Source organism: Rhodamnia argentea, chromosome 8 (genome assembly GCF_020921035.1).
Source record: "Rhodamnia argentea isolate NSW1041297 chromosome 8, ASM2092103v1, whole genome shotgun sequence".
NCBI lineage: Eukaryota > Viridiplantae > Streptophyta > Magnoliopsida > Myrtales > Myrtaceae > Rhodamnia > Rhodamnia argentea.
This window is the reverse complement of record NC_063157.1, coordinates 22,082,767-22,338,147: the sequence shown is the minus strand read 5'-3', so window position 1 is coordinate 22,338,147 and position 255,381 is coordinate 22,082,767. Positions and strand designations below refer to the sequence as shown.

The 255,381-nt window shown below is 40.7% G+C and overlaps 23 protein-coding genes, 1 long non-coding RNA gene, 1 other non-coding gene and 4 pseudogenes across 39 annotated transcripts; 16 read left to right on the top strand and 13 right to left on the bottom strand.

Moving 5' to 3' along the window:
• Nucleotides 1–3,084: 3,084 nt before the first annotated feature.
• On the top strand, nucleotides 3,085–7,405 carry LOC115755734 (L-aminoadipate-semialdehyde dehydrogenase-phosphopantetheinyl transferase-like). 2 transcript variants are annotated; one of them, XM_030695249.2, is made up of 5 exons: nucleotides 3,085–3,269; nucleotides 3,404–3,536; nucleotides 4,708–4,952; nucleotides 6,484–6,655; nucleotides 7,180–7,405. In XM_030695249.2, the coding sequence occupies exons 1-5, from the start codon at nucleotides 3,154–3,156 to the stop codon at nucleotides 7,354–7,356; spliced, it is 843 nt and encodes a 280-aa protein (XP_030551109.1). In that variant the 5' UTR covers nucleotides 3,085–3,153; the 3' UTR covers nucleotides 7,357–7,405. The 2 variants fall into 2 exon arrangements, with proteins under 2 accessions (XP_030551109.1, XP_048139966.1); XM_048284009.1 differs by having other exon boundaries at nucleotides 6,484–6,795.
• A 173-nt stretch (nucleotides 7,406–7,578) lies between these two features.
• LOC115755733 lies at nucleotides 7,579–10,371 on the bottom strand. Its single transcript, XM_030695247.2, has 3 exons — nucleotides 9,957–10,371; nucleotides 9,320–9,694; nucleotides 7,579–8,443 (listed from the first exon to the last, which is right to left on the bottom strand). Exons 1-3 carry the CDS (start codon nucleotides 10,266–10,268, stop codon nucleotides 7,817–7,819), a joined length of 1,314 nt encoding a protein of 437 aa, XP_030551107.2. The 5' UTR covers nucleotides 10,269–10,371; the 3' UTR covers nucleotides 7,579–7,816.
• Nucleotides 10,372–19,846: 9,475 nt separating this feature from the next.
• Nucleotides 19,847–23,408, bottom strand: LOC115755737. The gene is made up of 2 exons (XM_030695252.2): nucleotides 22,614–23,408; nucleotides 19,847–20,338 (listed from the first exon to the last, which is right to left on the bottom strand). Exons 1-2 carry the CDS (start codon nucleotides 22,979–22,981, stop codon nucleotides 20,095–20,097), a joined length of 612 nt encoding a protein of 203 aa, XP_030551112.1. The 5' UTR covers nucleotides 22,982–23,408; the 3' UTR covers nucleotides 19,847–20,094.
• A 15,573-nt stretch (nucleotides 23,409–38,981) lies between these two features.
• On the bottom strand, nucleotides 38,982–51,691 carry LOC115755740 (annotated as a pseudogene).
• Nucleotides 51,692–59,723: 8,032 nt separating this feature from the next.
• LOC115755717 lies at nucleotides 59,724–66,256 on the bottom strand (annotated as a pseudogene).
• Nucleotides 66,257–68,859: 2,603 nt separating this feature from the next.
• LOC115755739 (transcription factor MYB1-like) lies at nucleotides 68,860–72,188 on the bottom strand. 2 transcript variants are annotated; one of them, XM_048284599.1, is made up of 3 exons: nucleotides 71,954–72,188; nucleotides 71,738–71,923; nucleotides 68,860–70,023 (listed from the first exon to the last, which is right to left on the bottom strand). In XM_048284599.1, the coding sequence occupies exons 1-3, from the start codon at nucleotides 72,099–72,101 to the stop codon at nucleotides 69,173–69,175; spliced, it is 1,185 nt and encodes a 394-aa protein (XP_048140556.1). In that variant the 5' UTR covers nucleotides 72,102–72,188; the 3' UTR covers nucleotides 68,860–69,172. The 2 variants fall into 2 exon arrangements, with proteins under 2 accessions (XP_048140556.1, XP_030551114.1); XM_030695254.2 differs by having other exon boundaries at nucleotides 71,738–72,188.
• Nucleotides 72,189–121,781: 49,593 nt separating this feature from the next.
• On the top strand, nucleotides 121,782–124,019 carry LOC125316393. 2 transcript variants are annotated; one of them, XR_007199621.1, is made up of 2 exons: nucleotides 121,782–122,229; nucleotides 122,819–124,019. It is a non-coding gene; the product is annotated as an uncharacterized LOC125316393 (long non-coding RNA). The 2 variants fall into 2 exon arrangements; XR_007199622.1 differs by having other exon boundaries at nucleotides 121,782–122,240.
• Nucleotides 124,020–126,527: 2,508 nt separating this feature from the next.
• On the bottom strand, nucleotides 126,528–129,566 carry LOC115748197 (protein FRIABLE 1-like). The gene is made up of 7 exons (XM_030684647.2): nucleotides 129,417–129,566; nucleotides 128,561–128,707; nucleotides 128,373–128,461; nucleotides 128,108–128,240; nucleotides 127,782–128,011; nucleotides 127,191–127,667; nucleotides 126,528–126,889 (listed from the first exon to the last, which is right to left on the bottom strand). Exons 1-7 carry the CDS (start codon nucleotides 129,564–129,566, stop codon nucleotides 126,640–126,642), a joined length of 1,476 nt encoding a protein of 491 aa, XP_030540507.1. The 3' UTR covers nucleotides 126,528–126,639.
• An 11,042-nt stretch (nucleotides 129,567–140,608) lies between these two features.
• On the top strand, nucleotides 140,609–142,642 carry LOC115748137 (60S ribosomal protein L35a-1). Its single transcript, XM_030684563.2, has 5 exons — nucleotides 140,609–140,724; nucleotides 140,814–140,849; nucleotides 141,467–141,695; nucleotides 141,780–141,822; nucleotides 142,543–142,642. The coding sequence occupies exons 1-4, from the start codon at nucleotides 140,693–140,695 to the stop codon at nucleotides 141,819–141,821; spliced, it is 339 nt and encodes a 112-aa protein (XP_030540423.1). The 5' UTR covers nucleotides 140,609–140,692; the 3' UTR covers nucleotide 141,822; nucleotides 142,543–142,642.
• Nucleotides 142,643–143,428: 786 nt separating this feature from the next.
• LOC115748138 (proliferating cell nuclear antigen-like) lies at nucleotides 143,429–146,233 on the bottom strand. Its single transcript, XM_030684564.2, has 4 exons — nucleotides 145,762–146,233; nucleotides 145,177–145,329; nucleotides 144,551–144,648; nucleotides 143,429–144,335 (listed from the first exon to the last, which is right to left on the bottom strand). The coding sequence occupies exons 1-4, from the start codon at nucleotides 146,078–146,080 to the stop codon at nucleotides 143,808–143,810; spliced, it is 1,098 nt and encodes a 365-aa protein (XP_030540424.2). The 5' UTR covers nucleotides 146,081–146,233; the 3' UTR covers nucleotides 143,429–143,807.
• Nucleotides 146,234–146,337: 104 nt separating this feature from the next.
• On the top strand, nucleotides 146,338–150,660 carry LOC115748134 (uncharacterized protein At2g39910). 6 transcript variants are annotated; one of them, XM_030684558.2, is made up of 10 exons: nucleotides 146,338–146,521; nucleotides 146,619–147,156; nucleotides 147,259–147,345; nucleotides 147,564–147,754; nucleotides 148,187–148,382; nucleotides 149,068–149,132; nucleotides 149,654–149,755; nucleotides 149,840–150,015; nucleotides 150,126–150,195; nucleotides 150,319–150,660. In XM_030684558.2, the coding sequence occupies exons 1-8, from the start codon at nucleotides 146,409–146,411 to the stop codon at nucleotides 149,973–149,975; spliced, it is 1,428 nt and encodes a 475-aa protein (XP_030540418.1). In that variant the 5' UTR covers nucleotides 146,338–146,408; the 3' UTR covers nucleotides 149,976–150,015; nucleotides 150,126–150,195; nucleotides 150,319–150,660. The 6 variants fall into 6 exon arrangements, with proteins under 6 accessions (XP_030540418.1, XP_030540419.1, XP_030540420.1 ...); XM_030684559.2 differs by having other exon boundaries at nucleotides 150,311–150,660; XM_030684560.2 differs by having other exon boundaries at nucleotides 149,840–150,017; nucleotides 150,123–150,195.
• Nucleotides 150,661–153,259: 2,599 nt separating this feature from the next.
• LOC115748136 (glucan endo-1,3-beta-glucosidase 2) lies at nucleotides 153,260–154,807 on the top strand. Its single transcript, XM_030684561.2, has 2 exons — nucleotides 153,260–154,520; nucleotides 154,558–154,807. The coding sequence occupies exon 1, from the start codon at nucleotides 153,291–153,293 to the stop codon at nucleotides 154,470–154,472; it is 1,182 nt and encodes a 393-aa protein (XP_030540421.1). The 5' UTR covers nucleotides 153,260–153,290; the 3' UTR covers nucleotides 154,473–154,520; nucleotides 154,558–154,807.
• An 885-nt stretch (nucleotides 154,808–155,692) lies between these two features.
• Nucleotides 155,693–158,051, top strand: LOC115748217 (sedoheptulose-1,7-bisphosphatase, chloroplastic). Its single transcript, XM_030684673.2, has 8 exons — nucleotides 155,693–155,894; nucleotides 156,029–156,154; nucleotides 156,259–156,444; nucleotides 156,696–156,777; nucleotides 156,862–157,083; nucleotides 157,179–157,279; nucleotides 157,434–157,505; nucleotides 157,613–158,051. The coding sequence occupies exons 1-8, from the start codon at nucleotides 155,790–155,792 to the stop codon at nucleotides 157,892–157,894; spliced, it is 1,176 nt and encodes a 391-aa protein (XP_030540533.1). The 5' UTR covers nucleotides 155,693–155,789; the 3' UTR covers nucleotides 157,895–158,051.
• Nucleotides 158,052–158,345: 294 nt separating this feature from the next.
• Nucleotides 158,346–158,418, bottom strand: TRNAR-CCU. Its single transcript has one exon. It is a non-coding gene; the product is annotated as a tRNA-Arg (tRNA).
• Nucleotides 158,419–159,829: 1,411 nt separating this feature from the next.
• Nucleotides 159,830–161,150, top strand: LOC115748195 (extensin-like). The gene has a single exon (XM_030684644.2). It carries the CDS (start codon nucleotides 159,951–159,953, stop codon nucleotides 160,950–160,952), a length of 1,002 nt encoding a protein of 333 aa, XP_030540504.1. The 5' UTR covers nucleotides 159,830–159,950; the 3' UTR covers nucleotides 160,953–161,150.
• Nucleotides 161,151–171,908: 10,758 nt separating this feature from the next.
• On the top strand, nucleotides 171,909–173,869 carry LOC115748088 (uncharacterized acetyltransferase At3g50280). Its single transcript, XM_030684489.2, has one exon. It carries the CDS (start codon nucleotides 172,027–172,029, stop codon nucleotides 173,524–173,526), a length of 1,500 nt encoding a protein of 499 aa, XP_030540349.1. The 5' UTR covers nucleotides 171,909–172,026; the 3' UTR covers nucleotides 173,527–173,869.
• Nucleotides 173,870–176,608: 2,739 nt separating this feature from the next.
• On the bottom strand, nucleotides 176,609–181,936 carry LOC115748191 (26S proteasome non-ATPase regulatory subunit 7 homolog A-like). The gene is made up of 10 exons (XM_030684641.2): nucleotides 181,581–181,936; nucleotides 180,406–180,498; nucleotides 180,238–180,319; nucleotides 179,883–179,979; nucleotides 178,887–178,962; nucleotides 178,716–178,774; nucleotides 178,482–178,604; nucleotides 177,699–177,756; nucleotides 177,527–177,612; nucleotides 176,609–177,067 (listed from the first exon to the last, which is right to left on the bottom strand). The coding sequence occupies exons 1-10, from the start codon at nucleotides 181,765–181,767 to the stop codon at nucleotides 176,996–176,998; spliced, it is 933 nt and encodes a 310-aa protein (XP_030540501.1). The 5' UTR covers nucleotides 181,768–181,936; the 3' UTR covers nucleotides 176,609–176,995.
• A 1,339-nt stretch (nucleotides 181,937–183,275) lies between these two features.
• On the bottom strand, nucleotides 183,276–186,634 carry LOC115748201 (eukaryotic translation initiation factor 3 subunit F). The gene is made up of 6 exons (XM_030684650.2): nucleotides 186,304–186,634; nucleotides 185,477–185,556; nucleotides 184,658–184,887; nucleotides 184,201–184,322; nucleotides 184,002–184,115; nucleotides 183,276–183,675 (listed from the first exon to the last, which is right to left on the bottom strand). The coding sequence occupies exons 1-6, from the start codon at nucleotides 186,523–186,525 to the stop codon at nucleotides 183,562–183,564; spliced, it is 882 nt and encodes a 293-aa protein (XP_030540510.1). The 5' UTR covers nucleotides 186,526–186,634; the 3' UTR covers nucleotides 183,276–183,561.
• A 644-nt stretch (nucleotides 186,635–187,278) lies between these two features.
• LOC115748124 (7-methylxanthine methyltransferase 1-like) lies at nucleotides 187,279–189,252 on the top strand. The gene is made up of 4 exons (XM_030684535.2): nucleotides 187,279–187,492; nucleotides 187,753–188,145; nucleotides 188,427–188,696; nucleotides 188,879–189,252. The coding sequence occupies exons 1-4, from the start codon at nucleotides 187,418–187,420 to the stop codon at nucleotides 189,224–189,226; spliced, it is 1,086 nt and encodes a 361-aa protein (XP_030540395.1). The 5' UTR covers nucleotides 187,279–187,417; the 3' UTR covers nucleotides 189,227–189,252.
• A 2,337-nt stretch (nucleotides 189,253–191,589) lies between these two features.
• On the top strand, nucleotides 191,590–196,743 carry LOC125316150 (annotated as a pseudogene).
• A 1,246-nt stretch (nucleotides 196,744–197,989) lies between these two features.
• Nucleotides 197,990–200,497, top strand: LOC115748125 (7-methylxanthine methyltransferase 1-like). Of its 2 annotated transcripts, none has more exons than XM_030684539.2 (4): nucleotides 197,990–198,151; nucleotides 198,418–198,804; nucleotides 199,689–199,958; nucleotides 200,140–200,497. In XM_030684539.2, exons 1-4 carry the CDS (start codon nucleotides 198,077–198,079, stop codon nucleotides 200,485–200,487), a joined length of 1,080 nt encoding a protein of 359 aa, XP_030540399.1. In that variant the 5' UTR covers nucleotides 197,990–198,076; the 3' UTR covers nucleotides 200,488–200,497. The 2 variants fall into 2 exon arrangements, with proteins under 2 accessions (XP_030540399.1, XP_030540397.1); XM_030684537.2 differs by having other exon boundaries at nucleotides 198,412–198,804.
• A 6,873-nt stretch (nucleotides 200,498–207,370) lies between these two features.
• On the top strand, nucleotides 207,371–209,816 carry LOC125316226 (annotated as a pseudogene).
• A 1,005-nt stretch (nucleotides 209,817–210,821) lies between these two features.
• Nucleotides 210,822–212,555, bottom strand: LOC115748126 (probable aquaporin PIP-type 7a). Its single transcript, XM_030684540.2, has 4 exons — nucleotides 212,049–212,555; nucleotides 211,607–211,905; nucleotides 211,355–211,495; nucleotides 210,822–211,255 (listed from the first exon to the last, which is right to left on the bottom strand). The coding sequence occupies exons 1-4, from the start codon at nucleotides 212,380–212,382 to the stop codon at nucleotides 211,163–211,165; spliced, it is 867 nt and encodes a 288-aa protein (XP_030540400.1). The 5' UTR covers nucleotides 212,383–212,555; the 3' UTR covers nucleotides 210,822–211,162.
• A 5,246-nt stretch (nucleotides 212,556–217,801) lies between these two features.
• Nucleotides 217,802–218,702, top strand: LOC125316317. The gene is made up of 2 exons (XM_048284336.1): nucleotides 217,802–217,841; nucleotides 218,266–218,702. Exons 1-2 carry the CDS (start codon nucleotides 217,802–217,804, stop codon nucleotides 218,700–218,702), a joined length of 477 nt encoding a protein of 158 aa, XP_048140293.1.
• Nucleotides 218,703–219,302: 600 nt separating this feature from the next.
• On the bottom strand, nucleotides 219,303–220,982 carry LOC115748194 (nematode resistance protein-like HSPRO1). The gene has a single exon (XM_030684643.2). It carries the CDS (start codon nucleotides 220,928–220,930, stop codon nucleotides 219,503–219,505), a length of 1,428 nt encoding a protein of 475 aa, XP_030540503.1. The 5' UTR covers nucleotides 220,931–220,982; the 3' UTR covers nucleotides 219,303–219,502.
• A 10,567-nt stretch (nucleotides 220,983–231,549) lies between these two features.
• LOC115748204 (probable zinc metalloprotease EGY2, chloroplastic) lies at nucleotides 231,550–236,714 on the top strand. 4 transcript variants are annotated; one of them, XM_030684653.2, is made up of 12 exons: nucleotides 231,550–231,717; nucleotides 231,803–231,887; nucleotides 232,531–232,668; nucleotides 232,916–232,966; nucleotides 233,108–233,218; nucleotides 233,495–233,569; nucleotides 233,658–233,763; nucleotides 233,901–233,994; nucleotides 234,198–234,351; nucleotides 235,398–235,605; nucleotides 235,856–236,016; nucleotides 236,257–236,714. In XM_030684653.2, exons 1-12 carry the CDS (start codon nucleotides 231,566–231,568, stop codon nucleotides 236,503–236,505), a joined length of 1,584 nt encoding a protein of 527 aa, XP_030540513.1. In that variant the 5' UTR covers nucleotides 231,550–231,565; the 3' UTR covers nucleotides 236,506–236,714. The 4 variants fall into 4 exon arrangements, with proteins under 4 accessions (XP_030540513.1, XP_048140382.1, XP_048140383.1 ...); XM_048284425.1 differs by having other exon boundaries at nucleotides 233,465–233,569; XM_048284426.1 differs by having other exon boundaries at nucleotides 232,913–232,966.
• Nucleotides 236,715–239,682: 2,968 nt separating this feature from the next.
• Nucleotides 239,683–243,024, top strand: LOC115748203 (clathrin light chain 2). Its single transcript, XM_030684652.2, has 3 exons — nucleotides 239,683–240,069; nucleotides 241,173–241,326; nucleotides 242,456–243,024. The coding sequence occupies exons 1-3, from the start codon at nucleotides 239,780–239,782 to the stop codon at nucleotides 242,816–242,818; spliced, it is 807 nt and encodes a 268-aa protein (XP_030540512.1). The 5' UTR covers nucleotides 239,683–239,779; the 3' UTR covers nucleotides 242,819–243,024.
• Nucleotides 243,025–243,798: 774 nt separating this feature from the next.
• Nucleotides 243,799–248,082, top strand: LOC115748140 (arginyl-tRNA--protein transferase 2). Of its 2 annotated transcripts, XM_048283925.1 has the most exons (7): nucleotides 243,800–244,174; nucleotides 244,450–244,488; nucleotides 244,917–245,067; nucleotides 245,578–246,732; nucleotides 246,938–247,148; nucleotides 247,226–247,253; nucleotides 247,679–248,082. In XM_048283925.1, the coding sequence occupies exons 1-7, from the start codon at nucleotides 244,012–244,014 to the stop codon at nucleotides 247,702–247,704; spliced, it is 1,773 nt and encodes a 590-aa protein (XP_048139882.1). In that variant the 5' UTR covers nucleotides 243,800–244,011; the 3' UTR covers nucleotides 247,705–248,082. The 2 variants fall into 2 exon arrangements, with proteins under 2 accessions (XP_030540427.1, XP_048139882.1); XM_030684567.2 differs by having other exon boundaries at nucleotides 243,799–244,174; nucleotides 246,938–247,253.
• A 2,865-nt stretch (nucleotides 248,083–250,947) lies between these two features.
• LOC115748179 (protein yippee-like) lies at nucleotides 250,948–253,695 on the bottom strand. 2 transcript variants are annotated; one of them, XM_030684628.2, is made up of 6 exons: nucleotides 253,522–253,695; nucleotides 253,317–253,476; nucleotides 252,122–252,165; nucleotides 251,475–251,583; nucleotides 251,334–251,389; nucleotides 250,948–251,229 (listed from the first exon to the last, which is right to left on the bottom strand). In XM_030684628.2, exons 2-6 carry the CDS (start codon nucleotides 253,410–253,412, stop codon nucleotides 251,142–251,144), a joined length of 393 nt encoding a protein of 130 aa, XP_030540488.1. In that variant the 5' UTR covers nucleotides 253,413–253,476; nucleotides 253,522–253,695; the 3' UTR covers nucleotides 250,948–251,141. The 2 variants fall into 2 exon arrangements, with proteins under 2 accessions (XP_030540488.1, XP_030540487.1); XM_030684627.2 differs by having other exon boundaries at nucleotides 253,317–253,694.
• Between the last annotated feature and the right edge of the window lie 1,686 nt (nucleotides 253,696–255,381).

The window sequence follows — 255,381 nt, the reverse complement described above, 5'->3', positions numbered from 1 at the left end:
CATCGGAATCATAAATAATAAGGAAAAACTAATCTCTCATTAACAATAACGAAATAACAAAAAAATTACCCAAAACGCTAAATTATACCCACCGTGACAATAATATACCAAAAAAAAAAAAAAACCGTGCCGTCAAAAACTCCGAACTTGTAACTGTGTGACAAATGTATCCTCTGTAACTAAACTTTGCCAACTATAACACCAATTTTCCAAGATTTTTTCTATGGGTATTGTACTTGGGTGACAAATATATCCTCTGTTACTACCACAAAATCCTAGATTTTTCCCAAGGCAATACTAATGCCCCAAACTTTTTTATTTTATTTTACGTATTAGCCATATCTCAAACTTGTAGCAGGGACCAAAAAAATTTCAATCGGAGTTCTTTCCAAGATGGCTGTAAAAATCCAATATGGCGGCTTGCATGGACCAAACATGGATACGGTCCGGCAAATGATTGAGGGTTTATCACACTAGTACAAGTTTAAGGGTTTTCGATGACACAAAAATTTTTTTTTTTTTGAGTCATTGATGCCTCACTAGTAGATCGGTCAAACAAACGTGTAGGGTAAAAAATAGTTTCATCCAATTTGACCCTATATTGATCAATTTATATGCAACACAAATTTAGGGACTTATAGTCGGATGGGCTTATGTTCTACTTTTTATTAATTTTTTTTCCTTAAATTGTTGTTTTTGAAAAACGAGCGACTCTGTAGATCGGCTCACCAAGTCAGTGATGGAGCTGGGGTGCTCGAGTTGGGTCATGGGCCGAGGCTTCATGTTGCTCACGAGCAACGTGAAAAACGTGGGTGAGTACCGTACTAACAGACCAGAACACTTGCATGCACGAGTTCGAGGGTCAGGTTACGGATGCCGGACGAGGCATGTGAGCCTCACGACGAGGCGAAAGGTGGTGGATCTTGCCCAGGTGATGAGAAATGCACTCTTCCTCAATATAAAAAAGTAGGATACGTAAAAAGACCTAATGAATTACAAACAAATTAAACATGAAAACAATTAGCGCAAAAAGAAATTACTGAAGAATTCGAAAACTCGGCTTGGTCCGAAAACCTCCCGAAATCCCTTAGCCGGGGATGGTATCAAACCGCTTTTGGGCTTGACGGACCGCTAAGGGCCCGCATGGTAACCATTCTCATTCTCTGATTCTCATTTTGATCCGGAAAAACCGATTCCGGTTCAAATGAATTTTTTGATTCTCATTCTGAATGAGTTTTAGAAAATCAGAACGTGTTTGATAACTGTACAAAATTTATGTTTCAAAAAAATGATTCTTTCCCTATTTTTTCATTTAAGTCAAATAACTATGCGGTTAATTTATAAAATTTCATCCTAAATTAAAGACTAATTTTCAATGCACACTCAAATAATTTAAAATACATTATTTTTTTAGCATGTCATGAATGAAATACAAATTTTAATACACAATGTTTAAAGTTCTTTAAATGTTGCATTTTCTAAATACATAGAAACATCTTGTGACGCACGGCTACCAGTATGCATGTTGGATGCCCTCATCTTCTGCAATATTCTTTGTATGAGAGTGAAATCTATGAAATCTATGAAATTTAGGCCCAACTTTATGGAAATAAGGTCAAACTAGCATAATCTAAGCTTTTTCTATTTTTTAGGATTTTCTAAATTTTGTGTTATTTTTTTTAAAAAATTATTTGTTATTTATATTTATATTTATATTTATACTTTATTTTTATTAGGTAGAGGGGAAAAAATGACGAGAAAATTACAAGGAAAAAGTGAGAGATGCAAAACTTCATTCTGTTTGCTATTTTCAAAAGTCATTTTTTTTTTCCGTAAGCAACTTTTTTTTGTTTTTGGATTTTACTCTAAAATTGATTCTGATTCTCCAAAAATGATTACGGGAATAGAATCAGAATTATTTACGTTACCAAACAGCATTCTCATTTTTTACTGTGCAGGGATGAGAATCAGAGAATGAGAATGATTACCATGCAGGCCCTAAATGAACGATTTCGACCCGCATCATAGTGACCAAAAGCAAACATGTTTGGTCGGAAAAAAGATAAAAAAAAAAAAACAAACAAACATTGTCAAGTCATATAATCTAGACTCTTGGCAGAAAATGAAATAACAAACTCACTCGGTTTACGAGTTGTTGTTTCAAAATTATGCCTTCCTTTTGGCATTAAAACCAAAAAAGATGGCAACGTAGAAGTTCGAAAGGACACCCGTCGGCTTGTTCGACATTGGCTGGTGGTTGATATGGTTTGGGCGAATGGTTCTAATAAACCGAGGCCATGTCGAGTATTCACTAAAACTTTAGAGGTAGTTAGGCATTTATATTTTGGACCCATTTGAATGTGTTTTTTTTTAAACTTTAGACAATGTATAGATGACCTGGCCTACTAGGTGCATTTGTTAGGGGGGACAAGCTTCGTGAAAAATGAAAGGAATACGGTTTATTTTCCTTTCTTTGATGATATGTGACCAAAATCATTTTATGAAATTCGGATCTCATTTGAAGAATAATTTTAATCTTATAATTTTATCTGAGGCAAAAAAAAAAAAAATTACTTTTTTAAACAAATTTTTATATTACATTATTTTTTTGTATCATATTATTTTTTATTTTTGTCTTTTTCTTCTTCCTCGGCGATGATCGGCAATCGGCAACACAAGATCGAGCTCGCTATGTGATCGGCGACGTCAAGCGTGCTAGGATCCAGCAAGGCCCAACCTCGTGTGGCCGGTTGCTGAGGCTTGGCAACTGGTGAATGAAGAAGAAAAAGAACAAAATTCAAAAAATAAAAATAAATAAGTTATAAATAAAATATAAAAAAAAAAATTGATGCGCAACTCAAGAGAGTGTTTTCACCTATTTAGATTTAGGGATTCACTTTTCTAATTTTATGCTTGATTTTTTCGTTGATCAGAAATATTTTTCATTGATTAAGTTATTCTCAACGAATCAAATATGTGAAAGTCCGAAAAATCAATTCTCAGAAAATACTTTCAATGGGATACCAGTAAAGAGTCGAGCTTCAAGTTAAGAATCAAATGTAGTAATACAGGAGTTAGTTAACGGACCCAAAAAACTGCCGTAGAAATCAATGGAATGACAACAGACGAGTATACAGAAAGTGAAGGACATCAATGGAGGAGGGAGTTCGCAGATGGTTGGTGAACATATCGAAGTGGTGCCCATCGCCCCAAGACTTCTCGTCGGCCCTCTCTCTCTTCCCTCCTTCTCAACGCTCCTCGATTCTCAGGTTCTTTCTCCCTCCCTCCTGTTGCTATTCTACATTTTTGGTTGCCGTGATGAATTGGGTCCGAAAGGAGAGAGATGCAGAATCAAAAGACAACATCAAAATGGCGTTTTGATCTTTTTTCTTTATGTGGGTAGATTCATTAAAAGTGAGGATAGGAAGAGGGCATTGGTCAGTCGGTTGCTTCAATATGCTCTGTTGCATCAAGTGCTCGGAATCCCATACGAGCAAATTAGCATCAAACGCACCTTGGAAGGCAAACCATATCTGGTACGATTGCAATTGTTCCTGACTGTACTTCAATTTTCCTTCCTTTGGTATTTTTGTGTGGTTTTGATCTCGTGTTTCCGTAATTTCGGTCATTCGGTTTATGTGTGAGCAAACTTATTTGGGAGGGTGATTTCCACGCAAAACCGACTTTTGTTGAAGGCTGAGGACTTGCTTTATTTTGTCAAATGTCATAAGCGCGGCAAGCTTGTACAATGTTGTCGACAAGTTACACGAAAGAAAACACATACCGGCGTCTAGTGAAATTGTCCCTCAATCGCTATCCTGGAAATAGTTTCTGACAAAGAGAAAAAATTAATTGTGAGTTTCTCTCATGTCTCTCTATGTTGAATCTTGAGTATTGAATTAGTTTAAGTGGTAATGGTTAAGACCTATGAGTTTTTTAAGATCAAAAGGAGAAGATACAGAAAAATTTTGGTTGATATGCTACTTCAACAGGTGAGGATTGAGGATGACTTTTCTTTCTGGGCTTGGTAACAGTCTATGCTTTTCAACCTTTCATATTTATCCATTAGTTGCTTCTGAAAACATGGTCAAATGGAGAGTTTTCCTTTAAAAAATGGATGAAGGGGATATCATTGGATGGTTGGAGTTATATTCTTTCGTTTGGCATAAACTTCAACTATTTGAGATGTGCATTGCATGCTTGTGCAGTTGCATCGCAATTGTTCTACTCTCATCCAGATTATTTGTTTACCTTATGGGATAGATTAACGTGAGTTGACTAGCACACAAGATGTTTCTGATTGGGTGCTTCTAACAACTTAGAGCAAAGGTTGATTAGAGAAACTTGACTATTGCTAAGCAAGTGATGGACATGGATTTTTCCTCCTTTTCATAAGTTAGCAATGTGAGAGTTACATATGTGGAAAACGGAAATGGATTTGGAATCGTTGATGCCTTATTATGTTGAAATTTGTTGTAATGCAGTCATGAGTGTGCTGACAGCCAATGATTATTTGGGAGATGCATTTATCTAGGTAAATGTATTGTGGGTAATCGATTTTCTCTTGTCATGAGCTCCCTTTTGGTTTGATGATTTCTATAACTGCCTATCCTGTGTGAAGTGTTATGGTTTTCCAGTGATCTTTTCAGTTTCCTTCCAAAGTGTTAACATGCGCTGCTGTTTCCTTTTTGCCCTTTTCTTCTCAAGGAATGTGATAAAGACGTCCCGGAGTTTCCCAATTTCAATTTTAATGTCTCCCATCATGGTGATTATGTGGCAATAGCATCAGAACCACTATGCCTTGTGGGGTTGGATATGGTTTCTTGCACTATTCCATGGAAAGAAACAGTTACTGAATTCATTCAAAACTTCTCATCATATTTTTCGAGATTGGAGTGGGATTTTATAATAGGTGCAGGCAATGAAGAACAAATGTTGGTTGAATTTTACAGGTAGTGTTTTCCTCTACCTATAATAATCAGGATAACTCATTCAATCGTCCTCTTTGTCTGTGGTTCAGCGGTGTATACTCGTAGCTTCTTCAAATTTATCGCTTAAAATTGGGCCTTGTGCTGTTCTTGTGCCTCTATTAGACAATTCAGACAATATGAAGTGGGATTTACATGGATAATGGTCTGTGCAACTTCTTATTGGAAAATAAGAACATTAAAACACTACATCTCTCTACGGCCTTGCCTTTGGACCTAGTTCCCCCCTTAGTGAAATTATGTAGTGTTGATCGTATCTCAGAATAATGTCCTTATAGATGCAGTTGATAGCACGCGCATAGGACATAATGTGACGACTAGTTTTTTGATAGGGAGATTGAATAGTTTGTGCCCTATCAGAGATCCAGGATTTGCTGCTAATATGTTTACAGCGAGTAGGAAATGTCAACTGGTTGTCTGATTATTATCAGTTTGCGTGCAAATTTGGCGTGGAACAACTGATTGAAAAGTGAGTAGCCATTTGCTCTGCTCTTCCTTTAACGTCAAATTATGGACCATGAAGGTTGCTATCTGTTCTCGTAGCCAATACCAGGTTAGCTTTGTATGGACAAATAATCCAGTTATTTTTTCATAGTAACACTTCAAGGAGGATTAGCTGTAAATGGATTGTGTGCGGTGACAATGGAGATTGGAAGAATTTGTAGGACACCCTTTCTTCTGCTCTTGGCTTCTTTAATTTCTGCGTCTGTTGCTGTGCGTGTATCCTTCACATACTCTATTCCATAGCACTGCTTGCAGTGGTTTTTGTCATGGTCTAGGGAACCCTTATGTCTCCCTATGTAGTTAAGGCCTATCAAGTTGGCCCATCACCCTTAGAAGAAACCTTTTCCTTTCATCGTTGAGTTAGTGAAGCTTTGGGATTGCATAATCAGAATTTTTCTTTTAGGTTCATGTTTTTCGTAAGTGTCAGATCAGACTATTTATATGACCTCAGTATTTGGGCTTCAATTTTTTGAAGTTGTCAGCCTTTGTTATGATTGATAAATTGCATGACGGCACAAGTACTTTTTTTCTTAAGACTGAAGTTATTGCTGAACATTGCGAAACTCATTTATCTGTTGGCCCTTCATGCTCCGGGCGGTTCACCGAAGAAAGCTTGAAACATGTGAACCTATAAGATATGTGCAGTTCAAACCCCTACTCAGAAAGAGGGGGATGCGTGGAATGGAACGGGGAGCCTCTCACTCCCATAACACGAGAAGTTGGGTGGGAGTTTAGCTATTAGAGAACTTTTGTGTTCATTGCTACCAACTTAAGTCAACCTATATGGATAACAAACTTCAAGAAGGAATTTGTCAGATATGACTCGAGGAAAGACCCAGGAGACAGAACTAATCAAATATATACGGTGACCTCTAGGCTAGTAGCAGTTTCCCCGTGGATTGAGTGATTTTCATGTGCATTGCATTTGGCATAGCATCAGGATTTTTGAACAGCTTCCTTACCGCTAATATTCGGCTCGTGACTTCTACAGATATTGGTGCTTGAAGGAAGCATATGTCAAAGCCATTGGCAGTGGATTGGCATCTGGCTTGGATAGAGTCGAGTTTCACCACACTGGTTGGACCAACATAAATGTCAAAATTGATGGAACCTTTTCGCCGCTCTGGAAGTTTTGGCTCCTTGATTTGGGAGAAAAGCATTATGTAAGTCTTCTCTCTCTCTCTCTCTCTCTCTCTCTCACAAACACAAAATTTTCTGCGGTTAGCTTATTTTTGATTCAGTCCTACAGTTTGATAGGAACTAAGAATATTACCTCTGCATGTTCCAACATCCAAGATTTACTGTAAGCCTTCTGAGTTGTGAGTGTTGTCTTGAAATATCGAATATGACATTACTTCTTGCTGTGTAGATTAATAGAAAGTTGTCTCAATGCTCTTTAAGCCCTGCTTTATGACATTTGAATTACTCTTATCCCTGTGTGCTACTTCTGCTGAATGTTCTGGTTAGAATTTTGCGGACCCCTCTTGTATTTTAGTGAATTCCAATAAAAACCCCTTTTACTTCAAATGTGGTTCTCTAGCCACATAGCATTTTTTAAAAGGTCATATTAATCAACTTTCATTGTAGCAAGAGAGGGTCAATCAGATTTCCCGTAGATTTTTGGTAAAGTACGAGCTCGTACTTTGTGGCTCGTCACTGAGAAAAATTCCATCTTCTGCCATTGCAGATATCCATTGCGAGGGGTCACCCGAGATCGGCAACCGAAAGCTACAAGAACACAATGAAAAGAGTGGAATTTTCCAAGGACGAATATTTTGCTGGTTTGCATCTTCCAGATGTTAGTTTCGTCTTGCAAACAGCGGAACAGCTCATCTCGATTCTACAGGATGCCAAGAGAGCCTGAATCACGAAAGGGGAGCGCAATGCAGCGTTAAGCCGGAGACAGCGGAAACCAAAATAGCAGGGCAGCAAACCATTTCAGGACTCTTCTTTGCATCTGTAATGCACGTAAATTGCTACTGTGTTGAGGTTGAAATTCACAAGTTCAAGTTCAAGCAATAGTGTCAAGGAAAAGGCCCGATCATCTATATATTGTCAACACCATAACAAGGAATCTCTTCTACGTACAAAGGTTTATCTGAGCCAACATTTTATAGGACGCAAGTGTCGGAAAGTATCTATAGCTAGAGTGAATTTTAAGAAACAAACGAAATGGGATAAAAATCGTGGCATACTACACCATTTCATCACTTTTAACTCGGGAATTTGTGGATCTATATAACTCGGCTCTGCGCGCAAGCTGACGCGCGGCAATCTGTCAGTATATTTACAAAAAGATGTCGGAGGATCGAATGAGGTTCAGTCTACGGCTCTTCATCTCTTTCTGGATCGCACGAGTCGTCGATGTCGACGTCCAAAGCAACGACTTTCGAAGCGCTCATCTTCGTGGAGCTCGACCGAACGCTGAATGGGACTCGCGCATGGCTCGGCACAACCCCGCATGTGTCCTCCTCCTTCTTCAGATCAGCCGGTGGCAAGAAACAGTCCATCGACAACCCCTTGATGTTGAAGTCCACCTCCTCGATGGCCCAAACCTCTTCCATCCGCGTCCTGGAATGGCTCTCTGAGTTCTCACCGAACCTAAACAAGGACACCGACGTCCTACCGGAGTGAGCGATGTTTATACCATCGATGGTCCGGTAGTCCTGGATCAGGGACTCCATGGTCGTCTCCCAGTAGATGCTCTCGGAGCTCAACGACTTGATTCTTAGGAGGTGAGTGTCTTCCAATTGGACCAAGAGGCCGGTCCTCTGGCTGAAGTAGCCCCACAGCGTGTGCCGGATTATCTCGACATTGCTGCTGCTTCTGGCCCGTAGCGTGGAAGGCTCAGCTTCGAGCTTGAGGACGAAGCAGTCTTCATCGTTGATCGCCTTTTCGCCGATGCAGACCGAGTTGGAGAACAAGTCCGACGTGGACCTCGGATCGAGACCCTGCTCATGATTTAAGTGTCCTCTGAGTAAACTTGTTCAAATTCAATGTAGTTTTACTAGGAAGACGTTAGCAAAACGCGCTTGTTAGGTAGGGAATTGGGTCCAACATTGGGCTCAATTGGACCCACTTTAGGATTTCAAACGTGTAATTTTCAAAGCCCGGTAAGAACCCAAGAAGGTGGTGGTTGCTCGGAAATTTCCCACTTCGTGGCTTTCACGCTAGACTTACTAGAAGACTTGACCCCTAGATCCTTGACTTCTTAATTTCGCCCTTAAGTTATTGTCCAAAAAAATAAATAAAAAATTCGCCCTGGAATTATGATAATTTCTTTCTACTCTTTCCTTTTTCATGAGATATTTGTGCGATTATTTCATTGGTACCTTGAACAACATTGACTTTTATTTTGGATAGAAAGAATCAAAGTCAAAAGAAAGATAAGGTTTGATCCATCCCGTACGAGTTCAACATGAAAGCACCTTAGGAAACTAAATCTGTGCAAATATCTTAATCGATCCAAAAGTATTATTTGAATCATGGATCAGATTTTCGAATTGATTTGCCCCCATCACTTTAACTTTTTTAGCTAAATCTTAAAGATATCATCGTCCTATCTTTAGACGTGTCCAATTCAACCGCAAGAAATTATATACTTTTTTTAAATATATTTGACGCGAAATAAAGCCGACCAAAGGGGGGAAAAACATTATATTATCGCTTATAACCAGTAATTGGATCTCCCAAAGCGGATTTGATTTCTTTTTCAATGCATTAGAGTAACATTAGTTAATTTCATTTTCTTTTAAAGTGCCATGTGAAAAGTCGTTTAGGGGGAAAAAAAGAAAAAGTAACGGAAATTGAGGAGCAGGTGGTGATACCTGCAAGAACCGGCGGAGAGGCCGGGGCGGCCCGCGGGAGGCGTGGGAGTGGTGCCACGGCGTCTGCCGCCACGCCACCTTGCCGTCGCTGCCGGCGCTGATCTTGCAGCCGGGGACCACCAGCTCGAGGCACCACAGCTCAGGCCTCTTCTGCCACAGCACGAACCCGCCCACCTCCCCGACCCCGTGCCTCATGCTCTTCACGGTCGCCGCTGCCGCCGCCGCCTTCGCCTTGCCCTCTTCGCCGGAGCACATCTCCGACGCGGCCATCCTCACTTTCCCCATGGCGTACATGCTCTCCACCGCGCTCAGCGCCTGCTCGCCTCCCGACGCCGCCACGTACTGTTGCATTATGTACTTGGCCATCGATGCTTCCTGATTAATTTGGACATGGAGAAACTTGGGAGTTAAAAACATATTGCTCGCCTGGTATAACAATGAACCACACTAACGTTGGTTTTATAAAATCATATAAAATTTCTCGTCGAGTTTCCGTTCTTCTATTGTAAATTAAGGTTTCGAAAAGCCTTTTATCTCAAAAATCGACACATTCCTTTTCTTCGCTTGAACACTGACACGAAGTGCTAAGCCTCTGAATAAAAACTCGATCTTTAATGGGGAAATTGGTTCCACTCACGATGGGGTGATTTTTCATGCTCGCGGCGATGTGGGTGTTGTGGAGGTGGCGGTGACTTATGGGGAGAGGGACCAGCGGAGCTCCGACGACGCCGAGGAGGAGCTGGAGCTCGGCGCTCCGCCCTCCGCCGAGGAGGACGGTCACCGCCGGGGAGGACTTCTCGTGGCTCGACGGTCGCATCCAGGACTTCATGTGCGCCCACGACCTGTTCGAGGATTTGCTCGCGGGAGCGAACATCTCCTCCGGGATGGGGACCTCAAGCACGGTCTCGAGCTTGTCTTCCCCATCGTAGTTCGGACACAGCTTCCTCATCAACGCAGTCAAGCTGAGAGAGAGAGAGAGAGAGAGAGAGAGAGAGAGAGATTGGCTTCGTAGGTAGTGAGAGGAATTGCCGAGTGAAAGAAGAGAAAAAGTTTTGGGGGTTAGAGGGAGAAGATGGTGAGGCGGAGAGAGAGAGAGAGGGAGGGAGAGGGACCTGCACCAACCGACCATGGCCCTCTCCGAACGTGCTGAGCTTTCGTTTATGTCGTGTTGGCGACGCAACTCACTTCTCTCTCTCTCCCTCTCTCTCTCATTAATTAATTAATTAATTAACGAATGGATTATTGAATGATATATTATCTTAATTAAATTCAAAATTCAGATAAATCCTGCGAAACTGAAACTCTTCAAAGATTTAGTTCCGGTCATGTCCTTGGTCGGTTCACGATTAGTCATCAAGTTCTATCAATCTATCTATCCTGCTTGTTTCAAAGTTCTTTCGATCCTCTCTGGCTTTGGTTCCATTGAGTAATTCGTGAGGCATGAAATCTTGCATTCGATCTTGTGTAGATGGGAATTTACGAAAGAAAATCGATCGCGAGTCCATGCGCGTGCATACCAATCAATTGATTCCTAATGTTAGATTAGACTAAATGGGAAGGTGTCCTTCCTTAGTTTGAAGTCAACAATTTATCCCTCAATTTCTAAAATCGAAATTACTTATTTTCGTTTTGGTGGGTAAGTCAAGTAAGGGTAATTCACATTGATGGGGATTCTAAAGTGGCGATGGTAGAAAACTCCAAAATTCGGATTGAACAAAGACCTTCTAGATGAGAGAGGTTTGAGGCTTGAGAGATGTCTAGTCTATAAACGTGCAAAGGGAACTCCCAAAGAGTCTTAAGTCAAAAAGGGTTGGAAATAGTTAGCATTTTCACACTCTAATTAGCTTTTTCGCCGTATCGTTTTAAGTAAGATGACTAATGCGGTAAACATTTATATAAAGCCAAACATAAGTTTTAATAAACACAGAGATCTAGCAAATTTTTTTTTATTGAAGATGCCTTTCTAAGTTTAGAAACGGCCTAACTCCCTGAAAAATCCCAAAGAATAAATGCATTTTCTTTTTTTGGTTGAAAAGAATAAATGCGTTAAAAGTCTTAAAACTTGCAAAAGATGCAATCAAATCCTAAAACTTGTTATAAATGTGCAACCAATGGAAAGAGTTGATTTTGCCAATTTGACAAATTCTAATACTTGAATTCACCTATTGAAAGTTTTAATACTTGAGTGCACTTTTGTGACAATTTTTAAGATTTAATTGTATTTTTTGAAATTTTTAGGATTTTCAATGCCCTTATCCAAAATCCCAACTTTAGATTTAGTCTCAAATCTATCCCGAACTTTTTTTTTGTCTCGAGAAAAAGTGTCAAACTTTAGGTCTAGTTCCAAATCTACTCGAACTTAAATTTTAAACTTTAGGTCCAATTCCAAATCTGCCACAATAATTTTTGTATCAGAAAAAACCCCAAACTTTAGACCCAGTCCTAAATATACCTCACACATTTTTTTTGTCTAATAAAAAAATCATCAATTTTTACTCTAATATCAATTTTGTACCCAGTAGTTATCCCTCCAAAAATCGCAGTTGTTTCTTCCAAATTTCATATTATGTAATGGTTTCATTTTGGAAAATTTCCACAATTTTTATTGGTATTTATTATCCAAGTAGAAATTCCACGCCGATCCATACTTATTGCCTCATTACTCTGATTATGTTAATTTTTTATTGGCTTAAAAATGTCACGTCAAGTTGGGACTAGGCCAATGGTTAGGTTTGATAATAGATTGAAAGTTTGTTATTTTTTTAGACAAAATAAAAATCGAGGCAGATTTGTGATTGGACCTAAAGTTAAGGATTTTTTCTAAGACAAAAAAAAAAGTTTTGGGCACATTTTGGGACTGGACCTAAAGTTAGGGGTTTTTCACGAGACAAAAAAAAAGTTTGGGGTAGATTTGAAACTTGACTTAAAGTTGGATGTTTTTTCTAAGACAAAAAAAAAAATTCATGGTAGATTTTGGACTGGACCTAGAGTCAAGGGTTTTTTAGGGAATTAGGTGGTTTAAAAACAATTATTTTTTGTGTGTGTGTGATTCTCTCGTGCTAAATGTTACTTCTATTTACTTTTGTGTTTTTTTATTGTTTATTTAGGCCAACAGTCTTTTATTGTGTGTTCAATAAACGGCAGGTATCTTATGTTTCGATGAATACTTGTGCGGTGGAGGACATGCTCAAGCTTACTTCAACAGATGTGTCTTAAGCACAAAAATATGAAATTTCGGAGAATTACATCTTCGTCTGCAGGTGATCTTTTTGGACACCATATTGCCTAATTCGCGAATCCAATCGCATTTTTTTAGCGAAGATATGTTCCTCAAAACGGAGGGTCATGACGGTGCGAAATGTTATTTTTTTTTTCAATAGTAATTATCTATGTGAAATGCGTAATCGATTCATTAAGATCGAATATTTTTTTTCACGAGATGTACTTAATTAATATGTTAAAGCTCTCATCAACACAGCTCTAATTGGAAAATAAATAAATAAATAGAAGATGATAATTCAACAACTCTAGTCGCAACCTTCAATCTCAAATGAGCATAATCTCATAGGAAAAAGTCAGGGCGTCATGTCGGGTCTTAAATAGTCAAATCCAAAGCAACTCGCATGACCCATTTTTGGCTCATTTGTATGCGGTACAAATTTAGCGATCCATTCCCGATTCATATATAGGCAACAAAAGGGTCGTTTTTTTCCTTTTCCTTTTAAGGGAAAAGATTAGCATTTTGCCTGTGTGAGGTTAGAGGAGAAGCAAACCAAGCGGCCAATTTAGGATGGTGACTTGAAACGCTTATCTTAGGCTCAACCACCCTTATTGATTTTGGTCGAAAGTGTTTAATCGTTCCCATTATTACACTAGAATTTATTTCTTACAACAAATCGACTTTTCCTATAATCAGGAGAGCGCATTAAACACAATTAAATTCATAATTAACCAAAAGTCTCCCGCTCCCGTTCTAGAGAGTGTGTCAATGTGGACTTTAACCTTAATTGGCCGTGGTGGACTCACTAGGCATTACGTAATTGAAGGGGTTTTTTGTCTCCGTTGTTTAGTTGGATCTTGCACACGACTACGCGCCTACAAAGTTTGATTTTCTTTACCTATTTGGCAAACATAACATTAGATGCTTGCTTCTTCGTTGACTTAATGCTTGGGACATTTAGGGTTCATATACGGAAGGATGGGATCATATTTACCTGTCGCCGCTAGTTTCCTTGAAACTATCGAAATTAGGGCCAATTAAGAGGTTCATTATCATTACCCGCGTCTTGCATCTTCTCCGATACCCTCTCACCTTCGTATGAAGCAACAACAGCCTCTTGATGTTGATAATTCCGAAGAAACTAACGGCGATTTATGAACGCAGGGCAGATTCGGGAATAGAATCACAATTGGTGATTTTCTGCTAGATAAAAAAAAAAAAAAAGTTCTCTAGCAGAATTGAGATTGAACTTAAAATTGATGATTTTTTTTTTCTTTTAGAGAATTAGGCATAAATATAAATCGCTCAAAACTTGAAAAAAGAGCATATATTGCTTTCGTTCCAATGAACAAATGCATAGAAATGCTCTATTTACCTCCTTGAAAATGTTGAAAATCACCCATAGAAAATGGACAATTTTTTTTTTTAAAATTTCTAATTCCAAACATAAAGTAATGATTAAAGATTAGAGAGTCCAGTTCATAATTCATATTGGATATTGAATGAATGCTAGGAAGCACAAAGTCTGGGGTGGGAGACGGTGGTGCTGGGGGGAATGTCCCACTGATTGTTGGTGCATGTTACCTTGGACAGTTGCATATCTTTATCCAAACCCCACCAAAATTACTTTGTCAAAAAATTTTAAAAAAAAAAACTTTGAACAAAATACAAAATAACAACTAGAAACAAACAATTAAATAAAGGGTGGCGCTATTTCCACTCCCACTATAGCTATGACGCTCGTTTTTGCTAGTTAACTTACTAAAATAACCTTCTCTTTTTTCAATTAAATGTTTCTTTTTGTATCGAGTTAATTTGCAAATCTACCTTTATTTTTAGTCGATCTTGATAAAAATGAAAAAGTAAAATTAATCACAAAATGGAAAAGATTAATTTGTTAAAAGCATAATAAAATGTTGAAAATATTTGTAAACACATAAAGGAAAAATGTGAAATTTCGTGCTGTTCAACTCTTGAAATATTAAAAAAAAAAAAACTCTTGATATAAAGAAAGGAATTAATATCGATTATAAATTTAATCTCACAGCAAGTGGATCAACTTACGCGAGTTTGAAAGTGCAGAATGTGTAAACAAATTTTCAACCCCATCTTGCAATTTATATTAAAATGTGAAAAGAGATAAAAAAAAAAAAAGCGCAAATAGGAGATTTGTAACTTTAGAAACCTACAAGTCTATTTGAAAATTATATACAAGGTCAAAATTTGCTTGATAATTATATTGGATTTTAAATTTCAACTTTATAATAAAATTTTCCTCAAACTATTTCATAAAAAATATACAGTAAATTGTGTGTTCATAAGCCGTTAAAATTAGAAATTTCTAAATTTTTTTATAAATTTTCTAATTAAAAGCATGAGATCATAAATTAAGAATAGTGAACTTCTATAGGAAAAGTGATAACATGATGCATTATAGAATGATATTTTATTAGGTGTAATTTGACACTTATATTGTGAATTTGATATTTAAAAGGAAAAATAGAAACAAAAGCAGTTATGTTGGTTAGTTTGATAAAAAAATGAAACAATAACTTAAAGAGGGAGAATGGTATTTCGGTCTATTAATTAAAAAGAGGAGTGCATTAGTCAAAATGAAAGTGGAAATAGCGCCGCCCTTAAATAAAATATCAGTTGCCTTTTTGCCCTTTTTCCATAATAACCAATTCGATGACAGATCAAAATGTCAACGACGCCATCCACAGCCGTCGCCGGAGCATGCGACCGGCCCCCCGATGATTGCCAGCGAGGGTCCAGCGGTTGTGCCTCATTTGTTGGCTGATCAACAAATTAATTGTTAGTTTGACATTTACCGAAAAAAGAAAGAAAAGAAAAATAGAATAATTTTTTTGCTAAAGTTTTCAAAGGAGCTTGATTAAAGTGCAGAATGAGGACAAAGGAGAGCTTCAGTGATTGATGTCGCCAATCATGCCATGCACGTCGGGAGTTATTCAATTCCTGCCCCCTTTTTTTTTCCTTTGGGGTTAGCTTTAGTTTACACGTTTTATCTGTTATATTTTTCAATATCATTCAACTTTTATGGCAAGCATAAACACTTCTACTCTGGTATTTATTAGTATAGTCATCAATAATAAAGCCCACCAACTTCAGATTTCTCTAAAAGTTTAATCTTGTGCTAACAAAGCCTTCAATTTTGCGACCCATATGCACAGAGCAAGGTTAAGGTGTATCTATTGGCGTGCTTCGTCACCGATCGGGAAAACGACCCAAGAATCCAATTTACATGCAGGGTACATCTTTGCATAGGTTTCGTCGTCCTTTCTTATATTATCATAATGTAATTTCCCACTGTAATTGCAACGAATTAAACTAATCTATTCCTACGTGTCAAGCACATACGTGCATCAGTCGCGTCTGATCGGATGGAATTATATAGAAGTTGAAGATGAATGTTCTCCTAGCAAGTTGGGAACATTAGGAAAAAGAAGAAGAGAAGAAACGAGAAAAATGTTTGTTCTAAGTCATGATCTTCAAAGGAACAAGTACATGATACCTACACAACTCAACCCAATCACATACCACTTGATGTGAAACAATTACCCAAAAACAAATTATGATAACACTCAAATGTTCTCCGGCTAGAAGTTTTGGATTGGACATTCGTTCTGATTTTTGGCTGATTAGGGTATGAGACCATTCCATACTTCGATTTGATAGAAAGATTAAACAAAACTTATCAAGGTAAACCCTTCATTTATGTGAAGGAGCTGATGTCAAATGCCCTTGATTTTCGTTCAATCAACAGATTACTTCGATGGATGTTGTTGCTGACCATTCGAAGCAACACTTGTAGACGCGCGAGATTGAGTAAGGTTATATCCATTCACCATTAATTAGTACAATCTTCAAACGGCACTTGAGTCTTAAGATAAATCTGTTTTGTAGAACATAAGGCTGATCAACTTGGAAGGGTGGTTGACTTGGGGTCGTGGAAAAGCAACAATAGGGGAAATTTGTACAAGAATTCATAAATATTATTGTGCGGCGACCAATTTAGTCATAAAATTTTTAATTTTTCAATTTAGTCCTAAACAGTTTAACAATTTCCCAATGTAGTCATTTCGATCCATTTTGATTGGAAATTGCTCATGTGAGTATCCTACGTGGCACAAATGATGGCAATTGAAGGCCGAGGCCCTAGACTAGTAGAGGGAAATATAAAAAAAATAAAAAAGAGGAAAAAAAGAAAATTTTAATAAAATTGCAAAAATAATCAACGTCAACGCCGATCGTGCCACGTACGACTGCCGACGACCACGTCACATACTTCCCATCAAAATTAGCTGCAATGACTACATTAGTAATTCGTTAAAAGGTTTATGAATAAATCAGTCAAATTGAAAAGTTTAGAACTGAATTGGCCAAAACGACTATATTTGTAAATCGTTAAAATGTTAATGACTAAATTGGCCAAATTAAAAGGTCAATTAGGTTTAAGACTTTTTGAACAATTAGCCCCAACAATGGAGGGACATAACATGAATAGAGAAATTACCAAAAAATCTTAAAGCAATTGTACTTGTGTCAATTTAATCTTAAACCTTTGAATTATACTAATTTAGCCATAAACCCTTTCATGTTTATCAATATAGTTCATCTTGCCAATTTGGCCAAAAATTGCTGACGTGGATAACTCTCGACCGTCCTACATGAACAAAATTTATTAATTATATTGATTGTTTTATGTTATTAAATTTCTATATTTATTTTTTAATTTTTTTTTCTTTTTCTTTCTTCCTTCGTTTGTCGTTAGGCCTTAGCGATGGCCGGGGACAGGCCACATACTATAATTGGTGAGGGTCGCTCCCGCCGGCTGCAAGCGAAGTCATTCTCATCAGGATCTAGCAAGAGAAGACCTTGTCGGCTTCAAACGAGGCTTGCCAAAGCCCGTTGAGGATCGACTTCGCCATCTTTGGGCAAGGCTCAACCTCGTTGGGTCTTGCGAGGGCGAGCCTCGCTCGAGGCCGGCCCTTGTCGGTAGTTGCCTTTGGTTGGTTGCCGGCCATCGTCTAGGCCCAATGATCAGCAAAGAAAGAAGGAAAGAAAGAAAGAAAGAATAAATGAATAATGAAATCACCAAAATTTTCAAAAGAAATATTATAAATTTAATAAATTTTGTCCACATCGGTGCTTGTTGTGTCACGTAGGCAGCCCAACATTCATGTTAGTGATTTTTAGCTAAAATTGGCCCAATGAACAACACTTCCAAAACGCGAAAAAATTTAAAATTCAATTGACAAATCGAAAAATTTAAGACTAAATTAACACAAATATAAAAAAATATAAAAAATTTGTTGGTAATTTTCCCCGTCGTGAATTCCCAACTTAAATTCAATGTCCAATTCCATGTCCTTGAGTTGCAGTTGCAGAGAGATACCTGTGACATGTATCTAAAGGTACTTACAATTGCAGAACTAGACCAAAGTTATAGTATTATTAATAAAATCAATTTTATTTTTTGGCCAAATAAGAAAAATAGGAACTATACTTTAAGTCTTTGTCTGAGTTTTTTTTCCCCCGCCCAAGAAATTAAATGGGAAAATAGCTTGGAAATTGGCTTTTATTACATATCTAAACATTTTTCACGGGCATGGTTCGAAATTTAACTCGTAGGATTTAAAACCGTTAAATGCATTCTTGAAAAATTAAAAATAAGAATAAAACCAAGATCTTCGAATTTCCCATTTAAATTGCGCTTTACATCTCCTAATTCTAAAACCTGTCTTTTGTATCGCCTATATTTAAACCTAACATTTTGAACAGACATAGAAGAAGAACACATACATTTTGCATCATCGAGGAACTAAATGATACAGATATGATAGTGCAAAAGACAAAAAAAAAAAAAAAAGGTTTAGTAATCGATATATGTAACATTTCAAATGTATAATAATTTAGTCCGAATTTCCCATAATGTTGCACTTAGCATTATTTAGCGTATTAATGGCCACTAATTTAAAAAAATTATTTCCTTCTCACCAAATAAATGAAAAAAGAAATTGATATTTCTACTTCATCTGAATAGTTCAGACAAGAACACGTGGATAGGCATATATGGAAAAAAAAAGGTTAATTTAATGAACCAATCATTCGTTCATCCCGAATAAATGTTATCACATAAAGTAAATTATCGGATGCCATGTGACGTGACATGGTTTATATGCCCCACGAGCTTATGCACGTACGTGCATCCCCGAAAGATATTAATAAAGCGAGTATTGCCAAAACAACAGCTTTTTCTTGTGACGGAGTGATGTCAATGGTGCGGCACGAACCCCGGAAACCCACGATTTACCGGCACGTTTAGAAAGTTACTCGTGAAAAAGCAAAACCGACCCGACAAATCTCGAAAAAGTTACCGTCAGCCTGTGTTTATAACATCTCGAGGATTTGCAGGACGTTCGACCAAGCGTTCTCCGAGGGAAGAAAGAAAAGACTCAATCACGTACCGCTAATACAGTTGCAGAGCATCAAGGCTCGATGCTTTGACATAACTCAGGCCACACCACAGGAATGCCAGGATGACAAGCAGGCCTTGATGTAGCAAATGCATTCACAATAACAGGAGATAACAGAAGGAACAACATGGTCCCAACTCTAGGACGGTTGGCGGGACTGCAATCAAATGTACTCTCGAGCAGCAGCGGCCCGAATGCACAATGAGATATCATGGCGTCTTTTCTGTGGAACTTATAGAATGACTCGGGATGGTATTGCCACCGGCGCTGTGATGAGGAAGAGAATTCGATCGAACAGAATCCGAATGCTACTTAAAAAAGCGGTGACAAATAAGCAAACATCGTTGACCGAAGGAAGAAAGATGTTTTAACAATGTATGGATGGACCTGCTCTTGCATTCATTTACAAGTACCCATCAAATATTAACTCCAAACATCTAGGGATTCTACCACGACAGTAACTGTCCTCATGTAGGATACGGAGCAGAAGACCAACATCATTCTGAATCAGGGCCACCTATGGCACTTGCTGCAGTCTCAATTCACTGAATCTATAGCTCAAGGGCCTTGCTCTCAAGCAATAAGCATGGGAAACAATAGACTGAATCTTCGAAATTGTCAATCAGACACAGACAAGAGGGAGAGAAAATTCTCTCTTCAGGCCACACACCTTTCCATTTCATTTTAAGTAATGATGATATACTATTTTTCTTTTTTTGTCATGGAGTTACTAGATGAGCAGAGTTTCTGCGAGCGGAGAGAGAGCACAAAAACCAGAGAAACATCAAGATATATGACGGCCGTGACTCCCACAAAACTTCAAAAACTATACCACGTTTCATTCACATAAATCAAAGCATCAATAATCAGAACTTGCTTTAAATGGCAGTCGGTTGAACATGATACATAAGTGCGTACATATATTATCACGGCAACCGAAGATATCACTAGCTCGCTCCAGATGTAGTACATACTAAGAGTGTAACTGAATGAATGCTGCCAGAGGTGGAGTGCGTACCTTCTTCGCCGTCACACCAGAATCGTGTCATATTCCCCAATTAGGAGGGTATGTTGAAGTGGAATAGCCAAGAGATAACAAAAGCAAAAACCATACAAGCAAGGAGAAAGTTCAGAAAGCGGTGGCCCTGCCAGAAGTTCCTTGTCTCTGTTGGTTGCACGGGCAGTGGAGCAGTCACTGCCGTGGTGGTGGCAGCGTCACTTGCCTCGTTCCACTGCTCCATCAACTCAGCCTCATTAGCGCCAGTCACATTCCGTGCAGTCGATCCACAGATCTCACAAACTCTGAGATTTGAACAGTTATCAGTCAAACCAGGAGAAAAATAGCTGGAATAATTCTGAAGGAACTATAACAACCAGTTCTTATAGCACAATAACGGCATTGATGCAAAAGAGTGAGAAAGCTGAGACTCAAAGTAGTGATGTAGGGACTCAAGGGATTCTTCCAGTAGGAGCAATGCCCTTCTCTAGATGATGAATGTTGTACTTGAATGCCGGTCAAAGACCTTTTTCTCAACCTACAACAGTTTGCAGAGCCCACCTTGCTATAAATTGTTTAGATGGGAATGTTAATGTTGGACTAGTTTAGTATATCCCTTCCTCGTTAACTCACCGGCAAAATACCTATCGAAAAGGTATTTTAGACAAACCTGCCACCTTCGTGGGAATATATGAACATGTGGCTGGCCATATATCTTGAGGTTGGAGTGAAGAACCTGCTTTACTTGAGTCAACAGTCACACACGTCAAGTGGAGAGCTTTGCACTTTTAGTGCCAGATGATTGATAAAATTTTTGCTCTTATAGTTCTCCAATTTCAGCATAGCAAACAAAATGATGCAGATGCATTTGTTGATGCCTAGACTTTCTCCTAGCTAGGTCTTTGATATTTTTTTTCTCGGGCAGAAACGTCCATTGAACAGAACTTTTCCGTCATAAAGCACATTCTTTGTTCTTTGGTTTTACCAGGGAAAAGGTTAAAGTGTGACTCCCGACCCCTTCAATTATCTTCTTCCACACACATCAATCTTCCAAGAAAAGTCCAAGAATAGCAATTGTTGTGAGTTCTGACTAAAGAAGACTGCAAAAACAAAAGTTTTGAGATTCAGCATTCATGTGAATTAATTCTCTTAAAAGAGTTCCTCAAGTCACAAGATGTAACCCTCTGGTTAAAAACGAGAAATAATTAGAGTTATTTGCAACTTGAAATTGGATGACACAACAAAAAGTTTTGGGAGAAATTGAAAGACTTTTCAGCTAGACAGCTATCATTCTAGCTTAATGATGATATGTTGTTGACAGTAAGTCAGCATAGATAAATGTATAATAGCTAGTGTAGGTACAGATATTACTGCATTAGTTCAATAAACTGAGTTTGATAGAGTTAACGAGTGAGAACTCAACATGCCTGAGTTGATTGAAACAAACTAAACGTAGAACTAAGCTCTACATTGGATCTCACTAAAACGAGGTCTTATAAAAGTCTGGTTCAAAGAGGAAGAGAAAGAAGTTGGCCTCTATAGTGGTAACGGAATGAAATACATTAGTGCAGGCATCATTAATTCAAACAATTGAGCCCAGGTTCTCCCATCGATACCTACCTGCAATAGCCTCGACTTTTGTAGAACAGGTCTGAGTCAAATAGCAATGAAAATGACAAAAACTTAATTGTTAATATCTGACTGAGCACGACCCAAGGTCTGAGACCCAGTTCCTTCTAAGTCAATTCGATAATAATTTGCATATGGTCACAAGATATACACTTCCGGCGCTTCCAGTTCCAACTTACTTGAGACTTGAGAACAAAGACTTGCTCTTTAGTATAGACTCTTTTGAATCAGTTATCCTACCTTGGAAGGTTCCTTTAGATCTTATTTATGCAGAGTTTCAACACCACATCACTGTTTTTATCTGAACTTAGGTGGTGATCTAGGTGAAACCATGCCCTAAGGGAAGAATAATGTTTCTCTTCCACCATTCAAGGATTATAAGATGATCCTCCACTGTAATTTGCCAGGGAACTGCCATAAGATCTTGGGAGCCGTTCGAAGTTACATCAGTTAACAAGGACGTATTAACGAAAAAAACTTCATAAGAAGCTTGAAAACTGCACCAAATGCAGTAATTAAGAAATCCATCAAATTGGGGTGGGCCAGGTGGCAAAGCAAAGAACATACTCTTATATGACCTTGTAAGTCGCAGAGAATGCTCAAAACATGCTTTCATTTTGTCCTAACATTAGGTCGGTCAGTCGCCAGCGTGATACCAAGAATTACCGGGCTTTTGCAGTGACCGGAAGCCCAAATATATGATGTCGTATACCATAATAACCAGAAAGAGAACCTCCTTTATAACACAGAAATCCATTATCCAGAATCAAAAAATGGCATAAATCTTTTCCTGTATTACCAGCAACCAACACATGACTCAGACTCAACCACATTGAAGATTCTAGGACAGGCCTAATGAATCATAATTCAGAAATAAAAGGTTTCCAATTTAAGAACATAAACAGGTGAAACTACCCGAAAAAAGAGGGAAAAAATCAACTAAGCACTTACTTGTTGCCCTTTATCTGGAACCAAGCCTCAGCACAGAGTATATGAGCAGCAGCCAAGTCATCCTTGCAAGAACAGCCCAACTCAATGGCCACCCCAGATTCTTGATTTGCTGCATCCAAGCTCAGATGGCAAATCCTGCAATCTCTCTCCACGTTTGCCAAATCCGCCTTGATCTCAGGAGCCCCCCCACCTTCAAGATCCACCCCTGCAGAGCACTCCGACGCAGAGGACGACCTGCCTTTCTCAGATGCAACGCCGACACCTTCAATCTCAGAGCCAGACTCATTGGAGCAGCAAGCTCTCTGCTCCTCATCTGGAATGCGAAACTTTCGGACTTCAACAACATGGCATTTCGGCAAATTTGACATTGTCAAGGGCCAGATAGAGATTCTTCATGTATATAGGTAGGCGAGGCAGAGATCATCAATGACAACGCACGCAGGTCGAAGAGGAAGAAGAAGAACAAAAAAATCTGTCCTTTTCAAGATTTGAGCAACTGGGTTCTGTAGCTGAGTAGCTGGTAGGTGAAGCCCCCCCTCTCTCTACATGGGGAAGAGAGAGCAAGACGAGGACTGATTATGACGGGAAACAATACAGCAACCAAAGGAAGACAAAGCATCCAAAAAAAGGATAAGTTTCAGTTTTAATGCACACTTTTTCTCTCTCTCCCTCTTCAGATTTTTACTGCGAGAGGGGAAACATGGCGGAGCTCAATCGTTTCGAGGAGGAGGAGGAGAAAGAAACAGTATAAAGCAGGTGAAGATTTGATTGAGATGACCTCGAAAGAACTGTCCTTTTGGCTGAATTCTGCTAGAATAAATTCAGTCCAAAGCAGATTTTTGTCTGTCCCCTTCACCGCTTTAAGGTTTGGTATCACAGTACTTTGTCGAATCACTGATTCGACACTAGGAGGGTCTTTGCTTTTCTTTTTCTTCCCACTTTTTTTTCCATTTTTTCTTATAGAACCGGCTCAAGATTTCAACTCAAATTCAAGATCAAGTCTTGAAGACGAGAGTTTGCCTTGCCTTTAGGAAAAGGCAAAGTATTATTGCACATACTGTACACACCCGGCAGCATCACCTTATCATAACCATTGCGAATGATCTGTCCTTTAAATGATTTTTTTTTTTTTTTTGGTACAAAGCTAAACAAGAGAGAGGAATTGATCTGTGTCTATGAGAATTTAATTTGGCTTTGGACTTTTACCTTTTACCTTTTCCTTTTTTTTTTATTTGTAAAGATAAAGAAGTGATATTATTTACACATCATGTTTGACATATACTAAAATAAATAAATTAATTAATTACATAACAGTCTTCCAATAATTATAAGATTAACGTCTATTTTGAGCTGTAAAAATATATAATAATTAATTAAAATTACTGTATACCCTGTCAAGAATTTGTGATCCATAATTCGCTCTTATTCTCAAGAAATAAATATCAGCATTAAATGTCAACTTAATTTTCTCATAGATTTTCTAATCAAGATTTTATGTTTATTTTGTTGGGAAATTTAGGTATGGCTATTTAAGAGAACTCCATCCCAACACAAGAGGCCTGCTAGGGAACACAATAAAGCTGGCCGACAGAGCAGCACCAACTTATGATGTTGTTCTGCAAAAGCTACAAAAGAGGATTGAGGATCAACAGATTAGATGATCGAGCTCTATTAAACTTTATTAAATAAACAGCTCATTTTCGTTTGTCCTCTTCACTGCAAGGTTTGGTAAGACAGTCTTTTTGTTGCATCACTGGCTCCACAAGCTTAGGGGTCTTAAAAAGTAGAATCTGTCATCGAGTTTTGACTGGTGTGGAAATTACAGGAAGGGTGATTTTTGGGTTCTTGAAACATGACCATTTCAATCCAATTCAAAGCTGAGTTTTGGCTTGCCTTTAGGAAAAATCAATGATATATTAAACAGTATCCGGCAGCTTTAGCATCGACTTATCAGATTGTCCATGATGTTTTTCTTTAAAGATATATGTTGTATGAAGAGATATCCAATATATTAAGACTGATTTATGAAATTAATCTAGAAAATTATTGAGTAGGTTAGTTTGTTTACAAAACTGATGTGACAAATGACATGATTGATATAATTAGATGTTGGAAAAATAATGTCAATGATATAATCAGCGGACTTGATTTTCTTTTGCAATTTCTCTTTGTGTCCCAAAGTAAAATCACACAAGAACTAAATCAATGAATAGTAAAGGAAGAGTGTTACCGAAGAAGCAAAAGAATAGTGTCAGGCTTGTTGAAACTTTCGGTGAAGGGGAACAGCTACAGGAAGCATAATGCTTGTGTGATGCTGCAAAAGCAACGAATAGAGGATGAAGGATCAATAAATTTGATGGGTATGTGCAGTAGAAGTCTTAAAATTAGTCATAAAAGTTCAATTGAGTTTTAAAACTTGCAAAAAGTATAATGAAGTTCTAAAAATTATCAAATTAGTACAATCAAGTCCTTTCGTTAACTCTATCTAATTTAGCGTGGCTTTTTATAATATTTCCTCTCTCCTACATGTACATGGGAATGATGTGACTAAAATAGGAAACATAAGACTCGTTTTGGTCCAAATTTCTTTTGTTATACAAATTTTATTTAAATTTTAAAAAAATAGGCTAAATCTTAAAAAAAAATGCGCGAGTTGGAATCCAGGGCTGTTGCCCTCCCCCATTGCCGGGAAAGGTTGGCGAAGGTGGGAGAATGATCGGCGGAGGTTGCTAGGCCTCGATGAGGGGCCAACGACCCTCGTTGATTGCAAGCAAGGGTCGCCGACCTCGCCCAATTATGGCTGAGGGCCACCATTGGTAGCCAACAACCGTTAATGGCTCCCCTCGCCCAATTCTAAGCGAGGGCCAACGATCTTGGCCCAATTTAGGAGAGGGTCATGACCCTTGCCAACCATCACCCCCACCATCGCCAACCATTCTTAGTGATTGTGGGGCGGCTGAAACGACGAACTTGCAACCTGGTTTCCAACTTCTCTTTTTAAAAAAAAAAAAAATCTTATTTTTTGGTTTAAATGATATTTCATTTAAATTAAATAAAATTTGTACAAAAATTTGATTTGGACCAAAACGACGTCGTTTTGGATATGTCATTGTCATGTAGGAAAGAGAAAATATTAAAAAAAATCACATCAGTATTTTTCGTTGGCCAAGTTGGATAGAGTTAATAGAAAGACTTGATTGCATCAAATTTGATAAGTTTTAGGATTTGATTGCACTTTTTACAAGTTTTATGACTTCCAGTTCACATATGCCAAATTTGCTCAGCGACTCTATTAACTTTGGAATATGGTTCTCCACAAAACTATAAAGATCCAGTTTTACGTGAGTTATCATGATGACTAAAGCTTAAAAGGTATCCTTTTAAGACATCTAGGATTGCTCTAAATGAAACATAAAGAACAGTGTGATGCCGCAGAACGTCGACATGCGTCTTTTCCGGTTATTACTCACTAACCATTATGAGCATGTAGAAGCACATTAAAGCATTCACAAAATTCCATACAGTACGATCACATGAGAATAAAATACATATGCATCTTCTTTATCTTAACATCAATATAACAAGGGATAATACCACAAAAAATCACAAATCGATACACTTATGACAGATTCATCACAAATTAATTTTTTACTATTGAAAATCCTAAATTGGTACACGTGAAAATTTTTATCCCAAACTAATTTTTTTACCATTAAAAACTCCAAACTAGTACACTTGTGACGAATTTACCCTTAGTTCATTTCTGTTAAATTAGGTTGATACCACGAAAAACTCCAAAATGGTACATCCGTAACAATTAGAGGGGGCCATTTGGGCCCGTGGGCTCGGAACCGGCCCGTTGACCGGCCCGGAACCGGCGGTTCCGGGCCGGTTCGGAACCGTCCACAAAAAAAAAAAAAAAAAAAGTGGGCCCGGGGCGAGAGAGCCGTTGGGCTTAGAGGGGGCCATTTGGGCCTGTGGGCCCGGAAACGGTCCGTTGACCGGGCCCACTGTTCCGGAAACGTGGGAACCGGCCCGGAACCGGCCACAAAAAAAAAAAGTGGGCCCGGGGCAGAGAGCCGTTGGGCTCTCGCCCTCGGGCCCCCCCCCCCCCTCTTCTCCTTTGGGCCATTGCCAACGTGCAACGGCTCTTTGGCCGTTGGTTTAGATAAAAAAAAAAAATTAAAAATGATTCTTGCCTATAAAAACATATGCTTCCCCTTTCATTTTTGTCACAAATTCTCCGAACAATCTCTCGAATTCTCTCTGAAATCCTCTCAAATCGCTCAAATTCTCCCAATTCTCTCAATCCCGATTCAATTCTCTCAATCGGATTTCCGATCAATTCTCTCAAAAATGGCAAGTGGAAGCAGAAATGCTGACAAGGGCAAGATGGCTATGGGAGATTTCGAGTATCCCATTCCCGAATATAATCCTCGTGAGTATGCAAGTTGGGAAGACGACGACGATAATATCAACTATGTTCCGATTCCGAACGTCGAGCACATCCCAACACAAGAAAGTCTTCATCCTCCCACCGGTGTCGAAAAAACGTCAACGGCAAAAGAGCCGAAACGGAAGGGCTGAGATAATACATCGGACTTGTGGCTACACTTCGACAAAGTACGTGATGAAGTCGAAGGTAAATATAATGTAAAATGTAAATATTGTTCGCAAACATATAAATTCACGAAAGGAGACGGCTACGGAACATTCCGTCGGCATTTGACGAAAAAACATCCAACGCAAGCGGGGATCGACAATACGCAACAACAAATTTCCGGGTACGCCACTTCTAATCCTCATCCTTTATTTCGTTTCATTGAAGCACTTTATAAACAAACATTAGGTGAATATGTTACCCTTGATCATGCTCCGTTTAATACTGGTGAAAATTTTAATATGAAATATTTGATAAATACTGCGTTGGTTCCGCAAGCGCCAACTATTCCAAAAAATACTCTTAAATGCGAAGTTTTTCATCTTTATAAAAAAGGAAAAAAAATCTTTAGCAAAATTTTTTGCGAAATTCAATGGACGTGTGCATATAGGTAGCGATATTTGGAGTGATCCTTGGCAAATTCATTCTTATATGGGTGTCACGTGTCATTGGATAGATGACAATTGGATGTTTAAAAAAAAACTTATTGCATTCCGAGTCTTTGATAAAAGCCATTCGGCTCATAATATTTATAGAATAATTAGGCAAGTTTTAGAAGAATATAATTTAATAAATAAAGTATTTTCAATTGGTTTTGATAATGCCGCCGCAAATACCGCTTCTATTCCCGAATTAGAAAATATTTGCAAACCCACTTTTAGCGGATAATTTTTTCACATTAGATGTGCTTGTCATGTTTTAAATTTATGTGTACAAAATGGTTTACGAACTCTTGACACTTCTCTCGCCCCAATAAAAAGTGCAATTAAATTTTTATGGAGTCGTCCCCAATGTATGAAATCATGGGCAAAATTTTGTAAACAAAATGGGAGAAGGGCAAGAAGATTTCCAAAAGATATTCCGACTCGTTGGAATTCTACGTACGAGTTGTTTCGGCAAACTTTTGAATATAAAGATTTATTATGTATGTTTATTTCACAAAATATTCCCGAAATTACTTTACTTCCTCAACATTGGGACGTTTGCAAGAAAATTTTAGATATTTTGAAAATTTTTAATGATGCTACTAAGACTTTATCTGGTATTTATTATCCTACAACGCATTTATTTTTAATAGAGTGTGTTAATATTAGTAATGTTTTTAGTGAATATGAAAATGATACCGAATTAGGTCGAACTATTTTAGTAATGCGAGAAAAATGGTTGCATTATTATTTGCAAATTCCTCTTGTCTATTTAGTTGGTATTGTTTTTGATCCACGTATTAAATTAGACGGTTTACAAGATTATTTGAATGTGTATTATCATGATTGTTTACATTTGGATGATTCAATAGATATTTCAAATATATTAGGACATGTTAACGAATCTATAGTAGCATTATATGGAGAATTTTGTAGTATATATGGTTTAAGTGATTCCGGATCTTTACAATCTACTGCCTCACGTAGCGAAGGTGGTAGTTCACTTAGTAGAAGGTATAATATGCTTAAGAGTAGGCAAAAAAAACAAAAAGGGGCAACATGTAGTATTTCTGAATTAGAAAAATATTTAACCACTCAATTTGAGTTTCGTGATGCAGAACATAGTACAGATTTCGAAATCCCGAAGTGGTGGAAGAGTCACCAAATCGAGTATCCAGTTCTCGCCCTCATCGCTCGTCAAATATTAGCAACCCATTCTTCAACGGTTGCAGTTGAACAACCATTTAGTTCCGGAGGATTAATTTTGGACTCTCGCCGTTCAAGATTAAGCCCGAACTCTGTGGAAGCTCAAGCTTGTGTCGGCGATTGGACGAGGGCGAAATATCGACACCAAGAGTTAGATCGTGAACACGAATTTTTTAGCGATGATGTTGGAGATACCACCGCCACGGGTACCACAACGGGTAGCGACGATTGACGATGAGGTAAGTTGGGGTTCTCAAAGGTAAAAGAACTACATGAGCTTTGATTCTTCTATCCCCAAGAAGATATGTAGGCGCTTAATGATAATTCATTAAGTTCAAGCCCATTCCTTCTTTTTTTTTTTTCCCATATTTTATTACAATGTACAATTTAATTGTATTTTATAATTTATAATTTATTATATTTATTATATTATTTATTATTTTAAAAATTATTATTAAAAAGGAATCGGAATGAACCGGCGGTTCCGAAGCGGAACCGGAACCGGCTCGGAACCGCCATTATACACGGCCGGTTCCTGAACCGGAACCGGCGGTTCCACCGAACCGGCCGTGACTAGTAACAATGCATGAATAGAAAATTTTTTGAACTTGAAGATATGAAGGGGATGGATTACACCCTCAAGAGGAAGGGAAATGTATTTAATATCTTGTCTTCCACATTTAGTTTACATTGAAGAGTAGTTTGAAATCACATTTGTTAGCTTAAAATAAAAATAATAATGTCAATTAACTAGAGTTAATAGTAGATATAAAGTTACTAGGGTTAAAAATAACATGTCATGCATGAGGGTTTAAGAGGTAGGTTCAATGGATGCAATTAAGGGCATTTGCACAATAATAAGGTGAGGATTAAAATATTTGTCCAAGCTGAGATGTGACAAATGACATGATTTAGGGCGAAGAGATTGAGATATTATTAAATTTTGGACATATATTTTACATTGCGGTAAATAATCAAAGAAATCAGTATTTGTGTGAAACACCGATAAATCAGAATATTATTTTGAAACCACTAAAGTTATTAACAAAAAGCATAAATCAATAGGAACACCTTAACTCAATAAAAGTTTAATGTTTGAAAGTTATTCGATACATATTGTGGAGCGTATCTGTCCCATTTGCCAAAATTACTAAACTAATTTTATTTTCTTAATAACTCTCACTAACGAAACATCTTAAATATTATCAATTACGAAGAAAATTTTAGATGCCTAAATAGATTGCCAGAAAATAGAACTCAAAATCTTGATTTGAATTCCCCTAATCATTCTTCCTTCTTTTGTTATTTGGATTTCCTTTGCATTTCCAAGTTTCCATATTCATTTCATGAATCTTATAGACTTATATTGTAACGACCCGAGTTCCCCCAATATGGTTAAAGAGCACAATTGAGCTATTTTGGCGACAATTGGGAAGCAATTTTACCTTTGAGACTTTAAATAAATGACGCGGAAAGTCATTATCGGAAAAATTGGGGTTGGTTGTGTTAGGGGTGATCGGTTCCCGATCCGGTCCAGTTCCCCTCAAGAACCGAGAACCGGACCGGTGGTTCCGGTTCTCAATTTTCCGGAACCGGGAACCGGACCATCGGTCCGAACCGGTTCCCGGGCGATTCCATTGGATTGAACACATGCAAAAAAAAAAAATTGTACCATTCCCGGACGATCCCAATCTAGAAAATATAGAGACTAAACATTAAAAAATTTCAAGTTCATTTCCTAAAACGGGTCTTTCAAGGCAAAGTTGAGAACTCTTTGCAAGATTGTTTCCAAAATACATATGGGATTCAAGCAAAAACGATCTCCCTTTAGGTCAAAAATGGCTCGAGAACCGAACGAGGCAAGATCGAAATGAGGATTTTGTTTGGGGACTAAAAAGGCAAGATCGAGAAAACTCCATGCGCATGGAGTTTTCTTGATCAAAATAAAAAAAAAATTCGATCGGTCCGATCCGGGCGGTCTGGTCCCCGCGGACCCTAGAACCGGGAACCGGACCGCTCCCTCTAGAACCGGGAACCGGACCACCGGTCCTGGTCCGGTCCGGGCGGTCCCGGTTCGGGCGGTCCGATTTGCTCACCCCTAGGTTGTGTGCAGTTTCGGTCCCAATAGAGCTCAATATGCGAAAATTTGAGAAATTGGTGGAAATTGACACTTGGTGGCTGAATTACATGCGGAACCTTGCATGAAGGACACTTGGCAAGCATGAAGGACACTTGGCAAGCATGTAAGAGACCACCCACCTACTATTTAAGCCCTAAATTCTCTATCCTCTATGATTTTTGGAAGAAACCCACAATCTCTCTCTCCCTCTTCCTCTCCCTCTCTCGATTTCCCCACGGCACCGTGCCTCACCACTGACGCGACGCCACTGTCACTCTCACTCTCACTCTCACTCTCACTCTCACTCACCCTCTTGACGGCCGATTCTCTCTCAGTCTCTCGTGCTCTCGTTCGTGCGCAAGGAGGCGAGGACGAGCACAGCCTCATGGTGGTTTTGAGTGTGAAATCGAGGCGAGTAAATCCTTAACTCGCAGACTCTAAATTGTTCAATGTAGCTTGCATGTTACCTTGTCTTAGCTTATTTGGCACTTTTGAACAATGGATTAGTGCAAGTAATGGCTGGATTGCTGAGATCGGATCGAGAAAAGTGGTGGCCGAGCGAGACAAGATGCGGCCAGGTTTGTGGAGTGCTAAATGGTTTTGTTTGGGGTATTATGAGTACAAGTGACATACTTGATGGTCGAATAGGCAAAATTAATGGGCGAATCATCGTATTGTACGTGAGCTTGACTTGGCCGAGAGAGGTGAGAGGCGGTTCTGGCGAGATTCGGTGGTGCCAGCACTGGAGAGCGGCGGAGGAGTGGGAATATGTGGTGGTGTTGCCCACATAACTGAAGGGAGAAATGGAGGCGGCCAAACTTTGGAGCTGCGCAGCTGCAGAATGAGGGAGAGGGCATCGTGCGAGCTCCAAGTATCACTGGGCTTAAGAGTTAAGATTAGGGCCCAGTTAGAACAATTTGAAATGCCTACTTATTTATTCATCATTCTCTCTATTTGTTTTTCGTACAAAAAACAAAATCTCCCTATTTGTTTTTCGTCCCCAATTTCCAAGTTATTTAACGGTCGGATCAGCTCGGGTCGGCCCCTTAGATTCACATCCAGTATCCACCATCGCTAATGGTGCCCAAAAAACGAAACTAAATGCACTAATTATAGTAAAAGGCATAAACATCTTTTTAGAGAACCGTCCACTTACAAAAATCATCCCAAACCACTCCGCACTTCAAGATCGAGATCGAGATAGAGAGAGAGAGGTGTATACAACGGCACACATTCTACAATGGAGCGTTATGTTTGTACGTAAGACTAGAGAGCCTCCACAACTTCACATACTCTTTTTTTTTTTCTTGGGTTCAGTTTTTGGGGTTGCCATTCTAAACTTCACATATACCATGAGGAATCAACCCTCGGATTTGTTGTAATCGCATGCAGTTTGATGATAGAGTATGATCCAAAAGCAAAAAAAAAAAACTATTGCCATCCACAAATGTGCTAAGCATCCCAAAATGAAAGGAGTGCTTTAAGTGATGAATTTTGTAATGGGTTACTGCTGTTCATCACTTCACAAAGCTTGGGTACGTTTGGTAGTTAAAGATAAAATTCAGGATAGGGTTATACTAAAATTTGGTGCTTACTCAAGACATGATAAGATTTCTTATAACAATAATATAAAAGATATTCTTCTCGGATAACAAACTTCATAAATTAATAAAATTTAAAATAAATAATATTTGAATAATTTAAAATATCGAAAAGATAAAAAAGATTTTATGTTTATTTATTCCTTTTGCATTCATATATTTGAATTTCTTTCTATCTTATAATATGATTTTAATATATGAAAATACAATTCACTATTCATATTTATTAGGTATTTTATTATTTCTCTAATATTAGTATTATTCAATAAATTTTGATTAGGATATGATTGAAGGGGAAAAAAGAAATAAAAAAGAGAGGATAAAATTATAAAAAAAAATGCAAATAAAAATGAAGAAGGCAAGAGTGTCGTGAAAGATTCTTACCATCTCCGTTTGTGCAATTTCTAGGTTCATTTACGCTAAATGCCATTTATAACAAACAATGGACATGATATGATACGAAAATATCTGACTTGATTATTGTGATTCACCAAAAAGTGGATAGGATATAGTAAAATCCATGGATTGCATATCCTATCATATCCTATCCAATCCTATCCGATAGAAATCCGGAAGACCAAACGTGACCTTATTCACCCCTATCATAGGGCACGGGATTGTGAGATGTTATGGAAATTGATTTTTGTTGACTAATTCTCAAAAAGAGGGAGATACATTGGCCTGTATGTTTATTGATGTGGAAACAATAAGAAACTCAAACCAATTGCCACGACATTCCAGAAAAATCGAAAGTTGAGGGATTACTTAGTTCGAAAACTTAGCTCGAGCTCTCCCAAGCCCTACATATTGCTACTTAGGTTTAATTAACATGCAAAGTTTGATTCATTTAGGAGTCGCCACTCATCTATTTTTCATAGGTCAATTAGACACCTAATAAAGCATGGGAGCTTACTTTACTTCTACGGACTAGGGATTAAATATGAGTGGGACTTGATTACCTGATTATTCTAAAGTCATTTCGGTGTCTTTCCTCTTTTATTTTGGAAAATAGTTATGCAGATAGCTTGGATTGGTTTTAACCTATAATACTAACATGCAAAGAGTAATCATAAGGGTGCGCAATCAATGAAATTAACACCCAATAAACCAAACAATAAATTACAAGAAAAGGAAAACAATGCACCAAAAGCAATTATTTTTTAGGTTTTCGCTTTATTAATGAAATAACTATGCTACATGCAATGCATGTGGTTTAATATAAATTTCTAATTATGACCTAATTCTAAGAACATGCGAAAATAAAACTACCCTAACGTGGTGTGCTAATTATAACTGAATAAACCTAGCATGCAATCCAAATGACATGGCATTGATGACATAACCTAATCTATATGACATGCGCATGATATTTTTGTACTTTTTTGGGTCAAAATTCGTAATTAAAAATTACTAAAAATGAACAGTAAGATATTATCTAACTTAAACTAGGAAATGAGATAAGTTAAGTCCTAATTTAAGTTGAAAAGTTTCCCTTCATCTTCTAGGTTCTATCTAAACATGTGACCTATCCAAAACAATCATAACTTATCAAGGGAAATCATATCCTATAGATATTATCTAAATTTGAAAATATTATCAATAACATGCAACGTTATGTAAATTATCCTAATCTATTAAGGAAAGTTATATCTAGATTATATCCTAACATGCAATCTAATTGAAATACGCAATGCTACCTAGAATAACCTATTCTATCTATATGCAATATTTTGGTATTTTCGGATAAGGAAAGCAAATAAACATTCAAACCGTCCAACCAAAAGATATCTTTCATATCAATTCAAATAAGGAAAGAATATCCACATCAACTTGAACTTGTCGCAAATAAAATCGATAGATAGAATTAAAATTATATGAGGTTACGGATTAGGAAAGTCATTCGGTCCCAATGTCATTTTAGATTCAGTTTTATAAACCAGCTCAATACAGACAGGAAGACAACGATGTAGATTTTCCATAGCTTGTATGCATGCCTTTGCTTTCGATTACCAATTCACAGCGAGAACTTGAATGCTCTCCAATAAAGCTGGCACAGCTTAAAAAATATCCATTCAAATTTACAAAAAAGTACAGCAGCTTCCTTGCATCCCCAAAAGCTAATTAACAGGAAGTTTAGACAAGCTTGGCAGCTTCGTGTGAACAAGGAAACATATGACTGGCGATATATATTCAGGTTGGAATGAAGAAACTCGTTGACTTGACTCCACTGGTACACAAAGTCAAAGTGGAGAGCACCAGAGAACACTGTATTTGACAAAATTTCCCTACTTCAGCATGGCAAACGAAAATGAATGCAGATGCATTTGTTGATGCCTAGACTTTCTACTGATCTTGCTGGGTCTTTGATACTGTATTTCTTGGGCAGAACCAATGAAGAGAACTTTTCCTTAACCAAGCATTATTCTTTGTGCTTTGTTTCTAGCAGGGAGAAATTAAAGAGCTACTCTTAGTCTCGACCCCCCTTTGGTTATCTTCTCCCACACATATCAGACAAACAATAGTCAACATGTGAGAACTCAACATGCTTGAGTTTGTCAGAACACACAAAAATGGAAATAAGCTCTAAAATGAGGAATCATGCAGGCTTTATACAGTTTTTCCCTTCCAGGCTTTCTTCAGTGGCCCTTCTCCAAGCTCTAACTGCATATGGATCGACACTAGTTTGTTGTCAATCTCGAAACAAGACATGGAAAGAGAAAAATGAACTTGGTCGATACACCACAGCATCGACGTCCATGGGCCTCCCCAAAGGTGGTAATGGGAAATTTCTGCAGAGTTTAGCAAAACGTTAAGATTAGACCTTGCAAAACCAGTCTAATCTTGACTTGGGGAGAGTAGGGGATGGGAGGAGAAAATGGAAATACTTAGAGACAATTTAGGCAGGAAGAAGGTTTATATACTATGGTCATTGCGATATAAACCGCGCTAGAGGCACGGGCGTGGAAGTGCTGAAACTATCGGTGCTTTTAGCATTGATAAATCAGCTTGGCCATGGTATTTTCTCCTTCGTGCGTAAAGCCTCTTTCTGACGAGGAGGATGATTGCAAGGTAGAAGCTCGCTATGGATTCGAGTGATTAGTTAAATAGAGGAGGGTATGCTTAAATAGAGGGGGGATGATGGGGACGCTTAAATAGAGGAGGTTATGCTTGTTTGGGTCTCTTTCTCAATGGGTCCATAGGAGCAATTGGCACTAGGGTTAGGATAATCTATAGAAATTAAATTTGAATTGTGGCTCAACATGTAATATGATCTCCGAATTTTAAATTTGTTCAATAAAGATCCTAAATATTAGCCCAATATATAATATAGTCTCCGAACTGTAAATTTGTTTAATGAGGACCCTGAATTTTTCCCAATGCAAAGTAGTCCCTGCTCGACCAATGCAGCCTTCGAACTTTTAATTTGTTCAATCTAATCCTTGAGCTTTTGGTACATGTTCGGTTTCATCCATAGATCGTATGAAAATATTCAATGCTGTCTTTGAACTTAAATTAATGAAATAATAGATTAAATTAAACGTGTATTAAAAATTTAATAATCACATTGAACAAATTAAAAGTATATGGACAACATTGTATATTAGGCTAAAGATCAGAAATCACATTGAACTAATTTAAAATATAAGAATCACATTGCTCGTTAACTCAAAATTTAGGGACTATTTGACGGTAGTTGCACCCCATTCAACAGGAGCCAACCATACTCTCACTGATTGCTTGCTGTGCTTCTTATCACGTTTCACTTGAATAACTTTTATTACTTCTTACCAACCACATTTGGCCTATCCGCATTTTTACTACGAATCAGAACTCTGATGATATTTAATAGACCTATGTGCCGCTAGCTATTTGGTGATAAATATTTTTTTTTGCCCTTTTGTATTCATGCACGGTAAATAATAAGCAACGCCAGGCATGAGTTAGTCCAACTGAGTTAGTCCAAGTGCATGGGACGATTTTGTTCCCATTAATGCTTCTGGTTCGGGTTCGGGGTCACGATGGCCCAACACGATCACCATTGTTGATTCTCTGAATCTCCCTCTCGTCTAGTCTCTCTCGTCCATCTGCAGTTTACTGTCTAAGATCAGAGAAGAGAGAATAGTTGCAGGCTTTTGTTTTGGCGTGTGAGGGTAGAACAAAGATCTTCACCAAGGTTGGACCAACTCGGAGATGATTTTTCAACTTTGACAGATCTGACAAAGTCGTTTGTCGCTATTAGGCGGCTCGAAAGGGACTAACTCGTGAGTTGTGCTTAAAGACCAAAGGGAACGATGATGAACGAACGCCATCTTCGTTTTCTGGTGACGACTTAGGATAAAGATGTTCTTCTCCTTGACGTCTTAGATGAACTTTAGCCCAGTGTGGGTGCTTTAGCCACGAGAGTTCGCATTGAGTTTGAGCTGATGATGACGCTGATCAAATGGTACCTGCTTTCCTCGCGATTAGTCTCCCATTCTCTGCCTTTGTTGGCATCTTGGAAACAGAGGGTAAACGTCGAATTCAAACGATGAGTTCATCACGGCTGTTCTTGGCCGCCGGCTGCCATGGCCGAGGCCGAGGGAGTCGTGCCGGACATTTTCGTGATTAGTCATTGTCGAGAGAGACCACGGTCAATCTCCCAAATATCTTTCATGACAATCTAGGGACAATTCTTATTGAGGGTATTACATTACTTAGGGTGCGCATGAAATCACTTCTGTCCAAGAAATCAACTTCTGATTAGAAATTGATTTCTCTGCTTCTCCCCAAAAATAAAAGTTGATTTTTCTACTTTTGCTCCAGATTGACTTCTGATTAGAAAAATTCGTTTGGTAACAGTTGAAAATTTTTATTTTTGAAACATTATTAACAAAATTTTCGGCAGCGATGGTCGGCGGCGGCGGTGGTCGGTGGCCGTCGGGGGCGGCGGTGGTCGACGGCGAAGGTGGTCGACGACCGCGGCAATGGTCGCCGATTGGCGGCGGTGGTGGTCGGTGGCCGGCGGGGGCAGCGGTCGGGCGGTGGTGGGCGGCTGGCGGTAGTGGTTGCGATGGCAGTGGAGGTCGCGGCGTTCGGGAGAGAAGTTGAAGAACACCAACATCCTTCTCTATCCCGTGTTCTCTATTGAAGAAACGAACATCATTTTTCTTGTGATAACAATAAAAGAACGTAATGACGTCATCACATTCTAAAAGAAGGCCATGGGCTGGGGCTGGATTAGCCCATCTTGGGCGCCCCACGACCCATCCATAAAACCCAACATTAGGCCATGGGCTTAGGCTGGGTTAGCCCATTTTGGGCGGTCCATGACCCATCCATAAAACTCAACATCTCCCACTTGCCTATGATGAGCTAAATATAACTCTCTCTTCTCTACAAGGTTCATAGTACATCTCGAAGTGTGATGTATTCGTTTATGATAGTGATTCAAGTTTGATCTTGGGCATGTTTTATGCGTAATCCGCTGCGTTGTAATGGGAATGTGTTCCCTTCATTGGTATCAGAGCAACAATCTTGTTTCCCGATCATATTTTGCATTTGTAATCGATTTGAGTGCGAAAGAACGGTATTTCGTCGATATTGTTCATTGGTCATCGACATTGTTTTGCCAAATAAAAGTTTTTGAACACATAGTCGGAACTGTATTGTTGAGACGAGAATTTTGAGTGATTGATCATCGCGGGGGGACACAAGATCTGGTATCACGCGGCGCACGCGCCACAACAGGAGCGGGCCAATCGACACTACAACGAAACGTCGTCTTTACCGCATATTCCCTCAATGCATATTGATTTTGTACATACCATTAGATTTGTCTTGTTGATACGAGAATTTTGATAGGTCAAACATCGCCGGACGACACCGGATGAGGCTGCACGTGCCAACACGAGTCGGAGGGGGCATCTACCACGTGCAATGCGCGTGCACAGACGTCAAAATCTATCGAGGCAGTTATTAGTTCTTCAACATGATGTTATCGTGATTTCCAAGGATGTCAGTTGTTCTTCGGTCATTTTTTCTACACGGAATGAAACAAGAGAAAACCGTCGACGTACTTTTACTTCCTCTTTTCCCGAATGAGAAATCTAAGATGAGTTATCTCTCAAAGGCCGCAGCATGAACATCTAATATGTGGAAAGCGAGTATGTCCGTTGCGTGACATACTTCTTCGATCAGTGATTCAAGTTTGATACTTGGCACATTATTTTTACAATTCATATGTATAGATTAGGGTATAGTTCACACGTTGGATTTGGAATCATAATTTATATTTAGGAATTGAAAATTACATTCCACAAACCGTTAAACGGGACGTCTTTGCATCCACCCACGATTCTTCACCCCAAAATCAAACAGTTGGGAAAAATTAGTGGAGTCAAATAGAGGTTCTCGTCATGTATAAAGCTGACAAACGAGAGAATCCAAGACCAGTGTCCACTTACATGAAAGAATAGGAGGAGCTGTGCGGCACTGGGCGTAAGGCATTTCCATTTCGGACATCTGATTGTAGTAAGATTTCAACAAACTCAAGACTCATGAGCTATGCGGGACAGCACCTGGTGTGTAGGGCAACTAAGGATGCATAGTGACCGTCCTTGATGTTGATTAACGTCTCGTGCTTTCCTTTCTCGATGACGACTCCATCTTTGATTACTGCGATCATGCCCGCGTTCTTGATCGTGGACAACCTATGAGCCACCGCGAGGGTAGTTCGGCTCACCATGGCACGGTTTAACGCGTCTTGAACCACCTTCTCGGATTCTGCATCCAGCGCGCTCGTAGCCTCGTCGAGCAGAAAAATCTTGGGACTTCTGACTAAAGCGCGAGCAATAGCCACTCGTTGCTTCTGACCGCCCGATAACTGGACCCCTCTTTCACCAACCACAGTAGCATATCCCTGAACATCGAATTCGTAAAGACAGATAAGATGTAGCCCATTTGAAAGCCGATGTAAGTCAAGTACTCGGAACAAGCAACGACCGTCAAACCTGGTGCAGTCCACTGATGAAATTGTGGGCGTTTGCTAATTCTGCTGCGGCGAGTATTTCTTGCTCTGTCGCATCTCCATCCTTCCCATAGGCTATGTTGGCACGAATCGTCTCATTGAATAAAACCGGTTCTTGGCTGACCAGACCCATTTGCTGCCTCAGCCACTTGAGTTGCAGCTGTCGGATATCCACTCCGTTGAGTGTAATGTGACCGGAATTGGGATCATAAAAGCGTTGCAGCAGGGCTATCACTGTCGATTTTCCGCTCCCGCTTTCTCCAACCAAAGCAACAGTCTGAGAGGAAGAATCGTTAATCGTCAAACTTTTGTTTCTCATGTTCAAGTGATCGAAAACACTAGTGCTGTACTCGTAATTCAGTGCTCAGTTGTGGAAGTCATATTCAAAGTCAGGCATCAGATGAGGTCCGAAGTTTTACCTTTCCAGAGTGAATGGTCAGGCTGAGATTGCGGAATATTTGAATGTCTGGCCTAGAGGGATATATGAAGCTGACATGGCAAAGCTCGATCTCTCCCTTCACATTGTCTAGTTTTGTCCCCGACTCATCACTTGGGTCTATCTTGGATTTGCGGTCAAGTATCGCGAAAATGGAAGCACCGGCCCCTATGGCTTTGGTGGAATCGGAAGTGAAGGAACTTGATCGTGAAATTGCATTAGCTGCCATGGTCAGAGCATAGAAAACCTGCCAAGAAAATGTCTCCGATCCGTTACCAAAAACTAGTTCCAACAGCAATCATCCAGCCAAATAAGGAAAAGGCAATCATAGTTCTGAGAAATTCCTGAGGAAACACTATGTAGCATTCAAAGAAAATCAGTCATACCCTGAAGACATCTGAAAACGTTGTTTTGCCGTCCTGAACGAGTCGAGCTCCTGCATAGAAACTTGTCGCATACACACAGAACAGCAGGAGGATGGACACACCGAACCCAATTCGGTTAATCAGTCCTTGTCGAATCCCCATCCTCAAGGGGCCTTCACATTTCTTCTTGTAAAGCTGCATCATCTTCTCTTCAGCACAGAAAGAAGCAACGGTCCTTATACTTCCAACCGCATCAATAGCTACTTGGCTTGCTTCCTCGTACATCATCTGCAAACACATAGGGATTAATACGGTCACGGATAATCGAGATAATTTGCAAGATAACAGAAACCATGGCGGAAGCTTTTAATGCCATTTGAAGATTACAAGGAATTTGAATCAGAGATTTCGACGATGGCCTTCCTGTTTTCAATTCTTTGAACTTAGGACTCAAAATTATGAATTTGGAATCTACAAAGACCCCTCAAGCTATCCTGTTTAGTGAGCAGTAAAAGAAAAGAACGCTGTAATAATGCTTACCTTTGCATCTGCACTGAATCCTCTCGTGAACTTCACATGTACATATCCATCGAGACCAACTAGAGGGATTAATATGAGGATGATCAGTGCAAGTTGCCAGCTTGCAGCAAAAGCAATGACCAAACCAGCAACTGCCGACGCAGTGTTGTGAACAATCTGGGCTAACGCATCTCCAACTAGGGCTCGCACTAATGCCTCATCTGCTGAGAGCCTTGCCCCAATGACACCGCTTGAGCGATCAGGTTCATCAAACCAGCCAACCTCCATGTGGACCAACTTTTCGAAACACATTAGTCTGATTCTCTTGATTAACTTACAACCAGCTACGGAGAATAAGTATGTCGAAGCCGAATATGCCACGAATGCTGCAATGCCAAGGACCAGAAACATAAGCGCCCAAAACTTGGAATGCTTTCTGAGTTCATGCGGTGGTTCATAGAATGTCTTGATAACACTGGATATAAGTACGCCAAAAATTGGAAATATCACGCCATTAGAAGCTGCAGCGACAGTTCCAAATAGCAAGACAGGAACTTCTGGTTTGTTGAGACGAGCAAGCCTACGTAGTGAGACCTTCCGCACTTTTTCTTTGCTCCCAGGAGGAGCAGGGAATTTTGGTCCAGCCACGGTACCAAAGGAGACTGAGAGCGAGTGGCTGCTGCTATGTCCTGTAGATGATCCCCGGCTAATGGATCGTTCGTACAACATCCTTTGACTGGACTCTGTTATATTCAGTGATCTCCGACCTGTTTTGGGCATCTGGCACTTGTTCAGATTCTCTGTTCACTTCCTGCAAGCGTATTAGCCGAGAATATGCACCATCTGGATCTTTGAGCAGTTCTGCGTGTGAACCTGGACAGTTTAAGAGAGGCGTCAATCGTCACGATATACTTGTACATGCTAGGAATAATAGTTGCTTTGCTCAATTCACAGTTCCATTCTTTACTTCAAGTTAGATCGCGACCTACCTTGCTCCACGATTTTTCCACGATGAATAACAGCGATTGTATCCGCATTCCTAACAGTGCTCAAAAGGTGCGCAACAATAACAGTTGTTCGATTGCCCATAATCCTGTCCAGGGCCTCTTGGACTATCCTCTCGGATTCCACGTCGAGGGCACTTGTGGCTTCATCCAGGAGCAAAATACGAGGATCTTTAAGAATCGCTCTCGCTATGGCTACTCTTTGCTTCTGCCCACCAGACAACTGAGTCCCATGTTCCCCAATCATAGTGCCCAAGCCCTAAACGTCAAAGGTCCAAAAATCATGTATTAAGATTGAGACGGCAAGAAAAGACAATTACATGTCTGGCCAGAGAAAAGAAAAAAGCTGATTCATTGATCTTGGAGTAGCACAATCTTTATACCTGTGGCAACTTGTCTATGAACTTGGCAGCATTTGCAAGTCCTGCAGCAGCTTTGATCTCTTCAAGCGTGGCACCTTCCTTTCCATATGCAATATTGTCCTTGATGCTGCACGTGAATAACACCGGCTCCTGGCTGACAAGCCCCATTTTGCTCCTGATCCATTTAAGCTGAAACTCTTTAAGGTTGATCCCATCAAGAAGTACTTGACCGGCTTGTGGATCTTAGAACCTCTCTATCAGGCTGATCACTGTGGACTTCCCGCTTCCGCTTTGTCCCACCAAAGCGGCAGTTGTACCGCTCGCGATGCTGAGAGAGAACCCATTGAATATCTGTTCATTAGGCCTGGCTGGGTAACTGAAATGAACATCCCTCAACTCTATATCTCCGCGAATGTCGTCTAGTTTCTTCCCCTTGGTATCAAAAGAATCGATCTCCGGCTTCCTGTGGATGATCTTGAACATCTTATATGCAGCAGCTTGACCATCAGCAAATGCACTCATGCATGGAGAAGCCAGCCCAAGAGACCTGCGCAACATCCGAACCATGCACCAAAAAATGAGGGGAAAAAGAAAGAAAATCCATGATTATGGTTTCTACACTTTTCTAGGGTTCAATAAGGAATTGAACCAAGAGAACTGAGACCAAAAAAAAAAAAGACAGATGGAGTGCAACTCACAGAGAACCATTCAAGACTGCCATGATCACATTAATCACTGCGCCCCCCCAGTATATCCCTTGTCTAATATCAACTTTGCGCCGTACCATATTGCCAAAGCATAACCACCGAAGATGATAAGAAAGATTTTTCCAAGACCTAATCCCCCTGCCCGACCTTCATGGACACTTGGTCTGTATGCATCCATGAGGAATTTGCTGTAATTTGCAATTGCTCGCTTCTCTCCGGTAAACGATTCAACCTGCACTAAACAGTGATAATGATCGGATTCTACAGTAAACGATTAGAGTTATGAACTGACTATGAATGTTAGAGAACAAGACATCAACACATCTGTTCTGTTCTTGGACTCTGTCTATTTAGTTGGCACACATGCACAATTGTGTGTGTAGTCAGCTACGTCAATGCTACATACCGTTCTGATTGAGCCAATTGTCTGTTCAACAACATTATCTGCCTTTGCATACGCACTTTGCCCGCGAGATGCCTGCTCTGAAATGATGAGAGACCTAGCTCCACCCGCAAGCACTAGCAGAGGAAATATGATTAGCAGGACCAGGGTCAATAGCCACCCGTTGATAAATGCTATCACAAAGCCCCCGATAAATGACGACACGAGCTGTATGAACTTCCCCACCTGCACTAACCTAGCAATCTGTAAACATCGAGGATGGAAAAGTACATACTAAGTACACCACATAAAATTCTTTACACAATTGTTATGCCGGTACGAGGAAAGTAAGATCTTTTCACCCATGGCATTCTGGATGAGGATTGTGTCGCCGGACATTCTGCCGACGATCTCTCCGGTGTTAGTCTCTGTGTCAAAGAAGGCGACATTTTGTCTCAACATAGTTTGCAAATACAGGCCTCTTATTCTCGCAGCCTGTCGTTCGCCAGTGACCATCCAGCAAGACACCACTGACCAAATGAAAGGAAGAATGAAGATTGAAAATTCTCATCTCCTAAGATAAAGAGTTTGACATCGAACTAAAAGAAAGTCCAGACTCAAGATGCACTCACGAAGAAAGGCCGCAGCTCCACACCCGAGCGCCAGGTAGACAAACTTCAGAGCTATCTGAAGGAATCACAAACAATCTAATCATTTAATTCGCAATCTCAACACAAGTACTCCAAAAGAAATTTCCTTTTTGAGAAAAGAATTTCCCTGTAACGATCCACAGAGTCCGTATTTGCAAAGCTTTTACCTTGGACACAAGATCTACAACATCACTGTCAGCATGGTTTCTTGCCGAATGTATTGATCGTCTCTCCCACTAATTGGGCCATAAGGGGCAGCGAAAGGCCATTCCCGACTGCGCCTATTGATCCAACCACCATCAATAGTATATCAGTAGAATCTACAAATGAGAACAGCTTGTGGAATGGAACCTTGTTCACTCTCTCATCTCCCTTGCTCTTGATGGAGTCCCACTCAGTCTCATTCACGGCGGGGCTCACTGCCGCCGCCACCTCGAGACTCCTTGATGCGGCAGCTTCAATGGTTCCGGAATCTTCGGTTGCTCCATTTTTAATGGCCATGCTACCGTACCTGGGACACGGATCTCTTATGTAACTTGTTTATTCTCTATATAAACAAACAGAATTATCTGGGGATCAGCGAACATCCAGAATCAGCAATTTATATTTCAATCCAAAGGAGTCCCATTATTGGGCAAAGCTGGGAAAGACATAGCTGAAGGACGGCCAAGCACAGATTGATCCATTAAAAAGAAACTGTACTGCAGTCAATTTTCTCAAACCTACAAGCAACTAAAGACAAAACTACTCTTAACAATCATCCGATAAAGATACCACGGCCATCTTCTCGTGGGATTTGAATGAAATAAGCTATTAAGCAATCAAGATACGAGACATTCTTTCAAACCATAGAAGTCGAAGTCACAGACATCAAAGATCAAAGACCGCTGATCGAGGGGACTGTACTTCAAAAATCAACTAGAACAATGACTTGCGTAAATTTAAAGAATGGACACACAAGAAACTGAAGGGCGCACAAGAAGCCTCACAAAGCAGAATCTGTCAAAAAACCCATAGGAGAAATCAGCCAATGGACCAGTATTTCTAAAATACCTTTCAAGGCAAATTTTCGCATTTAGCATAAGAAATGTCTCTTTCCTCGGAGAAGTCAATGAAACAATTCGGCAGCTTCGGGGGTCCTAAGTCGGAGAGAGAATGTGTTCAGGGCAAAGAGGACACGGAGAGCCAAGAGTGACGTCGTCGTGATTGCGTCACTTCCGGCTGTCTCGATCGTATCCCGACTTTCCACCACTATCTACTTGAGCTGCTTTTTCCTTCCTCCATTTTCTCCTCCTCCTCCTTATTTTTTTTTTCATGTGCACTAAACTTTTTAAAATTTATCACAAAAGTCTAATTGAGCCCTAAAATATTCAAAAAATACAATCAAATCGTTAACTTATTAAATTGATATAATCAAGTTTTTTCACTACCACCATCAAATTTTAAGACTTGATTGCACTTTTTGAAAGTTTTAAAAAATAATTACAGTTTCATGACAAGTTTTAGGACTTCTAGTACACATATCCATTTTATTAATGTTTGTTTCTCTCATGTGGAACATACTTAAATTGACTTGTTCTTTATACTTTTTCTTATTTGTTGACACTTAAATTTTGATTTTTCTTTGTGAGTCAATTCTGCATAAAAATTAGAGCTACTTTTAATTCTAAACAAAAATAATTAAATCAAAATTTTCATATTTATTCATACATTGCATTAACTTTGAGAGATGGCTTCTTTCATCCGAAGCTTTTTCCGCACCGGTGCAACTCCTCCGTAGCCATTGTTGTTCCTTTGAACGTCCGACAAGAGCCTCAAGGGCGGAAGAGATGGGCAATTTTCACGATGGGAGGTTGATCGCCGAGGCCGTGTCCGAGAGTCAATCGGTGGAAGCAGCACTTTGAGGAAATCGACGGGCAAGAGCGTCTGCTTTCGATACTGAAGTCACAATTAAGTGATGCTGTGCTCAAAGAGGATTATGAAGAAGCTGAGAGGCTTAAGGAGGTAATTGCAGCAGCGTCCACTTGTTACACTGTAGGTAGAGCAATGTCTTAACTGAAAAGTGCCATAAATGAGGAACGTTATCATGATGCAGCTTTTATGCGAGATAATGTTGGTGCTGGATTGGTGGGAAGGTGGGCTGGAACATCAAAAGAAACACATGGGAAAGACACCGACTCTTTTCTTAATCCCAATCAAAGAGTATTTGTGGCGACTTTGTACTACGGTTCTTCCGCTTTGATCTTCCCTTGTTTGTGCATTTAAACGGCAAAAAAACGCATGAATCGAACTTTGGCTGGGATCTTGACGGCCCCACCTTCGGCGACCGTCGACGGACATTGATTGGTAGCTTAAGGCATTCAGGTAAGTCCTTTGAACCATCTATGTACTCACTGTGATTAGAAAGTGCAAAACGAGCGGTTGAAAGCTAAGGAAAAATTGCTTGGCGGAATCTGGAAAACTGCATGTTGAATGGACCTGTTTGGCCTCGTTTAGGGTAGTTCCTACTGTTGGATCGGGCTGATTTTCGGATATGTCATAGCTTATTTCGAGAGGATCCGTAGGTACCAAGATCAACCCGGTCAGAGTTGATTTCGCCGTCCATTGGCGTCAGAAATGGAATCCCGAGGATCGACCCAATCGAAGTTGATCTTGTCCCTCATTGACATCGGAAATGGAGTTCCGATGAGACGCCGATGAAGATCGCCGGCGCCGATCATCTTCCCCAGTGATGCGTTGACCGGTCAACCCACATTGACCAGATCAACGTCAACGTGGTGCTCACATGTCGGCCACGTGGCGGCCACACGTCGGCAAGGGCTGTTTTTTTTTTTTTTTTTATAACCGAGGTGTCCGCATGGCCGGCGAGCTATGGCTCAAACCAGCGGTGGAGCACGACTATTCCTCGGAGGGGCTAACGCAGCATCCCATCGCCACGACCCCCCACTTAAATTACCGACGCCTACGAGTTTCGAACCCGGGACCTTTCGTGAAAGGAACCGAGCTCAAACCATCGCGGCCACCGATGGGTGGGTTCAAGAAGGGCTGTTTTAAACCTTTCTTTAAAAAAAAAAGAAGGAAAAATTGCAAAAAATTCCTGAGAATTATAGAAATTCTCAAAAATTGAGGAATGACCACAATCAACTGATTAATACTATTTTTTGAGATTTCTTTTCTCGATTTTTCAAAATGACATTTTTACCATTTAGGGGTAATTTGTCTTCAAAAATTTCCTAGATTTGCAAAAATGCCAGAATTAGAGTTTGGGTCGGCTTAGGTGATCAATCTTTCTGTTTGGGTTTTCGAGTCTCGTCTTTTCCTGAAATGACGATTTTACCCCTCAAAGTGTAAATCGACCCCAAAAAATTTCAAAAATATACAAAAAAAATACCAAAAATATGATTCACCTTGCATAGCATATACTTTAGTTTGCATTATCATATTTTCCATGTTGTATTGTTTAAAATATTTCTTCCGAAAATAAAAAAATCGTTGTTATGTCATTTTTGTCACATCATCATGATTTGTTGAATTTGCCTTCCTTGTGGATAACATTGCTTTAAATTTTATCCTGGATTGGTTGCATTATCATTGATTATCCGATAATATATCTATGGTGTGGTATAATTTTTCTTACAAGACCCACAATCGGCGGGTTTTACCGCCCGTGGTGTTTAAAGGCAATGTTCTTTTACTTTCCGTAATTTGTTTTCTATTCATACCCTAGAATCGGGAAGGTCGAGTCTGCTGTTGGTGGTTTGTAAATCTATTTTCTCTTCATATCCCGAAATTAGGAAGATCGAGTCTCGCGCTGATGGTTTGTAAATTTACTTTCTACAATCTACTTTCTGCTCATACCCTAGAATCGGGAAGGCCGAGTCTCCTGCTGGTGGTTTGTAAATTTACTTTCAGCAATCTATTTTCTGTTCATACCTCAAAATCAGGAAATCCAAGCTTGCCGATGGTGGTTTGTACATTTACTTTCAACAATTTATTTTCTGTTCATACCCCAGGATCGGAAGATCGAGCTTCCTACTGGTGGTTTGTATGAATTCTGCATATGAATATATGTGGTATAAATTTCAAAAATAAAAAAGGGAAAAGTTCGTGAAAAACTTTCTAGAAAATTTCAGAAATTCTCAAAAATTGAGAAATGGCCACGATCAACCGGCAAATCCTATTTTTTGAGATTTCTCCTTCCAATATTCCTAAAATGACCATTATACCCTTTAGGGGTAAATCATTCCAATTTTTTTTTTAGATTTGAGAAAATGCCAAAATTAGGGTTTGGATTAGGTTAGGTGACTAATCCTTCTGTTTGGGTTTTCAAGTCTCGTTTTTCCTAAAATGATGATTTTACCCCTCAAAGGGTAAATCTCCTTTGATATTTCAATAAGTAGTGAAAATTGCTCAGAATTAGGGTTTGGATTAGGTGGGTTGCCAATTTTTCTGTCTAAGACTTTCACGTCTCATTCCCTTTAAGAAAATGACGATTTTACCTCTTAAGGGTAAATTGTCCTAAAAAAATGCTAGAAAATTCTAAAAAATGTTGGAAATTAGGAAATGGGTCGGTTCGACCGGCCAATCCTATTTTCGACGATTTTCACTTCGGATCTTGTCTGAAATGATAATTTTGCCCTTTTGGCCAATTGTCCTCAAATTTTCTCAAAATTACGATTTTACCCTTTATGGGCAAATCATGTCCAAAGCACTCATGTTTACCCTTTGAACCGTGATTGGATGTCCTCTAAGCCAATAGGGTTCTACTAGCAATGCCATACTGATTTGATACGATTTATCCGCATGATCTAATTCGTTGATTTGAGGACTTTCTTTATTGATTGTGTTTATTAGGGTAGTTATTCCCATCCGCATGAACTCCTAGATTTAGGATTCGTACCCCATTCATCCGCATGAAATTTTGAGGTTAGAAAATTCAATTAACTTAGGTACCGAAAGGGCGTCAACACCGATAGTTGGGATAACTAAATCCCCGATCCCATTTCTCCGATTCTCGCGGAATCGAATAGAAGCTTTCAACTACTTTATAGGGTTTTCTAATCATACCCTCCAAGAAATAATTGGTGGCGACTCCTTGGCATACACACATAGCACATGCCATTAGACCGTACTGAAGGTCGACCATGTTGTTGTCCGTTACGGTTTGGGTAATAGGCCTAAGGAGGGGCCTGCGTTCGAAGGTCCACATGCAACTAGGCTGGATCGAAATGATGACCTATTAACCCTTGAGAGCGTTTCAAGAGGGTCGCGACATTATTTAGTTGTATTCGACCATTTTTTCAAATTTTAAACTTCTGTAATTTCATCACATTTAAATATCGATATCGACAAGTAAATTCACATTTTCTTAAAAATGTATTCGACCATTTTCAAGTGACCAAGTGATATAAACGGAATAATAGCAGTCCATTAAATTTTAAGCCTTCCAATGCAATCCTGAGTTTCGGAAATCTTTGCTTTTGTGGAGATAGTAGCTGGAACATGCTCAAATTATCCTTCTTCTTTTTCTTTTTGTTTTATTTTGTAGCATTTATCTGGGGAAGCTAGCACTAGGAAGATAACAAAGCGATTCGGTTGACACAAATGCATTGGTAACAATGGATTTCACTTACCTAATAAATGGTAATTACTTGAAAATCATATTTTTTTTTATAGTAGTCCGGTGTAATTTTTATACTTTATCATAAAAAGTTGATAAATTACACGGATTAAAAGTTGGGACTTCCCAAACCAGGCAGTTCTGCTCTCGGTTTTGTAACTGGAATGGATAGTCACGAGGTCGGATCTAAATTCTAGGGCAAGAACCGATCTCTTCTAATCCTGACCAAATTTAGTATACCTCTTTTGCCCGAAGTGGATTGGAATTTATATATTCCTCCAGTCAAAAATGACATCTCATTCGTGCTCTGCGTGGTCTTGCAATTTGAATACGATGTGTGTATATTCAGACTATAACCAACAAAGTGAAATAAATTGTTTAGAAGATTCTTGAGATTCCTTAGCACCAATGCAGTACCAAATTTACAAAGAAAAGAAAACGCTCCCAAATTAGCAAATAATTTTTTAAGATGCCCGCCTTCTTCTCAATCCTTTGGAAAATATCCCGAACTTTGTGCTGCATTAAACACTCAAACTCGAATTTGGGGTGGAGAAACGACGTGTGAGGACTTTTCTTTACTGGTATTGCTCGGATTCTGCACATGCGGGTTCAAGTGCTAATGCATATATGGATTTCAATTTCGACAAAAGTACTCATTTCGTGCCGTGCAAAATCCGAGCAATACCTGTGAGGGGTTTTTTATGAGACAAAAAAATTTATAGTAGAATTGGGACTAGACTTAAAGTTGAGAAATTTTTATGGGACAAAAAAAAATTTAGGATAGAATTGACACTGCACCTATCTAACAAACTCTCAAAGTTAGGAGCAGAAAAAAATACCATACATGATATACAAAGGTGGGAATCAGAAAAGAAAATTTTCTTTTTATCATTTCCAACAAAGTTGACAATCGACATGTATAAAAAAATTTTATGACATTTCATTTCTTGTGGCATATGTCTACTGTTTTTCATTCATGAGACGTAACAAGGCATAAAACCCTAAAAAAAAATTCGACTTTAGCTTTTGTGTCAATTTTTTTTTATCGCACAAAAAACCTCCCAACTGTAGGTGTAGTCACAATTCTACCATAAACTTTTTTTATCTCATAAAAAATCTTCACCGGTACGGCCCGGATTTTGCACGACATGAAATGAGTATCTTTATCGAAATTGATATCCATACATGCGTCAGCGCTTGAACCCTCATGTGCAAAATCCAAGCAATACCGGCGAAGAAAAGCCTTCACACGTCTATTCTCCTCCCGAAATTCGAGTTGATGTGGTACTAATATGCTGGTATTAGTCTCTTCGTTAAAGAAGGTGACATCTTGTCTCAACATAGTTTGCAAATACAAGGCTCTTATTCTCGCAGCCTGTCGCTCGCCAGTGACCATCCAGCAAGACAAAGGAAGAATGAAGATTGAAAATTCTCATTTCCTAAGATAAAGAGTTTGACATCGAACTAAAAGAAAGTCCAGACTCAAAGATGCACTCACGAAGAAAGGCTGCAGCTCCACACCCGAGCGCCAGGTAGACAAACTTCAGAGCTATCTGAAGGTATCACAAACAATCTAATCATTTAATTCACAATCTCAACACAAGTACTCCAAAAGAAATTTCCTTTTTGAGAAAAGAATTTCTCTGTAACGATCCACAAAGTCCGTATTTGCAAAGCTTTTACCTTGGACACAAGATCTACAACATCACTGTCAGCATGGTTCTTGCCGAATGTATTGATCGTCTCTCCCATTAATTGGGCCATAAGGGGCAGCGAAAGGCCATTCCCGACTGCGCCTATCGACCCAACAACCATCAATAGTATATCAGTAGAATCTACAAATGAGAACAGCTTGTGGAATGGAACCTTGTTCACTCTCTCATCTCCCTTGCTCTTGATGGAGTCCCGCTCAGTCTCATTCACGGCGGGGCTCAGCGCCACCGCCACCTCGAGACTCCTTGATGCGGCGGCTTCAATGGTTCCGGAATCTTCGGTTGCTCCATTTTTAATGGTCATGCTACCGTACCTGGGACACAGATCTCTTATGTAACTTGTTTATTCTCTACGTAAACAAACAGAATTGTCTTGGGGAGCGCATCAGCGAACATCCAGAATCAGCAATTTATATTTCAACCCAAAGGAGTCCCATTATTGGACAAAACTGGGAAAGGCCAAGCACAGATTGATCCATTAAAAAGAAACTGTACTGCAGTCAATTTCCTCAAACCTACAAGCAAGTAAAGACAAAACTACTCTGAACAATCATCCGAGAAATATACCACGAGCATCTTCTCGTGGGATTTGAATGAAATAAGCTATTAAGCAATCAAGATACGAGACATTCTGTCAAACCATAGAAGTCGAAGTCACAGACATCGACGATCAAAGACCGCTCATCGAGGGGACTGTACTTCAAAAATCAACAAGAATAATGACTTGTGTAAATTTAAAGATTGGACACACAGGAAACTGAAGGGTGCACAAGAAGCCTCACAAAGCAGAATCTGTCAAAAAACCCATAGGAGAAATCAGCCAATGGACCAGTATTTCTAAAATACCTTTCAAAGAAAAGTTAACATGAAGAATTCATCAGATTTCTGCCCAAAAAAAAAAAACAATGGAAAAAAAGACAAGACTATCAAAAAAGGGAGGAGAGACAAGAAGAGTGAAAGGAAGGAGAGTGGGAAAGAAGAAAACTCCGACAAGAGATTAGCAGAGAAGAGGAAATGAGAGGAAAGACTTCTTTCATTTTTGTGGCAAACAGACGACCCAAATCGACCTTTTATAGAACTTATTCTCCCTCTCCCTCTCCATATGGCGTGATGTCTGAAACGACTGCACGTTTTGATAGGCCCCACCTCATTCAATCCCTCCTCAAACCGAACCCAATCAACAATTTCGCCTTTCGACCGAAAAAAAAGAGAGTATAATTCCCTCTGTGCCCCCGCTCATTTCCACCCTTTTTATTTTATTTTATTTTTTTACAATTATTCCTCCATCATTGACGATTTTTCTCAATCTCTCTTCCCTATTTTGTCGGGAGCAACCTTAGTCCGGCCAAAAAAGAGAGAGAGAGGCAAACATACGTATCTTGAACCGCGTCCATATAGATTGACCCGATCACAATAGTGTATTGCCAAAAGTTCATGAGTTGAAATTACATATGAGCGGTTTTCAGTCCGATCCGATTCCCCTCAAGAATCGAGAACCAAATCGGTGGTGCCGGTTCCCAATTTTCGAAATACATAATCGAACCGCCGATCCGGTTAGATTCTCGGGCGGTCCAATGAAGTCAAACAAATATTATCAATGCTATTATTTTTCAAAGAAATGACTCTGAAACAGTAGATTCTTTTTTAAAAAAAATACCGTGAGATGATAGAATTTTCGAACACAATCTAGTAACACGTAGCATTCGACATTGCTGGGCGGAGTCGTGGCAACATAAGCTACAAAATAAACATGTGGTCCAAACCTCAACAATATGAGACCTCGTAAATGCAAAAATAAATAAATTAAAATCGATCGGTCATGTTCGGTCCTGTACCTCTACAATCGGGAATTGAATCGTCGCCCTTTGGAACCGAGAATTGGACCACCGGTCCAATCCGATTTGGGCATTTCCTAATCCGATCGGTCCGACTTGCTCATCCCTTATTGAAATCGTTTCATATGATCTTACGTCAAGGGTGATAAGGGGGGGATGAGCTCGAGAACATCGGTAAAAAGGTCAAAGTCGCCATGCCAAAGGGACATTCTCGACAGAAGTACTTGATGTAGGATGATAATGCTCTTATAGATCTTATATGATTAATTTTCAGATGTAATAGTAGAATTTTGCATTTTTCGAAGATGTAATGTTATTAAATTAGCCTGTGTATTTATTTCCTTAAGAGTCCTTCGTCGCTCTAATGACTCAAAATAATATTTTGGGGTCCATTTGTTTTGCAATAAATAAATAACTTCTGTATATTTTTTAGAATATAATCACTCATATCATTTGAAATAATTAATAAATGTAAAATACTTCCATTATCGACAACAATTTATGTCTAAATACTAACGCGGAAGATGAGAATATTTTTTGTTAATTTATTTTTTCAAGCGATAGAAGAGATTATTTTGTGAAAAATAATTTTTAATCATTCATTGTAAATAAAAACAAATACACCCTTAACGTTGCTACCTTGTGTCATACCTGAATGTCAATGCTATTGATTTTTTAAGATTCTTCGGGTTTTTACCATTTTACTTCCCCTTTTTCAAATTTCTCCTTTTTGTATTTTACTTTTTTTTATGTTCGGAAAATATTTACATGTTTTCTTCGTTTCTTTCACAAAGCTTTGCTTGCTCCACAAGCCGTGCTCTTGGAAAAAAAAAAATTTACCTTTCGTTTTTCTACTCTTGGAATTAATATATTTCGATTTGTCTAATCAAGTGTTCCAATTTTCAAATATTTTTTAATCAGATTCTTCTGGCATCAAATCCGGCCAAATCCAACTATAATTACCGTTATGTTAAGAATGATGCCGAAGTATTATGTGGATTAAATTTAGTCGACATGGATCCTACATGGGTGCAATCCTCGAAATATTATGAGCAATTGTGAGCAATGCTGAGATGCTGATAAGATTTTGCCCATGTGGACGTTTATGTCAGAAAAATTTTGCTAACGTTACTAGCCAGATACCACATTTAACAAGTGCCTCGAGAGCATTTGATAATAAAATCAATATTATTAATCCCATAAGTCAAAAAAATACAATATGGAATTAAAATTGATGGGATACAGCTGCGTTATAATTATTTCCACTCGTGAATTTATTTATTTTTTGGTCGAAACTCGAGAATGTTTGAATTCGCTCACATGGTGAATGATGCAACGGGCACCGACAAAAATTCATCTTGAAGCAACATATATCGATCCTTAACACTCCAATTCGCCTGCAAACTAACTGAAAGTCCTTGAACAATACACACTAAATTGTATTTCGACAATAATAAATGAAGTTTGTCTAAAATTTTGTTTCGATTGAAATTAAGGTATGGATGAAGGGGGTATGCATCATCATTATCGAGTATATGAAGCTTTAAATAGCTGTTTATAGAACAAGAACTAATTTTACATGCTTAAAAAAAAAGTTATAATTTTAAGAAATGGAATATGTTAAACATGTAAAACAGTTAATAACTAATTTTACAGATTGTCCTAGTATGTTCCTCAGGGAGTCGATGCTCAAGAAAGGGACGGTGACGCCAATGCCGGACGCTAGGGAAAAGAGGCCCAAAAGAATTTTTTTTTTTTGCCCCGTACGTTCTCGTCCAATTTGCCGTTTTCAACCCCGACGGCGTGGCCATCTGTCACCTTGACACGTCGGCATGGATAGCCACCCACGGGGCATTCCTGGCCCTAGGTTGCGGCCGGGCCTAATCAAGGTATGCCACTGGATCTTCGAGAACGACATGACTTGGATGATCGCCGATTGAAGATTTGGAATTGTTGGCCGGTGTTGTGGTATTTTGGATGCGATTATAAATGAAAAGAGACACTAGCTGTTGGAACGACCCCATCTTTAGAGAGACTTAAAAAAGTTCAAAATCTTCTCACTCATGTCATTTGAGCCCCCGGTGATTTAAAATCACGTCCAAACACCACATCGCCCGCCAATATTCCAAATCTTCAACCGGGTATCTTCTAAGTCAAGTTGTTCTTGGAGATCCAGTGGCAGACCTCGATTCGGCCAGGCCGTGACCTAGGGCCAGGAACGCCTTGTGGGTGGCTGTCCATGCCAACGGGACGAGGCGACAGATGGCCACGCCATAGTTGATCTTCACCTTGGTGTTGGGATTGAACAAATCCACCTCGTAGACTCGGACGTTGGGGACGACATGGATTTGGTCATCCTCCCGCCGTTGATCCCCTTAACTATCCCGACCATGACGTCGTGCCTCGACCCGGCCGTGTTCTCCATGGACCGACCTTGGATATAGTTTATGCAGAATAACTAACGGATAATATTTGGAGAACAACAAAAAGATCAAGATCCCTCAAAATTAGGTTGCCTCTATTACGTCTAATCGGATGGATTTATGCTGGGAATTATTAGAATCGTAAGGAACGATTTTTTTTTTTAAAAAAGTTGTTTTCGTAGAAGGTCATTAAGGTAATTTTCGCTACCAAGTACCCCTATTCTCTGATCCCCACTCCGAGTTTTCTCCTCTCTGTCTTTGTTTCACCGTCCATGGGCAGACTGAAAGTGGCAACTTCTGTGTTGTTGTTCATCGAGTTTTGTCCTTGAAATTCCATGCAATACCCTTTGCATATATCCTGAATCACTTAATTCTTCCATATATACCATGGCGCCCCATGGCCAAGTCCATCTCCATCTCCATCAACAATTCTACACCATGACGATTCTAGCCTTCCTCCCCCTCCTGTTGCTTCAAACCATGGTCCGTAGTACCTAAACACCTACACTCCTCCTCCCACCACCCCTGAAAACCGAGACCTTGAGTCCTCCCCTTGCCTTCGTGTATGGCAAACAAGTTGACCGTGAAATTTATGAAACAGATGGACCCGCTTGCCTACGTTTACGGCAAACCAGTCGACCGCATAGTTTATGAAACAGGTGGATCCGCTGCATACTTGAACGAAGATGTATCCTCTGCCTGTGTCTACGGCAAACCAGTAGACCGCAAAGTTCACGAAACAGATGGATCTGCTGCCTACGTGAACGAAGATGTATCCTCTGCCTAAGTCTACGGTAAACCAGTCGACCACAAAGTTCATGAAACAGATGGACCCGCTGCCTACGTGGACGAAGATGTATCCTCCGCCTACGTGCACGGCAAACCAGTCGACCCCAAAGTTTATGAAACAGATGGACCCGCTGCCCACGTGAACGAAGATGGATCCTCTGCCTATGTGTACGATGGACCCGCCGCCTTCGTGCACGGCAAACCAGTCAACCAGGGGATGGGGGAAACCCATGGATAGGGCACCCTGAAGACGAAGGCGTTGAACCCTCCTCCCAGGCTCCCACCACCGCGAAGACGAAGACCTTGCGATGTTGTGCTATGTCCGTGCGATGTTATGCTATGTCCTTGTGATGTTATGTTATGATGTTATGCTTTGACCATTGCAACGAGAGGAACGCTGAATTTTGAAACTATAATAATTGCCCTCCACCGTAAAGAAGCTTTGTTACATGCCTAATTTGAAGAGGTGATGTGTTCCTGATGTCTGAGCAGGAACTAGTCGAATGAATACAAAAAAAAAAAAAAAATCCCGACCGGGAGGAGGACTCGCACGTGCAAGCAACAACGAAACGATTTTCTCCGAGCATTAATTGTTTGTGCTATTTACTTAATCCATTGACTTGGTCAGAGGTTATTGAACCGTTTGATTGATTGCATGGCAACGATGTATATCCACAGTGAACAAACCTTCTTCGGATGGTACACATATTCTGTAAAGTTAGTGACATGATTTCATTCATGCGTGCAAGTGTGAGTGCAGATGCAATGGCCTTAATTCAGATCATATTTAAAAACAAATAAATTATTTCTTGTCAACACAACTTAAATGCGAAAATTTTACATATAATGTGAGTGACAGAACCTCGGATGCAACATCCAAATGAAAAATAGAATTCGACATTGGAAATTACTCACTTTTCACGTGTTTTGCGTTGAAAGTTCCAAGTGTTGACGAAGAAGCATTGGATTGTACAGTTGAAAATAACTTACTTTAACCGAAAAGATAAGCACACCTGTACTTGGTTGCAACCCACCTTTACATCTATTTCCCTTTCTCTACAATTTTAATGCATACGACATTGGTGAAGGCAAGAACATGGACTATGCGGATGACTAACTGCCAAGTGATGCAATACCGTCAGTAAGAGTTGTTCCTAGATTGTCATAAATGTTATTTCTCTGAATTTTTCAACGGTGCTGATCTAATCAAGTTGATCATAATCCTCTTCAAATTTGTTTTCTTGCTCTTCTTTCGGTTGAAGAAATGGCAACGGTGCAACCGGCGGGAGGGGAGTCGTCATTAATAGGTGAGGTCTTAGTGTGAAGTCAGATGAATCTCCCTATCTCCATCTATCCTCTCTCTCGTTTCGGACATCAACTGCGATCTCTCTTGGCGATGACTAATCATGAAAATGTTGCGCCCTTGGCCATGGCAGCCGGCAGCCAAGAACAGTGGCAATGAACTCATCATTCAAATAGAGCATTTATCGTGTATTTCCAAGATGCCAACAAAGGTAGAGAACGGGAGACCAATTGCGAGGAAAGGAGGAACCTTTCAACCAGCATCAGCAGCTCAGCTCAATGTGAACTCAAATGGCTAAAGCATCCACACTTGGCTAAGTAGTAAGTACATGTCGAATGCAGATTTGTCAAAGTTAAATCACCTTCGAGTTGGTCTAACCTGGTTTACGATCTGTACACGAATCTACGCACGGGCAATTTTGAAGAGTATCAAAGGTGAGACATATTTGTTGTTTGGCTTTAAAATGTTGATATTAAGGGCACATTCGTGGTGTGCTTATTATGATTGGACTTGGCCTGAGATTCTAGGGAGGAGGCATCTCTCTACAATTACTTTGATCTTTCATGAATCGATCTCAATTCCTTGTTTGCTTACTATGAAGCCTTTACAGCGCATGAACAAAATACGAGACTAGACTATACTAGGCTGCATTGAATTGGCCCATCTCTCCAACTTGTCACGAAAAATCTCTTAAAAATCAAAAGAAAAAAAGTGGGAAAAAGTCATGAGCAGTTTCATTTATCACCTAATAGTAATAGCTAGCGGCACATGAATCTCATAAATATTATTCCATTTGCAATTTGTAGTGAATACGGAGATGGGCCAAATATGGTTGGCAACAAGTGATAAAAAGTATTCAAGTGGAACGTGAAAAGAAGCACAGCAGTTGGTGAGAGTGTGGTTGGCTCCTATTCATTATTTAAAGTGGTGCGACCTCCCTAATATACAATTTGATCTCTATACTTTAATTTCATTTAATATGGGTCTTTAGACATTTAATACACGTTTAATTTAATCCCAAAAATGTGAATCATTATCCAAGGTTAGACCATGAATTTAGGTTTTTTCAAAAAGAGGGAAGTCTTTTTGTTTTTTTTTTTTTTGGTCAAAAGGAGCCATTCATGTGTTAGAATAATTAATAGGCACGTAGAAGGCTTTCGATTCTAGCAAATCCCAAATAACTGTAAAAAATCAAAACTTAAAAGCTCAAGTTTGAAAACGACTTTCGGTTTGAATTTTTTAAATTCAAAACCAAGATGAACCGAATTTTGTTTGATAGGAAGTTTGGAGCGAGGATGAGAGAATACTGGTGTTAAAGAAAAAAAATTTTGCATGAGATTTTTATTTTTAAAATTCAAAATTGTATATGAACTATTTGACGAAAGCTTAACATAGGGTTGATTTTTTTGGATTCTTGAGACACGACAGATTCAAGAAATCTTCTCTTTTTTTTTTTTCCTTCTGTTCAATGCAAAACCAGTGTCAAGATTTGAACTCAACTTCAAGTCTTCAAGATGAGTTTGCCATGCCTTAAGGAAAAAAAGAAAAAGGCAAACAACTATTGAAACATAGCGGGTCGGATCAGCTTATCATCACGATTGCGAATGATCTTTCCTCTAAATTAATTTCCCTTAATCCTCATCTAAAGAAGAGAGAGGAAGGAGGATTATGTGCCCATGGAAATCTAATTCAGCCTTTGATTTTTACATATAACCTGTACCTTTTCTAATTGCAATGTCAAAGAGTGATTATTTACCCGAGGCATTTGGAAGACATTAAACACTATAAACACTAGAGTTCCATGTCAACGATAATTTTCTTGTCAAAGTGTGATTAATAACTGTACAGCATCATTGGCAAGGTTGTAACGAAGTAAAGATTCCATTTTTATTTACTTTTTCAGGTAGGAGTGAAATACATTGCATGGTTCTAACTGCATTGCGGTTTCCAAACGACATGCTAAATCACCATACCGTCTAGTTTAGATCATCGGGGGTAGGCGTAAGTCCCCCCACGGGTAATGGGAACTGGAATCGGGTGCAAATCTTGCGACCCAGGCTTCTTTGGGGGAATATACACATCCGAATTGGGAAATGCAGGCTCCTTTGCGATTGTGGTGTGCAAATCTTGCAACCCAGGCTTCTTTGGGGGAATATACACATCTGAATTGGGAAATGCAGGCTCCTCTGCGATTATGGTGTGCAAATCTTGCAACCCAGGCTTCTTTGGGGGAATATACACATCTGGATTGGGAAATGCAGGCTCCTCTCTGATTGTAGTACCGGGAACTGGAATCGGGGTCGCAGGCTCCTCTCCGACTATAGTATCGGGAACTGGAATCGGGTCCGTAGGCTCCTCTCCGACCGTGGTATCGGGAACCGAAATCGGGATCAAGTCGGGAGGCTTCATGTTAACAAATTCGGGTGGACCAAAACGGCGAGGAGGCGTCGGGGGAGGAGGGAAAGGACTGCTTTCTTCATGCATGATGGGAAGGAAAAGAAAAGAAAAGAAAAAACAAAAGAGATCAGTCAGCAATGTTAGAGACAAACAATCAAAATGAATCAAGAAGAGAGTAGATACCTATGCCGCCGATGGAGCACAAAGCACTACACATTACGAGAATGATCGCAAAGCTCGCCATGGATTATGCACACTAGAGATTCGGGATGGGAGAGCCGTGGAAGATTAAGCTCCGCTTAAATAGAGCAAGATTCATGGTTGGTTCTAGTACGAGGTTCTCTTCAGCTCGCAACTAGAGTAGAGAGTGCTTCACTAATCTTGGTCGAGGAATCGCGCATTTACGTTTCTTGTCTATTCAGAATCAGAAATGATCGACGACTAAGGCAATATTCTCTTCGCTTCGCAGCTCGCCTAACTCCATATAAAGGATTGGCTTTTTATTGTTTTTTGTCTTCTTCCTTTAGCTGACTGATGAAGACGGTCAACTAGAAACCAACCCCCCAAAAAACATGCAGATATTTACGACAAATGCCTGAGGGTCTTCGCTCGTGGAAAGCCGCAGCTTCAGGGGCATTTTTGGAATTTCACTTTCGTTCTCGACTCAATTGACGCCGACCACCTTCCGTAATTTTTCTCATATGAGATTCCCGCGAACACATGGTTGTCTCTCAATGATATTACATGCTTGCCATCCCTGACCCTCAGCATGCAACTAACTCCAATTCACGCATGTTCAATTATACTGGTAAATGGTAAATTGGCGAACAAAATATGTAAAAGTTAAAAGAAGAAAGTGAAATCTATAAAAGTTTTTCCTTTCAAATTATACTGGTAAATTTCGACCGAAAAAAAATATTATACTGGTAAATGGAAACTCTTGTAGTAATTTCCACTTCCTGCTTATGTCGGAATAATCATAAAAACTAAACAACAAAGAATATTGGCGTAGAAAGTATGTAGAAGTTAAGAAGAAAGTGGAATCTAGAAAAGTTCTTTCGTTTTGGTAAAAGAAATCCAGAAAAGTTGAGCGAAAGCTTAAAATGGTCTATCTTGTGAGAGGCCACTCTTCATCTCTCCCTTTAAAAAAGTATAACTTCGAAAGAGGATTTTATAGATTTATCATACAATGTAACGTGATACCGAGAGAGAATAAAGAGAGCAACGCAATATTTAAACGGAGAAGTTGATGGAGTATGCAATGGTGCTACCTCTACTTAAAAGTTTGGACAGGCGTTGATCTTTAAAAAGATATGAACGTCATTTTTTATGCCCTTTCACAGCTTGTCATCCACAGACCGTCATCAACCCAATACATTCGACAACTCCTTGTTAGTACCATATTGATAATAATTTGAGCACTCCAATATTCTCTCTCCCCGGAATCACATGGTCAATTCGGACACAAAACCCCGGATGCCTTGGCTAGTATGTTGTGGTGCACATCGATTTTCCAACAAAAGGTTGCTAACCGAGTTCGTGGTTTCATCTACAGCTTCGACATATCCGATACATGAAAATTTAAAATCTAACGGATAAATTCTATTTTTTTTTTCTGAAAAAAGCGAAGGTAAGATTTAATCTAGAAGTCAACTGAAAATGAAATTTGAACCTCGACAATTTGAGCAGTATATCTAAGCCTTCTGAAATATATTTAGTTGCTTATTTAAAAAAAGGGGGAAAAAAAAAAAATCCTTTCTTGATGTTTTTTAAAAGAAACTGTTAAGCAGGGACAGGAAAGTCATTTTGCAATACACCGACTCGCGAGAAGTGGCAGAACGGAAAATGTGAAACCCACTCCCATTTTGGCAGTTAGTTTTGGCAGGTACCCTCTCACACTTCAAAGGGAAAAATTCTGAATAAGGATTTGAAGTGTTCTAATTTTTTCAAATAAGGGTTCGAAATAGATTTTGTTTCAAATAAGACAGGAAGTGCTATCTTAATTTTAAAGAAGGGCTTGGACCAAGGGTATTTTCATCATTTATTTTTTTATTTTATTTACGTTTTTTATTTTTATTTTTTTTCCTTTGGTTTTGGCATTATGGCATTAACATTTCCAAGGTATCCGAAGTTCTACATCTTTATGTAAGAAATCGATTGTGACTTTTTTCAGAAAAGTATCAAAAAAGTTATAAACCTATTGCATTTGTGTCAATTCAAAGCGCCAATTCAGTCTAAACTTTTTACATTTGCGCCAATTAAGTTCATCGGACCAATTTTGACCGAAAATTGCTAACGTGGACGTCTGTTGTCCTACATGGCATGTCCGGGGTTGACATAGACAATTTTTTAATATCTCTTTAATATTTTAAATAATTTCTATGATTTCTTCTTCTGTTTTTTCTTTTTACACTTATTTTTTTGGGGCATGGCAGGGGTTGCTAGCTAACCCCAGGTGAGGGTGAGGGCATCGTCGGCCTCTCCCATCCCCCGCGAGGGCCGCGATGCCCTCGCCCGGCCAGAATCTAGGGGAGGGTTCGCCATCCACAACGAGGTTCGCCGACCCTTGCTTGGGTCGGCAAGGGTCGATCGGCAAGGCTTGTTTGCCCCCAATAAAGAAAAATGTAACAGAAGAAAAAAGGAAAATATTTTAAAAAATATTCACGTTAGTACCGGTCGTGCCACGTAAGACAACCTGCATTTACGTCAATAATTTTTGGTTAAAATTGAGAGAATGGACTGAATTGGCATAAACACATAAGGTTTAGAATTGAATTGACGCCAATAAAAACTTTCGGACGAAATTGGCACAAATACGATAGATTTAGAATTTTTTTTAACACTTTCACCGACTTTTTCCCTACAAAAGAGATTTGACTGGATTTACATATTAAACAACATTTGCCCTAACTCTTAATTCAAGCGAATTGTCTTCGTGGACAGGAAATGATTGAACTTCGGACCCAATTTGAGATTTAATATATCAAACATTGTCGGTTATAAAAATGGAAAAAATAGACGAAGGAAGGGGAGTAGCAAAAAATTTGAAGCCGGCTACAAAAGTCCTTTTCCATTAAATATTCGAGCCTAGGCGCGCCCAAGTGGGCCTACGTCGAAGGACTCGAGCTCATAAAGAAAGAAAATTACTTGTCACGCCTGCGCAATTTGGGTTTTCAGCCTTCTCGGCTCAGGCAAGCCTGATTTGACCTAATAAGCTGATGAAATAGCTTATAAATTTGGTGTTCTTTCAAGAGGGTCTCATAATTTGTGCCATTGTCGTTCTACAGTGTCATGTCGAAGCAAAGGTATTTGAACGGATATGACTAACTTGAATAACAAGACGCATCTGTCTCAACACGAATAAAACACGCCCGATAAAGTAGATAACGTGACACGAATTCATCAACACTATTATCGAATCTGTCATTGGATTCTATGTCGACGTATGTTAACCTATTTACTAATATAAGTTCACTAGTATACACAATAAACATGCAAAAAGCGTTTACACGTGATAAGTTACAATAACACAACCAACGCATTTCCCAACATTATCACATTAGTCTAAAGTCTTTATTCTCTACACCATTTGCATTGATCAATGTAACGACATTCCCATGTGATATATATCAATTATTTTCCAAAAGCACGAAGATCAGCATAATATCTGGCAATCCATTTTTTTTTTTTTTTATAATCTCAACCTCAGTTTTTTGCTGCTTGACCAACTAGATAAGATCTTTTTCTGTAGCTGGAGGTAAGTCCAAACAATGAGAACTTCCTCGTAAAAAATTGCTTTTACAGCGTTATTTTCAGCAATCCAATCACTTTCTATAAAATCGAAAATAGAAAGATCAGCCATTCCATTTGACTTTGGTTCGACACGAATCGAGTCGACACATACCTTTAGCTGTGGAGACCGCGTCAATAGAATCTGAAATACTCTTCAAAACCCTACAGTTGATGATATATAAAAATCACTTTGAAATCTTATTCATTTCAGCGATGTTTTCATAGAAATCTATAGGTTTTGATGCTTCACGTACCCGCCATTGCTAAAAGGATCTTGAAGCCCATTGGAGAAAATAATGTTGCCAGTGAACCAGTGCAAAGCAAGTTTTATGTCCTGCAATTTCCCATAGTCAATAGGAAAATGAAAGATTGTCCTATGTAGTTTGGTGTGTGTGCGCGTGTATATATACATATTTAAAGAGTATTATGTGTGTTTGTGTGTGTGAGAGAGATTTTATTTCTATGTCCGTGCTTGACCACTGTAATAAGTAGCAGCCCCGTGTAATCGAGGTGCGACGCCGAACTTTCTCTTCCGGACATATTCTAACTCATTTAGGCTGGAGGGAGCTAGTTGAAACATGGTATTGTTGGTGACACTCCAAGGAGCCACCGTCTCGCTACATGCCTGCGAACCCAAACAACCTCCATTTTCTTAGGACAATACAACATTCAAGTCAGTTTCACCTTATAGTAGTAAACTACAATTCGTTCATGATATCTGACTTTAGTGTGTAACTGCCAATACCAACCCAATTCAGTTTGAGATGGACGTGAAGGTGTATTGACGTAGCATGTCGAATTTCCGTAGAAAGGGACGAGGCCTGCTAAAATCTTTGTGAGAATGTCATTTCTTGGAGAAGCTCCATCAATGGCATTGCACATCACTTCCACTGGACGTGTGAATGGATCGTTGTTCATAGCAACCACTGCGTAGGTCCCTTTCAAGAATTGCTTGAGCTGTGAAGAACTTTCCAAGGGTCTAACAAAAAGATATATGTAATCAGATGGATATTCGTCTATAAAGCATATCCTTTAATACAATATGATCCATGATCCCAATTCCATCATCCACGCACCTGCAAATTTTGAAAGTTTTGCTCAATTTCGCGAGACCATGATGCTCAGATGCAACTCTATCGATTTCCTCCCAGGATCTTCTTATGGTTTGGTGGCAAGAAAAACTAGTTTCCTGAAAAATTACCCAAACAATTATTCAAGTGATCGATTTCAATACAAGGAAATGCATGCTTAAGGAAGAAGGTATAAATCGAGAAAATTAAGATCACCAAAATATCTTTTGCAACTACTGAGAAGTATATATCCTGAGGCGCGATATCTTGATAGTCGAAAATTGGAGCGGATGATGCCAAAGCCCCGAGCGCCACATGAGGATACTTCAATCGGAACAATGAAGCTAGTTCTGAAAATAAAATATATGAAGATTGAAAGACAAACTTATGATTGATATGTAGAATATATGTTGTTGATCTTTTCCTCGTGAACCTGATGGTAGGAACTTTCTTCAATGCCATTCAGGGCAAGCTATCGAACTTTATATGGGAAAAGCTCTATCCACGATGTGTTCAAGAACATTGACCTTCGGCAGATTATGTGTGTTTATTACATCCTACTACAATCAATGGGAATCGTACATTAGAACAATTCTCTCCAACGTAAGGAGTGGCCTAGTTTCTTTAATTTCGATTTAAAGCAGAAGTCATGTTGCTGATATCTGAAAATTTATTCACTTACTTCCCCCTTATGATCCTCCAACGACAATTATCGGAGAATATTTGGCAGTCAATTTCTGTTTCAGGTATAAAAGGAGTTCCACCGAATCAGCAAGAGCTTGCGCCGAGCTGAAATATCCACGAATGTTAGTGTCACTTAGAGCTTTGTCGAGTGTCAATCCGTACGGGATTGGATTTCCGTAAAACCGATGCTGCAAGAAAATCAACTTTATACTCGTAAATTGCGTGAATACGTACATATGCATGCCAAACATAAGAGAAAAATAAGGTATAACCAGGCAAATTATATAGGGCGTTTTATTACCTCTACATAGACCAAAGCGCTTTAAACTGGGCCGCGTTATCCGTCATGAACCCGATATTATCCATGATGAGGTCGAAGGGTTCTTCTCCACCGAGATAAACGAAGGTTCGGGCACTTGCATTTGTGCCACCCTAGTATTTGGAATCGATCACATATCTTTGTCCGAAAGCATTGTAACTTTCCGGCCTGTAATTAAAATGATCGAGGGTTTGGTTGTAAAAGAAAGTCCGGAAGTTCTTCAACGAGACGGAAGCTCGAACTGCTGATGTAGGATTTTGAAATTATGTTCAGCCGAATACGCTCCGCTTCGGAATGTAGTAACCATCTGAGTTCTTCCCGGTAGCAACACAAGCTGTGATGAAAAAGCTTCAGAATGATCTAAAGGCTATAAAGTGATGAAGACATGTTAGGGTGTGTGGTTATCGCTTAGGCTAAAGCATGTATGCCAAGAGGAGGATCCTTGGAGATGTTTTCTTGGCTTCAACCAGGTCACATTTATATGGAGTAACCCACGATCCCAATTGGTATTACTATGTTCTATGCCAAATTACATTAAAACTGTTGAATTATTTCTCGGGCTTGAGCCTGTGTGCAAGACCTGATTCGATTGGAGGATGTAGATCTGTTTGTCAAACCAAGGATGTTGGAAAAGAAAAGGAATCTCAATGGATCATTACGTTATTTGGATTAAAATTTACTTTCTTGGAGGCCACACACTAATTCACGTAACGATTTCTTTCCTGTTGAAGAAAACTGTCCTAAGGTTGCCGCACCAAAGAAACAACTTACTTTCTTTATCTTTGTTCTTATCTATTATTGAAATGGCCTTCTTGAATCAATTGATTATCCATATCTTTGTAGTAGCAATTCAACATATCATTGTTTCGAAGCGAGAAGATTGGCATATATTCGGCTATCCTCACTTCGGGGTTTCGCTGCATGACCAACCAGTCTGGACCGGCTTGTGTCTTTGGTTATAGATCCAAGCAATGGGAACTTGCGAACATATAATTAGTGGTGAGAACATACTTTGAGTTTGAGCCCGTGAAGGAAACCGATTCAAGTAAAAAATTGAAATCTAAATAGGGCTTGTGGTTTGACAACCAAACAAGCAAGAAAATTACAAAATACTTTCTACTTTGGATTTAGATTCCTAATTTGAGTAGGTTTCCTTCTCTTGATTCCATTTGAGCGATTCACAGGTACGCGGGATAAGTCGCAAGCAACAAATAAAGTGTCCTGGTTATGTGCCTTTCTTTGTATAGACAGCCGCTATACCGTCTAAATCGTTCTTTAGGACCTTAAGATTAAAAAAGAGATCAAATTGTTAAGCGTGATTAAGTAACGTAAAATTTACTCTTCGGATGGATGTACGGTGATGAGCATTCAATTTCTTATACTCACTGCTACTGTAAGGATCTCGATGCCCATTTGAGAAAATAATATTGCTACCAAAGCTCCGATAATTAGCTCTATATCCTTCAACCAAAAAAGCAAAAAAAAAAAAAAAAGAGGTAGAGGTAGAGGACGGCGATGGTAAAGCTTACTTTCAATTTTATGCAAAAATGTCGACACCTAAATTTTGACGATGCATTTACATTGCATTTGGCCATTTTAAAACGTATCCGCATTGAATAAATTTCATTGGCTCGATGGTGGATTGCATGACATCTAAGTTGGAAAAGCAAAAGCACCCAAAGCAATGGCAAGATTATGGGACGAATCAAAACGGAAAATATAATTCTTGGCAATAAAAAAGGCGGTGATTGGGGCAATCGGGAATTAACGAGAAAAATCTGGCCGTAATTGAGGATAAAATTAAAGGCGTGATTATTTCTACTAATTTCTGAAAGTTGATAGATTCGTGGCCAAAGAATGGAAAAGTTGGTCAAATTCGGATAAACCGTGAATGGAGTGGCGGATAAGGTTTAATGAGTGGGCTGTCATCAAGAACACTGGACCGGACCAACCGATCTAGTTCGGTTCCCAAGCAGTCCAATTGAACCGATAAAGACAATTAGTACTCTTTGCCAAAAATGAAGTTTAGGCATGTGGCGAGTAATTTGCTTAGAGCATTCTATTTGAGAGGGTATTTCTTTTGCGAAAACCAGGGCAAAACCAAATCATGCTTGCCTTCATGTATATGGAGTAGGGAGAACAAGAGGTAACCTTCCTTCTTTTCGTCACAAGGTGAAGCATTCGATGCCATATTCCTTACACCACTTCCTTTTCTTTGATAAATATAAAGTTGGAGATGAAAAACATGGGACGGGCATTGTTCGAGCTAAGTAGCATTTTTCCGATATACACCTGAAAGTTTGCTCCATATCCTACTGAACTAAGATCGACTGGACAAAGTCCTCGATTCTGTTTCTGATTGTCCGGCATGGCTAGAACTGGTGTTTCGGCTTGTAAGTCTTTATGAATTCAAGGGAAGAGGTTATATCAGCAAAACCTAAGCAAGGTGTCTGACTAATACATAAGAGTATCATTTGCCGTGGCCAAAGACACATCTCCCGGTGACCAACCATAAAAACTGTCAGTACCAGTTCTTATCTATCAGTAATTTTCCTCCCAAGACTATCCATGACTCCAATAGAATGATCAAGACTCTCCAATAATCAGTAATGGCACTCATATCAGCAGATGACCAATTACAGCGACCAATCAGCAGAAGGCAAAACATGCCCGAGGTGACTGCAAATTTAGCCGCATATCATAGATTATACTTGAATCCCCCAGAACAATTAGAAAAACTTTCACTCGTATTGAATGAGCTCGGCATAGGAAAATTAGATAAAAGGAGACTCTAGGGCATCCAATGATGGTGCAAAAGGCAACATCAATGAACAAAAAGCACAAAAACCATATTATCGACTAAAGATAACTGTATGTCATTCCTTCGATGTAGTTTACCCAATTCATGTACATCCTCTGAAGTAAAGCATATATATTTCCATGTTTATAACTGATGAAAATCCATTCTCGATAATCTATTGACAAAACAAGATTCCCGAATTTCATGCATCAAGCCTCAGGTAGGCAAATATGGAGCTCATCCTTTTGAAAATCTCATCTTCCTCCCATATCGAACTACCAAAAAGTAAACGAAGACTAAATGTCAGCTTAAACTATTAACCTTGGACGGCACAGCAAAAGACTGGCCTGCATCTGGTTAAGCAATGTCTCTCTCATGCCAACTTGTCCTTTCCCTCCTCGAAGCGCGTATGCTCAGTCTTTTTATTCGGCACAAATAAACCCAAGTATGAGGAACCAGTGTCTCCTTGACATTTTCGCCGGAATTCACCTGTCTCCGGTATTTGAGAGCCACTGTTGACGAGGCCAGTCTTAATCCAGGCGGTATTGTTCAAGTCTAGGGCCACAGACATCAGGTCTAGGGTTGAATAGGAGGGAGGTTCCTCATAGTCGACAAAGTCGGGCCCTAACAACGAACTTTCAGAATGCAACCCAGTAGGAGAAGCACAGCAACCATAGCCACAATGTGGAGGAATCTTGAGATCCTCATGAGCGTCATCAAGAAAATTGTGGGCCACAAGCTCTGTTTTAAAGGCCAACATCGACGGTCCCTGAGCATGCATATCCTTTGAAAATCCTGAGCCAGTTGAGGAGTTTCTTTCTGGTTTGTAAATCCTAAATGCGCTAACCCGTGGCTGGGGCCGAGAAACTGTGTTGTGTGTTGTTTCAGCAACAGAAAGACCATCCCTTCTTTGTGCTTCGGTTTCATTCTGTTTCAGTCCATTCTCGATGGCAATCTCTCTTCCATCTTGGGGCCTGTTTGATTGACTATCCTCTGCAGACATGGTCTCTTCAGAAGATGCATTTGTTTCTACAGGCCAGCTATCTTCCATCATATCTGTAGGTCTGGTTTGGGACCTCCCAAGCCCTATGCCCTTGCGCCTTAATGTAGAATTCCAATGATTCTTGATTGCATTATCTGTTCTACCAGGCAGGAGTTTCGCTATAGCCGCCCATTTGTTTCCATGCAAAGCATGAGCTTTAATTATGATCAGGTCCTCCTCATCTGCAGGAAGAGTAAACAACCATCTTTCAAATTGTCAATAAAACGTAACAAGGCAAGACAAATCTAACTTGGACTTTCAATAAAGACGTCAATCATCCCATAGGTTCGGCTCAGCAGCAGCTTCAACAATATTTTCGATGTTCTGAGTAGTGAGAGGCATAGAAACAAGCCCCTTGTTTCAAAACTACAGAAAACTGACTTCTCATTGAAGCAACTTTGAGAAAGAAAGAAAGTTGCCCAATGAATTATGCCACCAGCAGCTTCAGCAAATTTTTCAACACTCTAGATAGCAGTAACAAGACTCCAGTTCTGCAATTACTGAATCTTGACTTAGCCCTCAAGCCTTAAAACAATTTAGCATTGCAAAAACAAGTTACATTAGCACCAGGCAAAAGCTACAAATGTCAAGCAGTTACCCCAATGCAGATCAGATCTCACCCTTCTTGGTGCATTTGATATCAAAATAGTGACTTGAGGTCATAAAAGCTAATTTCCACTTGGCAATAGAAAAATTAAATCCAAGTGAAGCAAGTATAAAGATGACACGAGGTGTATGTGTGATAGTACTAAAAAAGATGTGAAGCAGTGAGAGGCAAAAAGCAATTAAATCAAATTCCAGAAACAGATAAGAGATTCAAGCTCAAAAAGATAGATGGAGTTAAACTTAGATAGCAACGGGCAAGCTCCAAAACAAACAAATAAAATAGCTCAGTATATGACCGTATTCAAGACTTCCGAGTCATCATAAAAATACAGAATAGCGAAACTAAGTTGCACAGGACAAGTTCAGGATAACATGATCTTTCTGCACCACTCTCTCTGGAGTAGATTAGGTCCTGTGGACATTTATCTCAACACTCTTGCGTTTTAAAGCTGCAGTGGAGTCTTCTAAACATATATTCCCAATCGAATTAAAAATAAAAGGAATCAGCATATTGCAACTAGACTCATATAAAATAATGGAATCATTTTACTCCTTTTGAACTGCTCTATGGAGAAGATGATGCTCTACAGATTACAGAACTCATGGTAATTCATATCAGCTGCCGGCCTTTTTGGGAGCGAAAAACCAAGTAATAGCAATTAATTGCCTAACTCAACAAAAGCCATTGTAGCTTATACTCCTACAAGAATTATCAAAGTTTCCTCACATGCTTTGCACATTATACAGGATGCACAGATATGCACGAGCATGTGTGCTAGAATATGGCCTATGGCAGTGACTGTAAAAGCATTCGCTTTCATTATCGTGCAAAGTTCAGTGCTACCTCTGTCAACTCTACGATCACAGTACACATTCATTCATTTTCTTAGAGCACCACAGAAAAGATTGAGGTTCCCTAAGATAGTACATGATAATCCTTGGCATGAATATGACAAATGGCAATGACCTGTATAATTGCATGAATTTCTTACTCGTGCAAGATATTGGATGCCACCTTAGATTACACCACACTCTCACGAATCGATTACCTAAGTTCCAAGACTCATTTCAAAGCAACCGGCAGCGGCATTTCTCAGAGAACTCCAATCCAGCTAACAAGTCCCACCCGCACGGGCAATATGCATCAATGCTCAGTCAACACCAATCCAAACAATTCAACAGTTCCATCTCTTCGAATCGCGGACATCGACCGCACGTTAATACCGACATAGCAGATGAAAACCTCGCCGTTCACCACTGAATACCAGTTAAAAAAAAAAAGGTCATTACCATTGAATGGCTTGCGCTTGACGCTAGGATCGAGCTGATTACACCATCGGAGCCGGCACGACTTGCCAGAGCGTCCAGGAATGCCACGCGCGATCAAGCTCCAATTCCTCGCCCCGAACTTAGCCACGAGTCCAGTCAGCACTGCGTCCTCCTCCGGCGACCAGGGCCCCCTCACTCTGCTACCGCCTCCGCCATCGGCGATTCCAGACTCGCCGCCGCCGCCGCCGCCGCAGTCGGCGACCGGCATTTCTTCTTCTTCTGCTGCGAGTTGCCGAGCCTCCTCCTTCAATTTGACGTCCGTGCCCGTTGCGGTCGCGCGGTCCTCTTCGTCGATGCTCGATTTGGTACCACCGACCGGCTTCATCGCCGCTTGGTCCGCTCCGGGGAGCGAGAACTTCAGCTTTTTCTTCTAATTTTTTTCCTTTTGCGCTTCAAAATTGATGTTTTGAAAAGTCGCTTCGGTGCCTTTCTTTTAAGCGAGAGAGAGTGTACCTGCCAAAACTAACTGCGGAAACGGGAGTGGGGTCACGTTTTCCATTCTGCCACTCCTCGTGAGTCGGTTTATGGTAAAATGACTCTTGTGTCCCTTCTTAACAATTTCTTAGTGTAAAAAAAAAAAGATCATTTTTTTTGTTCATAAATCAGTTATTCTATTTTTCCGTTTTTCATATAAGCCACTAAATATTTTCTAACCCTGCTCAAAATGTCGAGGCTCAAATTTCAGTTGACTTCCAGATGAAATCTTGCCTTCGCCTTTTTCAAAGAAAAGAAAGCTTATCCAGCTAGATTTTGATCCTTTGTGCCTATGCATGAGATAATAGATATGCCGACGCTAGAGATGAAATCACGAACTCGATTTGCAATTTTTTGTTTTTTTTTTTAAATCTATTTTCATCCTTTTATATTTTATTTTATAAACCACACTGTGTGTCTTAAGTGTCGTGTGATTTTGTTGAAAAATCAATTTGGACAAACAACACACTGGTCAAGTTGTTCGTATTTTGTCCGAATTGACCCTCTGATGCTTAAGTTAGCATTATACAAGCTTGACATCGACGAGGATGGTGAATAATCAGATAGAGAATACTCGAGCGCTCAAATTATTATCTATATAGCACTCTTGAGTCTTGAGGGGGTGTGAGATTTTAGCGAATAGGTGACCGTCTGTAAATAACAAGTTGTGAAAGGGTATGGAAAATGGTGTCCCTATCGTTATAGAGATCAATGCATGTCTACCATTTTAAGGAGTAAATTACCGAAAAAGTCCCCAATCTATTGTAATTGTACTAATTCGGTCATGAACTTTTTTTGGCCAATTCGGTCCTAAATCTTTTGCAATTGTGCCAATTCAATCCATTCGCTGAATTTTGGCCGATCTGTGCTAACCTAGATGCTGGCCGGCGAGCAACCTAATATTTTAATATTTATTTATTTATTTATTTATTATCTTTTTCTTTCTACGTTTTCTTCATCCAAGAACTTCCTCACGTCGATCGCTATTGGCGACCGATTAGAGGCAACGCCGGCAGGCAAGGCTTCGCTTCGTTGTGGCCGCGTATGGCCGAGCATGCCAACCGAGATCCGGCGAGGTCAAATGAGCCTCACCTATCGGCGTCACCTCTAGTCGGTCGCCGGTGGCGACTAGCGTGAGGAAGGAGCTAAGAAGAAGAAAAAAAAAAGATAAAATTCGTCGGAAGGACTGAATTGCCATAATTGTAAAAGTTTTAGGACTGAATCGACAAAAAAAAAAAGAAGTTTAAGATTGAATTGACATAATTACAATAAATTTATGACTTTTTTTTTATATGATTCTCTCCCATTTTAAATAGCTATAGAACCTTTGTATGTTCCAATGAATTAATATTAAAGAGGAGTCTTGTCAGAATCACCCTCTTTTTTTTCGGTCGAACAAGATCACCCTGTTGAGTAGCTAGGTTTAACTGTCATTTCAAGTGCTCCAGAATCTTCCGTCGGTGTTGCGTATTCTCCTCGATGCTGTAATTACGCCTGTTATTCACAAGTACCTTCACTAGTTCTCCCACGTTGTCTGTCTAGTTAGGCGTACGTGCTAGGCCGAGAGTAAAGAGGATTTTTCGTAATTCTCCCCCGTTGTAAGTGCTCTTCTCCTTCATCGTTTGAGTACTTTCTTTAATGATTAGCCGGACATCAGCAGGTAATTATTACCAGAATTTTCATTTACCAGTACAATTAAAAACATGCGCGTGTTGGAGTACTATGCTCAGGGATGGCAAGAATGTAATATCGTTGAGCATGATGGGCATTTTGCGTGGCTAGTAGTGCCATTTCATGGAATTCTCCCAACGAGCGAAATTAGGATAGCCGGTCAGCGTCCAATTGAATGTCGAGAGACTCGAGAATGGCAGGCAAATGTGGGTAGGACATTCCAAAAATGCCCCTGGAGTTGTGGCTTTCCACAGGTAAAGACCACAGGCATTCGTCGTAAATATCTGCATGTTCTTGGGGGGTTTCTAATTGACGGATGAAGACCATGAAAAACTGCCGCGGCGTTTGAAGTTCAAGCGGTAACGGATCAATGATATACAATTACGTATCTGCCCTTGATCTCAATGTGAGCCTTACACGGGCCCAACAGGCCTCTTTCGCATTTATGGGGCCCAATCTCGGGCTTCTTGTACGGTGGAATGATCATCTTGGTCGCTTGCCCAAAAGAGCCCATCATCTAAACGGGGCCGTCGAAAATTCACACAAATTAATCGGGAAAAGTGCATTGAAAATCTTAAAACTTATCATGAAAGTGCATCCAAGTTTTAAAAATTTCCAAAAGTGCAATCGAGTCCTAAAACTTATCATATTAGTTCAATCAAGTCCTTTTACTGATTGCATTTTTTGAAAATTTTAGGACTCGATTGCACTTTCGTAGCTATTTATATGACTTCATTGCATTTTTTGAAACTTGTAGGACTCAAATGCACTTTCACGATAAATTTTAGGACTTAATTGAACTTTTTGAAAGTTAAGACTTATTTGCACTTACATGACAAGTTTTAGGACTTGTAGTGCACTTATCCCCACGCTAGTCCCTTGCCTTGCTTTTACATAAAGAACTAATGACAACTAAAAAGAGAAAACTAGAGAGAGAGAGAGAGAGAGAGAGAGAGAGAGAGAGAGAGCTCTCCGGTGAAAATGCAACGAGGAAAGCAATCAAATCCAAAGATCTGATTTGAATTTTTGATAAATCTTGAAATAACAAAATGCATTCGATTTTTTTGCTTTATTAGAAGAATAGATAGGTAGGGGAAGCATAGTGTTTTAAATCAGGGGGACGTCATCAAGTCGGTTCAAGACACTATGCGAAACACAAAGCTTCAATCATTCACCTCGGATGCGGAATGCTACTATACGACCCTACCCGACGACAGCTATTCAAATATAACGTGGAGTCTACCTTCTTTATCGTCATCTCCTAAGTTGATAAAATATTTTTCTTCATTTCATTCCAAGAGTACCCTCTAATTTTACATCACGAAATTCGGACGAACCAGTTTAAGGGTTTCACTCGAGTCCAAATCAACCCCCCCCACCCACAAAAAGAAAAAGAAAAGGAGAGTTATCCTAATATTAGTCTCGAATTATACGGTCAACGTACCACAATCCGAATGTATGAATAATTCTTCAATCCACGGCCCATTGACCCGACTTAGTCTTTATGTGGAAAACTAGATTGGGTGTGCTATATTCTAGAGGCGTCAAACGGGTAGGATGGGTCGAACATGGTCCGATCCATATAACCCGTTTTGATCTATTTTCATATGGTACAAATATAATGACCTATACCCGACTCAATCCATACACGACCCTATTCATATTAAAAGGAAAAACTTTTGTAGATTCCACTTTCTTCTTAACTTTTACATATTTTCTACGTCAATTTTGCTTTATTGTTTAAGTAATTGATCAGATATAAGCAAAAACTGGAAATTATAACAAGAGTTCCTATTTACCAGTATAATTGAACATGCGTGGATTGGAGTTAGTTGCATGCTAAGGGTCAGGGATGGCAAGCATGTAATATCGTTGAGAAACAACCATGTGCTTGCGGGAATCTCCCACGAGCAAAATTACGGAAGCTGGTCGGCGTCAATTGAGTCGAGAACGAAAGTGAAATACCAAAAATGCCCCTGAAGCTGCGGCTTTCCACGAGCGAAGACCCTCAGGCATTTGTCGTAAATATCTGCATGTTTTTTGGGGGTTTGGTTTCTAATTGACCGTGAGAGGGTAAAAGTCTTCACCAGTCAGCTAAAGGAAGAAGACAAAAAACAATAAAAAGCCAATCCTTTATATGGAGTTAGGCGAGCTGCGAAGCGAAGAGAATATTGCCTTAGTCGTCGATCATTTCTGATTCTGAATAGACAAGAAACGTAAATGCGCGATTCCTCGACCAAGATTAGTGAAGCACTCTCTACTCTAGTTGCGAGCTGAAGAGAACCTCGTACTAGAACCAACCACGAATCTTGCTCTATTTAAGCGGAGCTTAATCTTCCACGGCTCTCCCATCCCGAATCTCTAGCGTGCATAATCCATGGCGAGCTTTGCGATCATTCTCGTAATGTGTAGTGCTTTGTGCTCCATCGGCGGCATAGGTATCTACTCTCTTCTTGATTCATTTTGATTGTTTGTCTCTAACATTGCTGATTGATCTATTTTGTTTTTTGTTTTCCTTTTCTTTTCCTTCCCATCACGCATGAAGAAAGCAGTCCTTTCCCTCCTCCCCCGACGCCTCCTCGCCGTTATGGTCCACCCGAATTTGTTAACATGAAGCCTAGGTTGCGCGATTGGGAGCCCGCTACCCCACCTAAGAGGCCTGGATTAGGTATTGCAGAGGAGCCTATGGATCCCGACTGGAATCGAGAGCCTATGGATCCCGACCGGAACCCGATTCCAGTTCTCGATTCAAATCTCAATACCGCCGAGGAGCCGATTCCAGTTCCCGGTACCGGCGAGGGGCCTCCCGGCACGAACCCGATTCCAGTTCTTGATACCACGGTCGGAGAGGAGCCTACGGAACCGATTCCGGTTCCTGATACCATAGTCGGAGAGGAGCCTACAACCCCGATTCCAGTTCCCGATACCATAGTCGGAGAGGAGCCTACGACCCCGATTCCGGGTCCCGGTACAACAGTCGGAGAGGAGCCCGCACTTCCCAATTCAGATGTGTATACTCCCCCAAAGAAGCCTGGGTTGCAAGATTTGCACGTGTTTCCAGTTCCCATTACCGGTGGGGGACCCTCTGCCTATCCTTGATGATCTAAACTAGACGGTATGGTGATTTAGCATGTCGTTTGGAAACTGCATTGCAGTTAGAACCATGCAATGTATTTCACTCCTACCCGAAGAAGTAAATAAAAATGGAATCTTTACTTCGTTACAGCCTTGCCAATGATGCTGTACGGTTATTAATCACACTTTGACAAGAAAATTATCGTTGACATTGAACTCTAGTGTTTATAATATTTAATGTCTTCCAAATGCCTCGGGTAAATAATCACTCTTTGACATTGCAATTAGAAAAGGTACAGGTTATATGTAAAAATCAAAGGCTGAATTAGATTTCCATGGACACATAATCCTCCTTCCTCTCTCTTCTTTAGAAGAGGATTAAGGGAAATTAATTTAAAGGAAAGATCATTCGCAATCGTGATGATAAGCTGATCCGACCCGCTATGTTTCAATAATTGTTTGCCTTTTTTTTCCCCCTAAAGGCAAGGCAAACCATCTTGAAGACTTGAAGTTGAGTTCAAATCTCGACACTGGTTTTGCATTGAACAAAAAAAAAAAAACAGAGAGAGAGAAGATTTCTTGAATCTGTCGTGTCTCGAGAACAAAAGACGCAGAGAAATTTTTCTCTCTTTGAAACCGGAACTCTCTCGTCCTTATCGCTCCAAGCTTCCTATCAAACAAAATTCAGTTCTATCTCGATTCCGAATTTAAAAAATTCAAACCAAATATTGTGTTCAGACTTCCCTCTCTTCGAAAAACCTTAAATTCATGGTCAAATCTTGAAGAATGATCCACATTTTAGGGACTAAATTGAACATGTATTAAATATCCAGGGACCCACATTAAATGAAATTAAAGTTTAGAGATCACATTGTGTATTAAGTCAAAATTAGGGGAGATTGCACCACTTTTTTTTTGGTCGGAGAGGTTGCACCACTTTAAATAATGAATCGGAGCCAACCACACTTTCACCAACTGTTGTGCTTCTTGTCATGTTCCACTTGAATAGTTTTTATTGCTTGTTACCGACCACATTTGGCCCGTCACCGTATTCACTACAAATCGCAAATGGAATAATATTTATGCGATCCATGTGCCGCTAGCTATTACTATTAGGCGACAAATGAAACCACTCATGACTTTTTCCCACTTTTTTTCTTTTGATTTTTAAGGGATTTTTCGTGACAAGTTAGAGAGATGGGCCAATTCAATGCAGCCTAGTCTAGTCTAGTCTAGTCTAGTCTCATATTTTATTCATGCGCCGCAAATAATGAGCACACTACGAATGTGGCCTTACTATCAACATTTTGAAGCCAAACTACAAATATGTCTCACCTTTGATACTCTTCAAAATTGCCCGTGGGGATTAATGTACAAATCGTTAACCAGGTTGGACCAACTTGGAGATGATTTAACTTTGACAAATCTGCATTCGACGTGTACTTACTACTTAGCCAAGCGTGGGTGCTTTAGCCATGAGAGCTCACATTAAGCTGCGCTGCTGATGCTGGTTGATAGGTTCCTCCTTTCCTCGCAATTAGTCTCTCGTTCTCTGCCTTTGTTGGCATCTTGGAGATACAGGATGAATGCTCAATTTAAATGATGAGTTCATTGCCACCGTTCTTGGCTGCCGGTTGCCTTGGCTGAGGGCGCGACATTTTCGTGATTAGTCATTGCCGACAGAGACCACGGTTGATGTCCGAAACGAGTGAGAGGATAGACGGAGTGGGGGAGATTTATTTGACCCCACACTAAAACCTCGCCTCTCGCCGGTGGCGCCGTTGCCATTACTTCAGCCGAAAAAAAAAAAAAAAAAAAGAGGATTATGATCGACTTGATTAGATCAGCACCATTATGACAATCTAGGAACAACCCTTACTGAGTGTATTGCATCACTTAGTAGGTAGTCATCCGCGTAGTCCATCTTCTTGCTTTCACCATTATCGTATGCTTTAAAGTTGTAGAGAAAGGGAAATAGAGATGTAATGGTGGGTTGCAACCAAGCACAGGTTTACTTATCTTTTTGGTCAAAGTAAGTTATTTTTAACTGTACAATCCAATGCTTCTTCGTCAACATTTGGAACTTTCAATGCAAACCACGTGAAAAGTGAGTAATTTTGAATGTCAAATTCTATTTTCAATTTGCATGTTGCGTCCGAAGTAGTATCGCTCGCATTATGTGTAAAATTTTGGTTTCGTATTCAAGTTGTGTTGACAAGTCATTATCGCGACCTAAAAAATAAACAAGTTAATTTCTGGGCTAATGGATTATCAGGTTAATTAATTAACTAACCTAACTCGGACTCTCCCAAGTTTATACCAAATTACAACTTAAGGTTCGAATAATTAACAAACAATGTAATTTGAATTTGGAGTCGCCACTAATCATTTTCGGTAGGTCGATTAGAAACCTAAATAAAATAGCGGAAGAAAACTATCTTATTTCTACGAACCAGAGATTTTGAATCCGGGGATTTGGTTACGCTAGATTACTCTAACGCCCTTTCGGTACCATTTTCATGAAAAATGTCTGATTTGGCAATTTTGATGGATTTTACTTGAAACTCAAAGGTGCAGTTTTTTGGTTTTTTTCTTTTTTTTTTTCTTATGAGAACGTAAGACATTGAACTTTATGCGATATATACCATGGATAATTTAGAAAGAAAGAAAATGCAGCCAGTCATGAGTATTCACAAAAATAAATTAACATGTAATAATGCTAAACTTTGGAACACGTGGCATATCTAAAATAAACAAACAAATGTTCAAACCAAACGATTACATCTTTGTAGATTGAGATGGAGAAAATTACCTTCTATTACACAAAATCTTACTCACGTACACGTTATAGTTTCGTTTAAGATCTCGGAGCTGGAAGAACGTGGCTGTCGTCGAAAATGGCAAGCAGTGGCGTTGTTGGGTGGCGAGAGGCGAAGTATGTGTCGGGACTCGTCAAAGATGATGCTCGACTAAAGCTCTTTTCTTTACTCTCGAATTTTTTCTTCTGGTTTTTTTCAAGAACTCTCTCAATTCTTTTCCCTCCTAAAAACTCTCTTCTCTTCAAGAACTCTTCTTCTTTTATAAGCAAAGTTCTTCATCCTTTATTCTTCATCTTCCATTTTCATCTTCTCTTCTTCATCTTCATTTCCTCATCTTCCATTTTCATCTTCTCTTCTTCATATTCATCTTCTCTTCACCATCTTCCTTTCATTATCTTCTCTTCTTCATATTCATCTTCTCTTCTTCATCTTCTCTTCACCATCTTCCTTTCATTATCTTCTTTTGGTATTTGCAATACAGTCCCTGAAGTTCTGAGTATTTGCAATACAGTCCTTGAAGTTCCGAGTATTTGCAATACAGTCCCCGAGAAAATATTTCTTTCAAGCCCAAATCTTCTTGGTGCATTTTTTCACCCCATGCCTAGTCCAGGCGCCTGTTAAATTAAGCTCAAATTATATGCCAATGCTAAATGAATATGTGAGATGATTTTTGTTTAGAACTAAAATTAGTTCTAATTTTTATGCAAAAAATAGATTAGTCAAAATTTAGGCGTCAACAGTCATAATTTATTTCTTTTTACATGTAATATGAACAACATTGTATCTGCATTCACACCTAGACATAGATGGATATAAGTTGGACGTCGGGTTATATTATCTGACTCAATGACGACGCATTATCTTGGAGAAGTACAACACAAAACCCCGTAACTTTGTTCGAGGTGCAGATCGAGTTTGTGGCCTATTTGGCTCCAATCCAAGAGGCCATTCGGTTGAAAAGTTTCTTACGGCATCCAAGAATTGCCGGTGATTTCGAGGTAGTGCACCGTGATAGTCAGGCTACCATGGCCTATCATGTGGATCCCTACTGCAGAACCAAACACCGTTGATTCCAAATATAACTTTGTGAGAGATATTGTTGCGAAGAAGGATTTAATTCGCGATATGGTTCTAAGCATCAAATGGTAGCCCGATCCACTTACACGATTCTCTTGCAAGACACGTAAAATCTCTCGATTTGCAAAGAGTTTGATCAGTTGTTCGTTGGACCGCAATTTGAACTCATTGAAATGTGCTTCTATTGATGTCCATGTCAGTTTAAATCATCAAACATGCCAAGCGCACACAGTACGACGTCGCCGAGCGATATAATTGGCTCTCTCTCTCTCTCTCTCTCTCTGGTTGAAAGAAAGCAAATAATTCTACAATTAGAAGCATACTCTCATCCTTTAAGAATAGACCTACCATCATAAAGTTTCAGCAACCGATCACCATATATAATTGGCTCTCTTACAAGAACGATAACCTTCGTCCTTTGGCATTTGGTGGCACGCAAAATGAGACAATTTAGGCCCAAGCGAAGATGGGCTTCAATGAGCTTTTGTTGTGCTAGAATTCATAGAATCGGCACATTCTCTTTTTTCTGTAACAATAAGGGTCACCGACTGTGGACCAACTCGCCTAGTCTGGCGAGGACCTTCGTGACCTTGACCGTGGCCGGCAGGCCCACTCGCCTAGGGCCATCGCCGCTTTGCCGAAATAGAGAAGAAGTGCAAAAAAAAAAAAAAAAAAGCAAAGAAAAAGAGGAAAATAAAAAATTAAATACTCTTAAAATATTTAAATTATTAAAACACTATTAAATGCTATTCACGTCAGCATCGATCGTGCCATATAGGACGGTTAGTATGCACATTAACGATTTTCAGCCAAAATTAATTGGATTGACTCATTTAGTAAGATGTGAAAAGGTATATGACTCAATGGTTAAAATTGAAAGGTTTAGGATTAAATCGACAAAAGTGCAATTGAGTTAAGACTTTTTGGAAAGCCATTCCAAACTCAATTTTGGTATGTATGTATATGGCCAATCTTCGTTTTCTGGTTCCCTCAGCTCCCTCCGGCCTAAATGAGTTAGTGAATGACGACTGTAAGAGAAAGTTCGGCATCACACCTCGATTACACTGGGCCACTACTTATTACGGTGGTCAAGTACGGTCATAGAAATAAAATCATATATATATATATATATATATATATATATATATTTACACATCAAATAACGTATGACACTCACTCGTTTTTTCATTGATCATGGGAAATTGCAGGACGTGAAACTTGCTTTGCTCAGATTCACAGCAACGTTATTTTCTCCAATGGGCTTCGAGATCCTTTTAGCAATGGCGGGTATGTGAAGCATCAAAACCTATAGATTTCTATGAAAACATCACTGAAATGGATAAGATTTCAAAGTCAATATCTTATATATCATCAATTGTAGGGTTGTGAAGAGTATTTCAGATTTTGTTCTCGCGGTCTCCATAGCTAAAGGTATGTGCCGACTCGATTAGTGTCGAACCAAAGTCAAATGGAATGGATGATCTTTCCATCTTCGAATTTATAGAAAGGGATTGGATTGATGAAATTAATCCTGTAAAAACAATTTCTGACATGCAGGTTCTCATTGTTTGGACTTACTTCCAGCTACGGAAAAAGATGCTATCTGGTTGGTCAAGCAGCGGAAAACTGAAGTTGAGATTATAAAAAAAATGGATTGCCAGATATTATGCCAATCTTCGTGCTTTTGGAAAATAATTGATATATATCACATGGGAATGTCATTGCATTGATCAATGCAACTGGTGTAGAGAATAAAGACCTCAGACTAATGTGATAATGTTGGGAAATGCGTTGGTTGTGTTATTATAACTTATCATGTGTAAACACTGTTTGCAAGTTCATTGTGTATACTAGTGAATTTATATTAGTAAACATGTTAAAATACGTCGGAGCCGAATACAATGACACATTCGATAATCGTGTTAATCATGTCGTGATGCCTGATCTGCATTATCGGGCGTGTCATGTTCGTGTTGAGGCAGACGTGTCTTGTTGTTCAAGTTAGCAATGTTTGTGCAATACCATTACTTCGACATGACACGAGTAGCCCGACAATGATACAAATCTCGAGATCCACTTGAAATAACACCACATTCATAAGCTATTCCCACATCTGATCATGAATCATCGGCTTATCAGGTCAAACCAGGCTTGCCCGAGCCGAGAAGGCTTGAAACCCAAATTGAGCAGGCGGGACAAGTAATTTTCTTTTTGAGCTCGAGTCCTTCCACATAGGCCCACTTGGGAGCGCCTAGTCCGACGTGAACTTGAACATTCTCTTTTGTAGGGAAAAATGCACAATCGATTTCTTCAATAAAGATGCAGAACTTCGAATCCTCCTGAGTACCTTGGAAGTGGAAAAGGGTATTTAATAATTTGTTGCTTCTTGGGTTTTCAATGAGATGGTATTCGTATGGAAACTCTATTTCAATGAACAATTCTCATATGAGAACCCACTTTTATCGACTTACGGTTATCCAGTCGTCTCTCTAACTAGTGAACCCCTACTATTTATTGGCTAATCCATTAAAATATTTTTTTTTTCAAAATTCTGAATTCAGGGAAAAAAGTCAATTCGGAATCGATTTTTGTGAAATTGATGAGTTAAAAGTCTAATTAAGGTAAAAAGAAACCAATTCAAGGGTTTTCCGATTATTTTAACTTTTTGAAAAATGTTGACCAAAAAGTCAACTCCCAAGGCTTTCTTGGATTATTGGTGAAACCAATGTCTTGACTAGACAGAACATAGTGGAACTTGTCACGACCTAAAAAATAAACAAGTTAATTTTCGGGCTAATGGATTATCAGGTTAATTAATTAACTAACCTAACTCGGACTCTCCCAAGTCCATACCAAATCGCAACTTAAGGTTCAAATGATTAACATGCAATATATTTTGAATTTGGAGTCGCCACTAATCATTTTCGGTAGGTTGATTAGAAACCTAAATAAAATAGCGGGAGAAAACTATCTTATTTCCGCGAACCAGAGATTTTGAATTCGGGGATTTGGTTACGCTAGATTACTCTAACGCCCTTTCGGTACCATTTTCATGAAAAAATATTTGATTTGGCAATTTTGATGGATTTTACTTGAAATTCAAAGATGCAATTTTTTTGGTTTTTTCTTCTTTTTTATGGGGATGTAAAACATTGAACTTTGTACGATATACACCATGGGTGATTTAGAAAGAAAGAAAACGCAGCCAATCACGAGTATTTATAAAAATAAATTAACATGTAATGATGCTAAATTTTGAGACACGTAACATGTCTAAAATAAACAAACAAATGTTCACACCAAACGATTACATTTTTGTAGATCGGGATGGAAAGGGTTACCTTCTATTACACAAAATCTTACTCACGTACACGTTATGGCTTCCTTCAAGATCTCGGAGTTGGAAGAACGTGGCTATCGTCGAAAAAGGCAAGCAGCGGCGTTGTTGGATGGCGAGAGGCGAAGTACGTGTCGGGACTCGTCAAAGATGATGCTCGACTAAAACTCTTTTCTTCACTCTCAAATTTTCTCTTCCAACTTTTCTCAAGAACTCTCTTTTTCCTCTCTAAAGAATTTCTCTCACAAATTCTCTCAATTCTCTTCCACTCTAAAACTCTCTCAATTCTCTTTCACTCCCCCCTCTCCAAACTCTTCTCAAGAGCTCTCTCTTTTATAGGCAAAGTTCTTCATCCTTCATTCTTCACCTTCATTTCTTCACCTTCCATCTTCATCTTCTCTTCTTCATCTTCATTTCTTCACCTTCCATTTTCATCTTCCCTTCTTCATCTTCATTTCTTCACCTTCCATTTTCATCTTCCCTTCATTATCTTCCCTTCATCATCTTCCCTTCTTCATCTTCTTTTCATTATCTTCCCTTCATCATCTTCCCTTCTTCATCTTCTTTTGGTATTTGCAATACAGTCCCTGAAGTTCCAAGTATTTGCAATACAGTCCCTGAAATTTTAAGTATTTGCAATACAGTCCTTGAAGTTTCAAATCTTCTCGGTGTATTTTTCCATCCCGTGCCTAGTCTAGACGCATGCTAAATTAAGTGTTCTGCTTGCCCGATTATATGCCAATGCAATGTACGCTAAAAATAAATATGTGAGATGATTTTTTTATAATTTTTATGCAAAAAATAGATTAATCAAAATTTAGGCGTCAACAGCTGCCCCTCTTTGAGTGGAGGCTCGTAGAGGTTCTGCTCAAAGACAAAATTGAATCCTAAATTTTGATAGTGCAAATTATGGATGAACTTTTTTGGCGGGAGTTTTAATCCCATTTTTTTTTAATGTAATGAAGTGATGCATGATATGCAAGACTGTAAATAACATGTGTCATAATTCCTCTTTTCCATGTTAGAGAAACATGCACATGGATCGCATACAAGAATACCTGTTTTACCAAATTTCTCGTAAGCTAATGGTTCTCTTAATTTCCAAGTTTCTTTTTGCGGATGCAAGGATTTTAAGGTATTTGGCCTATCCGTTATCAGAGACTTCTCCCTAATGCAAGACAGCGCAAGATATGTGTGTCGTTTGAGATCACAAGAGCTACGTCGTTGTGAGTCGAAAGAAGTGGGATCAAGTTCACAAGAGCTACGTCGTTGTGAGTTGATTAAATGTCGAAATCGCCGGTGCATATGTCTTCACGATTCGATAAAGGGGAACCAAAATCATAAGAGCTACGTCGTTATGATTTGGTTTGGATCAAAAATATGGGTGCTTATGTCTTCATGATTTGATAAAGGAGCCGAAAATTATAAGAGCTATGTCATTATGAGCCGACTAAAGGTCAAGATCACCGGTGCATACGTCTTCGTGATTCGATACTGAAATCATAAGAGCTACGTCGTTATGATTTGAAGAGATGTCAAGATCGCCGGTGCATATGTCTTCACGTCCCGAGATTGAAACCATAAGAGCTACGTCGTTATGATTTGATAAGATGTCAAGATCGCCGGTGCATATGTCTTCACGTCCCGAGATTGAAACCATAAGAGCTACGTCGTTATGATTTGATAAGATGTCAAGATCGCCAGTGCATATGTCTACACGACTTGACGGAAGAGGCATATTGCCTGAATTGAATAATATTTGATAGGAGCACCATCGAATGGAATCGATAAGTACAAAAGGGGCATATTGCCTGAATTGAATCATAACAACTATCATGAGAAGAGTTGTTAATTTGAAAAGGGGTTCGGAAAACTTACCCGGGTTCTCCAAACGATTAATCAAGGAACGAAGCGATTGCTTTGTATCGTACCCGGTAGGCATTTGCCAGCAAAACTTGCTCATTCAATAATCCTTGGATGAATTTCGAGACCTTGGGAGGGAACTCGAACATCGGGAATGTATTACCTATCATAGAATGTCAGAGGTAACACACACAAACATATTCAACAATGAGTATAATGCAATCACTCATACTATGGTTCATGCATAACCATTCTGTCAAGTTTGCATTACCAATTTTGTCCAGGGAGGTTCTCACATTACGAATACCTCTAATGTGAGCTGAATGGGGGACTTCAGTCCAAAAGGGCTTTCTCTCACTCTCGAGAAAAGCTATTTATCCTGTCTGCGAGGATTCAAGAGAAATCACTCAATCTTTCCATCATCGCATTCGATAAGGATCCAAGTAATCTCGCAATTGATACGACCGAGTCGATCCGGAGGTCTTGATTAGGACCGTAATGAGAGCTAGGTCAAAGGTTTACAAAGGGGACTCCCGGTTGAGTCAAGGCTGCTGAAATGAATTTCTTCATCATTTGCTCCGGATTTACAAGTCAAGAATCCTGCAAAAATGAGAGAGAAATAATCTTGCTCGAACTTCTTCGAGTAATGCTTAAAATCATTTAACTCTACGTTAACTCAAGTGCCCTAATCGGAAGAGACTTTGGAGGGTTATAACGTAGGCTAGGATTGGGGACCGAGGAACGAAAAGGCTCGTTTTGGCTCAGAAATTAAATGAGAAGGGGCTTGACGTTGGTGATCATCGTTGACTAGTCACCGATCTTGGTCTTCTGGAAATGTCTTCAGAAAGAATTCCATCATTGAATGAGGGATGGTAATTTTCTATTGAAAATTGCACTTTACAAACTGATTTCTTGGGGAGTCTTCTTCACAACAAGTGTCTGTCAAGGATTTGCAAGAGACACAATGCAAACATATACATGGAATTTACAACTTAACATGCAAAAATGTACATTCAAAATTCAGAAGTACTTTACAAATGAATGTGCATTGGCCTTACTTTTGGTAGGGACTTTGCTTTTCCTATGCTCGAAATTTTCATATGAGATCGGCCTTTGCTTTTCTTACTCCCGACTCTCATTTTTCTTTTTTTCTTCTTTTTTTTCGAGAAGAGATTTCTTTTCCTTTTTCTTTGAGAGCTCTTCGACATCTTTTTTTTTTTTTTTTCGAGAGCGGACCCTTCTCCTTTAAGTTGAGTTTGCCCTTTTTTTTTTTTTTTTACAATCCAATGATTTTTAACCAGGAATTACAACAAACATAAACATTTACAAAGAAAAATTATGTAAACATAAAAAATCTAGCATACAAGAAATGAGTCCATTCGGGAATTCTCTGTTGACCCGATCATCTCCAATTCTAATCCTTGGGAAAATGCTATCTTCGTCTTTGGAATGAGCAAATGATCACCAACAGGGGTTTAAGAAATGAATTTGCAGGCTCAAGTGGGCTATGCAAAGAATGAAGTGTATAGATAGAGAAGTGAATGCTCTTCATCATCCTAAGGCACTTGAATTAAAATTCGAGTATAAATGCAAAGAAACACCCGAAGATTAATGTTAGTCCGAGCAAGAAAATTTCTAACCATTTACCTCGTGTTGCTGCTAGAATTAACCCGTCTGGACCCCGATGTGGAGTGGTTCTTGACAGGGGTAAAGAAATGAAACCATCGCTCAAAAGGGGTAATCAATGGATCACCTGTAGTGTTTAGATAGAGAAATGAACGCCTCCGTCACTTCGGTTATCGTACCTTTCGCGAGAAAACTCTTTACCTCGGGGAATGCGGAATTTTGCCACCGTTCATCTCGCCTGAAAAAATTGGACGTGTTTGGGAAATGATTGCCTTTCATCATCCTGTCATGCCCCATTCCATACATTTGATGTATCTTATGTAGTTCATGTTCCTTATTCAGAGTTGGTAAATTAAATACGAGGAACAGTCATGCACAAACTATGCAATGTATGAGTGTTTTCGAGCATATAAAATGTAGCAACTTTTTATCTTGGTGCAAGCACGTAAGAAAATTCTTAAGGGCGTGAATTGTGAGTTGCCCCTGCTCATGCAAATGAGTTGCAAAACTTCATTATCTAGTTTGAGACATGAGATTGTCAAAGGCTCCAGGAATTTCTCATTTCATTAATTTTTCAGGAGAAGGGATACTTCCCTATCTGGAAAGGCGGTGACCCCTGTAAAAATCAAAAGGGAAAGCGTCAATGTACGTTCTCACGTTCTAAACGAGTTGAAACGATACCGCTTTACCCTTGTACGTATTCCTTGCAAACTTTGAATTGAAAAGATCAATTCATCTGGATCAGCGTGTGTGTCGGGGATGTTATCTCTCCAGGTTACGTAACCATCTTGGCTGAGTTTCAATCGGCACCGAATCGCGAAGCAAAAAAGTTTTTATTAATCTTTGTACATTGATGCCAAATCCCAGGATCGAACCCGGGATGCCTCGGACCACTGTCATTCCCCCAACCACTAGGCTGTGGTGATGTTGGCGTCCATGGTTGGTTCGTTTTTTGCTATATTGTTCTCAAAACAGTTGGCAATCCCACGTCGAGAATAAAATAAGCATAATTTAGAGTTTGAAATGACTAAGAGCCAATTGGGACGATACGGAGTTACCCATCTTTGAGCCCGCTTGGCCTTTTACTCGTATTCTCCCAAGTAAGGCTATTCGGAATTTCTCTTTACGGGCGTTCGGAGGCGTCGCCCACAAATTGATTTGCTATAGGCCTAGCTTAGTAAGGAACTCACGCATTTGACAAGAGAGGAGAAAATTCGTCCTTTAACTCTAGGCAAATTCTAGACAGGTTAGAAAGTAAAAAATATCCCACGTAGGGGAACTATACATGGAATTAAAGGAATATTCATGCGAGATCGGTTCCACCTCTCTTGCTTGGCCACTTCAACGATCAACCGATTCTCGTCTTGGACTAAACACCAACAATCGTTGTTTGAAGACCCATAATAACTTGCTTCGGATCACAGCTCTGGAGGTCCTTCATTTCCAAACAGGCTCATCAAGGTAGCAAGCTCATCATCAAAGTAATCTTCTGATTTTTCGAGCAATTGATACTCGAATTGGGCATTGTTACTTGCTAACACTGGTGACAGATTCTTGTGAGCGATCTGACTCCTTAAGCTTGAGCCTCCGTCGTTGCTCGGGAACTTGTAGGGATGATCAACTGGTCTGCTACTAGAACCACCAGCGGAAGGTTGGTATGACCTGTATTCTTGATTGGGAAGTGGCCGGGTACCTTTTGCTCTGTAGATTTTCCCGAATTGATCTTCCAACCAACTCGGTCCGGTCGCCTTGGTCCCAAGCTGCATCGTGCTTCCTCGACTTATCTCTAACCCTTTGAAGGTGATTTGTGACACTTTGCATGGTGAGTCCGTCTATATTCATCATTTTATGTACAGCCGGTGGTCGTCTTTGAATTGATTCCTAGTCGTCGAACCGCCTCAATGAATATAGAATGAAGCTTGGCGGACCAAAGGGGCCTTTTCTTTTGGACAAAATCGTCGTCGTCGCCTTGGTCGTGGTTTTTTTGTACAAGTAATTGCTTCCTTACAGCATGCTGCCAAATGTTTTGGAGCACTTGAACGCAGATCGGCTCCTGCAGGACGTCTCGAGCACCATGCGATATGGCCCTCGTTATGAACTGCTGATCATTACTTGCTGATACTACGATGACCTGTATGTCCAACTCGGAATCAATGATCTTTAAGAGACTGAAACCGTCCATGTCGATCCCTACGACGGCTGTGACGACGATGTCAAAATCATATTTGTACTGCCTCGGTACTTGTAAGGCATCCGTTGCTTTCGCATTAGCAAAAACCCTGTACATGCAACTTCTCGGCATAGCAACGAGGATTGAGAGGGAAACGGGGTTGCCATCAATGACCATGACTCGCAGATCTTCGGGATAGGAAGGTTCCCATACTTCCGCCTGGAATGAACGTGTTTTTCTTTTAAAACCTTCCATATGTAGATCAAAAATGGCTGTTTCGACCGGAGACCGAGCTTTAGATGTTCTCGGACTTGCAAAACAATCTGTCCGAAAATCACAAAAGTGATGGTGGTCTTTCGTGACGAGTTCCGGTGGTCATTTATAAACTTTTTCTGATCTGTTAGTCTCGCATATAGGTTCTCGCTTTTTCTACGAAAGAGGACAACTTTTTCTCTCCTTTCCGGTCTTAGTGCCTTGGATCCATTTCGTAATAACTCTTGCCTCTCACTCAATCTGTCATCTTTTTCCTTTTCTGATATGTAGGAGCCCTCAAATCTTTTCGCTTTCTCTATGAACAGGCGATTATTTCCTTCCTCGAGATCTTTTCGGTTCCCCCTACGAACGAGGCGATTATTTCCCTCCTCAAATCTTTTCACTTCCTCCCGAGGCGCTTATTTCCTCGAATCTTTTTGCTTTCTCTAATAACGAGGCAGCTATTTTTTTCTCAAATCTTTTTGCATCTATCTATGTGAAGGCTTTTAATGCTTTTCCTTTCGGCGTTCGATCAAATCTGACAAAGAATTCACGCATTTAAGCATGAAGATATTTGCGGATAGTACTGTTCTTTGCCCCTTGATTAACTCTAGGCGTAAAAGGAAGAATGTCTCACATGGGGACTTTGTAACAAACAGTACATTCATTCACGCATGTCTCTACTTCTCTTGAGAATTCATAAGGGCTAGCTAGTAATGCTCAAAAGAGTGATATTTTGAAAGCCCATAATAAAAACTCAAGCTTCATGTAGGCTACGGATTCGGAGTTTCATCGGTGTTGAATTGGCCGATCGTGACATCGGGGAAACTCCAATTGTAGTGATGCATGTCACTTCCCTCGAAGGGCATCGGTTACGCCTCCGCAAGGCCGACTTTCTGGGATGTATCCCCAACGAAATCCGATTGTGCGAGAACTTGCTCGGGAGGATGAATCGATAAATGAGCATTTTCAATGCTCGGATGTGGCTCATCAAGGAACATGCCACCAAAGGTGATGGGGTTGCTGCAGACATGGCAAATAGCGATGTTAAGAGCATCCCTATACCTCTTGATCTCTGCTCGAAGCTCTTCATTTTCTTCCTTTAGAGACGCAAGTTCATGACTTTCACTTCGAACCTTTACTCGGGCCCGCTTGTTTTGAAACCAAAACCTGACCTTCAAGGGCTCCATTCCTAGCTTCCGGCTCAACTCATTTTTTCGTTTCCCGTTCACGTAAGGACACTCCTTAAAGGCAGCTTCGAGCTCTTTGATTTGATGTTTTCTTTTACGGGGTTGACTACGGCTGCTGCTGCTGCTATTGTTGGTGCTGTTATCGAGATCTTGAACTTCACCGCCAAGGGAGTTGGGTTTTACGGCTTTTGCGGCTGGATCCGGCCTCGAAATTCAGCGAGTTCATTCTCGGGGATGTCTAGGTTGGTTGCCTCCGAGTAAGTGCTGGTAGCCTCCAAACATGTTGGATTGAAATACTTCTTACTGCCTTTTGTTCACTCTACTCTCCGTTGTATGCTTACTCTCTCCAAATTCTTTTGAGTAAACATGCATGTTCCAGAGCCTCCCTTTTAACGTGGATGAAAACCACTAAGCCGATGCTTCTCCCAAGATTTCGTGTTTCCCGCTCTGTCTTCTTCATTTCCTTCTAACATGGTGGGACCCTCAAATCTTTTACGAAGTATGCTTGTCCCTCTTTTAATATGGCGGAACCTTTAAGTCGTTTCGCAACTTTTTCGAATTCGTGAGCCTCGAGATGGTAGATCCGTGATTCACTTGGACGAAACGTCTGTAGTTTCACCCGGATAATTAACTCGGCCCCCACAATAATTATTGCTATGACTTTTCCTGCCCTTTAAATTAGGATTTAACGCCGAGACGATTATCGCTTTCATATCTTCATCTCCAACCTTCTAAGCACTCTTTCGCATCCATTCTTTTTCGGTTGCTTCAACAACAATGGCCTCCCTCCCCGCACACGTCTTCTCGGCTGAGGTTTTGGCCAAATGGGAGAAACTTTATAATCTCCTAGGCCGGGGCTACTCTTATATAGCCAACCATCCGGAGGTCGAAACTGAAATTCGTCTTATGTTTAGGGATATGGACATTACTTCTATTCAAGGTACCAAGTTAGAAGAGGAATATAGGATCTTCCCTACCCTCTTCACTAACTTCTTGGAGGCTTACAATCACGCTCATCAAGATGTTACTTTGGCCTATCTTGTGAGGGCACGCTATCAGGATCGGACAGATAACTTGGTGTTGGCCGGTCTTGTAGCCGACAATTATAAGAAGGCCCTTGACTACGGTAATGATCAAGTCTCCTTGCTGGTTCGTGAGAGGAGAAACTTGGTGGAACGTTTGGCCATGTCTCGGACCATCTTTGAGCGTGATCCGCTCAATATTGTTTTGAAATTTCAATGCACATGGCTGGAAGAAAGGATGGACGATCTGACCCTGGATATAGCCCGCGGGAGAATGCTGATCCATGACTTGGAATCTGCTGTCGAGTATCACGAGGACAAGGTAGCCGAGCTTAAAGAGAAATGTGAGCTCCTCCTCTTTAAGCTGGCGGATCTTGATTCTCGAAGCGATCAGTGTAGGCGGAGCATCAATTGTATGGAGGACCAGTTAAGCTCCTTTGTGATGCTCATTAGGGCTCGGTTTGGCTTTTCGTTCCCACCTCGATGATCTATTTGTAAGGCTTTCTGATGGATGAAACGAATGCAAGTTTTTACTGATTTCATCTTGGTCATCATATTTTTTCGCAAGATAACCCCTTTTACTCTGTGAATATGTAAATCTCACGCTACTGATGGCTGATTCAATTGGGCCGGAGAGACCCCCCATTCGAAACGATCTCTCAACAAAAATTGGTAGCGATGAAACAAACGAATGCCCAAATGTGAACAACTTGTGAATCAGTATTAATATTATAACTCGATTATGAAAACATCGGAGTAAATCAAGTATAATATTTCTTTACTGAGTCGAATTCACTCGGGTTGGTAAATACACGACCATCCATCTCGGCCAGAATCAAAGCACCACCAGGGAGCACCTTCTTTACTATATATGGACCACCATAGTTTGGAGCAAACTTCCCTTCCGGGAGTGGGACTATTGGCAACAATTTTCGCAAGACCAGGTCATTGATCCGAAAATATCGAGGCCGAACTTTTTTGTTGAATGAATTAGCAACCCTCTGCTGATAACACTGGCCATGACATATAGCCTTAATTCTCTTTTCATCGATCAGATTCAATTGGCTTGCCCTCTGCTGGATCCATTCAGCTTCCGTCGACATAGCTTGAGACAGTATACGTAAGGAAGGAATTTCCACTTCAACCGGTAGAACAGCCTCCATTCCATATACAAGAGAATACGGGGTTGCCCCCGTAGATGTCCGGATCGAGGTCCGATACGCCATAAGTGCAAATGGCAACCTCTCATGCCAATCGCGATAATTTTCAGCCGTCTTCGCTAAGATTTTCTTAATATTCTTATTGGCGGCTTCTCTTGCTCCATTCATCCGAGGACGATATGGGGAAGAGTTCGGATGCTTGATCTTGAATTCCTTGAACAATTCGTCCATTAACTTGTTGTTCAAGTTTGAGCCATTGTCGGTGATTATGGCTTCAGGTGAACCATATCGAGCGATGATATCTCGACGGATAAATTTCACGATATTTCGTCTTTGTGACCGCTAAATAGGATGCGGCTTCGATCCATTTAGAGAAATAGTCAATTGCTACCAAGATGAATCGATGCCCATTGGATGCTTTAGGATTGATAGGGCCAATAACATCAATGCCCCACATAGAAAACGGCCATGGTTCGGATAAGCGACGATGCAACTCATTCGGAGGGACATTAATCTTGTCACCATGAATCGACATTTGTGACAACTCCGGACATGCTGAATACAATCTCTTTCGAGCGTGAGCCAATAATAACCCATCCTCATAACCTTCTTAGCTAACATGTGGCCATTCATGTGTGGACCACGAGATCCCTTCATGCACTTCCATCATCGACGAATCGCCTCGGTTGAATCAACGCATCTTAGCGGGACGGAATCGAATGATCGCTTGTATAAATTTTCTCCATTTAAGAAGAACTTGAAGCCATCTTCCTTATGTACTTTTGGTCGATACGATACTTTCTTCAGGGAACTACGCTTCGAATATAAGTTTTGATGTCATGGTACCACGGCTTACTATCGGGTTCATCGATCACGGCCATACAATATGCCGGCTTTTTTAATACCTCGATTTTCGGTGGGTCAACCTCAAGTCCATTGGTGATTTGTAACATTGAAGACAAGGTAGCCAATGCATCGTCGAATCGATTATGAGTCCCGGACGGATACTCAAATGAGATATCCTCAAATTCCTCCACCGGTTTATCCAAATACTCATGGTAGGGTAGCAATTTAGCATCTCTCGTCTTCCACTTTCCAACGATCTGAAGGATAATCGGAGCGGAATCTCCGAACACCTTGAGTCGGGCTATCCCCATTTCAATCGCAGCCTGCAGACCGAGGATGCATGCCTCATATTCCGCTATATTATTTGTGCAAGGGAATACCAATTTTGCGGCCACGGGATAATGCGACCACCTGGAGATATCGAAACCGCGCCCGTGCCCGATCCCGATAAATTGACAGCTCCGTCAAAATACATAGTCCAAATGTAATCTTCCACCGACATGATCCGATCCTCAGAATAATAGGCATCATCATCTCGCCCCGGATTTTCAGCTAGGACATCCGCTATAGCCCGTCCCTTGATTGACTTTTGGGACAAATATTGAACATCAAATTCGGAGATGAGGATCCGCCATTTGGCAAGTCTACCAATCAAGGCGGGTTGATTAAGCAAGTATTTGATAGGATCGCACTCTGTCACCAAAAGTACCCGGTAATGCAAGGTATATTGCCGAAGCTTGTGCAGTACCCGGACTAACGCCGCACATGTTTTCTCTGCGTCGGTGTACTTCATTTCGAAGCGGTGAATTTCTTGCTCGAGATAATAAATGGCTCGTTCTTTTCCATCCTCCTGCCTCTCTTGTGCTAACATAGCACCCAAAGACTCACTAAGGATTGTGAGGTAGAGGATTAAAGGTTGCCCGGTGTTGGAGGAATAAGCACGGGTGGACTCATGAGATCTTGCTTCAGTTTCCCAAAAGCTTCTTCACATTCGCTATCCCATTGGATTAGCGCATTCTTCTTTAACGGCTTGAGGAATGGCTTAGCGGTTTCGATAACCGAGAGATGAATCGAGCAATATAGTTTAGCCTTGCCCATCGGACTTCGAACTTCTTTAACCGTCGGCGGCTTAAGCTCACGAATAGCCTTGACTTTAGAAGGGTCGACTTCAATACCCTTATTGCTTACCACGAATCCGAGCGGCTTGCCCGAGCTGGTCCCAAAGACACACTTGGCGGGGTTGAGGCGTAACTTGTACTTTCGGAGTCTATCGAACAATTTCTTGAGCGTTTCGACATGATCTTCTCCATGCCTTGTTTTTGCTATCATGTCATCAACGTAAACCTCAATCTCATTATGCATCATGTCGTGGAAAAGGGCAACCATGGCTCGTTGGTAAGTAGCTCCAAGCATTTCGAGACCGAACGGCATCACCCGGTAATGAAACATTCCCCATGGTGTGGTGAAAGTGGTTTTCAACTTGTCATTGACATTCATCGAATCGATTGTACCCGGAGAAACCATCCATGAATGAAAACAATTCAAATCCTGCAGATCTTGTCAACAAGTACGTCGATATGCGGGAGGGGAAAATCATCTTTGGGATGGCCTTATTCAAATCTCGATAATCGACACGGACCCGAATACGCCCATCCTTCTTCATGATCGGGACTATATTGGCAACCCAATCGAATATTCTCGTAGTCTCAAGGAATCCGACGTCAAGCGACTTCATGACCTCCTCTTTGATCTTCCGGACCAGTTAAGTCCGGCCCTCCTTGACTTTTGCACCACCGGCTTAGCCGAAGGATCTATCGGCAAACAATGTTCGACAATGGAACGATCAAGACCGGGCATATCTGCATAGGACCGAGGCGAAAATATCCTGGTAATCCTTCGGGGAGCTTAGTCAAGCGATCGGTCATCTCTTTGGAAAGGTTTGCCCCGATCTTAACTTCTTTAGGGTTTTCTGCATCGCCTAGGTTGACCGAGACGGTTTGTTCACCGGTCAAGGGCTTGATCTCCTCATGTCGTTCGAAATCCCGACGAATTTCCTCATAATCTGGATTGCACTCATCTAGGTCGTATACTTCTGAATCCACTAGATTTCCCTCCTCATGTATCCCCACGAAACATAAAGTAACAAAATCAGAAAAACAAACAAGGTTTAATTGCGGTGTTTTTTTTTTTTTTTTTTTTTTTTTTGAAGAACTTTATTTATTTATTTTTTGTTATTATTTTTTTTTTCAAAACCGTGGGACATGAATTCTTGAAGAAGCCCAACCCTCGGTTCTTACCATGATGACAAACTTGTTGGTCGTTGGTTATCGTCATCGGGTTGGTTTGGGATACTTCAACAAGATTCGAAAAATAGTGCAATTTTATTGATATGAAATTACATCTTCTAGGAAAAAATTCAAGAGTGCAACACAGAATAGAAATCCCAATGTGATCCAAAACCTAAAGGAAACAGAAAAGGTCCCACGCAGGGGATTGTATAAACATAAAGATGTTACTCTGAATCTAAACCCTCCAGTGGATCATCACATATGGCATTAACGAATGATTTGGAAGGTTTAGGTCTTTGGGTAAGGTTCCTCTTCATGCGCTCCGTCTTCGGATATAGCAGCAATGGTTACATCGTCAAAACAACCAGCGATATCGAAGACCCCTTCATCCTCTTCAGACCCTATTGGCTCAACTGGAATATCTCGGTCCTTCGGTGTGTCGGGAACACAATCCCCAAGTCTTCTTCGAATTGGGTCAAATTATCGTAACCTCCAACCACTCCAGTCGATCGGAAAGTGGTATATAGAGGTGGGGGTAAAGGATCGCATGCACGCTACCGCGACCCATTACGCCTCTTTTATGTCCACGTCCTCGACATCCCAGACCAGCTGTATGAGATTGGCCTTTGGGTTCAATTGGGGCGCGAATCCCTTGGCCATGCCGACCTAAACCCATACCGGGTTTGAAGTCATTGCCAACCATTATCTTAGCCACCATAAGAGAAGTGGCTGATATTTCGGGAACTGGTAAAGGACTTTCCGGTGATGCATGGATGGTGTGTACTATCTCAAAAGCGTGGTAGGAATCTTCTTCAACATGAGTCGGCTCGATGTAAGGGATGGCCGTCTCATTGAAAATCTGGGTGATCTTCCTCCCCATGGACAAATCACCAACTTCGTTCGACCACGAACTTAATTTTCCGATGAAGGCTTGATGGGACAGCTCCGGCATTATGAATCCAAGGTCGGCCTAAGAGAAGGTTAAAGGCCGAAGGAATGTCTAATACCTGGAAGAGAATGTCAAACAAAGAAGGCCCGATCTGAATCTCCAAGTTGATCCGCCCACGCACATCCTTCTTTACGCCATCGAATGAGCGGACGGAAGTCTTGGCCGTCCGCAACCTTGGCCGTGTCGATTCCAAGACGATTCAATGTGGCTAATGGGCAAATATTTAGTGCCGACCCGTTGTCAATAAGTACCCGAGCTACGTGAGTTTGCTTATGTTTGACTGTTATGTGCAAAGCTTTGTTATGACCTCGCCCTTCAAGAGGAATCTCATCGTCAGTGAATGCAACCTGATCCTTTAGAAGGATCGTCCCCACAAAGTTCTCTAGTTTGTCCCGTTCAACATTCTCGGGTACGTGAATTTCGCCGAGTACCTTCATCAAGGACTCCCGATGCTTCTCGGATGATCGTAGAAGTTCGAGTAGGGATACCCGAGCCGGTGACTTCCGCAATCGGTCGACAACGCTGTACTTACTTGCCTTGATTACAGCCAAGAATTCCTTAGCATCTTTCTCGGTGACTTGTTTAGTCGGTTGGTCATCACTATAAGCGCGTCCCGATCTTGTTATCGGGGCAAGATCGTAGGACCAAGGAACCGCCTTATCATTAGCGTACGGAAAAGGCTGAGGCGAGGCAATGACTATTCCAAATTCATCATCCACTACATCTTCCAAGGCGGGCATGTCTGCTAACTCTGGGTCATTCTTGATCAAGTTAGTCACTTTAGCATCTTCCACCCGAGACTCTTGAAAAGTCCGGGTTGGGTCAAAGCTGCAAGCTCCCGATCCCGGTCAATGACAATGACACGGGATATAGTGGCCACTTTTCCCGGTTTGACTTGCCCGGACTATGAATCCATTCTTCGTGAGAGTGGAGACCTTTTCCTTCAATCGATCGAGTGATATCGGTTCACCGACCTCATAATATCCTGCCCTGATCGGAGCATTGAGAATATCAGCTACTTCCACCTTAATAGCACCAACCTGTCTAATTCCCAGCCCGAATACAAGCATTAACTTTACTTGAATGATCGGCAAAGGATTATTCTCGGACATTCGGCGGTTTGTTGCCTTGGAACGAGAATGCCTTAGAATCAAGAAGATCTTGGATCCGATGCTTTAACACGAAACAGTTGTCGGTGTCATGTCCAAGCTCCCCGCAGTGGTAATCACATTTCTTTGATGGATCATATCTTGGCGAGCTCGTGTTCTTGAGTCGTAGAGGCTCGGAAGTCAGTAAACCTCTCTTACGGAGAACCGCGAGTACTTGCGACGGGGTTCCTGGTAGAGGGGTAAACTGCCGAAGGGGCCGTTGATTCCCTCTTTGTCGTTGCACGCCGAAATTGGCTCGCTTGCTGATTTGGAATCAGCACGACAGGGCGTGCGGGTCGTAGGTTTTTGGGCTGTAGGTCATGTTGACCTGTGGGGCCGGCTCCTTGTCTTTCCTTACCGCAAACCTCTTAGTTGTTGTGGTGACATCATCGTACCAACCTTTCTTCATACCGTTCTCGATTTCTTCAGCCATTGCAATGAGATGGCTGAATGACGTAGCATGACGGATCCCGAGTCGGGTTTTCATAATTCGCGGCAGAGTGGAAACAAACAACTTCATGAGCTCCCTTTCCGGAGGGACCGGTTTTAGCCGAGATGCCACATTCCTCCACCTGGTGGCATACCGCTTGATTGTTTCTCCTTTCTTCATCTCAAGCTGTTCAAGATCTTCTCTGGTGGTGAGCACGTCCAAGTTAAAGCTGAAATGTTTGATGAAGGCATTAGCTGCCTTCTCCCAATCATCCATCCGATAGATCTCGTAGTCCGTATACCACCTCATGGCAGCTTCTTTTAAACTAGCCCGGAAAGTCTGGACCATCGGGGGCCGTTGGTCGCGTGCTTATTCATTCTTGCCTGGTACATCCGGACGTGCTGAACCGGGTTAGAAGTCCCATCATACTTCTCGAAGTCGGGCATTTTGAACTTCTCTGGCACCGTGACCTTTGAAAAGACAGACAAGTCAATCAGGGGTATGTTGTGAGTCCCCTCGACCTCTCGGATCCTCTGTTCCATTTGGGCCAACCGCTTGGCCGTATCACCATTCAACCCGGGGGCCACGGGGCTGGCTTGGGGGATTGGGACTACGGGCGGCGTGCTCGAGCTCACGCCCTGTGAAGATCACGTCTTCTAGCGGCATTGTCGATAGGGAGCAGTTTCCGGGGGCTTTACCGGAGTTGTCCATAGGAGGAATTGGAGCGGGAATGGTTAGCGGTGGGCTGGTGGTGGATGATTGAAGTTTGGCGGCGAAGGCAGCCATCATTTCTTCCATCTTTCGGGACATCATCCCTTCAAGCGCTCGGTCAAGGAGCCAAGTTTCTCGTCTAGGGCAGCACCGACGGTGGCGTTGATGTCGGCCATCTTCCTCGCGATCGATCGAGTAATATGTGGAGGATCCGTGATAAATTACCTGTACGTAGTAACAAACGCAAAATGAGTACAGAGAGCAAGAATATCGAGCCGGTCCATGGCATCCCTCTAGACTCAAACGAACAAAGTGATTATAACCAAAGGATTGAAACATGTAATTTTCAGTTTGTCCGCTTTTACGAAAAAATCCGTATCAATTTGCACGTTGATCAAAACATGTCCAAATTTTACGAGCTCATAGTTGAGAAGATGATGAACAACTTTTATGTTGGCCAATCGGACTAGAAATGCACGGATCAAAGCAGTTTAATGTGTCTTTCCAAAAAATCACGTTCAGAAAACTGTTATAACCGCATGTTGTTGAAAAAACGAAGGGCCATCTTAAATTATGAATTTAATTCTGAAATTTTGTAAGACATTAGTTGAAACATAGGTCTACAACTTTCGTGTTTGGCACTTACTCAAAACTCGATCATAGAATTTAGTAAAAATCGTACAACAGGAACAAGCCAAATCAGAATTGAGGACAACCGATGAAATTGTAAAAACTACATAAGCAAAGTGTGAAATTGGAAATAGGACGATGAGATTCCTAAACAATCAACCTATGAAAGTAAATACATGACTCAATTTAAGCAAACCAAGAAATCAAACGGTTTTTCTTTTTTTAGAGGCCACGTGATCTATAGACGAATGGGCCTTCCCGGGCGCACCGCAATCGTGCATTCTCCTTTGCCAAAGCATCTTGCCTTTTCTTGGGCCTTCATCGCCTTCTCTTCGCTGGCTTTGAGTTGAGCTTGACGGGTATGCTGCATTGTCACGATCGGGATCTTCGGGAGTATCTCAGCGGGGATGGCATGAAACCGAATATACTGAGTTGTGGCAAAGTGTCTCCTCATTTTTCCGGTGAGCTCCTCTATGGGCCAAATCGCCTTCGATTAGGACACTCTGCCAAGCCTCGAATGACGTCTCGGTTCTACTCTGTAGTTCTCGTCCTTCTCAAATTGAACTTGGAATTCGTTGGGCCCAAGTGAAGGCGGGATATCTGCGAGAACTCGAAATTGTCGTGTAACCCGAAGAGGCCGATAGCTGGTTGCTCCATAAATGCCCATCAAAGGCACGGGTTTACGGTCGCCATGGCACAATCGAGCTTCTACCACTCGAAACCATACAGCTTGCCAAAGGAAAATCTTAGGATTTGGATTCTCGAATAAATGGACCCACTGCGTATAGTGCAAGTTCTTAGTTCGATCCCGTATTTGTTTAAATCTTAAAATAGGGTTGTTAGTCATACCCATTTCAAATACGATCATGTTTTCCCCGAATTGAGAAAGGTGTGAGAAAAACCAGATTTGTAAAAGCTCAATTGGGGCTCGAAAAATCTTATCTTTTTCTTTCTCGTTTTCTTTTTTGGAATGAGCGAAACATGTTAGTGAAATGAAAGTTTCAGCAAGGATGGTGTTTACGAAATTGACCCCACCACAAACTTGTTTTACCGTCCATGCTATCACGGGATCTATAGCGTTCTGACGGAATGGAAAAATGATAAGTCCGAAAAAGGTTAAGATAAAAATCTTAGATCTCATGAGGTCGGAGTTATTTTCAAAACATTCAATGAGGAAAGATAAAGGGCATGCCCGGCGATTACCCTTCAAGCACTTTTTCAATTTCTTTTTTAGTCGAACCCAAAAATTCAGCAAGCACTACCACCGGATCTACCCGAATAGGTGGTTCAACCACATCCAACTCAATTGATTTTCCAATGGCAATCTTGTATTCTTCCGAGTAGGTGTGAGCTCAAACTTACCTCCGAACACAAACGTGGTCGTCTCGGGGCACCAAAAATGAGCAAGTGCTTGCATGATCCCGCTTTGAACATCAATCTCAAGAATTGGCAACATGAACCCGATACGCTTGAGCACGTACTGCTGGCCATCCGACTTCAACTTACCCCATAGCTTCTTGAGCTCTAGCTTCGGAGTAGGCACGAAGATGATATCGTTGCGACCCATTCGTATATAGATCACGTGCCAATTAAATCAACCTAAACCATGGACCAGCCCAGAATAAAAATGAGATAACAAGGCATAAGAGACAAGAAATTACCGCTCGTAGGAAGAAAATGTCAATCACAAAGACATGCACATGAAGTGTGGATTCAGATTTTAGTTCTTCTAGCAAAATGAAATGAAAGACAGAACGACATGTCGCAGCCTCGCGTACGTTCATCATGACTAGTTGCTGCCTCGCATACATAGTCACGACTAGTCGGGTCCAATCATCTCGGCTTGGTTCGGTCGACAAGAGCAACTCTCATGCATCATAGCCTTACGTGCATGAGAATAACTCTCGAGCCATTTTTTTGAAGAATTCGGGATCCAAGCGGGATAACCTTTAGCGAAGCCTTACCGCCAAGGTTAAAGAACCACATAAATACCATCCTCGAAACTATCGGGTGACCCGGGTTCGGTCACAAGTCAAGGTGGTGTAGTGCAATTATATAGAGGCATGCACGACATTTTAAAAGCAATCAGCACTCCGATAGTTCAAAAATTAAAATTCTCATCACCAAGCTCGCAAAACAAAGATTAGCCACGAGACTCCTCCCCTTATAACTCCCTTTCTCGCAAAACCATTTAACACCTAAGGATTAAAATTCAAAAAAGATTGCCGGATCAAGTGATTTTATTTTTCATGAAATTATTCTGGCCTAAGTCCTCTTTAGTCCCCAGTGAGTCGCTAAGTCTGTCACGACCTAAAAAATAAACAAGTTAATTTTCGGGCTAATGGATTATCGGGTTAATTAATTAACTAACCTAACTCGGACTCTCCCAAGTCCATACCAAATCGCAACTTAAGGTTCAAATGATTAACATGCAATATATTTTGAATTTGGAGTCGCCACTAATCATTTTCGGTAGGTTGATTAGAAACCTAAATAAAATAGCGGGAGAAAACTATCTTATTTCCGCGAACCAGAGATTTTGAATTCGGGGATTTGGTTACGCTAGATTACTCTAACGCCCTTTCGGTACCATTTTCATGAAAAAATATTTGATTTGGCAATTTTGATGGATTTTACTTGAAATTCAAAGATGCAATTTTTTTGGTTTTTTTCTTCTTTTTTATGGGGATGTAAAACATTGAACTTTGTACGATATACACCATGGGTGATTTAGAAAGAAAGAAAACGCAGCCAATCACGAGTATTTATAAAAATAAATTAACATGTAATGATGCTAAATTTTGAGACACGTAACATGTCTAAAATAAACAAACAAATGTTCACACCAAACGATTACATTTTTGTAGATCGGGATGGAAAGGGTTACCTTCTATTACACAAAATCTTACTCACGTACACGTTATGGCTTCCTTCAAGATCTCGGAGTTGGAAGAACGTGGCTATCGTCGAAAAAGGCAAGCAGCGGCGTTGTTGGATGGCGAGAGGCGAAGTACGTGTCGGGACTCGTCAAAGATGATGCTCGACTAAAACTCTTTTCTTCACTCTCAAATTTTCTCTTCCAACTTTTCTCAAGAACTCTCTTTTTCCTCTCTAAAGAATTTCTCTCACAAATTCTCTCAATTCTCTTCCACTCTAAAACTCTCTCAATTCTCTTTCACTCCCCCCTCTCCAAACTCTTCTCAAGAGCTCTCTCTTTTATAGGCAAAGTTCTTCATCCTTCATTCTTCACCTTCATTTCTTCACCTTCCATCTTCATCTTCTCTTCTTCATCTTCATTTCTTCACCTTCCATTTTCATCTTCCCTTCTTCATCTTCATTTCTTCACCTTCCATTTTCATCTTCCCTTCATTATCTTCCCTTCATCATCTTCCCTTCTTCATCTTCTTTTCATTATCTTCCCTTCATCATCTTCCCTTCTTCATCTTCTTTTGGTATTTGCAATACAGGTCCACGAAGTTCCAAGTATTTGCAATACGATCCCTGAAATTTTAAGTATTTGCAATACGATCCTTGAAGTTTCAAATCTTCTCGGTGTATTTTTCCATCCCGTGCCTAGTCTAGACGCATGCTAAATTAAGTGTTCTGCTTGCCCGATTATATGCCAATGCAATGTACGCTAAAAATAAATATGTGAGATGATTTTTTTATAATTTTTATGCAAAAAATAGATTAATCAAAATTTAGGCGTCAACAGAACTTGAAATACTTTGAAAACCACTAAAACGATTCTTCTCCTATTTATATAGATATGGGGAAAGGGGCCTATTTAGGCAAGAAACAAGTCCTCTCGCTACCGAGAACCCTAATCTCGAGTTTTTACCTTCGATAAAAATCGGGAGTCGCCCCTCTTTGAGAGAGAGTTCAACAGATGACATTCTTTGAGTGGGAGTTCGAAGAGGTTTTTCTCAAAGACTAAATGATACATGAATCTATACACGACCGGTTCGGTGGAATCGCCGATTCCGGTTCCACGAAAAGGTGGAATCGGAACCGGCCGTGTATACTTCCGGTTCCAGGCCGATTCCGGTTCCGCTTCGGAACCGGCGGTTCATTCCGATTCCTTTTTTAATATTAATTTTTAAAATAATAAATAATAAAATAAACATAATAAATTATAAATTATAAAATACAATTAAATTGTACATTGTAAAAAATATATGGGGAAAAAAAAAAAGAGGAGGAATGGGCTTGAACTTAATGAATTATCATTAAGCGCCTATATATCTTTTTGGGGATAGAAGAATCAAAGCCCATGTAGTTCTTTTACCTTTGAGAATCCCAACTTACCTCATCGTCAATCGTCGCTACCGGTTGTGGTACCCGTGGCGGTGGTATCTCCAACATCATTGCTAAAAAATTCGTGTTCGCGATCTAACTCTTAGTGTCGATATTTCGCCCTCGTCCAATCGCCGACACAAGCTTGAGCTTCCACAGAGTCCGGGCTTAATCTTGAACGGCGAGAGTTCAAAATTAATCCTCCAGCACTAAATGCTTGTTCAACTGCAACCGTTGAAGAAGGGGTTGCTAATATCTGACGAGCGATGAGGGTGAGAACTGGATAATCGATTTGGCGACTCTTCCACCACTTTAGGATTTCGAAATCTGTACTATGTTCTGCATCACGAAACTCAAATTGAGTGATTAAATATTTTTCTAATTCAGAAATACTACCTGTTGCCCCTTTTTATTTTTTATTTTTTTGCCTACTCTTAAGCATATTATACCATCTACTAAGTGAACTACCACCTTCGCTACGTGAGGCAGTAGATTGTAAAGATCCAGAATCACTTAAACCATATCTACTACAAAATTCTCCATATAATGCTACTATAGATTCTTTAACATCTCCTAGTATATTTGAAATATCTATTGAATCTTCCAAATGTAAACAATCATGATAATACACATTCAAATAATCTTGTAAACCGTCTAATTTAATACGTGGACCAAAACAATACCAACTAAATAGACAAGAGGAATTTGCAAATAATAATACAACCATTTTTCTCGCATTACTAAAATAGTTATACCTAATTCGGTATCATTTTCATATTCACTAAAAACACTACCAATATTAACACGCTCTATTAAAAATAAATGCGTAGTAGGATAATAAATACCAGATAAAGTCTTAGTAGCATCATTAAAAATTTTCAAAATATCTAAAATTTTCTTGCAAACATCCCAATGTTGAGGAATTAAAGTAATTTCGGGAATATTTTGTGAAATAAACATACATAATAAATCTTTATATTCAAAAGTTTGCCGAAGCAACTCGTACGTAGAATTCCAACGAGTCGGAATATCTTTTGGAAATCTTCTTGCCCTTCTCCCATTTTGTTTACAAAAATTTCCCCATAATTTCATACAATGGGGACGACTCCATAAAAATTTAATTGCACTCTTTATTGGGGCGAGAGAAGTGTCAAGAGTTCGTAAACCATCTTGTACACATAAATTTAAAACATGACAAGCACATCTAATGTGAAAAAATTGTCCGCCAAAAGTGGGTTTGCAAATATTTTCTAATTCGGGAATAGAAGCGGTATTTGCGGCGGCATTATCAAAACCAATTGAAAATACTTTATTTATTAAATTATATTCTTCTAAAACTTGCCTAATTATTCTATAAATATTATGAGCCGAATGTCTTTCATCAAAAACTCGGAATGCAATAAGTCTTTTTTGAATCGTCCAATCGTCCAATCGTCACCTATCCAATGACACGTGACACCCATATAAGAATGAATTTGCCAAGGATCACTCCAAATATCGTTACCTATATGCACATGTCCATTGAATTCCGCAAAAAATTTTGCTAAAGATTTTTTTCCTTTTTTATAAAGATGAAAAACTTCGCGTTTAAGAGTATTTTTTGGAATAGTTGGCGCTATGCGGAACCAACGCAGATTTATCAAATATTTCATATTAAAATTTTCACCAGTATTAAACGGAGCATGATCAATGGCAACATATTCACCTAATGTTTGTTTATAAAGTGCTTCAGTGAAACGAAATATAGGATGAGGATTAGAAGTGGCGTACCCGGAAATTTGTTGTTGCGTATTGTCGATTCCCGCTTGCGTTGGATGTTTTTTCGTCAAATGCCGACGGAATGTTCCGTAGCCGTCTCCTTTCGTAAATTTATATGTTTGCGAACAATATTTACATTTTATATTATACTTAAATTCGCCTTCATCACGTACCTTGTCGAAGTGTAGCCACAAGTCGGATGTATTATCTCGACTCTTCTGTTCCGGCTCATTTGCCGTTGACTCTTCTTCGACACCAGTGGGAGGATGAAAACTTTATTGTGTTGGGATGTGCTCGACGTTCGGAATCGGGACATAGTTGATATTATCGTCGTCGTCTTCCCAACTTGCATACTCACGAGGATCATATTCAGAAATGGGATAATCTCCCATAGTCATCTTGCTCTTGTCGGCATTTCTGCTTCCACTTGCCATTTTTGAGAGAATTGATCGGAAATCCGATTGAGAGAATTGAGTCGGAATTGAGAGAATTGGGAGAATTTGAGCGATTTGAGAGGATTTCAGAGAGAATTCGAGAGATTGTTCGGAGAATTTGTGACAAAAATGAAAGGGGGAGCATATGTATTTATAGGCAAGAATTATTTTTAATTCTTTTTTTTTTAATTTTCCCAACTACCAAATTGGCCGTTGCACGTTGGCAACGGCCCAAAGGGGGGGCGTGGCGAGGCCCGAGGGGCGAGAGAGCCCAACGGCTCTGCCCCCCGGGCCCGCCCTTTTTTTTTTTTTTCACTGTTCCGAACCGGCCCGGAACCGCCGGTTCCGGTTCCAGGTTGGAACCGTGGGCCCGGTCAACGGGCCGGTTCCGGGCCCAAATGGCACTCTCTACATGAATCCTTAATCGATCGGCTCAAAATGGAAAATGACATTTGACTAGGGACGTACCTTTGAAGCTTACCTCAAGCCTTTTGCATCATTTGTTGTGCATTCTCTCCTTTGAAATCGTCACTCTTCTTACTTTTCATGTGCTCATTCTCTTTTCTCTCTTTTGATTCTTGTTTTTGGGTGGAATAGAGATTTTTTTTTTAATTAAGTAACTAGCTAAAGGTAAGGGATACTTACTTGAGATTGCTTCAAAAGAAAGATTCGAAAGGATTTGTTCAAAAGGACTCCGGGCTCCACTCACCGTGTCGTATCGAAGGCACTCTGGGCTGCAAAAGCTCACCACATTGTGTTGAAGGAAACAATTCTACTGTGGAAGTTTATCATTTTGAAATGGTTATAGGCGGCAAAAGCTCGTCGTACCTGTGTATCATTGTTAGAAATTTCCGAGACGTTACCTGGACATCTGACGGAAGAAGAACACCATGGGCTGCAGAAGCTTTGCCATTTATATGTTAAGAAGAGAAAGTCATCCAAAACGACAGGCTGCAATCTCTTGGAGGGTGAATGCTCCAAGGCTACAAAAACCCGCTTAAGAATCACTGTATTCAAAGCCACGAGTCGCGGTTCTTCGCGGAGGTGAAGCTCCATTGCTACAAACTTGTGTATTGTTGGAGTCGACGAATACTTCGGGGACCTTTGTTTCTCACACCGTGCACGCTCACGTGAGCTTAAGGAAACCGAAGTATGATTCGACGATATGTGACCCCTACGCACGGGATGCGAGGGTTCGGAGTCATTTGTTGAGGGATTAAAGGGGTTAGCTTTTGGGTCCGTTTAGCACATATATATATATATATATATATATATATGCTCGTTTTTGTTGATCATTGTAACGAGTTGTGCGGCTGTAAACCTAAAATTATAGTGAAATCTCTTTACAAGACGTAACCCTATTCAGGGGTGAACCCGGGTAAACCGTGCGTCGTCTATTTTTCTTCTATTATCTATGCGATCATTCTAAATCGGTTTGCGATACATCCCTTCATGTATTGCTTAAAAACGAGCATAAGGATCGGGTCGTTGTGCATATCGTTTTAAGGTCAATGCATGTCCATCCTTTTAAATAGTGGCAGCACCGTTGTATATTCGATCAATTTCTCCTTTTAGATATTAGGTTGCTCTCTTTTTTTCCTCTCGATTTCACTGTTACATTGTATGATAAATCTATGAAGTCCTCTTTTGAATTTATACTAGTTTAAAGGGAGAAACGAAGAAAAAGCAGTTTCTCTTCTCACAAAATAGACTGTTTTAAGTTTCATTCATACATAAGCTGGAAATCAGTACAAGAGTTTCCATTGACCAGTATAATTAAACATGTGTGGGTTGGAGTTAGCTCTATGCTCTGGGATGGCAAGCATGTAATATCGAAGAGACCCATGGGCATTTTGTGGGGCTGTCCATGGAATTCTCCCACGAGCAAAAAATTGCGGAAGCTGGTTAGCGTCGATTGAATGTCGAGAGACTCGAGAAGGAAAGAGAAATGCGAGGGGAGAGAGATTCCAAAAATGCCCCCGAAGCTGTGGCTTTCCACAAGCAAAGACCCTCAGGCATTTGTCGTAAATATCTGCATGTTCTGGGGGTGGTTTCCTAATTGAAGGATGAAGATCATGAAAACTGCCGCGGCGTTTGAAGTTCGGAGACGGTAACGGATCAACGTTCTACAATTTCGTATTTGCCCTTGATCCCAATGTGGGCCTTGCACGGGCCCAACCAGCATCTTCTGCATTGATTGGGCTCAATCTTGGGCTTCTTGTACGGTCCGAAGAGCCCATTATCGAAAGTTTTTGTGCCGAGGCCCGTCGAACAAATTCACACCAATCAACCAATAGCAACTAAAAACAGAGAGAGAGAGAGGGAGAGAGAGAGAATGCGTTTATAGTCTCTATTCACATCAAGCTCCGGCAAGAACGAAATGAACGGGGTTTTCTTTTTAGGCACGACATAGGAGTCGTGCGAGCAATCTGTTTCAAATTCTCGACAAATCACGAAATAACAAAAATGCATTCGATTCCCGTGCTTTATTACAAGAATAGATCGGCGGAGTTATTGTATCATTAGTCCTGAATTACACCTTCGGCGTTCCACGATCCAGATATAACAATATTTGTTACGTTGTACCGCGGCCTATTGACCCGACTTAAATTTTTTCTGTGGAAACTAGTTCGGGGCGTGCTGTATTTTCACATTACTAACACTACAATGACGCGCACAAGAAAAACCAGCGAGAGTATGCAGAGCCGTGATGCCGAATTGAAAAGACTTATCTAGGTTTTTTGCATCACGATTTCGCATTTATATGTAACTTAGAAGATGAACGTGTCGCATGCCTATACTTCATTTTTGGCGAGAAATAGCGATTGTGTCGACATATACATCCGTCCAATGAATCAAGCAAATTACATAGCGCACCTGTCATCCTTTGTAAATATTAAGTGTTGATATGTTTTGAATTAATTATGAGCTTGGACCAGCATTAGGGTTTAGTACAGTAGAATAAATATTGCTCTTTCTTAAACTATTATGTAAATAAGCATATTTGAGCCGCCTTTTGTAATCCTTGCTTCTGTAGCGGATTCCACTTCTCCTCTCTCCGTGATTTTTCCCACAAGGTTTTTCACGTAAATCTTTGGGTTCTTTTCTTCTTCTCAATTTTAATTTCGTTTTAGTTTCCGCATTGTCATAACATTAAGTGACGCTCGATAATTCCGTCACACCCCTAAATACATGTGATCTCTAGCCCCATCAAAGCGTTCTAAAAATCTCACTTGCGAGTTGGTTTTTGTACAAACATGTTGATTGTTTGCCCTCGAGTACAAGAAAAGAAGAGGAAAACTTGCCAAAAAAAGTCCTAAACCTATTGTAATTGTCACAATTCTATCCTAAACTTTTTTTTGTCTCAGAAAGAACTCTCACCGGTATTGCTCGGATTATGCATGACATGAAATGAGTACCTTTATCGAAATTGAAATTCATATATGCATTAGCGCTTGAACCCGCATGTGCAGAATCCGAGAAATACCGATGAAGAAAAGTCTTCACACGTCGTTTCTCCTCCCAAAATTCGAGCTGACGAGGTACTAATGTCCAGGGGGGATGGTCACATAATTGGATTCTCTACCCTTTTCTTAGATTAATTTGCAAGGCTTAATCTTAAGGAATTGCTAAGGGCCATGTTTTACAGGAATCTCCCGATTATCACCTTCGGGGAACCTATGGATACAGACGGTATGACGATTCAATTGTTGTAAAAATATTAGATAATATAAAAAACAAAAAATAACATTAGTTTCCTAAGTAAATAAATACAAACAAGAGCAAAATATTTGTTGAATAAACAATTATTAGAAGGAAATTCTCATTTAGTCATGGAATGAGTGCATTTATCAAAATTGCAATCCACATATGCGTCAATATCCTTCTTGAAATAGAAATCTCTAGCATAATTAAATACTCACTAAGGTCAAGGAGATGGGTACTTTTGGAGGAATCATGGTTGTGAATGACCAAATAATACTACTTCCTTTTTGCGCTCCAGATCGGAAAGTAGAAAGACTAATTTTTTGCCCAATGGACTCGTTAAACCCCATGAAGATGAGGTTACATGCATTGGTTCGCTCAAATGATTCAACGATAAGTTCATTGGAGTTATCGTATTGTTAGACTGGCTACACCATCATATGCCAAATAAAAAAGCCCAACAATAAACGATGTCTTTCAAACCTAGGAACTGTCTTTTCTTCGTCAACTTGAATGAGCGGACATAATTTTCAAAAGTTCATCAGCCAAAGGAAGGACAAAACAATAAAGGGCATTGAAGAACCTATCCTCTCAATAGAGTAGCTGAGCTGTAAAACAAACAAACAAAAAATTGTCTTAAATGCTGAATTATTGAAAAAAAATAAAGATGTTTTGATTTTTGGAAAATGCTTGATTTTTGGTAACTAACCTTTAAAAATTTTTGTAAAGGAGAACTCTGGCGCCTCGGGCTACAAGAGGTAGAACACCGATTGATTTATACATGACTAGACGTGCAAGAAAAATCAGAATTTCCAATTCGTGCCTCCATCATCAAGTTTCATTATAAAAACACGAAAAGAAGAAGAAGAAGAAGCAGCAGCAGCAGCAGCAGCATGATCATGTCGTGCACACAAGGGTTTTGTTTACCTCCAAGCCATGGAAGAGACAGACGAGCCCCATTTTCCTTTTGGGCGATGGTGGAAAGCGAACCTCGAAAACAATGTGTGCTCGTTTTAGGACCATGCAAAGCAAAAACCTTCTGTTATTGAACCATATGAATCGCAGGAGCATCATGATTTTAGGCTACCACGAACTCCGGCAATGACAGTGAGTGACGAAAGCGGAGGAGGCACATCGCTTCTTCATCGATACAGTTACCATGGTGATATTGGGGTAAGATTCTGTTAGGAATCGCATGCCGATTCTAGAAAAAATAATCCTAGCAAACAATCTACACTGGCAGAATATAATAATAAAAAGAACATAATCAGAAGAACACACAAGAGAATCTGTTATTGAAGTTCAGCCAAACTTGAGCGTCGTCTCCGTGCAGAGGCACTTTGTGAATCCACTAATCTTCGAGAAAAGTAGAAATACAATTGGTGATCTTCTCACAAGATCGAGGCAAAAAGAAATCGAGAACACTAAAAAATGTCATCACGGCCTCTCTTTTTCTTTTTCTCTCTATTTGCTACTTTGTGCTTCGCTAATTGTCGCTTCTCTCTTTTTTTGCTCTTGTGACGGCTACTATATTTTACATTGCTATTAACCTAGGAGTAAAAAAGGACAAAAGACAAAAAAGCCCTTAATGAAATATTTTGGCTTCACAGGCCAACAATCTCCCACTTGAAGACAAATATATCTAATGCACCAAGCAACTTTCCATCTATCCTCCTCAAAAAACTAGTGACTGGAACTTGTACCTCTGCAATACTCCTCATCAATTAACATGGAGTAATGCAAATAGTAATAGTGCAGAAAGTGTGCTTCTCTCTGTCTACTACTTTGGTAAACATGTCAGCTGGATTCTTTAAGTCATCAATCTTCCGTAGCTTGAACTCATTATCTTTCAATGCTAGTCCGATGAAGTGATAACGCTTTTTGATATGTCTAGTCCTTAAGTGATAAGTTGCATTCTTTGCCAAGTGCACTGTACTTTGACTATCATTCCACAATGTACTCACTAGCTGCTTTCGATGTAGCTCCTCCAGGTAATTTTGTAACCGCATGATTTCCTTAGAGGTTTCCATGATCGCCACGTACTCTACTTCTGTCATCGATAGAGCCACTATTTTTTGTAGTTGAGATACTCAACTCACTTGGGTTCCTTCTTAGTGATCTCCCTAGGCGAAGGTATCGGATTTCTGCTGCGTAGTCCTATCAAAATGGTATTAGAACCGATAGTGGGTGTCCCATGTAGTTACTGAGCGGGCCCAAAGGTAGACTTCATAGTTATGAAGTTGGGCTTTGATGGAGATTCAACTTGAGATAAGTTAATGCGAAAGGATACCCGAATTAAAGGGGAGCTCACGCGTGAGGGAAAGATTGTTAGAATGCACGTGTGAGTGAGTTGCGTTAAAGAGTTAAAGAAATCCCACATCGGATAATCGAAGTAGTGTAGAACAGTTAATATATCTATGTTGGACCATAACTCATTGACTTTAGCTTTTGAGTGAAGATGGGTTTGATTGGATATGTTAATAGGCTCGGATTTAGATTCTTTCTTGGTGATCTCCCCATGTAAAGGTATTGAGCTTATGTTGCACACTCCCATCAGATTCATACTCTTCATCGACGTTTACCACAATGATGTTTCAGCCCATACTTTATTGGTAGTTTGAGCTTGGGCCCATGCATAGCTACTGCTGATATATATATATATATATATAGCTTGTAATAGAGTGATGTAACAGAGAGATGTGAGATGCTAATTATAGTTGAATCCCGTTGGATGTAGTCCAAATTTGAGGGGGAACCAGGATAAATCTTTTATCTCGATTGTTCTTTTTTGCTTTTATGCTATATTTCGTTGTAGTTGTGCGCTAAATCCTAACAAGTGAAATGCAGCAAGAGAAAGAAAAAAATCGATGAAACCCATAAAAACACAATCCGCTTTGCGTTTCAGCGTTTGCAATAAAAATTCAAAACTGTGAAATTGTTGAGATTTCTTTAAAGCTATTTTCAAGATCGTTCGGAAGAAAAGGTTCACTCAAAGTTGTGTTATTTGTTTAAAGCTCGTCTTATAAGCGATAGGTCATCAAAAGTATACGAGGTCACCCAGGTTTTAATATGTGGTGCCCTAATGTTTTCATACAGTTTTATTTTTTCGTTTAGTTTTCGAAAAAAAAATTGTCCCAACAAATCCTAAATCCGTTGCATTTTGACAATTTTAGTTCTAAACCTTTCAATTGCGCCAATTGAGTCCTAAACATTTTCACGTTTTATCAATTGAGTTCATCCAATCAATTTTGATCGAAAAATGCTGACATGGCGATCTAGTCAAGAATGGTCATCCTATGTGGTGTATCAGCGCTAATGTGGACAATTTTTTGAAAAATTTCTAAATTTTTTTTTACTTTTTCTTTTTTCTTTCCTTATTGCCGGTGATTGGTCTCAAGTGATGGCCATAGAGGGTTGGGCAAGGTTGCTCTTGCTAGATCCGGCGAGGGCCACCCTTGACGGCCATAGGTGAGGGTCGACTCGCCTCGCCCGCGATCGGCGAGGAACGGCCCTCGCCAACACTATATTAAAAAAAAGTAAAGAAAAAAAAAAGAGAAAATAAAAAAAAAAACAAAATATTATCCAAATATTATATAAAAAATTCCTCAACAATTTTCGGTTAAAATTGGCTAGATAGACTCAATTGGAAAAACGTAAAAATTCTATCACTCAATTAGCATAATTGAAAAGTTTAGGATTGAATTGACCAAAGTACAATGGGTTTAGGAATAATTTTTGGACAATTTTTTCTTTAATTTTCTCGTTTTCATTTTTCCCTTTACATGATGAATAATGTACAGTAGATGCATCACGCTTTTCATATTAGAATATTCATATTAAAATGTGTTCCTTTTATTTTGTTTTAATTAGGTCATATATTTTAACTATAAGTTCTATGAGGGAGATGTGTTATGGAACAACAAATTTAAAATAGAAATCACCGAGCAATGTATCTTCACAGATTAGAACCATGAGATTGCCCCTCTCATTCTGAGGTGATAAAAAGATCGGGCCGTTCAAGTTCTTTCTTCTCTAATTCCCCCGAAATGCTGGACATAGTTGGACTAATCTACAAATTCGACGTACCAAATGATATTTCAGACTGCAAACGGAAAGTTAAACAAGGGAATCATACTCAACGAGCTAAGTAGAGCACGTTACACGCGTCGGTGGATGTGCATATCGAAGTCAGTTGGCATGATCAGAGCTCTCTACACGAGTCATCGGCACGTGAAGTGATTCTCCACCGTGAGTGCACCATTTCCAAATCTCGGATGTGTTCCTTAAAAAAGGTTGGAAGGGACGACAAAGAAGCAAGCTCATTCCATTGGATCATCACCAACGAAAGGGGAACAAGAGTGGCTCCTCCCAAAGAAGAAAAAAAAGAAAAAGAGATGTGCATGCCTATATTCCAACCAAACAAAGTGAACAATGACACAAGTTCGTCTGCCACCCAAGATTTGTGACTCCCCAAGCCACATTTTGTTACCAATCAGTCGCTCTCCATAGGACCACAATGCCATTGCCAAAGCAGGTTTCACTAAAGGGCCGGTTCCCCTTTTGGGGGGAAAATGGAAACCAACAAAAAATTTGAAGGTGGGATCACACTTCATTCCCAACACCATATCTTTCTCTTTTCTTTTAGCTTTATTGCACTGAGGATGATTGTTTTTTTCTTTTTTCCTTTTTTTCTTTTTTAACAAGCCATCCGATGTTGAAAAAGATGAAAGTATGTGTGGATCATAACAAGACAGTAATTATCTAGGAGAAGGTCAAAGGATGTGGGACTTTCATGAGTTATGATTGAAGAAGACAAGCACATGGAACGTGGATGGTGCACAATGACATTATTCGAAATCATGGGGTTAAAAAAAAGCAGAGATGCCCATCTTAGCAGGGGCGTTTGGATTGCAAGGCCTTTGGATTGGAATGTAGTGATGGGATCTTATAATTGATGTGCCAGCTTGAGTCACTTTCAAAAGTTCCCCTCCTTGCGTTTTTATCTTTTTCACTTTGACGGAAACTTACAGTAATTGATTTGGTTTAATAAAGTAAGTATACTGATTAGAGTAGGGATAATGACTCAAATGGTCTATGAACTTCGGGCCCATGTACAACGTCGTCCCTGAACTTTAGATTTGTTCAATGTGGTCCTTGATCTTTAGGATGATGTTCAATGTAGTCTCTGAACTTTTAATTTGCTCAGCATGGTCCCTGGACTTTTAGTGCATGTTTAATGTAGCCCTTAGACTATATGAAAATGGTCATGTAATCCTCCCATTAATTTAAGATCGGGGACAACAATGGACATGTTTCATAAGTCCAGGGATCTAATTGAATATGTAGCAAAAGTGCAAAGACCACACCGAACAAGTTAAAAATTTAGATACCACATTGTACATTGGGCTAAAGTTCGGGGACCACACCGAACAAATATAAAAGTTTAGGAACCACATTGCAAATTGAGCCAAAGTTCGGAGAATATTCGTGTCATTTTCCCATTAGACTAAGTAAAGAGATCATAATGCAACATGTGTTAATGATGTAGAACAATTGGCATATAATTTCTTGGAAAAACGCGAATGCTAGAAATCGGGGCAAACCCATCACCGATGTGCACTTGGGGTTGCTGAGTTCGGAATGCGCTCAAATTTGGTTAGATACATGGAAATGGGCCGCTGATCAATACTCACAGTTATGCTGTGATTAACGTCGTATTTTCGCGTTTCGGATTCGTTTAGATGGTTTTTAGGCATTTTTCAATTTTAGGCAACTTTTCGAGATATCTGATTTGATTTCTATTTTGATTTGATTCTCATTATGTCGTTTTATGATATCTTTAATTCCCCAAAGAAATCCTCTCTATATAAAGGACATCCACCCTATGTAATGTTCACGATTCATTCTATCGAATTTCAGTCAATCCTTTGAAAAAACTTTCCAGATATTACTTCCCTGAGTCAGTTAAGCAGGAGCCCCAGTGCCTTCATCGAAAAAGGACAGGGCCAAATGATGATTTTCTGATTATGAACATGTAAATACTCATTTGGGCGAACGCTAATCCCACTAAATAAATCTCCCGGATCTTAGCTTAAACAGTGAGTATATTCATTTGTCTCGCTCAAGCATCATCTGATGCGCTTATCTTGAAATTTAGTCCGCTCCGACAGTAACCCAGCTTAAGTAGAGCGGGGAGATTGCATGCCGTGCTCGAAATTTGATCAATCGGGTGCTCAGAAAGCATATGACCGGACATGTCATTATTACCTTACAAACGCAGGTGAAGCGATGCGCATCCGGTCTAAACGAGTTATTGAGTTGTGGGGTATGAAAAGACGTCCTTAGCCGGCCTAATCTGAAATTGTCCTTTACGTAGCGAGCTCGAAAGACCCTTCCTAAATTGAATGCATATGACATTGGAAGCCATGTGCCAGCTAAAGAAGAAAACAACAGGGGAGTACCTTTTGGAACTGAAATGGCTAACAGTGCAAATAATGATCACACAGCTGGGGCATTTTCAACTTTATCTTTCAGCCTTACAAGAAAGAGGAAAGATTTGAAGATGGCAACATAAGCTTTGAATTTGGAAGATGATACGCATCATGAATGGAGACGAATATAGCTAATGAGGGGTAATGATGGGGTTGAAACATCAAACAGAGAATCCTCTGCTTCTAGAATTGAAATCAAAATCAAAATCTATCTTTATGTATCCTGCAAATAGTGACAAGCATGACTAGGAAATCATGTGCCCTTCAAGTGCCATTCATTAAAATCTCCTCACACTGGCTTGGCACATCTGTAATGCTTTTGACTCAGCATCATCACAGAGCTGTTGTTGCCAACCACCTTCTCTCTCTCTCTCTCTCTCTTTTTAGTTTTTACCCCCTCCCCTAAATCTTTATTTCAACTTCGGTTGTTGCAGCAACTTTACAGTTAAAAGATCACCAAGTTGACTCAAGACAGAGCTTCGATGGAATTTTTTTGTTTAAGAATTGTTTTTTGCCAATTTTCGCCGGGTAAATGACAGATAATCACCTCGAAAGCTCGGATCGAGTACCTATTCCTTATGCAAATGTCTGTTCTTTCACTGTTGAGCTAACCCCGGTTATCGTTCTCTTTTGCCTTTCGCTCAGCATCGGATTGGAAGATAAATCTTGTTCTATATAGAGAGAAAGATTTGAGCTCTAAGGTCCAACCACAATTCCATGTGAATCAGTAAGGCAAAAGAAGGAGAAAAAGAGACAACTTACATGATAGTCAGTTTTGTTTTTCTTTTGCAGAGTTTTCCAGCTAGGATCTTTCAAGCATAGTAACTGTTTGCCTACGTGCAGCTAAGTTAACAGTTACTCATAATGATGAACAGAGCACTGAATGTTTTTTTTTTTCATGCAATACAGAATGATGCCAGCAGGGCTGTGGTCCAATCACACCCCCAAAAGAAATATTCAGTTGAGAATGAAAGACATTAGCTGTTTGTTTGGGACCACCAGTAGATGATTTCAATGGCAAAAAAAACCCCAATACAATTGAATTAGCAACAAGCAAAAAAACACCATGTAATCAGAAATAATGCAATTGAAATTCATTACAGTTGTTGTGGCAACAAAACCATTTCAAGCCACTTGAGGATCTTTTCCCATTCTTTGATGGGGGTGAAAATTCTCTGTCCAAGACACTCTCTTTCCTGGGAAAACTGTGAAAATGTCGTTATCATTTCTCTCATGTTGTCTATGAGATTCTCCTGCATTTTCACAGGACAGAAGTGTGTGTGTGTGTGAGAGAGATAGAAACTAGAAAGATGCTATTGAAATTGGAAAAATACAAGTGGCAAGTTCACCAAGAGAGTCCTTTGTGTCCTATCAGATGGGTTACAAGTGCTGGGTGGGAATAGCTTTCCTGTCCTGCAAAGAAGGGACACATGTGGGAAGAGCTCTTGCACTCTTGGGTTGAGAAGGACGTGAACCATAGAAGCAACCAAACCTTTACTTTCATATCACATCACACGCACAACAACATCATCAGCCTCAGAGCCAGCCACATTTTACCCACCACCCACCCTACTATATGGGCAAGAGAAGGGAAAACCCCAATCTTTGGTGGGGTCTCTGTAAGCACCATAGAGAGAGAGAGAGAGAGAGAGAGCGAGAGAGAGACTGTGGACTGTGATTGTGGGCCCATGTTTGCTTCTCTAGTGTGGACAAGATCTAGCACCGTCCATCATGATCATCAGGAGTCAATGCAATCCCCTTAGCACTGAGGGTTCCTGAGATCAAGATGGCCATCAAATGGCTGAGATTGAACTTGGAATGGAAAGAAAAAGCCAACATATGTTGCCACTGTTGAGTGTTGGTTCCACATTCCTTTGGACACTATAAGGGAAAGGAAAAGGGACTAGCTCTGATGGGTCATTCACGTAGGACTAGTCCCTCCAAGCATTTCCCAAAAGTTTGTGATGAAAATTTGGAAAAAGTAGTAGCTCAGGAAAAATTCACTGACTGACAAAAGAATTCTTGTAGAGAAAGTTCTGCAAGGATACAACTGGAGCTTTTTCTCCAGCAGCTGGCACATTATGCAGCACATTCTACTTGAAGCTGCATCAGTATTGTTTTCAGTGTAATGCACTTCTATGAAAAGTCGTTGTTGGAATTATTCAGTACTAGAACAGTCTAGTGATGAGGCCTTGCACTAACACTAGAGAACTGCTGAATCCACCAATTGGGTCTTTTCCCCTTCCTTTTTTTTTTTTTTTTGCCTCTATTGTTTGGTTGATGCAATTGCTTCCCCTATGAATGAGTGCAAGGGAATGCACTCAATAATAATATTTGAGGGACATAATTCATCCAAGGAAAAAAGTCTTCATGTACCATACGATAATAAGTGGAGTTGAATGCCATCTTTTGGTTGGTTCTCTATGAACATGGCCTTCCTCTCCCTCTCCGAGTACAAGTACTCTACATGACTACTGATCCTTTTTAGACGCGACGTGTGAACGGGACTTAAGTTCACGCGGGACACCGTTTGTCGTTTGTGTTGATCTTAGATTTCACGAGGGTAAATATTCGTGAACGTTTAAAAAGAAATACTAGAATGTACGTCAGACCATTTGATCATCTCATATTAATTCCCAAAGACATATAAAGTCTATGAATTTTTCATGTTTTTTCACGAAACTTTTCATTTTATTTTTGGTAAATATGGCACTAAAGTGAATAATTGTGCGCAAACTTGGGAACATCAAACCAAGTCCATCTTTTTTTGTCCAATCAAGAGTTAATTGGTCTTGGCTCGGCCTTTGGACCCGGCCGCCAGGAGGACCTTATTGTGAGATAAATCGAACTTTTCAAACTTCTCAATGCTCGAAACCCGAATCATCTCATCGACCAACTAATCTCCCGGGATCTTTTCCCTCATCTCATACAATCAACTCGACCTAGGCTCTAATTATCTTAATACTTGTCAGCTATATCCTTCCGATAAATCGTTATTAGTCAAGAACTTAGCTAGAACTAGTAATGCGATGATGCCACAAAAAAAATAATAGCGGGTCAGTCAACAACCGGATTTAAATACTATGTATAGGGTTTTGTAGACAATCGATAGCGCGGCTATTAGTATTCAACGAAACGATGTCACTAATTTCAGTAAATTCCATGTGGTCATGGGGTGGCCTAAGCATAATTTAATTGCTTAGCCATAATATCATCACTAATCCATGTAAGCTGACACCTATTCGTGACTCCATGTTAGTGCATGAGACCCTACTTAGACCCATGTGCACCACCTATTCGCATTTGAGCACCTTTTTGTTTAAAATTTTTATTGCAGCTATAGACAATTTCCCATTTGGGAAATGCCCAAAATCTGGACTTTTTTTTCCGGTTTTCACATCTCCAGAAAAAAAAAATAATTACAAAAAGAAATCCTAGACCTATTGCAACTATGTTAATTCAATCCTAAATTTTTCTTTTTTTTTGTCAATTCAATCATAAATCTTTTGCAATTGTGCTAATTCAATTCATTTGGCTGGCCGGCGCCGACGTGACGAGATGCATTATGTTGCAGGAATCGTTAATTTCTAATCCATAGTTACCAAGTAGGAATGGAAATAATTCTTTGTTTAGGCCGAGATGCATTATAAAATAATAGGAAGAATGTATATATTAATCTCTTTCATAGTCCCTGGATGTGTGCAGATTTTTTGTTCCTCTCTCTTTCTCTCTCTCTCTAGATGTGCTTATTTAAATTTCCAAAGCGGATAGTCTACTCAATCTGACCAGACTTATTTAACAACTTAATTATGTCATTGCAACTTTGACCGGGTAGGGTTGAATTCAAGCCCCCACAGTCCGGACACAGCTACGGATCGCTTTGGATCCGCCGAACAATTTTTTTTTTATTTTAATTAAAGGGTGTCAATCATATGATCATATCATTGACCGATTTGTATATTATACCTAGTTTTGCAAAAAAAAAAAGGTTATGAACGAATTACAGATGCTATCCAGCTTAATCGATAATCTTCGCGCGTTTATATTAGGCCGCTCTCGATAATTTTATGGAAGTGGTATTGGTTAAAAAATTACCCCGTCGATCTAACGACTCCGTCGCGGCAGGCGAATCTCCACCAGCATTAGGGTTTGTAAGCCGCAATCGATACAGGGGAGAGCATGTTTAACTCGCGCCATTAATCGAAAATCATATAGAGAACATGGACTTGGTTGTTGGATCAGTGAATGAATGAACGGATGATGTGTATGAGAATGTGTTGCTTGTGAAATAAGCATGAAAGAGAGTTTGGTGGGTGAGAGGGGGAGAGAACATGGGTTGGACCACAAAACTTGAATGGGAAAAAAGGACACAGGCTAGACTAATTCATTTTTTTTTTTATGTAATTCAATTCAATTCCTACTTTCTGAATATTGTCATCCAACTTGTTGGGGATTTTCCAAGAAGAGATTGGTTGACCCACTCATTTTGAAAACTTTTTGTCCATGTGTCTGGTTAAATAGAGAATGGATCTCATCTTTCAAAAAAGAATAAAATATATATATATTTTTTTTGGGAAGGGGGTTAGAATATATTGAAATGAAAAAGGAGGAGGAAAATCTTCTTTAGCCCTTTGCTTTTGCTAGGGGCAAAAAAAAAAGGGAAGAAAGATCATCTTTGTAGCCATTGGTACAGCATTTGTTCTCTTTTATATGGACAGCCTGAGCCTCACTCCAAACCCACCTTGCCAAACTTTTCTTCGTTTGAGAGAGAGAGAGAGAGAGATTGGTTCTTACTGCAACTGAAGGAGGCATCCAAAGGGATCGCATTGATCCCATCTCCACACCAACGAACATCTCCCACATATTTGGATCTTGGATCATGCTATCCCTTTGGATACCTCCTTTAGTGGCTTCAAATCTAATGATCTCCTCGTCAAGAATTGATCTTGTGCGTCGCCGGAAAGAGCTCGCCGGAGAAAGGCCCGGAGAAGACCGAGCGAAGCCGCGCAATGTGAAGAACGTGGAATTCAAGTAAGTTTGAGGTTGGTGAAGACCTTCTCGATTGACTTCCATATCCTAGCTTGTGGCTATTACCAGACACCACCCCATTTGAATTGCTTATGTAGGATGTGATACAGTGCATGAATTCTGATCTAGGGCTTACTTTCTGATATATATACATGTTATTTTTCATGCATTAGTTCCACTGGTAGGAAAGTAGGTATTGGGTATGTTCAAGGGTGTTCTTTTCTTCTTGGCTATCTTTATCTGCTGGAAAGCAAAAAATGGTACCTTGGATGGAAGCTGAAATTTATATTGACTGTGAACAGAAGATGTCTCTTCGATTATGAGGCTTTGGCCACAGGAAAAAAAGGGAGATTTGACCGACACAAATTGCTTCGTTATTTTACTTTCTAACTACTCAGCCATAGAGTCTTTTAAAAACGTCATGGAGCTTCAAGGGATTTTTATATCGAAGAACATTTCCTCGGCAATTTAAAACTGAAGCATACTTTGGTAGTTTGGTTTATCCATATTTGCAATTAAAACAGCAACTTGGCATCGGTGAAGTGTTCGGATCTTCTGTTGATGCCTCACTTACCTGGCATTTTTGTGTTAGAATTGGTGAATTAATCAGTACACATGTTGCTTGCTCAAAACCTGCTCGTAAAATGTTGTGCTCATCTCAAAATTTTATACTGATTCGTGGACAAAAATGGAGTCTATAGACTGGGTAAATGGAGTAGCTTCTGATGGCAACAATGATTATAATCTCAATCTATGTCTTGCTCAGTAGATTACCGCAATTTCAGAAATAATCTCATTTGCAGATGCTTCCGACAATTGATTTGGTTTGTTTCCCTCCTTTAATTATGCCCTTGTCTTCCAATAATCTTGTTCAGTGATGTAAGTAATCAAGTTGTGCCATGTCCGGATGATTTTTCTCCAAAAGCCGTTGGAGAACCGATGCGTGCTTCAATTTTATGCTGCTCCATTCCGATACCAATGCAAGGTCAGCTAGAATTTCCGTGTCATCATTTTCTCAAACTGCGAAAACAATGAATATTGGCCATTTCAAGTTACATATGTTGAAACTTGTTTGCGATCTCTGTTGTGACAATTTCCAGATAATTTTGGGTGGTGCCTCGACAACTTTAGTAGTATCTTGCATGGCACAAAACCTACTAAAAGTTACGGTTTGAGGCTAACATATGCATGAAACACACGGAGTCATCTATGTCCTTTTAAGTGAGTTTTGGTGACAGATCCATTGTTATTAGAGTGTGATTAGCTTAACCTAATAGCAGAATCCATATAAGTTTTCACAGGTAAAAAAAAAAAAGTTCCATATGCTCAAATGGACATGGAAGGAGCAGAGGAGGAGGCCAAACCCTAGAAGTGGATCATGCATTTTCTGGGTAGACCAAATTAACTTGACCAGATTCTATTCTTTGCCTCCCCAAGAAATGTGCTATATCTTACAAGAATTGAATCACACTGTCCTTTATTAAAGAATAATACAGCTTGATCAAGAGCTTAACACCCACATGCTTCATGATGCAGTAACCACTATCCAAAGCAAATGAGAAATGTCAAAGAAATAGGGTTGTGCAAAAGAACCAGGAACCACTTGGATCGCCTAGAACTGGCGGTTCTCACGAGGACTGGTTCCCGATCCCATGCCTAGAACCGGCGGTTCTCATGGGGACCGGTTCTCGGTTCCATACATAGAACCACCCGCAGCAGTCTCTCATGAGTTACTTCAATCTTGTTGTCATGAATGAACACCGATTTGCAAAAGTAAGCATGACATGGCCATCGGTAGTTCGTGCTATTCTGCTTTGCTACAACTTGTAGCAAAGCCAGAAATGTCTTTTGTTCTAGGAACACGAGAAACCGTCTTGTGTACTTCATCTCTCTTTATTTTATCATGCTAACTTGCTTCTAGCTGCATTTTCACATATATCTTCTAGAAGTGCAATGCCCCATCTCAACATGATGGACCACCTTATAGCATAGACAAGATAAAGGTCCATCTTATTCACCCTTATACAATTACAAGTCCTTCGAAATAGTCTCATCTTATTAGGACGTCGGTCCGATTCTCAGGTGGGTCCATGAAATTATTGGGCGGTTTACAGTTCCAAATGTGGGAATCGTCCACCCAAACCATACTCACCCCTATAATGAAGGGTCTCTTTTTTCTTCTTCCAAAGTTGGGACCTCACAATGAGGAATAATCATGCACATGATGAGTCCTCAAAAGAGAAAATAAGATGAACAAAAAACTCTCCTTCAAACCAAAACCTTCCCTAGGTGTAATAGTGTTTTTTTTCCTTTCCAAGGGCATGCATTTTGGTGTGCCTCTCTCATCACATGCCTCCAACATTCTGTTCTTTGTATGATTCCTTTTCTCACATGGTACCAACCTTCTCTCTAAGTACTCAATGCCTTGTGGCTTCTTTTTACCATAAATGGATTAGATACCTCATAAAGAAACAAATATAAAATATAAAGGCATAGATTATAATCTCTCTCTCTCTCTCTCTCTCTCTCTCTCTCTCTCTCTCTCTCTCTCTCTCTCTCTCTCTCTCTCTCTCTCTCTCTCTCTCTCTCTACACCACATGATAGCGCTTTGAGAAAGCTTATCATCTTCTTGATTCTCAATCGAAAGAAGTTCAAACATCCATAGCATTTTGCAATTAATTCAGTCTTTTATTGGTACGCAAACATGGATTCCTCTTCCCCATCGTCCTGTGATTTTTCCGCTTATTATTGCCTTAGCTATCTGCACAGAAAGTTCATCAATGCTCCAAACGAAATAGATGCAACTGGGGAAAAAAAGAGCACCAAAAATGGGTCCAAGAGAGAGGAATTTTTTGGCACTAGATGGTACGGACTGTCTTCAACACCCCACATATCAATTCTAAGATGTCCCCTCCTTGGACTACAAAAACTTTAGGGGAAGAACATGGGGAAGATGACTAAGAAGAAGAAGAGCGAGAGAGAGATTATGATATTTCAACTGCACGAGGGATTGGAATTGCTCCCTTCAAATGGGGCCCCAATTCCTTGACCTTACCTCCTTCCTATTCCTATTTCAAAATTCTCTCTTCCCCAATTAGATCCTTCCCATTGGGGTTTGCTTTTCCTTTTTTTTCAATCTCAAGATTCAATTTCAGCCACGAATTGGAGGATCAAGGGGATTTTGATTGTGGTTGCACTGTTGAGTGGACCTTGTCATGATGCACTCTAGCACCAATCACCCTTCTGCTTTTACGAGATATAAAAATACATGCCCCGCTTGATGTTTCGGAGTCTCATGTTACATTTTACTGTGCTTCGATCTTGTTTGTCCGAGGTGCGACAGAAATTTAGAGAACGTAATCAAATCTCTATTCTTTCCCGGCGTATTCTGACTTTTTATTCAAGCATCAAATCAAGTGAAGAACAAACCTACCGAATAGTATCTAGTTGGTGATTTCAATAGAAGAAATCGACCATTAGTATTTGGCATGAAGGAGACCATATATAACATTTGGCATGAAGAACACGTGCATCACTTGTCCCTAGACTTGAAACTTGAAGGAGACCATATATAACATTTGGCATGAAAGCATATGCAGCAGAAGTGTCTCTTTCCAAAATTATTTTGAACTTTCACATCTTGGAAAAACTTGAACACTGATGCCTACAATCTAGGTGGACAAAATTGGAGATCTCGGTCTTTTCATGTGTCTAATGAGCAACAAAACCAGCATGGTGGCCAAGAAAAAAAAAGATTGTTGGGATTTACTCTAACAAGAACCCTAATTTCACGGTCTTTTGATCCTTTTGTTCACTGTTGTTGACAGCATAAGAACAGATATACCCCATAGATTTCCCAATAAAATGTGGCCAATTTTGACTAAGTTGTTCACCATATATTATATTCTGGCCACTTCTTTTCTTTTTCCCTAGTCATGATCATCTTAGTGGAACGAGCTCTATTGTCAAGGCTCAAAAGTCAACAGAGCCCACCAGGTATTATTATGTCTGAATAAATTGCAAAGATTCATCAGATCCTGTCTTTTTTTCCCCCTTTTTTTATGGTGGTCGTGGTCACAATACCCACAATGAAAGAAGCGACTTAAATTTCCAACAAAAATTACGTAAATTCAATATGTCCTTGTTTCTCTGTATGTACATTTTGAAAATCCTGAAAATGAAATCGAAAGGCCATTGTAATCCTTCCAAAGTTCACAAAAAGAAGCCATTGTCATCTTACAATATGCATCAGTAACTGACCAGTTGTCTTCCAAAGAATTGAGTAAGCTTCCTCTCTTTTGTCCCTTGTCAAAGAATCCTTCTCTTCTTGATCCCAACTTGAAGAGCAAAAAATTGCTACAAATGTACAACAAGAGCTACATCCACGCTTTGATGGTTTCAACCTTCTCGATATCAAAGGCTGCCTCTTCTCTGTGCCGAGATTGTCGCATTTCGCGCTCTGTCGTGGAGTTTAGACTTGTCGCAGATGCAGCCGGGGAAAGGGTTTGCGTAGAAATTCTCTTCCGATTTGAAAGATTGTCCCGATTGCCGACGGGATGGTAATCCGACACGGTCCTCATGTGACTTCCTCACTTGCCGTGAGAAATCTTCCCAAGATATCAGCTCCCCATCCAGATCATCAATCAACTTCACAAACTTTTGTCTGCCAAAGCAATCCAAGTTAGAACATCAAGCCTTGCCATTTCTTTAGACTGAATTACCTTGAAATTGTTGACTCAAAACACAGAGGTCATGTTTTTTTTTTTTCTTAAAAAAAGGAAGTATACGCCATGCAATTGTCCCACTTCCACTAAATATTATAGTTGAGCCTGCCTCTAGATAACACAAAACTTGATCTAAGACACATCAATTGTCGGTTGTCATGTAAAGCGTGGATTATGTTACGGTTGAATGAAATGACATGCATTGCGAACGTTTGAAAAGTTGCCAGTCTTTACACGTACTTGTTAGGGCTGATGGTCTTCCTGAAACCTTCGAATCTCCTATGACCTTCGACTGCCTTAGCCATGTTGCCTTCATAAGTGTGAACAAAAGCATCACTCTCCAGTGCCACGATGTAGTCCAATGCCGCGAGCTTATTCTGCCGGCGCTTAAATGGTCGTAACTCTTCTTCCGTGAACAAATCGGAGTGCGTGTAGATGTTTGGGTACTTGGATCGAAGCGGGCCAATCCCATTCTGACCGTATGTCTTCCCGGCGACAATATATATCTTGGTAGACAAAGGGAAGCCAAGCGCCTCGAGGAAAACCGCGCTCTCCCTCGGGGTCATCGGACACTCACCCCGGAGCCGCTTCTCCGTGCCGTTGATTACCTTGTCCCGCCAATGGGCGGTCTTATTTCTCAGCACCTCGAGCTCATGGCTCTCGGCTGCGCTAAGACTGTGGTTGCATCCTGTAAACGCAAGCATGTCTTTTTCATATCTGTAGTGTTGTGATTGTACTCATGGTCAATTGATTTAGTAGTGGAAAGCCGGTAGAAAAAAGAACAAGATGATGGGATGGGTTTTTTCCAAGAGAACTAGGTCTCTGTAGTACCTTAAATGAAGAGCAAGGTAGGGTTCATCATTTTCTCTAAGTCTTCCAATCAACTTCTTGGCAAGCTCTTCAATTCCATTCTCAAATCTAAGCGCCTCGTACATCGCCCGGCAACGTAGTCTTTGGATCGATCCGGCCAGGCCGTTGTTGACCAGACGAGAGTCGGTCTGAGGGAATCTGATTACTTTGTGGCGCTTTAATACCTGAGCTACCTTTCTGTAGTAACTAGGCTGCAACCAAGGCGTTAATCACTTCTTAGATGTAAGTACATAAATGAGTGAGAACATGATCTTTTATCAGTTTAAACGGTAGGGCCAAAATCATACCTTTGACCAGGAAATTGGAGGTTTCCTGAGGGGGGGCACTGATGCAAGTTTTGGTGGGAGAGATTCTACGATATCGATGTCATCTTTCAAGACATCCATGAAATGCCTCCAGTTGAACAGATCTTTGAACCCACTGAATCACCAAGGATGGTGTTGGAATCGAAAAATCAACACACGAAAAATACTTAAATGACGAAAAAGGAAAAGAAAGCGCAATCTTATTATATAGTCTAGTGGAAATTGGAATGAAACGATCAATGCATACCTCGTATCTTTCCAATAGGAAGTGACGTCCAGGTGAGGCAGAACAAGGGTGGCATTCATAATCTTGGCGACCGCAACCATGTCGCTTATCTGCGATAGCCATAGAAGCATACACGCGAGATTTGGCATTTGTCGATATAAAATGCAAAAGTATAACAGGAAGCCCCTTGGATTGCTAAGAAAACTTACTCCTATTTTCATTTGATTCAATCCCCCGTTCGCGTGGACTAAGATATAGCCATTCGTCGTGTTGGATGGACCCGGTTCGTGCCTTGACCGATTGATACATTTGTAGTATCTATCGTTCAGAATCGGCTGCTTCCAGAGTTTGGATGTCTAAAAGGCAAGAAACTTGGGATTATGAGGTAATTGAATCTTGAGTAATAATATGTTAAGCGAAGTATGATCCTTGTTGGCCCTAGAGTAAATTTCGACCTCGCAAAGCGTTTGTGGTAACGAGCTCAACTACCAAAATTGGTTTTAAAAAAACCCTAAAAGTTCCTTATATTAAAGATAATGCCAAGTATTTTGAAATTACACTTGTTACAACATCTTAATCTCGAACAAATCTAAAGATTTCACAATTAGGTTTGCAGTATTTCAAAAGAAAACTAAAAGTGAACATGGGCGAAAAGCTTCTACGGCGCTTCACAAACACAATTAACAAAGAGCGTGCAACTTTTCACCTTGATCTTCAGGGTAAAAATCCAGGTTCGAAACTTAACAAAAGGAAAATTTCTTATGGCTTAAATGGAAATAACCAGTCCTTGTGTACAATAAGATTACTTTCGACCTCGCTCAGATATAAATAACGAGCATGTGTAGAACATAAGCACAGCGACGTGACTGCCTATTTCATGCACGGAGCAGACGATCGTGGACTCTTTTTTTTTTTTTTTTTTGTGGTCGAAACGATCCTAGACTTTAAACGAACAGAAAAACTGCAAATAATGAATGATAGGTCTAAGAATAAACACCGGAACAACTTAAAACACAGAAGATCAAAGGGCATTGCACGGGGCCATATCTAAGAACAGGATCTTACTTCGAAATTGTCTGACGACCCTCGGTCATCGAAGGCACCCACGTCGCGGTTGTCGACCCTGACCCCTCGGTTGTTAAGAGCCTCGATCCGACTCAACCTGCTTATCATTACGATCTTGGAAATAAACCAGAAGCTAAGCAGCACCGCCATGATCAGAAGGACTCGGGATGCCGGAAATCGGCGTGCTCTCCTGTGAATGGGCATCGACTTTGGCGCATCTGGCTGATCCTCTAGTGATTCGAATGCTCTTCTTCTCGCCATGGATAGAACCTGAAAACTTACGCAGGGAAAGGAGGAGAGCGCGTGATAAAAAAAGACCACAAAAATAGTTTTTTTTATTTATAGCAGAGGAGGGAAGATTGGAGACATGGGAGTTGGATTGGAGCTAGGAGAAGAGAGGTCACAGATTTTTCCCGAACTCCTGGCAATTTGGTGTTTATTCGGTTTTTGGTATAACGGGAGAGGGGATGAGAGGATGAGCAAGCTTTGTGGTTTTGAAGAGGAGAAGGTTTTCAACAAGATTTGTTATTCTTGATTTTTGAATTTGTAATGGAAAAGATTGCTTGATTGATTTTCTATCTGGTTAACACTTTACCATGCAATCTTCAATTTAAATTGAAATTATAGCAAACTGACTTTGAGGTGAAATGGGAGTTCTAGCTTTAATTAAGAACTGCCCATATAAAATTCACAGGCAATAAGAAAAAGTCGACAAAACTAATTCATAATTCAAAGATTATAAAATGTAATACTAACTGCCTTTATAGGCAAAGAAACATCATATGAAAAAATAAATTTCACTCGGCAGGAAGTTCCATTCTTAACATCTAATTTTTTATGTTTACATTTTAAGATTGGCAGTTCAAGAATAATCTAAAGTCTATCCTGTGAGAGAATCAAAGCTTAAACTATTGAATTTTCAATTCCTAGCAATTCTTCTCAATATCTGTACATATCTTGCCCAATGCAACCTAGAATTCTCTACTGAGTGAGTAGATGTTGATTAAAGAATATTTTCAAGTTTTTATGGCTGCTATTGTAGATCAATGTCTAGTTTAAATTATTTTCTTATGGGTAATGGAAGATGGAAGTTATGATCCACGAACTATTGTTTAATTTGGGCAACATCTCCCTACCCACATTTGATTTATTACGAGGTTAGAACCTTTTTTGCGGACCACATAAACACCATTGACAAACAAAAAATTCTTCCTGTTCCTATGAAAAGAAATTTTTAGAGTGTTATCCATCTATATTGCATGTAAAGCAAACTTTCAAATCTGATGTGCACCATTCAAAATGACAAAAATGCCCTAATCTCAATGTGAGGAACCCAAAGAGAAAATCAATTATTAATGATGAAAACTTGGAGATTCATAAATAATCACCCAACAAATTTGCTTTTACTATACGGTATTGTGTTAGCTTTTGTTCTGATAATCAATATTATCCATCCATAGTGATTCATATGATGTTTTCATCTTCTATATGTTTTTGTAGAAAATTTTGTTATTTACATAAGCAAGCAGCTCCTAAAGTTTCGTATTCAAAATTTATTTATGAGTTGCCAAAATGTAAAAAAAAAAAAATAAAAAGGTTCTGTTTTTATGAACAAACTAAGCATCCCATTCACAGGAAAGTGATGTTTTAAGACAAAGCTATGCAAAGTACACCAAATATTTTAGCGCAGAGGAGAGGAAATCTCATTCTCATATATATTCGACTTTTATCTTTATCAAATTCTTTTAGAAAACCGGAAGGAAGACACATAATATGTCAGACCATTTTCAGCAAGATTTTAGACTGAAAAATCTTGCCAAGATAATTAAGCGGTACACTGAAGATAGTCAGGATCAACTTTTTAATCAGAAACTTATGCATTTTTTAATTTAAATTTCATTTATTGCTTAAAAATATGAGTGAAGTGAAAGGATTTTATTATTAAGGATAAATTTTGTTAGTAAAGCGTGCCACCCGGGAAGAAGAAGTAACTATTCTTTGATATATGTTTCTTTTTAGTTAATACATCCTAAAATCAGTGTTCAAGTACTCTATAACTCTATAATATGCATTGAAAATTATATCTATTTTTGATTCTTATTAAGTAACTTGGAGAACTTTATAAGAATATCTTTAACCGCCATCTATACTTGAACATTTTACTAGCCATGTAAAATTCACTGGCAACGGAGAAAAAGCTGACAATACTAATTTATAATTCGAAGATTATAGAATCTAATACTAACTAACTTTATAGGCAAATAAAGTCGTATAAAAAGTAAATTCCACTCAGTAGAAGTTCCCATTCTTAAAATCTATTTATGCGTAACAGTTTCTACATGTTCACCTTTTAAGAACTTCCATGCAAACACCTTAATAGCTCCTTCTATAACTATTATATCTCACAGCAGATTCGGTTGCGTAAACTCCCCCAGACGAAGGGAATGCGTTCATTCACCCTGTGTACTGTGAGAGCTAACTAGTTACTTTTTTACCTTGCTTACCTTTTGGACTATAGGAGCTATCGAATTGACTTAGAGAATCTTCCCGCCTACTCCTGCCCTTACTAATTGGAAATCAATTACTTGCTTGACTAATTCTTTCGAAAATGTCACTATATTGGTCCTATCTAATCTCATGTCAAACCTGAAAATAGAACATCACATTCCTCCTAACTCCCAACAGCTTCTCGAGCATGGGATTTGTCGAAAACAACCTATCTGTCCACTTGCTTGAAGCTCTCGCCCTAGTCTTGCGCAAACCAAGTTCACTGCCTGAATTTAGGAGTGAAATAACCTGCTGTGAGTAGATGGGACCCTGACTTAAGTTGGAATAGTGGTGATTTGAGCTTTCGATGGGTTAATCCCGTTTCCATCTTTGAAATTTGAGGTAATGACAAGCAATCGCCCATGGCCCAATTTTTAAAGCGAGCTCAGTTGCCCAACGTTTTACATTCTGAGCAAGTAGAATCCTGATCCTAGAAGCAATGAGAGTTTAAAATATTGAATTTGCGAAATCCTAGACATTCTTTTCAATTTCTACACGTTTCTTCCCAATACGACATACAATTCTAGTCCGATGAGAGGATGAGCAAACTTTGTGGTTTTGGAGAGGAAAAGGGTTTTCAACAAGATATGTTATTGTTGATTTTGGATTTGTACTAGAAAAGATTGATTGATTGATTTTCTATCTATTAAGATTTTATCATGCAATCTTCAATTTAAATTGAAATCGTAGCAAACTGAATTGGAGTTCTAGTTTTAATTAAGAACTAGCCATGTAAAATTCACAACGGAGAAAAAGTCAACAAAACTAATTTATAATTCTAAGATTATAGGATTCAATACTAAGTAACTTTATAGACAATGAAAAGTAAAGTGCACTCGGCACGAAGTTCCCATTCTTAATATCTCTCTAGCGTAAAATTTTTTATACATGTTCGCCTTTTAAGAATAGACAGAATGGTTGAATCGGATCCGGCGTCTTCTACTCTTCAAGGTGAAACCTTAGCTCTCCTTCAAACCCTCTCTCTCCTCGAAGTGAAGAAATACAAAGTGATTGGACTGGAAGCACTCTCCGTGTGAAATCTTAGGCCTTATACGGATAGGCCTTATCTTTTCTCTAGTCCACTACTCTAGACAAGCTAACCGTGTAGTAGATTGGATCTATAAAGCCCATAGATCTAGGTCTTTATTTCCTCCCAAATTTCTTTGGAATCTTTCATGTTTTGATGCCCCTAACCATGTTTAAGCTTCAATTCGATTTATTAATACTTATTTTGTCCAAAAAAAAAGAATGGTAGAACGAGAATAATCTAAAATTTATTGTGTGAGGATGAGAGTTTAAGATATTGAATTTGAGATTCGTATTTGACCAAAAAAAAATTGAGATTTGTAAAAATCCTTTTCAATTTCTGCACATATCTTTCCAATGCAACATAAAATTCTAAAGAGGATGAGCAAATTTTCTATCTGGTTAAGATTTCATCATGCAATCTTCGATTTAAATTGAAATTGTAGCTTGAGGTGAAATTGGAGTTCTAGTTTGAATTAAGAACTAGCCATGTAAAATTCAAAAAGCTAATCTATAATTTGAAGATTATAGAATCTCATACTAACTATCTTAGGCAAAGAAACATTGTATGAAAAGCAAATTTCACTAGGCAAAAAGTTTCCATTATTAGAATCTTTTTTTGCATAACATTTTTATATGTTCATCTTTTAAGAATTATAGAACGAGAATAATCTAAAATTTATCAGGTGAGAGAATGAGAGCTCAGAATATTGAATTTGTGATTTCTAGAGATTCTTTTCAATTGCTACACGTATCTTCCCAGTGCAACGTACAATTCTAGCGCAATGAGAGGATGAGCAAACTCACTTTGAATGTGTAGTAGAAAAGCTTGCTTGATTGACTTTCTATCTAGTTAAGATATTATCATGCAATCTTCGATTTAATTTGAAATTATAGCGAACTCACCTTGGTAAATTTGGAGTTCTAGTTTTAACTAAGAACTAGCTAAAACTCACAGGAAAAAAAGTCAACAAAAGATTATAGAACCTAATACTAACCAACTTTATAAGCAAAAGACGTATAGAAACGAACAACTGTTACTTCAACCAATATAGTGCAAGGCATGGTAGGCTCATCAGGTCCCATTTGCCACCCCTTGAATAGGTTCAAGTTGCTTCATAAACTCTTGAAGAGGTCAGAAGGTCACCTTTTGTGTTGAAGGAACGGCATAAGCAATCCCCATTTCAAGCCAGCCTACGAGTTTTCAAAATCAGAATTCAATCTGGCCGAAAATTGTTAGGATGGTTCCGGTCTACGAACAGGCCAGGATTGAGATGAGAACAAGCTCATACATTGTGTTGCACGCTTCTAACCTTTCAAGATGCTCATTAAATGGTACTAGTAAGCAACGGTTTTGAAGGGGAAAAGGGTTTTCAACAATATTTATTATCGAGGAATTTGAATCTGTCCTAGAAAAAATTGCTTGATTGAGTTTCTATCTGGTTAAGATGTTATCATGCAATCTTCGATTTAGCTTGAAATTGTAGCAAACCAATGCAATCTTCGATTTAACTTGAAAATGTAGCAAATTGACTAAAATTGGAGTTCCGGATTTAATTAAGAACTAGCAACATAAAATTCACACGCAATGGAGAAAAAGTGGAGATTATAGAATCTAATACTGACTAACTTCATACGCAAAAAAAAACTCCTACAAAAAATAAATTTCACTTGACATGGGAGTTCTCAAGAATAATCTAAAATTTATTGGGTGAGAGAATGGTAGTTTCAAACATTGAATTTACGATTATTGTTTTCAAATTCTACACGTATCTTCCCAATGCATCATACAATTCTAGCGCAAGGAGAGGATGTTTTGAAGGAGAAAAGGGTTTTTAACAAGATTTGTTATTGTTGATTTTGAATTTGTACTAGAAAAGAATGTTTGATTGAGTTTCTATCTCATTAACATGTTATCATGCAATCTTCGATTTAAATTGAAATTGTAGCAAACTAACTTTGAGGTGAAATTGGAGTTCTACTTTTAATTAAGAACTAGCAATGTAAAATTTAAAAAAAAAGTGAGAAAACTAATTCATAATTCGAAGATTATAGAATCTAATAGTAACTACTTTTATAGACAAAAATGAAGATCCTATGTAAAGTAAGTTTCACTCGGCAAAGGAATTATCATTCTTAAAATCTTTCCATGCGTAATGTTTCTTGTACATGTTCATGTTCACCTTTTATTAATGTAGAACGAGAATAATCTAAAATTTATTGTGGGAGAGAATGGGAGTTTAAAATATTGAATTTGCAATTCCTAGAAATTCTTTTCAATTTCTACACGTATCTTCCCAAGGCAACATACAATTCTAGCGTAACGAGAGGATGAGCAAACTTTGTGGTTTTGAAGGGGAAAAGGGTTTTCAACAACCTTTGTCATTGTTCTGACTCCCAAAAAAAAAAAAAAAACCTTTGTTATTGTTGATTTTGAATTTGTACTATAAAAAATTGCTTGATTAAGTTTTTATCTGCCGAAGATGTTATCATGCAATCTTCGATTTAAATTGAAATTGTAGCAAACTGACATTGCATCAAATTGGAGTTCTAGTTTTAATTAAGAAAAAGCAATGTAAAATTCACAGGCAATGGGGAAAAAGTCAACAAAACTAATTCATAATTCGAAGATTATAGAATCTAATACTAACTAACTTAACAGGCAAAAAAGAAGTCCTATAAATGTAAATTTCACTTGGCAGGGAGTTCTCGTTATTAAAATTTCTTTATGCGTAAGATTTCTCATATATGTTCACTTTTTAAGATTGGTAGGACGAGAATAATCTAAATTTATTGTATGAGAGAATAAGAGTTTAAAATATTGAATTTTTGGATTTCTAGCAATTCTTTTCAATTTATACACATATCTTCCATATGCAACATAAAATTCTAATGAGCATTTAGATGTTGGTTAAAGAATATTTTCAAGCTTTTATGGCTACTATGTCTGATTTAGATTACTAACTTATGGATAATGGATGAAGGAAGTTATGAACCATGAATTATCTTTTAATTTCTGCAACATCTCCCCACCCTCGCATTTGATTTATTCAACAAGATAAGTTTTAATTTGAAAAAAAAAAAAAGCAAGATAAGTTTTATGCAACTAGGATTCCCAAAAATTATGAGGTTATAAAGTTTTTTTTTCACGGATCATATAAACACCATTGACCCGGAAAAAAAAAAAAACTTTGATGTCCCTATAAATATAGATTATGAGATGTTGATACAACTTCCACTATTTGTGCTATCATTTATATATATAAGCAAACTTTCAAATTTGATGTGCACCTTTCAAAATGACCATAATTCCCTAATTACAATGTGAAGAAGTGAAGGAGAAAGTCAATTATTAATGATGAAAATTTGGATATTCATACATAACCAACTATCAAATCTGCTTTCACAATAAGGTATTGTGTTGGCTTTTGTTTTGATAATCTATGTTACCCATCCATAATCATTCACATTATGTTTTCATGTTTCTCTATGTTTTTGTAGAAAAAGATATTATTTACGTAAGCGGACAGCTCCTAAAGTTTCGTATTCAAAATTTATTTCTGAGTTGCCAAAATGTAAATAAAAAAGAAGAAGATTTTGTTCTTATGAACAAAGTAAGCATCCCATTCACAGGAAAGTCATATTTTAAGACAAAAATATGCAAAGCATACAACATATTTTAGCACAAAGGAAGTCTCATTCTCATAGATTTCGACATTAATCTTTATCAAATTCTTTTAGAAAACCAGAACGACGCTGCATAATACGTCGGACCTTTTTCAACAAGAATTTAGATTGAAAAAATCTTGCCAAGATAATTAAGTAGTACTCTGAATATAGTCAAAATCAACTTTTTAATCACTAAACTTACGCACTTTTTTAAATTTAAATTGCTTTTATTGCTCAGAAAAATATGAGTGAAGAGAAAGGGTTTTATTTCTAAAGATAGAATTTGTTATTGCTTAGAAAATACCCGAACCATTTCACTTTTCAACTTATGAGCCGAGACTAATCAGAGGCCATTGCATATACAAAAGCTCAAATAAGCCTTAAGTATCCCATTCACGAGATCATACAGTGAGACAAATATGAAAGTTATATTTAAAGACAAGAACATGCAAAGTATACAAAACAATTTCCGCAAAGTGAAATTCGCACTCTCATTCTCATAGCTTTAAACATCGTTCTTTATAATAGCATTTTATAAAAATATAATAAAAATCTCGCTAAGATAATTATATAGAACACAGAAGATAGTCATGGAAGGGCTGATATAACTTACAATGCTCTCTCTTGTTTTCATCGCTTAACTTATGCGATTCTTTATTTAAATTGCTTTTAATGCTTAAAAATACTAGTGAAGAAAAATTTTCTTATTATCAACAATTAAATTTTGTTATTTGTACTTTGAAATTTTCATTTTCGTTCGAGACATGCTAAAAAGAGAAAAAAAATTATTTTCGTTTTTCAGTGTTATTTAATGTGCATTGAAAATTGTTGCTTCTATCTTTAGATTCTTATTAAGTGACCTTGGACTTGGAGCACATTTGCCAAGATTTTTAAGAGTAACATATGCCCGAACATGCTATTTGATGTTGAAAAGACATTTCGTCAACCCATTTTTCCACAAAATATAAATGATCGAAATATATAAAATACTTTCCGAATTACTTAGGACGCATGGTAACCATTCTAGTTCTCTCATTCTCGTTTCCCGGAGCAAAAAAGATGAGAATTATGTTTGTGACGCAGTGGAAGTAATAACTGGAAAAACTTTCCAAAGGAAACTCAGTAGATTGATAACATGAAAATTACATAGGGCGGACATCCATTATATATATAGGATTCCTTTAGGAATTAGAATTACTCAAAGATAACATTAAATGAATCAAATCTAATCTAATCAAACGAAATTCAAATCAAATATTACGATTATCTATATCGCTAAGTTTTCTAAAATTAAAAACTGTCCGAAAACCTATCTAAACGACTCCAAACGCAAAATTACGACGTCGGTCATTCTACATCGGTTTGGTAACGTAAATGATTTTGATTTTGATTCTGTTCACAAAAACAGTTTTGAAGCAAAAACAAGAACAAAAAAAAAATGATTCTGAAAAAAAGAATAACTTTTGAGAATTACAAAAGAGAATGAAGTCCCACATCTCTTATTTTTTTTTTTTTTCAGTTCTCTCAATTTTTTCTTGGTCTAAAACAGAACGAGGTCTCATTTTTAAAGAAAAATATATAAGATAATAAAATATTACATAAAAAGATAAAAAAAAAATTGAAAAATTTTGGACAAATTCTAAAAAATAAGAAAAATTTCAGAAAATCCCTAAAAATAGAAAAAGCTTAGATTAGCCTAGTTTGACCTCATTTTCAAAAATTTGGGCCTACATTCTCTAGGTTTCATAGATTTTGTTCTTTTTTTTTGAAAAATCATAAAGACCTTTGCAATTAAACTTGAACCACATTTTTCTAAGCCATTAAGGCTTCGTTAGGGTTGTATGATGTGAGTTATCAATTTCATGATTCTTGATTACACACTTGATTTCATTGGTTGTGATTTGTCTAGATTTATGTACTTTAGACTTAATCTAGTTTTAAAATATTTTGGAAAAGACAACAATAACCATTGTGATACTTAGCAAGCTCTCGTTCTTAAGTTTTTGATGAATTAAGACCGATGATTGATTTCCTAGAACCAAAAATGCACACAATGCAGAGCAGAGCATTTATTTTTCCTTGTAAAAACAAAGGTGTCTTTCGTGTCGGTTGTCCATTCGCTCAAAAGAGTTCGATGAAATCCCATAATAAATGGCGAAAATGATGATTGTTGATATTTATTTTTACATTTTAATATGCAATATGTTATATAAGAGAATCAATATAAATAAATCTTCGATTAATTCGAAATGTATGATGAAATTTCACAAAATAAATACGTAATTATTTGACGTAAATGATAAAAATTGGGAAGAGCAATTGTTCCACGGAATAGAAATTTTGTACAGTTATCAAATGCGTTTCTTTTCCAGGAATAGAAATTTTGGGCTCTTACCAAACGCATTCTGATTCTCTAAAACTCATTCAAGGAACAGAATCGAAAAAAATTATTTTAATCGGAATCACTTTTTCGGATCGGAATGGTTGCCATGCAGGCCCTTACTCTCACAAAACAACCAAAGTTGAAGCTTACATTTTTTTTTTCTTAGGGATAATGACACAAACGATCTCTAAACTTTGATCCAATATGCAATGTGATTTTTGAACTTTTAATTTGACCAATATTTTCTCCGAACTTTTGAAACGTGTTCAACTGAGCCTCCGAATTATAAGAAAATGTTCAGTCCTTCCATTAATTCAAGTTCAATGATGATTTTGAACATTTTTTTTTATAATTTAAGGATTAAATTGAACATGTTTCAAAAGTCCGGGTATCACATTGAATAAATTGCAAGTTCAGAGAACACATTGCACATTGGGCTAAATTTCATCGATCATACTAGTCAAATTAAAAGTTCAAGAATCATATTCTGCATTGAGCCAAAGTTCGGGGACTATTTGTGTCGTTTTTCCTTTTTTCTTTTCTCTTTTTTAATCTTTTCGATTTTTCATTGTATTTAACTTTATGGGCCAAGTCCAGAAGCCTTAGGCCACGACAAATCTGTCAACGCCCAGACGAGACCAAACTAAGTCCACGTGTAACGCTCCTTGTAAAAGCACGAAAAAGAGAAAATCAATTGTTTATCGATGAACGTTTAGATATCCCCTATTACATAACATATCTCTTACTTTCGAAGTTTCAATCGATTAATCTAAAATCATAGATAATAATCACTTTCTAACTATAAACAAAAAAAAAAAAAAAAACTGGCTTCTAAAATGATTTATCGTGTCATTTGTTGTTTCTTAGCAAAACTATAGTAAGAAAGAAAAGTCTAGTCACGACAATCATGTACAAACATAAAAAAAAAAAAAATCGTGGAAGGAGAGATATAACTTATAATTCTCTCTTTCTCACACATCTTTTAACATGTGCATTTTTTTTTTATGTTATTTGAAAATACAAGTGAAGAAAATGTTCTTATTTATTACGATCGAATTTTGTGATCACAGTGTGCCATCCAGGAACTTGATGAGAAGTATTAATCATACTTTAGAACTTTTGTTTCATTCATCACATGCTAAAAAAAGTATATATTCTCATTGTTCATTATTCATTAAGGTGCATTGAAAATTGTTGATTACTTGATTCCATCTTTATATTATCATCGAGTGATCTTGAAACACTTTTTGACACGGTCTTTGACAATGATTTATGCCTGACCATAATATTTGATATTGAAAATATTTTTTATTAGCTCATTTGTTCAAGCAACATATTTTAACTAGACAACCTAGCTGAAACTTCCGATTTTCTTATTATCTCTTTTTTCTCTTTTTTTCTTTTTTCAATTTTGTAACTTCTGGATTTGTTAATGTTAATTCTATCCCTTGGACCAAAAAAATTCTATCGCAATTCTCGGCCCATTTCACTTTTTAACGTATGGGCCGAGCCCAAGAAGAGCCTTAGACCATGGCCCAAACCAATCTCCTTATAAAAGCACGAATTCCCTAGGGTTTCGAGGATCCTGCATCGGCGTCACTCGGTCAAGCGGAAGGGGAAGAGTTGAGCCTCCAGGGACGGTGCAGCGACAATGGTGAAGGGACGCCAAGGAGAGAGAGTGAGGTATGTGATCTGCATCTCAAATCGTGCTTTGTTTTGGTCGTCTTCCATTGCTAAGCGAGGCCGATCGCTGTTTCTCCATTTTCTTGCAGGCTCTACGTGAGAGGAACCGTCCTCGGATACAAGAGGTGCGTGTGTTGTTTCTCATCGATTTGTAGTGTCTTGTTGCTTTGTTCTTCTGTGCGACTCGAGTACCTACCCTCGGTTTTGCTCGAGAGAGGCTCATGAGTTGAGATGTGGGTTTAGTCGAGCTAGCTTCCTTGCGCTGCTTGTTGCTTGTTTGTGTTGGAAGGACTGTCGATGTGATGTTGTCTGGGTACGAGTGTTGGCCATATTGATCGTTCAGTGGCGGAGCCTTAGTTTTAGGTTTGAGCTTTCGATCACCGCTTGCTTGATTTCCCCATTTTGAATGAGCTAATTTCATTGGGAAGTGGCTCTAGTGGGACTACCTAGCTGAATCTTCGCGTAGGAAGGATGTGGCAGCTGATCTGAATTGTTTTTTATGTGAAATGTTGTAGTGTTTGGTGAAATGGCCACACTTGTTAGATGCCAGATTGAATTAGAGGCCTCTTGCATCTGTAGCTATTGCCTGGTTTAGATGAGGGAAAGGGAAAAGAAAGAAATCGTGTTCCTGGTAACACTAAATCAAGTAGTAGCGGTCATGGACTACAAGTTATTGGCTCTGTGGCTTTACTTCATGCATTTCCTTTTATTGAGGTAGTCCAAATTTCTCATGTTGGAACAGGTCGAAGTCTAATCAGTACCCAAACACGTCTTTGATCCAAATCGAGGGAGTCAACACCAAAGAGGAGGTAGCATGGTATGCCGGTAAGCGCATGGCCTACATCTACAAGGCCAAGGTGAAGAAGAACGGATCACACTATCGATGCATTTGGGGGAAAGTTATTAGGCCTCATGGTAACAGCGGTGTTGTGCGTGCGAAGTTCAAGTCAAACTTGCCTCCCAGATCCATGGTAGAGTAGATAGTTAAACCTTTTGGGAACATTGTGTATTGTGGATGTCTTTAGCTTGTGTATTGATTTTTCTATCTTTTACAGGGAGCTAGGGTGAGGGTTTTCATGTACCCCAGCAATATATGAGGTATGTGTGCTTTTAAATGGTGTTTTCTGCTTTGTGAGGGCATTTATCTTTTCTAGGTTTCATCTTTATTTGTTCAAGTTCGAAAATGTTGCCAGTCAAGTATGTGAACTGTTGCCTTTTCTCTTAGTTTCCATCTTTAGTTGTTTGTAACTTCATTGACCACTTATTATGAACTTTGGTAATAACTGTCCTTGTTATAGCAATGACAGCTCGAGGTTGCTACATTTTCTTTCCACTTCAAAGGAGTGTTTATGTTTTAACAAGTCTATCAAACGATTGGCATAGCCATAATTGTATGTTATATTCCCCAGTTGATTGAAGTGGGGGTGTTGTTGGTTGAACGAATAATCACTTTACACCTTTTGAATGTTCATTCTATGTGGGAGAAGCATAGCTTCATATATTGTCAAATTTGCAATTTTTCTACTTCGAAGTCAATTGTCAAGTATCTTCTGTTTAGTTTAATGTTTCTATTGATGGTGATGTCCTAAATTATGTTAGGTCATTGGCATCCCACTGTTGGGCTTCTCTTGCTCGTTGGTCTTGTGCACATGGTTATCTTTCCCCTTCTACAGTGCTGTGTCATCACCTTGGTTATCTGAAATGATTACTGGTCCTAAGTTGTGTTGATGTTTTGAAGCAATAGTATCTGCATCCTTTATTTGGCAAACTGAGTATATCCTTTCTCACTTTAGCTTTTCTTTTTTTGTGCTTTTGCAGCTTCTGAGTTTGGGTTTGTCGGTCCCTTGTTGGCTTGAGAGAGTATCTACCTTTTTTGTTTTCTTTGATAGCAAGATCAGACTATTATGTAGCAACAATCGAAAACTCCGGCCAATTGTGCGCATTTGCTTAAAATCTCCAATCAGTACTTCTGTGAATTATGAGCCTACTTTTGGGATTTGCTTTTACTCTTTCACCAGGCTGCTCGTGTTTGGTACTTGTAGCCGGTGCTTGTTTTGTTTGTGGTTCTTACTGTGTATCGTGGCTCGTACTTGGGCTGGAGATGATCGCACTGGTCAGTTCATGAGCGTGTCTATTCGGGGGATCGTGAAACTTTTGTTCCATGCGCCTTTCTACTCATCTAGCCCCCCCAAAATCAAAGGTCAGAGCGCCAAACGAAAGTTCATTTAGGCGATTCAAATTGGAGGAAATACAGAAAAGGATATGCTTGAGTTTTCATCCCCATATGAAAACCTGTTACAACCTGTTGTAACGTCAACCCCTGGTTTCTAGAACTATCGGCGGCTAAAGTGAGAATAATGTTTGGACCAAAAAAAAAAGTGAGAATAATGTTCTGCGGTCTCATAACGATGCGACTTTTTTTAAGTAAACTTTATGACTCTTTAATCGCATACAATGTAAATGAGAACGGGAAAAATGTGAAAGCTGGCTTAGGGTGTTTTAACGCTGTTTTCAGATTTTGTTTGGGCTGAAGCTCTCTTGTTTTCCCCTCCTATCTTGAGAGACAACAGCCCAAACACCAGGTTGTCTTGAGATGCTCGCGATGTCCCACCGCGAGCTCGTTTTCGATCACGGTGAAACAGCAGGAAGTTGTCAACTTTCAGTTTCAGCCTGTATATTTGACTACTTCAGTAGTAATGCAAACGCTTAGCAAATCATATTCTTAGACGGCCTATTAGTCAAACCAAGTATGCCTACGAAGATGTCGATTTATGTTCCCTTAAATGACTTGTTTTGGGAAATCTGGACAGCCGGTTTTACTTGTGAGGATCGTCACAACCGCGTTTCAATAACCCGCGGATACGGATGAATGTGCATGACCAGTTGAGATAAAGAGTGCTGCCTGAACAAGTTTGTCTTTTCTACAGCTAGTCTGCGACAGTCAGGCTAATTATGTAACTACATATGCCGGCGACAATCTGATCCTGCAATGCAAAATCACTTCATCCTAAAAGAGAGGAGAGTAAGTGTTGCGGTCAAGTTGTTGGAGTTGGAAGATGTTCAATGCAGCGAGATCTCAAGTGTCACCGTTCGACATCCATGACTTCGTCTTCAGCCTTGTCCTCCACTTTTGGCTTTACTTCTTCAGCATCAATTTCCTCGACAGACGAATTCGCTACATCTGACTTGGGTTCGCCCTCGACCTTTGACTCCACAAAATCGATGTCCTCAACTGGCACAACCGCCATCTCTAACTTTGGTTTGGCTTTCCCTGTCTCTACATTATCAACTTCCTCAACCGACACTATCTCCATCTCAGACTTTGATTCCAATTTTGTCTTGGGCTCCACCAGTGGTTTGGTCTCTGCTTGAGGCGGCCGGTTAGTAGCGTAAGTTTCATTCTCCTCCTCTTCCTCAAGTTTTGGTGCCAAGTAAAACCTTACGTAACCCATCTCTGCGATTTTGTATTCCACAACCCCTGGCAGGTCAGAGGACAAGCTGATTGTCACTTGATTAGCCAACGGTGTCGCTTTGGTGAATGAGTTCATGTACCGCAGTGCAAAGGTCAGAGAAACCGACTCGTTCATTTCGATGATAGTAGCATCTTCTGGCTGCAAATGCAAATAGAAAAGGAACGCATTAACCAATGAAGGTGCATCCAGCTTTCATTTGTGCGCGTATGCGTCGATACTGATGAATGTGCATCGACGTTCATGTATATATGGAAAGAGAATCAGAAATCAGCACCCGTGCGATCCTAAAAGCCCATTTCTTAGATGTTCTCCATGGGCAGAAGTTATGCAGCTGGCGGAGAGACTAAACAAACCTTGTCCACAGACGTGCTCTGTCTGCAGACCAGATTGGCAGTCCCAATATCACCTCTAGTGGAAAACTTCACGCCTTCTTTTGTCACAGATATTACAACTGCAAGAAGTCTAGGTCAATCAGCACCAAACGAGAACTTCATGCAATAAATATATTTTGCCGATGGCTCCTCTCTTAAAATGGACAGACAGCAGCAAATGTAATGTTAGACTTTTAGTATTTCATCAGTTCAGTAGAGTTCACCAGGAAGTCTAGTTCACGCATGTAGAGAGCATCTCATCAACTTAGACTATGCCGCTTACCATTTGACGGGAGAAAATAAAGGACAGAGAAGTAGTCGTTTGATTAACTGATCATCCTTGCATATGAACAAGAATTTCCAGCCAAATCACATTAATAAAGTAACTTCGCCCTACCAGGTTAAGCAGCAATACTTATAACAAGGCAAGATAAGAGAAGGGTGTTTATCAAATTCCTGGAAAAGGCTATGACTTGCACAAATTCTTGTTCTCCTCATGGCGGAACATGCATAAGACTTGACAAATTGAATTTCGACCAAAAGGGAGCTATGTCTACCTCAATTAGGAAAACCAAGATTCTTGCAATAGAAATATGCCAACCCCTTACCAGTATCACCGATGCTGCTGAGATCTCTACATATCCTTGCAAACTCAACTGACGGCATCCTTACAATCGATTGGTATTCTGTATCTGGTACCCCAAGATGTTCGCTGTCAATGTCCATCAGCTTCATCTCGAAATCTGCAATCTTGTCTTGGCCTTTGTTTCAAAAATAACAAAGAAATGATCAATGTAAGTAGCAGTGTTCACACCACAGTAGGACAACCAAAGTTGGGTAGTTTCACTGTTGCAAGCACTAGAACAGTCGAGCCTATGATATTTTACGTGCATGTGTGGAATTTTGCTCTTGAATAACCAATGAGCACATCAAAATCATAAATGGTTCTGCAGTCTGTCCCTTCATCGTGATAAAAAAGAACAGCATGAGGTTTTACAATGACGTTCTGCCCCTAAGCAATTTATTGCACAATAAGTCTCCAGTCAAATGTAAGAAAACCTTTCGACCCAAAAAAAAAAATGTAAGAAAACCTTTCGTGGCATAAAAATCTCAACTTTTCTTTGATTCACGTCACCAGGAAATTATTCTAAATTAGCAGGAATTGCAATCACATCACTCGTTGTTCTTCTTACTGGGGCTCTCGAACATGAAAGTGATGGTGTCGCCGCCGTCGTCGGCCTTGAGCGTGACGATGTCGTCGTTGCCGGCGCACCTGAGCATCCTGGCCATGTTGCCGAGGTTCATGCCCATGGAGACGCTGCGGTCGCAGCGGTAGTGGTCGAAGCCCTCGGAGCGGAGGAGGAGGGAGACGAGGGCCACGTGGCTGGAGTCCATTGCCTGGAGCGAGAAACCGATCGCGGAGCAGTCGAAGTTGGCCTCGTTGACGAGGTCCTTGACCGATTCGAGGACCTTCTTCAGGAGACCACCTTGCACTAGCCTGAGCTCGAGCATGGCTTTGGAGACTTTGATCAGAAGATCGATCGATCTTCAATACCAGAAACTTTTCAGAGAGAGAGAAGAGAGAGAGAGAGAGAGAGGAAGTTAAACTCAGAAAAATGCCGCGAAAGAGTGGGGTAACTTCCCGCCGGCGCCAGATGAGGGACACCAAACGACGCCGTTCGGTAGGTGAATGAAATTAACAGATGATTACGTCACCGGGTCAACCTGTCGGCCCATATGAAAGTCTTCTTGACGGCCCAATTGCGCATCGGCTTCTTGCTCCCTCGCTCTCCCGCTAAATCAAATTCGAGCTCTTGTTGCTCATCAAATCCTCTGCGAAATGCCAAATTTGGAGTCAGCTGATCGACTGCGTTTGCCGCAATCGCGAGACTTGAATCCGACCGAGTCTCGCGTCTTGATTTCGCCGTCGGCTCTCCATGGCCGTCTCCTTCAGTAAGCTCCGATTTCGAGCTCTTCATTCATCAGTGCTTTCGCTGCTGCTTTTGGTTGCGCAATTCATCTCAGTTCTTTGTTGGTTGATACTTAATAGGTTGTCGGAGTCGATTTTGTCGTCTCTGTCGAAGACTCGCGAGGTGCCTCCGGAAAACTCGAGCGTGTCCGTCAAATCCATGGTCGAGTCTCTTCTCCAGCGCGAAACCGCAGTTCGAAGCCCTAGCATCGATGAGCACGAGCTCCGCGCTTCAGTCAGGGACTTCAGTCTGGCTTGCGCGCTTTTGGTCGCCTCTCGGTACTCGAAGCATGATTTGCTTTCGTGGATAACGCAAGACCTCTCGGAGCTTGCGGATTCCGCGTTCAGTGACCTCGCGAAAGCTTATGCTGATTATTTTTATGAGGACAATGCGAAGAGAGTTGATGAACTTGGGATTGATTATGGCTTTGGAGCATCCGGGGAGAAGAGGCTGGTGATCGAGTTGATCCCTGAGGTGTTGCCTTTGTTGAAGGATAGGATTAAGGAGAGCTCAATCGATAAGTCCGACGAGTCCGATGAAGCCTTTGCTGCGTCGGCGAAGGTTCCTGTTGGTTATGCCATTGTGGCTGCTTATCAGCTTAGATGGTTTGTTACTCAGGTTTGAGGTGATTCGTTTGTATGTTTGATAGTGGCTTTGATATTGGTGAGTATTCTTACGCATTTGTAATGGTTATCCGTTCTCGGCTTCGTGTTCGCGTAGGTTGATCGTCCTTATCTGGGAAAGATGTGTAATTTGGTGGTTCCCTGTGCTCTAACCGCACTTGATCACTGGTCACCTCATGTCAAAGTATGTATTTTCTTCCATGCCCTCTATTGTCACTTTGTGGTGATTTATGGTGGCATTGATCTTGTTTCCTAAATTGAAAGACTTGATTGATGTTTGAAGTTATCTTTCGAGATTCATTGCTGCCTTTTACTGATTAAATTGCAAAAAAGAAACTAATCAAAACTGCTTGAGTCGTGGATGCAGACCTTTTGAAAGTCTTTTCTGTTGCTTACCTTCAGAGTCAGGGCATGATTAGCTTCACACATCTTGCGAAGAATGTGAATGCTGCTGAGCTTGGGTGGTATGAAGATCCAATTCTTGATGCTTGCTGCCAAAACATTGCTTCTGATGATGATATTTGGCACCATGTGGTTGAGATGTCAGTTCTTCTCGTGACCAGTACTCAACGAAACAATCCTCGTAGCCCTTGGTAAACTTTTTCTTCTTATGTTACATGGTTAGAGGAGGAAAAAAAGTTATTTAAATAGAATTCCTCATCATTGGGATTCATTACAGTGTGATAGTCATATAATTTGCCGAGAGTTTGGGCCGTGCATTTTGGTGTAGATTGTGTTCAGTGGGGATAAAAGAAGCCCTCTTCTCGTGAAACTAAAAATTTAGAACTGGCTTTTATGATCGTAGGCAAGTAAATCTGTGTTGGATGAAGAAGCTGTCTCCTAGACTCCTACCATATTTAGCTTGAGGACAAGTACTTTTTTTAGACTTTGGAAATTGGATCACTTAGGCATTATACATATACTATTGTTGAATCATTTATTCAGATCGTATTGTGTAATTTCTTTTCAGTTATTTGAGAGTTTATGCGTTCATTAGTAGTTCATGTAATTCACTTTTTTGGTAGGTTCGAGAGATTGCTGAATGAGATGTTAAGTCATTTGGAGCGCCAACCAAGGAATAAGGAACGTCGCACAGCCTGGCTTGAGTTAATTGAGCCACTCCTCAATGTTGTTGGTCTTGTGTTGTTAGCTCATTTTAGACGCCTTTTTCCTCTATTCTTTCTGTGGATGCATGCTGATGACGATGAGACTCTTCTACTGGTAAGAAACATAGATGCTTATATGAGTATTATGACTTCTTTGGGGGGTCTATTTTGGCCAAAAAACTGGAAATAAGTGATATTGGTTCCAGGACTTTCTGTTCACTGGCCTAGCATGTGAGTCCCTTTAACTTGCTTGACTGTGGTGGATCATCTCTTGCAAAGTATGGCAATAATATTTTCTTAAATTTCTAAGCGTTTTAAGATCATTTTGCACTTCATGTCATCTATCGTATCTGCTATCAACAGGACAATGGTGGACTTAGTTTGTTGCCACATAAATTGCGTTAAACTTCAAATGTTCCACCTTCTTTGTACAAGTGCCCCATGAAAACTAGGTTTTACTGATCTTTTCTTTGACAAAATCAATGAGTTACTGCCCAAAAAATCTGTCTATGAATGATGATTGATAAATTGGTCAATATGGTTATCATAAAGCCACCCATCTCAGCACAGTATTTTGTGAATGCCCTCTATATGGTGATCCAGCACCTTGCTTGCTAAACTGTAAAATTTAATCTGACTTGGTGACTAGGCTAGTAGAGATTTAAAATAATCACCTCTGGAAAAAGTGCTGATGTTGCTCAGTGCAATAGTTTTCCTTGTTTCCTTAATTGTTTATGCATCATTCTGCTGTCGACATAATTTTCAATTTTCTTTAGAACTTTCACTCTCTTCCTGCACAGGTTCTTCAAAGGGCTCATACAGTTATAAGGCTAACATGGATAAGGAACACGCCATATGTTGAAAGGTAAATTACAACTTGTTTGATTAACCTCATGTATGAAGCGGAGATGCTTTGGTTTCAATGAGCAATACTTTTGCATGTAATATATTCAAGTTTCCAATGAAAAATGGAGGATGACCTAATTGATCTGTATGTGAATGTATTCTGATGCCATTTCTGGAATCACGCTAACCAACTTAAAGATGAAAAGCAACTGTCTGCTTCATGTATAAACCTTAGAGGTGGTGTTGTGGATTCTTCATTACCGAGAGATTGTTTTATGTTTCATATTACCCCGTCGTTATTTTTCCTTTATTGTTATTCCTTCTTTGGGATTATGAGGAAGTTGACCTTTTTCATCAATTTCCTCCTGAGCAGAGTTTTGTCCCACTGTCCCCTTGGAAATTTTGGATACACTTCAGTATGGGAGAATTATCTTTTGCTCTTCGTCCGAACTTTGCGTTGTGGCCATTTCTATAGGATCGAAGAATTACCCATGGATTTCCTTGGTGTTTTCTCATAAACTATTCCTTTATTGTTTCTAGGTTAGTGGATGAACTTCTTGTATTATACAAGGAGGCAGCGTTGAAAGGAAAGCGAGAAGAAATTAGGACACACATTCTACAGATCCTGCTCTTGCTTCAACAGTAAGCATTGCTTATTTTACCACTGGGCCAGATGGCCTTGACAGAGACTCATACTTAGCTTTGTATGTCTTTGTGGATGCGAAGATGCAAGGGCATGCAGTTTGAAGCAGCCTGGGACAAGCACAGGAATGATCCAAACTTGGCAAAGCTTGTCTCATCTCTGAGTGGAACAAGCCAAGATGTAATTAACTCTGACTCTGCTACCGCTGTGTCTGAGTAGCAAATCAACCGAGAGCTTTCAACATGTTACTCTCTACAAGGTTAAGTGAGGCATATGGCTGAACTGTCTTATATCCTCTGACTAGATGAAATGGGATTACATTAGCTGTTGTATATGAATCGTGAACTTTTTGGTGACCGTCTGATGCAGGTAATGCAATGGTCAAGTCAATGAAAAGTTTTGAGTGCAGGATGCATGATAACCAATGCAATCAGACAAGGTTGGGCCTCTTTCATCTTAATCTTTTTTGCCCTGCCTAGTTTTGTCTCCAATTTATTTTTTGCTTTATTCGGTTTTTGTTTTCCCTGTCTTCTTTTGGTTTGCTGGCATGCTAGGGTCACAGGTAAGGTATCCATGGACCTCCTTCAGCTACACGTGCAGCTGCAGCTGCGTCATATTCTGATAGTCTTAGACAGTTCACCCGCGATTGGCCTGAAAGTACATATCAAGATTATGTGGCTTGATGTGCTAACAATGCCAATTGTCATTTATGTGTTAATCACTGGTTCTCACAAGTTCCTTGGGCGAGGTTGTCTTAACACGAGAAACTATTCTGATGCTCAAGGTGGCGATGTTGCGTTTCAGTACTGCCCATGTGTCGAATTACCTGCGATGGTGGTGGGGCATGACTTCTGCCTATAGAAATTGGTTTTTTACCAGGCAATGTGAGATCTTTTTAAGTAGAGATCTTCTTTTTGGAATACCTGAGGAAAGTAGCAGCCGAGCTTGATGCGCTTGTGTTGGTTATTCTTCATTTCTCTAGAGAAGTATCTTGTATAAATCTTTTAAGGGAGCGAAATAATGCTGAGACGAAAGGCTGTCCGACTTTTGGCGAGCTTAAATACCTTTAGTTGGCTCAAAGCATGTACCTCAGGGTAGGGCTGTCAAAAAGGCCCGAGCCGGCCTGACCCGACCTGGCCCGAAAATTTCCTAAATTTTCAGGCCCGCTCTTTTTACTGTTTCCATATGGGCGGGTACTATGGAAGCCCAAAAAATAAAAACCTTGGCTTCTGCACTTTAACCAAGTCGCGAGGCCATCCAACCCAAAAAACGCGCACACTCCCCAGTCCCCCACACATGCTCTCTTCGGTACCATCACTTTGCTCCCACTGCAGACCTACCGCCTCTTTCTGGCGCGCTGCTGCACCAACACCGATCGAAAGGACATCAATCTCGTAGATCCTAGTATCTCTCTCTCTATCTCACGTTTATGTGCGACACGGGACGATGCGATTCTCCTACTTCAGCAAGACGAGCCGTCTTAGGGGAGGGCCGCTACAGAGCCTCCTCCCCTCCTCCGCCCCCACCAAAGTGGTTCTTGAGCCCTTTCGTCATTCTTTATTGGTCAAAGTGGTTCTCGATCTCTGTTTGGGTTCGAGATTGTCGTGCTTATATCCCCATTTTTTTTGTTTTTTTTTTTTGGGGGGGAGGAGAGGAGAGGGGGCGATGGATGTGTTGGATTTTTTATTAGGAGGCTTCTATTTGAGAATTCTTGTTCCTTTTTACTGAGATTTGTTATGATTTTGATCATGGGTAAGAGTTGAATGTTCGGTGAGGTCGGGTTTGTATACAAATTCGTCAATTGGTATTTCCGAGCTTGAAGTTTAATTTGTGATTCTGGGCCGTTGTTCCGATTGGTTGATGTTTGGGAAGGCTGAGATGTGTCTGGATCAGTAGTGAGTCGGCTTTGGATAGAACTATTTCCTCGTTTATGATTCTGAGGTTGGTGATGGAAGGAATTTGGCACTAGTGCTTCTGTGAAATATCTGCAAAACCCGATACTTTTTTTTTTTTTTTGATAACCGAGGTGTCCGGGCGGCCGGCGAGCTATGACTCAAACCAGCGGTGGAGCACGACTATTCCTTGGGAGGGGGGGATAACGCAGAATTCCACCGCCACGACCCCTCGCTTAAATCACCGACGCGTACGAGTGTAGAACTACGAGTCAAATGTTGCTGAAATAGTTCCTGAATTACATGTGGAGTCATGCATTTATATAAAGTAACTTGCAGCTACTTCAACCTGGGCTAGAACAAATTGAGTACTTTATAGCTAATTAGTTGCTTGATATAGAAATCGATAATGAAAAATAGTCAGCCAAGGTGGTATCTCTCTCGAGTCCTCTTATGGAATGACCTAAGGAGCTCCATAAGCGAATAGCTTTGACTTTACTTATTGCATTTTTTTTTTTTTGGCTTAAGACTATACTTATTGCGTTAAGACATGCATAATTGCTTGATTCAAAAATAAATAAATAAATAAAGAGCCCAACCCAACCCGACCCAAAGAGTGCATATATAATTTGGGCTCAGGCCGGGTGGAGGTAGGTACTGTTGAGTTTCGGGCCTGGCCGAGACCCGATCCGTTGACGCCCCTACCTCAGGGGAAGATTCCAGCCAAGTTCCTTTTGCGGGTGGTGCAAATGTGTTGAGTAATGGGTCGGCGATATTATAAAATGAGACTTCGTTAGCACTCAAAACGATTTTATCACACTTCATTTATAGCGTTTCATTTCTCAAGTCGGCGAGGGAAAAAAGAAATACTCAAGTCTTGACCCTTAGATTAAAAATTTTTAAGAAAAGGAAGAGTAGAAGCAGATCACAGTTGAGAATCTGTGGAATATAGCTTAGTGCAAATTAGTGTCGTGCACTGTTTTAGGTAACGGGATTGTGTTAATCTCGAGTCAACTCATCTCGATTCTCCAAGCATACGATTGCTCATGTTTATATAGTACTTTGTGATAAATCTGGTCTTTAAGCTTCTTCATTTTTTCCCTTTTGTCGCGGTTTCAAGGTAAAATTTGTTTTTTCATCCAAATCCAAATAGAATTTACTGACCGAATGGCGGGAAGCAACGGGTGGAGCTGCTACGGAATAAGTTAATAATAAACTGATGAATTAGATTCACCAATTTTTGTACTAACTATAAACGCTATCAGCTACATGTCAATCAAATTGAAAAGATATGAAATTTGTCCAAAAATCAAGACCAATGGTTAGTTTAAGGTCCAAATGTGTGAAAAATTGAATTACATGGATCAAACCTGAAAATTGGACAATAGAACTAAGACCCTTTTTTGGGTATTTGCCCAAGAAAAGAAAAAAAAAGGGGGAGTAGCCCAAAAGGCATGCACGAGCAGAGGAATCAAAATCGGTTATAATAACAACGGCCCCAATTTTGCATTGGACTGCGCGAGAGTCTGCTCAACTGAATCCTCCCGCCAAATTCAACCGCCTTCATCATCTTCTTCCTTCTTCAACCTCTGCTTAAACCCCCCTCTCTCTCTCTCTATGCACAGAGACCTCCTCTCCTCCCATGTCTCCCACTCGTAAAACAACCCTCCTCCTCCTCTTCTCCCTCACCTCCCTCTCTCTCCTCCCCTCCGCCCTCCCATCCCCCACCACCATCGGGGTCACCTACTCCCCCCCCAACTCCACCGCTCCCGGCCCCCTGCCGCCGCTCGACCGCGTCGCCGCCGCCGTCTCCGCCCTCAAGATCCCCTCGGTCCGCCTCCTTGACCCGACCCCGCGGCTCCTCCGGGCCTTCCTCTACTCCAACACCTCCCTCCTCCTCTCCGTCCCCAACGCCCTCGTCCCCTCCCTCGCTGCCAACCGCTCCGTCGCCCTCTCCTGGCTCTACCGCCACGTAGTCCCCTTCCACCCCCGCGCCCGGGTCTCCGCCATCTCTGTCGGCAGCAACGTCCTCGACGCCCGCCCCAACTACGCCGGCCTCCTCGTCCCCGCCCTCCGCAACCTCCAGTCTGCCCTCCGCGACCTCGGCATCCGCGACGTCATCGTCTCCACCACCTTCTCCTTTGTCAATGTGATGACGACCACGTTCCCACCGTCCGCAGCCAGGTTCCAGGAGCCCTTCGCAGAGGCCGTGATAAAGCCCCTGCTCGCTTTCCTTAGGGACACCAACTCTTCTTTCATGGTGAACATCTACCCGTACAATCTCTACCGGCTCCGCTGCGAGATCCCGCTAGGTTTCGCTCTTTTCCAGGAGCACCCCTTCATGTACAGGGACGACTTGACGACAGGGGTCCGGTACCGAAATCTCTTCGACATGATGGTCGATGCAGTAATTGCGGCGATGGCAGTTGCAGGGCACGAGAACATCCCGGTGATTGTGGCTGAGACAGGGTGGCCGAACTCGAGTCCCGACGCAACAGAGATCGACGCCAACGAGCTCTACTCTGAAATGTACGTGAAGGGCCTGTTAGGCCACTTGAGGTCGGGGCAAGGGACGCCATTGAGGAAGGAAGGTGTCGCAGAGGCTTACGTTTACGAGCTGGTTGATGAGGAAGCAAACGGGACGACGAGCCAAGCTCACGCGAGAAACTGGGGGATCTTGTATGCGAATTTCAGCGAGAAGTATGAGGTTCAGTTCTCTTGCGCCGGCTATTGTGGGTCGCCGGAGGAGTTGTTGATTGGGTTCGTGGTGATGCTGCTGATTCTGGTCTGGTTGATATGGTATGTGCCGAATTCTCCATGGTGATTCCGTTTCGACGGGGTTTGATCTCGTTCTGGCTCTTCTCTTCGATTCGGCACCTCTCTCTCTCTCTCTCTCTCTCTCTCGGAGAAGTTGATCATTCACGTCCACATTTTGGGTTTGAATCTCTGATCGTCTAGCACTTGCAGTAGCTGATTCCATTGTGTTTCTCTGTTCTTGTGATATGATCTTGACTTTGAGGTGGTTCTTTCTTTCTTTCTGTTTTTTGTGGGGATGGTCTAGTCCTTTTCCTTCTGTTGTTAGCTCAGAGTAACAAGTTCCTGCAAATTTAATGGAATGCTATGGCGCTGCTGCCGCTGTTACTGGTTTCTTGAATGCGAAATGGGTGGAGTTGAATTGAGTTCTTCATAGCAGTACCCGAACTCCAAGTGTGCTCGGGGGACTTGGGAAGACTTATGCATCACCAAGCATGTGTGAACAGTGAACTGCAATGCCTTGCAAAGCTCGAATTTTTCTAGGTAGAAGAAGAGTTGTAATGCACAGGCGACGTATAAAAAGCTGCGCAGCGCTTTTGTGCTCGTGCGATAGATCGCGGGCGGCCCCAATTTGAATTTGATCGAAGATGACCACGACTCGATGCAGTGTAATGCTGCGAAAGAGATCGATTAGAGTTTTCGCTAACCAGTGACAAAGAGGTAATTTGATAAGAAGCAAACCAAGTTAAGGCCTAGCAGCGAGCACTAGCAGAGTTTCAGTTGAAGGGTGAAAGAGGAGTAGAGAGTATCGTGAGCAAATGCAATCACAACTTGGAAGATCATGTGAGAGGTACAATACACACACAAAAAAAAAAAAAAAAGAGCTGTTTTTCGCAGCTCATTCGGCACTAATTAACGGGCTTAATTATGTTTAAGTTATGATTAGTCTGACATAATCCCTCCGCTGTTACTGACTTAATCCTGAGATTTAACAGTCAAAGTGAGCTCAATTTGCACACTAGGTGAATTATGAAGAGCCCAATCGCCCGTCCATAACCACATAAATATGAGCGATGGTGGTTGATTTCATGTTTCATCCCCTTCTGTATCGCCTTCATTTCCCCAAAAATAAAAATAAAAAAATAGGAATATATAAGACTGAGAAATGCCACGTGGCAGCCGACGGTGAACTGCTTATCTTCTGTGCGTCAATCCCACCCATTCCTTCCTTCGGTTCCGTTCCCCGAGAGAAAACGTTAGCCAGCTGAGAGTAATCACTATCACAACCAAGCTCAAGCCAAAGCAGAGAGCTCTTCTTCTTCTGCAGATTTCCTTTTCTCTCCTCCAAACCACGAACTGAAGCCAAGGCTCTCTCTCGGCATAAGAGATGGAGACCGGCATCGCCTGCTACGCTCGTGGGGCTTTCCTTCCCTCCAAGCATTCCACTTCTCTTGTGTCTCCTCCTCCATTATCTCCATCTTTCACCTCCAAGGTATCTGATACATCATCATCCCATGAACTTCTTCAACGTTTTGCTGTTGATAGGTCTTGTTTGCTCTTTGTTTTCATGATTGAATGGACCTAAAAGGGTGTTTGTAAAAACCAAAATTCGATAATGAATGGCAGAGTCTGAAGTCGAGCTCGCTATTCGGCGAATCCCTGCGAGTGGCGCCGCCGCCGAGGTCATCCCTCAAGGCCTCCAAGGCGAAGAACTCTTCTCTCACAACAAGATGTGAGATAGGGGATAGCTTGGTGAGTTACTAATCCCTTGCACGAAAGTGGGAAGTTTACTGAGCAAGGTTGGACTGTGTTGTGACTGACTTCAGAATGTGTGTGTGATATGAATATGTGAGTAGGAAGAATTCCTGAGCAAGGCTACTCCAGATAAAGGGCTGATCAGGCTGCTGGTGTGCATGGGTGAAGCAATTAGGACCATCTCTTTCAAAGTCAGGACGGCTTCTTGCGGAGGCACGGCCTGCATCAACTCCTTCGGAGACGAGCAGCTTGCGGTCGATGTGCTCGCGGACAAGCTCCTGTTTGAGGTTAGGATGCTGAACTTTTTCTCTATGGCTCGAGTTTCTCACTAGTGCTTTTGTCCAATTGTTCTAGGGGCAATCCTGAATTGTATGGTAGAAATCTGTCTCGAAATGTTGTAAATGAAGAAGATCAAATACTCTGCACTTTTAGGATCATTTCGCCTGTTGTCGCTGTCTTGTCTTAATCGATTTGACGTTTAGCCAAGAAATTCCAATGCTTTTGCAATAGAGAATGATATCATGAATTTCACTATTAGGCCCTGCAATACTCACACTTCTGCAAATATGCCTGCTCTGAAGAAGTCCCTGAGCTCCAAGACATGGGAGGCCCAGTTGAAGGTCTGTCTATCTCAATCGTCGCGATGACCAACCATAAAGTTTGATTCGAGGCCATGTTTATGAGGTTGTGAGAATTTGTAACAGGTGGATTCAGTGTTGCCTTCGATCCCCTCGATGGTTCCAGCATCGTCGACACAAACTTCACTGTGGGAACCATCTTCGGGGTCTGGCCTGGAGACAAGTTGACTGGGATCACAGGAAGAGATCAAGTCGCTGCGGCCATGGGCATCTACGGGCCCCGAACAACATACATTCTCGCTCTCAAAGACCTACCTGGGACCCATGAGTTCCTTCTCCTCGACGAAGGTTATCGATCATCGCAATTTTACAACTCGTGGGCATTTCATTTAACTCATTTGCCAGTATTTCAAGTCTCCCTGAATAAGTGTAACTGCTGTCAGGGAAGTGGCAACATGTGAAGGACACGACCCAAATTGGTGAAGGAAAGATGTTCTCTCCTGGAAACTTGAGAGCCACATTCGACAATCCCGAATACAGCAAGGTTAGAACTCTCCGTCCCTGTCTTCGCCCTCCGCACAAATATAGTATCGGCAATTCGTGACGCGGGTCGATGCCGATTTCAGTCATGAAGAGTCAAGACCCGTGGTCCTTCAACAACAAAAGGACTTAACTCTTCCTTGTTTTGCTTAATACAGCTGATTGAATACTATGTCAAAGAGAAATACACGTTGAGATACACTGGAGGAATGGTCCCAGATGTCAACCAGGTTCATCCTTTGATTCGATCCGGGCAGTGTGAATCAATCCAGTTTCATTGACACCAAAATTGGGCAATCTCAAAGATTTGATCATTTTTCCCCTTTGAACTTCTCAGATTATTGTGAAGGAGAAAGGCGTGTTCACAAACGTGACATCGCCATCTGCCAAGGCGAAGCTGAGGCTTCTATTCGAAGTGGCTCCCCTTGGCTTCTTGATCGAGAAGGCCGGAGGTTTCAGCAGCGACGGCAAGCAGTCCGTCCTGGAGAAGGTGATCACCCAGCTGGACGAACGGACCCAAGTCGCCTACGGGTCCAAGAACGAGATCATCCGGTTCGAGGAGATGCTGTACGGGTCATCCAGGCTTAAGGCCGGGGTGCCCGTGGGAGCCGCCGCTTGAGGCAGGGAAGGATGTCGACCCCGTGGCTTTGTATTTGTTGGATGAAACCCGAGCTACTTTGGTCATACGAATTCGGAGGATAGTCGAATGCAAAAAAAAAAAAATGTCCAGTAATTGCTTTGAGACTCAGACATTTACAAGTTGAGATCATTATTTGCGGAGTTGATGAATCCGACCGACCAAACGCTGTTGGATAAGTTCATTGCTCGGCGCTTAATCCTCGACAAACACGAGCCGGGCTGATAATAATAAGCAGCTAAGATTTAACAGGACGAACACATCATATGTGATGTGTTTCCTGATTTAGCCCCCGTTCAGGTGAATATTCATGGCAAGATTGATTCAAGCAGCTGTTTCATGTTGTTGCATTGCAGATTTCTTCAATACGTCAAGGCTAGAACGCAAAAAAAAAAAAAACGAAAAAGGGCGATTGAAAAAGCTGGCGAAATGACGCGCCAGGTAGGGGTCGAACCTACGACTTTCTGCTTAGGAAACAGACGCTCTATCCACTGAGCTACAGGCGCTTGCCTTGCACGTGTATTCATCCAATTTATTGATATCGATAATTGTGCGTTGCGGCCCTTGTCCGTCCTTCGATCAATTTCTGCTTTAGATACTTTCTATTATCGTATGTCGAATTTTTTTTTTAACTTTCCGACACACCGTTCAAATTAAGAATTCAAGAACTTAGATCAGCACGTACGGAAGACGCATGTTCTCCCGATACTTAAAAGCGTGTTGAGAATAAGATGACCAAAAGAGTCTCGATTATTTTCGGTTCGAGTCACTCGATATTAAAATGACAGAGTAAAACATCATCTTTTTGTCCGCGTGCACCGTATGAAGTCGTAAGGCATTTTTTTTTTCCCACTATCGTTGTATACTTAAGAGGATTAAAAAATGTATTTCGAAAATCGAGATAAAAGCACACAATTTTGTAATCACGTCCCTCCGACTTCATATAAAGTTAATTGGTTCCGTTTGACGTTATTGTTATAGTCGACAAGAATGTGGCAGGGAAAGTTTGCGTGAAGTTTTTTGTATCGATAATCGTCTCCAAACTGACCCCGAAGAAATTTGATTAACTTGAATTAAAAATTCATGCAAATTGGAGGGTTTGATCGGAACAAATTACAAATGCATAAAGTGCAGGGACCAAAAGTGGACTAGTGAATCAAATGGCCAATATATTAGATTGATAACAAAAAAAATGGAATAATGCCACGAATAGTATCTAAACTTTGACTCAATATTCGGGGTAGTTCATGAATTTTTAACTTATTCAACGTGGTCAATAAATTTTGACGCAATGTGCAGGAACTAAATTGAACATATATCGAAAGAGCACCGGCTACATTGAACAAATTAAAAGTTCATGGAGTACGCTGCTCGTCAAGTCAAAGTTCACGTGTGCATGAAAATATCGTCTGTATAAAGAAAAGAGGAAAAAAAAAAGGAAAATATCCCGCTTCTATTTAAATTAGGGGTGAACAAGATGGACTAACCAAATCAAAAATCGCCCGAACCGGCTAGTTTGGTTCGATTATCGATTCCTTAAAATTAGAACCGGTGTATGGAAAGTCCGATTCCGGAGGGAATCAGAACAATTTTTATTATAGTAATATTTTGTAAATCTAAACCTAATATTCATTCAAGCGCAACCTCTTCTTTCTCTCTCCTCTCTCACGCCTCGATCCTCTTTCGCATAATCACAATGGCGACTCTCGCCTGGTAGGCCACGCTAGCAAAAGTATCACATTATTGTTAAGCGCATGATATGTTGCTTCTTTTGCCGTGCCGTCGTCTCGGGTTCGCATACAATGGACCGCTTAGAAATCGGATCGAATCGGTCGGATCGATCTTCGATTCTGAAAACTGTGAACCGATTCTTTTGATCCGGTTTCGATTCCGAAATAAGAGTGAAACGAGTCGGGAATCGATTGCCCATCATTGAAATATCGAATCGGAGAAAGTTGTTTCGACTCTCCGCGTCTCGTCGTCTTCTCTCGGCGCCCCAAAACCCTCTCGGCCCTCTGCGTTTGTGTCTCTGATCAAAATGGCCTCCTCTCGCATCCCGCCGTCGAAGCCCCTCGAGCTCGACCTCACCATCGTCAACGCCAAGCATCTCAAGAACGTCAACTGGAAGAACGGCGACCTCAAGCCCTACGCTATCTTCTGGGTCGATCCCGATCGCCGCCTCGCCACCAAGTCCGACGATTATGGCTCGACCCGACCCGTCTGGAACGAACAGTTCACGATCCCTCTCGCCCTCCCCCTCCCCGATTGCGTCCTCTCCCTTGAAGTTTTCCACTCTAAACCCTCCGAGACCCCCAAACCCTTGGTCGGGTCACTCCTGATCCACCTCAAGGACCTGCCCGACCCGCAAGATAAGGACCAGATCCGGACGTACGAGCTCATCCGACCGTCTGGTCGGCCTCACGGCAAGATCCGGATCAAGTTGGCGGTCCGCGAGCGCCCCGTGCCGCCGGAGTACGTTATCCCACCTTCAGGGTATTATTACGGGACCGCTCCTCCTCCGCCGCACCCCACTTCGCGCTATCTCCAGCCACCGCTGGCCCCACTCCCCGTGCCGCAGGTTGTGACAATGCCCCCGCCGCCGTCTAATACTGTCCGCGAGTACAGGCCATATTCTGTTCCGACCTATGCAGCGGCCCCTCCACCACCACCGCGCCCGGCTCAGTCGCCGCCTGCTTATTCCTATCCGTACTCAGATGCCTATTCTGGATACTATCCGGGGCACTTCTCGTCTGCGCCTCCGCCCCCTCCACCGCCGCCGTTCTATGATCGGGGTTCGGGGTATGGCGGGCCTAGCAGTGGCCCATCCGCACCCGTTGGTTACACAACGGCATACGAGAAGCAGAGAAGTGGGAAGATGGGGCTAGGGGCAGGATTGGCTGTGGGAGCGGTTGCTGGAACGCTGGGTGGGCTGACATTGGAAGAGGGATTACACTATGAGGAGGAAGAGAAGATCTCAGAGCGGGCTGGAAGTGACATGGCTGCAAAGGATGATTATTGCGATTATCGTGATGATTACTGATTTCAATTGTGGGTTGGTTGGTATGTTTCTTTACTGGTGATGGGCAATGTCAGCCTCTATTTTGACATACATGTTTAATACAGTGTGACGTAAATAACTTAGGTTCGCATCTGGATGAGGACTTTCTCTTGTTTGGGACAGTTGCTGACTATGTCTGTCCTAACAACATAAATAAGTGGTTGCCGCTGAAATTCTCTAGATATGTGTTATGCCAGATGGTGGATTAAGTAAGTACAAAGAAATGATAGAAAAAAATTTGGGTATGGTAGGTTCTTGTAGAATGTGCTGTTGCTGAGATGGAAATACAAAATTATCTATCTATCGATGTCCATATATCAGGACTAATAGTCAATTAAGGTGACTCAAGTTGTGTGATGATCCATAATTGATGTCATCATCATGTTCAACTCAATCAGTTTGTATTCAATGTGGTTTTGTAGATACTCTGGGTATGTCCTCGTGACTGCACTCTGTGATAAGTTATGCTAATGAATTTGTCCATAATGGGAGGGTAGTTTCAGGAAATGTAATACATTCTTGTCTAGAATATAGTTACCTAGATCGTTGTGGCATGCTATGAGTTCATCTAATGAATGAGAATTGGGTCTACTACTTATTAAGCTGGCAATACGAAATAATGTATTGGCATATTTCCATCCAAGTCATCTTGTGTGATCCCAAAAGTTTAATAGTTGGATAATGTACACTATCCTGTTCTAAACAAGCTAGTGTCATCGGATTTGCGTTGTTGTCTTTTATTTGCACGAGGACATGTTGGGGTCAAAAGGATCAGGCATTGTGACAATTTCCCATGTAAGGGTATCCCGGACTATGTACCTTATTCATGATATGTTGAGGGGTTTGGCAATCTTGACCCTGGTGTATAGGACTTGATTGTTTGCAGTCCATACTTTTTCTTTGCATAGAAGTACAGTTGTTTTTATTGGTTTCAATGCGCTCCAACAGCTTCTCATGTGATGTTGCACCGAGCATGAAACCACAGCATAAGGTTTTCTCACATACTGTCTGTGTTTTTTGATGATGGCACTACTAGTAGTATATTGTTTTCTGTATTGTCGGAGTTTATCTTTCTTTTGTGAAAACCCTATTAGTCTTCGCATGTAATGTCTGGTACTGATGTCTACCTGAGAAAGAGTGATGTTGGGAATCTATTTCGTCACGCGACGACACCATATTGGCTATTACAAATAAATGTCGTGGGAAGCTACTTTTCTTTAGCTTTATTTGCAGCCGTTGCTAATCTCCATCACTATGTGTTTGGGTGGATCTCCATCATGGGTTAGTATGTAGTTCTAGAGGCATCATTCCTCGTAGGAAGGTATAATGGAGCTGAGATTTAGTTTTTGAGTAAGGAGTTTCTTGGGCGTAGATTGCCTTCTATTGGCCCAAAACACTTTTACTGGATAAGAGAATGTTAGGCTGAAGCGCATGTAGCTTTTCAGGAGAGGAATGCATATAATATTTTGAGTGGAATTAGGCATTGAGATTTGAGGAGTGCATCAGAAATATTCACAATGCAGCAAGTTCACGTAAAATCAGCTGGACAGCATGGGGATTTTAGGAGCTCTTGCAGTGCGAATCATGGAAATGTGGAGTGTGTGAACAGCTGACTAGTATGTAGCAAGTAGTTTGATGGATGCTAACTTGAATATCAAGGGGCCCCCCCAATCTGCATGCCTTCACAATCTTTAATATAAATGACAGAATTTGTGATAGCTTACCTTCTGAGGTGAATCATAAATGAGTTGAAGGAGGATCATAAGTCTGCCTTTTGGTGATTGTGTCATTGTCGTGCTTTAACTTTGTTACTGTCATTCATAGGAAGTAGCAGAATACCTTGTGCAGTGGGGATGTCATTTGCTTCAATTGTGGTGTGTAAGAAAGTGCTAGGAAGTATACACCTTTTGGAGTCCATGCTGCCATCTTAGATGAATGCAGTAGGGCAGCTTCTGTGCTCACATCTGGTTCATAGTCTTGGCATTTATGCAGCTCGTAATGTCGGAATTGGAAATTTTGATTGGTGGAGCCATGATTATTCATGCTTAAGGTAGTGCTGGCCCAATTAGTGCTTAGGATAGCCCCACTGAATATGGGCTCAGACCGTCACTGCATATGTATAATGTGCTGGTTTGTTTAATTATCTGATTTCCTAGGCTCTCTTTGGCCCAATTAGTGCTTAGGATATAGCCCCACTGAACATGGGCTCAGACCGTCGCTGCATATGTATAATGTGCTGGTTTGTTTAATTATCTGATTTCCTAGGCTCTCTTTAGCCTCCACGGTCGACGCTTCATCCATAATGGCATGAATTAAGCTTCCGCTTTGGGTTCATCTCCAATTTCTACATATGCTCGTTCTTATCATTTCAGCCTGCATCTTAATCTAGCATGCTGTGGGAGAGCTGTTCAAACCAAGTGGTCGCGGGTAATTGCTTTTAAGTATTGCAAATCCTGAATCAGGGCATTGTTGTTGGACTTGAGTCCTTGAGCTTATTTTGTTGTGGGGAACCCTTGGCCGATGTTTTGGGCTATCCGGAGATATTGTTGATTTGAGTCAATTATCCGGTCTTCTTCGGAGTTCTTATCTCTATGTTTTGGGAACTAAAAAGAGTGATGTACTTCTGGATTTAAGAAAAGGTGGCAAAGTTTGGTTATGCTTTCTCTCCTTCCTAAAGGTTTTTCCAGCTCTTCCTTTCTAGAATTCTTGGATGGTCTAATGACGTGTTAGAAAAGCACGAGTGCTAGTTTAATAGCAATTTTCTCAGACATGGGTCAGCAATTAGCGCTAATAATTTAATTATGGTGTCCATAACTCAACAAACGAATGGGAAGCAAATTGAACTTGGATGTATCATGTTTATGTCAAGTGCTAAGTGGACGGAAAATGTCCAAGTCATTGAACCATTGTTGACGTATCCAATCCAACGACGACCAAGCCGAAATCACTCACATAATGCACTTCCTTTTAACAACAGAGGCAAAAAAAAACATCTCGAATTTCAATGGTGCGACTCTGCCCCGTACCTGCGGCACCACCCTGGCCGCCGCAGCCCCTGGGTTACCACCAAGAACACTGGGAACACAAAGGCCTCCTCCCAACGAACTCCCAGTTCTCACCACTGTCCTTCGCATCCATCGGCTAACACTCCACCTTGAACACCCAACACTACGTCTTCCACAGACCTCGTCCTCTTAACTCCGATTTCAAACCACAGAAAAACCATCAAATATGAGCAACGCGTAAAGCTAGCCGCAAAGTACATTGAGAAAATGGGCACTACAACCGAACCTAGCCTCAGGAATATGCTACATTTCAACACTTCCGGGAGAAACTTCTATCCTCCATCATTCAACGCTAACTAACGAAAAGACACTGCAAAGTACCTCCGCCGGAAGGAGAGAAGGAGGTGGAATTGTCCAACGATGTCGAAGAGGCGAACCTCTGTTGCTGGTCGAAGTGTTCAGACTAACGGCACTTCAACGAGAAGTGGCCATTGGGAGCTCGGACCAAAGAGACACGAGAGGTTTTACGAGGGTTTAAGGGACTGTGAGCAAGAAGTGGTTGTTGTGGCGAGGAAGACGAATCATGGAAGCAAAAGAGTCTAGGGTTCGGGGAGCTAACTGGAGAGGATGACAAAGACTAGCGAGAAGGAGAGAGCGAAGAGGGAGAGAGAAGAGAGTCTGAGCCCTAGCGGATTAGAAATGGGTCGCAAACCGAACTCATTTAGACCTATTCATTTTAGGCGTTAAATTTTAAAACCCATTATGGGTGAGCTCTTCCAATTTGAGGTGACCCATATACAACCCATTTAAAAAAAAAAAATTGGTCGTATATGTATTTAAGACTCATTTTTGACAGGTCTAATTGATGTAATATTTCCGCGACAACCTAACCGTAGAATTGGGTTGTTCAAAGCTACCGCAAATTCTCAATGTGGCAAATTTATATGTAAGGATTAGTTTAGGAGAAATTCATACAAAGCAACCATTATGGCATTGATCATATTGCTTAATTGTCGCCATCAGTGGTTGGAACAGAGATTGCTACTTCTTTGCTCCCCTTTCCTTGCTCGTTGGAAAGAGGAAGCAGTCGAATCTACATGGGCTTATAACTCGTATCCCATTAGGGAAATTATCTTTTATAGCACCAGCAGTCCACCTAATCCTATGAACAAGGCATGTAGCGCCAAATTTTTCGACGGAACCGCATGAAAATTGTTGGAAAGAAAACCAAGTTGGTGCTCCAATTATTAATGCTATTAATTTCTGAATTGTGACTATGCTTATAAAATTGCACGCAGGAACAAATTTAGAGCTGACCCACCCCTGTTGTTAAGACTGAGATTGACTTCAAAGGCTTTAAAAACAGATCGAACCTAATTGATTAGTTGGACATGTTGTCCATGATTAACTTCCAACTGAAATATCTCCAATCATTTGTTTTTTTTGTTTTTTTTTTGTTTCCCGTCTCATCCAACCGTTTAACTACCTTTGTACCGGCTCCAATGGTCGTCGAGCTCCACAACTTATTCCCCATCTTTCAGACATTTTCCTTTATTCTAAGACAACATGTTGGAACAAAGAAAAACGTGATGACTCAAGGACCAGAAAAAACGATCGAGGGACGATTTAGTTGACAAGTTTATATACAACTAGGGCTAAATATAAAATCTCAAAGTCTCATGTCTTTGTTTAGTCATTTGTAATGAGTTTCTGAATAATATGGCAAGTCAATTGTAAGTGTCTGCCCGATAAATAGTTTTAAATCGAGACATAGATAAAATGATGACATATGAGTGTTGTCGACGTGATATAGAAGAATTAGAATCGTTCTATGGGCATCGCAAATAGGGTAAAGAACAAATTGCCGATGCTTCATTAATCATGATAGATAATTAAATGATGTCCGCACAAAACAATCTTTAAGTCATCTCATTCAATCTAGTAATCGTTTCAACCTTAGGTCCAATCTTATGACAAGATGAAAGATGCTAACGCACCCCACCCCCCCAAACATGCCTTGATTTCTGCACCACTGGACAGAAGACAAACTTCACAGGAATATCATCTAACACAGGCGTCTCTTTGATTTGCTCCATTGACAAGCTCTGTGATCCGATAGGGAATCGGCCCCGCAGCCGGCCTAGGGTGGGTTCAAAGAACCGTCCGGAAAAACTAGGAGAGAATAAAACCATGCAGAACAGACACTCTAACCCTAAAACAAGAGAGAAACGAGAAAGGTTCATGAACCCTAACCCTAAGCCCTAAATTTTTTTTTTTAAAAAAAGGAGGAACAATATTGCTTCCTAGCGTCAACCTTTCGGCTTGTGCAAGATGGAAAACGACGGGTATAGGGTCATCAAAAACGGTTGAAGAGACAGTATTAGGTTCCATGAACCGGCTGGAATGATTTATAAAATTTTCATGCGGGTCCTTGTCTTTGCCTTATCTAAATATATCAACAATGGAGGAGGGCGCTCATTCATTTTGCTGAGTGATTCCATTGTCCAGGAGTCAGAGAAGCCTGGCGCTATTTAGGGTTTGATTTCTCTTGAAAGATTTACTTAATGATGAGATAATTCTCCCGTTAAATAGGTTTAAGACAAGATCTCGGGTACATTCATTCCCTCCCCATGCATGTTTGCGTCTTGAGATTATACTAATGATTGCTACAAAGGTCAAGGGGACATATGATTATCTTTGATGTCGTTGATAGTGGACCATTTCGATGCTCTTCTAAGTTGAGACGTTCCAACTTTCATGGTCTATGGTCGGCCTGCCAATTGAAGTGATGTTATCGTTTAGCACAGTCAATCACCCTATTATTCTTTTTGGCGAAGTTCTTCGATAGACCTGCTCTATCGAAACGATTTGAAATGGCCACCCCTTAAAGTCTTTGATATTTCCATGCAAAGGCGGCAAGTTGGGTTTGTGCATCTTTTATTGCGTCTATTGAAACTTGGAATAGCTAATGACTTGAGACAAACTTGAGCAGATAGTTCGCATGACTATTGAGCTTCTAGGTATAGTCCCCGAGGATGAATGGTGTATACTCCAGAGCCATTCTACATGCGATTTAGACAATTTTATCTTTGTGCACCAGATCTACTGCAGAATGAGATGTGCCCTTTCTAACTCTACAGATGATCTCTCTCTCTCTCTCTCTCTCTCTCTCTCTCTCTCTCTCTCTCTCTCTCTCTCTCTCTCTCTCTCTCTCTCTCTCTCTCTCTCTAGGTTGCTTGATAAAAACAAATGTTTCGAAACTAAGTTCAATGGATGGCAAAAAAAAAACCAAGGACAGAAGTCCATGTAGCACCAACACCGACAACCGACACGTCATTTCTATAAAAATAGAGAATTCCGACATGTTGTATGGTAAATTTATAATTTTATATATACTTGATAAATTAGCATTTTAATGATTATTTCAATCAAATTAACTTGATTCAAATCCCACAAATAAATATTGACTCCTAAACTATTGAAAATTTTAGGGGCTTGCGCAATTAGGTGGAGGCTTTTAGGTTTTGATAGATTTATAAATTCATCCCTAAAATATAAAAAATTTTCAAAATTGACCCGGTAAACTCTCGTGTAGCTAGCGTGTTGGGAGAGTTAACCAAGTGTCAGAGTGTGACGGACACCGACACGCATCCGACACCTACACGTAACTCACGGAGAGTGTCTGTGCTTCCTAGATAGAAGCTATAGATATAATTATGTAATCAGAATAATAATTCAATCTAAATTCAAATTTTATATCCTGGATGTGTTCTGGTGTGCCTTCTATGGATGGTATATGTCAACTTGATATATATATATATATATATATATATATATATATATATACATACGTACACACACTTGTAATGGGAGATGACTAATGATAATTTACGCCATAAATAATAATGTTAGCCTTTATAGAAAATCTTTTGGGTCTTAATTTTAAACCTTAGTTTCTGTTTCACAAAAAATAGGCATTGACTCAAATAATCAAAAATCTTTCACCAAAAAGTTTATTTATAGCTTTTTTTTTTTTTTTTTTTTGGTGTGATGGGTTCAGTGATGATACTGGATAGGAGTTCAATCGATGGAGCAACAAATTAACAAACAAAATTAAAGGTCAATGGTTGTAAATGATAATAACATTAATAAACCGATGAAAGTATATCGAGAATATGTAAGTTTTTATGATGGATCATCTACGTAATTGCACACAGAACCATTCACTAGCAGTTATTATTCTAAGTATGGTCATAACTGCACTTCCGAGATTCTAATCCCCTCATCCAAATACTGATCTCATCTATAAATGGTTGCAACTTCTAAGGCCAACGGGTTACTCGACCGTAACTCAGCATCCTTGCTTTCGATCTATCCTTGTCCTAATGTTCCCCACCTTGCTTCCAACACTTAGCCAAATTTAGAATGGCCAGCCCAGTCTTTGCTTGTTCCGGCTATGAATTTCATCGAACAACCCTTACCTAACTCGTCCACATTAGGATTTTGTTGAACAACCCTTAGCTATTCGTCCACATTGATTCCACATAACCATCGTCAATTTCTCTACGTGGATGCCAATACTCATGTCATACGATGGTTGGTTATTTAACAGCTTGAAGCACTCTAGTCGACCAGTCTCCCTTGATCAAATGCACTCCATTTCTTTTTTTAGAGCTGTGTAGCACAATCGTCGGAAGTTGTACACTACGGTCATCGATAGACCGGCCAATAACTACATCGTACAGTCGATAATCATGCCAATCACAGTCCACCAAACTCACTTAACAGACTAAACCCACCGTTTGTGACATAAAAGAGTTGGACTATCTTTTTGTGCAAACAATTTCATATTAGAGACATTGTACATTCTCCATTTTCCTTATAATATGGGAAGGACTACCACATTGGGGAACATTTTTTTTTTTTTGGTCATAACATTGGGGAAGTTGGCCATGACTTGAATGGTATAGATACACTAGCTAGGATTTTAATTCGATGTTCATTGCATGCGACTCAAATACTTTTTGGGTGCTGTGTGACATGACGCCCCACCATTTTGCTATCGGTCCGCACCATCAAGAATGCACCGTACACGTCTCTCTAATCACTATTCGAAGAATTGATATCGACTCTTTTAAAATTCCAAAGCATATGAAGTTAGTGAAAATCAATGCACTTCTGACTCGGTTCGTTTAGTCAAAAACAGAATGATTCGAAAAGAAAAACATTTTTTTTTCTGAACAATGATTTTTTGTATTATTTAAAGTAATTAGCTAATGAAAATTTTTTCTGAACAATGATTTTTTGTATTATTTAAAGTAATTAGCTAATGAAAAATGGTTTCATTATCGATGAAGAATTCTAAATACTTTCGCAAAAGTCGAAAGTAATTTTTTTCACTCGTTCATTTTTATAAAAAATCCAAGCGAAAGAAATACTTTTCAAATCATTCTTTTTTCGCGAAAACAAACCGACTTTAAGGGTGTGTTTGTTTGAGTGACAGCGTTTTTTGGGAATTGGTTTTCTAGAATTCTATCCGTTTGGTTCACCGAAAATAACAGAGTCACAAAAAGTATATTTTGACCCCAAAAAAAACCGGAAAGTTAGGAAAATGAATTCCTAAATCTAAAGAAATGAAAACACTTTTCGAAATTGCTCATCTCGAATTTTTTAATATTTTAAGTTTATTTTGTTTTACATAATATAAGATTTTTTATTTTCCTTTTTTTTTCTTTTTCTTCTTCCTTCACCGGTCACCGAGCCTCAGCAAGGTCGACGACCGGCCACTAGAGGTCGAGCCTCGCCATATCTAGGTCGGCGAAGCTCGAGCTCTCCGGATCCCGGCAAGACCGGATCTCGTGTGAACGATCGTTGGCTGTCATTGAGGGCCGGCGACCGGCGAAGGAAGAAGAAATAGAAAAATTAAAAAATGTAAAATAATTTTTCTTTTTCGTAGAGTTTTTCTTCGAACAAAAGCACGGTAAGCTCGAACCATTCCACTCCAATTCGAATCGAGTTATTGCAGTTCGGGAACCAAAAAGAAAAGGGCACAGTTGGAGTTGAACTGGCACACACGTGGCGGGGCTGTGTCGAGGAGAGACCCTCCCCTCGCCTCCCCATTTTCTGGTCTTAGTTCTGAGGATCTTAGCGGACCATTCGAAGGTCAAACCTCTACATTAAAAGAAACCACCCCCACCCCCCAATTGGTCGCATTATGCCCAAAACTAAATGGCAATATCGCTGCCACACGCCGACAAAATCTGAAATGGCGGTTCCTTAGACCGACCCCTTTCTTAATTATTACAACCCCCCCCAAAAGCCAAAGGTAATCCCAAACATAAGCTAAGCTAATCATATTAATGAAGGGGAATTACCCATTCCCCCTCCCCCCACCCCCCAAACACATTCCTGCCCAAGTTGCTATGCCACCTTCAAATTCAATGTCTCTCTGTCTCTCTCTCGATCTCGACCGACCAACGTTGGGATGTGGGGATTGACAGCCAACGTCCAAAACGTAAAAAGCCGGCTGCTCTGCATGGATTCATGTGATCAAGAGCTCGTGCACAATAATAATAATAATCGTTAGGGTTTGATTACTTTCTATGGAATGGTTTTCAATTAGAATAATTATTATTAGGATTTTGATTTGATGTGCCTAAAGTTAATAGTGGGGATGGTGTTAGTTGGATGAGGAAACGATCCACACTCCATTCATTGTATCGTTCGTGTGTGCATCGAATTGGAATTGCCCACTTGCTATGTACACATCGATTGCTGCCCATACAATCTCCCTATAGGGCTTGCTTTTGCAGTCATATAAGTGACATAAAATAACGAAAGAGTCGAAAATTAAAAGGTCTTACTATGCCGACCATCCACTGTCATTTTAACAGTAGACAATCCAATGCCAGCCACAAATTGTTTTGTGGCTATCGCATAACAACCAAAAAAAAAAAAACTACAACTTTTGGTGATAAGCATAGCACGGTCACACTGTCATGCACAGTGTGACAATCAATTAAAATTTTTCGAAATTAAATTTGCCAGGTTTCGCGAATTTAGCGAGGAAAATGGGACCAAAAATATCATGGCTCCCATGACTTGACTAGGGTTTGTAAACTTGTGTTTTCAATTAGGAGATTCATGACATAAATTCCCATAAGCTCCACTGCTTACCAAAGCCTTTTTTTCTTGATTTGCCACTAAATTCCCGGAAGCATTAGGAAGTGTAATGAACTTTGGCATCCACCTCGAGAAATGGGAGATCCCTAATTAATTGAACATCTAGAGATGCCCCAAGCATTCCATATATCCCTACTGATTTAATGTCTTCCCAAGTGAATAGACGTCTCCCCAGTTAATCTACCAGCTAAAGTCAGTCTCACTTGTTGTTAATCTCGGAAAGCCATAGTACCGAGTATGAAATGCATATAAGTTGTCGATACTTACTGTCGTTTTTTCGCCATTTGTCTGATCGACAAAACTTGACATGAATCCACACAGCCCTTTCGCAGTGCACCCCAACTCATAGAGGGTAAATCTCACTTGCCGTCAAGTCCGTGAATTTTGATTTTAATACATACACCTCATCGGCATCTCATAAAAAAACTGGCTGAGGTGCGCGATCAAAATGTATTAATATCAAATTTCAACGATGTAAATGACGATCAATATCGAATCTCAACTATGAGATTAAAAAGTTGCTAGAATTAAATGATCATCAATGAATTTCACTTTACGACCCTTAGTGCATCGGATACAAATCCGACATTGAATTTCCGAGAATAGAAGCTTCATTTCATAATCATATGCCCAAAAAAAAAAATTATTAGATAGCTATGACAAATAAAATGGAATTAAAATAATGCCACGTCGGCCAGTGCATGAACCGAGCCAAGCCCGAACCCCCCCTATATATATCGCACCCAGTCTGATTCTTCTCTTCGTCTCATTCCTCACTCGCACTCTCTTCGTCTCCCTCCGGCGAGAGCGAGAACAGGAGGAAGAACCAGAATTATCCCCAAAAATTATTTCTTTAAAAAAATCTAAGGATGGATTTTTCTTCTTCTTCCTCGACTGTTACCACAACTGTCACCACCGTCGCCGCAGCCACCACTGTGGTGTCGAAATGCAGGGTGTATCCGTCTCAGACGTCCGCCATGGACGACCTCAAGCTCTCCGTCTCCGACCTCCCCATGCTCTCCTGCCACTACATCCAGAAGGGGGTCCTCCTCCCGCAGCCCCCCTTCCCCATCCAATCCCTTGTCTCCCTCCTCAAGCTCTCCCTCTCCCTCTCCCTCTCCCTCTTCCCTCCCCTCGCCGGCCGCCTCTCCACCGATTCCTCCGGCCACTTCCTCATCTCCTGCAATGACGAGGGTGTGGACTTGATCCACGCCTCGGCTGTCGACCTCCTCGTCGCCGACCTCCTCTCCCCGTCCCGCGTCCCCGAGCGCTTCAAGTCTTTCTTCCCGATGGACCGGACGGTGAGCTACCGAGGCCACTGGGAGCCCATCGTGGCCGTCCAGGTGACGGAGCTGCGAGACGGCGTCTTCATCGGCTGCGCCGCGAACCACGCCGTCGTCGACGGGACCTCGTTCTGGAACTTCTTCAACACCTTTGCCGAGGTCTCGCGAATCGGGGAGCGGAGGTTCTCGAAGGTTCCGGACTTCTGCCGGGAGTCGGTGCTGATTTCAAAGGCCGTGCTCAAAATCCCCGAAGGCGGCCCGAGGGTGACGTTCGACGAGGACGAGCCGCTGAGCGAGAGGATCTTCAGCTTCAGCCGGGAAGCGATCTTACGGCTCAAAGCCAAAGCCAACGACAAGAAATGGAGCGAATCCGATGACGGCGACTTTAACGCCGGGGAGATCATGGGGAAGCAAATGCACGACCCCCACGTGACCAGCAGCAACGAAAAGCTGACGCCGTCGTTCCTCCAGAGCTGGTTCGCGAAGCCACGTGGCGGGACAGGGACGCGCGTCGAAACGGTGGAGATCTCGTCATTCCAGGCGCTGTGCGCGCTGCTGTGGAGGTCCGTGACGCGCGCGAGGAAGCTCCCCTCGTCCAAGACGACGACCTTCCGGATGGCGGTGAACTGCCGCCATAGGCTCGAGCCGCTGCTCGACGCTCACTACTTCGGGAACGCGATCCAGAGCACCCCGACGCACGCGGCGGCGGGGGAGGTGCTGTCACGGGACCTGCGGTGGTGCGCGGAGAGGCTGAACAGGTCGGTGGCGGCACACGGGGACGCGGCGGTGCGCGGGGCAGTAAAGGAGTGGGAGAGGGAGCCGAGGCTGTTCCCGCTGGGGAACGCCGACGGCGCGTCGATGACGATGGGGAGCTCGCCGAGGTTCCCGATGTACGAGAACGACTTCGGGTGGGGGAGGCCGGTGGCGATCAGGAGCGGCAAGGCGAACAAGTTTGACGGGAAGATATCGGCGTTTCCGGGGAGGGAAGGCGGCGGGAGCGTCGACCTGGAGGTGGTGTTGGCGCCGGAGACGATGGACGGGATCGAGTGCGACTCGGAGTTTATGCAATACGCGTCGCAGTGCTGATGATGTGACGGTGTTGGCGTCGCTGGATTTGGTCTCTCCCGAGGGACGGGATTGAGTGTCGGATTCGGTGGGGTCCAGGAGTTTCAACGGTGCGGATTTGGTCTGAGATGTACATTTGAGGATTGACTAGGATCCTCTCTCTCTTCTCGCGCGGGGCATGTCTGACCTTAAATAAGTCAAAGTTAGTTTTAACCTTATCTGTCTTCAAACCTTTTTCTTCTTCACGTCGGATCCTTTGTTGCATTTCAACGGTGTCGAATTCCCGGGCATGACCCAATCTAATTTGGTAGTTAAAATCACTCTCTTCGTTTTGATTCGATTACATCTCGCGATCGATGATGTGAACGCTAATGATGCGAACGACTTGCATGGAAATTCATCCTACACGATCTTTAGTAGTGCTATAAAAATGTAAGTGATCTAAAAGCTTTTCCTATGATTTCAAATGGCAGGGAGTGTATTTATTTCGCAAATTAGGAATAATTTAAAATTTAATTTTTTAAAAAATAATTGTTTATATAACTGAAGATAATTAATCATTAAAAATATTTTCATTATCAATAAAAAAATTATGTTTAAATATTTTCGAGAAAATTTTTAAAAAAGAGCTGCCTTCATTTTTTTCAAATAAAGATTCAAAGTGGACTTTATTTCAAATAAAAGCTTAAAATGTCCTTGTAATTTCAAAGAAGGGCCTCAATGAGGTTATTTTCGTTTTTTGACATTTTCTATCCTTTCTTTCCTTTTTTTTTTCTCTTTCCTTTTCCTTTTTTTTTATCTTCCCCTCGCTTGTAGCCGTGGCCCGGCGGTCTCCCCGGCCACAAGAGAGAGTTGGCCTAGCCTGCGACCGGCAAGGGCTCGCCTCACCCGGCCCGGGCGAGGGCCGGCCTCGCGGCCACCAAGAAGGGCTCACCTCGCACCGCCTAGAATCACGCCAATATCATCTACACCAACCAAAGAACGGAGCCGTTGACTTGCTAATAACATCTACACCAGCTAGAGCTTGCTTCAGTAGAAGCAATCGGCGGCTTGGATCAACTCGTCAAAGAAATCGGACTTGAGGTCGTTCGATCCAACGAGGGAGTCGGGGCACGAATCTAGCAAGTTCGAGAAGGCATCGGAGAGGGCGAAACCATGGGGGAGGAAGTGACCAGGTGGCTCAAGGTGGAGCCAGCGGTGGTGTTGGTGGTGTTGTGCGTCGAAATCTTTCGACGGGGCTTTCTTGGTTATGGGTTCTGGGCCCAAAATGACTATAGCCCAAAAGAGATTGCTAACGCAAGAATCTTTTACCGAACTTAATCCATTCATTTTCCGAAAAGGGGTTTTGGGTCGATTTTGGACAGAGTGTCAAATGCAGTAAATGTCTTTATTAACACAAAAGGCGCGTTACAAACTCTTAGTAACCTCGACAACCCAACACGTGCAATAGTCGAGGCGTGCAGCAAACTTCGACGCGACTGCGGAATTAAATCAACGGGGTCGGACAAAAATGTAGGACACAATGCTGGAATTCAATCAACAGCACTAGACGGGGGATTGTAGGACACAATACCGGAATTGAATCGACAGTATTGGACAACATGGATGAAGGGTGCAACACCGAAATTGAATCGACGGCATCGCACCTAGTGAGCAAATGTCGGAATCTAATCGACGACACCCGACTCTAAATATGAAACTCGTCGGAATTGAATCGACGACGGGAATCTGGAAAGCTACGACTAGACTAAGCTAAAGGCTTAAGAACTTAGTTGAAAAGATAAGTGTTTTTGTATGTGTGTGTGTGTTACTACGGGGTATTTATTGGCGGACTCTTTGATAACCGCCGAGCGGTTTCTTCCTTCGGCCCCACACTTTATCATTTTCCATAAGCCACGTGGATGACGGTTTCCTAGTCTTCGCGCCTTTTTTTTTTACCTCGTGGGGATTACCGCCAATCTTTTGGTAACCACTCTAATCGTGGCTCTTCTCCGCGCGCTTTTCTTGTTCTTGAAGGAAATGGCGCCAGAATTTATCCCGACACGTGTCAACCTTTTTGATCGGTACGTACCTTGCTTCGGTGTTCCTTCATGTAGCTGATTGTCACCCCCTCACGTGCTTGTCACGAGCTTTCTTGGATTGTTTTAGGTGTCGACAGGTGGGGAGGAGGAGGTGTAGGCGGGAAGGCATCGGAGGGGCGGACTCGTCATGGAGGCCCAAGTTCTTCATGATTAAGTTCCAGTCCAGGGTCTAGAGCACGTCCCACTAGAGGGTGGCGGAGCCATCCTTGGTATCACCACCGCTGCTGCTGCCCCCGGCAGGGAGGAGACCTCGAGAAATTGTCAGACACGGACTTGTGGAGGTCGAGGAGGGAGGGGGGCTCGTCGCAGAAGGGTGGAGGAGTGGCGGCGGCGTTTGCTGTTGGGAAGTGACAGGAACTCTCATAGCTCGGCGAGACGCACCCTTTTTGCCTTGTCCCCTGTCGATTGATTCTAGTTTGGTTTTTGGGAGGAGAGATTTGAGGTTGATTTTCTGCGTTTGACTTAGAAATGGTGGTGGTGAAGGAGAGGAGGAGGAGGACGGCGAGGGGAGTTTGGTGGAGATGCAGTGGAAGAGCGGAGAAAAAAAAAAGCAGGAAAAAGGAAAGTAAAAAAGAAAAGGAAAAAAAAATCAAAAAATGTAAAAGGACCAAAATATCTTTACTCAGGCCATTTTTTAAAACAAAGAGAACATTTTAGACCCTTATTTAAATCAAGATCCACTTCAGACCCTTTTTAAGAAAATGAAAGCACTTAAAGCCTTTTTTTGAAATTTTTCCAATGACAATTTTTCGTTCATTTGATATTTTATGAAAAAATATGTCCGAAATAATTAATTTTCTATGTTTGGTTGAGTTAAAATAAAAGCGAAAAATCGCTAGTACTTGCAATAAAACTTAAAAGTTTAAAAAAGTGAAAAAGCTAAAATTGTCAACATTTACGTGCGTCAAATTTTTCAAAAGCTTCAAGATTTAATCAAATTGCCTGCTCGGCGAAATTTTGATTGAGCAAACAAGCAAAATATAAAAGTAATCCAGACAGGCGTCAAAGACATTGCATTGCGTAAAATGCAAACTGAAAGCAGCTTTCGAATTCAGGTAAAGATAGGGAGCTTCAGCGTCTATTTGAATCAGTGCCAGTTGAATCTCAAGTTTAAAATAAAACGATGAAGCAGCAGCAGCAAAGTAACATCTACAGCACAACACAATGGAAGCAAGAGAAAGCACGACAAGGAATGGCATCTCCATCATTAGATTGGCAAAAGAATAAGATTGTAACTGCCACAAAGACGGAACGCCTCTCTCAGTAACCGATATTTGCCGTCATTATCAATGCTTTCCTTCCATGCCTCCATTTCTTCTCCACAGCCACGAGCTCAGAAAGACATGGTGAGCACAAACTGTTGATGGAGAAACGCTAGCTGAATGTCTACGGCTAATCCCGTCCCTTTTTCAGCTTCCCGCTGCAGCAGGAACAGCAACAGGCTTTGAGTCTTCCGCCTTCTCATGTTCCTTGTTCAATATCTGAAACCAAAAGCCATGAATCTTCAGCTATACTAGACAATAGCAGCAAAAGAATATCAGCAAGCATCTGTTGACGCCAACCTTTTATTGCCTTCAAAAGAGGAAAATTGAACATAGCTTTCTGTACGCTAATAGGTACTTATGGGTTTCTAAATTTCAATTTTAACGTAGTACTAATCCCTCAGTTGCGAGTTCATGGCTCTTAGTTTCTCAAGTCAAGTCATTCACAAGGATATTTGAAGAAAGGTTGAATGCATAATGCAGAAATTTTTTTATCAAGACTATTGAGGTCGCTTGTAAATAGGGGCAATTTCCATGGAAAACAACCCAGCTATGAACTCTACTTTGCATAGATATTTTGTTGAACACTTTACAGGAAGTGCCCAAAAAAGCAAATATGAGAAGACATAAAACACGATGTGCCCATAATTGATTTCATAATTCAGTATGGTAACTAACCTTGTTGTTAATCAAGTTGTGGAGGGCGATTACACTGCGAATGAGGGAAGAAAGATATATCACCAGCATCATATCATTTGTTTTCACTGCAAAAGGAGGAATAGATGAAAAATGACAATGAACAATAAGGCAGGCGACGAAAAAAGAAACTTCCATTTTATTTCTGCTTTACCAGCAAAAGACTTGACCAGCTCAGCCACATTGAGGTTTGGAAGTAAGTTGAACACATCCTGGAAGTGTAAAATTATATAAATGTAAGCAGAAGACCATATCAATAAAATGATCAATGACAGACCATAGAACAGGTGATTCAAAAGCTGTTACCTAGAACGTTGCTCTTGGTCCACTAAGGGACAAAAAGGTGAGAACAGAAGTACAAAGAATGGTAAACTAGGACTTGAAGAAAGGTATAGATGTCCGAAGAATATAGCACAGACATCATTATAGCATACATATTTGCTTGTATTACCCAAGATGCACGTGATAAACAAAGGAGTACACACATATCGAACTGCTATGACCTTTATTGCCCATGCATCAATCGGTAAACATCAATCAGAACATCATGATGAGCTCTTACACACATTAGAAGGATTCTTACACTAGAAAATAGGGAATTAGATGGTTTTCCCTTAGCTTTCCCCTATCCCCCAGGAAATGGAGATAAATGTGTGCTTGTTACTGCTCAAAGAAAAGATTTGTTGATTATCTGAATCAAATAACTGATTCTCTTCAATTCTAAGAGAGCAGAAGAAGTCACACAGAAATAACATCTTGCAAGGTTCAATGAATCCAGCACCGATAACAAGAAATCACCATGACAGTCAAACCAGCTGATGCCAAGATTTGACTTCATTATTTATTCAACAGCATATGTCAAATGGTTTTGAAACGCCGCGAAGGAAATTGCCAATATCAAACAAACAAATCCTAAATAGTTTATAAGAAAACCAACCTGCAAATGGTACAAAATCTCATGGTTTAATGGAAGCTTTTCATCAATAACAAGATTGAGATAGCTCCTTATCTCTTGAAGCCGCGCATCCAACCCCTTCAGCGCAGTAAGTTTTCCGGTAACCTTGACAAGTATCAAGTTTCAGTGCTATGCTATCGCTGTCTCAAAGATTTTAGCACTGAAGATGAAAACTAACTGGATACTAAACAGTTCAGCATAATCAAGATATCACACCTCTGTGGCGAGTGTGCTGATAGTTGTATCCTTCACATCCCTAAGCAAGTGCTCAACACCTGAGAAAGAACGATGGTCAGCAAGGTGAATCAAAGCATTACATATATGTTTTGAGGGATACTACCAAAAATCAGATGAGCAAGAGAAAAGAATGCTTTCCCAATGCCATACCTATCTCCTCAACTTCATGAGCAGCAATTTCTGAAGGTACATGCACAAACACCTTCTGGCTCTTCTGTGTGGCATTCTGCGAACAATTTTGAAATCAGTTAAGTTTCATGCAGGAGCTTGTGTGTCACGAAGTCACAAACTACTATGCGAATCAATTTTGCATTCACGACAGTTTTCAACAACAAAGGTGTTGAAAATGATTTGGTACACTCGATTTAGCGTGGCTCTTATGCTTGTGCTGAAATCAATTGGATGTTCTTCCCTTCAGGTCTCTTTGAGGCTTAACGAAGCTGGCTACAGTTCGTATTCGTCTTTGGCTAAGGATTTCCATCCTCAATATAACCGACACTGGTATAGGCACGTTTTGGTGGCTTTCTCGCCGGGTGGAATCATACCACTACTCTTTCCTCTCTGCTTAGGTTTTCCGGATGGGTTAGTAGTTAATTGTTATCACCTTGGTATGGTGCGGTATTTTCTTTTGGAGACATGTTGTCCAAATGATAAGTATTTGTTGTCTACGCAGGATGATTTGGAGCGTAAGCTCACCGAAGAAGGGGACTTTCACATGGAGAAACTCATGCTCGGATATTGAGTGGGATCTCTCGTACGATATGTCCGGTCGTATTAGGCCCTATTGTGGCTTCACTTGACCTTTGGAACAACTATTACATCCACTTGCGGTTTGTCTACGTCTTGATCGAAAAGACCAGTGTTTTAAGTTTAATAAAGAAATAGGGTTTGATGTTCAAATGCTATGACTTAATCCGTCGACATCGTTGTCCTCTACCTAATGATGAAAGAGGATCTTGATTTGTCTGTAGATGATGATGATGTCCACTCTTGGCTCAATGCGCTTAACGACCGCACGCGGGCCGGGCTTAAAGCGCGTGAAACTCATCACTACCTCGTAAGGGCATTGAGACCATAGCACGTTACAAGATATAGTTACACTGGTTGATTTGACCATGGAGCAGAATGAATGTCCTAGAACATTACCTCTTTAACCTCTTCAACAGCACAGTATGCTTTAGTTGGTATACCTAGCTCTTTGGGTTGAACATCAATTATGACCAACACAGGATTAGGGACATAGCTGCAATCAGTTCAAGATTTTATTAGAAAAGTTCCACAACAGAAAATATGAGCAGGAAATGATAAAGTTAAAGCAAAACATCCTTTAAAGATACATATATAACAACTTGTAGTTATTAAGACCCTCAAAGAAAAAATTTGGAGATCTCGTTAACTAAGAAAAGAACAAGACATATATTGACTAGAAAAACAAATAGAAGGCAGAAAATGGAAGTGACAAGGTCATCACAGACTGATAAGCATATTACGTAGATCTTACTCATCAAATAGTCTGTGTATATTGAGGTCATTCTCTCGCAATTTCGGACCAGTGCTGTACCACCCCACAACATGCTCCTTGGCTGAAAGATAATACATCCGCAATCCATTAAGTACACATCAGATCATTTGGGTAAAGAAAGTACTTGTGACTTGTCGAAGACGATACCATTTATTCTCTTGAACATGCCAAACATTGCTTCATGGTAATTGTGGTCAAGAAACCAGATGCTTGGATCCTTCTCATCTTCCTCAAATGGTACTGTTAATTAGGGAATATACACGAGCAATATATGAGACAACCAAGAAAAGCCCTAAGAAAACAACTAAAACAGAACCTTCCCAAACATGCAGGAAAGTAGATTTAGGTTACCCTTAGTATCATAACCTGGCCTGACGCTAGAGTAGCAACAAGCATTCTAAAATAATAATGTCTAAGCTTTACAAATATCCATTGACAGAGTTGTTTCTCACACAAAAACTCCATGGTATCATATTGATATGTAGGGGCTCGTTTAAGCAATAGAATCACTGTGGTTCATGGGAGTCAATAATTGCCATAAATCACCCTGATGACTTGATTGTTCATTCCCTCATCTCCAAGAGTGTCCGAGAGAATGAGAGAAAAAGACCTCATACTTCATTCCGACTTGTCAAAGGGTATGCTAGAGCACGAGAGATCACTAAACAACTTCCTTCTTTCCCTCACTAACCGCCCTTCCAGGAACACTCTAAGGCCAAGTAATCAAACTTCACCTTGGGAATATTCAAGAAAGAATTGAAGATATAACACTGCATACAGCTTGCAGCCCCGGAGTTCTGCGTCAGTGACACTCAACGTTCAGTTTCGACTGAGCATTGTCCAGGAAACTCGAGTTTCCCATAGTCAAGCTCTAACTCGAGTGGAAATTTCGAGCCAAAAACGTTTAGTAGAAGTTGAATTCTCACGACATATAGCGAGAAACCAATCCTTGACCACTCTCTCATTTGCATCCCCAGCTTATACAAATGTCTCAAAATTAAGTATAAGCGCTCAAATCACAGAAATCAGACCCCACGTCAGGTCTTGTTTCTCACATTTCATCTTAGCGCGCAAAACAGAAGCTGAATTCCACAACTTCACCTCGTTCTATTTCCTCCAATCAAATTCATTCAGGAAAAATTTGAAAAAAAAAAAAAAAATGAGAAGCGATTACTCCTACTATATCAGCTCGCACTAGAAAACAAACTTCGAACAAAAAATTTCTGTAGACTAAGTAAAACACGACATCGAAACCACCGAGATTCTAGATCTAATCGAAGGACAACATGCAGAAGCGAGAGAAAAAGTGGGGAACCCCCAACCTGCGTAGCTGTTGGAAACGTCGACGACACCTTTGAAGGAGCTTCCGAGCAAGACGCCGACGACGCGCTTGCGAGTGTCCTTGGCGACTCTGTTGTAGTTGTCGACGATGCTGAGGAGGACGAGGGGGTGGACAATCACCTTCTCGATCGGCCGCGAGGACACCTGCTGAGTCTTAATCACGTCCATTTTCCCCTCACCGAAGGACCAAAAGCGATCCGATTCGAATATCGAAACCGCCTTCTCTTCTCTTCTCTTCTCTTCTCTCCCCCCAAGTGAATCACAAAACAGAACTGAAGCTGGATTGCCTCGTCTTCGATCTTTTTGTCGCTCATTGCTTCTTCGTGTCGTGGTGGTCAAGTTAAAAGAGGGTCCCGCCATTGATTGGGGGAACTCAATTGGGCCACAAACATGGGTCAGCCCAGAATTGCGGCCTGACAACGTAAGAGAAGTGCAAAGGTCGGTACCTATCGAAAAGTTAAAACCGTCCGTTGAGATTGGGCGCATCAACACAAAAAACTAAAGAGCAGACGCGAGAAAGAGAAATCGAGACATGAGATTTATTCCGATTCACTCTTCAAATAGAACCCATGAATAGCAACTGAGTAATACTTAGGAGTGAGCGGCTCCCAATCCAGTCCGCTTCTCCTTGAGAACTAGGAATCGGAACCGGGGATCGAACAGACTGTCTAGAGAACCGGACAAGACAGTATTGAACAATCGATCCGTTTCTAAGACGATCTGATGAAACCGGTAAAATGTCCAATAATTGAGGAAAAAAATACCAAATGAAGCAACAAACCCAATTTCCATACAATCTCATTTCATTTGGCCTCATGATGTGATGATCTATCAATGATAAAATCGCAATGCGAGCAGAGAAATTATAGAAGCAATAATTGAAGAAAGAGGAAAAACATCATCGGAGTATGTTTTGGTCGGGAACGTCGGTGCTGCCGAGCTCTGACTATGTGTTGTCTAGCTAAAATAAAGCTTTGCATCCACTGGTCAGGTACATGAAATAACGCCCACGAGTCAGACATGTTCTCTTATTTGATGAGAACCTCCATGTTCTGTATTCCTTACAACAGACTCAAAGTGAGAGAGAGGCGGCTGGGAAAGGAAGAAGGAAATATTGAGGCTATTTTTAAAAAAAATTAAAAAGAATAAAATCGACCGGTCCGGACGGGGCGATCTAGTCTTGTGCCCTTAGAACTGGAAACCGAACCGCCTAGCCACCGATTTCAATTTTAAAAACCGCAAATCGAATCGCCGTCATCCGGAACCGGACCACTAGTCCCGATTCAGTCGGTTAGACTTACTCATCCCTATTAATACTCAGTAATTATTCATGGCCCAAATCCAAACTTTCAATAAATACGAGCTTATATTATAAAAGCTCTCTTTTCAATCAAAACAAAAATTATAAAAGCCCGATGTTCAGAAATCATATGAACCACACCTCAATATTCGTATGTTCGACAGAATCCATCGTCATAGATTACCAACGCGTCATCAGAATGCTTGTCGGCTTTATCTTGCGATGGTCGACCTACGTTGCCATTTGATTAGATCTCCATCGCCCAGCGTATCAAAGGAAGAAACGAAAGAAATGGTTCATATTTCAAGGGAGGGCATATATCTGAAATTACTGATCCAGAAAATCAATATGATGCGATTCAATCAAGCCAGAAGTCGGGAAAAGAATTTAACTTCATAGTAATTCCTCAAAAAGCTGCATGTTTCATAGATAGGAGGAAATCTCGACACTCAAAACTTCTCTGATGCTTGACCGATTCCCACTACAGATAAGTTAGAAAATCTTTGTTCTCTCTATCAAGGAAGCAAAACCTCCTCTCAGTCAAATATTGGAAAGATTTTACAATCACTTCAGCAAACAATGGCCAGCATCCTAACCGTCGCCATACACCGACAAACAAGACTAGGCCGGATGAATTTCCATTCAGCTGCATTAATTCCAGCTTAAGAGTGGGTCTGAAATTGGTTATACAGGACCTGTGCCGCCGTGTTCAATTTTTCTGCTAAGCTGAGCTGTGTCCTCGTGATGCTCGAGAGGTAAAGCATTAGCAACTGGTCCTGGAAACAGATTAAGCGAACAAAGGCATCAAGTCAGCTGAAGATTTGAAACCCATTGATCACAAGCGCACCTAGTAAGACTGTTTTAACCAACCCAAGCAAAAATAGACCAAATTGAAGGACCCAACATGGAAATGGCGAGCAGTTTTTGGTCATGGCTGGTGTAGCAAGAACAATAAACGCTGATGAATGGCAGCAAAACAAAGCTAGTCCAAGCATTAACTGGTGGTAGGCTAGCTATAAATTCTGGGTCCATGGACTAAGATTGAGGACTCAAAATAGATTCTCTTTCACACAACTTGTGCCTAAATCTTTGAACGGATTACCTGTATACTGTCGTTCACAAGCTTATCAAAAGCCAGCGGTGACATTTTCGGAATTGAAGCTACTGAATCTGCTATGAATCTTCCGACGCTGTTATCAGCAGGGGTGCGGCCTTCCTGGAAAGAGCGAAACAAATCAAGTTACAGACTTAGACAAGAGCAAGAAATGAAGACATGCTAAAGCGAGCTGTCACTTTCTCACCACAACATTGTCGACATATTTATACACATCATCAATTAAAGCTAGCAGACGTTCCATTGTGGCTTCCATTCCCTCCAAATCGCTTGGGAGTTTATCAACTGATTGTTTCTTCAAGATATCAACTGCAGGACAAATTTGCTATTAGAACCCAGCTAAACAATACGATAAAACCAGGAAAAAAAATAATTATACATTCACATCAATCTATCCATCACAACGACCAATTAGACACCAGCATGTCTATAATTCATTCTGTTTTTCAGAATTGATCTATGATCCAAAGCCACATCTTCTGCCTATGTCTCACGACAACATCCAGCAGAAACCATTAATACTTTAAACCCATAAAAATTAGGTCTAATAGGAACACCCACAGGCACTGCATCATTATATCTGAGCATCAGTCATATAACTACATTGTATCTAGACATGGAAAACAATTTCTATGAATACTTACATCCAACTCTCTCCGCTTCCACCATGCGCAGATCCAAAGAAATCTCTTGAAACTGGGCAGCAAGCTGTCGGTCCCCAAGAGACAAATTAGTAGAAACATAAGCTTTGATCGAAGCCTGGCCATTGTTGAATCCAGTATCAACGGTCAAGTGGACAGGGTTCGAAACTTCTCTAGAATAGAACTCATGGATCAATGCACTACCACCAGTGACACCATCGCCAGTTGAATACCTGCACATGCAACCAGAGTTCCCAAATAAAGCAAGTTCAAAAACTCAACATGCACTCTGTTAACAAGGACATGGGTGGCAAGATCATTGAATCATTCATTATGGATAAGATTTTGAAAGGAGAAAAAAGAAGGGAAACGAAAGAACTAGGAAAAAAAACTAAAAAAAAAATGGCATCTGAATAAATACAAGAAATCGAACATCCACAAAGGTTAAGCAATCACTTCGAAAATCAGAGATCCAAGAAAATTGATGACATCCCAACTCCAAACTAGTAAAGCAGCATGCTCTTCTTAGCCATATCCACCTAACAAATCTAGAAAACTTATCCATTGCTTCCAAAGACATCCTTAAGTAGCCAGTTAGGTTATCTAGCACAGCAGCTTCAGGCAGGTTTGTACAACACAACACATACACAAGAGAGGATTGGAGATGAGACTTCAACTAAAATGGTAGTACTCGCTTCCCTGTCAGAAGTACGATGCTCTAGTGTAATTAAATTAAAGACTCTGAATTGTCGCAAGCATCAGCACCAAACAAATCCCGATAGTAAAGTTCTGAAACAAAAACAACATATTGATGAGAATTACCATCCAACAATGACTTCTTTTGGATTCACCTTTTGGTGAGATATCAGCATGTTATGATGATAATCGATATCCAGCGCAACCTGCAATCAGCTCATATCATAATACTTAGCTTTGATAGGAACAGCAATATCCATGATTCCTATGAATGGACCAAAAATCCAGCTCATAAAAATTCAGGGAAATGTAAGACCGTCATGGTAAAAAATTCATAGATCAAAGCTTGAAACTTGCGAACTATAATAAGATAACGAGCTTTTTTAGTAGATCGGGAGAATAAGATGCAAACTAAATGAGGTTGGAGAATCACCAGCCTATCACTACGACCAACATTTGAACAACCATGTCCAGAATCCAGTTGCTGAATCATGGTCTCATCTCTCGCAAGCTTGCAGTAAAAGGACATATCGGGGGTCCACTGGCATTCTATCGAATGACAACGCGGCATCAATTCTTAGCTCGCTCCAATCAGTCAAACCGACCAAACATAATCCCCAAAAGAAAGAAACACAGGGACCAAGTTTGACATCAATTCAAGCCACTTCGTACAACAACGGCCAGACAACCCATAGCGGCGCAATTACAAGAAGAAATGTTGAGAGCAACTCGAACTCGACATAGCACCAATGCCCCTAGCACTAGCTCAATTTCTCGCCATATTCGCTTACACTTGTTATAACTAGAGCTTATATTCTACGGCTGGAAATGTAAAAAATAACCACACGAGCACGACGGAACGACGAGAACTGCACTTTCTAAACGAACGCTATGAACATGTAAACAATGAGCTGAGAAAAACACAAGCGAAGTCGGGGACTAGAGAAGCGGACCTGGCCGGAGAACTCGTTGTGAGGGACGGCGTAGGAGTTGCGTATATCGACGGTCCCGTCTGGCAAGATCGAGCCGAGGAGAGTGCCGATGACCCGCACGGCCTGGTCCGGCCGCCTGACGTAGCAATCGCAGACGTTGAATATCACCAGGGGGTGGACCTTCGCCGACAGGCTCGTCGAAGGGGACGAGAACTGCAACACCGTGTTCTCGCTCGCCGCCATTGATGTCAATCTTCCCGATGTGTTGCGGCGAGAGAGCAGAAGAAAACGCAGGCGGGCGGTGTAGGGTTTCTTCCTTGACGAGCGAGCAAAGGCAGAGGAAGAGAATCCTGGTTCGGCTTTGTTTCGGTTTATCGTCCACAAGGTAAGCCCAGAGCTCTACTTCATGGGCCAAAGCCCAAACGTAATCTGGGCCAGATTGCTTTTGGGATTCTCCGCACTTTCTCGGCCTTTTTATGGCCTCTGATTTTTCGAAAGCTTGGACGGCCGACCGCGGACCGGCTAGACGCGCGAGCCGTAGACACGTGGAGCCGACTTCGTGTGTCGAGGCATGCAAGTTAGTTCTAAAACTTGTCAAGTTGGTGTAATCAAGTTCTAAAACTTGTCAACATTTTCCGTTTATCAAGTTGGCGGAGTTTTGACCTAAAAAAATAAATTTTTGACGGAATTAATAGAAGAGCTTGATGGAATCAACGTGATAAGTTTTACGACTCGATTACAATTTTTCAAAAGTTTTATGATTCAACTGTATTTTCTTGACAAGTTTTAGCATTTTTAATACACTTATCCTTTTGAAGTAACTAATCCGATGCGCGAGCTTCTTGAAGTATTTTTGGGATTCAAAGCCTACCCGTCAAAGAAGGACGTCTTTGATGTAAAAAGAAACCATGTGATACCCACCAACCTGAATTATGGTACGACAACCTGTGGAACGACAACGATTGGACACAAAACAAACAAACGAAATCCGGAATTTAGTGGGAGAAAAGGAGTAATAAAGCATTCTCGATTACGAAAGATAGCCTACTCTTCTTCTCCTCTCCGGATTGGAAGTTGCTGACCATTTTATTAAAACTTGCGGCTATCAAGAGCTCAGTGATCAAATCTCTTCGCCATGGACGTGAAGCAAGTTCTCTGCATGAGCAAAGGAGACGGAGAACATAGCTACGCTCGTACCTCCACCCATACGGTTTGTTTCCTTCGATTAAACTCTCCCTTCACGTTCTTTCTTCTTCTTCTTCGCTGTCTTTTGTAATTTCCAGAGTAATAGGCAGGACGAATCGCCATGGTTCGGCATTTTTTATCTGAACTGCGGGCTCGGGTTGGTTCGTAAGAACGAATCTATCAAATTGCATCTAGGAAATTAAGTAAAGTTTCTTTGCTATCTAGTCAATTAGGAAATGGTTGAATTCACAGGATACATTAGATCCCTGTTTCTTGCGTTAACAGCAAAAGATTGCGTCTTTGGCAAAGCCCACGATAGCGAGCGCAGTTGATTCTCTGCTCGAGGAAGGTTTCTTCCCGTGCCAGCACCTGAATGTGGTCGATTTAGGCTGCGCTTCGGGTCCTAGCGTGGTGACCTTCATGTCGGCCGTCATCGAGAGTGTGCGGGAGAAGTGCGCACGCTCGAACCGCCCGACGCCCGAATTCCAATTTTATCTGAACGATCTTCCCGGGAACGATTTCAACACGCTGTTCAAAAGCTTGTCCAACTTCTCGCAAGACTACGAAAGCTTGTCGTGCTTCGTAATGGGGGCTCCGGGATCTTTCCATGGAAGGCTCTTCCCTAGCAACTGCTTGCACCTCGCTCATTCCTCCTATAGCGTCCATTGGCTATCTCAGGTAAATTTGATCGCATATATCTGTAGTGCAAATACTTACTGCGATGCTATTATTGGGAAACATACCTTTCCCAATAAAGTTTGCAATATATTACAGATCTTGTGTTGGAAAATTACTATAAAAAAAAATCACAATAGAAGTCCAATTATTTGACCGATCATGTTAACGAATTTCGCCACTTCTCATTCGACTATGCATAGAGCTGGTAATGCAAGCACAGCGTAATCACAATGGAAGTCCATGTTAATCCTGCACTAATTTGAAGCTCAAGCAAATGAAAGGTCCCGAATCTCACGAGCGAAGAAGGCTCCCCGTTGAACAAGGGAAGGATCTACATCTCGGAGACCAGCCCCCGCGTGGTGAAGGAGGCCTACTTGGCTCAGTTCCGAGCAGATTTCTCGACATTTCTGAAGTCCCGCGGCAAAGAGATGGTCGATAATGGTCGCCTCGTGCTAATACTCAACGGGAGGGAAGATAAGGACTTTGCGAGCCTAGACGGCTACTTCATTTGGGAAAAACTTGGAGAGGCAATCGCGGATTTGGTTTCAGAGGTAAGTTATCATAAATCGGCTTTTCAACTTTCATATATTACGAGATTAATGGCGCTTTAATAGGAAAAGAAAAATCAAATTCGATGTATGTTAAGACTCATACTACGTCAAGGTGTGTCCCATGGTGAAACGCTTCTTGCTTTCAACTTTTCCATCTCATCTTCGTTTGAACCTTGTTTTAGGGTTTCGTCGAGGAAGAGAAGCTGGACACCTTAAACGTGCCGTACTACACGGCATCTTCAGAGGAAGTTCGAGGCATAGTCGATGAAGAAGGGTCCTTCCGGATCGAACACATAGAGATAATGAAGATCGACAGAGCCTCGCCGGGCGAGGATCCTCATAGCAGAGGAAGGAAGGCGGCTTCTCATGCCAGATCCTTCACCGGTTCCATAATCTCGCACCATCTTGGCGAGGGGATCATGGACAAGCTCTATGGCGAGAAGCTTCCCATTCTCATAGGTGATGATTTGGCTAAGGAAAGGAGGATGGGAGTGAGCATAGTTGTTGTGCTCAAAAAGCACGTCCCATGACTCAGTGTTGGTCTCCGTTACCAAGTGTCATTTGAAGTGATTCCTTGTTTGCGAGAGAGAGGCGCAAATTGTCCAAAAAATCGTAAACATGTTGATGCTTTTGTCTATTCAATACTAAACTTTTTTTTAATTTTGCTAATAAAGTCTTAAGCATTTTAACGTTTTGACAATTCAATCTATTCGGTCAATTTTAGTTGAAAATCGCTGATATGGATGTTGGTTGTCCTACGTGGCACGATCGACGTTGACGTGAATAGTTATTAATTGTATTTAATGTTTTAATGTTCTTCATATATGTTTTCTCTTTGCTTTTCCCTTTTTACCTTTTTTTTACTAGTGTGGCTATGGGCATGGGCTTGGCGAACCTCGTCCAAATCTAAGTAAGGCTACCTCGCCAGCGACCATGATGGTCTCGCCTAGTAATAAGGAAAAAAAAAACACACAAAGAAAAGAACAAATTATAAAAGTTAATAAAAAATCAAAAAGTTATTATTAAAAATTATTCACGTCGGCGCTGGTCATACCAAATAAGACGACCGTCATTCACACCAGTAATTTTCAGGTCAAAGTTGGCCGGATGGACCCAATTAGCATAATTAAAAGATTTAGAATTGAATTGATAAAAGTGTTTTTTGAACGGTTGTCCCAAGGTGAGGTGACCTTGATTGTAACGAGGAGAAATATCAAGAGAGCCCTTTTATTTTCCTATCAATTATTGTTAACAAGGCCATGGGTAACAATCATACAAGCAGGGGAGGGGTCGTCATGGCCTTTACTGGGGCTGTGGCCGCTGCGGCTGCGAGGCATTCGGACATAAACGGCCTTGAGCCAATTCAGCCCAACGTGCAAAATCGATTTGGACAAGTTCTTTTATTATTCGGCCTCGTAATTACTAATTAGGTCATTACTAAGAAAATTAAATGATGTGGTCCAATGTTCTCTCTCAAGTACGAAATCAAGTTGGTTTATGGATACGAATCTAGGAAATTAACTGCAGTTTCTTTGTTTAATAGTAGTTGAATTTTCTAGGTAAATTAGACATGATTTCCCTCGTTGCATCAAAGAATTGCGTCCATAGCCAAGCCCATGATAGGAGTATGGTCGATTCCCATGCAAGCATCTACGTGTGGCTGATTTGAGCTATGCTCTGGGCCCTAGAGTAACCGGCGGCATCGATCAATAGCGAACGGTAATTCAAGTAATATGAATGTTTTTTTGATTATATTTGAAACTGTGGTTCGATATTTTTCTCGAAGCTATGAGATCGGGTTGGTTTAGCAAGGTGAATTCATTTCTCGCAATCACAACAAAAGATTGCGTCTCTGCTGGTGGAATGTTTCTTCCCCGTGCTAAGCTTCTCCATCGGTGGCTGATTTCGGCAGCGCTCCTGGTCGGTCCTTACCACGATACCGAACCCGCCCATGCCCTGCTAATGTCCTCTGCCCCATACCCGTCACCTTTTTTATTCAGCTGCCCATCTCCACACCATTTTTTCATTTTTCTTCTTTCACTAGCCAATTAATTACGCAGCCTTTTTTTTTTTTTTTTTGTAAGAAAGTAAGTTCCCGTTCTTCGAAAGTATTTAAAAGCAATCGGTGGGTAAAAATTTAAAAACTTCCTCTCGAAGCATAATAATCATATTTGGATCGACAGCGGCCTCTATCTCTACTGTGCATACTTTACGGTAAGGTCGTGCAATTAAGAAAACAATAAAAGAGTTTACCGATCTTATTTCGGTACGGCACCTTAGTGGATTGGGTAGCCCCGAAAAGTTAGCCACCTTATGAATGGTGATGAGTAGAAAGATTAGTCTCGAGAGATACTAATGACCTCAAGAATCTTGTTACTCCCCCATCATACAATCATTAGTGTTGGGTGATATTAGCCTCTTTTATACATCGGGCGATATGGGACAACTCCGACAATCTCCCCCTCACACATCGAGCATTGGGTCATATCTCTACTGTATGACTTCTCCCGTATGACCGTTGGGTCCAGACTTACCGATAACTTGGACTGGGCTCTAATACATGTGTTAGATGGCATTGGGTCTCTCTCATCTCAAAAGCCGGTTCAAAGGATGAGACTTTTCATCATACTTATAAACCGACCACTAACCCATTTCATAATCCATATAGGATAGCTCCAACAATTAGTGACGCGAATGCAGTTTGGATTTGGGGTCTTTCAATTTTCTAAGTTATATCCGGTCAAAGCCAACATCTTCCCGAAAGAAAAATGATAATAACTTGTGGCTCTTGTTCTTCGGAAAAAGAATCTTGGGCGGTTGGTGGAAGAAGGAAATCCCGAGTGTTCTTGATAGACCCCCTCTTCTTCTCCCTTCTAAAATGGAAGCGCGGTGCATATTCTCAAGCAGCAACAGTGCGGGATCAACGGGGAGAGGGCGGGCTTACCGTCACAACGTTTACTTCCTCTGGAATCGCCATGGACGTGAAAGAAGTTTTCTTCATGAGAAGAGGAGACGGCGAAGATAGCTACGCTCAGATCTCCACCTACACGGTTCGTTTCATTCAACTTATACCCCTTTTCTTAGATGAATCAGCATGATCGGTCGCCAATTGCGTGATCGGTCTAAAACTACGGGATCGGGTTGGTTTATGAGTATGAATTCGTTCCTTGCGCTACAGCAAAAGGTTGCGTCTATAACGAAGCCCGCGATAGCGAGCGCGGTTGATTCTCTGTTGGAGGAAGGTTTCCTCCCGTGCCACCTTCTAAATGTGGCCGACTTAGGCTGCGCTTCGGGTCCTAGCGTGGTGGCTTTCATGTCGGCCGTCGTAGAGAGTGTATAGAAGAAGTAACGCGCGCTCGAACAGCCCGACGCCCGAATTCCAATTGTATCTTAACGATCTTCCAGGAAACGATTTCAACACGCTGTTCAAAAGCTTGTCCAACTTCGCGCGAAGCTATGAAAGCTTGTTGTGCTTCATAATGGGAGCTCCGAGTTCTTTTCATGGAAGACTCTTCCCTAGAAACTGCTTGCACCTCGCTTATTCCTCCTACAAACGTCCATTGGCTATCTTAGGTAAATCCGATTGCACATATATGATCATCACTGTGAGAGATGCATACTGTATTCCATCGATCTTGTTATAAGTTTTCAGCAGTTTTTAAGTAAATGGACTTATTATAATGTTAAAAATAGGATCCCACATTCAGTTAAAATTTAATTTCATTAGTGTAATATAACGCGTATTAATTTTACATGATAATTGCCTCGCCCAATAATCGTTTTTATGGGAGACGATTATCTAAAAGGGGCGAATAGCAATTTTTAAACGGGTTGTTTAATAATGGTCCCGTCGTCGGTTTTAGTATATAGTTTTACAATGTACTACGTCAATTTTCTCGTCGGTTTTAGTACACGGTTTTAGAATGTACTACGTCGGTTTTCTTGTCGGTTTTAGATGTACCTTAAGAAAGTACGTTAACAGTGAGAATACGTACTATCCCTCGTGGAGGGGGCTGGCTAATAGCACCCCGTTTTCGTCGATCATTCTATGCTACGCATCCGTATTCATCATATTCATCAATGGACGTAGGTATGTTCGTTTTCTTCCCGTTTCCACATTCTTTCTCAATTTTACATGGAGTTTTTTTTTTCATGATTAGGGAATCAGGATAGTTAGTTTCTTTGTAATTTAGTATAACGGGACTTGGGTTCGAATCTCGCCAATGTATACATACTCAAAATAGAGCTGTAAAGTGTCGCGACCTAAAAATTCAAAAAAATATCAGGCTAATGGATTATCGGGTTAACTATTTAACCAACCTAACTCGGACTCTCCCAAGTCCATACCAAATCGCAACTTGAGGTTCAATTGATTAACATATAATGTATTTTAATTTTGGAGCCGCCACTAATCATTTATGGTAGGTTGATTAGAAACCTAAATAAAATAGCGGAAGAACTATTTTATTCCTACGAACCAGAGATTAAAAGTTCGGGGACTTGATTACGCCAGATTACTCTAACGCCCTTTCGGTACCATTTTATTTCATGAAAAATCATTAGAAAAGGCAACATTAATTGATTTTAACCTAAGCCACTAACAAAGGTTATCATACGGGTGCACAATCAATTAATGAATATCCAAAAGTCAATATAATCAAGGGAGCATGCGCCACCCAAGATAGTTCTTTTTTTAAATTTTCGATTTTTATATGAATGCATGAGAGACTACACTATATGCAATGGCATGGATTAAATGCAAGACTAAACTAGATTACATGCAAACTAAATGAATGCACAAGTAGGACCATGATTAAATTAACTCCGTGACACGTGTATTAATTAAAACGAAGACATGCAATTCTAATATACAATTTAAGCTAAAATGCAACCTAGTATGACATGGCAAAGATGACGTGGCATAGATGACGTGGCATGTATGACGTGGCAAGGATGAATGATTTTTTTTATATTTTCGGATGAATTAATTTCCTAAAATAGAACTATGTCAAAACAATTTTTATCTTGTATATTTTAGAGTTTACATTGACCTAAACCTAATATATTGAAGATATATTATTTTAAACATAAGATTCTATTTAAACATGCAATTTCTATTCTAGTATGCAATCTAACCTAAATAAAAATTTAGATATGCAATATCTACATGATGTTATTTTTTTAAAATATGCAATTTTTAGATATGCAAAGTGAATAAATGCAAATCTTTTAGAATTTTCGAGATTACGACGGATATATTCTAAAAGATATGACAATCAAACAATTCAAATCAAATGAGGAAAGTGAATATACCAACCAATGTCAATTAAGAAAGTGGATATATCAATCAAGTTTTGAAATATTTCGCAAATATTTGAGTCAATCTTTAATTCGTAATCATACGATTAACGATTGAACTCAAGTCCTTGCCTAATCGAATATTCCATCAATAATCTTAAAGATGGACGTTCTCGATTGTATGGCAAGTTACGGATTAGGAAAAGAAATTTTTCTAATCAGCCTATATTTTGAAAAAATATCCACTTTGATGCTATGCAAGATATGCTCAAATATGCAAACGTAAGATATGCAAATATATCCAAGATAGGCAATAAAAATATTTAAAATCGGAATTTTACCTATCTTGCGGATACCCTTCTTAATTCGAATTAGATCGAATTGCTTGAGATCGCTTATGGATTGGACCGGCGGAGCTCACATGCATACGGATGATCATGGTGGAAGGACTTTCGATGGGACACTTTGGCAAGTACAACAATGCTTGCAGATTTAATAACTTAAACCAAACTTAAGCCAAAGCCAATAATTGAGTTAGTGGACTCCTCGAATGTGGTCGCAAGTCAGAGGACTCCACCGAGGATTAAATAAACAATTAAGTAGATGACAAATGCTTGGGCATGATGAAGGTGTCATCGTCGCTCCCAATGAACGCAAGTAAACTTTGATGCGACAAGGACTAGAATGTCTCTGATGGTTTTACTTGAGGACGACTCGTCCACGACTGGGTGAGATCGAATGAGAGCCTGCGACAAAAAGGAATTGGGAAGCTTTCTGATTTTGGAATTGATATAACTTAATAACAATAAGAATCTAATGGAGTCAAACACATTGTTAGAGAAAAACTTCCCTTTTGACGTCTGAGAATTGAGTCATTCAACACGTGAATACCTCAACTTATGCAAGTGATTGTCTCTCCAAAAGAATACCTCCAGGTGGAATCTTATCCAAGTCTGGAAATTACCCAGAGGCCTGGATCTTTGTGGACGGTTCTTCAAGGTTCTTGACCCTTCTTCTTCTTCTTCTTCTTCTTCTTCTTTTCGTAAAAAGCCAAGAAACCCTTCCTCTCCTTCTAGCCGAGCCTTCCACTCTTCCTCTCTTATTTTCTGAGTATTCTGTCGTGAGAATTGTTTTGGTCATGTATTCAGAATTGTGGCCTCAATGTCGCCTATTGAATTGAGTCACCCCCTATGGCCATGTATTACAATGAAGTGGCCTCCCCCATATTGTGAGCAAAGTTATGCTTATATAGGCTTAGATTTAGGGTTTTCTTTAAGAGCAAAATATGTTATTTTCCTAATCTAGAGCCTAAAAGATATATTCAAATCAAGATTGCTCAATTATCTAACATTTTCCAATTTGGCATTTATTTATTGCAATTTTCGGCTATTTAATATGTGCAATGGGCTTGGTCGAATTTGTGTTCTCGTGGGCTCATTCGCGAATTTCCGGGATTGAATTAAGACTTTCTAACATGTAGTTAAAAGCCTTAATTTTTAAATGAACTGATTTCAGCTCAAAATAGGTCCAATATAGCCTAATTAATATCGGCACCCCCTACCTATCTTAGTCGAAATTCTCAGATTAAGTCTGGTGCAATCGCTCGTCAAATTAAGCTCAATTGACTCACCTCTGGTCTATATGCAAGTATGACTGACAAAAATAAAAATAAAAATACGATGCATGAGAAATTAATTTTTGACGAGAACTAATGTTAATTCTCATTTTGTGCTTAAATAAATGATTTACTAAAAAAATTAAAATTTAGGTGTCAACATAAAGCACAACATAATCACGGTGGATGCCAATCTTAATCCTTGCATTAACTTGGAAGTTAAGCAAATGAAAGGCACCGAGTCTCACGAGCAAAGAAGGCCTCCCGTTGAACAAGGGACGGATCTTCATTTCAAAGACCAGCCCCAGCGTGGTGAAGGAGGCCTACTTGGCTCAGTTCCGAGCAGATCTATCGGCATTTTTTAAGTCCCGCAGCGAAGAGATGGTCGATGACGGACGCCTCATGTTAGTACTTCACGGGAGGAAAGATAAGGACTTTGCGAGCCTAGACAGCCTCGACATTTGGGAGAAACTTGGAGAAGCAATTGCCGATTTTGTTTCAGAGGTAAGTTATCTTTGTTTGGCTTTTCAGTTATTAATCAGATATAAGATTAATTGTCCTTGAGTTTTAAAAAAAAAAAATGCTCATTCGATAGGTACATTAGACTCATCCTAGTTCAAGGTGCACCTCATGGGGAAACGATTTTCACTTTCGCATTTCAATCTTTTCGTCGTCCGAACCTTGTTTCAGGGGTTCCTCGAGGAAGAGAAACTAGACACATTAAACGTGCCGTACTACACGGCATCTTCAGAGGAAGTTCGAGGCATAGTCGATGAAGAAGGGTCCTTCCGGATCGAACACATGGAGATGATCGAGGTCGATGCCGGAGAAACCACGCCGGGCGAGGATCCTTGTAGCACAGGAAGGAAGATGGCCAAGCATGCCAGATCCTACACCAGTTCCATAATCTCGCACCATCTCGGCGAGGTCATGGACAAGCTCTATGGCGAGAAGCTTCCCACCATCCTAGGCGATGATATGGCTAAGGAAAGGAGGATGGGAGTCACCATAATTGTTGTGCTCAAAAAGCACGTCCCATTGCTCTAGTGATGACGCCATGTGGAAGCTTTCCAAGTGTTTTTTAAAAGGATTCCATTCCAAGTTGGTAACTAGATTTGCATTGATGTAAATAGATCAAAATAGGTCAAATAAATTTATTTAGGACAGATCATTTGTAAGTCTTAACATTTTTAAGACTCGTTGCATTTTCTGATAATTTTAAGACTCAATTGCACTTTTTTTAATAAATGTTAATACTTTCGATATATTTATCTCTTTTGATTTCCTTACTAATTATAGTGTACAAGAAAACGGGGTGGGGGGTGGGTGCTCGAGGGTTTGATCGGGGTTGCTACCACCGCTGTTGCAAGACGTTCGGTTCGTCCGTCATAGGCTGACAACCATGGCCGAGGGCCTACCGAGCGCATATTGCAAATAAATGGAGAGGAAAGAGTCAATCTGATTTACTCTTTCGGCCCGAACCAACAAATTAGGTTTGTTCGAACAGCAAGCACTTGTTCCCGCTCATACATCCAACTCTAATTTAAATGCGATGATCATCATTAGCGAAAACGTGGCATGTTCACTGCTTCTGAGAGCAGTGAGCAACTTTAAATTTTAGTGGCAGCGAAATTCATATAATTAATACCGTGAAATGACCTCTCAATACTAGAATATACCAAGCGAAGATGCTCTTAAAAAAAGGCAAAGTGAAAAGCATATAAGCATGCCCAGCATTTCATCTGCGCCATTATTTTGCAATCAACATCACAGAAGCCAACAAAATCAACCGAAAGATGGAATCAATCAAAGGTGCTTGAAGACGGACTTGGTGGAGATGAGCGAATATCTTCTTCTTCCAATTTTTTTTCTCATTTTTTTTTCTGGGTTTATTTTTGATTCGACAGATCACCTTCACGATAACAACAACACAAATATAATACAGACACCAACGTCAGATTGGCCCCCACAGGCCACTCCTCTGGCTAAAGTCCAAAGCAAAAGAAGAAGCCTTTTGAATTAAAAAAAAAAAAAGCCATTCTGAACTTTACACAAACACATGGCAGACACACACAGGCAAAACCCACAAAAGAAGTAGGACCCGCCCAAACTTTTTATCATCACCTTAAGCGGTTCCCCCGAACCACAAACCAACGTCAGATTGGCCCCCACACGCCACTCCTCTGGCTAAAGTCGATATTATTCGTGTGACGAGGCGTGCGAGTTAGTTCTAAAACTTGTGAAGTTGGTGTAATGAAGTTTTAAAACTTGTCAATATTTTTCATTTATCAAGTTGATGGAGTTTTGGCCCCAAAAAAAAAAAAAAGTTGACAGAATTAATAAAAGAACTTGATGGAATCAACATGATAAGATAGCCCACTCTTCTTCTCCTCTCCGGATTGGAAGTTGCTGACCATTTTATTAAAACTTACGGCTATCAAGAGCTCAGTGATCAAATCTCTTCGCCATGGACGTGAAGCAAGTTCTCTGCATGAGCAAAGGAGACGGAGAACATAGCTACGCTCGTACCTCCACCCATACGGTTCGTTTCCATCGATTAAACTCTCCCTTCAGGTTCTTTCTTCTTCTTCTTCATCGTCTTTGTAATTTCCAGAGTAATAGGGAGGACGAATCGCCATGGTTCGGCTTTTTTTATCTGAACTGCGGGATCGGGTTGGTTCGTAAGAACGAATCTATCAAATTGCATCTAGGAAATTAAGTAAAGTTTCTTTGCTATCTAGTCAATTAGGAAATGGTTGAATTCACAGGATACATTTAGACCCCCGTTTCTTGCGTTAACAGCAAAAGATTGCGACTTTGGCAAAGCCCACGATAGCGAGCGCGGTTGATTCTCTGCTCGAGGAAGGTTTCTTCCCGTGCCAGCTCCTGAATGTGGCCGATTTAGGCTGCGCTTCGGGTCCTACCGTGGCGACTTTCATGTCGGCCGTCATAGACAGTGTGCGGAAGAAGTGCGCGCGCTCGAACCGCCCGATGCCCGAATTCCAATTTTATCTGAACGATCTTCCCGGGAACGATTTCAACACACTGTTCAAAAGCTTGGCCAACTTCGCCCGAGACTATGAAAGCCTGTCGTGCTTCGTAATGGGGGCTCCGGGATCTTTCCATGGAAGGCTCTTCCCTAGAAACTGCTTGCACCTCGCTCATGCCTCCTATAGCGTCAATTGGCTATCTCAGGTAAATTTGATCAAATATATCTGTGTAGTGCAAATACTTACTACGATGCTATTATTGGGAAACATACCTTTCCCAATAAAGGTTGCAACATATTACAGATCTTGTGTTGGAAAATTACTAAGGAAAAAAAAAATCATAAACCCATTATAATTGTGACAATTCAGCTCTAAATCTTTTGTTTGTCAATTCAATTCTAAATTTTTTATGTTTGTACCAATCAATTTCTACTGAAAATTACTGACGTAGACAAATTGCAAGCGACGTGAACTTTTTAAATAATATTCTCATAATATTTTAAGGTTTTTATAAATTTTTCCTTTTTTCTTTTCTTTTATTTTCTTTATTTATTTTTTTCTTGAACACTAGGGTCGCAACGGCCTCGTTCGCCCAAAGCCAACGAGGGCGTCCAGACCCTAGGGTTCATGGAAAAAATCTACGTGAAAGGAAAAAAGTTACAAAAAATTCAAGATATTAATTAGAAAAGTCCACGTTAGCGTTGATCATTTCAAACTGGATGATGGACTGAATTAGCATAAATACAAAAGATTTATAGCTCAATTAGCATAATTATAATAGATTTATGATTTTTTTTTTTGGTAATTCTCCGGTTTCGAGTACAAAGTGACTTAGGCCCAAATGCCTCCATCATCTAATTCAAATTGAACTTATGCATCTCGACATCTAACTAATTAATTCATGGTCGACATAACATGGGAAGGACTGTGTCATGACAGATAAATAGTTGTCCAATTATTTGACCGATCATGTTAACGAATTTCGCCACTTCTCGTTCGACTATGCATAGAGCTGGTAATGCAAGCAGTGTAATCACAATAGAAGTCCATGTTAATCCTGCACTAACTTGAAGCTCAAGCAAATGAAAGGTCCCGAACCTCACGAGCGAAGAAGGCTCCCCGTTGAACAAGGGAAGGATCTACATTTCGAAGACCAGCCCCGGCGTGGTGAAGGAGGCCTACTTGGCTCAGTTCCGAGCAGATTTCTCGACATTTTTGAAGTCCCATGGCGAAGAGATGGTCAATGACGGTCGCCTCGTGCTGATACTCAACGGGAGGGAAGATAAGGACTTTGCAAGCATAGACAGCTACTTCCTTTGGGAAAAACTTGGAGAGGCAATCGCGGATTTGGTTTCAGAGGTAAGTCATCTTAAATCGGCTTTTCAACTTTCATATATTATGAGATTAATGGCGCTTTAATAGGAAAAGAAAAATCAAATTCGATATATGTTAGACTCATTCTACGTCAGGGTGTGTCCCATGGTGAAACGATTCTTACTTTCAATGTTTCCATCTCATCTTCGTCTGAGCCTTGTTATAGGGTTTCGTCGAGGAAGAGAAGCTAGACACCTTAAACGTGCCGTACTACACGGCAGCTTCCGAGGAAGTTCGAAGCATAGTCGATGAAGAAGGGTCCTTCCGGATCGAACACATGGAGATAATGAAGATCGACAGAGCTTGGCCGGGCGAGGATCCTCATAGCAGAGGAAGGAAGGCGGCTTCTCATGCCAGATCGGTCACCGGTTCCATAATCTCGCACCATCTCGGCGAGGGGATCATGGACAAGCTCTATGGCGAGAAGCTTCCCATTCTCATAGGTGATGATTTGGCTAAGGAAAGGAGGATGGGAGTGAGCATAGTTGTTGTGCTCAAAAAGCACGTCCCATGACTCAGTGTCGGTCTCCATTACCAAGTGTCATTTGAAGTGATTCCTTGTTTGCGAGAGAGAGGGGCAAATTGTCCAAAAAATCGTAAACATGCTGATGTTTTTGTCAATTCAGTACTAAACTTTTTTTAAATTTTGCTAATAAAGTCTTAAGCATTTTTACGTTTTGACAATTCAATCTATTCGGCCAATTTTAGTCGAAAATCGCCGATATGGATGTCGGTTGTCCTACGTGGCACGATCGACGTTGACGTGAATAGTTATTAATTGTATTTAATGTTTTAATGTTTTTTATATATGTTTTCTTTTTTCTTTTCTTTTTTACCTTTTTTTTTTTACTAGTGTGGCTACAGGCATGGGCTTGGCGACCCTTGTCCAAATCTAAGTAAGGCTACCTCGCCTACGACCATGATGGTCTTGCCCAGTAGTAAGGGGAAAAAAAACACAAAGAAAAGAACAGATTATGAAAGTTAATAAAAAAAATCAAAAAATTATTATTAAAAATTATTCACGTCAGTACTGACCGTGTCACGTAAGACGGCCGTCATCCACATCGGTAATTTTCAGGCTAAAGTTGGCCAGATAGACTCAACTAATATAATTAAAAGATTTAGAATTGAATTGACAAGAGTGCTTTTTGAACGGTTGTCTCAAGGGTGAGGTGATCTCGATTGTAACGAGGAGAAATATCAATAGAGCCATTTTATTTTCCTTATCAATTATTGTTAACAAGGCCATGGGCACAATCACAGAAGCAGGGGAGGGGTGGTCGTGGGCTTTACTGGGGCTGTGGCCACCGCGGATGCGAGGCGTTCGGACATAAACGGCCTTGAGCCTCTTCAGCCCAAAGTGCACATTGGATTTGGACAAGTTTTTTTATTATTCGGCCTAGTAATTGCTGATTAGGTCATTACTAAGAAAATTAAATGACGTGGTCCAATGTTCTCTCTCAAGTACGAAATCAAGTTGGTTTATGGATACGAATCTAGGAAATTAACTGCAGCTTCTTTGTTTAATAGTGGTTGAATTTTCTAGATAAATTAGACATGATTTCCCTCGTTGCTTCAAAGAATTGCATCCGTAGCCAAGCTCATGATAGGAGTACGGTCGGTTCCCATGCAAGCATCTATGTGTGGCTGCTTTGAGCGGTGCGCTAGGCCCTAGAGTGACCGGCGGCATCGATCAATAGCCAACGGTAATTCAAGTAATACGAATGTTTTTTTCGATTATATTTGAAACTTTGGTTCGATATGTTTATCGAAGCTATGAGATCGGGTCGGTTTAGCAGGGCGAATTCATTTCTCGCGATCACAACAAAAGATTGCGTCTCTGCTCGTGAAATGTTTCTTCCCCGTGCTAAGCTTCTCCATCGGTGGCTGATTTGGGCAGCGCTCCTGGTCGGTCCTTACCACGATACCGAACCCGCCCATGCCCTGCTAATATTCTCTGCCCCATACCCTTCACCTTTTTTATTCAGCTGCCCATCTCCACACCCTTTTTTCATTTTTCTTCTTTCACTCGCCAATTAATTACGCAGCCTTTTTTTTTTTTTTGTAAGAAAGTAAGTTCCCATTCTTCGATAGTATTTAAAAGCAATCGGTGGGTAAAAATTTGAAAACTTCCTCTCGAAGCATAATAATAACATTTGGATCGACAGCGGCCTCCATCTCTCCCCGTCGATACTTTAGGGTAACGTCGTGCAATTAAGAAAATAACAAGAGTTTACCGATCTTATTTAGGTAAGATACTTTAGTGGATTGGGTAATCCAAAAAGTTTGCCGCCTTATGAATGGTGATGAGTAGAAAGATCCCATATCTTTCCCGTGTGACTATTGGGTCAAGACTTGTTAATAACCTGGGTTCGATTGTTACAAGTATTAGAAAAAGGATACTAACAATATGCAATGGAGCACGTTTATTCCTTACTACTCAAAAAAAACTTACAACAGATTCTCCATTTAAAGAGCTCATACCCAACGGTTAATAAAGAAAGTGCATCCACTAACTCCTAAAAAACAGCAACCGTGCAGAAACCTCCTATTGACTTGGTAAAACACAAAGCCATGTTCAGCACCACTAAAACAAACTCCTAATAACTAGGACACTAAACAACCGATCATTCTACTAAAACAAAATAATAAGATAAATAAACATGGTCCACGTGACTCAACATTCCCCCCCTTAAACCGAAAGTTTGCCAACATTCAGTTTAATACAACTTGTCAATACCAAGCGGGTTTCTCAACTTTTGAAATGCAGCCAACTTGAGGGATTTAGTAAAGATATCAGCAACCTGATCTTCACTTCTATAGTAGATGAGATCTATGACTCCTTCCTTCGTGAGATCCCTTAAGAAGTGAAACTTCACATCTATATGTTTGCTTCTTCCATGTAAAACAGGATTTTTGGAGAGCTTTATTGCTGAACTATTGTCACAATAAATTGCAGTAGGTCCTTGACTCTTGAAATGAAGTTCTTCAAGAATTTTCCCCAACCAAATAGCTTGACAAGCACATGAGGTTGCAGCAACAAATTCAGCTTCAGTGGTTGATAAAGTGACAATCGGCTGCTTCTTTGATGACCATGAGATAGCTCCCGAACCCAACATAAATACATATCCGGAAGTGCTCCTTCTATCATCTTGATCTCCAGCATAATCACTGTTAGTGAAGCCCATCAAGCTTGAGTTTTCTCCCTTCTTGTAGAGCAGTCCAAAGCCGGTCGTACCTTGCAAGTATCGAAAAATTCTCTTGGCAGCAAAGAGATGCATCTCAGTAGGATTCTCCATGTACCTACTTATAAGACTCACAGAGTACATTATATTTGGCCTTGTTGCAGTTAAATACATCAAGCTTCCCACAATTTGCTTGTACATAGTGCTGTCAACCTTCTTTCCTTCAGAATCTTTCACTAACTTCAAACCCACCTCGGTTGGTGTGCTAGAAGGATTACAATCCTTCATTTGGAACCTGTCTAAAATGTCTTGCACATATTTTCTTTGTGAAATAAAAATTCCACCAGCAAATTGAACAACTTCTATCCCAAGAAAATAGTGCATCTTTCCAAGATCAGACATATCAAATTCAAGCATCATAGACTGCTTAAATTTTTCAAACATGGCTCTATCATTTCCAGTATAGATCAAATCATCCACATATAAGCAAACAATAAGCATCTTCCCTCCATCTCCAATTTTGACAAAAAGTGTATGCTCATATGGACACTTGTGAAGACCTTCCTTCAGAAAATAGGCCTCTATACGATTATACCAAGCCCTTGGAGCTTGTTTTAGTCCATATAAAGCCTTGTTTAGTTTATACACCTTGTGCTCACTTCCAAACTTCACATAACCAGGAGGTTGATCAATAAATACCTGCTCTTCCAAGTCGCCATGTAAAAATGCCAATTTCACGTCCAAATGGAAGATAGGCCATGAGTTTTGCGCCGCCAATGCAATCACCAATCTGATTGTGTCATGTCGGGCAACTGGAGCGAAAACTTCTTTGTAGTCAATGCCGAACTCTTGCTTGTAGCCTTTTGCAACTAATCGAGCTTTATACTTATCAACTTCACCATTCTCCTTCAGCTTCGTCTTGTACACCCACTTCACGCCAATGGTCTTTTGCCCTTTTGGAAGTTCTGTCAACTCCCAAGTATTATTTCTTTCAATGGCTGCAATTTCAACATCCATCGCCTTCCGCCATTTTGGTTCTTTAACGGCATCTTTGAAAGCCATTGGATCGCAATCTGAAAATAAAGCAAAATGAGTAAAGGGGTCTTCGGTTTGGTCAATCCCGGTTACCTCATAATCAGTCATCCATGCAGGCCTTTTTCTAACTCGTCGGAGTCGTTGCTCATCTTCTTTTTCAGAGGCTGAAATACGTTCATTGATAGCTGGTTGATGCTCATTTTCTACAGGTTGTGCATTCTCCAAAGGCTGCTGCATTTTTTCTCCATTTTCTCCATCAAAATCAGCTTGTATTTGTTGTTCAACATTCTTTTCATCCCAAATCCAGAACCACTCTTCATCAAAAATCACGTCACGACCGATGACAATTTTCTTGGTGATAGGATTGTACAATTTGTATGCTTTTGACTGCTCACTAACACCAAGAAAAATACATTTTTCACCTTTGTCATCAAGCTTGCTCCTCTTCTGATCTGGAATGTGGGCAAATGCTATGCAACCGAAGATTCTGAAATGCTCGACACTTGGTTTGCGTCCACTCCAAGCTTCTTCAGGCGTCATGTTTTGAACAGCAAGTGTAGGGCTTCTGTTCAATACATAAATGCTCCAATTGACAGCTTCGGGCCAAAAACTTCTTGGGACACCGCTTCTTGCCAAAATGGTTCGTACCATGTTCACGATCATGCGATTCTTCCTCTCTGCAACGCCATTCTGCTGCGGCGTATAGGCCGTTGTGAGCTGTTTTTGAATTCCATGAGTCTCACAAAAATTTATGAATTCTTGTGAGTTATATTCTCCACCACGATCGCTGCGAAGAGTCTTTATAAGTATGCCTGTTTCTTTTTCGACTAATACCTTGAAGTTTTTGAAAGCTAAAAAGGCTCCAGACTTCTCCCGCAAAAAATAAACCCAAGTTTTCCGGATGTAATCATCAATGAACGTTATAAAATAACGTTTACCACCGTTTGATGTTGGATTAATGGGTCCGCATAAGTCCGAATGAATCGGTTCCAACACCTTCTTTGCTCTACATGTTTTTTCTTTCGGAAACGGGTCTCGATGTTGTTTGCCAACAACACACTCTTCACAAACTTGAGAAGGGCTTTGAATTTGCGGAAGACCAGTCACCATATTCTTTTGTTGCAGCGTTTTTAGACCACCAAAATTCAGATGTCCATAGCGAAAATGCCACAACCAGGCTTCGTCCTTCAATCTCGCAGAGAAACACCATTGGGTGGTGTTATCGAGATATAGTGGAAACATCCGGTTTGTTGTCATGTTGACTTGAGCAATTAAGCCCAACTTTTCATCTTGAATGCGACAAACTCCATCCTTGATAGAGATCTCATATCCCTTCTCTTTTAACCGACCAATGCTAAGCAAGTTGGTTTTCAAATCTGGAACAAAGTAAACGTTAGAAATAATCTGAGTAGAGTTCTCCTTGGTGTGGATCTTAACGTTGCCTTTGCCCATGACAGAAACTACAGATTTGTCGCCAAACGTCACAGTGTTACGGAATGATTCATCCAAGTCTGAAAATACGGACTTATCCCCACACATGTGATTTCTGCAGCCGGTATCTAAATACCACAAATTGTGATGAACATCTTCTTTTGCATGACAGGCCATCAAAAGCGAAACTTCTTCTACTTTCTCTGCAAAATTTGATTTTGCACCACGATTTTTGTTGAGATTGGTTCTACATTCAAACTTGTAATGGCCATACCCGTGACATCTATAACATTCAACATTTGACTTGTCTACGGACTTCGATTTGTTGCCATTTGAATAGTTGTTGTCACGGCCTTTCGCTTTCCATTTGGAATCAGTAGCATGATCCTCATTTGATTTCTGGTGCAAATCTTTATCCTTCCATCTCCCTTTCCCACGATCGGGACCCTTTGGATTGGATACTGCCTTTAATGCTTGTTCCTCTTTATCTTGCTGGACAATTTTTTGCTCATGAACCAAAGAAAGAACTCTGCAACTCATCAATTGAAAGTTCATCAATATCTTTAGATTCTTCTATAGAACAAACAACGAAATTAAATTTCGGTGTCATTGATCGAAGAATCTTCTCGATGATGGTGACGTCCCCCATCTTCTCGCCATGGATCCGCATTTTGTTAGTGATCGTCATTGTTCTTGATAAGTAATCAGCAACGGATTCACCGGTCTTCATGCGTAAATTCTCAAATTCCGTCCGAAGACCTTGAAGTTGCACGCGCTTCGCCTTCGCGTTCCCTTGATACTTTTTCTTCATTGCATCCCAAATATGCTTGGAGGTGTCTTTGCAAAGAATTGTCTCCAAGGTTGATCGATCGATAGCTTGAAAAAGGTAGTTTTTGGCTTTGAGATCCTTTAGCTTCAATGCATCTAAGTCGGCTCTTTGTGTATCCGTCAACACTACTCCAGCCGCCGGTTCCGCTACTCCAGAATCAACGACATGCCGCTACTCTTTGGACCGCAGGAAATTCTCCATCAGCATGCTCCAATGATCATAGTAACCATCAAAGCGAGGGATAGCCGGCTGAACGAAATTATCTGTGGCCATTGAAAAGTTGCTGCTGCTCTCTTCTCACAACCCGGCTCTGATACCACTGTTACGGTATTAGAAAAAGGATACTAACAATATGCAATGGAGTACGTTTATTCCTTACTACTCAAAAAAAACTTACAACAGATGCTCCATTTAAAGAGCTCATACCCAACGGTTAATAAAGAAAGTGCATCCACTAACTCCTCAAAAACAAGAACTGTGCAGAAACCTCCTATTGACTTGGTAAAACACAAAGCCATGTTCAGCACCACTAAAACAAACTCCTAATAACTAGGACACTAAACAACCGATCATTCTACTAAAATAAAATAATAAGATAAATAAACATGGTCCACGTGACTCAACACCGATACCAGTGTTGGATGACATTGGGTATCTCTCCCTCATCTCAAAAGCTAGTTCATAACCCGGGCTCTGATGCCAGCATTGGGTGGCATTGGGCCTCTCTCATCTCAAAAGCTAATTCAAATGATAAGATTTTTTCTCATATTTATAAACCGACCACCAACTCATTCCACAATCGATGTGGGATAACTCCAATAATTAGTGACGCGAATGGAATTTGGATTTGGGGTCTTTCAATTTTCTATGTTATATCCGGTCAAAGCCAACATCTTCCAAAAAGAAAAATGATAATAACTTGTGGCTCTTGTTCTTTGGAAAAAGAATCTTGGGCGGTTGGTGGAAGAAGGAAATCCCGAGTGTTCTTGATAGCCCCCCTCTTCTTCTCCCTTCTGAAATGGAAGTGCCGGTGCATATTCTCAAGCAACGACGGTGCGGGATCAGCGGGAAGAGGGTGGGCTTACCGTCACAACGCTTACTTCCCGTGGAATCGCCATGGACGTGAAAGAAGTTCTCTTCATGAGAAGAGGAGACGGCGAAGATAGCTACGCTCGGACCTCCACCTACACGGTTCGTTTCATTCAACTTATACCCCCTTTCTTAGATGAATCGGCATGACCGGTCGCCAATCGCGTGATCGGTCTAAAACTACGGGATCGGGTTGGTTTATGAGAATGAATTCGTTTCTTGCACTACGGCAAAAGGTTACGTCAGTAACGAAGCCCGCGACAACGAGCGCGGTTGATTCTCTGCTGGAGGAAGGTTTCCTCCCGTGCCACCTTCTAAATGTGGCCGACTTGGGCTGCGCTTCGGGTCCTAGCGTGGCAACTTTCATGTCGGCCGTTGTAGAGAGTGTACAGAAGAAGTGCGCGCGCTCGAACAGCCCGACGCCCGAATTCCAATTTTATCTTAACGATCTTCCAGGAAACGATTTCAACACACTGTTCAAAAGCTTGTCCAACTTCGCGCGAAGCTACGAAAGCTTGTCGTGATTCATAATGGGAGCTCCGGGTTCTTTCCATGGAAGACTCTTCCCTAGAAACCGCTTGCACCTCGCTTATTCCTCCTACAGCGTCCATTGGCTGTCTCGGGTAAGTCCGATTGCACATATATGATCATCACTGCGAGAGATGCATCATATTGTATTCGATCGATTTTGTTATAAGTTTTCAACAGTTTTTAAGTTGATGGACTTATTATAATGTTAATAACAAGATCCCACCTTCAGTTAAAATTTAATTTCATTAGTGTAATATAACGCATATTAATTTTACGTGATAACCGTCTCACCCAATAATCGTCTTGATGGGAGACAATTATCCGAAAGGGACAAACGGCAATTTTTAAATGAGTCGTATAATAATCGTCTTGTCGTCAATTTTAGTATATAGTTTTAGAATGTATTATGTCAGTTTTCTCGTCAGTTTTAGTACACAGCTTAGAATGCACTACGTCAGTTTTCTTGTTAGTTTTAGATGTACCTTAGGAAAGTACATTAACAGTGAGAATACACACTATCCCTTGTAGAGGGGACTGGCTAATAGCATCCCGTTTTAGCCGATCATTCTATGCTACGCATCCGAATTCGTCATATTCATCAATGGACGTTGGTATGTTCGTTTTTCTTCCTGTTTCCACGTTCTTTCTCGATTTTCCACCGAGTTTTTTTTTCGTGATTAGGGAATTGGAAAAGTTAGTTTCTCTGTAATTTAGTAGAACAGGACTTGGGTTCGAATCTCGCCAATGTATACATACTCAAAATAGAGCTGTAAAGCACAGCATAATCACGATGGATGCCAATCTTAATCCTTGCATTAACTTGGAAGTTAAGCAAATGAAAGGCACCGAGTCTCACGAGCGAAGAAGGCCTCCCGTTGAACAAGGGACAGATCTTCATCTCAAAGACCAGCCCAGCATGGTGAAGGAGGCATACTTGGCTCAGTTCCGAGCAGATCTATCGGCATTTTTTAAGTCCCGCAGCGAAGAGATGGTCGATGACGGTCGCCTCATGTTAGTACTTCACGGGAGGAAAGATGAGAACTTTTCGAGCCTAGACAGCCTTGACATTTGGGTGAAACTTGGAGAAGCAATTGCCGATTTGGTTTTAGAGGTAAGTAATCTTTGTTTGGCTTTTCAGTTATTAATCAGATATAAGATTAATTGTGCTAGAGTTAAAAAAAAAAAATGCTCATTCGATAGGTACATTAGACTCATCGTAGTTCAAGGTGCACCTCATGGGGAAACGATTTTCACTCTCGCATTTCAATCTTTCCGTCGTCCGAACCTTTGTTTCAGGGGTTCATCGAGGAAGAGAAACTAGACACATTAAACGTGCCATACTACACCGCATCTTCAGAGGAAGTTCAAGGCATAGTCGATGAAGAAGGGTCCTTCCGGATCGAACACATGGAGATGATCGAGGTCGACGCCGGAGAAACCACGCCGGGCGAGGATCCTCGTAGCAGAGGAAGGAAGATGGCCAAACATGCTAGATCCTACACCGGTTCCATCATCTCGCACCATCTCGGCGAGGAGGTCATGGACAAGCTCTATGGCGAGAAGCTTCCCGTTATCCTAGGCGACGATATGGCCAATGAAAGGAGGATGGGAGTCAGCACAATTGTTGTGCTCAAAAAGCATGTCCCATGGCTCTAGTGATGACGTCGTGTGGAAGCTTTCCAAGTGTTATTTAAAAGGATCCCATTCCAAGTTGTTAACTAGATATGCATTGATGTAAATAGATCAAAATAGGCCCAATAAATTTATGTAGGCCAGATCTTTTGCTACTCGATTCAAACCCGACGTGACCCACCCATTTGATGAAATTACTCAGGACTTAATAAGTAATAAAGACTATTTTAAGCATTACGATAAGGAAAGAGCCCAACAAGGAGAAACAAGGAGAGATTCGTTATATTTTTAGATAAGTGCGTTGAAAGTCCTAAAATTTATTAGGGAAGTGCAATTGTGTATTAAAACTTTAAAAAATACAATTAAATCTTAAAACTTATCAGAAAGTGTAACGAGTCCTAAAAATTTTAGGGCTCGATTGTACTTTTTGATAATTTTAGAACTCAATTGCACTTTTTTTTAATAAATTTTAAGACTTTCAGTATATTTCCTTACTAATTATAGTGTACAAGAAAGGGGGTGGGGGGTGGGTGCTGGAGGGTTCGATCGGGGGTTGCTGCCACTGTCGTTGCAAGGCGTTCGGTTCGTCTGTCGTAGGCCTGACAGACCACGGTCGAGGGCCCATTGAGCCCATAGTGCAAACAAACGGAGAGGAAAGAGTCATCTGATTCACTCTTTCGGCCCGGAACCAACTAGTTAGGGTTTGTTCGAACACCAAGCATTGGTTCGCGTTTTGTTAAATTATGGATGAACACCAAGCGTTTGTTCCCGCTCGTACATCCAACTCTAATTTCAATGCGACGATCATCATTAGCGAAGACGTGGCATGTTTACTGCTTCTGAGAGCGGTGAGCAACTTTAAATTTGGGGCAGCGAAACTCATATAATTAATACCGTGAAATGACCTCTCAATACGAGAATATACAAAGCGAAGATGCTTTAAAAAAAAAAAGGCAAAGTGGAAAGCAGATAAGCATGCCCGTCATTTCATCCGCGCCATTATTTTGCAATCAACATCACAGAAGCCAACAAAATCAAACCGAAAGATGGAATCAATCAAAGGTGCTTGAAGACGGACTTGGTGGAGATGAGCGAATATCTTCTTCTTCCAATTTTTTTTTTCTCATTTTTTTTTTCTGGATTTATTTTTGATTCGACAGATCACCTTCACGATAACAACAACACAAATATAATACAGACACCAACGTCAGATTGGCCCCCACCCTTTCCACAGGTCATCGGGGCCCACTCCTCTGGCTAAAGTCGAAAGCAAAAGAAGAAGCCTTTTGAATAAATAAAAAAAAACAAACAAGCCATTCTGAACATTACACAAACACATGGCAGACACACACAGGCAAAACCCACAAAAGAAGTAGGACCCGCCCAAACTTTTTATCATCATCTTAAGAGGTTCCCCCCACCTTGACGCCGGAATCAACGGCCACGATTCAGCGCAATCACCTGGCCTTGAAAGGGATGGCCCTGATCACCACTTGATGGTAGAGGGCGGCCAGTGCCGCACCGATGAACGGCCCCACCCAGAAAATCCACTGCACCCAAACAAAAGGACACCAAAACCACTGTCAGCGCTCTTAAGGAAAGAGGAGGGGGACCTAGCGTGCGTTGTAGCTCAAGCACGTGACACTCACGTGATCGTCCCAGCCTCGGTCTTTGTTGAAGATGATGGCCGCGCCGAGGCTCCTGGCCGGGTTGATGCCGGTCCCGGTGATGGGGATCGTGGCCAGGTGCACCAGGAACACCGCGAACCCGATCGGCAGCGGGGCCAGTATCTGCACAAGCGCACGCCCGAAGCGATAAATCCGACATCATATTTCCGCCGCTTGGTGATAAACTGAAAGGGGCGCTTAAACTCTTAGGAGCGGGAGAGAGGGGAAGCTTACAGGGACGTGAGAGTCTCTGGCACTGCGCTTAGCGTCGGTGGCGGAGAAGACGGTGTACACGAGCAGGAAGGTGCCGATGATCTCAGCCCCGAGGCCGTCGCCTTTGGTGTAGCCGGGGTTTACGAAGTTGGCGCCGCCGTTGAGTCTCTCGAAGGTGCTGGCGTTTTCGAACCCTTTCACCACGCCGGCGCCGCATATCGCGCCCAGACACTGCATCACCATGTAGAAGATCGCCCTCGTCAGGGACAGCTTCCTCGCCAGAAACAACCCGAACGTCACCGCCGGGTTTATGTGACCACCTAGATGTCCATAGATAACCAAATATCATCACTAACAACATACGAACGTACATGGTACTTGCTCGATCATAGAAAGTGAATATTTGTGCAGGACAAAAGACAGAGAAAAGGAAAACGAGATTACAGGAGCCTAAACGCATTACCTGAGATACCGGCGGTACAGTAGACGAGAGCGAAGATCATGCCTCCGAATGCCCACGCGATACCCTGAATTCCGACCGACTTGCACTTGGTGTCGGATTTCAACACGCCCATCACGGTCAGGATGGTGATGTACAGGAACAGGAACGTGGCCATGAACTCGGCGATCCCCGCCCGGTAGAAGGACCACGAGCTCAGCTCCGACGGCTCGAAGAGCGGCGCCGGCGGGGGCTCGGCGTAGTCCCGCTCGTCCGGGACCTGGGCCGCCGTCCCGATCGGCTGCCTCTCCGGGAACTTGTTGGCTCCCTCCCTAACGTCCTCTTCCTTCCCCTCCATGCCTCCTCTCTTGCTGGCCTCTAACGGTTCGAAGTCTCCGGTCCGGTTCGCGACTCACTTTAACTGGCCGTCTGGTGTCGAGCTCCGATGAGTGATTGGAGGAGTGGGTGCGATTAGGTTATATAGAGGGTAGTGGAGAGTGTTCAGCTGGAGAGAAGGTGGTGGGACCCGAGTGGGAGATTAGAGAAGATGAATTGTATAATCGCGTCATAATACAAGACGACCGACCAATCATTGTTATGGGTAGCAATTCATTCGATTTTTTTTTTCTCGGATGCGTGGTTTTAAAATCTAAATACGGCTTAGAATATGATCGCGAATGCGACATGTCGTACGACTCGAACTCCGTTGGCAAAAAGATGTCCACAAGGGTTGTAACAAATCAATTTCCGTGACGCATGTCCGGTCACCGACCTTTTCCAATCGAGCGCATAGAAAAAAAGGAGCATTGAAATTAGACCTTTGCGATGGGAAAAGACACCCCTTTGAAGAATTGGTGGGGGAAAAGGTAAGGACGATAGGGACATTGTAATCGAGGAAGCGTGAGATCTCATATTCAATTATTACTCCGCATAAACTTTTTAATCAGGCTAATAAAGTAAACCCGATTATCAATATTGCTTAAATCTCAAACTCACACCAATTTTTATACCTAGCGAAGCTTTAATCGAATCAAAATTATCGAGTCACAAACGACACTTATGTTGTAGACTTATTTCCAATCAACTGTTAATCACGTCGAAACTGTTGTTGCAACTCAATTTGAGGTAGTAAAGCGGAGAACAAAGGCCTGGAGAGGAACGCTATAATTGTCCCGTGGATTAGAAAACCAAGAAAACAAACAATTGCCAAACAAATTGGTCGGAAATAATTAATGGGTATGTGGACACCGCATTTGCGCTTGATCATCATAATCGAAACGCTTAATCAAATACTAATCGATGGCGGCCACGGCTGACAACCACACCTTATCTTTTCCCTTTCTTTTTTCATTTTCATTGTGTCCTTTTGAACTATATAATATGCTCTATGATTGTCAAGAGCCACGAGTAATACTGTCCACATGTTCGAAGGGAGCAAAACGACATGTAGCAGTTTCTCGAGATAAGGACTGCCTTTGGCTGTAGACTTTTGCAAATAATACTACTTTTTTGCTCACCTAATTCTCATTATATATTAGCAGCGATAAGGATGATCCAAATTAGTTCGTAACCCATGTTAGCAAATCTTTGCACTTTAATTTGCTATAGCTCCCCAACATTAAGGAAAAAAGCCACACAGAAATCTCAAATTATGGCCATTGCAACACATTTACCATAGACTTTTTTTTGTGACATAAAAAACCCCAAACTTGACTTATGTGATACATTTACCATCTGTCAAGATTTTGTCGGATGAATTTTCAGCCAAAATAACATCGTTTTTATTTCACTTAAGCCACGTGCGCGCCATGTCGACGACATTTGCTTTCCAGCGTCCTTGTAAGTAGATTTTTAACATTCCTCATTAATCGAACTTTGACAGAGAGTAAAACCGTCACGTATGTACAAATTTGGGATTTTTAGTATCGAAGAATAAAGTTTAGGGTAAAGTGACATGGTGAACATAGTTTGATAGGTTTTTTGGGTTTGTTTTTTGCCCTAATGTTTACGGAAAATTAATAAACCCCATGATTCATAAGTACACCACATTTGACACCCAACGCATGCCACATTTCCGTAGCCCACGAATTGTGACCGTGATTGAAAATTCCGCCTGGCAAACAGAAAAGTATTAAATGCAGATGAAATTCAAATTCAAATTCAAATTCAAATTCAAATTCAAATAGAGAGAGAGAGAGAGAGAGAGAGTTTTCCAAGTACGGGGTGGATCACATGCTTGGCGAGGGAATGAGAATATGGACGTAAGCTATAAGTTAAAAGGGGAAATCGTTCTGTGTTTTTTGCTGTAGACTATAGTGGAAGTAGGTTGGTGAAATGAACCGCGGCAATATTTTTTTTTTAAGTATTTAATAAAAAAGAGAAACTGTATTAATATAAATTTGCTTACGCAAGTAGTGGTTAAACCCTATGATTCCTTGCGGCCATGAAAGCTGTCCCTGGGAGAGCTCGAGATAATATATATATATTTTTTGCTTTCCCAAATTATATCATTATAGTTTCGAAAATTCAGGAAAATAAATTATATGTATATGTACATATTAATGATTGCAAGTATTCGATGTTAAGCAAATGTCGATTTTCGAGCGTAACATTGAAGATGCAAATGTCGCTCGGAAGGTGCCCTCACTTTGTCATATCGATCGATGACTTGTCGAGTAATTTCTCGCTATGTTGTTTTTCACAAATTGACTTGTCGGGTAAGCAACTTTTGGTCGATTGTCTAGGGATGCCATTCGGGATGATTCTTCCCGAAATGGAACGGTAGGAAAAAATGAATGATCACGAAAGAGACCCTCTTGACGTGCACATACTACTAATTTTTGCGATCTCAACTTTTAAAAGACCTAATTTCCCTCGTTCCAATAGCCAATACTCGAGATGAGTGTGCTCGGAGTCTTGGACTACGTGCGGATTCGAGAGAGAAGTGAAATTTAGCCCAATTTGAAGTCTACCGACAAAACTTACGAGGGAGAATTACTAAAAAAAAAGGTCCATGTCAATTTGATTATAGACCTTTGAATTTGATCAATTTAATCATAAATATTTTAACGATTTGCCTATTTTAGTTTTTTTAGCTGAAAAATACTGACGCGGATATCGGCCGTTCTATGTGGCACTACCAACGTTAACGTAGACAATTTTTATAAGTTTTTAATAATTTTTTGTGCTTATTTTATTTTATTTTTTCCCTTTCCTTTTTCTTTTTATCTTTTTTCCTTATTTCCCTCTGCCCGTCCACCGCCTCGTTGGTGGCTGGCTGAGGTCCTTGGGCACAAGCGAGGGTCGGGAGCCCTCACCGGCCACAACGAGGGGCCGAGAGCCTTGCCCGGAGCCGTAAAGGTCGTGATGCCCTCGCCCAATGCCGGTGAGTATTGCCGGCCCTCGACAGCCACAATCAGAAAAATAAAAAAATGAAAAAAATTAGAAATATTATTTAAAATTTTACGAAAATTATCCACACCGGTATCGGCCTTGCCACATAGTACAGCCGGCGTCCATAATAGCGACTCTTGACCAAAATTGGCCGTAAAGACTATGTTGGCAGATTCTCAAAAGGTTCACTAAATCGATCAAATGAAAAGGATTATGACTTAATTGCATTTAAATCATAGACTTATAAACTTTTTAGGTAATTATCCCAAACTTACGACAAGCAGTTGGAGATTTTAGAAACAGGAGATGTACCAAAGATTGAGGAGAGTACGCCATCTGTATGGGCCTGGGCTGTAGAGGTATCTTCTCCTTGTAAGATATTCAATCTCAAATCCCTATACGATGATTCACGCCATTAAATTCCGATGGACATGTTAACGCCATGGTTTTAATTTTTGCTTATGGATAAAAAGATGGATATGTTACCTTATCATTTTAAAAGTTTCAACTCAGCATATAGTAATCCACGTCATCAAGTGACGTATGATTTGAAGTTTGAGCATATGACGGAATGACTATACAAAGCATGTACCTGTAGTTCAGGGATCACATCGAACAAATTAATATTCTATGGCTTACATTGCGCATTGAGCCAAAGTTCGGAGATCATTTGCATCATTTCTCCGTATTTAAAGAGAACGAAATGCCCAAAATGTAATAGTTCGTAATCCCTAGTTCGTGTGGGCCAACTACAAAAATAAGACCCGACCCAATATGGAAAGTCGAAATTGCAAAATCGAAGCCGAGGCATCAAAAGATGGCCACATGTAGAGCGATGGCTCACGAATGTTGTATAAGCATTTGGGTTGGCGATTCCGCGGACGAGCGAATAGAAAAACGTGGGTGCTTTTGGAGAGACGTTGAAGAAACGGGCCGTAACTTCAAGCCCATATTTTGTTCAGTGCCAGTCCACCAAAGTAGGTGCAGAACTTCTAACTTGCTTAGGCAAGCCTATTCGGAAAATGCCTTCGAAGAAGTGGTGATCAGCAGGCGGGGCCGAAGATCCTTCCTAGATCGGCCCAAATTTGTTGCCCGTGATCAGACCTGTCATGTGGATGGGTCGAGTTGAATTGTGAGTTGGGTTATAAATGGTCCGACCCAAATAGACCCATTTATTGGAACGCAAATCTAACGACGCATACTCGACCAAACTCATATCTCTAAATTAATTTCATTTTTAATTAAATTTAGGAAAGCTCGTACCTAAATTGAGGTTAGAGTATGGGAGTGAATGCGTGCGAGATTGAGTGAGGACCAAAGATAATGCATATTGGATAGAGGGTCATAGAGGTGGGTTGGGTCTAAATAATTTGTAAACTCATTTACAACACGTTTAACACTTATATTATATTTAAACCCATTTGTGACTCATTTATTAAATATAATTAACCTATATAACAACTCAATACATCGTATATAAGTTAAGTAATGAGTTTACAACCCATTTTGATAGGTCTACTCATCATTGATGATCATCTCTACTATGAGAGCTAGCCCGGCCTTAGGTCCGCCATTGAGAGTTTAAGACCAGCCCAGATTACACAGGCGAAGTAGCTTCCGCATGGTGCATCCTAATTTAGTCCATGATAGACTCGATAGTTACGCTTTTCTTGTTATTCATGCAAAGATTAGCTCCTCATGTTCGCTTTATGTCTTTCTAAATCGCTATAGAGTAGAAGCATGGTTAAGCCATGCAACACATAATTTTCCAGTACGGTGATCGCTCATTCCAACTCGATGAGTCGAAAATTAGCCGACCCCTCGTGCGAATTCATTGTCCTTGGAGAAGGTGCGTGTGCCTCGCATGACAATTTCCAAGGAAAAAATAAGGCTTTATCTCTTGGCACTAAACATGTGAGAAAACATTTTTGGCGAGGGAGATAATTTAGATAAATGAACCTTGAACTTTGACTTAGTATGCAATGTTTGTTTCTAATTTTTTTAAAATTTTTCAATGTGTACGGACACCGCCTCATCTCAGTGTGTGTCTTGAGGTGTTTGGTGTCGTACGGGTTCTGCAGGACTGGTTGATTTTGGAGAGGACAAGAACATAGGGCGTATAAAGTTGCTGCTGATATGTTCTTGCTTTGCCTCTGCATGTTGCATTAGTTCATCTTCTTTCTTCTCCTGAATCTCCATTCGCTTCTTTTTGTTTTCCTTTGCCTTTGCGAGGAATCTCCTCCTTATATTGTTTTTGGAGGATTCTTGTCCTTTGTCCCTCCCTGCCCAAGAATTTTGAACTTGCTTGCAGTGCAGACACGGCAGAGGTTGTCGTTAAGGTTTACGACCTCTCTTTCTCTCTCTCTATCTGGATTGGCTGGAATATGTCCGTTTCATCAGTTAAAGACACTCTGTCTGTGTTTGGTCTGTGAGGAATTCTCTTTTGTCTTCCTACCCTTGTTTGGTAAGTCGACCCGTAGTGTTTGGAGTTGATGAATTTTCCGGGGAAAATGGCGGCTTTTAAAGCTGTCTTAGGGCATTTAAATGCTTTCTCGTTGCTAAAACCAGACGGTGGTGGCGAGCAGATTTCCAAATGCTTTTTCATCGGAATCTCTTGAACCTCCCTCCCTCTTATCTTTTTCTTACATCAAGAATCTTGAAGATTCCCAATACCCTTTGCTTCACTTTGGTTTTGAATTTTTCGAGAAAACCACTGTTTCAATAGCATCGACATCTATTGTTATTAAGACTAAAAGAATGGTTGATCCACATAGGAAATGATCGCAGGAAAGGGCTACGATATTTGAGACCACGATCTGGGCTATCAAGATAGCACTAATCTGTGTAGGGATTGGGTCCTGCCTAATCCTGTTCAAGATTGCAGTGATCCCATACACATCGACCTTCCTCATCTCCACTGTCCCCAGCTTCTGGAGCTCCATCAAGGCCTTCCTGTCCCCACCTTACATGTACATCCTCCTCAATTTCATTATCGCCGCCATTTTCGCTTCTTCCACCTTCCACCACCCGAGCCAGATCATCAAACCTGTGAAAAAAGGCTCTCCTCTGAATCTGAACTTTGGTTTCAAAAGTGGAGAAGATGAAGCAGCAGTCTTTGAGGTCACTGTTGCGCAAGGAGAAGCCGCCAAAGAGTCTCGTCTTCAAGATCAAGAATGGAAAAATGTCGCCTTTACTCAAAATCAAGAAGAAGAAGAAGAAGTGGTCAAGCCAATGGTGGCAGCGGCGGCTTCTGTTGACAAGAACCAATGTGATCATGAACTTTAGGCAAATATGTAATGCCATACCCGAATTTTTAATTTGTTCAACGCAATCCCCGAACTTTTTGTAAATGTTAAATCTAGTCTCTATACTATATGAAAAATTTAGTATTATCCTTTCATTGATTCAAGTTTGGAGACAACAGCCCGAAAACTAAATTGATCATGTATCAAAAGTTCAAATATCACATTGAACAAATTAAAGGTTCGGGGACGACACTGCGCATTAAATGGGCCAAAATTCAAAGACTATTTGTATCATATTCCATTTCTAATGTAAGGACTTTCGTTCCGCTCACATTTCGACCAAGCACAGCAAAATCCGAATCCTCGGGCTCAGATGAGCAGCTCTTAGCTCAGTTTCTTTGTGCCAAAAAGACTCGGTCACAGGAACTTAGATGACTTACGGGCCGGTAAACAGAAACCACCTTGACCGGATACTGGAGGGGCACCCGATCGTTACGTAGATTTCAAGGCTGGAACTGAGTAAATTACATTGGCTGTATTACAACATATTGTTTCAGGAGCCTGAGCTCTTACACATCTCACCTCGTCAATTGTCACAAACAAAAGTCGCACGATAATCAATCTACTATCAAAAACATTATACAACGAATGAATAATCGATCTCTATCCCATTTCAAATGCCAAAAAAGAAAAAAAAGAGAATTCTACCAATGTTTTTTTTTTTATGGGAACAAAAAGTCAATCAAATTTTGACGACGCAACAACGTGTTTGAACGAGTTGACCGTCTCGTTCCAAGTCAAACTCGCGAACCCTTCCACCTTTCTTCCCTCGCTCATCGGTCACGACGTCGGATTACGCTCCCGACTCAACGAGTCACTCAGGAACGTCTTCGCGGCGTCCAAACTCGGGAAGTACGTCGGCTCCAGGAACATCTGACTCAGCGAGTCGTCCCTCTCGAGGCTCATCGCCGCTCGGTTCGCCGTCGCCTCCAAGCTCCCCACCGCGACCACGAGCACCTGCCTGTACGCGAAGTAGAACCTCTTCATCGCCGACTCGATCGCCTGCAACGCTTGCAGGAGATGGACCTTCGCGTACTGGGCCATCTTCTCGCCGCTGAATAACCTCATCGCCGCCTCCTGCACTCTCGGCCCTCCCGTCGGATCCACCTCGACGCCGAGGATGTACGGCACCTTGTGCTTCAGGTCTCTGCACTTTCTCGACATCGCGACGAGCCCTCTCGAACGGAAGCAGAACGCGGCCGTCTCGCTCCGGAGGTCTAGCTGGTTCTTTAGCCGGAGGAAATCCTCCGGATCCATCAACAGGTGAAGGTCTTGGATCTCCGTCATTAGCTTCCACGTCCTCTCGAGCAAGTAACAGTGGGTCGCAGCCATCTCGAAGCTCTTGCTCTCGATTCGTTCCTCGATGCGATTCAAGAGCTCGTTCGATGTTTGGATCCACGACTCTAGGATTTGGTGCGACGTGTAGAGGTTCTGATTCTCGCGATTCTGGATCTGGTGATCGTACGGATTCTTCTTGAGCGAGTGAAGCTCGCTCGGCTTGCAAACGGCGTCGTATTCCAGGCTCGGCTTGCCCGTCAGGTTCGGCTCTCCCAGGCCTAGCGTGTACGGACACCGCCTCATCTCGCACTCGATGGTGTACAGGATCTTCTGCGCCGCGTCCTCCGACGTCTGCCACGTCAGCAGCCTGGGCAGCAGGCTGGTTTCGCTCGAGCGGCTCACCACCGTGGCCGCGGCCTCTCCTCCGGGAAGCCGCCAGACTTCGGCCGAGCTGCCGTCGCGGGCCAGTACGCCGAGACCCGAACTCAAGTCCGCGATCGGGGCGCCGCCGCGTGTCTCCGCCTCGTCCTCCTCGTTCTCGATGATGGCCGCTATGAGCCCGATCTGGGTCGCGGCCAACGACTCGAGCCGGCGCTTCCACTCGGGCCGGTTCGCGTACGGCCTGGGGTCGGACAAGACGGTCGAGACGAACCGGAAGGTGATCTCGAGCGCCTGCAGGGCCGGCGTGAGCAGAGGCTCGGACTTCCAGTCGGGGAACTCTCTGCGGGCCCATAGCCTCCTCAGCTCGGGGAGCCGCAGGTAATACTCGTAAGCGGAGGAAGCGGAGTCGGAGGCCGCGGGAACGTCGGAGCCGGCGCGGAACGGCGTGGGGATCAGCAGGTGGAGCTTGTTGGAGAGCCTGGGCGACTTCCTGGACATGTCGGAGGTACTTGTCGTGGCTCTCTTTGCTGTCCAATCTAAATCGACCATTTTCGCAGCGTGAAACGATGAAAGAGAAACAGAGGCTTCTGGTGGGTTTTGGCTTGGCTTTGTTGTTTGAAACTCGAGGAGGAGGAGGAGATAGAGAAGGGTATATATAGAGAGGGAAAGCGGATAGATGATGATGTGGTAGAGAGAGAAAGGCGTGTGGAATGGGAAAATTGGTGGTGGCATCGGGAACGACCAATTTCTCAAAAAGTCGTCGTTTTTAATTTATTTATTTTTAATCCGACCATTTTTTTTCTTTTAAGAATTTGAATCGAAACAGCTATCCACAAAACCTAACGAGGAGGAGAGTGTCTGTATCTGGAAGGGGATAGAGCTGGGAAATTTCAGGGGGTTGGAACATGGAACCGTTGAAGTTGGACCTTTCGTTTTCTTTTTTCTTTTTTCTTTTTCTTTTTTTTTAGGTCTTTGTTCGAGTAAAAGGGGTAGTGTCGATGGGGTGCGACTCCCCTGTGGTGTCTTTCTGCGTGACAGCCCAGTGTTACCGTGCCACGTGGAGTCATTGTAATCTCTCTCTTTTTTTTTTCTTTTTTTTCTTTTTTTTGTTGGTCAGAAAACTTATATAATTTGATGGGGCCAGTGGATATCCTAGTGGGAGATGCCGACTTATGTAGTTGGGACTTCGGCAAAGTACTGGGAAAGTATTGTTAGGACAAACGAGAGGATGGCATCTTACCCACAAATTCAGATCGTTTCAAGACAAATTTTGTTAGGTTGGAGGTATTCATTTGCCAATTTACCTACCTTCTTTGCCTTCCATGTGCCTAGTTTACGTTTGGTTCTTTTTGTTCGTTTATGCCTTTATGGCATATAGACGTGGATTATCATGGATGATAGGAGCGGATCGTCTATTACTGATATTAAGGAGCGAAATTTGTGAATCGATCGGTCTTGCGACATTAAAGTTGGGTAGATTTTGTAGGGAAAAACTCGATCCGAGTCTAATCTTTTGAGTGTTATCGATTATTTGTACCTTCATATACCATATAAGACCACACGAAACACGAAAATGAAAAGGAAATCTCTTCTCACCTCTTCTAATTACTTAATACGATAAGCATATTTCCAATTTCGAAAAACCCGTGTCATGAATTGGCGAGAATTGGTGCCTCGAAATTTTGCAATCGGAATCCACGAAAAAGATGTGGTAATGTACTTCTTCTAGGTTTCTTCGCGGGAGTCGAAATATGAGGCGTGCCTAATGCAATGAGCAACGTGGCGATTATGGATTAATTGCATTGAAGGTCCACAATTGCTGCTCCTGTCGCTGTCGGATTGCGCAAATTATGGGACTCGGAATCGCGTCCCTGCTTCCCGACCAGCCTACCATGGAAAATTGAATGCGATTCCTTGGCCGTCTCGTGGGGCGTGAAAAATCTGCAAGTTTGGAATCGCGGCATGATGGCTGGAGGATTTTGAGGGCGAGCCCCTGTAATCTGTTCACCTTTCCCTTTCCAGAGTTCAGCCCCAGAGCACCAAAGAGAAAAATGGAAACAGGGAAAAGGGACCCGACAAGTTTTTAGAACTGTTTATATTGGCTCTTCTTTGTTTCTTTGGGATAAAGATGATGATTACGCCCACAATCAACTACAAAAGCACTTGGGTGGTCGTTAATTGTCTCCCTCTCTTGTTCAGACTTTTCTCCGGCTGCGCTACGCCAATGGTTCCCAAGATTCGAATTTATCCCACTAAAGCTTGATTGAAAGTGTAGCTTAAAACATTCTTACACTCCACTTCGTGTGTAAGATGAATTTAAAAAAAAAAAAAAAGAGAGAGAGGCTTGATAGACTCTTGTTTTGATATAATGCAAAAAATATCGTGGGATCGTTACTAACCGTTCTAAAAACTTAAACAAATAGCTGATCGGTTGATTTGATACATAACGTTCCAGTATTTTTCTCTTGTTATCAGGATGTTTTGCGGATATTTCACAGGATTTGGATTAGGTTATAGCAACGTGGTGTCTTTCTTGTCAACTCGCACTCCTACCGTAGTCGTAGCCTAGCCTGGCCTAGCCTAGCCCAAACCAACCAAAATCATCTGTTCCGCTCACCATGCACGAGAATAATTGGCCCACTCGAAAATGGCGAGAGCTGTTTTCCCATCTCCTCCTCCTGTCTAATCCCACGAATCAAAAAACCGTGGATCAACCCGGCGGTGGGTCCGACCCTATCTTGGTGTGGTTTATCCTCCACAAAAATAAAAAAAAACAAAAACATTAGTCGGCGGGGAAATCTCGGAGGGGGGAGTCCGCACCACGTGCTAGTGCTAATGGGATTCGCTCGTTCACCTTGAACGGGTCCAAGTGGCGTGGCTAGTGCCTACCTCGTTCCTCAAACCAAACAACGTTTTACTTTCCGGGTCTCCGAGTTGAATATTCCTCTCTTCTTTTCTGGTCATCCGAATTCAAACCATCAATTGATTAACACGATTTCTTCTTTACCGTCAGTCGGGTTCCGATAATGTTTGGACCTTTGTCCTAATCCGACAAGTCGTCAAAGAGCGTATCAAAACGATCTAGCATACCGTAATTGGCTCCTTAAAGAAGTGGGTTATTACCAATACTCCAATATCACGTCACTTGATGCGTCAATTTTGTAAATTGATTCATGTGAGTGTTTCATGCAGCCTTTCCTATCAGCATCGGCTATTAGTGCGGGTATTGAGAAAATTATCCAAAAAATCATAAAATTATTACAATTTGATTAATTTATTCCTAAACCTTTTGACAATTCAGTCATTCCGATCGATTTTAGTAGGAAGTTATTGACGTGGATGTCGGCCGTCCCAAGTGGCACAATCGATACCGACATGAAAATAAATTTTATTTTTTTATTATTTTATTAATATTGAGGGTATGCAAGGGCGTCGGCCACCGAACGAGGCTTGGCTACAAGCGAGGGCGGGTGAGGACTGCAAAGCCCTTGTTGGCTGTGGGTAAGGGTCACGACCCTCGCCAATCACGAAGCGATGTCCACGCGAATAATTTCCTATCAAAATTAGTCGGAGGACTAAACCGGCCAAAGTGTTTGCTAAAACGTAATAAATTTATAACTTTTTGGATAATGTTTCTCGCGGGTGTAGCGGGTTTTGTAAGGTACTTGACAAACAGTTCAAAGTTTGAGAAGTCTACTGTGATTTTCAAAAACATAGACGTCGGATGTCAAGGTGTTGAATTTTTACAATATATTTATAGATAAACAATTCGCAAATAACTATAAATGTGTAATTCGGTCAGACTCATACGGAGTAAGCGTTTCTTGTGCATTCTGTGGAGAGGAGGATGGACTCGGCCGCGGAAGATAAGAAGCTTCTCCGAGTTGGACTCAATCACCGCGTTTACCGCTTCCGATGTTGCGCCAAGCCAATCACACCGCCATCGTGTGGGACACGTGTCGGCACGCTGATGGGGGGGTGGGGGCCAGAGTCGGCTCGGTGGCATCCAAATCGGCGGCTGCCTTTTCTTCCCCATGAAGTCCAACTCCCAGCTGGTCACGCGGCTGAGCACGTGACATGCCCCTGATCCGACATGCGTTTTAGTGCATATGCCCCCCACGCTCCTTCCCACATGATCCCGTCCCGAATTTATTAAGTGGCAAACGGGCTGCGGGTGTAACTTTATGATGAGAGCACGGATTGATCGCGTGTAATTGATAAATCTATCATGCTTGAAAATATGTACTTTTTAAATATATGTCAGATGTACTTTTTTTATCAACCGCATCTGAGTAATGAGAAATCGCAAAACCATATTGTATATCCACCTAGTACAATGCCTTCATAGCTAACACGAATTTTGACATAACTTAGGTGAGCTGGCCTATAGAAAACTGATATGAAAAAGAAAATTGTCAAAAAAGTCCTAAACATGTTACGTTTTTACCCGTCGAGCCATAAACCTTTTTAATTTTGGCAATTTAATCTTGAACATTTTCATATTTTGTTAATTAATTCCATCCGATCAATTTTGTTCGGAAATCGCGAACGTAGACACCGGTCATCCTATGTGACACGGTCGGTGGTGACGTGGATAATTTTTAATAAAATTTTAATATTTTATCGAATTTTTAATTAGTTTTGTTCATTTTTTTCCTTCTTTTTCCTTTTTATTTCTTATCTCAGTAGCCGACGATACGTCGGCAATTTTCAACTAAATTAATTGGATGGACTCAATTGGCAAAAAAGAAAAAGGTTTAGGACTCAATTGATAAAATCAAAAGGTTTATGACTGAATTAGCGAACCTATAATAGATTTATGACGTTTTGGATAGTTTTCTTGATACACAAGCGGTGCGAATTTCGACATTCTCAGAATAATCTAAGAATGGTCTTGCAAGTGATATGTAGATTTGTTTTGCCGGAAATTTCTATGACGAAAGATTTTTCAACAAATGCGTGGAGCATTTGGATTTGGTGATTTATCAGGTTCTTGCGGCTACTCCAAACATGAATTAACTAAGCTAACTAAGATAAATCTAACAAATGCAATGAAAGTAAAGCAGATAAAGTGAATTGTGGAGTAAAACTGATAAGTGATATTGATTGTGGCCTTTGTCTTCGACTATTTATAGTGAGGTACAAGTTGCAACCATCGATAGAGGTTACTTTTATACATTATATCCCTAAGTTCTCGGGTTGGCTTCGGTAATTGCTCTCTTATCCATCGGACGGTTGAACATTCAGACTTATCTATTCTGCTTATCCCTTGGTATCACGTACTGATCTTGCGATGTCATCAACGTTTCATTTGGTCAAGTGTCGACCATGACACTTTATTAGCCGCCGACCTATGTTATATATTCCAGGCCCTTTATGTGCATGCCACTCTTATGGGCCTTCTGACTATCTGAAGTCTAGGCCGATTTCTGGTGCCAACAAAATCGAACTTAACGTAGTTCAAGAGATAAATTGCCTTGTGTGCGGAATGACAGAATTGGGAAATTAGACAGAGAGCCCGCGCACGGATGGTTGATCGATCGGAGTTCGAATGATGTAAAACTTGGTCATTCTAAGTCGCGTCGGGGATTCTTAATGGAAATCTGGACTTTTTTAATGCTTGGAGTACACCCGTATCTTTATCGAGCGATGTTTTTGTGACTAGGGACTCTAGGAAACGAGTCAACGTTAACGTGCTAGCACTATTTTGGATGGAGATTGTGACTTTTGGAATTAAGTCAAAGTCTCGAGCGTGGGCTGAAAATTCTTCCGAAAAAATGAGTTTGAATTTCGAAAACCAAACGAATCACATTGCGTGGCCGATCCCATTTAGGGAGGAGTTAACGATTCGCACTTCTTCATCTCTCTCTCAATCTTTTCTTAGGGGTCACCTCTTCTTACTTTTCCTTAACAAAAATCTAAAGGATGGCAGCATGAATTGTCGGTTCCAAGAAAATTCCGCACCTACCAACTGAAAAAGGTGATCTAACATGGCCACTAATGTCGACATACGCAATAATAACTCGAATATTTATTACAAGTAGATCACTTAAGGATCTTCGAAACAAAAAGAAAAAAAATCAATTAAGGATTGCATTGTACGAACACGACAAACGAAGTTCCTTCACCTTTTGCCTTTTTTTTTTCCGGGAAGTGGTGGCGACGGATGAAAAAACTTTTATACATGCGTCCAGGATTGATTCTAGGAGTTGTAAACTTGTAATCTACAAACGTATGATTTCATGTTTTGCTCAACCACATGGTTTTGGCACCATGTGCCGACATCGTGAAAGGTTCCCCATTGTCCGTGACACGAGTGCCCTTTGCTTTGCTTCACGGTTCCTTATTTCCACCTTGATCCAAACTCCCATCTCCTTGTGATCGGGGTTTCGAAAACCGCACCGGATTGACCGGTCCGATCAGTTTAGTATTCAAGACTTCTGATAGAGGTGCTAGCTCACATCGGTCGAAGGTTTTTTTTTTTTCCCCATTTAAGAAAGGTTTCATGGGGAGAAATTTGCAAGTCGATCGTGAAAAGAAACATTTTCGCGTGTACAGAGAGCAGCATTAAATCCTCTTGCCGTATGAAAATCCTTTAATTTCCGCTACACTGGTTAAACGAGTGGGTCGGGTCTAGTCGAGTTTGGGCCAGGTTGAAAATGGTCCGATCTAAATAGACCAATTTAATCCGTTTGTTTTACATATTTTCATGCAATGTATCTAGTGGCCGATGCCCGATCCGATTCATACACAACACATACCCCGACTCATGTTCATAAAATACTTCCATGTTTAATCAAATTTAGGAATGACTCGTATATAAACCGAGATAAGAGTGCAGAGTGAGTGAGTGTAAGAATGAAGAGAGACTTATGGAGTTGGCTTAGGTCTGAGTAAATTATAAACTCATTTATGGTCCATTTAACACCCATATGATGTTTAAACCTATTTATGAATCATTTATTGAATATAACATAACAAACCCGTATAAAAACTTAGCCCATCATATATGTGTTAAGAAATAAATTTATGATTCATTTTGACAAGTCTAATTATCGCACATAAAATGTCGCGGAGAAGGCATAGTTTTAGCGAGCAATGGCAATCAACCCGGGTATATACAATATTAGCAATGATTACCTTATCCCATAGATGTTTCCACGTGTTATTTTGGATTAGGGTTGCTTGTGGGAAACCAATGTAATAGTTATGTCAGTGTTAAAAAAATCATATTTCTAAACTAATCCGAAGTTGAGATGACGTTAAGCATGTAGATATCAAAGGCGGCAGCATCTTGACCGGGGAGAGATAAGTTGGGAAGTGCATCTAGAAGCATAGTGCCCATTTTGTTGTCTCAAGTTAGATTAATAGTATTACACGGGAGACGGTTGGTGACCTGCTTTCATGACTAGATTTTGTCAATGACGTTCAAAAATTAAAGAAATTAACATGTGAACATACTAATATATATACATATACACAAAATCAGACCCTGATAATTATGCTAGACTTAACTATAAAAAAAAGAATGTCACGCTTTAATTAATTGAATGATATGATGGTTATAAGAGCAAATAAGCATATATTGTATTCTAGTATTTTTTTTTTTCATAATCCCTTTAATAAGTAGAATAGATATTATGTGCAGTTAATCATCTTCTCTATCAATACAATATGGTTTAAAAAACCTTTTCACTCTTGTTGATTCTCATTTATATATGTAGATCATTTGAATCATAAAAGCGGAAAGCGCTCCCACAAAGACATACAGTGAGAAAATTACTAATTTAGTCCTACATTTTTCAATTTTGTCAATGTAATCCTAAACATTTGTGCGACATTGTTTCGAGTGAAGCCGTCTACTTTAGAGTGCCACTTAAGATGTTGTTTCAAGTGAAGTTGTCTATTTTAGAATGCCACGTAGGATGGCCACGTCAAATCAGTAATTTTGTGATAGCAACCGAAAAGTGTAGGATTATACTGGCAACATTGGAAAGTTTGTGATTAAATTGACATTTGTGCATTCGTTTAAGACTGATTTGGTAATTATTTAATAGAATTACAAAATAAGTCATAAATCTATTGTAATTGTGTTAATTATTTTCTAAACATTTTTTTACCAATTCGGTTCCAAACTTTTTGCATCTATGCTGATTCGATCCATTCGATCGGTTTTGGTTGAAATTCGTTGACGTGGACTTTAAAAAAATATATTATAATAAGTTATTTGTTATATTTTTTTTTCTTCCCTCGGACTTAGGGCTGGCGATCTTTGCTGGGCTAAGTCCCGAAAAAAAAAAACTAAAGAAAAGACAAGAAAAGAGAAAATTAAAAAAATATAAGAATATTATTAAAAAAAGCTCTAAGTCAAGGCCAACCGGCCAAAATTGGCTGGTAGGATTGAATTAGTATAAATATCAAAGGTTTAGGATTGAATGGGAAAAAAAAAGGATTTATAACCTGAATTGGTATAACTGAAATATGTTTAGAATTTTTTTGGTAATTTTACCGTAATTATTTCGACTTGCAGCTTATATTCATTCTAATAGTTGAGATCATACTCCGGGAAAATGCAATCCTCGTTCGGGGGCCACCATATGTGATTTTGATTTGGTCGCGTCATTTCGAAACCATTCTTAGACAAAAAAAAAAGAGTAAAAAAGGTATGGAGATGCAAGTGAAAAATTGCGACCGTTGTGCACTGTTCTGCCGATGTTTGACCTCTCTGAGATAAGATAAGCCTCGGACCGAGTCCCGAGAGGACGATAAAGAACGGCTGTGCAGCCATCGGCGACAAAGATTGCGATGCTTAGCGTTAACGCGGAAATTGATCGTGTTCATACTTGTGTCCCTTTCTTAATACGATGTTCCGATCGATGTCGGATAAACCTTCGTTTCCGTTGACCCTTCTGCCATGTCGTGGGGACCAGAGTCAAAACAAATTCTGTATTAGGGCTTCTTTGCACCGGCGAGAGACGCCGGTCCACTTCCTCCGTCGATGAGCGGCCGGGTAAAGAATGGAAAGAGTAGGAGTGGGAAAGTCATCCGAACCGGATAGAGATGAGGTCGAAGTAATTCGATGTTTTCGAGATTTCGACGAAACCGTTTTCGGATCCTAAAACCTTTATGGTCTAAGGTCCATTCGTTTTCCCCTCCCGCGACCAATAGCCCAAACCGAATAGCGACCGCGATTGCTTCTAATTTCTTGGATCGGAGTCGAGCGAGAAGCGGCATGTGATACGCCTCGGCGATTTCCTACCCCGTGAAGATTTTAGCATGAGAGCAAAGCTGCGCGTATTGATATATTACCGATATGGCAACACGCTAAACGACGAGGCAATACAAATAGCATGTGCTATGTTTGGGTAAATGACACGAATGGTCAATGATCATTGACTTCATGTGCAATGTGGTCCATGAATTTTAAATTTTATTCAATGCGCTTCCCGAATTTTAGTCCAGTGTGTAGTGCCGTCTCGGTACTTTGGGTATATGTTCAATTTAGACATTGAGCTGTATGAAAATGTTCAACGTAAGTACAACACCGGACATTTTTATACAATCCGAAGACTGGATCGAACATGTAATAAAAGTTTAGGGATCACATTGATCAAATTTAAAGTTCGGGGACGATTTTACACATTGGGCTAAAATTCGGAGACCACGTTGAATAAATTTAAAGTTCACGAACCGTATCACACATTTGAGTCGAAGTTCGGAGATTATTTGTGTCTATCATCCCGCTATGTTTTAAGTGCCATGTGTTTAATTGAACCGGGTCACACCTTAAACGGCGTCTCACTTAACCCGATGGGCCGAAGAGCGCCTAGGCTTTGCTGCGGAAGTTTCTTTTAAGCTCGATCAAAGAAACTTTATTCTTTTGGGCCTATGCTTGCCCAATTGGGCCAGAACTAGAATGAAAACACCAATAGACAATGATAATAACGATGATGAGTTTTATACAAATTACATATTATGTTTTTCTTCCCATAAGAATTAATCTGAGCTAGTTAATTGCCAAAAAAATAGGGTTATATCTTAAATTTTGAGAAAAATTGCATTTAAAAAATGGTATTGTATATTATGTACCAAAATCAAATTTTCTTTGGTCATATTTATACCAAAATCAATTTGCAAACCAATAAAAAAACCACCGTCCGCCCTAGTTTTTTTTTTTTTTTTTAATTTTCCTCTCTCTTTTATTTTCACGCACTTTCTTCTTCAACCTCTATGGATGGGAGGGTTCAGCTAGATCTATCATTCCTCTCCATTTTTTTTTTTCGAATGTTTTGATACTCTATTTTCTTTTCTTGCTTTTTTCACTCTTTGGAAACTTTTCTCTTCCGATTTAATCTAGATATGCAAGTTTCTCTCTCCCATTTTCGAGGAGATTTCTATCCCGATCTAATTTAAACTTAGGATTTTTTTTGCGCATATATTTTCGGGGTTTAGTTGGTGAACAAGTCCAGTTTCAAAAGAGATCAAAGGGTCTTCGTGAATGTTTCTCTCTCACATGTGTCAAATCTGTGCTCATTCAGCTTTTTCATTTCACTCGATGATGGTGTTGGGAACACCAAATCTAGACGTGCACCGTTGAAAGGCAAAACCGTGGCAACAGATGGAGATCTCGATGCGTGCTCATTATCGAAGACGAATTCGGTGATTGACTATCGATTTTGGTGTTTATGCTCGTTGAGCATGTGATTGGAGCTTATTTTGTTGTGAAATTGTCGAGGATTTCTCTTAATTTGCTGTTAAAGTAAGATATTCTTTTTTTTTTTTTCGTATTTCGAGAAAGTAAATGGAACGTTATTTTCACATAAAATAAATCAGTAATAAGCGCGGTCTTTGTTTTCTTTGCGACAAAAAGGAAATCAGTTTAGAGGCAAATATTCCGACACGTGTCTGTTCATGAATCGTGCACCTAGGTTCGCACTGCCACGTCGAAAGCGAGAAAAAGAAAAATCTGCGGGCGGGTATTTGAGCAACGAAAAGGCCAAAAAAAAAAAAAAAAAAACAAAAACGGATAATTCCTTTGCCTCGAAAAGATAAGATCTTCTTCAGACTCTTAGAAATCTTCATGGTCGAAGCCACACCAAAGATGGCTTCTTCCACGTTCACGTAAGGCTCGACATTTGTCTCGAATTTTCTGGAGATCGCCAATCGTCACCATTACTTTTGAGAATGAGTGTTTCTGCCACTTTTCGCGGGAATTTAGCATCGTTATCGCAGTGCGGCTCGTGCTGCGACCTTCGTCTCCGACCCTGGTTCGATTCTTCTGTAATCTCCCGGCATGAACGTTTCGGTCGGAGCGGCTTGAAGCTGAACGTCTCGAGGTAGCAGGTTTGCTGTGTTGTTCGTGGTTCTGTAGCTTGAGCATTTGGATACGACGATTGAATAGTTTTGATGTCGGCGTTGCAGTTCGAAGTTAAGATCATGCAGCGCGAGGAGGTTTCTATGTAGAGTGACGGAAACGGAAACTGAACCGGAGAGCAATGACGATAGGGTACTTTATGTTTTTCAGTTAATTTTAGCATCAGGAACACGCGGACGGATGTTGTGATTTTGAAGTTTGAAAGCAGGACGCTTGATTGTTTAGACATGCCTCCGTTTTGCTTTACTATGTTTGAAAAATTTTAATGGAAGGCTCTCTAATGAGGTTGGGCTTGAGCTTTTATCTGCTAGTTCGGCTTTGAATTTTTGGTTTCTTGTCCGTTTCCTGTGAAATTCAGTTTTTGCTTTCATCTAATCTGCTCGAATCCGTGAAATCTTGCGTATCGTGACCTTCAGTAGTTTAATTTTCCATGAACATGATCGGGGAGATGCAGTGTCAGTTCTAGAAAAACTCAGCTTTGAGGATTTAGGTAGACGGAGAACTAATTCTCATTTTGCAGTAGGAAAATTTGTTCTCGCTTTCAAGTAGATAGCTTGGAACTATTTTACCGAATTCCTGCCGTGGGAAAAAGCTAAAACCATTGGGACGAGCATGGCTTTGCGCTGGACTTCTTCCCTTCCATTTACTCTATGTGGTGTTTGCACAATAAATTTGGGCATTGAGTGAATCATGCCATCTGCTCTCTCTCTCATCTTTGTATTTAATAAGCATCCTACATACTAATCATCTAGTTTAATTGCATTTTCTCTTTTAGGAGAAAGAAGTACACGAGGACAGAGAAAAAGCATCTTCTGCAAATTCCTTTAAGGAAGGGCAGCTTGGTCCTCAGTCTTCAGGCACAGATGAAAGCATCAATAGTGGATCAGAAAATAAGTCACAAGATGGAATCCAGGTGCCTATTGATTTTGATCGGCCAATATAAGTGGAGCTCCAATTTTCTTTTGTCGGTATCATGTAAATTGTCATGAGTCAATATCTAAAGTGGTACTTTTGTTGTACATGGATGCGTTTTAATTTTTTCGATACATTCTGATATGTACAATCTGCTTACAAGTTGTTCTTTAGGCTATCTTCTAACACTAAGCAGACACTGGAAATTGGTTTGGTTCATCCTAATTGGTTGGGTGGTACTTGAACAGGGTGTTGATGATATACAAATTGCTAGTGGCTCGCCTCTGCCAGGTGTGAAGGTAGTCATGACAACTATATTGCAATATTCATCTGCTATGGACTTTAGATCTCTCTACACTCTCTGACAGTCTCCCTCTTCCTGCATGCACATGTTCATGTTCCTATATTTAACTTTGTTCCAAAACTTGTTTTTGATCTAGCCACAACAACTAGATGAGTCTATGAGGATCTCGAAGGAGACAATTGAAGTTCTTAAGGATCAAGTATTTGGCTTTGACACATTTTTTGTGACCAGTCAGGAGCCATATGAGGTATGCACACATAGGAGGTTTCTTCTGTGTTTATTGCATACTATTTAGAGAAGATTCTGATTCTGAAAGAAGTGAATGGGTATAATGCAACAAAAATTCGACTTCGGAGATCTGATTGAGTATGGCAAATTTCTAAAATAACATAATAATCTAGCATCGAGATTTCTGCAACCAGGTTAATTTATGCCTCTTATCTTTTTAATGCCATCTAGCTATAACTTGTGTTTTATATAAGTATTTGCCAAGTGTTTCAGGCTTCTCTTTTGCCTTTGCCAGGGTGGAGTGTTGTTTAAGGGTAACCTCAGGGGGCAGCCTGCCAACAGTTATGAAAAGATATCAACGAGGATGCAGGTATCATCCTCCTCCTTTCACATTGTTCAATGACTTCTTTAAGTTTCTTATTTGTGACCTCACATTCCATGCACTTTCCCATGTACAGAATAAATTCGGGGATCAATATAAGCTTTTCCTTTTGGTCAATCAAGAAGATAATAAACCTGTGGCAGTTGTTGTTCCAAGGATGACTCTGCAACCAGAGACAACTGGTAATTTTGGAACTTTCCCTGCATTTCTCATTGATAATATCTTCAGATTAGTCATCAATAGTGTGGGACAGTTTGTGGTCATTGAACAACTTACTAATCAATGATGATGTCAACATCGTTTTTTTTCCTTTTTGCAGCTGTCCCTGAGTGGTTTGCTGCAGGGGCTTTTGGATTGGTCACAGTGTTCACTTTACTTCTGCGGAATGTGCCTGTGCTACAGTCCAACTTATTGTATGTAATTTAATCTTTGCTGATTCATTACTTACTCAGAGCAAAAGCATTTTTTTCCCGGGACATGTGGCATATGATTTAGCCAGAGAAGGACAGTTATCTTCTCTTTCCTTCTTGAAACATTGACATTGTCTAGTTCGCAATGGCATTTTCTTCTTCTTCATAGAAAGATATATATTTCGATATATTTGCTACTGCTTCAGGTCGACATTTGACAACCTCGACTTGTTGAGGGATGGTCTACCTGGAGCCCTTGTAACTTCACTAATTCTGGGGGTCCACGAGCTCAGCCATATTCTAGTGGCAAAGAACAGTGGAGTTAAGCTTGGAGTGCCATACTTTGTTCCCAGTTGGCAGGTGAGATCTATGGATTTTCCATCTCACACAAACTTTTGCAAGAGAAGAGTAGACAATCCTCCAATGTACACTATAAGGCTATTACACTTTACACTTGTCCACAAACAATGTCCACAAACAAAGTGGTAGTATTGGCATGGTAAAAGGCTCCCATTCACGGTAATTAATTGCTTTTTCTAGATGAAAGGTCCTAATCATGGAATACTGCTTGCTTGAGGTTGAAACTAAAGCCTTCAGTGATCTGTGAATGGTCGTATACTCATATCCATAAGAAGAGCTAGTTCTGAAATGTAGAAGTTTCAGTTCCTTGTCATCTGGCTGAAAATATTCCCCCCCTTCTTTCTTTTCCCTTTCATGGATACTCTAAATTTGTCTTGTGGGAATGAGTTCTGATCCCAATTTGAATTCTAATCACCTGAAGATACAATTTCTTTTGGAAGTCCTTCCTTCTCCAGCTGCAACATTCTGGAAGATTTATTGTGACCTCGGGCATCATTGAGACATCTTAGAGATTTGAGTCCTTTGAGATTTGCAGACTAATCACATGATCTTGCCACTTGAACCGTATGAAATGTGCTTTCAGGATCTGTGGAAATCATACACCGATGATGCTGCACATTCAGACTAAAGCAGATCACTTTTTGTCACTATGAGCACTAGGGATTTTGCTTCAAAGCATCAGCCTGCACTGCCACCATCAGGAGCAAAAAGAATTATAGTGTTGCTGAAGTGCTAGTAATATTTTTATTTTCTAAAAAGATAAAACAGCTAGGCTACATGATAGATGATGCCCTTATAAACAGTCAAGGTTCTAGGTGATGGCTTGTTTGTTTCTATGCCATCTATTGGTATTACCTCCAAGCACTTCTTTTATCTCTTTTGGCTGGCATTTATGAACTGTTTTTCGTTTAGCTAGTGCAATCTCAGTGATGCAACAGCAAGCATCTCCTTGTGCTGCAAAGGTCTTTGTTTGCAAGCACAAAGGCGATGTTCTTGAGTGTCTATGTAAATCATTTGCATTGTCTAATGAATTCCGTTGGTGGCAGATAGGCTCTTTTGGTGCTATAACGAGAATTGTCAATATTGTGCCCAAGCGTGAAGATCTTCTGAAGGTTGCAGTGGCAGGACCTTTGGCTGGATTTTCCGTGGGTCTCGTGCTTTTGCTTTTAGGATTCTTTTTACCTCCCACAGATGGGCTTGGCGTTGTGGTTGATGCTTCTGTGTTCCATGAGTCATTTCTTGCCGGAGGAATAGGTGAAGCTCTCTTAAAAAGTGAAAATTAAAGCTAATAGTTTTGTTTTGTTTTTTTTTTAAGTATGCAGCCATAGGAAAACTATGGTAATTGGTGTGTTTATGAAGGAGAGAATTTAAATGGCTGGATCATATTTAGGATAATATATTCGTGTGTGTTATTGTTTGTACATCACCATTCACTAGCTGCAAGATCTTCCAAAAAGCTTCTGACTACACTATAATGGCATTAAAAATAATTCTTTCTTTACAGCAAAGCTTCTTCTTGGGAATGTTTTGAAAGAAGGCACTCCCATATCTGTCAATCCTCTTGTTATATGGGCATGGGCTGGACTTCTTATAAATGCGATCAACAGTATCCCTGCGGGGGAGCTTGATGGAGGGCGAATATCATTTGCCATCTGGGGAAGAAAGGTATGCCTTTAAAGATTTAGTGATGGGTGTTTGGTGCATGTATGGGTGTGTTGGTAGTTCTCAAATTAAACCAGAAAGGGCATCTTTTAGTGAGAAGCTCTTTCACTTGCCTAACATATGATCCTGGACTTCGACTATATCTGCTCCATTTTTTTCCCTATCAAAAGATCAGGAGTTTGGGTAGAAAAAAGAGTAACTGGGAAACTGTTCTGTACATTAAAATGGCTCTCAATCGTGCAGGCTTCTGCTCGATTTACAGCTGCCTCAATTGTGCTTCTTGGACTGTCCTCTCTGTTCAACGATGTTGCGTTTTACTGGTTAGCTTTGATATTCTTCCTGCAACGGGGCCCGATTGCACCTCTCTCAGAGGAAATCACTGATCCCGACCAGAAGGACGTTGCCCTTGGAGTTTTAGTGTTGTTCTTAGGTTTGCTGGTGTGTTTGCCCTACCCATTTCCTTTTACAGATCAAGTCATTAGCAGTTTCTAGTTATAAACGCTTTGTATACGTTGGTCTTATGTAGAATGTGAGAGTATAATCAGTAGGCGCCAGGAGGTAGCAAAATAAGGGAGATGCGCCGTCATTTAGTCTATTCTTCATGTTATCACTTTTGAAAAGGAAATGGATATCTGTAGTCAAAGTCAATAATGAGCAATCGCGGATGCCACATTTTTGATAAGGTAACTTCATTGTTTGATGAACTTGTCTGTTGCTTGAAAGAGGAATTTTGTCTTGGATTGGCCTTGCATGGTAACTGCTGTATAGACTCCAGATCCTTATCAACCTACGACACCTGGAGTAAGCTTGCTTGATATTAATCTTTGATACCATCAATCATGGCCTCTTGGTAAAATGCACTTAACATGTATGATCAGATTTTATCCACGAGATAGATACTCTCCTGCAAACTACATCAAGAATTATGAACAAATCCTTTCCTGTCAACTTATTTAATGAAGTGAAAACGCTTGAGAAGCAGGCAATACAAATTTTAATGTCCGACGAGCCACTCCCTGTTGAGGGAGGTCAGATTATTCTAGTCTGTTGGATGAATGTAGGGACATATAAAAGGTATTGAGTGTACAACAGAACACAGAACATCGCTCAAGTGTGAGCAAGGTGCTTGCTGTACATGGATAAAGACAGCTATGAAGAAGCAAATCAGAACAAAGAAAGGGCTCATAAATTAGATTCTTCAAGAAGCCAAAAGCTGCTAATACGTCACAATTTTTCTCTCATGACATGACTTAGCAACTGAGCAATTTTACTATTCAGAGAGATATGGGAACTTACCCAAAAATGAGATTCTGCATGCATTTTACTATGTGGATAAGTGTTGAGAATCTGGCCAGGCATCCATAAACTTGATGCCTGGAACTAGTTTCTGATCAAAGCAAACCAAATTCAAACTAAAGCAAGCTCCAAGCGGAAGCTCTAGACAGTGAGTTCTCTTGTCAAGGGCAATATAATGCGGAGCGTTTTGGGTCATATTTCCTAGAAGTGGCTCTTGTGGACAAGTTGTAAACATGACATAGGACAAGATTTTAGATTGCACAACATTGATGACTTTTTTTCTGCCAAAGCAAGTTAGCAACAGATGATCCTCAACCAGATTTAATTTGTTTTGTCAAGTGTTTTCTAATGTGTTCTGTTTTCTTAATTTCCTTTAGAAATTCCCCCTCCACATTGAATCAGGCCATAATGACCAATTGTTTGTTGGCTGTGTCTTTTCCTGTAGGTTTCAAGCATCGGCATTGACATCATTGAGAATGAATAACCAATAATATATGTATTGTATCAGCATGGAAGATCACTCAGTCATTATTTGTTTTGGTAAGTAAGTTATACATCATTCCTCGACTGAAAATGTCGAATGTGACCCACATGCAAGCCAATATGCCAAAGAAACCACAAAACTTCATTAGTGACTCAAAATCCAATCACCAAATGACCTTAATCCAGGCAAAACCCACCGCTCCTTTTAAAACCCATTAGGCCAACGATCTCCCGAGGCCTTATCAGCATCGCTCGAGCAAGCATTCTGCTCCTGCAGAGCAGCCTGTGCACGAACTTCAGCAGAGAAGCACCGGCTTCATAACTTGAGCCACCTGGGGAACAACATGCGTATGCCACAACTCATTTCTCTCCTTCCATAGATGGTAAATTGCAGCACCATTTAATGCTCTTGGAAGATAAGGATCAATGAAAATACGACGAGGACGCCATGGATCACACCATAGGACTGCATGCTGACCAGTCCCATTGATGCAAGGCTTAAGAAGACTTACAGCTTTAAGCAACTTTCTCCAGACAGAGGTGTTGCCCGCTTTAGGATGCAGACCAAACGGAAATTCTGTCAAACAAACACGGATTCGCTCATGCAACCCAAATAGAATCGGATCTCGTTACCTGGTTCCAAGAGGCTAACTTCCTAAAACCCAAATGAAAACAAACACGTATTTTCTTTCCAAGAAATATTGCACAAAGGACAAATTTCTCTGCCACCTTTGAAGCCGCAGTTGCTAAGCTTGCCTCGCGTCGATTAGTTGCTTTCGTCGCCTCTATGATCCGTGTCAAGAAAAGCATGTTCGTGACTCGGCAAAGGATCAATCTTCAGCATGTGAACTCGAGCTTATGATTTTGGGAGCATCATTCTCATTAAGAGGACTTCCTTCAAGTTCCACAGGATGCATGGAGAGATAAAGGGGCAAACAACAATGGATGATGGGTTTTCTGTCACTAAACCACCTTAGTAAACTCGGGGAGACAGCAAAGACCAAGTTAATGTCAACGTGTTCTCACTTGTGATAAACAAAGAGAACGTACGAAAAACCTAAATTCTTATTAGAGTGGCCTAATCACGATTATTTTAAAAGCAATTCCTAATGGAGAAACTTCTGTCTAAGAGGGGAGGATAGAGTATACCCTTACTTGAGCTACTAAGTGTTGCTTTTCTCTGCTCAGCATTGAAGCAAGCTAATTGGTGAAGAACACCACTCTCCTCGTCCACGGCACGTGGAATTCGATTAATAGGGATGGACGTACACACGAAGTAGGCAGCTCTCTTGGCCATGCGACCGTGTTACAAAGTCCAGCCCAGGAATTTAAACTAATGTGAATGGAGACTACATGTATATAAAAAGCATATAAATTATAAAGTCAAGCGGTGGGCGATATTTTCCATAGAAGTATACATTAAACCGAATAACAAATAAAAAAACGGATCAGTTTGATCAAATTCAGAGAACACCCATCTTCTCCATAATTTATTATCATTGCCATAAAAATGTAAGATAGGACGTGTAGCGTGCTTGTCACCTTGTGACATCGCTCAACGATGTGGTACACGACGCGGTAAGCGACAAAGAACTACTTCGCTAATCCTCTTTCCCCCTAAATTTGCGAAATTTAGATCCCTTAAATTGCGATCGGTCTTTGTCCATCACTTTAAATGGGATCGTAGATTTTTTTGATTTAGGGGAGATGGATTTTGACTAACATTTATCTTAATTCAAATTCAAGGAGTGGTGTCTTTGGAAATCCGATATCGGATGGGCCCAAAATGATTTTAGCCCAGCTAGATGATTCAGGCCCATAAAAAGGCCCATTTGCTTCCCACAAGATGATCTCTCACGCGCTTTTCGTTCCCCCTTCTGTTTTGGCCAAAACATTTTCGCTCGCTGAAAAAATCCAAAGCTCTTGGAACTGAAACTCCGAAGAAGAGAGTGACGAGTCGCGACACGCTCGCTCAGCCACGATCACCATGTCCTCCTTCTCTCAACTCGACGATGACTCGGTCCTCTCCCCGGGATTCGAATCCTACACGGCGCACCATTTCGCCGAGGATAATAACGGCTCCTACGCTTCCGGGGATGGTTTTTTCTCGGACCAGGCGCCGGCCGCTCCCCCGGTCTACGCCGCGGTCGGGGAGTTCTCGACGGAGCCGGAAAGCGAGGGATTCGACGGGCAGTTTGGGGGTGCGGACGGCCCGGTTTTGCCGCCCGCGATGGAGATGCAGCCTGAGGAAGGATTTGCTTTGAGAGAATGGAGGAGGTGAGTCTCGCGATGTTGCAGGATTTTGAAGTTTTTTTACAGCTCGTACTGTCTAGTGAGCCGAGCTTTGATATCTTGTGGTCATCGGTGATTCGGTGTGGTGTTTTGAAGAGCTTCGTGCTCCGTTATTTACATGATGAGAATTGTATTACGATGGTTAGGTTAAAGGCCAATACGATGACTCTCGCGCTATGAAAGCGATGCTCTAACCGCTGAGCCAAGTCAGAGAAAAGAGACCCCTATAAGTGAAAGCCGATCTTTTAGTGAATTGAGGGAAATTTTTGCCTCTTGGAGCATCTTAGTGCTGTTATTACGTCGGATTAACTTAGATGACTTTGGAGTGGAGCTAATTTTGTGAGAAAAATTACGATCTTCTGCAATGCTTCAGAGATTGAATTCGCAAGTCAGCGACTAAAAGGGACATGGAACAATTAGGAAGAGAGAGACTCTCCATCATCTGCTTGTCCCACGGCTTACAGAACCTCAAATGTCCATCTGCTTATGACTTATCATGACCTTCACAACTGAGTCCATGAGATCTTACCAAGATTTTCAAGAGTGATATTGCTTACCCAAATATGAAACTAGTCTTTCTTTGGGTGATCACATGCATTTTGTTGTTACTCCTACAGAAAAAGTCTGAACACACAATAATTGAAAAATATTATGGTGAATGGGTGGAATTTTATCTTGTTTGATCTACCAACTTGGGTGATTGAGGAAGGCCTTGAGAGAGGGATAGGCAATTGAGGGGAGGGGGAACATTGAAATCAATACCAATGACTACTTACTGATCGAAGAACCATGCTACCGTGAAATAACGGGTGCATTGCTTTAATAGTACTAAAAGTATGATGCTTGTGTAGCTTCAAAGTTTTTGAAGGATAATAGTGGATATTAGAAATGCAAGAGTTCCAATGTAATAGTACATAAGGAAGGGGTGTTTTGTTACCCGTGGTTCAATTCTGTGCATGGACTTTACTGTCGACCTTTCTTTTGATCAAAGCAAAATTCCTTCTTTTGTTGACTACTATGTACTTTTTCTTCCGTTGACATTGTCATTTAAAATATGTTTACGTTATTACGTTTTTTGCAATACAAAGACAGAATGCAGTTCGATTGGAAGAGAAGGAGAAGATTGAGAAAGAGCTACTGAACCAAATAATCGATGAAGCAGATGATTATATAATTGAGTTCTACAGGAAAAGGACCATAACCTGTGAGAACAACAAGACAGCCAACAGGGAAAAGGAGAAGGTGAGCCTTATCAAACTATAATTGCAACTTAATTCATGATATTTATCTTTGGCTAATATTTGAACTTCTTTTTTATGGTGATTGTTTCTGTAACAATTTTGCTGGGCGGATGTTCTATGACATCAGTGTATTGAAGACTGTTAGTGGAGTAGTCAAGCCACAGTATTTGATTTTTAAATTTGCAATAGTTAATCAAATCAATTTAAAATTGATCTTTTGCAATCATTTAACGAACTGAATAATGCTGACTCAGAGTTGAAAATAAAGTTCCAATGCATCAGCTTTCTTTTAACATCTTGTGGTATGAGATGCATTAGTAGCTCCCATGCTTGCAAATTAGAGTCAGTCGAGTTAAACTACCCTTTAGAATCAATTCTAAGTATCAAATGTCCACCTCAATCAAATAATGAGGAGGAGTGCGCCAATGGCATATCATGTGTTTGAACTGCACTTGAGCTTCATATTTTTTTATTTTTTATTTTTGGTACTGCACCCCATCCGGACATTATTGTATATGATGAGGTAAGTGAATGCACTGTAATTGGTGGAGAATGATGAAGGGCATGGCGTGTCTGGGGATTTGTCCCTAGTGCTATAAATATACTGGCCATTATAGGAAGCAGATTTTAGGACCAAACCAAAGTAAATTACTAGTGAGTGTTTATATGATTCGAAAGTGATTAGGATCTAAGTTATTCCCTTGGAAATTTGGCTATTCACGCAGGATGGGTAAAATCAGAATGTCTTTGACCTCAACTAGTCAGAAATCTGACTAATGTCATATGATATACTGCTCACGATACATCTATGTCTTGATCTATTGTGACTGGGTGAAATAAGAGTCATTCATAGCATTATGAGTTGCGTAGAATGGGGAAGAAACTGAATGTGGTTGAATTCAACTAGTTGGAAGCTAAATCTGATTATTGTTATAAGTTATTCTCATTATGATACATCAAGGATATCTAATATTATTTTTAATCTAGTACTGGGTGAAATAACACAAACAATCATAGCACTAATAGATGCATAGGACCAGGGCTTTCATGCGGTCACCTTTGGTAGTCATGTTCTTTTTATTCAATAAATGTCATTGGCCTTTTCTGATTTTATGTCCTGGGTGGTCCAGTTGTTTTTGGCCAGCCTAGATAAGTTCCACACTGAGGCTGACAAGAACTATTGGAAGGCGACTGCAGAGCTTATCCCTAATGAAGTTGCCTCCATAGAAACTAAGAGAGGAAAGAAGGATCAAGAGAAGAAGCCCTCCGTTGCTGTTGTCCGCGGCCCGAAACCAGGAAAACCAACTGAACTTTCAAGGATGCGACAGATTCTCTTGAAGTTGAAGCACAGCGCTCCGTCCCACCTGAAGCTTTGTCCACCATTGCCACCCACCTCTGATGACTCTAAAGTCAGTGGTGCCTTGGTGGCTGATGCTTCCGAAAAGGTGGCAACTGCTTCGGTGGTGACCCCTGAAGCTGTTGCCGCTGCTTGAATAGGACTATAGTTTTGGTTTTGTCGTTCTTGTTTGGGAGCTTAAAAGTGAACATACATTCTCTGGAATGTCCCGCCTCATGGAGTTCCTCTTTTGGAACACACATGGGATCAAGTGTATCTGATCGCACAGGATTAGCTCGGTAATACATCGAGGTACAACTTGTTATTCTAATAGGGTCTTCCTAGATGGTGATACTATGCTATCCTTGATGTCCCGAAGTTCAAGGTGATGGTCTTAGTCATCTCTTCACATCACATCTAGATTCATGGTTGTGTGAACCCGATGGATGATATTCATATTAAGTTGAAAGCTGTCTGGTCTGTTCCTGGCTTCTAGCCCCTGCATAATTCTCAGGGTCAATATGAAAAAGGTCAGGATTGACTATTAACTACTAATGCTCTGAAGGAGATTTGTTTATTTTCTACTGTTGAGTGGGGTCACTTTCCGTTGTCATCCATCAAAGGCAGCAACTGAAATTCCCTGCCCCCGCCTGTTGTCAAGCTTTTTGCTGGTTAACAGGATTTGGGGAGATGGAGATAAGACTTTCAATGTGGCAATCCGAGTAAGGGATATGAACGAAATGCGTCACCTGTGCTTGATTGGTGGAGGGTGTGGATGCGACGAAGTACGTACGATACATCTTCCAATTCACAGCTCACCTGCACGAACAATTCTTTCGATTTTGGTCGCCTTAGTGGATTATCAAGACCCGGCACCAATTGACTCATTCTTAATGGGGAAGAAATGGACTTGTGCGTCGTAATTGAAGTTTGAGCTATGATTAAATGACACGATTGACACATGTCAATGGAATTGGAAGAGGGTCCAGGGGGTGAAAAACGCAAATTGCCGCACTTTTCAATGGGCCTTCCAGTGAAAAAGTGAAAATTGCCGCACATATTCTCGGAATATAGGGACCAGAAAGCAAAAAATGATGAAGCAAAACCGGATCGGGTAAAAAAAACAAGGGATCGGGTACATCAACTCACCGAGTCATCGGCTTGGATAGCCCACAGATTAATCCGTTCTGGAAACGAGCCGCAGCTGGCAATCTCCGTCAGTCTCTTCCTAAGTCTGTCATCTTCAACAGATTCGATGCTTGTAGAAATAGAGATTTCGGCAATTTCCTCTCTCTCTCTCTCCCCAGTTTGGCGATGAGCAGTTGAAGGGAAGGAGCTTCTCGATCGGAGATGGCGGGCAATTATCGCAACGAGGCGAGCAGCAGCGGCGGCGGAGGCGGAAACGGCGGCGGCGGCGGCGGCGGCAGAGGAGAGACGGTCGTCGTGGATTACGGCCGGCGGAGAAGCTCTTGCGGATACTGCAGATCTCCCATTGGGTCCAGCGTTTCTCACGGTCCGTGCATTCGTTTACGGTTTCTTGTTTCTTGTGTTGTGAGTGCGATTTGCCCGTGCTACGGCGTTCGGATTTGGATTGGCTGGAACTGGAAATGCGGTGCTTCGGTTTGCTTTTCAGCTTTGTCATCTATTGAGGTTCCCGATTGCTGGAATTACTGATTGCATATTAGTCTTTAGTTCCAATCTGCTGCTTCATGTGTGTATCAGCTTGCGCTGACAACTTTTCCCCTTTCGGATTGTTTCTTTCTAATATCTCTTCGACTTCGGTTGCAGGCTTGTGGGCGCAGAGCCTAACCGTGGATGACTATCAAGGTTGGTAGAATTTCCTCTTTTGAGAGTAGGGCAGCTCTAGCTTGTCAATGCGCTGTGCTAATAAACTCTCCACCGCTGTAGATTCGTAATGTGCATGTAGCTGCTTTGACCTATAGAAATTTTCGAATGTTGTAGTCATTCTATCAACTGTTAAGACATGCGGGTATGCTTCCTTATGTGTGTATTTAACTGCAAGAGCTAAGAGAAAACGTTGGGGAGCTATGGTCGATGCTGAAGTTCCGACTTGAGATGTTTCTGTTCCTACGCCTTCCCTTTTTCCTTTCATTCTTCTTTCAAATGTACCTGATGGATTTCTCTGCTAGTTTTCTCTCTGCGGCAATAATGGGTTGGATAGATGTTATAGTACATTCGATGATTGTGCATTTTTCTTTTGAATGGCAATTAATACTTTGATATTCATCCTGTAGATCTCCTTGATCGAGGATGGAGGAGATCTGGCTCTTTCCTTTACAAGCCTGATATGAGTAGCACGTGTTGCCCTTCTTATACTATCCGCCTAAAAGCAGCAGACTTTTCTCCTTCCAAGGAGCAAAATCGAGTATGCAGACGGATGGAAAGGTATTACTTTAATAATGTCTGTTCATCGTGGATTCTATTCATTGGATCGTTGCATCTTCGCATGCGACTCTTGATTGTATTGTCATCATTGCATTTTGCAAAATCGACCACCACCCTGTTTTCAAGACAGCATTCAATTGTGGAGTCCATTCTTTGTCAGTTGATTAGAAGCATTGGTCGTGAAAATACTATTTACCCACCATGAGGCTAGTAGGCATCGGAATGGTATCTCAATGGATAACTCCATGAGTGGAATTTTAGTTTGACGTCACTAAGATTTCCAACCTAGGGGATTTTTCTAAGTGAAAGACCTTTGCTTTCTTTGCTCCTTGAGAAATTTCTCTTGACTTTTTCACTCCATGAAGCTAAACTTAACAAGTTCAATGGTTGGTAGAATTGTTCTGCTTCTTGTGCATGTCAACCAAATTGTACCTCTGAGATGAGGATTTAGCAAAGTTGCACTCTGGATATAATGTTCAAGAAATTCTCACCATGGTGATTAGTTTCTAGGTTTTTGGATGGTACACTCAACACCGGAGCCAAGTATGAACTCTCGGAGGATTTAAGTACTTCTAAAGTGACATGTGATTGTGAATGTCATGGAAGGTCAAGCTTGGCAACAGTTGAACCTTCTGTGGGCAAGGAGGGGGACAAGAATGAGCCAGAACAATTTATGTATTACTTGTCTGATGCAATTGATAAGGCAGTGCATACATGCATTGAAAGTGAGATGTTTCCTGCCAATCTTCAATTACCTAAAGCTTCTGTCAAAGGAGTCTCCCCGACCAAAAAGAAGAAGCTAGTCAAAGGATTAGAAAATCTCTTGTATACCAGTAACATTGCTTTCCAATTGGCTGCCGCTATAAAGCGTGCACGATCAGAAGAAAAGGATGAAAAACAGTCAAAATTCTCTGGAAATTTGGCAAAAGACCAGCTGCCTTCTGAGTTGCTTCCTCAGACTATTGGAGAAAAGTTGGCGCAGTCATTGTCTGAGATGGGTGAAATATCTGGCCTCTTGATCCAAGCATGTGACGGACATCTTAACTTTTATTCTATTGCAGAGCACACTTCAGCAGATAAGGCTGGCCAAGAAAAGTGTCTCTCTAAAGAATCTTCAGCAAGAAGTGGAAACAAGAGAAGATGTTTGGTGAGGTGCTGTAGCTGTTGTGCAGGAAAAAGGCGGAAGCTTGAGATTCTTCTGAAAAGATCCACTTTTGAGCCTGAAGAATTTGAGCTGTACAGACGATATCAGTTGAAAGTGCACAATGACAATCCAGACCATGTCACAGAGAGTGCGTACAGGAGATTTTTGGTTGACACACCATTGGTTTTTGTTCCCCCTTCTGGTGATGGTTTAGTTCCTCCCTGCGGTTTTGGGTCTTTCCATCAGACATATGTTATTGATGGCCGATTAGTTGCTGTTGGTGTGGTGGATATCCTTCCTAAATGCTTGTCAAGTAAATATTTATTTTGGGACCCTGACTTTGCCTTTCTTTCTTTGGGAAAATATTCGGCTTTGCAAGAAATATCTTGGGTGAAGGAGAATCGAGTTCACTGCCCCAGTCTTCAGTATTATTACCTTGGCTATTACATTCATTCATGCAGCAAGATGAGATATAAAGCAGCGTATCATCCATCTGAGCTTCTATGTCCCCTCCGTTACCAGTACGTCACTCTTGCACTTTCTTTCTTCTTTTCTTGAAACTTTATTTTTTAGGGTCTTCCAAATGTGAGGAAGTTGACTTTCAAATTCATCATTTCTCCTAGTTCTACTACGTCACACTTAATAGTCATTATGTAAGCTCTGATATTCTTTTTTGCGTGTGCAATAAGTTCCTCTGCATATTATCAAAGCTAATGCATATCTCAGGTGGGTTCCCTTCAACGTTGCAAAGCCTCTGCTTGATAGAAGTAAGTATGTTGTCCTGTCAGATTATAAAGACCAAGATGAAAAGCCGTTGCTGCCTCCAGTTTCTGATTGTATCAGTGAACATCAGCCTGACGAAAGTGAGCATAAGGACTTGAATGATCTTTTAGTTGAAGACGAAGGGATGTTTGACCTTGATGACGAAGAGTCTGATGTTGAATCAGAAAGTGAAAGCTTTAATGTGGAACTCTCTGAAACAGAGGATAAAAATATTGGAAATACTCTAATAGGGTTTCAGGGGTCTCGCCTGAGATACAAGGTATGAATATGTCATTGGCAGCTCTAAATCTCTTTTCTTACTGTATTTTTTTTTTTTTTTTGGTCGAACTTTTCTTTTCTTATTGGTTGACAAGCTCCCTTTGCGTCCGTTATTTGACGTTCCACTGTTGAATGTCATTTTGAGTTTGCACTGGCTTTTTGGTGTCTATAATAGAGAGGAGAAGCCAATCATTTATTTGTCTGGACAGTTCTTCAGACAGTGCCCTGCTTTTCTTTAATTCGGGCCACCAATTATTTAGTTGATTTTACCCGTCACACAATAAAAATACGTGTTTTTTTCTTTAATTAATGGAACTCACGTAATTACATGGTCTACTTGGTGTCTGGAATAGAGATCTGTCTCGTGATTGGCCTGTATATACACTTGATATACCCAATGACTCGTTGGTCTATTTCTCTGTGAAGGATCTGCAAGGGACCTTTGGTCTTAGAAACCTGGAAGCCCAAGTGCGTCGGTACATGAGGGTGGTTGGTCGAGAGTTGTCTGAGCGAATGGTCTATTCACTTGAGTGATCTATTTTTTCGAGAAAGAACAAGGCAAGTGTTACCACAGGTGATGTTAAGCGGCTGCTCATTTGCTGCCTGAATAATGTCATCTTTTCAGGACTGATCCAATGTCAGTGCCACCCTTAGGCTTGATTGATGTATGATGTGAGCACGTGCTGCTATGCCTTACGATGTTCTTCCATTGAACTTGTTGATTTAGTCGACGAAATTTCAGATGAACCTTGTCCCTGCGCAGCGTTATTTTCTTGTGTCGTGACATAGATAATCCCCTAAAAAGGGATTGCCTGTGCATTTCTCTTGGACTTTTCCATCATTGCAGTGGCTCTCTCTCTCTCTCTCTCTCTCTCTCTCTCTCTCTTGTTACTCATTGTTCTCACATTGTTATCCTCATAGGATAAGAGTAGATATCAAAAGATATCCACCCACTGCTTAGGTCCTCACCAGTTCAAATTGTCATTTTCTTTTCAATTTTGCCACTCACCGTTCCAAATCCACCCTCAATGAAAACTTACTTGCCCAAAATGTTAATCCAACCACTGCTTAGCCCCTCTCCACTTGGTGCTGTAAACGCCCATGACGCTTTCACTGCCTCCACCAACTGTCGTCCACCGTCGCCCCAGTTGAGCTGTGCCTCATCAACCTCCGCCGGCATTGAGCGCCACTCAAATCTATCAAGCTCTGCTGGTGTCGAGCTCAACTCAGATTTGTCAAGTTCAACCTAGATCTGAGTCGATTTGTCAAGCTCTGCCCTCTTCAAGACTAGAGATGTCGAGTTCGGCCCAAATCTGAGATCATGCCCTACCTTGGCACAGAGAGGGAGGGAGAGAGAGAGAGAGAGCGGGGGGTAGGTGCACAAAGTGCTCCGTTGGGTTTGGTGGCAATACGGCATAAGAATGTGAGCCCCGGAGGGGTAAGGGGGAATGGTTTAGGTTTCGGATAAGATTGAGGGTATAATTTTTTTTTTTTTTTTGTGGATTTAATAGTAACTCCGAATGCAAATTGATGTGGGAAGGAAAGTGGAGAAGGTTTTCAAAATTATCTTTTGAAATAATTTTCATTCGAAGAAGGGTGAAGTACTAAGGGTGGGTTTGGTTCAAGATTCTCAAGGGGCTTTCAGCCCTCAAAGCCGATTGAGAGAATGCTGAAGCGTTTGGTTCAATTTTAAGTCGGCATTTGGCTAAATGTTAGCCTTGAGCTTTAAGCATTTGGCCGAATGCTAAGAAATTTTTTTCCTTCCAAAACTAACCATATCAATTCCTTATATTTTCTTTTTTGCCCATTTTTTTAACTGTTTATCTTCTTCACCGGTCCGGCAATGGGCAATTTTTTTAGTTAAAAATTAAAAAATTGCATTCAAAGCCCTTTTGGAATGTTGCTTTTACCAAACGCCATTCAATCGAAAGCTCATTTTCAAATGAGATTTTATTAAACGCAATTAGCATTTTTCTAAATCCCTTTAGGTTGAAGGCATTCGCATTTCCTCAAAGCTCATTTCAACTGCTAAATCAAACCCACCCTAAGAATCAGCAATAAGTAAACATTTTGTATTTATGTAAATAATTGACATGTAAATATTTCATATAATAGCTTTATTACGAGATATTTGGTCTGCTATTTAATTGAAAGAAATTATTGAGGCAACTTTGATCCATCCACACGGTTGCCTGCTTGTGCAAGCGACCATCTCTAAGGATATAAAATACTCATTAGAAAGATTTGGGCCATGTCCATCTAGTTTGGTCACACAATCCTAGTATCAAAGCAAAATAGTGGAGCGGTCCCTCTCTTATGATTAATTCTCAATCACTCACCCTCAGCGTATAGGGTGATCGACATTCACGTCAACAATTTTCGGTCAAAATTGACTAAATAAACTCATTTGGTTAAAGGTAAAAAGGTTTAGAATTTAATTGGCAAAATTAAACAATTTAGAACTGAATTATCAAAAAAGTAATAGCTTTAGGACTTTCAGGGACAATTTTCCTCTCGTCATCATATTGTAAGGATAAATTGTGTCGTTTTCTGAAAAAGGAAAGAGAGAAGAATTTGTCTTCCTACGATCCCGGGCATGACCAGTTGGGTGTGACAGGGCGATCGATCGATCATTGAGATTTTTATTTCGGTGATCAAATCATCTCCAGAAGCAGTTCGGTTTTGACAAGAGCAAGGAGATAAATTGACGTTGGTGGCAAATTGACCACCACCCGGAATCACTACTTCCACCAGAAAGAACGAGAATGAGCTGTGGGATAAAAGCGAAATCAAAACGAGTGACGTGCGCCGAACTTTACGGGAAGGGGATCCATCAGGCCCGACTGACTCGCGCAAAGGTCGCGTTCTTCATGTGGAAATTATAAGCAGTTCGAGAGTTCGGATGATGTTTGGACCAAAACTAGAGTTTGGTTGATGCACTGAGTTTGGATCGAATGGACAAAGAAGCCCGCTTTTTATCATGGCGAGCAGCTCGGAAATAATTTCTTCTAATGGAGAAAAAGAAAATTGCACGCCCGATGATGCTACGCCGATGCTGACGACCAGGTTCACCGGGCACCTTGGATTGATGAGACCGAGTAAGACGGACGAACGAACGTTGAATTTAGTAAGTAGATTGTGACCGGGATGTCTGAGTAAGGGCTTGCATAACTCGGGCTTGAAAAGTTTAGCATTGTTTCTCATTTCATTATGCATATGGAAGAACTGTTCTATGGTATCGGCATCGAGGGCATATGCGAATATTGCGTGGTTTATAACTTGATTCCCCAATTCTAAAAAATTTATCCTTTCATAACCGGTGTTTTGGTTTCGCGAGTCTGCCCAACTGTCAAGTGTATTTAGTTAGTACATGCAGTTCGCCAAAGGAAGTACAAGAGTAGTATTTTCCGACTTAGCCTGTATCTCTTCATTTTTCGCCCATGGAGAGGTTTAATGGAGGAGAGAAAACTCCGACATCTACTTGATTATCCTTTGAGAAGTCACGGACAGAACAAAGGGAATTTGCGAGGATCGAAGCAATTCTCCTGTCCTTGGTTCGTGTCCAGCTCGTGACCAGGCCACTGCATAGCTCTAAGATGGCTACCCTGTGAAGTCCGTGATCAATCATCACTTGTTCAACCACACAAATAACCAGCAGCAAGAACATGCACCAGTCTCGTGAGAAAATGGCAACGTACAAGAGAAGATTGAATATTCAATTTAGATCAGAATGAAACAATAAAATGTTTGTTTTCCAATCATTTCATTTGACAGCAAGTGGCAGCAGCTGCCGAACAAGGAATCTTCAGTCGAAAGTAAATTCACATTAGCTGAAAGAAGAATATATCGGAGGTTATGGAATGTACATTTGGGGAGTTCAAACGGGTAATCAGACGTCATCAGCGTCGCTACCCCCGATGATATGTGCTTCATGAGTGGCCCAGTAATTGCTTCCATCAGGACCAACCAACTTAATCCTGCTCAACAACAGAACATTTTTAATTGCTACAACCTTAATCGCCCTAAGTTTTCCAACGCACAACTGAAACGACCGTTCTGTAATTTCACAATGTCTACTGACCGCTCGAGAACAGATTTTCCTTCTTTGTACTTCTGACTCTTTTCGTGAGCAGTCTCCTGTAAAAACCACCCAAATCACTTGGAGCAACAAAACTATGTGTGTTTAAGCCATCATATTAAAGTCGCTGCATCCTGATCTTACATATTTCCACCCAACAATTGCTCCACAAACAACGCAGAAAATGTCAGCGACAGTGTGCATCCCAGTCATCATCATTCTCTCTTCTCTCTCACCAGTAGACACATTCACTCTGCCAAATAATTGAAAAGATGAACAATCGTGCGATAGAGAGAATTTTTAATTACTGTTCATCACCCATGATTTGAGTATGCTAGTGGAAAGTATCATTCAATTTCACCACTCTAGCTTGTTGACATTTTCATGAATGCCTGCAGACAGATATCCTAATTTCTCAATTCGAAAATGTAATAAACACACACAAAAAATTGCAGACGCAGACTATGGCCAAAGGGGCTGCCTCTTCAAGCCCAAAAGTTAGTCACAATTTTAGACAGCTCAGGAACATTCTAACATCATTAAAGGAAGCCAAAACTGTCAAGTAAATAGAGCCCTAATCCAGTGACATGCTTCGGATGTATCAAGCAAACTGAAAAGCCCCTTCCCCCCAATCAAGACATGATTTTCTATACTGATATAACAGATGAAAGCTAAAATGTTTTCACTTTAAAAAAGTAAGAGAATTAACTCTCATGTGCATCCATTTAGTTTCTCCTCCCAATAGACACATGTACCGATACAAAAGGGTGCCAAAGTCAAGAAACACTTACACCTTGTTGAAGAGGTAAGCTCTCCCATGCCTGCAGTGGAAAGACTGAGCGAAAGAACACAAACAAACCCGATGTCAGAATGCGCGAGTGAGCTGACAGCATACTAAATCATCCTATTGTGTAATGTAAGTTGCAGCAAAACTAGAGACTGCTCCGTTTAGTAGAACTCAATATTCTCAGTTTGCTCCTAGAGAAACCAAATTTTTCGGTAAAGAACTAAATCAGGAATTGCTAGGTAGATGACAGTTCTCTCAACTTATCTAGGATCACAAGTAGGTAACTGATGGAGCAGTAAGCATTACGACCTCATTCGCACTCTATAAGTGGAAAAGGACAATTGGCAGTTAAGGTTTCTAATCATGAATGTCCGGCGCATTCTGAGTTCTATGATTATTTTGTCTTGGACTAACAACCCCACTCTAAGATTGGCTGCCTCTTATAGCAAAGAAACGTCAATAGCATTCTATTATGACAAGGAAATTCCAGTTCTTGCTTCAAAACCAAACAAGGATCAAATCTTAAGATGACACAGGGAACAACTGCAAGAGTGAGAGGCCAATCTTTTCTCAAAGCCTATAAGAGTCGGAAAGAGACTATAACATCCATGGTCCTCCCACCTCCCCAAGCAACGCCTTTCTCGAGAATCAAACAACAATCATTTCTTTTTTCCAAGATGAGGATACAGCCATCACAATTTTGCATTTACATATGTTAACTAGAAAGAAGCCAAGGATCGCCCTGTCGAACCACTAAAATGCTTCAGCTGAATAAGAACATACAACTCCAAGAATATCTTATCGACATTCCAGATAAAGCATCCATATACACAGACTCGAGGCCCAAACTGCTCTCAATGCCCCATTTTTTCCTTCAAACTAAGACCAGATCTTTAATTCGGCATTGCACCAATCATCAACTTCAAGGGCCACAGTCGTTGCTCTTAGCTAGTTTAGCTTAATTCATTTTCTTTTTATTTATGATGAAGAATGCCCATAACAAGAACTTCAATTGAGGACGGAGTATCGAGCACCCGTCGTGATCGTCACTGTAATCGCATCTAGTCCTTAGTGACGAACATCAACCCATCATCATCTGCGACAACGCCCGAACAAAGCCTCGGCACAACAAGAAAAGCCCACCAAACGATCAGCAGATCAACGAGAAGAAAACCAAGAAAGAGAACCGAAGATCCCACCTTGGAAACGATGTCTTCGCCAATCGCGAGGTGGGTCTTGCAGTGCCTACAACTGTAGATCTTCCCTTCGAGAGTCACCACAAATACTCTCCCCATACCTTGAACTTGAAGAACCCCTCTATCCACAGATGCACAAACAGCCCAAGTCAAAGAGAAAAAAAAAAAAAAAACGAAGTTGGGGGGGCGGGGGGGCAACAGAAGAAATGAAGAACACGACGGTGATTCAGATGAAATGGGTGCTGAAGGCAATCGGTGAAAGCAGGCGCAATGATGAAGAGGATGGAGTAGTTGTGAAGTACGTGAAGAATTCGAAACAGAAGGGAGGAAGAAGAAGAGGAAGAAATTCAAGGAAGGTATAATATTTGCGTGAATGCAATTAGACAGTCGTTGCGTAATTGAGAGAAATGTGGACACGGAGTGGAGGAAGCAATCTCCCATTATTTAAATTAAAAATATTTATAGTACAGTAACAAAAATTTCTTGTGATTAGTTAATTATCAAGACATACATGTGAGTTGAGTTAAAAAAATTTAATATTAAAAAATTAGAGTAATATTTTTTTTTTGTCGAGAGGAGTAATATGTTGACCGTCTTGAATTTGTGCCTTTTTTGGTAATCTCTTCAGTCGAAGATATTAGATTTCCGTTGCACGTTTCTAACAAATGGTATTAAAGCTGATCGATGGACTCCTAATCTGTTTCGGTGTTTGATTAATGAAATTGAATGTGATTTTCGAGTGATGGGCGTAACATAATATCTCGATGAGGATGGACATGAGGGTTGGGTTAGGAAAATTTGGGTTCGCTCGTACTTTAATTATATCGTGTTAAATGGAAGCTCTCGAATTCGTTCGGCCTCGGATGGCGATGACAAGTTGGATTTCGTACGACTTGGGCATCTGTCGAAAGTCATACAGCTTGGGATAGTTAGATCAGGTCAAGGAATGCAAAACGGGCGGGTTCGGGTCGGGTCTCGTTTCTTCTTCTTCTTCTTTTCTTTTGGGCCAAAGTAATTTTGGGTCGTTAAATAGGACCTAAGCATAATCTTATTGGGCCTCCGTGGCCCAATGGAATGCGTACAAACCAGTTCAGATATCCGTTTTGGGCAAAAGGATCCAATGCTTGTCCGTGTGTCGTCCACCTTTATACACCGCGCTTGAAAGTGTGTAAAGAGGGTCGATTCTATTGTACACCGCAATCGGATTCCGATCGATGGCTTCTCTTCATACAAATAAAAACCGCAAAGAACTTTTGTCACAATTATAAATCATCGACTCCGCCGGCGATTAGACGATTATCGTTCGTCCGATCAAAGCTTGTCTTAAGCTAAGTGAGGTTTTTTGTGGGGCGTTGAACTTTAAGCGGTGTCTTTAGACATTGGGCCGACTGAGTGAAATTTGTTTAGGAGTAATCGAACGAAGCTCAAAAGCCCATCTTGGCGAATGTGGGGCGTGTTTTTTTGCACCAGCTATAAGCACGCTAGCTTACGAGCGGAAAACGACGTCGTTTCGAACTTTCTTCCTAATACCCCCCTCCCCCTCCCCCTCCATTCCTGTGTTCTTCCCTAAATCTCGGTGTTGCACATCCCGACTTGCACCAAACTAAATCAATTTCCGAGCCGGGTCCATCACCAAATAGAGAATCGATGACGAACCAGAGATCCCCGATTGCGATCCACCGGATCGGTTAGTTCCTAAAAGCCTGCGAAATTTTCTTTCTTTCACAACAAAAAAGGTTGCAGTTATGTTATTTTTTTATGCAAAAAAATGAATAATTTGAAAAGTATTTACCTGAAAATGATTATCCATATTGCTTCCGACATTAATTCAACGGGAAATATTTCCATTATCAATAGTAATTTATATCTCCAATATTTTGAATTTTCTCGTTAATTCATTTTTTTGTCAAGCGGTCAATTTCGAATAAAAACAATATATATCTTTCTTTTTCTTTCTTTGTTTTTAAAGTAAGTTCAAAATCAGTTCGACCCAGAATTTCTCAACAGGATATTCTCAACCGGCCGGACATCCACATCAAATCGGGACTGAGCTGTTCGGACAAATCCC

Excerpts from the sequence above, each read along its gene's own strand:
- LOC115755734 (XM_048284009.1), top strand. The coding sequence starts at position 3,154 with ATGGAGGAGGGAGTTCGCAGATGGTTGGTGAACATATCGAAGTGGTGC. Across the intron at positions 3,270-3,403 it reads CAACGCTCCTCGATTCTCAG|ATTCATTAAAAGTGAGGATA; the intron begins GTTCTTTCTCCC and ends TTATGTGGGTAG. Across the intron at positions 3,537-4,707 it reads TGGAAGGCAAACCATATCTG|GAATGTGATAAAGACGTCCC; the intron begins GTACGATTGCAA and ends TTTCTTCTCAAG.
- LOC115748203 (XM_030684652.2), top strand. The coding sequence starts at position 239,780 with ATGTCCTCCTTCTCTCAACTCGACGATGACTCGGTCCTCTCCCCGGGA. Across the intron at positions 240,070-241,172 it reads GCTTTGAGAGAATGGAGGAG|ACAGAATGCAGTTCGATTGG; the intron begins GTGAGTCTCGCG and ends TGCAATACAAAG. Across the intron at positions 241,327-242,455 it reads CCAACAGGGAAAAGGAGAAG|TTGTTTTTGGCCAGCCTAGA; the intron begins GTGAGCCTTATC and ends TGGGTGGTCCAG.
- LOC115748197 (XM_030684647.2), bottom strand. The coding sequence starts at position 129,566 with ATGGCGGTGCTGCTTAGCTTCTGGTTTATTTCCAAGATCGTAATGATA. Across the intron at positions 128,462-128,560 it reads TGAATCAAATGAAAATAGGA|ATAAGCGACATGGTTGCGGT; the intron begins GTAAGTTTTCTT and ends TGGCTATCGCAG. Across the intron at positions 126,890-127,190 it reads AAGACCATCAGCCCTAACAA|ACAAAAGTTTGTGAAGTTGA; the intron begins GTACGTGTAAAG and ends TTGCTTTGGCAG.
- LOC115748195 (XM_030684644.2), top strand. The coding sequence starts at position 159,951 with ATGGCCTCCTCTCGCATCCCGCCGTCGAAGCCCCTCGAGCTCGACCTC.
- LOC115748124 (XM_030684535.2), top strand. The coding sequence starts at position 187,418 with ATGGACGTGAAGCAAGTTCTCTGCATGAGCAAAGGAGACGGAGAACAT. Across the intron at positions 188,146-188,426 it reads GCGTCCATTGGCTATCTCAG|GTCCCGAATCTCACGAGCGA; the intron begins GTAAATTTGATC and ends AGCAAATGAAAG. Across the intron at positions 188,697-188,878 it reads TCGCGGATTTGGTTTCAGAG|GGTTTCGTCGAGGAAGAGAA; the intron begins GTAAGTTATCAT and ends ACCTTGTTTTAG.
- LOC115748134 (XM_030684558.2), top strand. The coding sequence starts at position 146,409 with ATGCCAAATTTGGAGTCAGCTGATCGACTGCGTTTGCCGCAATCGCGA. Across the intron at positions 147,346-147,563 it reads ACTGGTCACCTCATGTCAAA|AGTCAGGGCATGATTAGCTT; the intron begins GTATGTATTTTC and ends GCTTACCTTCAG. Across the intron at positions 148,383-149,067 it reads ACGATGAGACTCTTCTACTG|GTTCTTCAAAGGGCTCATAC; the intron begins GTAAGAAACATA and ends CTTCCTGCACAG.
- LOC115748217 (XM_030684673.2), top strand. The coding sequence starts at position 155,790 with ATGGAGACCGGCATCGCCTGCTACGCTCGTGGGGCTTTCCTTCCCTCC. Across the intron at positions 157,084-157,178 it reads GTTCCTTCTCCTCGACGAAG|GGAAGTGGCAACATGTGAAG; the intron begins GTTATCGATCAT and ends AACTGCTGTCAG. Across the intron at positions 157,280-157,433 it reads ACAATCCCGAATACAGCAAG|CTGATTGAATACTATGTCAA; the intron begins GTTAGAACTCTC and ends TGCTTAATACAG.
- LOC115748138 (XM_030684564.2), bottom strand. The coding sequence starts at position 146,080 with ATGCTCGAGCTCAGGCTAGTGCAAGGTGGTCTCCTGAAGAAGGTCCTC. Across the intron at positions 144,649-145,176 it reads CAGCAGCATCGGTGATACTG|TTGTAATATCTGTGACAAAA; the intron begins GTAAGGGGTTGG and ends GACTTCTTGCAG. Across the intron at positions 144,336-144,550 it reads AGAGCACGTCTGTGGACAAG|CCAGAAGATGCTACTATCAT; the intron begins GTTTGTTTAGTC and ends TTGCATTTGCAG.
- LOC115755737 (XM_030695252.2), bottom strand. The coding sequence starts at position 22,981 with ATGTCAAATTTGCCGAAATGCCATGTTGTTGAAGTCCGAAAGTTTCGC. Across the intron at positions 20,339-22,613 it reads TTCCAGATAAAGGGCAACAA|AGTTTGTGAGATCTGTGGAT; the intron begins GTAAGTGCTTAG and ends TTCAAATCTCAG.
- LOC115748136 (XM_030684561.2), top strand. The coding sequence starts at position 153,291 with ATGTCTCCCACTCGTAAAACAACCCTCCTCCTCCTCTTCTCCCTCACC.
- LOC125316317 (XM_048284336.1), top strand. The coding sequence starts at position 217,802 with ATGTCCGTTTCATCAGTTAAAGACACTCTGTCTGTGTTTG. Across the intron at positions 217,842-218,265 it reads AGACACTCTGTCTGTGTTTG|GGATTGGGTCCTGCCTAATC; the intron begins GTCTGTGAGGAA and ends TAATCTGTGTAG.
- LOC115748125 (XM_030684537.2), top strand. The coding sequence starts at position 198,077 with ATGGACGTGAAGCAAGTTCTCTGCATGAGCAAAGGAGACGGAGAACAT. Across the intron at positions 198,152-198,411 it reads CTCGTACCTCCACCCATACG|CAAAAGATTGCGACTTTGGC; the intron begins GTTCGTTTCCAT and ends TTGCGTTAACAG. Across the intron at positions 198,805-199,688 it reads GCGTCAATTGGCTATCTCAG|GTCCCGAACCTCACGAGCGA; the intron begins GTAAATTTGATC and ends AGCAAATGAAAG.
- LOC115755739 (XM_030695254.2), bottom strand. The coding sequence starts at position 72,101 with ATGAAGCCGGTCGGTGGTACCAAATCGAGCATCGACGAAGAGGACCGC. Across the intron at positions 70,024-71,737 it reads CAAGCGCAAGCCATTCAATG|ATGAGGAGGACCTGATCATA; the intron begins GTAATGACCTTT and ends CTCTTCCTGCAG.
- LOC115748126 (XM_030684540.2), bottom strand. The coding sequence starts at position 212,382 with ATGGAGGGGAAGGAAGAGGACGTTAGGGAGGGAGCCAACAAGTTCCCG. Across the intron at positions 211,906-212,048 it reads CTGTACCGCCGGTATCTCAG|GTGGTCACATAAACCCGGCG; the intron begins GTAATGCGTTTA and ends ATGGACATCTAG. Across the intron at positions 211,256-211,354 it reads ACCGAGGCTGGGACGATCAC|TGGATTTTCTGGGTGGGGCC; the intron begins GTGAGTGTCACG and ends GTTTGGGTGCAG.
- LOC115748137 (XM_030684563.2), top strand. The coding sequence starts at position 140,693 with ATGGTGAAGGGACGCCAAGGAGAGAGAGTGAG. Across the intron at positions 140,725-140,813 it reads CGCCAAGGAGAGAGAGTGAG|GCTCTACGTGAGAGGAACCG; the intron begins GTATGTGATCTG and ends ATTTTCTTGCAG. Across the intron at positions 141,696-141,779 it reads ACTTGCCTCCCAGATCCATG|GGAGCTAGGGTGAGGGTTTT; the intron begins GTAGAGTAGATA and ends TATCTTTTACAG.
- LOC115748088 (XM_030684489.2), top strand. The coding sequence starts at position 172,027 with ATGGATTTTTCTTCTTCTTCCTCGACTGTTACCACAACTGTCACCACC.
- LOC115748191 (XM_030684641.2), bottom strand. The coding sequence starts at position 181,767 with ATGGACGTGATTAAGACTCAGCAGGTGTCCTCGCGGCCGATCGAGAAG. Across the intron at positions 179,980-180,237 it reads ATACACAGACTATTTGATGA|CTATGTCCCTAATCCTGTGT; the intron begins GTAAGATCTACG and ends AACTGATTGCAG. Across the intron at positions 178,775-178,886 it reads TCATGAAGTTGAGGAGATAG|GTGTTGAGCACTTGCTTAGG; the intron begins GTATGGCATTGG and ends GTTCTTTCTCAG.
- LOC115748179 (XM_030684628.2), bottom strand. The coding sequence starts at position 253,412 with ATGGGGAGAGTATTTGTGGTGACTCTCGAAGGGAAGATCTACAGTTGT. Across the intron at positions 252,166-253,316 it reads GCGAAGACATCGTTTCCAAG|TCTTTCCACTGCAGGCATGG; the intron begins GTGGGATCTTCG and ends TCTTTCGCTCAG. Across the intron at positions 251,390-251,474 it reads CAATTGTTGGGTGGAAATAT|GAGACTGCTCACGAAAAGAG; the intron begins GTAAGATCAGGA and ends TGGTTTTTACAG.
- LOC115748140 (XM_030684567.2), top strand. The coding sequence starts at position 244,012 with ATGGCGGGCAATTATCGCAACGAGGCGAGCAGCAGCGGCGGCGGAGGC. Across the intron at positions 244,489-244,916 it reads AACCGTGGATGACTATCAAG|ATCTCCTTGATCGAGGATGG; the intron begins GTTGGTAGAATT and ends TTCATCCTGTAG. Across the intron at positions 246,733-246,937 it reads CTATGTCCCCTCCGTTACCA|GTGGGTTCCCTTCAACGTTG; the intron begins GTACGTCACTCT and ends TGCATATCTCAG.
- LOC115748201 (XM_030684650.2), bottom strand. The coding sequence starts at position 186,525 with ATGGCGGCGAGCGAGAACACGGTGTTGCAGTTCTCGTCCCCTTCGACG. Across the intron at positions 184,323-184,657 it reads GGAAGCGGAGAGAGTTGGAT|TTGATATCTTGAAGAAACAA; the intron begins GTAAGTATTCAT and ends TTTGTCCTGCAG. Across the intron at positions 183,676-184,001 it reads TTGTGAACGACAGTATACAG|GACCAGTTGCTAATGCTTTA; the intron begins GTAATCCGTTCA and ends ATCTGTTTCCAG.
- LOC115748204 (XM_048284424.1), top strand. The coding sequence starts at position 231,566 with ATGAGTGTTTCTGCCACTTTTCGCGGGAATTTAGCATCGTTATCGCAG. Across the intron at positions 232,669-232,912 it reads AGTCACAAGATGGAATCCAG|CAGGGTGTTGATGATATACA; the intron begins GTGCCTATTGAT and ends GTGGTACTTGAA. Across the intron at positions 236,017-236,256 it reads TTGCCATCTGGGGAAGAAAG|GCTTCTGCTCGATTTACAGC; the intron begins GTATGCCTTTAA and ends TCAATCGTGCAG.
- LOC115748194 (XM_030684643.2), bottom strand. The coding sequence starts at position 220,930 with ATGGTCGATTTAGATTGGACAGCAAAGAGAGCCACGACAAGTACCTCC.
- LOC115755733 (XM_030695247.2), bottom strand. The coding sequence starts at position 10,268 with ATGAGGAAGCTGTGTCCGAACTACGATGGGGAAGACAAGCTCGAGACC. Across the intron at positions 9,695-9,956 it reads GCATGAAAAATCACCCCATC|GAAGCATCGATGGCCAAGTA; the intron begins GTGAGTGGAACC and ends CAAATTAATCAG. Across the intron at positions 8,444-9,319 it reads CTCTCCGCCGGTTCTTGCAG|GGTCTCGATCCGAGGTCCAC; the intron begins GTATCACCACCT and ends AATCATGAGCAG.